We start from the raw sequence: 229,186 nt of genomic DNA, 5'->3' as shown, positions 1-229,186 counted from the left end.
AATAAAAAGGACATAAAGGAAAATGCGGAGAATTGCTCCAAAAAAAACTAAATAAAGGGGAAAGTCAAGTAAAAACAGGGGAGCTAATGCAAACAGTGCATTAGATTTAATGTATTGTCCATCAATTCAATTCAAGAAATGAAAGTAATTTTAAAAAATAGGGTTTTTTTTTTTGCTCATCTTTGGTTTATTGGCCATACATGAAACACTATCTATGATGTATGATTTTGTTTGAATTGACTAACTTGGAGCAAAGTTTGTGGCACCGTGTTAGTTCGACGTTTGCCGGAAATTAAACCTTAATTCAAAAGTTTTTGGCTTTTGTTTCTATCTTTGTAGTTCTTCATCTTTGTGAAACAAATTCAAGATCTTTTCATTTCACAGCGCTGAGTGTCCAAATATTAGATTTGTTACTTGATAGGTGGACTTTAATAAAGGCACTGCAGGTATTGTTACTCACCACAATGAGATTACAAACTACTTCTCCAGCTTACCTGAAATGAAGGTTTAGACCCACACTAAATCCTGTTTGCAATAACACACAGTGTCCATTACGTGTTAGGGCATATGTTCTTTACAAACGTCGACCTCTTTATCCTGGTGTGTAATTTCCGTGTCTTTCCCATTTATTATTGTGCGCCTAATTGAATTTAATGGGTTTGTGTCCCTACCATTAAAAAACAGAAAACATCTATTAAGAGAAAATTGAAAAAACATGTTGAAGCTGTTATATCTCTACACCGGTTTCACCAACTCACGTCAAAACAAAGAAGGTTTTACTTCCATATAATGAGTTTTTGGGACAGAGAATGAATATTGACAGGAAAAACTGTGCGTTCTGTGAAATAACAAAATCGCTCTGCATTTGTTATCAATTTTAGCACATACGTAATTCCAGCAAGTACTTTGTCTTCTTTTTTTTTTAAATATATGTTAAGATTGGGTTTATTCCGAGACAAGGATTTTCAGGAAATGTTTATCTCCTGACATGTTTCGACTGTCAATTGCCATTCTTCCGCAGAGGTGATTGCTTTGATGTATAAGGAAATAATCAAAGCCTCTTATGATGGCTTTCACGTTGGCTTTTAGGACAGGAGATAAACATTTCCTGAAAAAACATGTTTGAATAAACAAAAGCTAAACATATACTTGGCACATGCGATTAAAAAGTAATGAACTTTCCTTCTTTAAAGACAATTCATATTTTTTTAATAACAAAGGTAAAGCAATCAATTGTGCAAAATCAAAAAAATATTTAACTTTGACTAATCTTTAGAGCCTTCCGTTTCATTTTTATTAAAAGTGTTATTCAGAAGGCCAGATTCAAGACTATTAAGGGTTAAAAATAGCCCTTGGGCCTTCATTTTAACACAGTTTATTAGTAGTTGCTCATTTAATGCATCTGAGAAATATATATATTTTTTTTTTCTTTTTTTTTCTCTAAAATCTATCTATATCTATAAAGCAAGGAACCTCTGTCTGCTTGTGTGTCTGTGGCTCAACTATCTCAGCGATTCAGGGACAGACAGAGCTGAGACTTTCAACATGGCTGCTGCTTGGGTCATGAGTGTGCAAAATCAAATTTGTTTGGACTGCAATGATACTGATCATTATTTATTTCATAAAATTGTCTTAAATGCAGCTTTGCAGAACAGCTCAATGTTGACAAGTAATCATGGTAACTCAGGATAAGTTGAAAGCTGCGTATAATCTTTGGGCTGTAATGCCCCTTGCCTTGGTTGTCAACCGCGTAAAACTACACAGAAGAAGAATCTACAGGAGTGACTGAACAAAGGGCTTTTAAAAACGATAAAAATGGTTTTTATATCCTAAAAAAAACCTGTAAATATTGACCAGCAGGTGTCCTTAGTGAGCAATGTTTGTAACTAAGATGAGTAATAATAATAATAAATTGTGTGTGGCTTTAAAAAAATGCCTAAAGTGGCTCTAATATCCTAAAAAAAACACCCCGTAAATATTGACCAGTAGTCCTCAGTGAGCAACGTTTGCAACTAAGGTGAGTAATCTATCTAACAATAAAAGGAAGAAAGGTCTGTGTGTGTGTGTGTGTGTGTGTGTGTGTGTGTGTGTGTGTGTGTGTTGTATTGGTTTTTTGTTTTTTTCACAAAAATTCATTTTTCAGTAGCGCGTATGTGCGCGCATGCACATATCCAATGTCAGTACGACACCGGAATGGGTGAATGCGCAATTTTCAAATGCCAAATAAAAAAATAGGCTTACACTGTGTATATGTTGCCTATATTACAGTGTTAAATATTATGCTCAGCACAGTTCATTTAGTCGACTAGTCTCACTCACACACATGAAAGAACAAAGGTTTTTTATGTTTTGTATTTTTTTTTCTTGTCTTGTGTGTTTTAGCAGTCTGTGTACTTTTCTGACATGTCATTTGACCCATTTTGTGTATATTACTGTCTTTTTGTTTTGAGAGTTCTTTTTTGTATCTTTATAATAATATATATAGTATAATAAGATAATACAATATATTAATAATAATGATAATAATTTGTGTTATCATTACATGGCTAAATTCATTTAAAACTGTGTTTTTATGAGGTAAGTTTTTTGTTCGTGAAACTGTTTTTCTCTAAAGATGAAACCGGCTTTTTGATGCTCTTTTATGAACTCTGACATTTCCAACGGTTCTTGAAGGCAGCAGAGGAGTAAGCTAAGAGCCCTTGAATGCCTCAGCTTTGTCAACATGAGTGTTGATTTAAGGTGTTTACCGTCTCATTTTCACCTAGTTTCTTCACCAAAGTCGTGCTAACGAGGTTATAATGTTGCGTTTTAACGAGCCGAGCTAGCCTTAGTAGCTAAAACCTGCTGAAAACTGACCAGGGACGAGCCGCTGTTGTTAGCTTCGGCTAAGCTAGGCTAAGCTCAATGAGAATGGCGATTGTGTCCGGCTCCTGTGCCCAGGTAAACGGGTCAGGACCTGGGCCCTCTATGTCCGGCACAGTACCGCAGGCCCAGCCCATGATAGCCGTGTGGGAATGGCAGGACGACCGGGGCAGCTGGCGGCCCTACAGCGGACAGGTGAGCGCCTACATCGAGCGGTGTCACCGAGGACCGGGACCCGGAGCGACCAGCATCTACCTGGGACAGTCCGACCCCAGCCTGTCCCCGTACCTCATCGACATCCCGAGCCTGAAGCAGTTCAGACAGGACACAGGTGGGCTAAACACACCTGGTGGTAATGCACTGAAAACATCCATATTACCTTCATCTTTCACCATCATCAACCCGGGCCTACAAAGCTAGCTTTAGCCTCATGCTGTGCGTTTACTTTGATTCTCCATAGTTCCTTCAAATAAGGTTTCTCTCAACTTAAACCTAATATTAATTAAATCCTTAAATATCAGCTGTGGTATGTTATGAAAACAAAGGAAACACTGTTACAAATTAACTTATCTGTGCTGATATTTTATAGATTTGAATGAATACTCAAGTCCACCAAAGTTAATCGTAATGTTACATTTAACATTATATATTGCTACTCCTTTGCAACCCAGTTAAAGATCAGTGTAAAATTTTCACTGTTAAACATGATACAAATACAGAATTCTACTGAATTAATCCATGTTAATTTTGTTTCTTCAACGTTTTACAAACACCATTATCAAACTGGGCCTGTTGGTTTATATTGATGGACATAATTAACTCAATGTCAGCTAAATAAAAACTGAACATGTGGAACACATTGTCAATGTCAGCACAAGGTTATTTAAATTATTATTATTATTATTTTGAAAAAGTGGTTGTTTCATGTTATTAATGACTCTTCAGCTCACATCAATGTTATTCATGAAAAGGCTCTGTTTTAGGACCAATGCCTTCTTACTATACATGACATGTATTAAACATAAGGCCCGGGGGCCAAATCTCAGGGGCTTTTTTTTAATTTCCCTGTGCTTATGTCATATGACAGCAGTCACAAATTGTCAAAGGAACTCTCAATTTTTCTAAAATCCTGCGACTTCTTCTGACAAACAATCCCACAAAATCTCCCTACAATATAATAATTTATGCAATGTAACAATTCAGTGATTTTTTCACTTGTATTAAAATACATGACAAGATTGATGAGGAAAGTACTAGTATTAATTAGTAATTGACTAAACATCCTTTAAGGACTTCCCCCTCCGCTATGAATAACATGTAAGTACATCCACTAAAGATTAGACATTTAATGAACTAACTTGTATAGAATTTGTCACAAGTAACAGTTTAATGAGAGGCAGAAGCTGCACAAAAAGGTGGAGACATGTTTACACATCTGCAGGAACAACTCGTTTTTTGGGGGGTTTTCTTCCCTGTTGGAAAAAGCTGCTTTTCGAGTTATTTTTTAAATTCCTGCGGTACACATTGTATATAGATTTATACATATTTGTTTTTGTGATTTTATATATTTCCCAGGAACAACGCGCTCAGTGCGACGCTCTCTGTTTGCCCAGTCCTCAGGTCTGGGTAGTGGATTCTACTGGGAGTGGGCCAACGATGAAGGAGGATGGACTCCATACGAGACTCGGACCTCCATCCTGTTGGAGCACAGTTACCTAGCCCGTCAGGGCACAGCAGACTTAGGCCCACATGGATACAACTACATCGTGGACCTCACATCTTTAGCCCAGGTCAACAAATCCACTGGTTTCAGACGGCTGGTGCGACGACAGTGTAACCTCCCCTATCCGTTGGCCTCCTCCGGGCCCCCGACCATTCCTTCGGGCCCCGCTTGCTCCTGCCAGCAGTGTTTGAACCACAGCAGCACGGGGCCAATGCCCAGCCGTTCACGGTACTCCTTTTTATCAGGCAGCCTGAACCGGCCCAGCCTTCAGGCCACAGGAAGAGCCGCTGCTGCTCACCCAGCCTCCGTTTACTCGCCGTACCCCAGGAGACCCCTCTCTGTGGGGGGCATGTCCTGGGGGAACCCGTGGCCTCTTCCAGCCTCTGGGAGTCAGATCCCAGCTCCAGTTATGAGCAGCTCCGCCAGTGCCAATGGGTTGAGGTACGTGTGAGACTTCTGTGTTTAGTGACTGTTTCTTATTTAAACATAAACCATGGACTCGTCAAAGTATCATCATCTATTCTTCGTCTCTAATAATAACAAGTCGCTCATTTTGTCCATCTTCCTCCTGTCACAGAGCCCAAGTTTCAAACTGTTAAACCATAAACATGACCCGCAAGGCTTTTCTATTAAACTTGAAGGCATTTTGCAACCAAGCAGTAAAAAGTAGCAACACATTTGGTTGTTATTTTCTAAACTCATGGACTGTTTTATTCAGCAACGCCGACTGTCATAATATTTCAAGTTTGTCTCTCATGATTCATGATTCAAGTCTCCCAGTCCATGAAAACCTCACTTTGCTTTCTGCAAGCAATGACGACAATTGCTCAAAAATAACTAAACAAAATTGCAAGAAAACTGCAAGCAAACTCTGTAAACAATTGTTATTAATTTAAATACTTTACCAGGAGCAGATCTATTCCTTATCTTGTATGGAAGCAAAGTAGTAAGAGTCAGCATTTTGAGAAGCTTAACTAATGTAGGGCATCCGATGATGGAAATCGTGGAATTAACTTCCTGAAATACAAATTATCTGTATATATATATAGTTATGACACAATTTTGGGAGAACATCTCGCATATTCACCATATTTTCCTCATAAAACAGAAGGTTTAATGTGTAGCAACTGTTTGGAAGAGATAAACAGACTTTTCATAGATTTTTCAAAATCTCTCGCAATGACCACTCGAACGCGCTCAATCTTGTGAGCTTTGGCGCAATTTGAGCGTACCATTTCTGAAGCATCGGAAAATACAATTAATGAGCAAATTCAAGTTATTTTATTCCTGTTAAGTATTTTTGGCATTATTTTATTTGCATCCTATTAGAGGAAGCCGATAAAACGGAAGTAATACAGAAATGGTTCAACACTAATAAGAACTGATAATCGGAGACCTTTGTTTGCTAAAGCCTTGTTAGAAAAAAGATGAAAAAAAGATGCCCTAAAGATAAGTTAAAAAGCTTAAACAGCAATTTCTTTTTTTAATACTCCATTTTGTTTGTAAGCATCTTTTCAATCACTGAAAGACACTGGACAAGATGCATGGAATATTAAAACAACAAATAAGGTGGTGGTGGTGGAAGGCGACGAGGAGGTGCAAAATGATGGCGGTAGTGTGAGGAGTGAGGGACAGATTGAGTATGAATAAATTTTCTCGTATATGTGATATACGTTTCTTAAAAATTGGAAGAAAGTAATCAGTGTTTTTGGCATGAAAAGTTAAAGTATTGCTAATTGAATCAGTTAGGAAAAAAAAAACTGTCACTAAGAATATTGCTTCAGATAATTGTAAAGGTTACACAATAATCCAAGCCCTTGGTCTGTGTTATTTGCTTCTTTTACTGATTTAATGTCTCCGTCTGCCTCATTTTCCAGCATTCCCTCTATCTCGGTGCCACTGAACGGATCCACCAGTGTGAGCTCCGCCTTGGCAGGTAAACGAGTCGCTCACCTCCGCTCATCCTTTCTGTCAGTCACAACAACAGAGAAACTTCACCACCACACGTTTCCTCTCACTGCACTAAACACATGTCGTTTCTCTCCATCATTCCTGAAAATCAAATGAAGTTTGCAGCTTAACTTTTCCATTACGCTTCTAAATTTAACTTGATTCATTAATTGTATTTCATAGGGTTTCCTGGATGTTTTGTCTTCGTATTTATTGATACTTTTGTTTTTGAAATTTCAATCTTGTAAATTCAGACCAAACAGTCCGATCAGTGATTAAGTCAATCTTAATTTTGTGCCATTCTTGACTTGAAAAGAACTTCTCTCTACTGGATGTGTTTTACTGGACTTCACTCCAAGAACCAGTACCCGTATTCACAAAGCTTCTCAGAGTACCCTCAGAGAGCTCCTTGTAAGGAATAATAAAAGTGATTTAGGAAGTTTCTGAGTGCAACTCTGAGCAAGGAGTTGACAGAAACTTTTATCTTACTGAGGAGGTGTGGTTGACCCTGTTGCTGGGTATGATGTGGTCTCCTATATTCTGTGATTGGATGTTAGAGAAAGGGGAACAAAAGAGCTCTATTCTCCTAGGGCTCTATTTTCCCATGTGCATAAGTCCAAAAAGCCACAGTGGCGCTGTTTTTGGCTGCGAGCTATTCTCCCCCTGTACTTAAGTCAGTCACATCCCAGCTACGCAAATTTGGCTTTACACGCATTCTCCGATGTGCGTAAGTCCTTTTCCTCTTACGCGCTGCTAACCCTGGAATAAGTGCAGCGCCCTGATAAGGTGAAACATTAGATTGCACTAGAAATATGGATTTAGTAACATTTGAAGCCACACTGACTCATGCGTCACTCAGCTGCTGCTGAGCGAATAATTAAAACTCTGACAGACGCAGACTTCTGTCCACGTTGGTCACAGTGATTCGGCTATTTTCATACTATGTCCTACATAAAGTCACAGTTTGATCCACTACAGAGTGAAACACGCTGTCATATGTGGATGAGGATAGACCAGAAACTGTTCCCACACATATTTTAATGAGGCTCAGGTGCCTTTAAACTATTTATATTTAAAACTGCGTATTATTGAAGCCAATAGTTCTGTTTCACTGCAAACATCCCTCTGTATTAAAGCAGGACGCTCTGCGGCCAGGTTATTTCTTCATATCTCCAGCATCTAACTCTGTCACGCTTTACAGCGATGATGATGATGGAGAGAGATTTTAACTGTGACTCAGACAGAAGAATGAAGCCAATCCTCACACCGCAATAATCTGATCAAATCAACCTGTTACATTGTTTATCAATGAAAGTGTTTCAAATTAAGTCAACTTTATCATTTTTAGATTTCAATGACATTTACAAGCGTTGGGAAAACTCCGTGTTCCGTGATCTCTAGACAGCCTAAAAAAAAAAAAAAAAAAAAAAAGGACATCACCGCCTCCTTTCCTTCAGCCCGCCTTCATTCACACATACACGGTTTTGCTCTACTTACGCGCGGTGGGCGTGTCAGGAACCTGGACCAGAGAATACGCGTAGGAGAGAAGTGCGTAACTGCAGGCGTGTGAAAAATCGCTTATGTCCAGATGGGAGAATAGACCCCCTAGTGATTAATGGAGAGTTAAATAAACTGATCATACTTGGACTGCATTAAGAAATGTGTAATCATGAAATTAATTTAATTCAGCAAAATTGAATTAATTCATACACAGCTTAAAATGTTTGAACCTCATTCACATGCTGATTATTATATTGATTTACTTATTGTAGTTAACTGTCCACGTTGGTAATTTTACCGCTTTATGTATTTGATACTAATGGTGGAGCAGACACAACTGTCAGTGATTACTGTGACTGCTGGCCCTGCTAATCAATTCATTGTTCCCTCTTCTGTGGCACAAGATACGAGTGTGAAGCGCTGTTTCCTGCTGCAATCAAAGCGAGGGCAGAGATTACAGCTCACAGAGAAGGAAGTGAACAAATCACTCAGCAATACAAGGTTGCTATTACGTTACTCTGTGTGAGAAAAGTCAGAATCAGAATAGTTTTATTGCCAATTAGAGTTTAAAGCAACACAACTCTGGATGGTGTGAAAAACTAAAACCAGAAACACTATAATAATAAATATAAGGCGCTTATTAATACATTGTCGTTTAACATACAGAGAATATCGTTCTGTCCTTTCTGTTTTTGTCTAAGACTTTTTTTAGGCTTCTTAAAAGTTCTCCTCTCTCCTCCTAACAGTTTTACACCTTAGAAGATCTCTGGGCCTCAGAAGCTTTGTGAATTACTTTATCTTAACAAGGAAAAATTCTAGGAAGATTTTCCTCAGTGACATCACTAAGAGCAACTTTTAGCCTTAGGATGCTTTGTGAATATGAGCACAGACTTTCTGATACTTTTTTTATTATTATTCAAACTATTATTTGAAGGTAGGTACTAAGCGTAGGTGAAAAACCTCAAAAGGAAAATACACAGTACAATTAGACAACCATTTGATCATTGAAATCAAATTTTGCTTATGAACTTTAACCTTTTCCGAGTATCACATTTTATTTTACAGTTCAAATCAGTACCATTTTTTTTCTAAGTAAGGTTTTCCGCTTGTTCCAATCTTAATCGATTGTTTAATTATTGGGATTTTAACAACCACATTGTATTTAACGTGTGTGTAGTATTTATTTGTAACAAAAATGATTACAAATACAATAAAATATTTGTATTATTCATTCTTTTTAAGCGCAAGTTAAAATCAGATTGTTAAAAGTAAGTTAAATTAATATACTTTAGGTATTTTAAAACAGTTTTAAACCACAGCATTTTCCATAATTTTTAAACTACTGTTCAAATAACTACTTAACCATTTTATCTTAACGTATTAATTAACCTAATCTAGTTTTAACTACACAGTTAACATGGCACTGGAAATAAGCTTAATAAATCATTAAATTAAACAAGTACATCAAATTCAATAAATATTCCTTGAATTCCCTATTAAACTATTTGCCAAACTTTACAAATAAATGAACAATAAATACGTTCAACTTAAGTTTCCATGCTAAACAATGTTTAAGTCCAATTTTGAATGTGAAACAGAAGTTTATAGGATGAAACCAATGGCTATAAATCGAGGTCTTACCAGCAGCTGTTCATCCAGACATGTGACGAGTCATTACATCAAATTTCAGTCATAACAGAGGGGAAGAACTCTTTCCTCTGCAGTCTGCTAAACAAGCACTGCCATTGCCCCCAGTTCACCCACAGTCACTGGTTATTGTCATTAAAAGAATCAGGTGTGCGCACTTACAAGTGGGAGGGGCTTCCACCTGGCCCCTCCCCTCCTTAGCAGGAGGGAGGGAGGCAGCTCACAGGCAGTTTGGTAGAGATCAGGGGGGCATTGCACTAAAGTGTGATAAATACATCCAGGTTAAAGGAGAATGTCTGGTTAGATAAAGTCTGGTATCTTGGATAAATTGGCTGCACGTTTGCTGAGTCATGATACAGAGACGAGGCTTAGTGAAGCCGGCTGTGGATGTTTGAGATAAGTGGTGCGTTCATCACTCTCTTTAGAAAATCATGAATTTGATCACAGAATCACTGATGAAAGTATAGATCATTTAAACCTGCGAACAGCTGATGCTTCTGCTGCAGGATGAAGAAATAAAAGACATGATAGGAAAAAATGGAACAGCAAAAACTGATAAAAAGGAGAAAAAGAAAGGCTGGCACACAATAGCCGACTGCCTTAATGCATGAATAATATCCAAACATGTAGAATTAATAAAGTGGACTGCTATAGTTACAGTAAGAGGAGGTGGAGCTGATCACTTTTATAAATCACTAATTATTAGATTTGTTCTTTTTTTAAAGTTTATCATAGAATAGAACAAAATAGGATAGAATAGAATAGACCTTTATTGATCTCCCAGAGAGGAAACTCACAACAAGAAAACCAAACAATTTGGGTCTCCCGCATGGGAGGCAAGATACCTACCACTGATCCAGCATTACAACAAACCATAATCATACACTATGTTACATATCTTTATATATACATTTCCAGAAAGGATCTGTCATCTATAATTTAACAAAAAATAAAAATAACTCCAATAATTTGTTTAAATCAAACCTCTGACAGCAATTCCACATGCAGGATTTATTAGTATTACAAAATAGCCAGAGGCCTGACAGAAAAGTAAATGAAATGAATAGAGTTATTGTAAAGTTAAAAAGATAATAATAGAAAAATGTGGAACCCTTCAGATCCAACAATATAGTATTAATTTTCTTATTTTTAGAACACACAGTGCTTAATTTGTAAATCATGAGGTCCCGGAACAAACGTCGGGTATTGTTCCGGCAGCAAGAGAGAGACAAAGATGTCACGGAACACATTTTTTAAAGTGCCTTTTGTTAACTAACAACCAATGAACCTAAATGTTTAATAAAAGAATGATGAATCAGACAATCAGCCGTTACGGTGTGTTTCAGCACCAAGGACAGCGCAAAATCACAGCTAATTTAGCCACTCATCACAAAGGTCACTATACTTTCAGAACACAAGTACCCACATATGCAGAATATTTACTAACTTTTACACCATATATCCTCTAATGAATCAGCAGCACAACAGAAAATGAAAATAAAATGTGTGCTTAACTTTTATTTGTCAGTACAGCCAAAAAAGAGCCATGGAGAACTTTGTATCCTGGCAACTTTTTTCCATATTTCACAGCCGAGGCCTGACTTGTCTTTCATAAGCCTAGAGTTGTCTGTTGGAGGCAGGTTCTCCTGCATTAGCATGACTGCATGACAGGTGCTGCTACTGCTAACTGCTGCTGTGCTGCTGCTCGCCTCCACAGAAACAAGCTTGGACTTCTGAACCTCAGGCTTAGCTTCACTTATTGGCTTAAAAAAGCTCTTTAAATCCAACTGCTTTTTTTATTTATTCATTTTTTGCCATTTTCTACCGTCTTCCAAGCTGACAGAGAAACTATTTTTGGTGCAAAATCACACTCTAGATTTTACATTAAATTTTCACTTTTACAGCTCGCAACTGCGACTCTGCTCCCGTCGTTCACGTTATAGAACCGTTCAATACATTTGGTTTGTTAGTGAACATCACAGCTCTAAAGAACAGTAGTTTGTGTTTCTCTAGCTGCAGATTTGAGAAGTTGTAACCGGAGAGTTGTGGTTGTAAACGATATTTGTGGCAAGTAATTAAAAAATATCACATCACATTCTACAAGCTCTCACATTTTGCAACATATCTGCTTTTATGCTGCTCACGCTAGCCATGATGCTGCCATTCATGTCGTACAGACACCACGTGCTATGTGAATTTCAAAATAAAGGTGTATCTTAAAGATGACGATTAGAGCTGAACGATTAATTGCATTTTGCGACATTATCGCGATAATAAAAAAAAAATGCAATTTTCTAATCGCAAAGGCTGCAATTTATTTATTTTCTTGTCCTGTCTTGTATTGTCCTGTTAAGTTCAGAGAGTGTTTAAGAAGTGCAGTCCACATGTTTACATGTTTCATGAAACGTGAAGTTAGTTAGATATGTTGAAGAGGTAAAGCCACAGATTTGTTTGCTTTATTGTTGTAATCTGTGCTTTACAATTTATATTTTATATTTATTTAAAGTTTAAATAAATCTGAAGTTGTTTATTATGAAACAACAGATTGATTTATCGCTTGTGTTTATTGAAAAATACATGACAAGTGGCCCTTTAAAAAATAATCGCATATTCAATCGCAATATTGAGGGGAAAAAAAATCGCAATTAGATTATTTTCCAAAATCGACGATGTGGATCGATGTCGTTAATTAATTAATCGATGTATTGTTACACCACTATTAGAAACCACATTAGAGAGAGATGTAGTGATTGTAAAGCTACTTTAAATAAAACTTTAAGCATAATATAGTTCAATTGTTTACTTTAATTATGTTTGTAAAAATTGCAAAAACTATTTCCGCACCATTAAGAGATTTCTAAAACCTGATCCGTGGGCCACCAGTTGACCATGTCTGTGTTAGATAAAATATTTTTAATTTGAAACATGTTCTTGGCTCATTTGGGTCAAACCAAAACAGGATGAAATCAGTCATTGCTGTTCAATGACTAATTTCATCCTGTTTTTGGAGAAAATAGCATAAGTTGTGTGCTTCCTGTGTGTTATTTCCTTCCAATGACTGACTATTCAATACCAACATGTTGGTTAGACGGCAGGTCTCGACTGTTTTAAGTATGGAAATTAAAAAGCTATCGAGGTTTCTTTGTTGTTTCCTTTCGCGTTCTACGCTGCATGCATCTTAAACGCTCACTCGCATCCCGGGCTGCGATAAGCTGAATCAATACAATCAGCAGAGAAAGCGTCGGTGAACCAGGAGCTCATTAGGAAACGCACAGAGGCGAGACTGCAGCGAGACGGCAGCCACTCGAGCAGCGTCTTTTCCAAACAGACAGTTTTAACGCTCATTAGTCAGTAATGAACTTTAATGGTAATCAGTGGTGCTTTGTGTGGTCAACAGTTAGTGAACTGCTTAAGCAGGAGTCCATCACTTTCTCTTCTCACTTCTTCATTTTGACCACCACTGATGTTACTGAACTTCATTGTTTTTTGGTTGTTTGATTTTTTAATCACAATATTTCAGGGATGGGAAACTTTTATCATAGAAGGAGCCACAAAAGTGTGGTTGTTCGATCCAAGGGCCACATTATAGAATAATGACTAATAGGCAGAGGTGTAAAGACTTGATTGTTACTTGATTGAAATTGTACTCAAGTACAAGTAAAATGTAGCTCAATTAAATAGTACTCAAAGTAAAAGTTACTAGTTACTTTCACCTCTCACATATATTTTTGGTAATAAATCTTCCCTTGCATACAGTAAACATCTCATGTATAAACTTAAAAAGGAAGAGACCAAATCTTGCACAATTGGACATTTTCCACCAAATAATCTGTATAAAATAAAAGGTTTGTAAAACTGAGAAAATAACCTTATTCAATGCATTTTTGGCGTTTAATCTGGTTGGTCGGCTATGATGTGATGCATTTGATTGTTGTCTGGTTATTACACTTTTTGTAGTTTCACAGTGTCATCAAAAAATAATTTACTCAGTAACGGTTGGTTGTAGAAATGTAATGAATTACTTAACTTTTTTTAAAACGTACTTAAGTACAAGTAAAATTAATTTTATATATATATATATATATATATATATAGAAGTATACTCAAAGCACCCATAAAAGCAACTCATTTACAGTAACGTGAGTATATGTAGTCAGTTACTTTCACCCCTGCCACTAGGAACTTTGATTTTTGGAATAATTTTGTGTGATTTTGTTGTTATCCTGCATTAACTCATCCAGGATATCAGGATTAGCCTAGCCAAATCCCTTATATAGGTTATATAGGCTTTCGTCACGTTGGAATAACAAAAGGCCCTTCCCCAAACTGTTCCCACAAGGCTGGAAGCATCACGTCATCCAAAATGTCTGGTTAATCAGACGAGTTTAGGAAGTGTCAAAGCGTCTCATTTTCTCACCGATCCCTTCTGTCTGCCCTGCGTGGCAAATGGTTTGATTTAAACACTTTTGGGAAAGAGTCTGATTTAAACACTGAACACTAAAAGGTGTGGCCTAATAATTTTCTCTATATAGTGCACCTCTGATAGCATAGTTATAGCTCACGACCGTAAAAACACTATGAAACGTCTCATGCGTCAGGTCTGTCCACAGTTGCATTATTGCACAGTGGAGAACAAGGCAGGAACCACAAACAACACACATCTCTCTCTTTATATGTGGTTTTTCATATTGGGAGAACACATTGGATAATATCTGCTCCTTCCAAATGTGACGCATCCACAGGCTGAGTGTGTGACCTCTGCTGATTTATGTGTACGTTGATGTTTGCACAGTTGGCAGTTTGCCTCCACATCTTCAATATGGAAAGCCTGTCAGCTATTAGTGGGAGAGATGTTCAAACTATCCCTTGGAATGGTTCGATGTTGGTTCAAGGTTATGTGAGCCAAGCCGTTAGATGCATTTATTTAAAGTAGACACTAGTCATTAAGTCACAAACGGACTTTAATGCATCCACAAAAATGAAGCTACAGCTCTAACAGAGCAGAGGAAAAATACGGCTCAGAATGTTGGGATGGGCGTGTCTATATACAATACGTTTAATCACCTCTAAGGGCTTACGTTTATGGATGTAGTCCAGTCCGAGCTGTCAGGTGATTATGTTAGCCAATCAGATATCAGAACCAAAAGCGCACTGCACAACAAAAGATGGATATGAAAGGAGAGAGAGAAAGCACAGAGTGAACAGAAGCAGTGCTGCGTCGTCAATCCACTTCATGGCAACAATACAAGTAGCAACCTATTAAACCACTTAAAACCAACGCACCCTGACACTTTTACAAAGGCTGAACAGCAACTGGAAATACCGCCTGCAGGGAAAGAAGTACTGCAGCAAACAGGAGCTATGCTAATCTGGAATCAATATATAAATGTGCTGAGAAACCGCACAGAAGCCTTAAACTCCCAGGACCTGAGCTTGAAGAAGACTAACTACTCCCACACACGTGTACAGTAAAGACCTTAGGTCCGCCTACTCTCTGTGATCTGCATTTAACACCATTATACCACAGTTACTGGTTCCAGCGAGATGCATTTTGTTTTAATTTTGAATAGTATGTTAAGTTGAGGTTTTGTTTATTCAGACAAGGCTTTTGCATTCAACTTTTATTGTTGCAGCTGAAGTCAAGTGAAACTTCGAAGGGACCATAAAAGGCGATCAGCAGAACTCCGTCGAAACATGTCAGATGATAAAATAATCCTAAAAAACCTTGTCTAAACAAACAAAACTTCAACTTACCATACTATTCAAAAAGAAATTAAATGAATCACGCTGGAACTGTTACATGGAAGTCAAGTGAAACTTCAAAGGGAACCATCAAAGGCAATCAACAAAACTCCTCTGACGAAGACTGGCAGTTGACAGTCAGGAGATACATTTTTTTTCCTGGAAAACCTTGTCTGAATTAAAGAAACATCAACTTACCACAGATACTGGTCCACAAATGTTCCACACTCAGACTGAGCCCCCCCCCCCCCCCCCCCTCTCAGCGTCTCCTCCTCCCCACCATCCTCAGCACTGGCTCACCTCAGGGCTGTGAGCTGATCCCCCTCCTGTTCATCCTGCTAACATTTCACTGCTCACCACTAGGGATGCACCGAAATGAAAATTCTGGGCCGAAACCGAAAATGAGAAAAACAAGGCTGAAAACTGAAACACCGAAATAAACGATTATGCAAATTATTAGTACCATTGCATTTATGGCTCTGAATGTGTACTAACCTCACAAATATTAAAACATTGCAATTGTGTACATTATTATTATTGCTTCAAAGAATAAATCAATTAAAAATATAAAAAATATTGATTTAGCACAGTATAAAATAAAATACAAAAAATGTTTAACTTGACCCCACTCATACATTGAATAATATTGTACAGGCCTATAAATGACTGGGCTACTGGAAGAGAGTTAAAATAAACATGTTCTCTCATTAAAACACACAGTGCATTGAAGTTCTTGATAAAGAGCAGTTTGACTGTGAGCTCTAGTCTACGTCTCCATTTTCTGCATTTAGTGCAGATTGCTGCTTTAATCCCATCCAAGTCGTGATTTTTATGATACGGACCAAGTACAGTCGTGATAAGTGCAGAGGATCTCTGTGCAATGTGTGCTGACAGACTAAAGCTGCTGACGCACATTCATGCAACAGGCTGATGGAGTAACTACAGTGTCGATGTGACACAGAAACATAAATCACACGTTAAACTCTGCTCAGAAGATGCTTTAGTGCTCAGATGTATTGAAATACAGATGCTCCGTGAGTCCGCAGACAAGTTGGCCTGTTTCCAGACAACATGCTGAGCGTTTGCTCACGTCGTCACAACATCTTGTTTTGTTCATCTTTTTTTTTTTGGTGAGAAAAGTGCAAAAGGGCTCATGCCTGTCAGAGTGAAAGGACTAGTTAGCTTAGCAAGTAGTGGTGCTGGCCAATGAAATCCAGCTTCATGTGTGAATCAACACAAGGGAACAAAGTGCTGCACATAAACACTGAAATCAATCGATACATAAGGTATGGAGAGGTTGGTCTGCAAACTGTAAAACACAAATGTGCCAAACCATATTTATTATGAAGTTACTGTGCATCACACACACACGCACACACACACACTGATATTGTATGATACCTGGTATCTAAAAGCTGTGGTTGGTAATATATCCATATCTCCACCCGCCCTCCACCCTCACCCGACCCCGCCCCGCTTCTACACCATCATCGACCCCGCCCCGCTCCAGGCATGGCCTCCATTTTGATGTCGGCGGTAGGACTTGGCGTGCACTTCACCTCCGCCCCTCCTCCTCCTCCTCCTCCTCTTCCTCAGCAGCAGCAGCAGCAGCAGCATCCAGCCACTCTGTGTCTGCCTCCTCCTCTGCTCCCCCCACCCAGCAGCAGCAGCAGTTCAGTTAGGAGAGCTAAGAGGCAGCACAGGAGAGGTAGCTACCAACTCCCAGTCCCTTCATCATCATCATCATCATCATCCTCTGTTATTGCATCCATCTGCTGTGGCTTCAGAAGCATCTCATCAGCTCGCTCACATTCAGCCCTTTAGCTCATCTATCACCAGCTAACTGTAGCTAACGGCTAACAGGGACTTCACACAGTCACACTAAACTACATCGGCCTGCTTAATATCCTGGGGTAGTTTTATAGGGAAAAAAGTACAGTCTGAATTATTATTATTGTGTGCTTGATACAATACTGCTACATATATGAATACCTTAAGGTTTCCTCAGGTGTAAACTTTACACCAACTGTGTCATGCTTTCATTCATCCCACGGGCCAAAATGGATGTCCTGGCTGGCCAGATTTAGCCCACAAACCTTGAGTTTGACACACATGACCTTCACAGTCATTATTTTGAGAATCTTTGGAAAGTTTTACTAGAAGTTTATTAAAAAAATAATATAAATAATTAAAATGATTGAAATAAGTCTAACTACATATGGCATTTTGATGTTGTTTTGATGGAAACCATTAATGTAACATTACATTTTATGTAAACGGTTGTATACGTATCCATCAGTCTGCCCCAGGGCTACAATAGTAGCCTACCACCACTGTGTGTGGAGTAAAACAAAAATGCAATGTAAAGCACTGAGTGTCCAAAAAGGCGCTATATGAATCGAATACATTTGAATAAGTAAATAAATTATAGGAGCTCCATAAGGTGTGAAACATTCAGTTACTGACCTTATATTGATTTACCAAATAACTTGATTAATGCCTAATTTGGGCACACAAACCACGAGTTTGATTCATGTTATGCAAGAAAAAAATATTTCTTGCAGAGCAAAAAATATGTACATATTTTATTTACATTTGCTTATTATTGAGAAAATGTCATTTAGAATGTATTTATTTTTTAGTCTACATATCAGTAGTTTATCTGCTACTTCTCCACAAGTTTAACTGAAATGCATAATTAGAAAATATATTTATTTTTAATCTATACTGGGACCAATTAAACTTTTTTTGGGTATGTGAACCAAGAACGCAGATGCAACCACTAATATTTTTGTTGTTCTTCAGCAGAATCTGGCAACCATAAATGAATCCTCAAGCAATTATTGAAGGCCTTGTGTGTGTGTGTCACTCATTCAGCCGTCATTCATTTTCATCTTTCCGATACTTCTGCAGTAGCGTCTCCTTGTGAAGCACGTGGTGTTTTTCCTCTTCTCGTCATTGATTCTTTCCTGTTTTCACCTTCTCTCCATTTTTCTCTGTCTGTGATCCTTCAGCCTCCACTCAGAGACCCGAGGACGTGATTCAGCGCTACATGCAGGTGGTGGCGGGAGTGGCAGATGAGGTAAAAACCTCACGTTTGCATTCTGCAGAAGACAAAACGCTATGCCGTTAGATTAGTGCTACAGTTTGCCTTTGCTGCTACAGAATTGTGGCACAAATATGAAGTCATAAAGTCGTGCATTAGTATCTCACCCACGTCTCTCTGTCTGTCTCCCAGGACTGCATCATCTGCATGGACCAGCTGTCCAACCCATCAGGCTACGAGACGCCGTCCTCTGAGGGCGGGGCACTGAACGTGCTGCCCGACGCTGTGGGAAAGTTCATCAAATGTGGACACACGCTGCACATGCTCTGTATGCTGGCCATGTACAACAACGGGACCAAGGTACGCCACTCGCATCACGTCAAGGCAACAACGATCAACCAATAAGAGTCTGAAAGCAGCTCCTATCATCAGTGTCAACACAATCTGAAAATAACACAAATGTAACCATTTGATTACAAATACATTTACGATTATTGGTCTTCCATTTAACATCAGTTAGCTGCTGAATTATTTGACTTCCCTTTTGAGTAACACTGTTTTTCAACCTTGGGGTGGAAAAAATTAACTTTTAGCAGTGTTACACCACCTAGGTGCAACACTGCTCTCCCTTTTTTATATCCTCCCTATAATAAAAGGTCTCTTGCCCTTCCTTAGGGAGGGCTGGTGATGGTCACAATTAAGCAATAAAATAAATCAATTTATTTTATTGCAATAACAAAACATACATTGCTGTCTCATAACGATTGCACTTCTTGTAGTGTTGACCTTTGACAGCATGTGCACACAAGTAAAAAAAAAAGAGAAAAAAACTTTAAATTTTTTTTTATTTATTATCCTTTTACAAATTAAAACAATCTCAAACTGTAATCTACTTTAACCCCATAATAGGTAGCTTTTTTTTTTTTTGCCAAATGTAAAGTTAATTGTCAAACACGTTTCCTTCCACTTGCTCTGAGAAACAACATAGTAACATAATAATAACTGTATGTAAGCATAAATATACCAAGATGAAAAATAAACCAGAACAAGATGCAAATTATGACAACCTGAAAACATAAGTGGTTACTGCAGTGTTATAGATATAGTGCATAGAATGTAGACTGTGGTTGTGTGTGTTCTAGTCTTGTTTTACATGTTTCACTCCTGACTCTGAGGGCCAATGTGGCTCCTCTGATCAATGCTTTGATCCGTTACCATGGTGGTCTTTTCTATGCTTTCATCTGTTACCATGGTGGTCTCTTTTATGCTTTGATCTGTTACCATGGTGGTCTCTGCTCCTAAAGGACGGCAGCCTGCAGTGTCCGTCCTGTAAGACGATCTACGGGGAAAAGACGGGCACGCAGCCCAAAGGAAAGATGGAGATTTATAGCATCAGTCAGGCACTGCCGGGTCACCCCGACTGTGGAACCATCCAGATCATCTACAGCATTCCACCTGGGATACAGGTACGTTAGTAGCACCGCAAACCTCCAGGAACACAGTGTTAATCTGTGTCACTGTGTCTGTAAACACTGCAGAGAATAAATAATGCTTCTCTGATTCAAAACTGCAGCAGCTTTAATAGGATTTGTATTGAGCTGCTGCTGTTCTGCGATTATTACATTATTTTAGTGAGTTTCAGTTTAAGTAGACTTTATTATCCCCCACCACAAAGTGTGGAAAGTGGATATAGGTTTGAGCTCTGTTCGTGCATCCGTCCATCCGAGTTAAAGGTATCAATACCTTGATGGCGTTCGAAAATGAGAAGTGCAAAAAAATTTTTTCCAGATTTATTGCCCTTGTTCCGGCTTTTTGACTGTTTGCCGTATCTTCAAAGGGGACAAGTTTTCTTAGAAATCGTTTAAGATAGGATAACCAAATTTGGTGTGTGGCTTCAGGGTATCAATACCTTGATGGAGTTTCTTCCAAAGTTATTGCTCTTGTGCCGTTTTTTGCCGTACCTTCAAAGGGGACAGCTTTTCTCAGAAACCGTTGAAGATAGTAATTTTATATTCTGATGTGATGATACTTTCTAATGTGTACATCTAAGTTCGATTTAGGACAGTTAGGAAAAGGTTGAGAGTTTTAATGACAACCAATCTGGTGGGGTATGTTGATGACTGTGTAATTACTTCATATTGATCAAACGCTAAGTTTATTTAAGTTTATTTATTTATTTTCAATCGTAGGGCCCCGAACATCCCAACCCAGGACAGCCGTACACATGCAGAGGCTTCCCTCGATTCTGCTTCTTACCGGACAACGACAAAGGACGGAAGGTAAACACATACTACAGGGTGAACTCCTTCAAAGACAAAAAGTCTTTGGTGTGTAGTCATGGCAACAGAACTAATGGTTTAACCAACAATCTTAAACTTTTGAGGATGATGATAACTGATAAATAACAAATGTATTATGTTTTTTAACAAAACAGATGAGAAGCTAAAAAGGAAGGAAGGAATCATAATCTACAGGTGCTGGTCTTAAAATTAGAATATCATGAAAAAGTGGATTTATTTCAGTAATTCCATTCAAAAAGTGAAACTTGTATAATGTATACATTCTTTTCACACAGACTGACATATTTCAAGTGTTTATTTATTTTAATGTTGATTATAACTGAAAACTAATGAAAACCCCAAATTGAGTATCTCAGAAAATTAAAATATTGTGGAGAGGTTCAATATTGAAGACACCTGGTGCCTTGCAAAGGCCTTTAAATGGTATCCAGTCTCGTTCTGTAGGCTACACAATCATGGGGAAGACTGCTGACCTGACAGTTGTCCAAAAGACGACCATTGACACCTTCCACAAGGAGGGCAAGACACAAAAGGTCATTGCTAAAGAGCCTGTCTGTTCACAGCGTTCTGTCCTAGCACATTAATGATGAGTTTCCTCCACATTATGGGTTTTTGGGAGGATATTTAATTAATACAAAATGGGTGTTAAATTGGGTCAGTGAGTTGGTAACAAACCAGAGAAACCATTGCTAAAGAAGCTAAATCATTTTTGTTATGATCACATGACCTACAGCACCAATCAAAACTCAGAAACCACATCATAAAAGACTTTTACTTAAGGTTTTCAACTTGTGGGTTTGGCTTCGGGAAAGAAAGAGAAAGGTGTGTTTTATTTTGAAGTACGGTAGGTGGTGATATAGTGTGTGTGTGTAAACAGGTGTTGGAGCTGCTGAAAGTGGCGTGGATGCGTCGGCTCATCTTCATCGTGGGAACGTCCAGTACTACAGGAGAACCGGACACGGTGGTTTGGAACGGCATCCACCACAAGACTGAGATGATGTCCAACCTGTCGGGCCACGGGTTCCCTGACCCCAACTACCTGGACAACGTCCTGTCGGAGCTGGCCTCTCAGGGCGTGAGCGAGGACTGCCTCCAACCTGCTGGAACCGCACCCAACTGCAGCTAGGACCCAGCAGATTCCCCAGGAGGACTTCTCACTCTGAGCTGCTTCTATCCAACTGGAAATGTGTTTTTCTAAAGTTACGCCACACACGCACATCATGGTATCTTAGCGTAAGAATCTCATCGAGCACTTTAGTTCTGACGGACAATAACCAGGAGGTGAAACCTCACGGCTGTAAATACAAACACGAGTTTCTGCTGCGGATCGGTGGAGTACGTTTTTATTTAAAACATTTGCAGATGTTTGACTTTTCCTTTTTGTTGGACAAAGGCGTGATTTTCATCACTTCCAGTGTGTGGACATGAGGACAGAGACGCATCGTATCCATTAAGCTCTGGTTAAGGGAATCTCACTACGACAATCAAGGTCATCAAACTATTTCTAACGCATTCCTGTGTTGACGGCTCAGCGCGTGGTTAACGTGTACAAACCCAACAGGAAGGGAAGCAATCTGCAATAAAGAAAAGATGCAAATAAATAACGCTGTGTCATTAATGGATGGATGGTTGGAACGCTCACAGGTCCATCAGGGTCACATTAAATGCTGCTTACCTTCTTTATTGTGATCTGCAGAAATGGAAAAGTAAAGACATGTCCTGATTCTGTGCTAATCAAATCTTTAATAAAGCAGTCAAAATATTTGTATTTTCAGTTGATTTGATATTTTTTATGTGAACAAATCAGGACAAAGTGAAAGTGCAAGGCAACACATTTTATTTCAAAGGCCTGGTTGGCGTTAAGGTACAGCATATTAAATATGGTTAGTCCAGAGACAGTCATTGCAGAAATACATACCGTTCCTCTTTACGTGATACATTCAGGCCGACTCAAAACAACGCTTTTTTTTTTTCTTCTTTTTTTTACATCCGCTAATGTGGCGCTAACATTAAAAAAGTTCTGGGTTTGGCTGCAGGTCGTCCTGCTGTTGGATCCAAAGCTCGTTTAAGACACTTCACTGCTGCTGTTCCACGTGATTCCAGCGTTTAGCCGTAGTTACTGAGGTGCTAGTAGCATCAGTGTTAGTGCGACCGTAGTCCTCAGATAATATATTTTACATCCCTGCACGTAATGTTATATCTCAATAAATATAATAAATAAAAAGTACAAACATCTGATTACCGATCCTTATTTTCCTAGAGTCCAATGGCTCAGCGGCTAAAAACAAGCCCCGCCCCTCATACATTCACAGCTCTCATTATTCAGTCCACAGACTTATCTCATGTCCATAGTCTCCTCTTTTAGTTTCTCGTCCCTTTGCTGCATTTAGTCTTTCAGTAATTCACTTTCCCTGGAACCTGCACGTTCACTCCGCTGTAGTCCACCATGTACATCGGCCACTGCTGCAGGAAAAAAAACAACAGAAAATAAACAGGAAGTCACTTCAAAACAACATTTTCTTTACAATCCCAAGATGTTTTTTAGGTCATAGAAGTCCTTAAAAAAATGTTTTAAAGTAAAAAAAAAAAAGTTTCACCAAACTTTTAAACAATTTCTGAAAGGCCAGAGACTGACCGTCTTTGATTGGATAAATTAAGATAAATAAAAGATTTAACATACTGGAGAAAAAGTGCTGAAATTAATTCCTGAATAGTCTAGAAGTTTTTTGGTTTTTTTAGAAAAAGTTGTAATGGCAAAAAGTGTTTTAGTCTTATGGACAAAAATGCTCATTTGTTTTAATCACATTTTAATCATTTTAAAGTCTGATATTTTTAGTTGAATTTTAGTCGACAAAAACTTAAAAAGGTTTTAGTCTAATTTTAGTTTTTTAATTATCATTATTCTATTAATTTAGGACAATAAATGTTTGAAAGTGGAATGAACGTTTACAGGTTGTATTTAAAGTTTAAGTGTGTGGATTTTTTCAGGCATGTGTGTGTGTGTGTGTGTGTGAGAGAGAGGGAGCGGTAGAGCAGAGAGTAAATGTATCAGGAGGAGAGATGTCTGAACGATTAGAGGAAAAGTGTTACTTTACTTTAGCTGCAAATGTTTAGTGAACAACAGTTAATGGAATAAAAGCTGCAGCATTTCTCAGACTTGTTTTTCACAAAAGGAAAGTCTCATTGAGATTAATAATCTCTTTTTCAAGAGAGTCCTGGAAGCAATTATGTGTATGGGACTTGCTGAAGGCCCCACAGTGGATTTGAACCTTCAACCCTCCAGTTACAAGCCCAGTTCTGTAACCAGTAGGCAGCTTTCCAATGAAACTGTGAGTGAAACAGTGATGTCAGCCCTGGAGAATCAACCTCCATCAGGCTGCTGCACAGGAACAGTTACACATGATGGTTTAGTCACTTCTGATCACCCACTTTGTTGATGCTGCCATCATTCTGCATTAATGAATGAATAAACTCAATCATGTGTACTGTATGTGACACACTGATGACTCATTCTCATTCCACTCACACAGTTTAGCACCAGGTGTTTCTATGCAACAGACCTGCTGATAATGTATCGTGTTTTTCTGCAGTCAGTGCCTTCTCCTCGTCCTTCTCTCTCTCTTCTGTTTCAGGTGTCGAGAAGCTGATGATGACAGTTCCTGATCTGTGGTTCACGACTCAACTAGTCTGGGACACTGTGATGTTCTATCCTTCTATCCTTCTGTCCACTAACCCCAACCAGTGGAAACAGATGGCTGCCACCTTCTTTCCTGTTAGAAAAACTGTTAAAAGGGAGTTTTTTCTTCCCACTGTAGCTTATACTTTTTCCCATTTGCGTTTTTATTACAAATTTTATATTTTGACAGCGCTTTAAGATGACTTTTGTTATAATTAGCGCTATAAAAATAAAATTGAACTGAATTGAATAGTGACCGCAGACGTGGGCGTGACCGAACAAGGCATTGCTGATATATATCTTTTTTTTTTTTTTTTTTTAAACTTTTGACAGACAGGTCACCCACCACACAATATGTGGAAATGTGGTGCATTTTGAACGTCTGACAGGCCACCTGCTAACATTTTCATCCAGTCTCGTCATGTCAACGAAAACTCAACCATGTATCGTCATGTTTTGTTTAGCTCGTCACCGTCTCGTTCACGTCATGGAGAAAAGGGGCGTCAACAAAATCATTTCGTCATCGTCGACAAAAACAACACTGATGGCAACAACAAAGTATACATTAAAAAAAACTTTTCAAGATCTGAAATGTAGAAAAAACAAATTTGCTAATATGAAAAAAGTTTTTAAAAATGACAATGAAGTTCTTTAACAAGACGTTATTTTTTGTAAAAAAAATAAAATAAAAGTTCAACACCTTCATGAAACCCTGAATAAAGTCATGGTGAATTTTTGTAGGCATCTTAAACCCCTCCCCCAACGTACCATGACTGGAATCTGATTGGTTGATAATCCGAGGCTGGGCGAGACGGGCACTCTGCTGCTTTCCTGAACTCTCTTACGTTTCCGTCTGTTGGTGGGGGCGTCTGTTCCTGCTGAGACGGACACCAAATGTTTTTTACTCATCTGATCCAAGATGCAGTGTGAGAACTGGATACTTAACATGTGTGACATTCCTGTATTAAATTACAATATTCATCTGGAAAGATCACTTCATTATTCAATGGTCTGTTAACTGTCACACAGAGGTTGTATTGAGACTCTTACTGACTAAAGATACAGCAGAATGGTTTTCTACACACTACAGCTAAATATGAATCTCCTTCACAGGTACAATAGTGATCATTTATTATCTACATGTATAAAGTCATATCTGAGAAAATGACTGGTGGAGTTTTTGGTGAATATTTTGAACTGAAGGTGATTGACCTACGGCAGTGGTCTGTACCCACCACAGGGGGGCACCAGAGATCTCTAGGGGTATCTAATCCCAGGCGATACAGTTGTAGGGCCCTATAAAATCCATTTTATTTTTTTCTAAATTCCATTTTACTTTTTAATTTTTAAATTCCGTTTTTTTTTTTAGAAATATTTATCATTTTTTAAAGAAAATATTAGTTTTTAACTCCTGTGAGGAAACAAAATAAATAGTAATAAGTCAAAAATAAAGAAAGATACAATTAAAAGGTAGATATACCGTAAATTGTAGTGACGGATTATTCTGACTGCTCCTTTTTAATTATTTATATGTCATATAAAGATGTATAGACTTTTATTTTGGAAACCGGAAGTTCCCACTAAAACAGTTGTAGCTTGCTGACTGTGATTGTGTAACTACGAGGCACGGACAAAAGGCTGGAATATAAATAACTAAAAGACAACATGGACTGAGTTAACCAGTTAACCAGGCACAACAGTTCCAACACTGAGCAGGTGAAGATGATTAAAGCTGCGCTACACAAAAAACGGGAGGAGCTTTACAAGCACAGCAAAGTTAAACGGGCACTGGAGGTTCTAACTATAGTTGATAACCTTTTCAAGATTTATTCCCAGTCATTTTATTGTTTTGGTGGTTGAGCAACTTATCCAGTGCTTTGATCAAAGTGCAGGGCGGGTTTGTTTTTGGATAAAGAATCTTACAATTGATAATTACTGCCTGTATTTTTATGAAATGTAGAGAAAAGTGAAGGCTGACAGACTGTAAGCAGAGCTTTGCCCTTAAGCCCCTGATTGGCTGAGTAAGAGGAGTGGTTTTCATATGGAAGAACTGAACGTACCTGTGTTACAGGCCTCACTGCAGATCTCAGCGAAAGGCCTGTAGAGAACAAACACAACGTTACAGAGCAGGGACGCACTTTACACCCGTCTGAATGATGAAATCATAACGTAAGGACTTCTTTCATCATGGCTCATTGGTTTCAGCGCTACTTTTCCCTGGGTGATAAACAATGGAGCCTAACGAGCTCCCAGGGCCTCCACACTCACTGCAGCTGGCTCCTGATGTTGAATGTGATCTTGTCGGAGGCTTGGAGGATCTTCTCTAGGCACAGGATGTCGTACGTGTTGGGGTTGCGGAAGGGAACGTCGTCCGGGAGGCCGCCCACTTCCAAAGACTCTGGACTACCACGGATCAGCTTATACGGCACCACCACGGATCTGTCCAGGCCCAGAGCCTCACCTGAACACACACACACACACACACACACACACACACACACACACACACACACACACACACACACACACACACACACACACACACACACACACACACACACACACACACACACACACACACACACACACACACACACACACACACACACACACACACACGACAGAATGATGGACTGCATACAACTTTCTAATACTGACTTCACGTATGTCATTTACCATGCTTCCTTAATGTCATGTTTACTGAGGAACCCCAGTATGAACCAGTATAATAATTCATGTCACAGTTACTGTGTACCACTGAGTCAATTTAATGGTGTTTAACATTAAAGGAGAGAAAATTATGATTTTGTTCTTAAACACAGGTGGGATCATCAGCGGGGTTTTGGTGAAATTGGTGTCCATGTTTACCAATGACTAACTTCAGTGCACAACCAGCTAAAATACTACACACTACAAACTCAATGAGTATATACTGTCCACTATACACTATAACTATGAATAGTATCGCGACCGTTCCCACTGAAGTGTACTTCCAAGTTTCCCACGATGCATTTGGAACCACAACGACATAAACCTGAAGCACACTGAGGCTAAATTCTCCACCTTTGAAAGTTCTGAAAACATTTTAAGTGAGAAACTAGAACACACACAGTTACAGACACATGCGTGCGTATGTGCTTCTGTCTATTAAAAATCATTATGCAGTATTATCCACAGTCACTAAGTACATATCCAGGTGTATTTCAGTAACATTTCTTATGCTCTGCCATCTTTGAGAAGACGTCTTTTTCAGACGCTGTCGAGTCAGGTTAATTTAACAAACGCACACACAAGAACGTCAAAATTATACATAAACATTACTCTCAGAATGAATGATATTGTATGCTCTTACAGTGCAAAACAGTCATTAAAATGTATTTTAATGCTGTATTTTATCATATTGTTTCAGACCATTAATATGGTAAACATACCTTTGAAAAATTGTGTGGATAGAAAAGTTTTGTCTCCTGATATTCTACAGCTGCTAATTTACCGTATTTCTTGTTAAAGAGCTCCTTGACTTGTTCTCGTAGGACGACCTTCTCCCCCATACGATTGATGTCGTCGTCGTCTGTGCAGCGACACAAAGGCAGGTTGAGCTACAGCCCCCCCCAAAGCATTGTGGGTAAACTCAGAGGCGCGGTAGAGACACTCACCGCTTATGGAGGCGTACGCCTTCTTCAGTAAAGTGACTCGCCGCGGTGCTGGAAACAATCAATGTTAGATATTCAGCGTGAATGTTTGTGTCAGAGCTGTGAGATAACAAGTTCATTTCTTACCTGGTTTTGGAATAAGTCCTTGAAATGGTCTAAAAAGAAGGTGCAGAAAGATGAGGATTAGTCAGCAAAATAAACACGATTTAATTCAATAAAACGTCACGTTTAAGTCTGACAGTATGATTAATGAAGCCTCTATCGCCCCCTTGTGGTTGGTAAACCTCTGTGTAGATTCATGTGGTGTAGGTCAGGGTCACTTATATCATATGAACCTTAAATTAATCTGAAGTAGAAGGAATAACGTTAAATAAATAGAGATAATGACCTTTCACACCGTTTTGCTTTGTTTTAGTGCAAATCAGGAAATGTTCACATTTTTATTTATAGTATGTCATAAATCACAGGTATTTGGAACTGAACAAAGCTCTAATGTTACTCATTTAATTTAAACTTTTTTTCTTTTATTTTTTTTAAAGGTATTTTTTTATTTTTTTAAATTAAGTTTTATTGTTAATTAAGTTTTGTTATTTAAAAATATATCAAACAAACTTTTTTTTAAAAAAACTTTAAAGTTTTTATTTAATTCTTTTTTTCTTAATGTTAAAAAACTTTTTCAATAAGAATTTCAAGAACAATATGTTATTATGCACTTTTATAAAAAATATTTATTTTTAATTTAATATAATAAAATATAATATATATTGTAATTTAATATAACATATTAAATGATATGTAATATAATGTGATAAAATGAAACCCTGTTGTAAAGCATGGATTTATTTCTAAAGTTTTTACTCATCAGAGAAGAAGAAAAGCAGCTTAAATGGTGACTGTTTTAGGGGGGAGGGGGGTTTCCTGGTGTGATCAGGTGACCCTGGTTCCTGCCCACCTGGTGATGGTGAAGTTGATTTTGTCGGCCACGGCCAGGATCCTCTCCAGGTTCTGGGAGCCGAAGGTGCAGGGTTTCCTGAAGGGGATCCCGGGGGGGAGACCCTCGATGATGACAGAGTCCGGGTTGTTCTTGATCCTCTTGTAAGGCACTTGTACAGGATACTTGATGCCCAACGCCTCCCCGTACTTCCTGTTGAACAGGTCCTGGACCTGCTCCCTCAGCGTGTTGGCCAGGTCGATCCTGGACAGTTTGGACTCCAAACACTCTGAAGACACCAGAGGAGACATTTAAAAGTTAATGCATGAACATTTTTAGTTAAAATGACTTTCAATGTCCTTTGTTGAACGATTCTTTATGTTTCAAGTATTGCAAAATGTTCATGTGCTGTCCTGTGCGTTTTGTCTTGTTGTTCTGTTTCCTTTGTGTCTTTTTTTGTGTAATTATGTTGGTGGTGTTAATTTTTGTCATTAATATTAATATTTTATTATATATCTTTTTGGGAGGTTTTTTGTTCTCATTTTATGACATATGGCGATAATTTAAAGTGCATTCTGTAAAGTGAAGGTTCTAACACAGTGTTTTTCAACTTTGGGGTCGTGACCCATGTGGGGTAGCAAGGAATTAAAATGGGGTCTCCTGAAATGTCTAATAATAATAAAATATAAAAAATTAATGACTAAAATGACATCTTCATATTTCATTTTTTTTCTAGTAAACGGTGATTTCTTCACAGTATTCTATTTTTTTGAAATCCTGTTTTTATGGGTTTTATGAGCTGGAAGCCCAAATTATGTAAAAATAAAGAAATAAATATTTGAAATCGTTTAAATTGTGGGCCCTGAATCTATAATCTATAATCAAGTTTAATTTCCATAATTCCATTCTTTTTCATGATATTCTAATTTTTTGGAAAGGGTCTGTAGTTCAAAATAAAAAGCTCTGGGGTCGCCAGAAATGTGTGATACAAAAATGGGGTCACGACAAGAAAAGGTTGGGAACCTCATATCTAACCTGAGAATCCAGCTCGTTTTGATGCAGCCGCAGCGTCGTCTGTTGCAGGTGCTGCATCTTTAGATTCCACATCTTTGGAGAAACATTAACCAGTGACAAGTAGAGATCATAAAAATGTGCATCCATGTTTTCATTCAACTGTCGGACCAACCTGAATCACAGACGGAGAGTGAAGGCATCTCTTGTTTGACTTGTTCTGTTAAAAGCTCAGGCCTACAGGGAACAGAGAACAATTCCCTCTCATTTCAAACCAACGATCCCAGTCCAAGCTTCCAGTGCGTTTCTCACCTCTTTATGACAAACTGGATCAGGCCGCTCGCCGCTAAGATCTTACGCAGTTTGGCTGCTCCGAAACAGTTGGGCCGTCGGAGGGAGATTCCCTCAGGAAGCCCGTTGACGTACAGATCTTCCGGATACATCTGGAACTTGGAGTACGGCACTTTGGCAGGTTCGGGAAGACCCAGAGCTTCAGCTGGAGGAGAAAAGAGGGAACAAACTGTTTAGGTCAGTCGATTCAACCTAGAACAAGGTTAACAGACGACACTGACAAAAACAAGTGTTTACATTCTCAGATTTATCACAGAAATATTGTAAACTGTGATTTAGAGGCTAATAAGAGCTTTATAGGATTCAGAATTTTTTCCTCATCAATTGTTCCATGAGTTTTCATAAGCACACTGTACATTTTTAGTTTGATCGGATTAATGTTTTTTGAGATATGACTAATTTACTGCGGGGGATATGTGTCGATTTTCGTGCCTCCTTATTTTTCTTCCATTTTCAGCTTTCAGTATCTCAGGAACTTCACTACATAGGAAAATTAAATTTGATAAAGTAATACAGCTCCACCTACTCTCTCAGAATATACAGTTATATCTGCTATACATCCTATCTGGTGGACGTGCCAGCCCATCAAATTTGGAAAAAACCTCGCTGTAATTTGATCAGCTACGGTTCAAATCCTTATTGATTAGTCAGATACAGTATATGCATTGGTTATTGGGTGACAGTCTCTTAAAATACGAAAAAAGACTTTTTTTTTCCCCCACTATTTTCTATTGGACATGCGCATGATAAACGTGTTTTTTTTACTCATTTTTATATTTTTTTCATTTGGTGCATTTTTCTGTAATGTATGTTTTTTGGAATCATTATGTGTATTTTTGTATCTTTCTGTTGTATTTTTGTGCTTTTTTTGAATAATTATTGTTTTTTGTGGCCATTGTAGTGTGATTCTGGAGTTATTTTTCATATAAATTTTCATTATTTTGTTGTTGTTTGGTGTATTTTTCTGTAATAGATGTTTTTTGGAGTCATTTTGTATATTTTTGTGTATTTCTGTTGTCGTTTTGTGTACTTTATGTATAAATGTTGTTGAGTTTTTTGTTTTATTTTACTCATTTAGTATATTTTTATTTTTATCATAAATATTGTGTGTATGTGTCTACCTCCATCTCCTCCGTGGGTTATCTCTCACGCACACGTATATACTATTTATAGATAGATAAAGATGACTATTTGTTGGGATATAAGACAATTTTTCTTTATGTGACTTCTTTATTTTTATTTAGGACCCCAACCTTTTGGCTATTTCACCACTTGCAAATATTGAAATATTGCCTCTGTTTTATTTATTTCAGATTTTTATTTTTTTTAGACCGAAGTGCGCGAGATGTCCTAAAAATTTGTTGAAATGACAAAGAAATGACACTTATGTGAAACTTCTTAATGTCAATGGAAAACGACTCAAAGCTTTAATGCGTGTGTGTGTATGTGTGTGTGTGTGTGTGTGTGTGTGCGTGTGTGTGTGTGTGTGTGTGTGTGTGTGTGTGTGTGTTGTGGGGACCCACTCACCGTACTTGATGCTGAAAAGGCTTTCCACTTGTCTGCGGAGCTGCAGGATCATCTCACCGATGTCCTCCACTAGACTCCCTGCTGAACCATCAAAGTTAACACTTAACACACTTTACACAGCCTCTGCTCAGGTAAACGTAAAAAAAAAGCGGTAAAAATACCAACTAAATGATGCAACATTTCTACTTTAATAACACATATTGTTCTGTGGATAAACTCAACAAACCAAAACAATGTTCACAGCAAAGGAACGTATTCCTAGTAGTCTTATAACGTTCACATTAACCACAGAATGCAGAGACTCAACGTGAAAGATATGAAAAATAGATTTTAATATATGAAAGTTCTTACAATATGTTGATATTTCTGTTTCTAATGACATAAGTGCGTTCTACCTTCAGAAGTTCTCTGGGAGCTGACGGAGGCGGCACTGGGTGAAGGTGCTTCAGCTGCACAAAAAGGAGCAAAGAGTCAAACACACAGTGTTCTCGGATCCTTTAAAAGCTACTTTTCATCCTATTCTTTCCACCTCGTTCAGTTAAACGCTTATATTAAAGCTGATGTTTGGAAGAAACCCCATTAACAAGTCAAAATTAGTTTCTATCCTGAGTTTAAGGGTTGATTATTGAATAATTTATTTTTTAAGTGCAATTCGCAGGTGTTAAACCTGCACACAAACACAAAAATTAAAGATGTTTCAGTAGAAAAGTCCCCTGCTGACCCTTTATCAGTGTACATTAGTACATCAGTGTATATGTGTACATTTATGACAAAAACAAGTCTTTTGACCCTGTCGTGTGACTTTTTTTCTTTCTTTTTTTAATGAATCAGGATTAAATTCAAATATTGTCTGATATTGCTTTGTTTCAGACATTTTGACCTCCAGGCTGCACTCACGAATGCTGATCAAATGTTGGATGGTGAATAATGAAAGAGGAGCAGTCAATATATTTCTCCTCTGGGGCTGAAATCTGGTTTGAAGAATTGGCAAAAAAAAAGCAGCTGGAATTGAACCCAGACTTAGTAATAATCTAAAAATACGTCCTGAATAAAAAAAAGTTAGTCATCTGCAAAGAAACTAAACCAGTTGGTTCTTTTCCAAAAAAAAAAAAAAAAAATGAATACATAGAATAAAAATGATAGAATACATAATAAATAATGACATAAATAAAAATAAACAAAAGTTTCTGATCATACTAAACAAATGTTCCAGAGAACAGTTGGTAATTCTCTGCTTCTACCAATATTGTGCGGTGACACTATCAATAAAAAAAACCTCATCCTGAATGAACACGATGACTAAATGTTTAGGGACGGCTAACGTCAGAGTTTGACAGATGATGGTGCAGCTGCACTTACCTGTAGTGTCTCTCCTTTAGTGCTCATTTGTGAAAGAAAAGAAAACTTAAACAAAGCACAATGAAATCAACCAAAGGAAAACCATGGCATGGAGCGCTAAGCCTGACACCAGGAACACTTGGAGCAGAAACCCTTCTCTGTAGCTTCACACGGTCAATAAAAGGCTAATCTTTGAAGCTAATAAATCATAATGGATGATGCTGTGTGGAGAATATAAATTGATTACTTTTTTACCTTAGCCTTTATTTTAGTTCAGGAGTCAAATACAGACCAGTTTACGCTCACATGGACTGAACCAGCGAGCTTTTTTTTTTGGATTTTAAACAATTTTCTGACCTGATGTGAACAATTCTGCATGTATATTACTGCATATTAATCACATGGGTGTAAAACATTCACTTTTACCCAATGAATAGTGTTTTCCCTGCAATTTTGTATTGGAATAAAATCATTCCTCGGGTAAATTTGGATCCAGGCCTGGAGTTTGACATCCAGTGTGGGACTAATAATCGTCTCCAAAGAGAAGAAAGGTGAGCTGGGTTTAGACTCGTTGGACAGGTTGGTTTGACCCTATTGATGATGTGTCGTTACGCTATGATCCTCTGAGCCATGTCTGGATTATAAATTATAAAGTGTGGATTACCAACTCCAGGTCAGGGGTGAGGTCTTGTCCAAAGTGGAGGAGTTCAAGTACCATGGGATCTTCTTTACGTTTTGCATGAATGTTATATATAATCTAATACCACTGTTTATTATCTGACAGGGACGCAGTTTGTTGTTTCCTTCTTTGTTAGATGACAAACCTGTTTATTGATTGTGGTTACAGTACTCATCTTACAATGTAAACACAAGAAGAATGAAAACATTAAAGGATGATGAACAAATAAATAAGAAAGTGAATGAGATAAAGTCTGATGGTGCAGCCGTGAAACTGAAAAGCATCTGCTCAAACATTCCTGGTGAGTCAATCAGACGAAGGTTTGGAGAAACAAAGAGGTGAACTACGTGGGTTGGAAGGATTTGGGAGTCTGAACCTCGTTAACACAGTCTAAGTGATTTGGTGGTGAGTGATGACAAAAAGGAGTCGACTCCAAGGCTGCAAATGTGCACGATGCATCAGCGACTGACAAACAGGTTTAAACCACAGGTGCATTGATCAGAGTTTAAAGGCCGATCACTGATTACAGTGACAAGTAAAATCACAGACATGGTTTGATCCGTGCACATCATACATCAGACTGCAATATCTATAAGGATATCAGCAGATTCCTGAGCTTACAGCAGTGCAGCTGATGCATGTTGCTCTTCACAGCAGGGAGCTCGTAGTAATGACACTGAAAGGAGGAGGGGCGACTAGTGTTTGAGGGATAACAAATTACTAAAAGGTTTGGAAACATGGAATCCTTCTCATACGTGCATCGGCTTATTGATATCTGTTAAATAAATACTGGGGGGAGGAGGAGGATCCAGGGAAAGGTGGAGGCTTCTTTACACTGTAAAAAACTACTTGTAGAATATAAGGAAGTTCGGTAGATTACACCTCATGTTTTCAGTTCATGTCCGCCCAATTTCATATAAAACTACCAAATGCTCTCCAAGTTGGATTCAAATATTAAGTTTGAATATGTTCAATATGTATATAATAGACAATATTTTCACCAATAACAGAAATACTATTACTGCTGGGAATTAGTTTTTGTTGCTTTTATCACACCGCAGGTCACAAACATGTGACTGTCTGATCCAAGAGCCACATTATCAACATTAATGTCTGCGGTTACAATAATGACTGATCAGAGCATTAATACAGGGATGAACAAAGGGTCTATGTGCGTTTGCTGTCAAAATAATACACAAACGACAACATAAACACAAAACAGCAATAAAAACAGACAAAACACACAATGAGAGCAAAAAATACCCAAATGACTCCAAAGAAATACACCAAAAATACATGAAATATACAAATTATTAAAGAATTACACAAAAACATTTGTTTTTTTCTGTATTAAAGCTCAGATTGGTCATTTCTGAAAATGTTGACATGAATGTTGATAGCATGGCCCTCAGATCAGATAAAATCACAGAGTTTCTATATGTACTATAGGTTACATTACTCTTAAGTACCTGTTCTTCTTATCTGTGGTTCTATCTTACCCAATTTCTTTGATTTCAATGCTTGCTCATTCTGATCAACTAACCCACTTTTACTTGGTAAGTTTTATCTTCTGTTGGCTAATGTAATGTTTACTCTTTTTTTTACAGTGTAGGAGCCGATACATAAAGGCAGGAGTGAGTGGGCTCAGAGGCCGATACCTGTGTTGTTCTCCAGCTGGTGGTGGGGGCCCGAGGGAGCGGGCGGAGGAGCGGCGTGGGCGGACGGAGCACAGGGAGAGACCGTGGATGGACACGAGATGGCCGGATCGAGAACAGGTTCAGTGGGCTCCTCCAAACTCGGCCCAGACTCTAGAAACACAAAGAGTTGGTTTCACTGGATTTTACTTCACTTTAGATTAATCTAAATGCACTTAGAAGGATAAACAAGAAAACGTTCCAGAGTAATTTATTTAGTTCTAAATCATAACAAAGAGCCTCCTGAAAACAATGAGTTGCTCTGTAATACAAATGTGTTTTCTTTGGAGCATTGAGGACTTTATGTTAGTCTCTAAATCTCTTCTGGACTTAATTGCCAAATCGAACTCAGAGCCTCCGATTTTCAGTTTCCAATTTTCTCAAATTCTGTTTCAGAATATATTTTCATTTTATTTCCATTTTATCACTTTCCCCAACTTGAAGTATATTTACCAACAACTGTAATAGGGAGTAATTAAATGAAAGCTAATACAGTATATGAAGAACAAACAATACGTTCAAATCACGCCCAATGTTGGACTCAAGAGTTTGCATTATATTGAAGAGTCCAGTTTTTCATTACAAAGGCCCTCCTACAGTAACTCCAGTTACCTGAGTTAATACACAACATAAAAAGCCTAAGTGAGTGTTTCACCAATATTTACCAAGTTAGTCCTATTGACATTAAAAGCAAACCTAAATGCTTTCTTGTTCAAATCAGTTTGTTCTACGACTCCTTGTTCCTGACGTACAGTCATAGTTCAGATGTTGTGACTTCCATGGTTCCTGTTAAAGGACGAGTAGGACACAGTGATACTGTAGCTACAGCTGAGTAAAAAGTTTGATTTAATCAATCTTGGATCGATTTCATTGACATTTTCCAAAATTGATTCAAGGGTAAAATCTTTTTTTTTTTTTTTTACCCTAACCCCAGTAGTCTTGTGAAGTCTGATGTTAGCAAAGTCAACTATTGTGCCTGCTCAACGCGAGAGTGCATTCAATTCAGTGCCAACATGGCAGACAAAGCTCTGCTGGGTAAGACCAGTGGAACCATCTTATTGATATCCAAGTAAAATTTGAAACATCAGTACTGAATAGAAATCGAATCGTGATGAATCGATTCAAAAGCTTATTAATCAAAACCGAATTGATTCAGGAAATTGGTCATGATACCCAGCTCTGGATCTAGATGTCTATTTAATTTCAAAGTGAACGGTAATAAGTAAGGGGTTTAACTCTTTTAGTACTTGTGGTTTCACACAGTATGAGCAGCTGTGGATTTAAAGGAGAGTAAAACTTAGAGCGTGATCTATTTTACTCCTGAGCTCCAGTTCTTCCAAATAATAAAATGAAACATGAAAGCCAAACGCTGTCCCAGCCAAGAGTTTTCATCTAATCTCCATCATCTCCACTTGGCTGCAACTCAGACAGGAATCCCATTCTCCCAAAGTGTGACTGTTTGGTTTCACAGCGTTGGTATTTATCCCAGTAAACTTTGGATGTCAGACCAAGCTGCTGGCAGAGCCCAGTCCCCCGCAGGAAATTAAAAAAACAAATTGGCAAAAGTAAATCCGTCTTCTTCCTGCCAGCGAGCAGCCACTCCAATTAGAGAGAGGGAATCACAGGCAATTAATGTTTTTCCTCCGTTAGGGCTGGTGAACTAAAGGCTGAACCAGTCACTGATCCAGAGCCGGAGCCTGAAGCTTCAGAGGAGAAACATGCAGGAATATTTCCAAGGTGGTGCATTTAGGGTTTTCGGTACAAAATGAGCACATCATTTCAAAATCATCCTCATCATCTGCAGTTACTCGTGTTCGAGCACGACAGTCCTCATTCCAGGTGTTCAGGTGGGCATGGAGGCCAATATGGGACCCCATCATTTGAGTGCAGTGAGGTTTTGGGTGCATACTGTTTGTGGTCCAGGTGTCTGAGCACTGCCCTGATGAGGACTTTGGTCTTTGCTTGGAGATGGTGGTTTTGGAAGCTCCACAACCAGAGCTGAGGCAATGCTGCATCTCCTCATCAATAAGGACCATTCCACACCTTCTAGGTGTTATACCCAATGGCATTAATTAAGGGTTCAAAAAGTCTAAGACCTCTATCATGTGGAGGAAATTACCGACCTATTAAGACTCCAGAAAGACGTTTTCATTACAAGATGGAGACCTGCTCTGCCTATTTTTAAGCTATTGTTGTTAATGCCTCCCCTAACACATTGAGTGTTTACACCATGTACTCTACCGCTACTCCTAGAGACTGACTATGCATCATATGTCTGAGTTTTGGATGGAGAAGATTTATAATGAACCTCCTTTTGTTTCTACTGTTTTTATTATTTGTCAATGTTACATAGTAGCAAAACTGATATAAAAAAAAGGACTTGCGATGACATAAGTATTCCACGATATGGGAAGTAGTCCACATTATCCGGTCTTGTGTCATCAGTGGACATACTTGTTGTCAGTTATGACATGATGCAGTATTACAGTCCAAACTAAACCTCCTTATTGTGAGAAACATTATCTTATTGTATCCTTACATAGTCTTATGTTCCCTTATCTTACTGTAACTTGACTAATCCCATCTCATCTCATCCTCTTCTTGTCTCATTTTAGATGTTATCATCACCTCATATTGTCATATTGTGTGTTATCTTATTTCTTATCTAGTCCTATCCTAGCTTATCCTATCCTATATAATCCTATCTCGTCGCATCTTAATTATATCACATCCACCACCTTGTCTGACCTTTTGTTTTATCCTTTTTATATCTTACTGCAGCGGAGCCTTTTCTGGTGCACGGAGCAGCTCTCCTCTATTACTGATGTTCTCTCGCCTGCCGGTCCACTAACCCAACCATTAAAAGCAGATGGTCTCCACCTCCACCAACCAGTCTTGGTTCTGCTGGTGGTTTTCTCTCCATCATGTGGAAATGTTATTGTTTTTTGGGGGGTTTTAAAAAAGAAAAAAAAAGAAAATGTGTCTTTAAAGAGTAACTACTTTGACTAAATGTTGAGAGTTGGACCAGAATTAATCAACAGCACGACTTCATACCCAAATACATTTGTATTTGTTTAGTTACTCTTTAAATGCCATGAGAGCCAGATCCAGATGAACGGGAACAAAAATGAATACATTCTTGAAGTCACTCCTGATTGTGAGGCATCATTCTCGGACTCAGGGTTGTTGTGGATAAGAGGGTATCCATTATTTCACCAATGACACAGAGCAAGTGGACCAGCTTAGGCAGGACACTCGAACTGGCCTTGAGAATATCAACAAGACCATGTTCCATGGCAGGCTGAAGCTATGGTGCCTTCAGTGTGGGCTACTGCCTAGGCTGACGTGGCCCCTTACCATATATGAGATCCCAATCTCCAAAATAGAAAAACTGGAGAGGTTAGTTAGCTCTTACACCGGAAAGTGGCTGGGACTCCCCAGGTGCTTCAGTAACATCCGGCTGTATGAAGAAGGCATTTTGGATCTTCCTGTTTCCGGCCTCGCACAGGAGTTGAAATGCTCCCAAGTAAGGTTGGAAATGCCACTAACAGTCTTGTGACCCATGCATTTCCCAAACAGCACCTACTTTGGCGACTGGAAGGAAGTGAACCCCAGTTGCAGCTACTGAGTAAGCTAAGTAGACCTCGGGCACAGAGACATTGTTGGCCTTGGGCAAGGACAGTGGTTGACATGAGAGGGATGTGAGAAGAGAACGTTTTCTTGGAGGGAGCTGATGGGCATGTAGGCATTTCACATCAGCTTTGTCTTACGCATCACGTATGACGTCCTGCCCTCCCCCTCTAACCTCAACCAATGGTACAGGCTTCTTCTTGCTTCTCTCGACGAGGACAGTCGCACTCTGTTTCTCCCTCCCTTCCATTCTTATCTCTCTCCCAGCTGCTGCTTTGTCTGGTCTTGTGAGCCTAACAAGAGCCTCTCTCTGTAACTCATCCAAAACCGGAATAATGGAATTAATTAGTTGGTCTCTCAGTGCTATCGATCAGAGTTTTTCGACGAAAAGAACCGGGGGTGGTGAACCCGCATGTCGAAGCGGGACGTTTGCGGCTGGATACACACTTGACCCTTGGCGAGTTGTGTGTCTCTCCATCCTTTCCGTGGAAGACGTGGAGGACATCTACATGATTGAAATAATGATAGTAGGCATACTGCTGATCAGAGCTGGTGGCTTCCTAATCTATCGAAAAGTCCGTACTACGCTGGCGACTGTTTTGGAAAAGCTGCCAGTGATTTCTGAAGGATGTAGCAGGGCTCTGAACACTCAGACTCATGTGTTGATCGATATCAAAAGCAAGCAAGAGCTGCTTTTGGATCGTCTACGCGTTATGGATAACAACTGGGAGAAGTTGGAGACCCGGCTTGGAAGTGGAAACTAGGCCATTCATTGGATTACAGCAGAGAGACCCAGGACAGAAGGCTATTGGAAATTGACATAGCCTGAATCAAATCACATTGTTTATCTCCCTTTCGGCTCCCCAGCTAGCCAAGGCTAAAGCCAAGGTTGTCTCAACTCTTATCACCAGGAAGTTTCTGCAGACGGCGGCTCTTACCCCCACTCCCTCCCCCCGCTCCTTCCCTACATTCCCACCTGGAACTGTTGATGCTGAACTTTTCCACACGTCATCTGGTTGTCAGTAACGCAGCTACAGGTCTTCAACTTCAAATGCCTCATTGGCCATCTTTCCCCACCTCCCATCCGCAGCTGCATGGAGGTGTGGTTGCAGCGCCCATTGGCAGCATGCCCATGTCCCCAAACGGCTGGAATCCTGCTGTTCTTCCCACCTGACCCCCTCCCCCCCAACCCTTCCCACATGCCTTGTCTCGAGTTGTTTGACTGTGTCATGCTTACATTTATGTTTGCGGAGGTGGGTTTTTTTCCTGGTTTCACACTGCTTTCTCTGTTTAGGGAAATCAGTTTCAAACTGGCAGTTTTTTTTTCCCCTCACCCCTCCTCTCCTCCTGTTGTTGATCGCTTTTTCACCTAAATATGTGGGCGCCGCAAATGGCTGCTCCGGTGTGTTGATGTGTCTTCTTTCACTGCAACTACCAAGTCAAATTCCCCGTATTGTTCTAAACTGTACCTGGTCAATAAAGCTCTTCTGATTCTGATTCTGAGAAGACCCCACGTGCCCCCTCTGTCCATTTCCAGCAAACCTCAAACACATCCTGACTGGCTGCAAGATGAGCCTATCACAAGGTTGTTACACCTGGCATTACAACCATGTCCTGAAGTGCCTAGCAGCTACTCTGGAGTCCAGACGGGTGAAGATCAATGCCCTGCCCCCTCTACCAGTCCATCCTACACCCACGAGGGAGTTCATCCGAGAAAGTATAAAGCCACCAAAAGTCAATACAACTTTGGTTACGGGCCATCTTGGAGGGGCTCGTAACTGGAAGTTGGTGGCAGAGGCTATGCTTCCCCACTGAAATCGCCACAACAAACCTCAGACTAGACCTAGTGCTCTGCTCCTCCTCACTCCGCATCGTGTACATCATAGAGCTTATCGTTCCCTGGGAGGCTGCTGTAGAGGAGGCCTTCAAATGCAAGAGCCTTAAGTACACCGAGTTAGCAGGTGGAGCTAAACAACGGGTTGGAAAGCCAAGGTTTGCCCAGTGGAGGTCGGCTGCAGGGGCTTCATGGGCAAATCAACCATCAGACTGCTTAAGGACTTGGGAGTTCGAGGCCACACCCTACGCCAAACCATCAAAGCCCTCTCAGGGGCAGCAGAAGAAACAAGTCGGTGGCTATGGATGAAAAAGCGAGACACCACCTGGGCCCATAACAGAATATAAGTGTTGGAAGCAGAAGGGGGCATGCCTGGAATGCCAAATGCTACCGATGAGCCCTCTGGAGGTGTTATGGACCTATCATTGAAACACCATTGAAGGAGGGTGCCCACCTGATGACCCCAATGAAGCCTACAATCCATTCCACCCGCCGATTCCCCTAAACCAGACCTGCCACCACTACAGTGATTAAACCATTCAATCACTGCACCATCACCACTTATGCCTCAGGTATTATGGGATTGTTTCTTCTAGTCCTAAAACAGAACTGAACCATAGCCATCTTTCTTTAAATTTGTCTTTTTTTCACATTGTAAAGTCTTGCATGTCTCACTCTGTGTGACCAGCCTGTAAACAGTTTAGAAACAATCTACACAAACATGCATGTTTACTGTCGCGTGTGCAGCTGCTCACTGACCTGGCACTGTGATTTGAACGATCTCCCCGTCCGGAGGTTCGGTTTTGATTCTCCTCAAAGGAACGGAATCACCCGAAGGACCTGCTGAAATATAACAGATCCTTCTGTGTGAGTGTCATCAGCAGCCCACATAGTGCTCAGCTCAATCAATGCTCGACTGCAATGATCCCATAATCATGTTAAGAGCTGCTCCACGCATTGGGAACCTACCTGCTTCACTATCAGCCAGCGGACTCACACAAGCACTTGTTGATCTGCAGGGCAAAGAAAACACATCCAAAATAAATTCAATAGCCTGCAAATGCTCATTTTAAAACATTCTGTTTCCAAGTTAGTTTATATTCCTGAAACATCCGCTCGTGCATAGAATGTATGCAGTGCACACAATCACTTTTCTGTCAGGATTTAAGTCAATGCTACCAAACAAGTGCTTATTATCAACAGGTTTACATTTAGGTTTAAGCACAGTTTATTCCTAAAAAAAACTGTTTTAGGAGGCTTTAAAACTGGTGAGGAACAGTTAGCTCTAATCTTATACAATATAACAAGAGACAAAGTAGCTTCACTGTATAAGCAGGGTCTACTCCTGACATTAAAGTTTTCACCTTGTGCTGCTCAAGAACTGTAAAAGGACTAAGACATTAATCTTGTTGATTATTGTAGCTCCTGTGGTCAAAAATAACAATGATGTATCAGTTCAACTGGTGATCATGACAACTCATGAAGCATCCACACATAATGGAGGCGTTAATGCTGTAAACCTTTTTTTCAGTCATGATACATCAGAAACGCACCTAAAATGAGAGCTTAATTATTATGCATGTGTAACACTTATAACCATGACGAGCACAAATCTTGCAAAGCAATCAAAGCTAAGCACTTTTCTAATTCAGGCAATGAAAGAGAAATATTTGGGGACACGTTTGAACTATTAGCTGATTGTTTTGATGACCACAAGCATCAGATCACATCATTAATTCAGAGAGCGTGGGCACAGTATGCTGATTAAACCATTAGTTCAAGCCGTTTATGAATAAATATGAATAAACAACCGCTCTAAACACACATCAGTGCAGAATCAAATCTATAAAATCATTTCTATCTTAGTCCCAGTCACACCTGCTGCAGTGAAGATTGATGCTGAGCTCGGCAGCAGTGGGCGGGATGCTCAAACCGTCAGGAAAGCCGTCATCCAGCGTGGCACTCAGGTCATGTTTGCCCTCCTCCCTCGCCATTTTACCGGCAGCTACGACAAAAAAGACACAAGGGGTAGTAGACGGAGCGTCGCATTATAGAGGAAAATGTCTGCGGGGTGTAAACATGTCAACAAAGATGTGACGGAGAGGTCATTTGCAATTATATTTGATGATGAGTGAAACTACAGACTTGTGGCTCTGATTTCACGTAAATATTTGATCAGTGCACGGGTGATTGTAGATATAAGACTTTACATGTAAATATTTAACCAAAGTAGCTGCGATTCCAAAAGTATCCACAGTTGAGTATTGCTATGTTGAGAGGAACAGAAGAAATGCAAAACAAAAGCCCCGCCAACTGAACAGCAGAGGGTAGGAAAACAGCATTGATGCTCCAGAAAGATCATATTCACTGTGTTTTTATTTATAAATGTTTACACATTTAGATCGTTATCTTTGCAGTCTGTTTTCAGTCCCTTTATCATAGTAGCATGTACTGTTTTCAGACTAGATTAACTGTATATCCCAATGACTTGTAACTTGTTTGATTAAAGATTGTTATGGTTTACTGCCTATGATTGCTCAAAGGAAGGTGTTGGTTTTTTCCCATTAAAACATGTTGTTTCTTTATATAAATAGTGCCATGATATAACTCTTTATTGCATTTGGTTTGAAATAAATATAACTAAAGTTAACGTCCTTTTTTCTTGCCACTTTCCTCCTTCCTTTCCCAGCACCAGAGCTGGTGTGCACCCCCTGTTGGTGTGAATAAGTAGTGCATGATAGCACTATATTACATTTTAAGAAATATTAAACGTAGATTGATGAGATATTTCACATATTCCACCTTTAAAAACTCATGATCTGTTTTTATTAGATAAATCCGAAAAGCTGTGTATTTATGCTCAGCTTTACACTATGTGGCAACATGTTTGTACAGATCATTATCAAGCATTAATAAGGATTAATTTATAAAGAGATGAAGTTGAATGACACACACACTTACCAGTGAAAATCCTCTCATCAAACATCCTGTGAAGTCAAGGAGAAAAATTAGGCTGTGAGAGATTCATCACCCACTTTTGTTAACGCTGATTAAGAGCTCTTCAAACAATCGCTTAAAGCTGCAAAGTTGACACGTACGCACAACAAAAGTGATGCTATCGCTGCTTTTTAGTACCTTTTGACGATGAAGCGGATGCCGTGACGCTCGTCCAGGATGCGTTTGAGTTTGGGCACGCCGTATGTGCACGGCCGCTTGAAGGGGATCTGGTCTGGGATGCCGATAATCTCTACGGCTCCTGGATCGCAGGCAATCTTACGGTACGGGACCGGCACCATGTGGTCCAGACCGAGAGCCTCCGCTGTAGGTAGAAGAATAAATTAGATTTTTTGTTATGGATCAACTGGTCTCCCTGGCATCTGTTGACTGACACTTATAATAAAGCTCTTTGATCAGCTAAAAAGATAAATGCAATCACTGCTGTATTATTACAAGTTGCTAATTGAAACAACTTTGACCTCCAGAAAGCTTCTCCGAGCATAGCATGAGTGTATAAATGAGACAATGAATGGATACAATGGGCTAAAATGCTTTTCACCATCCATTAACACTCAGTTATGTGAAACAAAAACAAACATCCACTCAAAGTTTGACAGACTGAAGAATGAACATTGCAATGAGTGCTTGGATAAAGTGAATACAATTGTCATGAGGTAACAGCTGCAGTTGAGCTGTAAATTGTTGGGCTGTTTCTCTGACATTTTCTATTGGGATCAGAAGCATGAATACAAAACTGTGTGTTATGGATGAAAAACAAGCGCCACGACCCCAATCTATCAGCATCCATAGACACGCAGCCAGTTATGGGTGAGCGTGTGAACAAATGCTTGAGGAGGAGGCAGTGACATCTTCCTGGGTGAGATACCAAATCCCTCAGACAGACGGAGAGACGGTTTCCTCACCGTATCTGCTGTTGAACAAGATCTGAACGCACTCCCTCAGTGTGTTGATGTCCTCCGTCTCCCGAATGAACGAGTCCCATTTTTCTGAAAAGGAAGAGCCGACAAAACAGCTGCTGTCAGAGTTTTTCCACGCACAGAGAGAACGCACGCTCGCTGAATGCAGTGTTTCTGTACAGCCACAAAGAAACTTCTCCATCGACTCAATGTCAACTCAGTATATTAGAGCAATCTTCTTAAAGGATTACTCTTGACGGGTGAGGTCAGCTTTGGTGGAGTACACATTGCTGGGCAGTGAGGGAAACAAAAAGAACACAAATGTGTTAACTCTTCCAGCACCAAGGTTGACACAGGGGGCGGGGCTAAATAAGGCAGCTTTCACGGTGTCTACCAAGACAAACACACAAAATGAAAAAAATTCCCCAAATGACTGTAAAAACACAAAACAATGACAAAAATACATATAATTAGAGAAAAGCAGACATTTTTGTTGTTTTTGTCATTTTGTGTATTTCTGTTGATGGATATTTTTGTTTTTATTTTGTGGGGATTTTTTGTTTTTATGTTGTTTTGTATTTTTCAGAGTCATTTTGTGTATTTTTGTTTCCCTTTTGTATAATTTTGTGGGTTTTTTGGAGTGCATTTTTCTGTCTTTCAGTCACGAAATTAGACTGAGGTCCGCATGTGTCCCCGGGTTGTTGCTCACTAAAAAGCTACGTGATCAAATGTGACAACCACCTCTAATGTCACATAACGCAAATTAGACGAATAAATTTACCACCATCAGAAAGTTTGTTCCCTCGTGTAGATTTCTCTCATCGACATCATTAATTGATATCCAACCCTTGTGAAGTTGCAGCGTTTTGAATCTGTAACACGTCACAGGCTCCCTGCAGAGCACCATACAGATAAATATGCACAGAGACATCATGCCACAGCCACTCTACTGTAGTTCTCACTTCACATGTTTTTACACCAAGTCCTCAAAGACCATTTCAATAATATGAAGTGAGTGCTTGAGTGTTGCCGGCAGCTTTTATGCTGCCACTGTGTACAAAAAAAAAAGAAAAATCACTGCTTTAAAAACAAAGAGGCTTTTATCTGAGATTGAAGCCTCTTAAGAGAAAATTATGGGAGCATTGGAACAGTTTGAATCTTTGATGTCCGCTTTCAATGTGGCTCTCTCGCGTCAACTTTCAAATCAAGGACTGAAGCACTTAATTACCCAAACGTTTCATTTCTACCTGCTCGCTACTGACACAGAGTGTGTGTGTGTGTGATATTCCTGCACAAAATCCTTGAGCCAACACTTTTTATCCTTTGTGTTCATGTCCTCTCACTCTCTGCCTGTGGTCAAATTTAGGAGCCACCATGACAAACTAATAACAAGCCCTAACCCAGATTAAATTCATGGACTAGGCGCTATGGACTAGGAGCTCCTGAAAGGAAACAAGTAGTTTTTCTTTATACGATGACTTTCACACGCTCACATAAAAGTTTGTGTGCACATAAATACATAGATTAGAGGACAGGGAAGTGGTGCATGTATAGGACACCATCAGAGTGGTGGTAATGTAGACACAAATGTATCTCATTCACATTTTCTCACACCGCTGTCTTGTAAACAAGAGTTGGTAGCACATGCATGAGGCTGCACTGCAGTTTTCTTCTTTATAGTCTCAGAAAGTGGAACATTGGGAACAATGAGCAGCCCATCAGTAGCAGGCAGGGACCGTCTACAAAGTGCCGAGAAGAAGATTCAATAATTTAAAGAAACAACTTGACAGCGTCAGTTTGTATGTGGTGTTTCTGATCTGATCATTAATATTGATCAAAAGCAATCCGAGGAAGGAAAAATCTGTGAGCTGCTGACATGCACAGTGATCCCACAGACAAGTTGTAGAGCATAATTGGGCAACTGGTGACCCCAAGTGTAATTTTTGCTTTAAAAAAAAATACTCAAAATGACAACAAAAATACACAAGTTTACAGGAACAACTCACAATATGTAGAAATATGCCAAACAACAACACAATACACAAACGCAGCCTAAAGACACACCTTTTTACAAAGGCCTTTCCGTAGCGTTTTTTATAACTCGTTGTTATTCGTTTTAAACTGTTTTCTAGTTATGTTCATTATAGGTCTCAGGCTTTCCTTTGTAGCACTTTGAGATTTCTTTAAAGTAAAGTGCAATACAAATAAAATCTGTTATTATTATTATAAAATTAATGCATAGATTGGTCTTTATTCCAAACGCTATCATTAATGTTGATAATGTGTCCCTCAAATCAAATACAATCACATTTTTCTGGCCCTTGCTGTGGTAAAAGTTGCCCTTCTCTGGTGTCACAGATGTCAGAGGTGTTAGAATGTGCAGTGTGCTACAGTTTGCTACGTGTGAAGGTGAAAGGCGTGGACGACATTGAACATAACGTCTTGCGTGTAATCAAACTCACCTGATTTTTCATGCACGATGGAGAAGAGCAGCCTCTTTGAGATGTGGATGCCAGGCGGACTCTGACCCTGCTCACCACCAGGCTGTCGTATTGTGTCGTCTGAAGATAAAAACACAGCATCCATTACCAATGCTGTCAATAAAAGATCAATCATTAGTGTGATATTACCATAGACTGTAAAATAAATGTACGGGACAAGCTCCCCGGTGGAGTGAAGCTTTTAATTTTAGAGCTCCCCCTGCTGACTGGCTGTAGTATACTGTCTGTGCTACCATTGAGTGACATTTTTGGGCATTGAAGCCGCCTCATTTCTATAACCATTTTTAAACTGACAAAAGAATACAGAGAGGAAAAGTGAAAACATCGTCCTTAAACTGTCGGAAAGATTGTCAAATTAGACAAAAATAGACTCCAACTCCCAGCTCTGCAGCATATTTGGCTGCAATAAATAATGGTCAGCGTTTTCAGAAGCTTGTTAGCAGTAGAGTGCGATGTGGGTTATGATTCAGCTGGAAGTTCAGGGTGATGCGACGCGGTAATTACGGGGGCGACAAGTTCATCTATCCTTCCTGTCACTTTTATGTTTCTGAAGAATCGTGTTCCTCAGCCAGTGAGGGGCAGCAGTAGATATGCATGGCAATCCCTGCACCGTACTGTATTATACAGATACAAGGGTCCATGTTTAACACAACCTGAGGATGGTACCCATGTAGTCACCAGCCCACTTGCACAACTACAAACTCAAATATTACCCAAAACAAGGCATTAAATGACACCATGTGACCTGGGTCTGTCTCAGCGACTCACAGCTGATTACAACAGCATTTAAACATGACTGGGTGAACGTGTGAGATTACTTTCTGGGGCAGAGTGTGAAAAGGTTCCTTCAGAGATAAAAGTAAGACAGCTCTGCTTCTAGGAAGCATTTGCGAAACAAGTCTTAAATAATAATCGCTTCCTCGACTAGCAGACGAGTGAAGAAACATTATGCAGCTGAAGCAATAATTATTCATCAGCTTCTACGGTTTTTGACAAGTCGTCGTGAACCATGTAACCATGTCTTGGTCACAAATAGTAAACTGGTGTATGGCTAAGTTACCTCAGTTTAATGACCTGATCACAGTGGCTGTGTATCATAATGACTCCAGCAAGTTCATTTTGTCTTCTTTTTTGAAATAATATGCAAAGATTGAATTTATTCAGACCATAGTGGCAAAAGTATTAGTGCATCACAGGCTTGAGCTAAAAGTAGTGATATATATATTTTCTAATAATAGAGGCTCTGAGGCTTTCTGATAATCAGCAGCGGTTAGTGAGGCTCTAACTGTGAGTTTAATGTAATGGAGGAATAAATGATGAGGGACTCGACCCAGCTTCACTTAAAGCTCTTACTGTGGTCTAGGAAAAGTCAACAGGTGCAGATTATAACACCTGAAATTATTATCTGGTATAAAGTTTTCAAAGACCTACGACTTATTTCCATGGTACCAGCCCATCACATCAGCTCTCCACGTATGCTTCGCTCTTCTCCTTCTCTGCATTTTGAACCCACAGCTCCACCAGCCAAACATACACAAAGAAGCCGATTTGTTTACGGGTGTTAGCGATCAGCTGTTCAGCTGTTTTCTTCTAGGTTTAAATGACATTTTACCTTAAAGTGGTTAATTAAGTTCCTGTTTATATACAGATTAACTTTTTTCTTTTTGTGAAATTTACCTATTTGATAGTTTGCACTGGGTGAATTCTAAACATTGACGTGTAGGCACCAGGTGATCCTTCATAGGCTGGTATGTAGGAAGGTAAATGTTTATTTTTTTTTTACCTGGAACCTCGAATGACAAGAGGTAACTTTGGTATATTCCTTTACAAATTTTTACTTTACAAAGAAAATGCTTGGACATTGATATTTTTTGATCCAGCGTAAAGTCTGCTTTCTCTGTGACCCATGGACATTCATTTGAGTTTTTTTGCTACAACTGACCTTTTAGGTTTGAGAGTAATGTAAGAAACTCTCAGCACTAAAGGCTAAAATGAAACTTGGAAAAGTTTGATAAATACTACACAGTGCAGCCACACTGGTTTCCAGTGTGAAACTACCTGGTTGTGGTATCACTGGCTCAGCGACAGTAAAAACTCTCTCCTCACCACTGCTGCTGCAGTCCTTGATGGAGGTGTTCTTCTCATTGGCTGCGGTCCAGCTGTTCAGACGGTCTTTGCTCAGGTTGAGCAGCGACGACGGTTTGAAATCCAGCTTGCTGTCGGCGAGTGGTTTGGATGACATGGGCATGCCGTACAGGAAGTTGGACAGCACTGAATTACTGGAAGAGGCGGGACTGGAGGAGGGGACCTTGGGTGCGACGGCAGTCTTCGTTGGGCCGAGGCCGCTCTGTGTCCCGGGGGAAGCATTGTGATTGATGTCGGCCGTGCTGGACTTGGCTTCTCGACACAAATCATCAGCCGGCCTGAGAGAAGAGAGACACCACAAAGGGAGATGAAGCTGACCTTTAGACAAACTTTAAATAACAAAGAAATACCTAAAAGATTGTCATAAATTCATTTTATTTTATTTGTTCCCCACTTTGCTGCGACATTTTGATGAACACAAAAACATTTAAACCACTCAAATAGTCTTTTTTTTTTGTTTGTGTGTGTTCGGTTTTGTTTGTTTTGTCTTCTATGCTATTGTTTAATTTTTTTGTTGTTATAGGCTGACTTATTTATACTGAAATTATGAATTAATCAATGTATATGTAATATAAATGTGTCTGTTTTGCCAGTGGTAAGATTATAAGAATTAAACCTCTGTTAAATAAAAACATGATATATGTTTTTCAAAGAAGCAACATGAAATAATATATAGAAGAAAAAAATACAGTAATGAGTAGAAACATATAAAAAAGTAAAATGTATCTAATAAAATAAAAAAATCATAAAATGCAAAAAATAATGAGCAGGAGTAACAATCAGTAAACATGTACATATTTAATGTAATGAGAAATATAAACGTGTATTTAATCATCTTGATAAAGGCAAAAATAAATAAATTAAAAAAAGAAAAATAAATCTTATTTAGTCCCTTTATCACTACAACAACTTCACAGTTAATCAGTAATTCCCAGCGGTGGTACGTGTGACTCTTTAATCCTTTTACTCTTGACTTAACGTGATTATTTTCCAGTTAATTTTTAAAGCTAATTAAAAATAAGATAAGTACACACTCAGCAGTTAACTGTGGCATTACTAATATAACAAAAATATAAAGACAAGATTGCTGAATAGCAAAGGCAAAACTACAGTTGCACATCTAAACTATGAGAACATTAAAACGTCAGAAATGAAAGCCAGAAATCTCATGTTCCTGTATTAACAACAGGCATGTTGGGAAAAAAAAATCACTCATGTTGGCTCTTAATGGTGTTAATCCTGCCATAACCAGAATGTGTGTTTTCCCACCCATGGTGATTCTGATACCGTTACACTGAATGTACAGAGGCAGCACTGAGACTCACCTTTTTACTGTAAACTGGATGCAGTGGCTCTGCTCCAGGATCTTCATCAGCGTCTTGGTGTCATACTCCGAGGGCTTCTTCAAGGTGACTCCGTCAGGCAGACCGTGGGCCACCACACAGCCGGGGTCCTTCTGGATCCAGTCGTAAGGCACGGGAACCAAGCTGCTCTTTCCCACCGCCTCGCCTGCAGGAGTGCGTTAGACATTAAAAACGACACTAAACCCAGATCATAACACTGTCCATGTGACCGTTCTTACTGTAAAGCACGGTAAAGACTTCCTCCACCATCCTTCTCAGGACAAAGATGTTGGACTGAGCCTCCGACGTAGCTCTCTGCTTCCCGTGATCGCCTCCATCCTTGCTCAGTTTGCAGAGTTCTCCTTCCTGCTCTTTGGTATGGACATTAGCTGTGCTCACATTCTGTAGGCAGGCCGTCCCTGTGACCACAACACAAACACATGACAAATGTGAGAGGATTAAGTGTTCCTTTTTTAGGCTTTGAAATTAAATAAAGGGCTGATTGAGAGCCTTGGGCCTTAATGCAATGCAGACGCCAACTTTTGAAAAATAGTGCCATTTTAAAAATGATGACTTGTTTTTTTCTGGAAACAGTTTGTCCGGACAGATATAAATTTTATCCTGCAGATGGTAATTAAAGAGACAACAGCTCAAGTTCAAAGCCTCAGAAAAAATTGTGTTATAACTCAATATTTCACCAAACCCGCTCCGTGTGGCTATGGGTGCACACTTACCCGTTTGTCATACACATTTTTCATCGACTTAAGTCCCTTTTTTTTTTTGTTTCTGGCACAGATAAACTCAGCTCATCATACCGTAGATCATGTGGATGATCTCATTGAGTGTCATGGAAAAAAATAATGCTCTGACACGTTGTGTAAATGCATAGCCTCTCATTTATCAGGTTTTCCTTTTTCATTTTCGATATAAGAAAAGCATCCAGCAGGTCCAGATGAGAGTATGTACATATAGGCAGAGACTCAAAACTACTATTTCAATACAAAATAAACGATAAATTAAAATAAAAAAAATCATTATGAATGATATTGAATTACGATGAACCTTGATATACCTTATATTATCCACACTGGACTGTAACACATTGGCTCGGGGCTGTGCAATAGGCTATGCTCTCTTATTCTATTAATACACTTTTCTTGTACTGTTGTATTTTTATATATTATGTGTTTTTATTATCAATAGTGTCTTTTTAACTGTTTTATGACTGAGTCATTGCGCATGAGTTCCTATGTGTGGACTATTAGTGTATGAACAAATGGGAAATCACTTAATTATTGATACTTGATTCTTGATATTCATAACTCTTAATATATCGTACAGTCCTTAGTCAAAGCCATGTTTGACCCAAGGATCAATGTGAAGGGTTTAATCGTGTGGGACTGTGTCCATGTTATTGATTTTGATTCTTTCAGGTTAAAGTGGAAGCTGGTTGTGTGATCTTAGACTAACTATTCCATAGGGGCAGTGCCTGAAATGACACTGAATCATAGGGAAACGGCACTCAGGGGGCGTGGCTTACTGCAAAACTTGTAGAAGTCTGTTTGGATTTCCCTCCTGGAGTTGAGGAACACTCTACCCTTCTCTGTGCCCACGGCAATCACGCTGTCCTCGTGTACGGTGACGCACGCCACCTCGGCGTTGAGCTTTGACATGGCCATACACTGGAGAGAGGGACGCACGAAAACACAGAGGAGTTACTGCTGCAAATGCAAAACTTTACACACAAAAACTCCTTGTTTATCATGAGATCATGATTTATCATGATCTGATTTCCCTGATTTAATTCTATGGGACATGCGCATGATAAATGTGTTTGTTTTTTTACTCATTTTTATATTTTTTTTGTTTGGTGTATTTTTCTATAATATATGTTTTATTGAAGTCATTATGTGTAATTTTTGTATCTTTCTGTTGTGTTTTTGTGCATTTTTTGTTTAAGTATTGTTTTTTGTTGCCATTGTAGTGTGATTCTGGAGTCATTTTGTGTATTTTTGTATCTTTTTGGTGTAGCTTTGTGCATTTCTGTTGTCATTTTGTGTATTTTTTTGTATAAATACTTAGTTTTTCATATTTTTGTTGTCATTTGGTGTATTTTTCTGTAATATATGTTTTTTGGAGTCATTTTGTACAATGTTGTGCATTTCTGTTGTCGTTTTGTATAAATATTGTTTAGTTTTTTGTTTTATTTTACTCATTTAGTATATATTTTTTATCATAAATACCTTATTACATTTTCTTACTATCAATTACGACAAAAAACCGAAGGAGATAGAGATTATGATTGCCGTTTATTTGATTATTTTATCCTTCATTTACGAATGTAAATTCTGAGTGATTTGTGACACATTCATGACAGTCAAAACGAAGCACAACTTCACTGGAGAAGTTCATGATAACACATAGCAGCAAGTTTTTGACTTCCACAAATGCTATGAATGTGACCGTATTCGTGCAGTGCATACAGTAGGATCTCCACTGCAGGGATGATTTTACCAGTTTAAATACTACAATTCTATTGAATTCGAACCGGTGACCTTCCGATTACAAGCCTAACCGTTACGCCACCACTGCCCAGTATCACCAGCAGAAACCAGAAGATCACTTCAGACTAATATCATATTATAATGCCAATATCGGACCAAAATCATTTTTTCTCAGGGGCCAATTACGGAGCCGTTTCATCTTAAGTGTACCATAGATAAACATTATGACCTAGTTTGCATGAATTATATGCAAAGTATGTAAGGTCAATATATTAGCAACAAGTGACATAACAGTATCTGCGGGTTCTCAATCAAAATCAATGATTTTAGAACCAATTTGTGTGTGATTTTGAGAAATGTGACATTGTCAGAAATTGCAGGATTTAAAAAATCATTGAGTTCTTCACACAATTTGCAGTTATATTTATAAACGACTAAATATAAATAAATTCATGTGGTATCGTACAGGAAAATTGCAAGCCCTGTAAATATTGTGGAATTTTATTGGACTGGACAGTAATAACTGCAACTGAATTGTTTGGTAATCTATACAATGATTAATTTTTCTGTATTTTTTTAACTTTTTCCTGCAGTGCAGATTGGATGCTCTGAAGTGCCTGATTTGGTCCCCTTGCCTTGAGTTTGACATGTGTCCTAAATGAAGGTGGAAGACAGTGAACGTACCACAGAGTCGAGGGCAGACACCAGGCTGGTGAGGATCTCCTGTCGGGCCGACACCAGCGGGACCTGTGGCTCTGCTCGGGAGCTGCTCCTGATGCCGTCACACGCCAGCTTCCTGATCTGAGCCATGGCTCTGTAGGGAGAGGTCAGGTGACACGTGATGAAACAGAGCCTGTGTGTGTGTGTGTGTGTGTGTGTGTGTGTGGTGTGTGTGTGTGTGTGTGTGTGTGTGTGTGTGTGTGTGTGTGTGTGTGTGCGACGCTGTGGTAAATCACGTAAGCTTGCGTTCACTGCAACGTCTGGTGATGCCATGTACTGTTACTGTAGTTTGGTTTTAGGCAAAAATTTGTATGAAAGCCCTGGGATTAGGCTTGAATCAGGAGGAATGAAGAAGTAACTCTTAGGAGGCTTTCAGATTCAGATTTCTGTTGCTCAAATCCAGCATTCAGAGTATGAGGGAACATTCAGACAAAGTGGACTATTCTGAGGAAATAACCTCTGTCACAGTTAAAATAGACCATGAGCACGAGTCCTTATTCCTTCTCTGGAATTGTTTTGCTAATAAATCACATTTGTTCTTCAAGCACAAACATGAGCAACCAAATGTGGCCATCGGCAGGGCAGGGCGATATGGCAAAAACATTTTTATCACAACATAAATTCGAAAATTTGTGATAACTATATAATTACAATATAATCGATGCAAGACAAAATACTTCAAAACTGCACAACTTTATTGGTGCAAATGAACAAGCTCTTTTATATGTATAGTACATATTAAACATAAATGTGTACCAAAAACAATAGTGCATACAAGCGACTGGCCCTTCAAATGAAAAAATAAATAAACTGACAATTCCAATACATGTATATTGTCCAGGCCCGTCGGCCTAATTTTGTGTGGCCCCCAAAAACAAATGATACAAAATGACAAGAAAAAAACACAGAATTACAGAAAACACACACCGATCAACAGGAAAAACATACAAAAAACCTAAAGAGGACATAAATTCACAAAACGTTTCCTAGAACACAAAAAATATACACAAAATAAATCCAAAAAACATGAATTGACTCCAAAAACACACAAAATTACAACAGAAATACACAAACCCTTAGTTCTATCCTGTGTTGGTGCTTGACATAAATGTTGATAACTTGTCCCTTGGATCAGACAATTTTTGTGGTCCACGCTGTGATAAAACAGTCAGACCAACACCACATTTAGTCACACGTTGACATTAACATTGATGTAACCACAATATCTATGACAGACTGGGATTTGATCCACCAACCCACTCTAGCTCTAATGTTCAGGTTCCATCCCTCTCCTTATGCTGAGACTCTCCTGAGCACAAAATCCAGGGTTGATCTTCCTGCTTTGCCCCCTCCACCTTTCCCACGAGCAGCTCACAAGCTCCACTGTTTCCAGGATGTGAAATCAATTGTACATTTGCTGCTAACGGACCACAGAAGTCAGGGGGGGTAGTACCTCCTGTGGAAATCCCAAATGCCAGTACAAAATGTCACGCTAATCCATTAAGTAGAAAGATGGAAAGATCTCCATCCCAAGAGCCGTGTCGCTCTCTTCGCTAAAAGCCCAATCCAATGAAAATCAGGAATGTGTGGTTTGCCCTTGTCAACTGAGGATAATTAGAGTACTCAGATGATGTCATATGAGCCCCTTTATACTTTATTTTTCCTCTGTGACAGATGGCGCTGGTGGAGAAGCGATATTGACTTGAGATTAAACAGACGCTGGCTCGGGTTTCTGCAGATACACACACAGAAGTGCAGAAAAACAGATTGTCCATGAGTTACAAATATGCCTGAGGTGCCATAAAAACAAAGCATTTAACAAAAAATAAATGCTGGGCTTCATTCTTGTTTACTGTCATTATGAATACTGTTAAAGCTCCAGTCTAGCAGGTGGCACTTTTTCACTTGTCACTCTAAATATAAAGGAAAATAACTCATTCAGATCCATGATGGGAAACAGAAAATACAAATAAAACAAACACAAAAGGTTAACAAATAGAGCCTTGGATTTTCCCCATTTCTGCTTCGTTTCTGTTTCATCAGCTTTTTCTAGTTAAATGTAATGTAATTACTGACTATTAAACTTTCCAAAATTGCGTCAAACATGCTTAACAAGGAAATTGAGTTAACTATTAATTCAATATTTCAACGCTTCCGGTGTGCAGGAGTCAACGTCACGCTGAAATCACACAAGGTTAAGTAGTGCAAGATTTTGCTACACTAGCTAAACATGATTTAACCAGCCATTCTACATGGGAAAAAAATGTGGTGGATATTGTGCCAGAACATGTAAAAGATGGACGGTCTAGTCCAAGTCACATAGCTATTTCCAAGAAATTTTGTATCGTAGCAAGATTTTGTACGAGATTTGACATTTACTGCAATAACCACCTATTTACATGACAAATATAGTTTGTCACAAAACATGCAGGTGAGAGTATATTCTGAATATTGGCAACAACCTCTTGATATAATATGTATCCAGATATGATACGTAAATTTCCAGATACAATGTAATTTGTTGTGATTAACAAAACTCAGTAACAATTACAATTTCATTAAAGCTGATATCCGGAGTTTCTGACAAATCTATGTTTATGTATTATTCTTTTGAAATGTGAAAAAATACCGAACTAGTCTTTTACTATGGTCTACTGCCGGTGGTCATTCATATACATTAATGTATATAAGTCCCTCCTTCGTCCTATAGACCCCTATGCAAACTGAAACGATCGCCGACTGCGCCCAGCCAATAAGCTTCGACTTCCTGTTTTTGAGACTGTCAATCAAAATGAATGCGGAACTGTGCACGGAAACAAGGCCGCGAGTCACAACAGCAAACTGGTAAATATGATTTTGTCTCTTATCTGACCTATAGACCTATATCAATGTGACCCGATGCAACCTTGTTATGTTGCGTGATGAGCGTGCAGAAAAGTAGAGACGTGATTTCTGGTAGATTGGGAGCGGCAGTGGGAGGAAGTGATCGAGACGTTTCTCAAAAACTCCGGATATCAGTTTTAAGCAGACACTTTTATCTAAAGCGACGCACAATGCAAGCAGTTAGAGTTAAGGGACTCTACTAGGACTGAAACCATTCCTCGAGTATTTCGATTACTAAAATGTATCGAGGCAAAATTCTCTGACTTGATGCTTCGTTTAAGCCACTTCCGCTTTTGATGATGTCACGTCTGCGCACACAGCGTGAAATATAAAATGGAGACGGAGACCGACGGAGGCGAGCGACAGGGAGAGCAAAGAAAACGAAGTAAACTGTCAAAAGTGTGGGACCATTATAAACTAAATTGGACACAAAACACAGTACAATGCGTGTACTGCAAGGCAAAACTAGCTTTCACGGCACTTCTTCAATGTTACCGCACCCGAGCCAAAAGCATCCGCTGTGTGCATCGAGCCTGCCGAGTGGACCCAACAGGTAGGTCCAATGTTAATGTCGCGTTCACGAAAGTATTTAATTTCGATCAGTGATTGCGAGTGTAGATTACGACATGTAAAGAACATACACGTAGCTGAATAATGGCTGATTAACTGAGGAAATAGTTGTAGTGGCCACATGGCGAGGCATTATGTGAAAAATTGTATTAGTGAAGTGTTGTTAAAAAATTACACAAAAAATAAAATGCTACAGTTACAGTTTACGCTTCATTCACGTTATTATGATTGTGCCACACACATGCACACACACTTTTTTTTTTCTCACGTGTGCACATTTAACCGACTTCTATTATTTGTATTACTATTAAATTAAGTTAGTCATTTAATGAAGTGTTTAAAAAACTGTATCCGATTACTCGATTAATCGCCAGAATAATCGATAGAATACTCGACTATTAAAATAATCGTTAGCTGCAGCCCAAGACTCTACATCCCACAGTGATGACTACGGTAGTGACAATTTAAAGTGCAGCTCAAAATAAAAGCATGCCAGAGGATAGGGTTAAGTCACTAATAACTAAATCTCCTTCACACACCATCTTTAATTTTTTTCTAGAGTCCGACCATGATTGGATTTTTAGGGCTGATGCCGATAACAATATTGGGGTTTCTAAAAAGAAGATGTTCCATTTATCTGTCTGATGATAACTAATATATAGGCCGAAATTTGACATAAGATAATGGATATACACAGGATTTATCCTGTATATGAACACAAACTCCTATAATACTGAAAATATGATTCAACACAAAACACAACTAAATCAAAATAAAGAACTTTAATTAGCAACACTGTCAACATAAGCCACTGATAAATAAGAAGAGGCAAATTTGTGCAAACTGCATTTCTATATGGAATACAGGGGGAAAAAATAAAGTTGCTCAAATCTAAAACAGTAAACATGGATAAATCAAGGCTAAATGTAACTGTAAACAATGAACTTGTGCACTTCTCCCAGTGTTGCCATTTGGTAACCATTACTGCAGAATCAAGATTTTAGATGCAGTTCGATAAAATCCGTTATTCGTTTTCTGGCTGATGTTGGACCAAAATCCGATATCAATATTGGATCGGGACATCCCTAGTTTTGACCGACGAGTTTGGAACAATCTGATGGTCGCGTCCACAGAAATAAGGTACGCCTAATAGAGCGCCTTTTGGAAAAAGACAGCCTGCTCACAAGCAAAAACCAAAAAAGCAGTCCATAATTAGCCCATGAATACATGGCTCTTGACAATGAACAGAAATCTCCTTCAAAATTAAAACATTCATTGTAAACATCCACGACCCACTAAAAACCGTCCCGACCCATGAGTTGTGAACATCTAGCGTACATGACAAACTGGCGGGACTGTTGCCAAGATTAATGCGGGCCTAATGAGCAGCCTTTTGGGGGAAGAAAAACATAAACAAAACAAGCAGTAACAAGCTGGACAGTAGCAAGCAAAGAGGCAAGCAGACAGGAAGCGTTAAAGGGAGACTGCTCCACTAAAGCCAGGCACTATGTTCTCATGGCAACTGAGACCTGTCTCCTTGGAAACTAATCTCAGGGCATTTGAACAATGCAGCTCTGGCCTTTAATCTCTCCAGACACTGGGAACCATTATACTCGCCTCTGGCAAGCCCAAACCACTGATTCAATAGAGAGAGAGAGAGAGAGAGAGAGAGAGAGAGAGAGAGAGAGAGAGAGAGAGAGAGAGAGAGAGAGAGAGAGAAAGAGAGAAAGAGAGAGAGAGAGAGAGAGAGAGAGAGAGACGTTTCAGCTGCACCAGACTGAGCATGCCAAGTCTATTGGCCGCCTGAATCTGCCTCTCCTGAGGCTACAGCAAACATTAGCCCCCTCCTAAATTATTGCAGCCTTGAAATAGATGGCCTCCTTCCCTCACATATTTAAAAGGCAAAGGAAGTAGAGGAGGGCGATAAGCGTAGGCTCAGGATAATGCCATGTCAATTGCCTTGCAAAGGGAATCTCCAGCATATTGTCACAGCGCTGTTATGAGCCTCTTCGTGAATATCGAACAGGCCGGAGAAGAACGGCTTTCATAAATAAAGCGATGCACAATAGCCATAAAGCCATTACACAGCCATAAAAAAAGAAGAATATTCTTGGATGCAGCGGCCACTTTTGTTGATGGAGAATGATGCAAACTTTTGTGAATATGCCAAGGCTACTTAATCTGATTTCACCCAGACAGTCACTTTGACAAAATGGCATTCAGTCTCTGAACACACACACAAAAATCAGCCAGCCGCCGGTACAGGTTTGGTCTTATCGCTGCTCTGACGCACAGAAATGTATAGAAAGAGACATTTCTTAAAAGCTGACAGACAAAACAAAAGGTGTTTGCTACGCTGAAAAGACGATTACACAAATGCTGCATTACGCTAGAAGGAGTTTCCGATTGTGTGCTTTGGTGTCCTGGTATGATGTCTGAGCAAACCGCCTGAAGGTCATCTGGAGTAACCTTTAAGAGAGTTTAATAAATCCTGTTTAAAGGGACCCAAACAACCGGTAATGTAATAAAGTTGTTTACGAGGAAGCAAACAAAGAACAGCGCAGGGAAGCATTTCTGATTCCACAAAAAATAATTAGAAACTGACGTAGCCACAGTCACTATTTGTGCTTCCTAAGGGCTCTTTTTTTTGCCTTTTCCTTGATGATAATAAATAGATATGAATACCGTACGCCCCATGAGCAAAACATTTATCATACCACAGCCTAATAACACCAGATATCAGAAATCCTGTCTGTGTGGAAATGTGGCAGCGGGTTTCAAAACAAAGGAGATAAGTCAAATTAATGCATCAAAAGCACAGCGTTCATGCCTCGTCTTTCTATCAGTGCATGATGATTAAACTCCCCTATCAAAAAACTGGCAAGAGCTAAAACCCATTTGAAATTATGCATCCTGATAGGGCAGCAACAAACAGGATGTGGGAAATTACGGGGACTTGAAACACGACGCTCACTCAAAGGTGTTCCCGATTGTTTTGGCTCCGATTTAGGCTTTTGGCAACAGCAGTCACAAGCTCAACTACAATCAGCAGAGTTGGCCAACATCCATTCATCTTTGAGGCTCATTTATTTAGTTTAGGGCAGTGGTTTTCAACCAGTAAGACCTCAGGATCCAAAAAAATGACATTTAAATCAAGAAAACCATCCAAATTCTATATTTCTCTTGTAAAAGGTGATGCATTCTGAACCAGAAATGATTCAGAATCACTGAAGGGAAGAGGCTTAAATTCAAACTAAAATGCCTTACAGATTGATGCTAGAGAAAGACTTATTGTCTTATAATAAGTTCCTGTCCTGAAATATGTTATATGTCATTGATATACCCTCTCACCTACATGTTTTGGGAGAATATCACACATTTTCACCATTTATTGCCATTAAATGGGTGATTAAATGTGTAGCGAGTGTTAGGCACAAGGATACAAACTGACTTCTCTTTTATAGCACAAAATCTTACACTACAAAATCTCATGAGACTACACGGCCCAATTTATGCGGACTGTTTATTTATTTTTTTCGTTTATTTGAAAGGGACAGTGCACAATGATGAACAAATGTAAGAAAATACATATTGTAAATGTGCCAGTTAGCAAAAAAATCTAATTTGCATTGGTTGTCCCTTGGCAGGTCACAAAACAAACATTATTCACAAGGCTTAAAGTACTATCAGTCAATCAACAATACAAAGTGCATGAATATAAGAGTTACAGTTAATGTGTTTAAGTTAAGGTGTGTATTGCCAGTGTACGAGTTAGTTGGAAAGTGCACAAAGTCAAAAACCACTCACTATTTACATACAAAATCAACAAATGCAATATATGTATACATACGTCTATGCAAATATGTAGAAAAGTAGCCGACTTCTGAAGCGTTGAAAAATGTATTCATTTAAAGACTTAAGTCAATTAATCCCTATTAGTAATTTTTTTTTAGTATGTCAGTAAATACATCAAATTAGGGATTAAATGACCAACTAGCATAACGGTACAACATTCCCCCAAAACGAGCCACGCTACAACTCACTCACACGTGCAGTTTTCCAAACTGGGAGCCAAAGACTAAAGTGGGTTACATGTTAATATTGTGCAGCTGGCTGTTATTTAAAAGTAACCCAGAATCCTCTTTCTGCTCAAACTTTACTAAGAGCATTAAGTTCAGGTGTAGATATCACAGTCGAATGTTTCACACTGACATAAGCACAATCTTAGTGATTTTCTAAGCACTCTTTTAGGGCACAGTAAAAATAAAATTGTACAGCTTATCAAAAAAAAAAAAAAAGAAAAAAAAGCCAAGATTTATCTGGTCCGGCCCACTTTAGATCAAACTGGGTCACTTTTGGTCCCTGAACTAAAATGAGTCTGACACCATTGGAGCCGTTTCCAGTTTTCTGAGAGTGTGAGACTGAAGAGAAAACAACCAAAAAAATAATAAAAACTATGATTTATATTAAACTTACATTATACATCTAGCCCAAAACAGGAAGACAGTCATCAACATCTCCTGCCAGAATGGTTGTCATCATAACTCACAACCTTTTCCTAATGTCCTAAATCTAAGAACTTAGATGTATACATAAGAAAATAGTATGACATCAGAATATAAAATTACTAACTATCTTAAACGGTTTCTAAGAAAAGCTGTCCCCTTTGAAGATACCTTGAAGAGAGTTAAAAAAAAATGGAAAAAGGGCAATAACTCCGGAAAAAATAATTGCGTGCTTCTCATTTTCAAACTCCATCAAGGTATTGATACCCTGAAGCCACACACGGAATTTGGTTATCGTATCTTAAACGGTTTCTGAGAAAAGCTGTCCCTTTTAACTCGAACGGACAGAGCACAAACCTACATCCCGCTTTCACACGAGGGATAACTATTTTAGTCCAGTCCATATGTGTGGCTAATAATGAGGTAGTGTCGCTTTGCTAGTGTGAAAGGGTGGAACATGAAGTTAAATGAGCCAATCAGATTAAACCTGAAGTTACGTGTGCACGTCCTATGGTTAGTAAACTAATGTAATATAACTAATATCTGTCCACCTAATTCTCCACAGGTTCATTTTTGATGAATTTAACTGATATAAAGCTCGGATAAAGAACCAATTGTGATGGCTGGACTAAAACAGAATCATACAATTCCCTGTCAAACTTAAAACTGCAAGCAAGGCAGCTAATGTGAAAAACAAGAGAGATTGTGCTTTAGTCAGGAATCTCCAAACTTTACCAAGTGCTGATGCTGAGCTATAAAAACTAAAACAGACGCAGCTGAGATAGTTTGCCTCCGGGAAATGACAGGAAACATTAGCAATGGCTTTGAAGGACAATTTTAAATCATCAATCGACGTGAAAACAGGATTATGACTGACAACCTTACACCAAAGCTGAAACAGATGCTTCTCCTCTCAATGTTTGCATGTATGTGGATAATAAACGTTACACAGATTGGTGCAAAATGTAGGTTCTGAAGTCTTCCGTGATCGTGAAAAACAGAGGGAAATTACAAAAAAAAATTGTCTTTCTGGCAAAATTGTTATAATATTATTACTTTTTGTTAAATCAAAATGTGTGTTTTGGAACAATATCACACTTTAACATGCAGTTTTTACCGATAAATGGTTGGGAAAAGAGATATAAGGAGAAAATATCGGCTCTTCCGCAAACCCTCAACACTAAATCTCTGGATAGACTGACTTCACTTCCTGAAATGGAAATAGCTGTATAGGACATGGACCCCCTACTTTGGAACCGGAGGGTCGCCGGTTCAAGTCCCAGTACGGACTAAAAGAACAGAAGTTGTTCTGGTAGCTGGAGACTTGCCAGGGCACTTCTCAAGCACTGCCGAGGTACCCTTGAGCAAGGCACCGACCCCAACACTGCTCCCTTCATTGTAAAGCGACTTTGAGTACCCAGAAAAGTGCTATATAAAATTGATGTATAAGAATAATAAAAATAACAATATCACACATTTCCAGGATATTTTTCACAATAAAACAGGTGCCCTAATGTCTAGCAAAAGTAGTGTGTTAAGTGTTTATAGGACCAAATATGAATCTTCAGGTGGGAATGTCATAAATTAAATGTTTAAGCTGTTAAAATAAATGTAATCATTTGTTTGTCTTTTCATATGTCTTTCATATTTTTAAATACATTATTAGTAATAAAAGGAAGTGTTTTTTCTGCTTTTTGTGAGTCAGTACAGATGGGAGGTAATAATAATATTCACTGGCTCAGGGCCTTTAGAAGATTACATGACTTTAAGTTATACAGGCCATTGCACAGTGACACTGAAACTGTTTGACGTCTTAAAAGTAATGGACCTCACACTACCTCAATCATGTTTGTATACAAACAGCAGAACTACTACTGCCCTACAGACATGTTCGGCTTTACGTCATGTTACATGAACGCCGCTTAACTTGTCCTGTTGCACTGAATTAATGTCACACACAATTAATGGCAAATTACATGATAACTTTCTGCCAATTCATTGAAATTGACGGTATTTTAGGAAACGTTACAATTAACTAGGGGAGTGTATTGCCTGACATCTGGCGATACCATTTGTATCCCGATACATAGGTCACGATGCGATACGATATGTCCCGTATAAGGTGATTATATATATATGACTTAAGAAAAAACTAATCTGTAAATGTGTCCACCTACATGAAAACATTATGTATGAAAATATATTTTATTGGCATATTTTACACTCAAAACAATGGCTTTAACATGCCATGTGCCAACAACCTAAAATAAAAAAAAATAACATACAATCTGCCTGTGGCTTTTAAACCAACTTTGACTTTAGTGCAACATAACTGAGGGAAATGCCTAGAGCAACAAATAAATGCAGAAAGTTAGTATTTTCTTTTTAGATTTTTATTAAAAAACACAAGCTGGTCAACATGGCCAGGTTTCAGAGCACTTCTGTGTGCAGTTACAATGTCTCCTGTAGCGGAAAAGACTTTCCCGGTTAAATAAAGGTACAAAAATTAAATTAATTTAAACATTTAAAAAAATGAAAAATAAATCGATATGGATGCATTTTGAATCGATCCGAGAATCGTGTGATGTAATATTTTTCAACACCCCTACATATAACTAATTATAAAGTTTTTAACACCACAATTAATCGTGAAAACTAGGGATGTCCCGTTACAACTTTTTCACTTCCGATATGATACCGATATTGTAGCCTTGAGTATTGGCCGATACCGGTATTGATCCGATACAATATCAGCACAAATCATACATACTTTTATTACTTATTTTGTAGTGTGGAATGTTAGAAATGGCTTGATCATGTGATGTTACTCAAACAGAGAACAATTGTCAACAATTCAAGTTCACTTCAGTTATTATTTACTGTCAGTATATGGTGGGAAAAACTGAGGGCGGGGGAAAAAAACACCAAAAACTTCTCGGAGCGCTTATATCGGTGATTTTTGATACAGTTTTCTGGCTGATATCGGACCGATATCCGATATGAATATCGGATCAGGACACCCCTAAATGGGTAGTCAATTCATGACATCCTTACGCGGAAATGAGTATACCCCGAAATGGAATTGGTGAAATTTTTAAATGGAAAATCGGAGGCTCTGAAAAATATGTTGTGTACACAACATCCAATTATTTACAACGTATCAGCGTCTTGTGTTGCTAAGTACTGCCACCTGTTGGCTCGGAGGAGTGTTTAAATTAGCATGTCAATAAATGCTGAAAGTTTGACAGTAATCCAAGTAATCAAATCATTACGGAAATATTTGTCAAATTTACATCTTTAAGAAAAACCAAGTGAAAAAAAATTGGACAGTTTTGGTGATCTCATACAGTACAATGGTTTAACATCACTGGTCTAGTCATTTCTCTGCACATTGTCTATTATTTACAGTAGTTATTAATGTCACCTCATAACAAGATATTTTGTAAACAAGCAGCACCAATCATGTGTTGGAGGACAGAACAGTTGACATTTTTTCCTCTATACCACCTCCTCAAACTAAATACGTAAACAGCCTAGTTTGACCATAAAAGTGCATATTATGGTTGTGCTCAGCTTTGTGTTGAATCGTTTATAAATTGGCGTAAACCTGTTTACCCTATTACATCAACACCATCTTCCACCTTGACACAGAAGCTGAGGATACAACCCTGGACTGTGACTCTAATGGCAACGATTTAGTGAATTAAATAATGCATGTCAACAAGGTAAAAATTAGGAATGGTTAATAAGCTCAATTTTCCCATTCATTGTGATTCTGATTATTGAAGCCTGGATTTGATTACAAACCAATTTTCTATTAATGATTATAATTTGAGTTTTCAATTATTGCCTATTATTGATCTTCCATTTGACATCAGTGACAGTCAGCTGCTGTATTACTCTTTCGTTCACAGCACCTTCAGTATTGTATAATTAAAATCTCACCTGGTTTATATAAATCGTTTGCACCAACATCACAAATTTCAAATTTCCCATGATCCTCTCTGATTCGCTAGTTTCCACCATCTTTTATGACAACTTTTATTTACAACACGGCGGTAGCCATTGAGAAAAGCGCAAAATGGGAGATATGTGCGCAGCTGTCGGGTGTTCTATCAATTCTGCTCGCAACAATGTTTAGTTTTTTAGTTTACCTACTATTAAACAGCGTGAAGGGCCAGGAATTGAAGGATTAACTCGCACAGTGGCTCGCAAATCTGCATAGGTCGGAGATCAAACCTACAAGCTACAAATACGCACGAGTATGTGAAGAGCATTTTAAGTGTACGTTTTTTGTCCATTACTACCCTGACTTATGTGTTTTTAAAATAACAGGATCTTCCACTTCCACTTCATACTACCAGGCATGTCCGCATATGTGTGTATGCGTGTGTGTGTGTACATTTGTTTCTGCCTTTGCATTGTTTTGAATCATGTTAAGCACGCCTACATCATCCTCAAATTTTTACAAATTGCTGTAGGGGTCAACCCCACCACACTCCTATCTTACCGCGATACCTAGCTTTATCTGGAGTATTTAATCCTTAATCAATTTGTAAAAAAAAAGCCATTGAAGATGTGTTGTTATGAAGCTGTATACATAAGAGATGGTGGATCCAAGCGAATCGGAGAGGATCATGGGATATGTGACGTCAGTTGCAAACCACCTATTACAATTTGTAAAATCTAAATAATCGATTTTCGAATTCAATTTTTTTTCACCATCCCTAGAAAAGATGAATTGCTGAAGCTCAAAATAAAGGCAGGTTAGGATGTTTTTAAGGGCAAAAGCTTGCTTGATCTTGATTTTCACTGTGAGACCATGAAAGTGGCACCTCCCTCTGAGTTTTTGGTTTTAAGCATCAGGTGTTAGCAAAGAAATTACTACACGGACAACACGCTTTTTGCAGCCAAACATTCACCAACTAATGACGAATGTGAGAGCAGGATTTGGAGGGTTTAGACTAGAGCGTTGTGTGATCCACTGATGAAGTGTAGTAACTCAGCTCATTTGAACTTTTGTTCAGAAACTAAAGATCTGTTGGGATTTTCACAAAAAGCCTCTTAGGTAAAAAAAAAAAAAAAAAAAAAAAGAGAGAGAATGGTGCAAAGGTGCAAAACGAGGAAGTATCATATGAGAAGCAGGTGGCAGGCGGTAACTTCTGAGCACACAACACTTCCAACCTTGACCACAGCAGGTGCCGTGTCACACATGGAACTGAGATTCCAGTTCACACAGAATCACCAAAACTCCACCGTCAAAGATTAGAGAAACGTCGGCTTCTTTGATGAGTCAGGATATCTACTTCACATTCAGATACTCAGAATTTGGTTTGAACTTCATGAAAACACTAATCCATAGTCGAACAGCCGCCAAATCTACCACAATATCCCTGAGAAAAGTTACGGGCTCATAGTTTGATTTCAGACATCTATAAAAATAAAGTTCTGATATTAAATAAAAGTGAACCACTCATTGCCATTTTTGCCATCACACATGGTTACCGAAGTACACGTACGTAGCGTCTTCGGGTTAGGATTGGGTTTAGGGTTAGGTTATAACCCAATATCGCAACAATTTTTAGGGTTAGAGTTCGGGTTAGGTTTAGTCTTAGCCACGCGACCTAAACTGACCAATGACTGACCACGTGACCTAAACTGGCCAAATAGGGGCGCTGCGTACGGATAGAATGTCGATATATTGATATGGCAACCCTACGAATAGCCACTGCATATAATATGAATCTTTTTTTTAACTTGTAATTTCAAATTAATATATGAATAAACTATATAGGCAATTGGAGCAAAACATCAATAAAAAAATATTGCATTTCATTTACATTTTCAACAGTTTAATTAAAGTTTAGAGTTTATTTAGCCAGTCAGCTAAATACAAGATATGTGGGTCATTCAATATAATGCTGTCCGATTGCTAAATTACAAACACACACCAAGTCAGTTTGCAGTTAAACAAACACAGCAGCTCTCAGTTTGTAGATTTAATCTGAGGTGTGTACTAAAGAGGAAATTAAATATTTCACTGCACTCAAAATATATCACGAAACTTTAATGATGTTGTCTTTTGTTTATCTTTACACTAAACTGGCTTTGTTTTTGTTTTTTTGACCAGATGAGCCACCTTGTTGGCAGTGATAGCAGTATATTGGGGGTGTTATGAATCTACTAGTATTCTAAGTAACTGGTGAGCGGATTCCGTCTGTGTTCGCGGTCGCCACATTTGTTTGTAACAAGACACAGCGCAGTAATATTAGAGTAACACGTGGACGCTTTGCTTTACACGGTGACACCATTTATTAATCTGTCACGTATTAAGTTTTGCTAAAAGTACATGACTTCTTGTGTAGTTTTTAAACATAGCAAGACATTTCTGAAAGCAAATAAACAGGCTGAGAATTTATATTTACATGAACACAAAAACGTTCTAAACCATATCTATTTGCTTTTGCGATTCAAATGTATTCAAAGTGCGCATTTTTTGCGTTTTCAACATCTGTAATCCACGTCAACTATTGACGCAAACGGACGTCGTTCACAAGATAACAAGGAACCGAGTTAATCCGAAACACGAAGGGTAATTTTTACAAAGCAGACAGACGCTGCTCTACAATCTCAAATGTGGGCTAATGTTACACTCTGGGAGGCTACAAAACACAGATAGAGCTTGGTGCTAACTAACAGTTTCATTTTTAACAGTTAATCAAGGGAAAACGAATAAACTGTGGTATAGAAGCTAACTAGCTAGCTCAAAGTCGGTATGAGACGTTTAGCACTCATGCTAACCAGGCGCTAGCACTCTTTTCATCTTTTCACTGATGCCGAAATTAGGACATAATAATCCCTAATTCCTATTCCTACATGAATACAACCGCTCCCTGCAAACACACAGCGCATATATCCTTGTGTATTAAAATAGAAAGCGAAACATCACCTTAATTAGCGGTTAAATAGCCTTGTTGCTGCTGTCAATCCCGGAATAGGTTTAATTCCCCCGTTTTAATCCATCACAAACAATTCCCGTCCACGGTCCGATACAGTTTCCCAATCCGGATCATCGCTGCTCTGCTGTCCCAGTGTCCGCTGTCAGTGTGTGTTTCTGTGAGTTTGTGTGTGTTTTTCCCCTTTAGAGAGCACGGTGTCCCTTTCCCCTTTCTTTGTTCTGTAATCCAGTAAAATTGAAACTCATTCGCCTCCTGCTAATCCCAGCCCAACTCAACAACAGCATCTATTGGCTGCGGTTAGCAGACGGGATTAGCCTGGAAATACACAAACTAACAAGGTTACAAGGACAGGATTTATTCATTTAAACACACTTTATTCATTTATGCATTCGTTTGTGGGTTTTTAGAGGTGAGACTAGTTTAATCTGACCTACATTTGCGTTAACCTTCACTTTAAATGACTAAATCAACACAAAACACTAACATTATCCAAAAATATATAAATATCTATTTAATACTCTGTTAAAATATGAAACTTTTTTTTTAAACTGAATATTACATTAAAAGAAACATTTATATCCCCCCCCCCCCCCCCCCCCCCCCCCCCCCCCCCAAAAAAAAAAAAAAACAAACAAAACAAAACAAAAAAAAAACCAAAAACTGGTGTATATTTTGTAGTATATTTTCAGATAAAGTGTAAAAAGAATTTACCAGATTTAGATGTATTCGTAGTCCCATTCACTTCTATGGGCTAATTTAGAGACTCAAATCGACCTAACATTGATGTTTTTGGATGGTGGGAAGAGACCAGTGCATGAAATGCATATAATCTTAAAAAACATGTATTAAAAAAAAAAAAACAACATTTTGTAACAATATAATATATATTTGATGAGTAAAGATTTAAGGGGGGATAATGTTTGTTGCTTCCATCGACTTGGTGGAAAGGGGAATTACCATAAACCTTAAACTGTTGACCTCAGGATGATACACATTTTTAGTATTGTTTGTGTGTAAGTGCCGTATTTCATTACAGCGAACGCCTCATTAGCATGAACTGTTTGAATCCCAGCTTCATATTGATTCATTGGTTCAGAAAGCTTTGGTTTTTCTCCATCAATAATAAGTCATACTACTATGAATAATGTCCTGCTCTCTTTAATGGTGCTTCCTCTGTGGTCCTTCCACACCCAGTCACAATATTTAAATTATTTATCTCTTTTAGACTGTTATAATGATGATGCATACTTTATTCATCCCATTAGGGAATCTTGTCTATGGATTTTCCTCAAAGAGTAGAAGTGGGCTGCTATGTTGGGGAGCAGTTAGGGAACTTGCTCAAGGGCCCAGTTATTTCGAACCGGTGACCTTTTGGTTACAAGTCTGCTTCCTTTACCATTAAACCACCATTAGTTTTAAATTTCTCCCATTGGAAAATCTGGATTACTTTTTGCGTACTACCTCTCCGGTCAATCATCAACCTGTATTTGTGGAGCACTTTCCATACAATTAAGTGTTTCACAATAAACACAAGAAACACTGTGTAAACTGGCACTTGTACACAAATATTGGAATTATTGAATGGAATTCTAACTGTAATTATTCATTCATCTGCCCTCTTGTACCCCTAAACCCTGGGGTGGGTCGGAAGATGAATGGATAATATTCTACCCTTGTTGCTGATTATTCTCGTTTATTACCGGTACCTCCGCCCATGAGGTAATATTTTCACCGGTCTTTATTTATTTGTCTTTCTGTTAGCAGGATTCTGTCAAAAGTATTTTGACATCATTTTCACCAAAGGTACACCACCATGGAAGATACCATTACATTTTGTAGGGGATCCAGATCAATATAATGATTCTGGATCAGTTCAAAAAATTCCCTTTTGACCCAATCTGAGTCAAATCTTTGTGAAATTGGACTCAGTTATGTTAGGTTAGTTCCTCAATCACTCCACAGTTTCATTTGGATCAAATATGAACTACGCATTTGATCGCAATTCTCTAAAAAATAGGGGTGCCCATACATTTGGACCTACTGTATCGTTATTAATGTGGATAGAAATGTTTTTACAAGGCGTGAATGAGTGCGAATGACCATGGGTACCATGATCAGGATCATTGACCCAGATAACTGATGATATCTGGCAAAGAGGGGAGTTGGCCCTTGGTTTGCGCTCTCTGAGTGCTCCAGTTTTCCAATGCAATCTTTTGCTGTCTTTCACTGCTATTGCAACAATTAAAATGATCCCTGTGTTGGACAAATCATAGGGTGTATCTTACCTAAGGATAGCGTTGATATTTTCAGGTGAATTTTTATAGTTAAGAGATTCCGGATTATCTTTCTTTTTGAAAATAATTGACTTTCTTTTTAAAGAAGTCCTAAAATTGGCTCTTTTTTCATCCTTTGATTTAAATATATTTTCAGGTGCATAAAATTAAAGATTAAATCGGGGCTTTCGCCTTTAATTGGCCATGTAATGTTAGTACATTAATGGAATTCGTCCTCTGCATTTAACCCATCCCTGAGGAGCAGTGTAATATGTTGAAACTACAAATAAACATCCTTAGATGTGCTAATTGCATACTTGTAGCTAGTAGCCGCTAGCTGCTAAAGCGGTGGAGCTAAACAAGTCAAGCAAACAGACTTCTGAGCATAGGGAACATTTGCTGTTTGTCCCAGAAATAATAACGTGACAGGAGTGTGTGAAATAAGACACCAGCTTCATGACACTGTTAATATTTAATGATTTTTCCCAAAAAAAAAAAAAAACCGTTGCAGCAAAGGGTGCAAACCCTGCTGTGGGAGGGACTGCATTAGCTGTCCAACGTTAGCTTTTCATTAGCTTGTCTCTAAAACACACAAGTCCGGACATTTTTCATTTGTGACAAGAAGCTCTTTGTTTCTCACAGATAAATAAATAAATAGTTGGTTCCAGTCATGCCAGTCACGATTGGGAATTGTATATTGTAGGTCCCTGGAGAGCTGGAACTTTCCTCAGAGAGCAGAAATTTGAGATTTTGGCTACTTGTACGTTACTTGAGCCAAAGTGCAACGCAGGAAGAGACTTGCATTTTCTCAAGGTCATCTGAAGCAAGGTCAACCATAGACAGGATGAAGTTATTTGGCCGTACGGAAGCTAAATACATCTCTGCCCACTGTTAAGCACGGTGGAGGTAACATAATGCAATGGGGATGCTTCTCTTCCAGTGGCACATCAAACTTCATCAATGTCTAAGGAATCAGGATGCTTGACGAAAACCTGAAGAAATCCACTGAGAAAGTCCAGCTCGGCCTGTGTTATTTCCTGTTAAATAAAGACAAAGGACTAATGTAAACCCAGGGTATGAAATAGATTAGACAAGACTTCTCTCCATCTGTGACTGCGCTGTTTTTTTGCACATTCGGATTCATGATAGCGGCAAAACCTTTCTTTTTTTTTTTGATTAAAATGTTAAATAAAACAAACACTTCAAAAATATCTGCTTTCGTGACACTCACCTATCAAAAATGTTACTGGCAGCGGGACTTTATTTTTCAGTTTGACAAATGCAAAAAAAAAAAAAAAAACATTTGGAAGACTTAAAGGCTGCAAAAAGCACAGATGAAGCCCAGATGTTTGTATCCAAGAGTCCATCTTTAACTCAAAAAACAGCAAACTGAAACAGTGTGAGGAGATCATTGAAACAGGGCTGCTGTTAGTTTATGCATAACTAACTGAAACCAAATGTAAGAGTGAGGGATTAATCGCTATATGCATTCATACAAACATCCAGGAACATCCAAGGTCTCCCAGGCTCAGCGGTTGAAGGCCACGGATGTGCACGTTTATTTTAAATCGAGACGCCTCAGTGGGAACAGGTTTCCTCCTTCAACCTGCGATTCCTTTAGAAAAAGTCGCCCATGCTGTGATGCTCTGAGACTCAGAGATCACCCACAGCACAGAGGATTGTTACAAAGTCAGCCAATGAGGGGAACTGAATCATCATAAATAAAGCCAAGAAAGCCACTGAAACCTGTCAAAGTCTGTGGAACCAAACAACAACAGCATGTTTACAGCAGGTGCACCAATCACATCCTGGTATTTTCTCTTTAAGGGTTTGCTTAGTCGTTTCGGTGTAACTGATCTGAAATGTCTGAAGCACCATCGGGAGGACGAGCTTCTGTCGTTACAGAGACGTTTCACTGCGGTTTCACTCAAATCTCCTCGGCTCCGCTCAGTGTTCCTCCTGAAGGACGGAAACATGTGCGTTAGGTTGGATCTATGACATGGGTGGAAAACCACAAGAGGGTACACACGTTTGGAGCGCTGTTCAACTCTTGCAGATGAATCCCATTGGCTGAATTGGCACCGTGCACCTAAAAAAACACAAATGCATTCATTGTTGAACAAAAATGCTCTTTGAAGTCAGCCAGCCCTTACTTTCCTCTGTATTTAATAAAAACGACCAGTGACACAGCCGTACCGCTATATCTGTAACTCAACCAGCCACTGTAACGTCAGTGACACTATATGTGACATTAATAATTATAACAACAATAATAACAACAACAATCTTCATCATTTTAGGCCTATTCTACGAAGCTAGATTTCATCTTATCGTATTAACTTCCAGGATTTAATCAGTGTGTGCTGGACTACGAAGCTGGCTAACATCTAACGGGGCTAAATCACCATGGTAACTTAGGCTGAATGACTAACCTGGTCGTGGACCAGGTTTTTTGGGCCTATACTACGAAGCTAGATTTCATCTTATCGCATTAACTTCTAGGATTTAATTAGTGTGTGCTGGACTACAAAGCTGGCTAATGTCTTATGGGGCTAAATCACCATGGTAACTTAGGCTGAATGACTAACCTGGTCGGGACCAGGTTTTGTTCTGGCGAGGATCTGAGCGAGTACTAAAGTCCCGCCTCCTGACCAATTAGTTAGAAAACAATCTGCCCAATAAAAGGAGGATCATTCTGTGAACCTATCGCTGGATCTGATGTGACGCAAACAGAGAGACAATATTTATATATCACCGCAATCCTTTCATTAACCGATGACATCCTATAGGACATATAGAGATTTTTTTTTTTTTTTTTTAAGGATTTTTTGGGCTCTAGTGGCCTTTATATGACAGTTGCTCGACAGGAAAGGGATCAGAGAGAGCAGGGAATGACACGCAGCAAAGGGTCCCAAGCCGGGAATCGAACCTGGGACCGGCTGCAGGTGAGGAACTACAGCCTCCGTACATGGGACGGGCGCTCAACCCACTGAGCTACACACCACCCCACATATAGAGATTTTAATCTGATGGATTGTCCTACATTAGTCAGGACAAGCCTCGGTCCTGTATGATAATATAAAATATAAATATATTCCACCTTATCATGTAGGCTGAGCTGTATGAACAGCATCAGAGCCACAGACAAGGTAAAAGTGAAAGTGATCAGTGTCTGGTTCTTCTTCATTTATAATCTCACTAATTTACGTATTAACACTCATCAATTCCTGCATTCATTCCTTGCTGCTTTTACTGCAGCAACAGTGTTGATTTTGGTCTGAATTATGGTTATTTATTATTCATATTTTTAAAGAACTATTCCTCAATCGTCTCCAGGTTCTCTGGGATCGTGATTGGTCTGACGCTGTAATCTCCTCCTCTGTTACAAGAGCACGCACGTAGCCAGACTGAAATCCCCTCGCTTAACTTGGCGAGTTGTGATCAAGATTCGTAGGACAGCTCCTGTCTGACTGTGAATGTTTGGTTAGGTGAAGCTCGCTAATGGAGATAAAACCAGGATAACTGTAATTGTCTAGCTTTGTCTAGGCCCTTTAAAAAATCCCTAAAGACATATTATTTATTAAGAAACTTTAGTGCCAAATACTAATTCTAATACTTCAGAGTTGTAGTTGTTGAAATGTCTGTTTTGTTGGTGTGATGTGATTATTATTTTCATTGTATAAATTGTAGTGTCATTGTGTAATTTGTGGATCCCAGGAAGAATAGCTGATAGCTTATGTGTAAGCTAATGGGGATCCAAATAAACAAACAACAACAAACATAAATTTATGTATAAAAAAATCAGAATAAAATGACAGACTGAAAACTGACAATTGAATGCAGAAGTTCCTCATACTTCACGGGCCAGATAGTTATACTGTATAACTGAAATAACTGTAATTTGCAGTTAATTCTTTGGAAGTGGAGTTGTAATTTCTGTCATGATTCTTCCACACATAGTTTGGCATTAAATGATTTACACCCAGACCTTTGTCCAGTAAAATTTGGGGTTCTCCATTTTTGTAAATCTTGGGAAAGCATCGATTTTCCAAAATGTTTGGCATCTCATCCAAGAAGCTGTAACTCTCTTACTGGGCTTTTCTCCGGATGTCTGCGCATGGCCTGCACTAGCTGGTCCACCTGCTGGTTGTGCTCCAGGGCGTTCCTCAGGGCGTCTTCGGTGCTCAGCAGCCGCTGCTGCAGTCGGCTCACCTCCGAGTCCAGGGCTGAGGGCTCGAGCATAGAGTAGCGCCGGTGATCAGGAGAAGCGCGTTCCCGACCCTGAAAAACACATACACACACTTTTGAAAAAGGATGCTAAACAAGAGAAGGTATGACAGTGTCCCGTAGTAGTCCGATGTTTTTGTTAAATACTAAGAAAATTAGGGGCTGACTAAAACCCTGGAGTTCTCACCAGGAGGAGCAGTTTTTCACGAAGAGATTTAATGTCGTCCTGAAGCTTTTGCTCTGTCACCTTCCACTCAGCCTTGTGCACCTCTCGGTTCAGGTCTTTCTCAAGATCACGGGAATGACGACGGGACTCGAGGAGCAGCACCCTCAGTTCATTTAGACTCCTTGGGACAGAAAAGACAACGATCAGCAACACTTCTGCTATCGCTTAGCAACAACATATCCAGAGAGTTGTGTCATGTTTTCAAACAAAACGACTGAAGTGGAATCCTCTGACTGGAGGCCTATCACATCCATCTATGAGGCTCCAACAGACCAAACCAAATATAAACCAGCCAACTCGACACACTCAGGTGGTTCAATAGGGACCTGAACCCTTTATCTGCATGACACGACTTAAATGGACCTTAAAACCAGCTGAAGCTTGACGCAATCCAGACGAGGAGAAGTGCACATCTGGTAGCTCTTTGTTGTTTCCCTTGGTTGGTTTTTCCCCCCCACAAACGTTTGGCGCCACATTCCTGGTGGTATGTGCAATTAATGCTGACACTGGGGTAAACACCATGCTGAAAAAAGTCTTTGCCCAACAAGACAACAGAGACTCCCACACTAAGTGTGTCGTGGGTGAGTGGTCTTTCCCCAAGATATGACACAAGGTCATACAGTTATTTGAGTTTATTTTTTAAAATAAAAAAAACAAATAAAAAAACGCAAACTCATTAGTGGTGCAACGGATCATCATTGATCCGTGATCCACATGGATCTATCGCCACGGTTCGGCACGCACATGGTCCGCGGATTGGTTGACGAAATTTTTTTTATTGTTTTTTATAATGATCTGCGCATCATTAGTAATGCCTCAATGAAGCCTGTTCCTTTTGCAACGTCCGTGTGTGTGTGTGTGTGTGTGTGTCTGTGTGTGTGTGACTGAGAGCGAGCGTACCCCCGCATGTTATATGCGCTCTCCTGGTCGTGTGTGATTGCGTGTGAGTTGAAGAGAGACACACACACAAAGGGAGGGAGAGAGAGAAAGGAGCAGCTCGGTGTGCGTGTGTGTGTGCGTGCGTGTGTGCGTAATGAGTCTGTGTGAATGTCGTCATGTTTATGTCTCCGTCCATCCATGTCTTTTAAGGCTCTTACTAAATAAATATTGTCTCTAGTCCTTGACTATTGTAAGAATTTGAAATGATAAACTCAGATCTGCTTTCTTTTCCTGCTTTCATTCTTTTTTGATGATGTGGCCGTAGGCTAGTTTTTAATTCACTCTCCATGTTTAAAAAAAGATGTCTTGCCTTCATTTTTTTTCCCATACACTTACCTGTTTAAAGGATGAAGGTCAATGCCTTATATTGCACTTTAATTTCTTTTTTTATGATTAAATATTTTATTTCAGCATTGGATTTACACCTCAAGTTAATAGTCGTTCGTATTTAATGAGCAGAAAAATGTTGCACTGTGTTCTACAAAATAAATGGAGAGCAAAGTTATTTGTCTTGTCTTTTTCTTTTTATACCTTTTTAGGCTAATTCTGGCATATTTACAGAAATGTACATTAATATCCACTGTCCCTATAATAAATAAAATGTGATTTTTATCTGATCTGAGGGCCACATTATCAGCATTCATGTCAGCGTTTACAATAATGACCAATCTGAGCATTAATACAGGAAATAACAATATTTATTATTTTGTGTGTGTTTTTTTCTGTCAACATTTTGTGTGTGTGTGTGTGTGTGTATTCTGTCAGTTTTGAGTCATTTTGTTTATCTTTGTTGGTAATTTGTGTATTTCTTGTTTTTATTTTGTTTATTTATCTGTATTTTTGTGTGATATTGTTGTCATTTATGTGTTTTTGTTGTTATTTTGCGGGGTTTCTTGTTGTGTTGTAAGCTTTTGAGCATTTTTTTCTAAAAATAATTGACTTTGTTTATGAGGGCACCAGGATCTCATTAACCTCCAGAGTCACCCAGACATCCTCCAGTAGCCTGTAAGAGCAATAAGTGTGCGTGTCGGATTACCTCTCCTTCTTCAGGAGGTCCTGGCTGATGCTGACCAGCTGCCCAGAGGCATCATGGGACTTTCTGGTCAAGGACTCCAGCTCCGACTCCACTCGCGCCTTCTCACGGGCCAGAGCCTCAGCTCTCTTTTCTCCAGAGCGAACCTTCCCCTCCAGTGCTAGAGTAAAGAAATGATGTATCCATTCTTTAGCATCATAAATCATTAAAACAGAAGCACATTGTGTGTACCACAATTAGCAGGAAAAGCACTTGACCCTTAAAACACACAAAATTACAGAAAAACACACAAAGTTACAACAAAAACAAAAAAAAACCCAAAATGACTACAAAACTACAACAAAGACCCACAAAAATACACTAAATAGCCTAAATAAAAAATACAAAAACCCAACAAATGACACAAAATCAGACCAAAAGCAGACAAAACAAAAATCAACAAATATAAAGAAAAGTGAAATTTTTGTATAATTTTGTTTTGTTTAATTTAAACAAAAATCCACAATGGGAGGATGATGCCAGAATCGACTCATGGAAGAGTGGAGTAAAAGGGGAAAAGGTTCAACAGCAATACAGAAATTGAACATGTTATAATCTAATACTATTAAGAATGTAATAAAAAACTAAATCTACCTCCTAGCTGTGTCTTCAGGGCTTCGACCTGAGCGGTTAGAGTCACAATCTCCTTCTCTCTTTTAATCAGCTTCTCCATCGTTTCTACAGAAAAACAGTCAAAGACAGAAATTTAGGGTAAAATAACGTACAAGGACAAACTGCAAGTGACATTTTATCAAATGTTCAAGGGTAGTTAAGTAGTACCATAAAATAAACTAGTTTGAGGATCAGTTTATTTAGCTACACAACTGTTACATCTAAAGCTCTCAATAGGCTCAAAGAACGTGAGGACGCATATAGATGAAGTCTATGCTTCGTAAAATATTTACTACCAAGCTAAAGTTGGATGAGAAACTGCAATGTGTGATTTTTTTTTTTAATCTAAACTTAACAATAACAATAGGCATCTTGTTTGCTGTGCCAAAAATCTTTTGTTAGCTAACGGTTAGCAGCTAGCAAATGAATTTTGTGTCTTAGCATAAATGTTCTTGCTTTTTCCATTCCTGTTTCAACAGTTACATCTTAAGCTCCTAATGGACTAACAGCTAGTTTAGTTAGACATTGTTTGGAAATGTCATGCTAACTGTTGTCGGGCTAATTGTTCGCACATACTCTTTAAAGCGTGAAAGTAAAGGTTGTTGGGTGCACATCTTTGAACATTATGTGCTAGAACTGATGAGGAGAATAAGTTCACGTTTTTATTTAAGTAAATATATACTCCAGTGTCCTTCTATAGTTTCGGAAAAAGCTTATACAAATAGAGAATTGACATTGAAACACAAGTTTGAATGAAAATGACATTGACCATGTGCACAGTACCTTCTATATTCTGTCTTGACTTCAGTTTCTCATCTGAAATGTCGTTGTCTTCTATTACCTAGAAGAGAGAGTTAAAGGTATAGACACTGGTGAGTTTAGCTGCAGATAATAACGTGTTATGAGTCTCGTTCTTTCAGTTACTCACGTTTGCATCGTGGGACGAGTAGCAGTCGGCCTGGATGGCCTGCAGCTGGTTTGCAGTCACCCTTAGTTCTTCCTCCAGTCTCTTGATCTCTTCCCTGCTCTCAGCCTGTGCGTTCTGCAAGGCCTGGTAGTCCGTCATCTTCTTCTCCGACAGCTCGAGTCCCTCCCTCAGCTCCTCCACTCGTTTGTCCTTCTCCATCTGCTGGTTCTCCATCTCCACCAGCCTTTGCTCGGCCTTCCGCAACTTGTCCATAGCCTCCTCTGACGCCTGCTTCTCGCCTTTCGGCTCCTCTCTAGCCCTTCCCTCTGCCAGTTGGTCGCTGGCCTCCTGAAGACGAGTGCAAAGGTCTTCACGCTCCTTTATGAGAATGGCGGCTTCGATCTTGTGTTTGGCCTTGAGATTCTCCACCTCCAGCTGGTGCTCCATCTTCATGCTTTCCAGGATGGCTCGCAGCTCTTGGCCGTCCTTTTGTTGGCCTTCAGAAGAGGTGTGATCAGCGCTCAGCGTCGCTTTCAGATCCTCCAGTGATTGCTGGTGGTTGCTCACTAAAGTGTCAAATTTAGCCTGTGGAGGACAGTGTGGAGAAATGTCTGACTGTGCTTGTGGAAGTACAATATTGTTGTTATTATTATTTATGCTAAAACTTTGAAGCTAGGATGTGGAAAAGGCTTTAACTAGAAAGTAGAAAAAACAGTCCTAATTCAAGGAGAAGAAAGTATCATCTAAACATGAATATTTGTGGTACACATCAAACAAACCAGAACATTCTGGTTTAAAGAGGTCAATGACACACAAATGTTGAAAACAATGCTAAATTTCAAAAGCAAAACAACAACATATTTAGACTTTTGGATGGATACAAATGGATAGAATAAATGAAAATAAATTGTTTGCTTGTTTTTACTATTTGGCTACTAGATGGAACAGCATCGACTGCATAAATCAGTAGTAGATTAGTCCCAAAACCATTGGATTTGATGAACATTCTTTGAGATATGGCACTTTTGAAGCTCCTACTACCTTCCAGCTGTCCATCATCTCCATGTTTTCCTTGGTTTCCTGCTGGAGTTTCTGCTTCAGGTCGCTGATCTCCTGATTCTGCTTTTCCACCACCGTCCTCAGCGTCTCCATCTCCTGCTGTTTGGCAGCTAACGCGCTCTCATACTCGTGGCTCACACAGGAGTCAGATCCCGGTGCCTCATCGCCGGTTCTGTGCTGTGAGGCGAAGTCGGCGCCTTTGAGCTGAGCCTGTAGGCCCTGGACCTCAGCTCTCCTAAGGGTGAGCTCTTTCTCCAGCTGCATGATGCGACTCTGCTCCTCCACAGTGGTTTGCTGTTGGGAAAGAAGACCAGCAGATTAAAGTTAACTCTGAGGTATAAGAACGTCTTTCAGATGTGGCTTAAATCAAGTCTAAGAGAAGGCAAAGTCCAATAGAAACATAGACTCGAGGCAAGAATAAGGAAAGCCATTCTCTGAATGTCTACAGCAGCCAAGCAAAGAGGCAATGACATTCCACACACACACACACTTGTTTCAAGGTAAACCTAAGGAGGAGGACCTGCTGCACGGTGCGCAGACCTTAGAGTCCATTCCCATCAGAGCCTGAGTAGCATTAAGGTTGAAGTAGTTGATGCCAGAAAGAGATAAACAAAGTTAGGAGGTGAGGTATTGAAGCTCGTCTTCACCTTGTTTCTCTTACCCAACCTGAAGGAAGCCACGTTAGCAGAGGGTCTCCCCTGTTGACAGAAGCAGACCTTACTGCCACAGAAACCTGCATGTTGTCTTATGTCTTACTTCCTCTGAACCAGAATCCCAGCACTACAACACATTGAGCCAGTGCTGGAGATCCTTATTCCTGCACGTTCTACACGTCTCTCTGCCCCCAACACATCTGAATCTAATGACGGTGTCTCATGTCTCTACAGAAAGCCTGATATTAGGCTATGGTGGACCACTGGACCAGGGTAGCATCCAAGTAAATCCAAGCACCCCCTTTGTCCGTCTACAACATTTTGCTCAGAATGCTACTACAACTACAGACCATAATGATGGAATGAATGAGTGATGACACACGTTTTAAAAAATCACAATATGTAAATAAGCGTAATCTAGTGCGTCCTCAATAGATTTATTTCTATAGTTTTTATTATTTTCGGTCATCTCCCGACCCAGACTGACCCTTGTATTTTCAATTCATGTTCTAATCAAGATCATTTCCATCATCTATATTATGATGATCATTTTTAACTAAAAATATTGTAAAACCCCATATTTTTAATGCTTTCATTTGTTAATTTTCCACTCTCTCTTTCTCAAGTACCCTCTGTAGCGCCCTTGTATGAACCGAGGGGGTACACATACCCCCTTTTGAGAAACACTGACCTAAAACATGCTGGATAGAGACTCTACAGGACCTGACTATTCATCCCAGTCCACAATCTAAATCTAAAACTAAGTTCTAAAACGCAGAATTGAGGTAACTATACTGAAAAAAAGTCTCCTTTACATATTTTTCTTGACAGTCTGTGTAGCAGCAGTTTTAGATTACCTCCATACACTGTCTTTATAGGGAGTTACTTTTTTGAAAGATAAATAAGTTTAAAGCTGTTTTTCATTGTGCTCCATGTATACTTAACATTTCTCGTGTTGAAGGGTTTCAGTGACAAGTAAGTGAGTATTTGTATTAATATCTGAGTGCTCCGAAAGATAATTTACAGACATATGAAGAAAAGATCTGTTCCTGTGAAGAAGAAATGACTAAATCCACAAACTAAAATTAAGTCATCCATGATGGCACATTTGACCTGCAGCTGCCTAACTGGAAAGATGAAAACATCTCCTCCACATCTTTCACAGATTTTTTTCACAGTCAGTGCAGCAGCTGCTTTATATTCCTTTTAAACATGTTGTGTATCTTGACGATAGAAAAACTTGAAAAACAATCAAATATTGCAGCGCGAGCTGAGTAGGGTCAAAGGTAAAAAGGGCGGGGCTATCCCTAGTTCAAGGTGTACTTTTCACTTTTCCTGCACCTGATAAACTTTACACTCAGACGTGTCAGTGAAGTTAAAAAATGTCAGACTTTTCAAGGACAAGACTCTGGCCGAGTCAACGGGAAAGAGGATCCTGCCCTTTTACTGAAGGAGGCGAAAGAAGATGTTGAAAGAAGATGGGGGCGTAGAGGTGGGATTCAGGGATCAGAGCAGCTGACAGCAGACGCTCAAAGCTCTACACTTCAGAAACACGGAGCAAATCCCAGCTCGGGCTTAAAGGTGAGATTGCTCTTTCAGAGAAGAAGCCTTTTGGGTGTTTGGTGTTCCCTGACCACGAGGAAACTTTCCTGCTGACGGTTCAGACTTCAGACAGAAAATCCCCTCTGCTTCTCTGAGGTGCAACACTTGTTTCACTCTTCAGACGGAGAAGTAGGAACGTCGATATATCGAGTATATAAAACCAAGGTCTTAATAAAGCTTAATAACACTAGTTTTTGAACTAGAATATGATGGACAGTAAGCAGATAAAAGAGGAGGAAAACCAGACTTTACCTTCTGCCTAAGCAGCTCGTTCACACTTGTTTGTCTAAATTTCTTTTCTTTTTTTTGGTAATTTGTGACTCTACGACACAAATCCATAAATTTGAGACGTTTTAGATTTTAAAATAAATTGAGCTTATTTGCTGACAGTTTTGGTTCTCGCCCAACACGTTTTGTTCCATATTTATGTGGGGCCTTCAATTTTCCACCATTACGTAAAACGGACAGAAATCCAAATGCTAGGGTTAAGTTTTGATAACCCTCACCCTAACCCTATCCTAAAACGTAAATAGCTACTGTATGTGACACAGAATATACCATCTCTGGCATGTTTAAGGAGAACATCTCACATTTCTACCATATTTTCAATTAAACAGGTGATTAAATGTGTTTGGAAAAGATGAACAATTGACAAAATGTCATGAGACCGCTTGATTGCGCTCGATCTCGCTCGATCGTTTCGACCTCAGAAGCAAAAAAAAAGGAAAATTACTTACATTTTTGGCAGAATATTTTCAATTATACTTTAATTTTACATGATTATATTAACAAATGACGTATTACATAGACTATAATCTATTTTTATCCCCTGCCATGAAGGGGGATATAGGTTTGGGCTCTGTCCGTGTATCTGTCCATCCGAGTTAAAGAAACCATTTAAGATAGGATAACCAAATTCTGTGTGGCTTCAGGGTATCAATATCTTGATGGAGTTCGAAAATGAGAAATGCGCAATTATTTTTTCCGAAGTTATTGCCCTTGTTCTGTTTTTCTTTACTCTGTGTGAGTTTCTGTGTTTTGACCTTACACTGTTGTCGGAAGTTGCCATCTTGTCTCCATGGCCTACTGGTCTCTACTAACTAAGTTCTTGTATTTTCAGCTTGAAAAAGCATATTCTTGTGATAATGTTTCAGTGTACTGTTTGATAACTCCCCTAAGACTGTTTGTGAAAGTTAAGCATGAAGGTGTGTTACATAAATCACTGCCGATCGCAGTAAATGTTAGCATGAGCATATATATGGGTTTTCTCATAGACGTTAGCATGAAGCTAGCTGACTTTTTGTATAGTATTATAGGTTTGAGCGCCGTCCGTCCGTGCATCCATCTGTTCGAGTTAAAGGGGACATCTTTTCTCAGAAACCGTTTAAGATAGGATAATAAAAATTCAATGTGTGGCTTCAGGGTATCAATACCTTGATGGAGTTCGAAAATGAGAATCGCAAGAGTTGTTACGATTGTTCCGTTTTTTTTTTTTTGGGCGGAGGATGTTGATGACTGTCTTCTTGTTATTCTCATTTAGATTTTTAATCTCCTGACGAGACGATAATTAGATTTAGCCAAATAGTATTCATCAGATTTGTTCAGAATTTTAGATTTCTGATAAAATATTACTTATTTTATATATTAATAAATACTGTAACTACAATAATTTCACTATTGTTGAACAATAGAGGGAAATAGGTTGAGCACAGCAGCTCTTTCCATCACCTCAATCATCTTAGTTCAGACCTTCTCCTCAACAGTGCACACACTGAAACCAATCGCTGTATGTAAAGCATGTGTAAGACTGTGGTACGCACCTCCAGATCGCCTTTGGTGATGGATTCCTCCTCCACTCTGAACTGAAGGTCCTCCACTTTTCTGCAAAAGTCATGAAGAAACAAAGCAATCAGCGGGATTTCCTGTATAAATGGACATACACGTGTTGTTTAAATAAATGCAGTAAAACGTGGATCTCATTACCTCTTCTCCTCTTCCAGCTGATTGGCCAGTTCCATTTTGTCCTTCTGGGTGCTGCTGAGCATGGCTGTGACTTGCTGCAGCGTGCCTTCATTCTCCGTCACATACTGCAGCACACACAGAAAAGGCAAGATCTAAGCTTTGTGCACGTTTCAAATTAAGGCTGTCCCCATGCAACTTCTTCACTTCCGCTACGATACCGATATCAATCCGATCCGATATCAGCACAATCCATGCATACTTTTATCGCCTAGTATAGTGTGGAATGATAGAAAAGGCTTGATCTAGTGATATCACCCATTTATTATTACACATTTCAATCTTTTTTTTTAATTTTTCAAATTCCATCTTTAATTTGGAATGAACAAAAACATCAACATGACATCATTTGCATAAACAAATACAAAGTGACCAACCAGTTTTATGAGTTCTGAGTCCAAAAAGTGAGCAACACAATCTATCCAAGGGTGAGAGTGCAAATATAATTTAATCCTAAACATAAAAATATTAATATTCTTATTATATTCAAGTGCAAAATATAATCCGATCCTATTTTTTTTCAGGTATCAGACCAATTTCTGATATCATTATTGGGTCTTGACATTCATACTTGAGCTTTAATAGCAACACAACATTCTCAAAGTAGTGGGAAGGAAACCATTCTTGTCTTACTTATCAAAGGCAACCTAAAGTTGTATTTTGCATAAAATAACTTTGTGCACCTTTTTTTATGTATACTGTAGAAACCTTGTACTGTCCTATAGGCCAACGAGACATATCGTGATCTTTTAACAGTTGGTGATGATTCCTTAAAAATGTGACTGCCTTATCTTTCTTATTTTTCTAATTCCTCTTTGTCTTCGGGGTGTTTTTTGTCAGTGTACTGTGTGTTTATAGAAATTGAAAATTTATAAATAAAATTAAAAAAAGTAGTGGGGAGGAAGATTTGTTGGTGTATCACTTCCGCTGGTCATCCTTTTACCTGGTGATGCATTAATCCTGTAGCTCAGTGTTTAAATTAATATGAACTACACACCTCAGATAACAGCTTTGCACTTTTCTTCAGCTTTCACAACATATGTCAGAAATCATACACCAGATAACATGTTCACAAAACTAAATGTAACAGCGAATGGAAGAATCGCTCAGTGGAACAACTGCCATTTCCCTGTTCCAGAAGATACACAACTAAACTACTGTATGTGAGGATGTTGGTGTTCATTCATCACACACGCACACAGTGTAGTTTTTCTGTCCCCTGAAGTACTATGTCACCACACCTTCTTACCTGCACGTGCTGGGCTTTGAGGACGCTCAGCTCCTTCTCCACCTCACAGATGTGGCTGTTGGCTTTTGCGACCTCGGCTCGCTCCAGGTCCCTCTCGGCCAGGAGCTGCTCGATGTGCTGCTGCTTCTCCTTCAGGGCTTCCTGGAGCGCGGTAGTGCCGGAGATCTTCCGCGCGTATCGGGACGATGTCTCCGTCAGCTGAGGAATAAAGGCAAAATCAATTCAGGTGTTAAGAGCTTCTATGAACACCACATGGTTGTAGTTCAAACAAACATGCATCAGATGAACAGGGATGTTTAAAACCTTTGTGACATTTTTAAGTTAAAGGGGACACATTATGAAAATTTCACTTTTGCAGTGTTTTTGAGGTAACTTGAGTGTCCACCAGCACACAAAATGTGAAATAAATCCATCCAGTCCTTTGTTTGTGGTCTGTGTAAGTCTTACAACACAGAGAAAAGTGCTCCTTTTCAAATTTTCTGAGTTTGTGATGTCACAAGTTGAATGGGGCTTTGCTTCTAACAAGACACAAGAAAGAAGTGGCTGGATTTCATTTTTAATGGCAATGTCCCCTCTGTAGTTGGGAAATACTTGTTGTGTGTGCCAATCACTTCACCCTCCGACTGTTTCCGTAACCTCGTAACTCGTTTCGGGACACCCTGCAGAAGAGAGGCGGGGGCGGGGGGAAGGGGAAAACGGCGCGCTCTGAAAGAGCTGTTTTATACCGGGTCTTGAACCTCCCCTTTTGCTTGATTCATGTTATGTTTTGACCAAACCCCAGCACAGATGTGCCATTTAGACCACAGGGAACTGTTTTAAAAGGTGAAAAATGGTTATAATATGCCCCCTTTAAAACAGATCAATTTGAATTTGTGTGGCCCTGAAAGTATATGCATAAAATTACTTCCAAAAAAAAAAAAAACACAAAACGACAGAAAAATACACAAAAAAAGCAAAAATACACAAAAAGACTCAGAAAAACATTGAAAAATACAGAAAAATATACAGAAAAGGACAACAAAATACATCAAATTATGAGAAAATGGCAAAAGAAAAGACAAAAACACACAAAAGCCTTTGTTGTTTACTGCATTAATACTCATGTTTTATGCATAAGGCTGACATTACGCTGTCATGATCTGTCATTAAATTGAATAAGGTGTCATTAAGTGTCGCTCGATAAATTATGAATCCTTTGGAGCCATGTTGGCATTTTGTGGGTTAGGTGGAGGCATCTAGTGGGATTAGGGTAACGAAGGGTTAAGGTAATGAACACTTAATGGCAGCCTTCATAACACCTGCTTATTCATGCTAATGACAGGTGTCATGTCATAATAATGACAGCCTTTATGTATAAAACTTCAACTAAAGTCTTAACCTCAGGTCATTATTCTAAATGGCCCCCGCTGAGATAAAAGCTGCTCATTCTTGGTGTAGAGAAAACAAGAATGTTATAATCTGTAATCGCTGCATCGTCGCATTTGACCACTAGATGGAGATCTTTGACTACATTCCTTCCAGACAGATCCTAAAGCACTGAGCTGACATCAGTGTTTGTTTTTATTGCTGCACCACCAGGTAAGCTCTAAAGAAACCTACCAAACAACATCAGGAGTGAATGAACGAGTTTCCTATGCCTGTCATTTCACTGCAGCCAACAATTAATGTAAGTAGAGAGGCTCGGCCCGCCATCGACACCTGGCTCCAGACCAACCGCTCTGATCGATGAGAGATGGCCTGATGTCCTTTTTCCTTCAGATTTGATGCCAAACTTTGCTGACTATAAAAGTCCTGAAGTACGTTGACTCAGGCAGAATCCTCCCATTCACATCAATGACCTCTGACAAAGCAAAGCTCAAACAACGCACTACAAAGGAAAAAAGGCATTTTACACACATTTCTCAAACTGTGGGTCGCGGGAAATCATTTTTGCGGTCCCTGAGCTCGAACAAAATGTACTTTTGCTCGTGCAGAATTATGGTACTACAAATATAACCCTACCAGTCCGGCTCGGCTGGGCCGTCCGCCCACAGAGGAAGCCACAGAGCTGACGGAGCTGATGGAGGAGCTGCTGGGGCTGTGGGCCAGGGAGGAAACCCCCATGGCCATACGCTTGCTCTTCTTGGCTTTAGCCGGGCTGGTGGAGGGAAAGCCGATGCGGATCACTTTGTGGATGGGAGCGAACAGGCCGAATTTTGGAAGACACTGAAAGTATCTGCAGGAAGAGCGACGGAGTACTTTAAATCAGGGTTTTAGGGACGGGGCGTCCCTTCCTTTTTTTTTTTTTTTTTTAGCATTTAACAACAACCACAAACAGTAAAATAACACAGTGGTACCTCATATCAGTAACTGTGTGTGTGTGTGTGTGTGTGTACCTGGTCCCAGCCACTGCACCATCATTCTTCCCCAGAGGTTCGTCCAGCTCCACTCCGCACCATTCCCCCTTAGCAAAGTCCGTCTCCCCCATGTAACGTATGACGCCCATCTTTGACCCTCCGACCTGACGGCAGCAGTAATTCATAAATTAGTTCACACTGACCAATTCATTTCAAAGAAAAGACACATTTCCAGGCTTTTACGGAGCCTCAACAACAAATTCACAGTCGTCCGACTCCATAAAATCACATCAAAAACACAAATAATAAATGTTCCAATAAATAACTCTAGGACAGGTGTTCTCAACTGGTGGGTTGGGACCAAAAATTGGGCAACTGACTTGTTTTCAGCTGGTCACACCTGTCTATATTGGCAAGAAAGGACAAAACGATCTTGTGCTTTAATGCTGAATGGCTTTTATAATGTTATAGTATCATACTGTATAGTTACGGGACATAGTCATACATAACAATAGGTGATGATATGAAGATAAATTCAGGTTTTAAGGAGATTTTCCTAGGTTTTGTCATGGTTTGCTGTTAAAAGACAACGATGCTTACCAAATGGTCATAAGAAAATATAATCTAACTTGTGACTCTACTCTCCAGCCACTGAAAAAGCATGTGATTGGTTGGTGACCATCAGTTCCTGAGTGATTGAAACATCCTGACTTTAAAGACACATCAAATTAAAAAATTGGCTCAAACTTTAAAAAAATACATGATTAAATGTCTTTTTGGAAGAAAAAAAACAAAAAACATTCCCCTTTATAACCAAAGGGGAAACAAATAATGAAATATCCCTGGTTAGTGCTGCAGGAGGCACAGTAGACATCATATTACAACAACAGAAGCCTTCTATGTGTAATAAAAAGGGGGATTTGGTAATCGCTGTTTAGACTGAGTCAGATCAACCAGGCGTCAGTCTGTAGCAGATTGTTTATCATCTGTACCGTCTGATGGTGAGGTATGCAGTGGGCTGAGCTTGATTGACAGTAGCTTATACACATCATTGCACCTGTAAATACAACGCAGGATTGAACATTCTAACACTGGTTTAAAAGAAATCTTCCAAACGCCGACTTGAACAGATTTTAAGAGCACTTTACCCCGATCAGGACCATTTTGCATCGATGACCTATATTAGGTGCTATTTTACTTTAGGCTCTTCCAACATTTTTTCCTTCCGACGTGTGTCAAAGATACACGTGAATATGTAAATGTGCATTGTCAAAAGGCTGTAATTGCACATTTTCCTGTCAGAGTTAAAATGACTGTATTTTTCACATTACATTGATATACACTTTATTTAAAACCAGATTAAGTGACTTGTAAAAGTGAGTTTTTGTGCCAGCAGCACCATGTAGTGAGTAAATATGTGAATTGTGTGTTCCTGTGAATGAATACTTTGTGTGCATTATAATAAAAACAATTAGCTGTAATGCTACGATGTACGTGTGCAAACCTAATTAATAAAATGACTCAACATGTAAAAAGGTGCACAATGTCCATACATGTACAGTATGTCCAGTTGTGGTAAATCTGAGTAAATTGCTGCTTAGACTGATGCTCCTCCTCCTCTGACATCATCAACATGTTCCAGGAAGCTAAATGTAAAATCATTTGAATTACAATTAAATGACTGGATATATCTGATGACAATCAAAACGAACAAGACAGCAGGCCTTGGTCAGATATGGATTAAAAAAAAATCATAGAACCTATAAAATCATGTCTCACGTCTGACTTCTGTTCACATGATGTTATTTATTCCACCTTGAGGAGGAAAATGTATTTTCGTGGTGTCCACTGAGTGTAATCTGAGTTTCCCACTTCATCTTAATCCTGAGTAAGTGTTGAATTTCCTGCAGTGGGGAGAAATGTTAGCAGGATGTTGAACCGCTGAACTGAGATAGATTACACAGGCTTCTCTGATCAATGTGTCAGCAGCAGGATCGCCTCTCTTAAGTGTTGAAAGTAATCTGCAGTGATTTCATGTATTGACCAGCAGGAAGGTTTGTGCACCAGAGTCTGATGTAACAATGACCATCAGCGTGACATCAGAGCTGTGGAGAGTCCTGTCAGATCCACGTTTCTTTCACTAAGTCAGAACAAAGGAAGGCCCTGCTTTGAAGTTTTGATGATTTAGGAATGAACTGATAAAAAAAAAACCAAAAAAAAAAACTGCAGGAATAGATCTTTACTGGTACTGATTAGGGTTGAGTATTGGCAAGGATGTTGCAATACGATACGCATCACGATACCTGGGTCATGCTGTGATATTGTCGTGATATATTGCGATATTTTACGCCGTTAATATCGAAATTAAACGTAGAGATGAAAAATCAAGTTGCTGTATCTGTTCATCAGAAGATATGGATCATTCAGAGGACAAATTATTTGCTTCAAAACATCCTATGTATTGTTTATTATTAGTGTTTTTGCACTTTTTCACTGAAAAACAAAGAAAATGCAGTTTTACACACTGCCATCATAAAATAAAGTGCAACACGTAACCATTGCAACACATTGAAAGCATTGTAACCACTGTAAGTGAGAACATAAAGGATAAAGTACCCTGAGTTACTGACAATGCACAAAAATAAGTCAAAATGTATCCTATTGTGTCAGTTTGAATCATATCATACAGATCATATGAAAATAAAATGCCTGTGTACATATAAATATTGCATATGTGCTCGATGTCACTAAACACACTGACCTGAAAAGTATGAGGAAAATAAAGTGCAAGAAACATTTGCATTTTATCCCATCTTATCTTATCTCATCTATTATTATTTTATCTCTGCTTGTCTCATCTCTTATCTTGTGTTCTCTGCTTGTCTCATCTCATCTCATCTCTTCTTATCCCATGTCATTTCCTCTCATTACATCTCATCTCTTCTTGTTTCATTTGGTTACAACTCATCTTGTCTTATCTCATCCCGTCTCATTCAATTTTGTCTCATCTTGTCTTAACTAATCTTATTTAATTGTATCTCGTCGCATCTCATCTTATCTCATCTCTTCTTGTTTTATTTGGTTACAACTCATCCCATCTCATTCTCATTCTGTCTCATCACGTCTTAACTAATCTCATTTAATTTGATCTCATCTTGTCTCGTCTAGTCTGATCTTTATCTTCTCAACTTGTCACATATTTCCTTTTGCCATCTAAAATCGTATTTGATCTTGTTTCGTCTGATGAAGTCTCTTCTTGTCTCATCTCATCTTGCCAGTTTATCTCAGATCATCTCTTTAGTTCTCAAGTCGTCCTGTTTTAACTCATCTTTTCTCATTTTGTCAGATGTCTACCCATCTGGTCTCATCCCATCTCACCTAGTATTTCAACTAATCTCATTTTATCTCGTTTCATCTTATCTTGTTTAATCTCTTGAGAGAAAAACATTTCATAGAAAAGTGCAGAGGGTCGTGACCGTCTCATGACTAAAAACCATTTGAAATATGATGAACTCACCAAAACTCGATCGCCGACTCTAAGGTCTTTGTCTCCACTTTTCTTCACCGAGCCGTTATCAGACATGTTGGACCCCGACTCGTTCCCGGTCTTTGCAGCGCTGTTGAGCAGACCCTCTCTGAGCAGCACGACCACCCTCTGGCCGGCAGGGGCACCGCCCCCACCCTGCTGGGACTGGTTCACAGTGGAGTCCGTGGACTGGCTGTCGCTTCCCTCACTCGCCGGCTGTCGGCTGAGCTTGGAGGGTCGGGTGAAGATGCCCTGCAGTGGCTGGCACTCAAAGTAGCGCACCCCGCCCACAGAGCCGTCGTTTTTACCCACAAGGTCGTTGAGTATGACGCCGGCCCACTGACCTGGGGCAAACTGGGTCTCCCCGAGGTAGGAGATGACTCCTGGTTTGAACCCATTAACCCAGACCTGTTCACCCACTACGAAGTCTCCCACGACGTCATCGCCCTCCTCAGAGGTTTTAGGTGGTGAGATGGGCTTTTGTGGAGTCCCTAAGACCAAAACATTAACATTCATTAGAATCAACAGATTACTAACCTTTTTCAGTTTATAATCAAAAAAAAAAGAAATCAGTAAATTTAAGTATTTTCGATTTAAATAAATGAATTAAAACTTTATTAAAATTATCCTGTTTTTTAAATTTAAAAAATAAACTAAACTTTTATTTTTTTAATCGAAATCAATTAAATCAAATTTAAATTGTTTAAAATAAATCAAATTAAATTATAGTTAGCTCAACTCATATTTATATATATATATATATATATATATATATATATATATATATATATATATATATATATATATATATGTATTTATTTATTTTATTTTTCCTTTCAAGACAAATTTCATTGTCTTCCACATTGAAAAAAAGAAGAAAAATGTGAATGAAAAGGAGCAAAAAGAAGTAAAACTTTGATTAAATATTGTTTAATTTAATAAAAATCTTGTTTGGTTTGAGTTGATGAAATTTGATTTGGTTATTAATATTATCGTTTGATTGTTAATATTATTATAATTAAATACATCTTTTCTAATAGCTGAAAATGTAATATTTTTTTCAAAAAATTAAAAATATATACTATTTTGATAGAAACTAAAGTTTTTCAACAATATTCACAAATTACTGTAAACAAATGAATTCATTGCTGGAATATGTCATAAAATGGATGGATTTTTCAATTCCACTTCATATTGTATTCATCTTATTAACTATTAATCTATACTCAATTCTAACTCAAATCAAATGAATAATTGAAACTTTAACGTACATACATTTGAATTAAGGAGCATTTTACACTAATCCTGGAGATGTCTCCAATATCATACAGACAACATCAGTTACTACAAGTTCAGACAATCCTATAAATCCTCCTGTAAGTAGGTCAGAGCGGCGCTACGGCGATGTTACCGCCTGTTTGACACACATCTCTGTCCTCGTTAACTATGTTGCAACATTAGCATTAGCATTCGGTCTGCTGCGCAGCACACTCAGTATAAACTGTGTTTGGTGGCAGGCTCGTCTCCGTGACACCCTGAGAGAAGGCCCGAGGCCTCGGTGAGCCGTGTTCTACGCACTTTCTGCCCCAATTGTTTCCGTATGTTACGCGAGACGCAAAGACCAATGAGTACACCTGGAAACACGCTCTATTAAACCATCTGTGTGGTCTGTAGCACGGATTCCCCAAAACATCTTCAACTTTCCTCATCAGTCATCTGAAAACACCATTAGAATGGAGTCGTTTGGAAGAAATATGAAACAGCAGCTGCACAGATTGCCAGAAAAAGATGCAACAAATATAAATGATTCTCTTTTGCTGTCATTTAACTGTCTTTTAGTCGAGAACAGCTAAAGTTTAAACATCCTTCAGTTTTCTTATCAATTACCTGAAGAGATGCTTTAAAATCCCAGCATTTGGAAGGAATATGAAACAGCCACTGAACAGACTGTCAGAGAAAGCTATAAAACACGTAGAAATGTGTTCTCCTTTACTTTCCATTACTATCGTTAACACTTTACTTTAACTTGTATACGTAAAGCTGACATTACGCTGTCATTATCTGTCATTAGCAAGAATAAGGTGTCATAAAGGTTGTCATTAAGTGTCCTTTGTTACATTAATTAATTCCTAACCAAAGGTGTCATAATTTAGCTTAACTTTAACTTAATGACACCTAATTCATGCTATTGACAGATAATGACAGCATAATGCCAGCCTTATGCATAAAACTTAAAATAAAGTGTTACCAAATCATCCTTTGTTTACAACCTAAAGTTTTCTTAAAGCTGATATCCGGAGTTTCTGAGAAATCTTTGTTTATGTATCATTCTTTTGAAATACAAAAAAATACCTAATTAGTATTTTACTATGATCTACTGCCGGTGGTCATTCATATACATTAATGTATATAAGTCCCTCCTTCGTCCTATAGACCCTTATAAAAATGCGAAAAAGCACCGACTTCGCCCAGCCAATAGGCTTCGACTTCCTAGAGCGGGCCACTGTCAAGGGTGCGTGCACCGTCACAACAGCAAACAGGTATCACTGAGCAGCAGAGCGTCATGGAGGAGCGCTCCAAAACTCCAGTTACCAATTCCACGATTCCAAACGTATAAAGCCTCTACTAAAATAGAAAAGAAAAATCCGGGTATAAAGCTTGTGGCTAAACGTCTTCGTGACCGCAACAGGATTTGTCTCGGAGCTGCTTTTCAAAGGGGGAGGGACTTGCTGTTTTTAAATGGATTCCGAAATGACCAGGATTTGGCAACATTTCTCATGGACAGGTAATAGGGGTGTTTTTTAATAAAAATCTAAAAAGAAAGTACTAACTTTCTGCATTTATTTGTAGTTCTAGGCAAATACCTCAGTTATGTTGTGCTGAAGTCAAAGTTGGTTTAAAAGCCACTGGTAGATTATATGTTATTTTTCATTTGAAGTTGTTGGCACATGGCATGTTAAAGCCAATGTTTTGAGTGTAAAATATGCCAATAAAGTATATTTCCTACATAATGTTTTCATGAAGGTGTACACATTTACAGATTAGTTGTTTTCTTAAGTCATATAAAAAAATTAAAAATTGCAATGATCGCCTTATACTTTAATATTGGGATAAATTGCATCGTATCGTATCGTAACCTATGTATCGGGATACGAATCGTATCGCCAGATGCTAGGCAATACACACCCTTAACAGGTAATAAACATGTATTAATCAAAAGTTATGGCACTCCAACAATAAATGTGTTGTTGTTGCAGTTATGTGACTTTGTTATGTTTTGCAATGTGCGTGCACAAACATAGAGGCGTGGCTTCTGGTAGATTGGCAGAGGCAGGGGGAGGAAGTAGAGCTGTTGAGGGCGGGACATCGAGACGTTCTCTCCGAAACACTGGAAAGCAGCTTTAACCTTAGAATGATTAGTTTTTAAGAAATATGAGGCAGACGCTACGTCAATAAAGCGATAAAAGATGTAAATATGTGTTCTCTTTCACTTTCAATCACTTGCCCTTTAGTCTAATAAACATCCTGAAGATGCTATCAGAACCACAGTATTGGCAAAGAATATGACACTGCTCAGATTGTCAATAAAGCTGCAAAAGACATTTTCCAGTGTCAGAAACGTCTTTCATTGCCAACTATATATGAAACAAAAAACAAGGGGACACGTGTCAAACCAAAAACTCTCAGAATGCTTTGCACATTTTCTTTGAACTTGTTTTTTTTATATATATACATAAATCTCTCTAAGAGGTTCTATTAGAGCAAAGTGTTGGTAAATGTGCAGTTATCGCTCTCATACAGAAATGCTTGGCCTTGAAAACCTGAACTAACCAGCCGATGGGGTTGCCGGGGCAACAGGAGAGCTCAGGCTGAAAGATCCTGAGCAGAAGGAAGGCTGGAAACACACAGGCTTTACTTTGAGCATTTAGCTCCTCCCACCACCATGTGAATCCCACCATTCATCCGCTGCACACAATAAAGCCCCACAGCCTCTTCCTCCTGATTATCCTCCCATCGCCGCCCTTTCAGCTGTTTATCAGTACTTTCAATTACGCCCCACCTTCGTCCTCTAATGTGGCCTTTTTGGTTTTAATCTCAGCCCGTTTTTGTCTGTGTGTGTGTGTGTGTGTGCGTGTGTGTCCGTGCATGCGCATGTGTCTGTGTTTGGCAGCACAGACAGGAACATACGGACAAAAGGCTGACCCTGAAATCTGTGGACTATTAGAACGATTTGTGGCTTTAAAGCATGACGAGCTTCAACAGTCCTTTATTTCAACGTCAATGAGCTGCAAATGCAGCACATGTCTGAGCAGAGGTTCTCAACATGTGGGTCAACATTAAAAAGTGGGTCAGTGACCTACTCTGTGAGGCCTGTGGGCTTTTGAGGGCCATAAATAACGGAACATTAAATGCTTTTTATTTTGAACGGGATTTGTTATTCAGTCCTAACTTATCAATTCTGCGCAAGCGAAAATAAGTTTGACGAGAGCAAAAACTAACTTTGCGTGAGCGGAAATGTTCTGCGTGCACAAAAATACACAAAAACAAAGGACTGCATGAGAATTCTGCACAAACTGAAAAGTTGTGCGTGTGCAAAACTAGATTCTGCACTCGTGAAAACATTATGTGCAAATTAAGCAAAAACATTTCAGTGTGAGCATATTTTTTTTTTATTTGTTTATTTAAGTGGGACCGTGTGTATTAATGTACAGCCAAAGTTGTAAATACACCGGATTTAGCGAAACGCTAATTTATATTCGTAGTCCCATGGTGCAGGGGGTCAAAATGCGAAAATCTCTGCACACGCCAAACCAAAATTTGCACAAGCAAAAACTGATTTTGTGCATGCAAACAAAATTAAAATTCAAAGCTAATTTTACAAATGAACTTGGCACATCTGTAAACACCGTGCAGTATTGAAGGACAGCTGCTGGTAGACTTGTATTGAGAGAGCGCTCACAATTGTGGCACAAATTCTACGCCATGCCATGACACTGGTCTGTTGTTAACAATGTTTCTCTGTGTCACTTATAAACTAATGAGTTCACACACAGCAGGGACAAACTTTGTAAAACCACAGGAATGGCGTTCCTCTTGGTGTCACGTGGAGTTCCACTGACATAAGCAGATGAGACGCTCTGAGGCCGACCACATGTTTGGTTCCCTACTCGACTCAAACAATCTGAGCCATTCAAATCATCACTGACCTCCAGGACGAGAGATTAAAGAAGAACACGGGTGTTTGAGAATATTCCTCTTTCAAATCCACACAGGAATCAATCTATGGATGCTGTCATAAAGGCTAAAGTTATTAAACATGACTGTCTTCTGATACATGGAAGCGTAATCCCATTGCACAGATGACAAACAACAATTCACTAAATTAGAGACTGATGCAAAATCTCTAGTCTATTCTCTAAAGTGATGGAAAACCTCTTCATTAAAGGTTTTCACCGATCTCCATCTCTTCTAAGAGCCCCAACAACATAGTATTTGAGGTTTATTTTCCCAAACTCACCTGTTTTTTTGGAGTTTTAGTCACTTTCAGATCGATCCTGAAAATAGGCTGTGTTTAGGGCCTTCATGCATATGAATCAGCGGGTGTAAACACACCCTGCTTCAGGGTGTGTGTTTATCACACCAACAGTCTTCCTTCTCCTCACCTCTACTGACCACTTAACTAGCCCATTTAAGATGATAGTCCATTGTTTTGTTCTACCGCTGTGTCGCATTGGGTCACAAACACATCAGATCATCCCATAAAGGCGATACGAGGCGGTATAACGGCTACTAAAAATGGAACTGATTGTAACCGCTCACGCTTAGCCGCAGGAAAGTACACTCTCAACTATCAGCTGAGTCAGCTGATGCAAACACTCACATGAGCTGCTACGCCGCTTTCTTTCATCCGCACCTCCCCTGACCACAGAAATAGTCCATTTAAGACGATAGTCCATTATTTTGTCCAACCGCTGCGTCACATTGAGTCACAAACACGTCAAATCATCCCATAAAGGCGATACGAGGCGGTATAACAGATACTAAAAGTTAAACTGATTGTGAGTGCTCTTCGGTTTATCTACCGTATTATTCGGACGATAAGGCGCACCTAAAATCCTTTAATTTTCTCAAAAATCGACAGTGCGCCTTATAATCAGGTGTGCCTTATGTATGAAATTATGTCAAAATGTTTTAGTACAACTTCGATAAACTATGAAGCTGCACCACTTGATGGATTTTTGGTGCTTCAGGGCTACCGTAGTCAGACGCCTCGTGGAGTGATATGTACCAGTACTGTGCTTCAACATACTGAACTGAAAAAGTGAGTGTAATGTTTTATATTTTATGTGTTAAACCTGAACAATGTGGAGAGTTATTGTTAATGAGTTGAATAAATTTTGACTTATCTGACTATTTTGTTTCTCTTAATGAGCCTTAATAATAATAAAAACAACAAACCGGTGCGCCTTATGTATGAAAATAGACCCGGTCAGACCCATTCATTGATAGTGCGCCTCATAATCCGGTGTGCCTTGTAGTCCGAAAAATACGGTATATACTGGATTATCTATATACTGAAAAGATATTAACTGTAATATCTATGTTTGTTGTACCTGTGAGGTCGTCTGAGAGGGAGGAGCTCACATTCTTATAGGGTAGGAGGAGCCAGGATTGTCAGGAGGAGGAGAGTCCGCGTTATGACGTCATAACACAAGAAAAATCAAATTTGCCCGTTTGGAGCTGACTTTTTACAAAATGTGGAATAACAAAGGAGGAAGGAAAGGCACTTTTCAACTTTGTCCCTCTGAATGAGGCTAAAGGGATGTATATCACTGTAGCAAAACCATTATAAAGTGAATTTTTCACAATACTGGCCCTTTAATGGATGACATAATTTCATTGAAAACACAATCAGTTAATTTGGGTTTAGAACTAGAGTTTGCCAGCACGGAAAAATACCAGTAAACCTCTGACCTGCTCGTGTTTCACAACAAAATCACCCACAGTGTGAACAATTATCCTTTAATGTAAAATATCATTTCATTAATCTGCAAGGACTCCTGCTGTTGAGTATTGACTAGTTTTTTTTTTTTAAGCTAATAAAGGTATACAAAGAGTAACACTGGGCTCAATCTGTGAATGAAAACAACTGGTGCCCCAGTTTATCTGGTGACTGAGTCTGTCTAACTGTTCGCTGGTTGAGCATGGAAGTCAGTCATTACTGTAGGCAAAATGGGCACCAGTTTTACCAAAACACCAGGAAAACTTCAAATACTTTTCATGATTCGCAACAAAATCACCCACGGTGTGAACGACTGTCCCTCCTTTAACGTGAAATATCACTAAAGTGCACTGGATGAGCTAATGAAATGGTGTCACAGTAGATCACGTTGCTCTTAGTGTGTCCGATTATTGAAGCTCAGTGTTTCAGCGCTATCTGCAAAGCTCCACCGACTTTAAACTCAGAGTAAACTGTGACACAATAATAGCCGGCTCTTTTTAAAGAAGCCGCTCCACGTGCTAATGTGAAACCAACACTGCAATGTCAGACGGAGGACTGCAGCTCAGAGCTTTAAGCTATAATTTAGCTGTAACAGGGTCGGAGTGGGAGCTAAAACTGAAAAACAGGAGGAACAGCTGTGACGACTGTGTGCAAACAGAGCTGCTAATCTTGTGATGGATAATGATTTCTCAGCTAAGAGCATAAACATGTGCATTTGCTACACCAGACCTGTTAATTTAAAATGTAGCTCTGTGTATCTTTTAGTTTTTAAGTATAGTTATGTAGTATAAAGGATAGTTTTAGGTGTGGTGTAAATCTAAGATGTAGAAGTGTCATTTTAAGTGAATAAAGTATCATTATTTTATATAAAGGATAGTTTTAGGTGCATAAAGTGTAACTTTACCAGTATAAAGTGTCATTTTATGTAAATAAAGGTTAAATTTAGGTGTATAAAGTATAACATTTTTGTATACAGTGTAGTTTTAGGTGTCAGAAGTGTCATTTCATGTGTATAAAGTATCATTTTGTGGTGTTAGGCGTAATTTTAGAAACAAATCTGAGAAAGACAATTATAAACCTTTGTTGTCTTTGCTCACATCATTGCATGAGAGTGTTTCCAATGTGTTGTTTGAAGCTTGCTGCATAAAGCTGGGACAAAACTCAGCTTTTTCCAATAAAGGTGTTACCGGTTCACTACCTTCTGGTAATCATCTGATACACTTATGCTGCGTATCTTCACTATTCAGAAGACAAAAAACCCATGACTAATGTTTGCAGTGCCACACACATAGCGCTTATGTGTAGTTTCCGATTATAGGGAACTTTTTTCTTTTTTTTTCAACCAAACTCTCATAAAGCAGCTGATAACCCAGCCCTCCTCTCAGGCCTCGCCCTCCTGCAGCTGGCAGCACTGAGTCCCTTCCACAAACACACAGTCTGAGTCGCTTCCTGTGGTGATAACTGGGAGAAAAATGACTTTTTTCCACGAGGTCAGGAGCAGGAAGTGACTTACCGTCTTTAGGGGCGACGGGGCTGCAGGTTCCGCCCACTGAGCTCCTTCCCACTGGGCTGGAATTCTTTGGCCCTCGGCCAGGAATTTTCAGCCCACTGGATTTCAACATGTTCATCCTGCAAGGCTTTGTGGATCCAGCACTACATGAAGATGTGGCAGTGGTTCTCCATGTTTAACTGCAGAGATGAAATACAAAAATATAGCAGTTTGATCAGAGCTTTTCCCAAAACCGTACAAGAAGTGAACAATGTGCTTCATTTTATGGATCATAAAACTTTAATAATCCTGACTCATACTACTGGAACTGTACCATCATCACAGTTTAACTCATTGTGTCATTGCAGGGAGCTGGATTTACTAAACCTGGATCCTGAGATGTTATTATAGTGGTAGAAATAAGTTATTTACATTCATTCTACATCTAATCTTTGACATTAAGAAGACTTCAAAGATGTGAGGATGAAACACTAAAAAAACAGATTAAAATTGAAGCAGTTTGTTCCTCTCTGTACATACAGTATTTACAATCCAACCTTTTACCAACATTAACAGGCAGTGCTACCAACGCTGCATGACCAGGGAAAATAGAAGAAACTAGGGATGTCCAGATACAACTTTTTCACCTGCGATACAATACTGATATTGTAGCCTTACGTATTGGCCGATACCGATCCAATATGATATCAGCATGAATCATACATACTATTATTACTTATTTTGTAGTGTGGAATGTTGGAAAATACTAGATTATTTAAAAAGAATATTCTATGATTGAATAAAATACATTTAAAAATAAAATAGAAGATATTGGAAAAATAAATCCAAAAAAACAATATATATTATATCAGAGATTTTAGATGCAGTCAGATAAAATCCGATATTCGTTTTCTGTCTGATATCGGACCGATATCGGACAGATCGGGACACCCCTAGAAGAAACTAAGAAATTAACATAAGCACCAAAACTATTTTCTAAAAAAGCACCAGAGCAGCTGTATTGTATTTGTGTCAATAGAATGAAATAGAATAGAATAGAATAGAATAGAATAGAATAGAATAGAATAGAATAAAATAGAATATAATAGAATAGATAGAATACAATAGAATAGAATAGAATAGAATAGAATAGAATAGATAGAACAGAATAGAATAGAATAGATAGAACAGAATAGAATAGAATAGATAGAATAGAATAGAATAGATAGAACAGAATAGAATAGAATAGAATAGAATAGAATGAAATAGAATAGAATAGAATAGAATAGAATAGAATAGAATAGAATGAAATAGAATAGAATAGAATAGAATAGAATAGAATAGAATAGAATAGAATGAAATAGAATAGAATAGATAATAGAATAGATAATAGAATAGAATAGAATAGAATAGAATAGAATAGAATAGAATGAAATAGAATAGAATAGAATAGAATAGAATAGAATAGAATAGAATAGAATAGAACAGAATAGAATAGAATAGAATAGAATAAACCTTTATTGATGCCCAAAGAAGAAATTCACACATTGCAGCAACACCATAGAATAGCAAAAGTAAACAGAAAGACCAAAAAAGAAATACAAACATAGGATAATAGTGCAAATATACAACTGTGGGATGGACATAAATTAGAAAAAAGATAAAAATAAAATACATTCAAATAAAATATATGTATTTAGTGAATGTAATCAGAATTAAACCAAGGAAGAATAGTGTCGTAGATATCTGCTGTTCATTTTGACCAAGGGGATGAGGTAAATTGCTGATATGTCTAACTGATACCCAGGATAGCTATTAAATATAAAAACAGCTTAGCTTACAAGATGTGCACAGTAGCAGTTTAGAGACATCAACATGACCAGAGCAGGTTAAGCACATGACACGAGTCAGCAAAAGGGTCCTGGTCTGATTCTAAAAGACAGGTTTGGTTTGACAGCTGAGCGCTGTTATGCTCCGTCTCATTAATAGAGTCACTCAGACTAAATACATCCAGAAAGTCTCCACCTGTTGTTTGTAGATGACCTTAAAATACGTTGAATTAACATGAAAAAAAAAAACATCTAAAAAATAGTGCTTGCATCAGCAGAGTGTAGCTGTAAGAAGACAAAAGAAGTGAAACTGGCATTAATGGAGTGATCTCACCATCTTTATGTTCACATTACTTAGTATTCAGGTCTTTGAGGCACTGCGCTCCAACACGACAACGTCGTGGTGTTTGGTAAGAGTTTATTTTCATTTTAGAGAATGTTAGAAATCAAGTGCTGGATTTTAGACCTTCATCTGTTTTCTGATGGCTGGACCTTCGAGAAGATGAAGAAAGTTGATGACACCTGTACCAACACTGTAATTATAGGCTCTCTGTTACTGTATTGAACTCATCCCAGTGAGCTGCTACGGTGTGTGTGTGTGTGTGTGTGTGGGGGGGGGGGGGGGGATAAGAGGAATAGAGGCCGTTCTTATGGGTATACAGTAGTGGAGATCTACTAATCCACCTGTTCAATCCTTTAACCTCAAACAGCTGAGTTCATAAAATATAAAATACACACAAGCAGCAACAGTTTTATATAAGGAGGCGTGTCTATCTATGTTGTAGGGCTGGGCAATATCAACTAAAAATTATTTCTTATTTCTTATTATTCTCAAAATGACAATATATAATATGATTCTTGATATTTTTGACTCAATAAAGTCTTGCCAGAAACATATTTCTGCGTTAAATTTTCTAATATTATGATATCATGCTAATATTGCATGCTAATAACATTTCTTCCATAATCTTTCATCAGGCCTAAAAAACAAACACGATTCTGTGAGTTTTGGATGAATTTTAATTAAATAAGTCATTCATAAAGCCGAAGATTAACGTTTCCTATCTTTATTTTTAATATATCGGCATCGTCATCTATGTCGATATATCATATACAGTATATACATTTACTTATACATAAAAGTACTCTTACTGGAGTAATGAGATACTCTTCTGGGTCCTGCTATGCTCTGATTACTATTACTACTACTAATAATAATAACAACAATAATAATAATAATAACTAAAAAATTATGAGTGCCTTTTAAAACACCCCACTGTACAGTAAAAAAAATCTCATGTTAATGTTAAACTCCAATAAACGTGGAAAAGTTTATTTCTTAAAAATAGAGAAAAAGTATAATTGTTTAAGCCTGATATGTCATTGATCACACGGGGGCCACATGTGGCCTGTTGACAGAAAAAAGACATAAAACACCAGCAAAAATAGACAAAATGACTCCAAAAACATAGAAAAGTCCAAGAAAATACACAAAAAAACCTCCAAAAAACAAAAAAAAACAAAAAAAAAAAACAACAAAAATAAATGAATTGCAGTAAGTTCAAATAATTGACTTTGTGATTGTAATTAGCATGGAAATGATCAAATCTGTCATTTACAATGTAGTTACACAGAAAACCTGGGAACTATGCTACAGTTCTAGGGTTTACATAGGCCTACTTTGGTAACAATGATTAAAATATGTTTCATATTAAGTTTACCTGTTAGTTCTCCTGATTTGAGTGATGTGTTGCTAAAGTAACTGTACTCTTATGGAGTAATGGGATACTGTTGTGGGTCCTGCTTTGCTCTGATGGCCTGCAGATCATGTGAGAGGAGATGTTAGAGTCTGTAGTAAACATCACACATGTAGTTTAGACGTTTGCATTCAGACACAAGGGAAGAATGTGAATAATAAGGGAGAATAAATGTTGTTGTTGTTGGAGGAAAGTGAGTTTTCAGGTGTTATTTTGGGGGAATGGGTGGTGTTTAGTAGAGGGTGGGCCTTGACTATTGGACCTCCTGCTGTGTTCTGATGGCTGAGGATTAAAATGCTGATTTCAGAGAAAACACACGAGCACAGGGACAGTGATGATGATGATGATGATGATGATGATGATGATGATGATGATGATGGTGATGACAAAGCAGCAACAACACAACGCCGGTTGGGTCCATTGTTACAGCTACTGCGGCAGCAGCAACGTGCTCTGACGCACAGTCCCTCCCAGCCCGGGCACAGACCGCACACAAAGACACACAAATGAGGGTTTAGAGCTCACCTTGGTGTGGGTGAAATCCGGTCGGTGGGCTTTGAGGATGGCAGCCACTCCCTGCGGTGCCAGCGCGGATGCAGAAAGGCGGAGAGGAGGAGGATGTGCTCAGCGTCCAGTCTGTCTCATTCCTCCGGAAAACACCGATCCTTCCGGTCCCGATCACCGAAGCGCGTCACTCAACTTTCCCTTCCGTCCACGTGCTCCCTGCTCGGTTTGGCAGCTTTTTCCTTCTTTTCCAGCCTGTGATGAAAAGTGGGCTTAAGCTCAGCTTCCCTCTGACGGAACAAAGGGCTGAGAGCAGAGCCTCCTGGGGGAGGGAAGAGGAAACACCACAGTAGGGGTCGTCAACTACATTTTCACTGGGGCCAAAATCTAAAATTGGGGCATTAAAGGGCCTATGTTACGCTAAATCTACTTTTATGTGCTTTAAACATGATAAAAGTGCTATTAGGGCATACACATGCACAAAGTGTGTGTTTTTTTTTTTTATTGATTCCCTCAATCGTTAGAAGGTGATTTGCTCCTTTCTTACTGCAGGGCGAGCCCAAACACCTCGCTCCAATTTGATGACGCGTTCCCACATTGATGACGAATTGAGCTGAAGAAGTTCTCTGCCATGGTTGACATGTAAACATGCACGCCCACAAAGATGAGCATGTCAGCATCCTTTGCGCAGAGCTATGTCTGTATTTTCTACAGTCTATGTATGTACCAGCGAACGCCCCGCCCCCACGCCCTGTCTCGTGTTTATAAAGCAGCATGAGCTCAGCGACGGAGTGGGTGGGAGGAGGGCGGGCCGTTCTCTGGCCCTACGTCACCTTGCGGGGAGGAGGAAGTCAGTGTTCCGTCGTCTATAGACACGCCCACTCATGAAATATGCATAAGTAAGACGCAAATCAGCCTGTATTGTGTAGAGTTGCTCAGAAAGTGACTTTTTAGAGGCTAAAACTCTGGAAAACAGGCAAATTTGGGAAAATAAACTTCAAATATTATGTTTTTGTGGTTCTTAGAACAAATAGAGATGGGTGAAAAATAGTATGATATGGGACCTTTAAGCTCATTAAAGGGGGCGTATCATGTTTTTTTCAGGCACATAGTACCATTCTATAGCATACTAACATAATGACTATGCCACCCAAATTTTTGGGGAAAATGCCCCAAATATTTTTTTAAATTTCCCTTTGTAGCACACGGCTCATGACGCCTCGATTTCGCTTCTCTGTCTTTTTAAGAAACTCCAAGTTTGTCAGACACGCCCATGAACACGCCCCCTTCAGTACTCATACAAACATGCATGGATGTTATTTACGTCTGTTTTTCTGTGCGCCGTATTTGGCTACTTTCTACGTTTTTGAACGTTTATGAAAGTGAGGAATGCTAACGTACGGTCGGAGGAGAAGTGATCTCTCTCCTGTCACTGGCTCACACACGCGCACACACCCGCTTACACGTGCTGCGGCTGGTTCTGAAGAAGTAGTTCTCTTTACGACTAGGGATCGCATTGTTCTTTAGTGTCAGTGTACTATATACAATACTAATAATAATAACAAAAAAGCATGAGCACCTTTTAAAACACTAAGGACACTATACAGTAATAAAGCCTCATGTTAATGTTAATCTGCAAAAAATGTGGAAAAGTATATTTCTTAAAAATAGAGAAAAAGTATTATTGTTTAAGCCTGATATGGGCAATTGACCGCCCAGGGGCCACACGCCGCCTATTGACAAACTTTTGTGTGGCCACCAAACTAAGCACACAAACTTACCCCAAAAACATAGAAAAGTCCAAGAAAATACACAAAATAACCCCAAAAACAAACAAAAGAACAACAAAAATATGCTGCTGTTGTATAATTGTATTTGCATTATAATTAACTTCAGATAATTGATTTTGTAATTATAATTGGCATGGAAATTATATCAAATCTGTCATTTACAATGTAGTTAAACAGAAAAGTTGGGAACCATGTTACAGTTCTATGGCTTACACATAAAGGCCTACTCTGACTACAATTATTAAAATATCTTTCATTTTAAGTTTACCTGTTTGTTAGTTAAGGATCTAAAAATAAAAAAATAAATAAATTGAGGGGTATTGTGACTGTGAGACAAAAGAGGCTCAGGCGCCAACACCAAAAATATTAATATCAATATTTTCATTGATTAGCTAACAAGGTAACCAGAAGATGAAAAACAAATTAGACGATAGATAATATTTTTTAGTGTATTTTACAGCTGACTATGTTAGCATAAGAGATGCTAACAGAAAGCTAACACAAGGGGATGGTTAAGTTTTACGGGATTTATTAAAGGCAGTAATTGTAATTGAACCTAAGTAATTGAGAACATAATTATAATTGACTTTCAGGGGGAAAATAATAATTGGATTTTTAATTATAATTGGAAAAAATGCTGGTCAAAGTAATCATAACTGAGTTGTAATTGAGCGTTGGTAATTAAAGACGTAATTGTCATTTTAAAATGTAATTGACCCCAGCCCTGGCTCAAATACACAAAGTGACTCCAAAAAAAAACACAGAAAAGTACAGAAAAATACAACAAAAATACACAAAAGGTTGTTGGAATGTTGACTTTTATGTAGTTTTTATAGTTTATGGAGTTGTTCTGCTGTTTTGCTGTGCTGGGGGCTCAGTGTTTTATTTTTTATTTTTTTTTAATAATGGTTGTTTGATTTGAAATCGACTCCAAAAACAGGCAAAACAACAACAAAAAATGCAAAATGAGAGGAAAATATACAAAACTATGACCACAAAAATAATCAAATTGCTCCAAAAAAAAAAAAAAACACAAGAGGGGAGAAAAGTATACATTATGTAAAAACAAAATCCACACAACAAGAACAAAAATACACAAAATAACAGAAAATATATTAAAGACAAAAAAAAACTGTCCTTTTGTCCTGTATTAAATGAAATGGTCAAATTGGTCTATTCCATGATTAGCTACTATTATATTTTGTGGCCCCCACTGTGATAAAAGCTTTCCAATCCCTGTCATAGAAAAAGGTCCATTATACGTCATAATTATTGATGACAGCCTCTGTCTGCCTGCTGTTATGGGTTCTAGCGCCTCCTGCTGTTTGACGTTAGTATTTACTGGTTGCTATAGTGACTGAAGAGTTCTTTGATCATAGCGTTCAGGCTCTACTGACTGGTTCGTATAGAACTCTTGAGATCTACCTTATATTCATACGCTTTTATATTTCTACCGGTCTACCTTTGATAGGATTGTATAATTTATTGATCTACAATGGTAAGTACAACACATTGAACTTATTTAAAGGTTGCAATGTCGCATTTTCACCTTGATGCTAAAGACGGTTTAAAGTAGTATGTTTGTATAGGAAACCTGGAATAATAGTTTATTAAAGTTATTATTATGAGAACGCTGTAAGATGTACTCACAAAAAAACTTAGTTTATTTCATTTCCAAACGTTTTTAATCCAGTTTTTGTCCTGGTTTCAAAACTTTCCTAAATTTCAACTGGAAAATTCATTTATCATCTGTTTTTAAGGATTAGAAGAAAAAAATCATTCTGAAAAAATGTTGAAAACAAAATAATCCCCTTCTGGTTGATTTAACAAAGGTTTCAAACTCAAGGCTCGAGGACCAAATCCTGTCCTCCAGCGTATCCAATTAGGCCCTCATGATAAAGTAAAAATGACACAGAAAACATTATTTATCATGCACATTACCAAATAATTCAATGAAACTCCACAATATCTGTTATTTTCCTGTGTTTTTATCACACAACTGCAAACATTTTTAATCGCTAACTAAATTTTCCCAAACCTCGTTTTTCCTCACAAAGATTGGCCAAACAATTACACAAAATTTGGTCACAAAATCAAGGAATTTAGAAGTGAAAATCCTGCAGGGTACTGTTATCGGTCATTTGTTGCTTTACATACTGTTATATATATATATATTATTTATATATAATAAACTAGGGCACAATCATGTTAAAATTTTGTTTTTTACAAACTAAAATCTGCAGCCCACATGAGATCAACTTATATCATATTATCAATAATATTCACGGTGAATAATCGATTAGAAATCAAGCAAAAACATTTCAGATCAAACACAGTGATGTGATGCATCACTTTGTATCATATTCTCTATGCTTTGCTGTTGGCATGTTTCACTTTCATTTTGCTGGTGTCAAAAGACGAAACAGAAGACATGCCCCAGTGTTTTTCTCACATGTATTTTAACTCGATGACCTTCAAAATAACTTTGAAGTGTTTTTTTTTAGTAACTCACTCCCTTTGAATTTCTCCAACAGCCTCCAAAGAAGAAAGGATCGGCAAAAAAAGAGCCTCAGGAGGACCAGTTCAACGACGAGGAGGTGAGTGTGTGTGTGTGTGTGTTTACTCTTGGAGTTATTTAGTGTTTTTTTTTTTTAATTTTCTGCTGTTTTTTGTCTTGTTGCATATTTTTCTGGCGTTTTCGCTGTTATTTTGCGTGTTTTTGATGTTGCTTTTTATGTTTTTGCTGTAATTTTGTGTATTTGTCATTTTGTGCATTTCTGTTCTTTGTGTTTTTTGGACGTTGTTACTGTCATTTTGTGCATATTTGTACTTGGGTGTATTATTTTGATTTTATTTTAAGTGAATTGTTTTGTACTTTTTTGTTGTTCTTGTACTCTTGTTTTTGTATTCATGTTTATCTTTATACTTTAGTCTATTCTTGTTGTTATTTTGTATGTTTTCGTTGTCATTTTGTGTGCTTCTGTGGTCATTCTGTGTATATTTATACTTTTGTGTGTTCTTGTTATTTTTATTAACTTCTTCAATTAAGTCATATATAAAGGAAATGTGGAAAAGTTTTCCACTAGAGATCTACCAATACCCCTTTCCCATACTTGGATATGTGTACTTCCTGATGCCGATACTTCTACTGCACACATAAAAAAAACTATCAATCTATAAAAGCAAGAAAGTTCCACGTGCGTGTGTGTGGAGAGAATATCTCCCCGACGCGGTGTCTGTTCGACCTTGTTGCTTAATGTAAACCTTATCACATAGGCACCAAACCCCACTCTAGCATTGTGCATCAATGAATAGAAATTTGGAGGGAAGAGAACTAATGTTGTCTCCTCTGAAAAACATATTAGCTGTGAGAATATGAGACATTTGACACGTCATTATGTGGAACCCTAAATAACAGCCTAGCGTGGCTTGAAAATTTTCAACCATTTGTTTGTTATATTGTGAAAAAAAACACATCTATGCATCTTATTAAGTAAAGTAGAATGATTAATCTTTCTTGGCATTGGGAAACTTCTATCTATCTATCACTAGTTTCTACACATAGAAGTATCGGAAAGGAGCATTGCATGAGTGTGATACATCTTCTCCGTGTTTCAGAATATGGAGCTCATTGAGCAACTGAAAGAGGAGCTGGATCGAGAGCGAAAGGAAAACCACTTCCATGAGATGGAGTGTTACACAATCAACGACATGTGGGAAGATACAGAAAGGCAAATAGAGGAGGTCGAGGCCAAGATCGAGAATGTGGAATCGCAAATGATTGAGAACGAAGAACGACACCTCGCGGAGCTCAAGGTAACATTTCAGGAACAGGATTGTCACTCTTTGACTCAGTGTTTCCAAACAGGTTCTATTTTTAAGATATTTTATGTTTCCTTAAAAAAACCCCAAAACAAATCCAATCAACCAAAGCTACAGGCCTTAGATAGGTCAAACAAAACCCAAAATTAACTTCCTTTTAATATGTACAACACTATTTATTTTCACATGTAGTTCTGCACCAATCTACACATAAAAGTATCGAATGTCAGTTTTTGTCAAAGGTTGACCTTAAAGAGTAACTAAACCTCAAAACCAAATTTTTCTGCTGAATGCTGAATGATTTCCCCCCCCCCCCCCCCCCCCCCCCTCCACACCAGATGTGTAAGCTGAAGACGAAGTTCCTCTATCGGGACAACCACTACGCCATTGCTAAGATGAAGGAAGAGGGTCTTGCTATGAATGAGCAGGTCGAGCAGAAGCACAAGACAGTAAAAGGAAAGCTTAAAAAAAAAGCTGTGGCAATCACGATGATACCACCCAACGTCGCACAAAGAGCCCAGTTTGAGAAACTTTCACTGGTATGTTTGTGTATAAATATGAATATCATTTTATAATGTTAATACTCAGCCTGAACTACAAACTCTAACTTCTAACTTGGTTCATGTTTGCACAGGCCCATGAAAAGGAAATGGCGTGGACTGAAAATAAGTTGCAGAAAGATTATGAAGGTAAGTACTTCTTGTTTACTGAAGTGTGACTTTGTGTTACTCACGCCAACACTTCTTATTTTTCATAGAGCTTCTGGCAGAAAAGATGAGAGTGTTTCAGCAGTTAAAAACTGACCTGAACAACTTCAGGAAAAGTAAGATCAACACGCTGATCTACAAGTGGAAGAGCCTTTTCACTTTTATCAAAATGGGCCACGGCGACACTTTGGAGAACCAGCAGAAAATTGTTGATAAAGCAAAGATGGATTCTGAAATATTTGAGCTATACAGGGTAAGAAGAAGAAAAAAAAGGTGCAATTTCAGACATTATATCCAACTCTTAAGTACCTCAGAACTAACTGATGGTAAACAAACATCAATTGCACATATTTATGATTGAAAATTCATTGAATCCTAAAATACCTCAACATTCCCCTCTGTAGTTTTACATTTCTTGAATGTTTGCCATTTTTTTTAGAATGAAACTGATGACGATAGGAAGAGGGAGATGACGATGGCGAAGGAATTGAAATCGATTTTGCTCGATAACGAGCGCCTCAGTAAGTTGCTGTCAGCGGCTGAAGAGGAGAATGTCAATCTGAAGAAGAAGCTGAGGAACCACCCAAAATACGCACAGCACTACTGCTAAGGGGAACGCTGGAACCATGGCCCTCTCCATGGAATATAAAAGAGAGGGCAGTGTTACACCTAGGTGAGGGGGAAGGGAACAGGGAGGAGGAAGTCAGGGTAAGAATATGGAAGGGGTGGGGAACAGACGACTGGTTTAAGGCGAGAGTGAAATGTGATGTTATAGTTGTGCTGATTGTGTTGTGTAATCAGTTCAGCCAGTCTGGTGACAAGTGTGGAGAAATTTAAGCGAGTGACACAGCACCCAGATTAAGTATTAAGGGACCTCATTTATGCTTTTAAATGTAAAGTAGGCCTAAAGTAGGTTTTCAAGCGATAATTTCTTTTAATGTTTTTTTTTTGTGCCTCAAGCGTGCAGACAACTAAGGTTGATATAAATGGTATATTTCCGTGTGTCTCTCCAAGAAATCTGCGGTGAGATTTGTTCACAGTGCTCACAGGGGGGCAGACGTCAACCGCTCGATAGCTAATCCTTTACAGAGTCTTCTTTGTTTGGCTCCACTGTGAAAACGCAGATTTTAATCTTGGAAAATCTGTTAGGTTTCTTTTCTTAACAGTGTTTGTTTGACATTAGTGGGCATGAGTGCACGTTTGGCACACAAATTTGCACCTGTTTTTTTTTTTCAAGTTTGATAAATTAGGGCCAGCAATATAGAATATAATATAGAATAGTGACATTTTGTTTTTTAGAGCACGTAAAAAGATGAACTCACAGACGACTGTGAGATTACTGTGTGACTTTTCCATGTTGGGTTCTCTCCGGATACCCCGGCTTCTTCCTACGTGCCAACAAAAATTGCCCAAATGTTAAAGATAGGATCAGTGCCAGCAGTGTTTCCTGGTTTTTTCCTGGTACTCCAGTTTCCTTCCACAATCAAAAAAACATGACAAGTTGATTAGTCTCTAAATCACCCACAAGAGTGAATGTGAAAGTGAATTTGAGTTGTTGCGTTTGTCTGGCGCCCTGTCCAGGGTGTACCTTCCCTCTGTTCACGGCCACCACCATTATACTTAAGCTGGGTGCTGAGTCATCATCTTTAATTTCTCCACACTGTTTTCTTGGACGGGATGAAACTGAAATGTAATTTCGTGGCTCTGTTGCTTTGTAACATGTGCAATGACATATAAACTCATCATCAACTGATTACACAACACAATAAGGACAATATGCACAATTATAATATCACATTTCACTCACACCCTAAAACAGTCGACTCTTCCCCACCCTTTCTATTTCCTACCCTGACTCCCTCTTCCCTTCCCCCTCAACTAGGTGTAACACTGCATATTCTCCCTTTAATTAAGTGTTTCTTACTCTTCCTCAGGGAGGGCTGGTGATGGTCACAATTATGCATGAATTGCAAAAATAAAAGATGCATTGTTTTTGTAGAAATATTGCATTTCTTGTAGCGTTGACCTGTGCAGACAAAGTTAAAAAAAAAGAAGTGGACGGATGGATGATAAAAGTGCAATGAAAATATTTTTTTTGCATTTGAGGTATCTTATATTAATAAATATACATTTGAAAAAGACTTATTCCTGCACACAGTGTTCACTCTGATAGAAAGTTTACCAGATGTGTCTGATACACAGTGGAGTCGAAGGTTGGTACCGCCATCATTGTACACATGGACGCACGTGAATGTGGTGATCAGGCACAGAGTCTCACACATTGCTAATAGTACACAATGCAACACAGATGCACAGTCGTCCTGCTCGTTGGTTTCCAGGAAGTTCCACTTCTTTATTCTTTCCATTCTTCTGTTTCATTGAGCACATGTTGGTCAGAGTCTGTGTGCGTCTCTGTACTGGTGCACTCCTAAACAAACACACAATTTAAAGGCATTTCACAGCTTCACCTGCAATGTAAAAGCTGTGTTCATTTTGTCGACTACATTTTGTAAAGTAATAATAACCAGACTATAACTTAAAATCGTATGTTGAAGAAAACTATATCAAAATATATTTACATTTTCTTCAATTAAACTATAATTTTGTCACATGGGACTAAATTCAATCAGAACTTGTGATCATGTGGTCTTGCACACGGATCACATCAAATCTGTCTGTGTGTATTACTAACATTAGTACCGTCTCATATCAGGTTAATCATATAATCAATGGTAACTGAGTCTTTAAAAAAATGCATGAACTCTTCTGTTTTATTTTTTAGTTCAGTATATCTGTAACAGATGTCATTTACAGTAGTTGACTAAACTATTTCACTTCCGATACGACACTGTTGTTGCAGCCTGGAGTATTGGCCGATCCGATCTGATATCAGCAGGAATCATCTACACGCCATGGCAAAACCAGGAAGGTCGGGAAAGTCGACGTGAGAGAAATGCAGAAAAAGCAAAAAAAACCTTGTTTTTCTGAGAATGGGATGACTTATTGTTTGAATTGCCACTATATAAATAAAGTTTAATTTAATTGAATAGAAAATGTAGACTTTTCATTTTTTACAAAACCTGCTATTTGAAGTCATAAAGAAATCCATGCTTCAAACATAGACAACTGAAAGACAAGGAAGATAGATATGGGTCAGGGTTAAGGTTATGGTTAGGGTTAGAGTAAGTCTGAACGCGATTGGTTTATTGAAAGTTGAGCGCCGCCCCGAATTGCAGGCTGCAGTCAGGGACTCCTCAGGAGCCCCGCCCATAAGCTAAGCATTTTATTATTTTCCCTCCTCGTGGCAGGTCAGGAGAAAGCAGGGGTTTAGTTACTCTTTAAGTACCTCTTTATTGCAAATACTTCAGTATTTTGACTGAGCTACTTTTATTGGAGTAGTTTTCAACAAGAAGTATCTGTACTTTCACTCAAGCAATAAAGAGTGCTAACTGTCACACAGTTTAAAAACAGTCAAAACATCAAATGCAACAAAGCTTTCCAAAAAGACTCTAGACCTGTGATCTTAACTTCTTTTATTTTCTTGAAAACATTTCCTCATGTAAATAAATAGTCCAAACAATGGATTGGTATGTGCTAACTACACAGCACCACTGGGATAGGGCTTCCTACCAGTTCTTTGGTTATTGCTGGTCGGAGCTCTGGACGTGACGAGCGGACTGTCTTGTCCACCGAGGGAGTTTTGTTGATTGATTTGACTCCACAGAAGCTGCATCTCTTCGTTCTCTCTACGCAGGTTGATTTTTTCTTTCTTCATCATCTTCACCAGCAGCTGAGAAGTGCCGAGACGCAACATAAGCGGCTGCAACTTCTCAAGCTGTTCTGAATCCTGCAGAGAGCAGACATGTCAACTTCAGACAGTAATCACCTCATACAGTATAATATAAATAATTGATGATCAATCGAATAGCTAGGAGGATACATTGCCTGATATACATTATATAGTGTATGCGGACAGTTTTCACAGCACATTTTCTTGTGTTACAAAGTGCATTAAAGAGATTTATCATTTTACTGTGAAAGAGTTTTTCCTGTTTGTCGACACAACGAGCTAAAGGCTGTTAATTCACTAAAACTATGCAATGTCTGTACATGCATGTTCACATAAACAATAGAAATTTGAAGAATTGATTGAATTGAAGTGATTTTTTTCAACCTCTCATTTAATTAATCAGTACTTGATGATGACATTTGTGTAAATAAACACAAAATAAATATAATAACCATGAATAACTTTTATAACATTGATGTCTTGCTCAAAGTGGATAATCAACTGAATAAATAACATGACTTCCATATCATTAAATGTTTTTAACTTTATTAGCACCATGAATAATAAAGGGAATTTGTGGCTATGCAGTATACGTGTTGAAAAGGTATGAAATGTTGCTGTGTGTGTTTTATGTGCATCAGATCGGAGTTCATCAATTATATTTCATTATCCAGGGATGCCTCGAAAGGAGAAAAGGTAGAAAACACATTTGGTGTGTCCTTTTTTGAGCCCCTAGCCCTAGCTACGAATATAGATGACCTCTTATAGCGCTAACTTCCGAGATTTAATCAGTGTGTGCTGGACTACAAAGCTCGTTGGAGCTTAATCACTATGGCAATTAATGCTGAAAGGCTAGCCTGGTCGCGACCAGGTTTTGCTCTGGCTTAGATGTTAGCGAGTCCTAAAGCCCCGCCTCCTGACCAATCAAATCTCTGAGAAAACGACCCGGTTGGTGATCTGACAGCTGCGTTTAGGAAAGAAGATTATTAATGGACAGATGCAATCCTTTCATTTACTGATGACAGCCTTTAGGAAATATATAGATTTATATCTGATGGTCTGGTTTACAGTCAGCTGATGAAGCCTGTGCCTCGATCGTATGCGCGGACGAGTGAAATCATTCATTAGTTGATTCATTAATTAATATGCTGACCGCCTCAGCAGGGACATACTACAGTTAAACAATGTGCTCTCATCCCAGTGTGTGACGTCTACTTGAATAGAGACACGTGCAAGCTGTAATAAAGTTTAACTGCAGAGCGCTGTCTGTTTATCATCTGATGGATTAATATAATAAATAATCTCGCGCTTTTACGCATTCACAATGCCAGCAGCTTCCTGCCTTTCCTCTAACAACAGGGTTGTCTTTGGTCTGAATTATGGATTCTAATTATTCATCATTTTAAACTTCAGCAACCAGGTCGTTACCAAGATATGAAGTAGATCCGATCTGAGCGAGTATAAAAGCTCCGCCTCCTGCTGTGCGCTGCACTACTTCACTGTTGCTCTTCACTGTCATCATGGATTTATATTCATTGTATTTGTTTAAGATCATAGGCTGTTGATCCATTAATTGTAAAGATGCTCGCTCTGCCTGTTCTCTCCATTCATTGGTCAGACGCTGCAATCTCCACCCCTTTTATGTGCACGCGCACGTAGCAAGGCTGTAATCACTTGGCTTCAATTAGCGTGTTGTGATCATAGGTGATTGGTTAGTTGAAGCCAGCTAACGGAGATTAATCCAGTCTACATTTGTAGCATAGGCCCCAAAGATCTATAATAATAATAATAAAATAATAATAATAATATACTTTATTTATTTATATAGCACTTTTCAAAACACATGCTTTCCAAAGGCACCTATACATTAGAAAATAAAATATATAGACTTGGTCAGAGATTAAAATAGTTTAAAAAACAGAAACAAGTTAGAAGTGACTTAAAATCAGGGAAGGCTCTCTGATAAGAATATGTTTTAAGAAGTGATTTGAATATTGTCACAGAGTCAGCAGATCTGATCTCTTCGGGCAGATCATTACAGAGTGTTGGGGCCTGGGGCTGGTGTATACGGTAATAAAATAATAATAATAATAATAATAATAAAAGCTCTGCGAGGTCAGTTGGGGCAAGGCCATTTAGGGCCTTAAAAGTAATCAATAAAATCTTAAAATCAATCCTAAAACATACTGGGAGCCAGTGTAAAAACTGGTTAAAAGCCTTTCAGCTGAGTTCTGGACAATTTGCAATTTATGGAATTTTGAATCATGCAGGTAAAAAGGTTGTTACAGTAATCTAAACGAGAAGAGATAAAAGCATGTAAAATTGTTTCTGTGTCTTTAAAAGTTAAAACAGCGTATTCTAGCAAATCTTTTCTCCAGTGTTTTTCAGCATCTACTAATACTTGATCTTTCTCTCTCTCTCAAAAAAAAAAAAAAAACTATAGGTTGAATTGATTTATAGTTTGAGGATAAAAACTGAAAAAATTGTTTCAATCCTTTATCTTAAAGTTATTCGTCTGTACGGCTACTTACCAGAGCCAATGAGCTTCTTAGCTGCTGGTATTCCTCTGAGGAAGGAGACAGTGACAAGGACGACAGTAAACTCTCATGTTGGCTCTCCAGTTTCTTACACATCTCCGCCACGCGCAGTATCTTCTCCTCCTAAAAATGAAGAGTCCCATGTTAACCACAGCATGTGGTCCCATGTTGCCCAGCGTGTCACAGAGCGCCGATTCACCTTATCGATCACCACCTGCAGCCGTTTGGAGGCTTGGTGTCCACGCACGCAGATCCTCGTCAGCTCCTCCTTCGCTGATTTGCGGCTGTGCCTGAGGTGAGCCTGTAGCTGCTGATGCTTGACTTTCACCTCACTGATGGACGACGTCAGGTCCTCTTCACTCATGTCCTTCATCGCTGAACCCTGGTTCCCCTTCAGCCGCTGAGCAAGGACCTGATACGTCGAGAAGTACTGAACTTGAATCAACCCGTGAATTGACATTTAGAAGTCAAATATCTGACTTATTATCCATATTCTAAAGCAGAGGTTCTCATCTGGTCTCACCCTGGGACCCACATTTTGCCACGAACATTAAATCACGACTCACTTTTTTTTTTGTTTTTAGAATTCAACCGTAAAACTTTTGTTTTTCAAAAATAGCTGTTGAAAACACACACATATAATCTTTTTTTAAACATAAATCTAGATATTTTCCTGTGCAACATGCATTTCACAGCATGTCTGTCAAAAGAAAAGTTTCTTTCAAAATAAAATAACATGAGAGACATTAAGCATTTATTTATTTTTGACCAGCTGTCCGTGACCCACCCAGTACAGGTCCGCGACCCACTTTTGGGTCCCGACCCACCAGTTGAGAACCACTGTTCTAAAGCACAAGTAGCAGTTGGCCTGTTGTGAATTAGTTTCTATTATTAATGCAATAAATACATTATTTATCAGAGGTTAGTGAAGAAGTTTATTAGAGGAAGACTCTGGTGTTCAGACAGGAACAGTTGAGTCCAATGTTTTTCAACCTTGGGGTCGTGACCCCATATGGAGTCACTTGAAATTTAAATGGGGTCGCCTGAAATGTCTAGTAATTGATAAAAAAAAAAATAAATAATTACTGATTAAAAATACATTGTAAAATATTTAATTATTATTCTTTTTCAAATTAATACACAACACACAATCTTAAAAAAACTTTTTTCTATACTTAAATCTAGTTCAAATAAAATGCATTTTAAAGAGCAAAAAAAGAAAAAAAGATGAAAAATAAATGAATTAATGAAATATACTAGTATAGAAAAATATTAGTCACTTTGTGCACTAATCCTGGCTAGTATGTGTTTGTTACACAGTATAACAGATTAGATCAGAAACTAATTATAAAAAAAGAAAAAAGTCTTTGGGGTCTTTGTGAGGGGGTCACGATCCAAAAAAGGTTGAAGACCTCTGTCTTAGTCCATACATACTGACAACACAGGGTGTGTGGATCCAAACGGGGATTCTAAAGCTACAGACACAGGCAGAGAATACATTAACCATAAACTAAATAAGGTACTTGAGCTATAACAAAACCCCAACTAAAAAAGATCCCACTGGGACTTGAACCCACAACCTATAGGAATTGCAAGACTGAAATATACCCAATGTACCATTAAACCAACAGATCAATACTGTATGTGAAAAATAAAGACACCTGCCAACCAAGGTGGTGACACGCCTAGTCTGTTTTTGTAATGTCACCGTGTCCTTTCATTCAATTCAATTAAAAAAATAAAACTTTATTTGTCCCTGGGGGCAAATTAAACAGTATGTAGAGCAGGATGTGGCACAAGCAGGGTTGGGGTCAATTATAATTGTAATTGATAATTAATTACAATTATGATGTAATTATAGTTGTCATTGTAATTTTCAAAAACTTGATGCTGTCGTAATCGTAATTAAACTGTACCGTAATTGAGTTTGTATAATTGACTTGAAAATTCTATGAAAATTGTAAATTATATTTTAATGCTAAACTGTGGAACCATGTTACAGTTCTATGTTCTACACATATGTAAGGTAGTTAACTATTATTAAAATATGTTTCATGTCAAATTTTCTCACATTTTACCATTTGAAAAACATGTAAATCGAGGGGCATACAGACACAAAAAAGGCTCAGATGCCCACACCAAAAATATTAAAATCTATATTTTCACTGATTAAGAAGCCTGACAAGGAAACAAATAGATAGGGAATAAATTAGATGATAGACATTTGTTTTTAGTGTATTTTACAGCTGATTTAGTACCCGTTATCATAAGAGATGCTAACAGAAAGACGAAGGTTAACTTTTATTAGGTTATTTATTTCAGGCTCAGTAACAGTGATGAATTCTAATTTAACTTTAGTAATTGAGAACAGAATTGTAATTGAAAAATGTAATTGTCCCCAACCCTGTCCACAAGTACAAACAGTAACAGACAACAGGGAAGTAACAAGGTGTAATAAAGTGTTACAATATGTAACAACATGTATGAAATCTAGATAGTTACTTGCTGTAATAAAAGCTCTAACGTCCCCCATCACTGACCTTCTGTCGCTCCAGTATTTCCATTGTTTTCTTCAGCTTTTCTTTTTTTGCCAACAAATTGTTCTTCCTTTCTTCTTCTTCTTCTTCTGCGCCCAGATCGTTCAGGTGTTTGTCTGTGCCGTCTAGTCCTTTCCCCCAAACACTCATCTGTCCACACACAGGACAGGCGTGGACAGTGAGACAAGGTTGGAGACGGGACAGACGATGGTTCCCTCACCTGCTGGGTGCTCTCGTACGACTGCAGCATTTCTACGTTCAGTCGGTGGAGCTCGTCCATCTCGTCCTCGTCACGCTGCTCCGCCGACAGCTTCAGGTCGTCCAGTTTGCCTCTGAGACGCTGGGACTCGTCCAGCACGTGTTTCCTGGACAGATAGAATAACTGTAAACGTCACAGCAAATGGCAACATTACACGCTTGATTCTCAAGTGTTAAAGCAGATTTTAAACATTAAATGATTTCCTGTCACAATTTAACTACACTACAGTGACCATAAATCAGGGGTGTCAAACTTATTTTAGTTCAGCGGCAGTTTATCTCAAATGAGCCCCAGATTTTGTTTATTTCAACATTATTGTGCGTTTGCACTTCTATTGTACGTATACATAAAATACAAAATATGTAAGAAACTGACAATATCCAAGCAATAAGTGACATATCAGTCCCAACAAGATCTTCACTTTAAATGTCCTAAATTTTGTGACCAAATTCTGTTTGATTAAGGGGAATGTGATGTAATAATTTGCAATAAAATTGAGGATTTTGTAAGAATTTTGTAAGCACTGAGAAAACTGTGAGCCCCTGAAAATATTGTTGCGTTTAATTTACACGATGATTCATGTTTTCTGTGTCATTTTTACTTTCTCCTACGGGCCGAAATCAATGCTCCAAAGGGCCGGATTTGGCCCCCGGGCCATGAGTTTGACAAAGGTGCCATAAATAGTCTTTACGTGACTTTCTACAGAACTCAGTTCAAAATCAGTAGCTTTTAACGACAAAGATCCATATCAGTGCAATAAAATGTGTGATATGCTGGGTTCAAACTGACCTCTCTGCAGTGAGCGTTGAGTTTCTGTCCCTCAGGAAGTGGAGCCAGAGCTGCTGCAGTTTGACCAGCTGCAGGTTCTGCTGCCCCCAGAAACTCTCCATGTGCTGCTGGTGAGCTCGCTGCATCTGTTCCGTCTTACGCTCCGACTGCTCCACCTCCTGCACCAGGTTCTGCAACACACACACACACACACACACTGAGGTGTGACCACACGATGCTGCTGGGAGCGTCATCGGGCGTAAGGAGGACAACCCTGCACCTCCATCACACTGTTCAGCTCATCCAGCTGTCTCGCTGATCCATGCTGGAGCTCCACCAGCTCTGTGCGTAGCTCCGCCTCACGGCACTGACGCAGGATTTCTCTCCAGCTGTCGTTGAGCTTCTGTCGGTTGACGGTGCTGTTCCTCTGCTCCGCCTGCACCTTGTTCTGAGACACACACACACACAGAGAGAACATCAGCAAACACTCAGACTAGGGCTGAGCGATTTTGCCTAAAAAAAAAAAAAATCGAGTTTCGATTTGATTTTTTCGATTATTATTTTTTTTCAATGCACTTAAAAATGACTGAAGACATCAGGTATATTGTCAAAAGTACAACTTTCCTGCTGTGATTGTTCAATTCCAAAATAAAAAATAAACGAGGTTCCGTCATTCAACAATTTCAAGCTTTAACCCAGGTTTAGGCAAAAGTGCAACAGCAACTTCACAGTAGCTTAAATTTTCTGATTAAGAAATCAAATAACTACATATTCTATAACATGTAACATTACAATTAAAAAAATTATAAACTCCTCCCTGAGCATCTCAGCATAGTGCGAATAAAACATTAAACATGCCTGTGGCACACACACACATATAGCCTACTCAAGTGTAAACAAAGAGGGGGCTGGCTCACATCGCGCTACGGTAACCCACAAGGACGGAACGCGAAAAAACTGTGGTGGAAAAAAAAAAGTTTTTTTTTTTTTTTAAAACTCAAATTTGCAAAATAAAAATTGTTTTCATCTTCAAATTCGATAAATCCAATAAATTGCTTTTTTGCCCAGCTCTAACTCAGACTAACACATGAAGCAGAACCTTTTGCTGTACTTGGTCGACTAAGCTGTGACTGATAGAGGTGACGTGTTGGATCTCAGGACTCTGACTGACCTTCAGGAACTGTGCGAGCGTCTCCTCTCTCGCACGTTTCACCTCCTGCTCCACCTGAGCTCTCAGCAGACGCTCCTCCTCAGACTTCCCCGCACCTTTCTCCTTCTTCTTAGGCATCGTCCCTTCTCTTCTTTTTCTACCACGACACAGAGAAATAGAGAAACATTCACTTTGAGCTTCAGTCTGTCAGTGTCTTCTGATGTCCAGCATCCACAATGCTTTCATTAGTCAGTCAGTCTTAAACTAACCCATCCAGTGACCTCTCAAACTGATGTATTATGTTGCATCAAATAATAGTTTATAGTTTAATTCTAATACTATGGATACTTTATTGTGGCTGGTGGTTTGCAGGCTAAATGCTGCCCTCTGTCTTATTTTGTGCAGCTCCCAAAACACACACACACGCAAAATAGATAAAATAACACCCTAAACATACAAAATGACAAAAAGAACACAAAAAACCAACAAGAAAAGTACACAAAACAAGAGCAGTCAGGGAGCGTAAACCTCCAGCAAGAGCCAAATATGCACTTTGACAAATATTGGCAATTATCTGGTTTATAAATGCCAAAAATGTGTTGAAATTAGAACAAATATGCAGAAAAGCAGAGATGTCTCGAATAAAATAAGAAGTAGACTTTAAAGTAGAAGGCTAAAATTTGAGGCGTGTTGCCGTGGCTGCGCGCTAATTTTTAGCAAAAATTATGCTATATGGTGGCTTTTGGTGCATTATGTTAGTGTAATTGTGGCTTGTCCTCTGGCTATTTTGTAGCACTTTTCTTAGCACGATGTATTTTCTCACCCAGTTTTTGTAAACATGATGCATTTACAAGTTGAAATCTGGTATCCATGATAATGATGACAAAGAATTGAACATCATTATCAGTTTTCCTCTTTCCAGTTAATACTCATAGTATACCAGTAGTATGGGTGCTTGGTCTCTTAATAATCCTCTGTAGAATACTGTCTGGCACTGTAACATAAAGTATCTGCACGATTAACATCATTTTTGTGTGGTTTACTTGTAGATGGTTTTGGTAATATATTAAGTGTATCAATGCACATTAATATTCATAATATATCTTACATTTGTGATTTTCGTAACCCAGTGCCCTGGATGAAGGACTTTTAATTCATGATTCATAATGATATTGATCATGAATTTAAAAAAAAAAAAAAAACCTTCAAAATCTACTTTTTTCAAATTTGGTCTGTGAATTATTCTTACCAGCGACTCTTTTCTTTGTTGAATCATTATTAAAGATAATGTTTATTTAATTTAGTTGAATTCAGTAATGTTGTGAATGTTAAGATTTATTATATTATCAGGGAAATGTTTAGAAAGAATGATCGTTTTCCTTCAGTTACAGCCGCCAGTTATTAGTTTGGACCAACAGAGGGCGCTGGTAACCCAGTGATCGGTTGGGATGCAGCTATTCTGCACAGTGAAGAAGAGATGCTACGCTAGTAGACGGCTCTAAAAAAAAAAAAAAAAAAAAAAAAACACGACTTTTACAGATATTCACTTGATATTACAGATATTCTTTCACTGCTAAAGGAATAACAAATCATTTATGAACATGTTTAAGAGTAGTAGGCGGCCAGAAAAAGAGTAGTCCGCTGCCTACGCTTCGACATCCCTGGAAAAGGCATTGAAATTTGACGAAGAAGTAGCAGGAATGGGAATTATGTAGCAAAAATGCATTAAATGTAGCAAAAAAATGGCAAAAAAAAAGGTTAAAATAGTGCAAGTTCAGTGCAGTTGCAGAAAAAGGGTTAAAATAAGCAAAAGAATGGGCTCAAATTGTTCAAAAGATATTCCTAGTGTCTTGAAATCATCTGACGACCCCCTCTAAGTGTCTCGCGAACTCAAATGGGGTCCTGACCCAAAGGTTGAAAACACCTGCTCTAACAGACTCAAGTTTAGCTTAAATCCACATCAGAATGATTATTACTTGCTCTGTATTATAAAAACAATAATAATAATGATAGTGTATTGGAAATCCAGCATTTAAATTCAAAAGCAGAAGGTTTAAAAAGTGATTTCCTCACAGGCCACAAAGCCCCACGTGAAGGTTAACTGTAGCTTATTTGATCTAAATTCCAGCTAAAGTCACATAAAAGGTCCGTTGCCGTCCTTTTACTGACCTGTTCCCGACCGTCTGTGGCTGTAGAAAAGGCTACAGACGACTGTGTGTCCTCATTTGTCGGAAAATAAACCCAAAACACGTGAACTCTCCTCCAAATGAAACGATGCGTGCTTGGACTTTGTCTCCATAGCAACGGTGACCGACCGCAATCGCGTTCAAAGTCTCGTGAGAATAGCTGGCTTACCAATTTATTTATTCATCAAAATGTATTTATTTGTTTGTTATTAAAATCACGATTTTGTTATATGTATACATACGCTAAATGTGATGTATTAAACGCATCCTACGTATGACCTAAATAAATACAAATTAAAAATAAAAATAAAAATGTATGACTGAGGAGAGTTTTTTGTTCATAATTGATAAATAAAAAAAATGTAATCTGTAATAATGATGATATTTATAAAGAAATGTTATAGTTTATCAATAGTAATCAATTCAAAACATTGTTAAAATCGCATTTTTCTTTACTATTGAACACTGCAGGTTTAATGTTTGGCCACTAGAGGTCAGCAAACACATGTTGATATCAGCATCGGTCGTTTATTTTATTTATTTAGTGGATAAAAGCACACTGGTCTTTTTACAAAATGCAAACTTGTGCATGACAATTTAAATTAAGAATATTGTTTTACAGTTAATACTTGACCTCTTGTCTGTTTATCTTATGTATATACATTTTTCTTTTTTTTTTTTTTTAACTTTGGCATAACTTTAAATCAACTTTCAATATAGTTTTTCATTGACACTACTGTTTAAACAATCCATTTCCCTAATTTAATGAGTGCACAATGTAAATGACACAATGACTAAAAGCAGGGGGTTTGGCCTAAAACTGGTGCTAATGTGACCTAAATCCCACCAGTCAATCATGTAGCTTTTGTTATAGCAGCATTTAGCATGTACGCCTATGTATGTGCATCTGTACCAAGACTTCTATGCTATGAAGGTATATGCTATCCAAAACTGTCCAAATCATTGTAGTTCAGGTTTGATTTCAGTGAGTTTTAATATATAGTCAAAGAAAGAACAATATCGTCCCTTGATCAATCATTTCGTGATGTAAATGTCATCTTACAGATCACTGAAAGTGACACAAACATTGCAAACTAAACTCCATGTTTTAATTGTGAATTTTACTCCATGGCCAGGGGCCGGATTGGATGATCTGATTGGCCAAATCTGCTTGACGTACCTTGAGTTTGACACATGTGACAGTGATCTTGACTGCTCGCCTTTTTAAATAAAAGATGGTTTTATTTAAACCACAGCTTCCTTTGATGGTCAGATGTAGCGTGCTGCTGTGTAACAAAGGGTCACAGGCTGCAGCGTGTGCAGATAAATGGGCCTCTGTGGTTTGTAATAATGGCTCAGTGTTTGTGATGTGTGGACGTTGGCCTCTCGGTCTGCTCTGGAAGGGAAGTGGCTGGATTAAATGCTAATCCCGTTACGATGCTGCTGCCATGTGAGGAACCTCGGGAAAGGGTCAGAAACCTTTAGGACTGAAGGATGGAGCACAACAACTGACATGGGTACAGACCCTAATGGCTCACGTGACCAATTTGACTGACATCAGCCAATCAGGAAGGCCCAGCATCCCTGACCTGATGCACTGATAGGGTACGTGGAATGTCCTCCTGTATTTTTTATCTTTTGTAGTGGACGCTGGTTTTTAATCTACAGTAACTTATTCCTGATGGGCTAATGTTACTTATTATTTTAATAAGTTAATACTTCAATAAGGCAAGGCAGAGATCGTGACCTTTTCACTGACATCTCATGTGTTACAATGGGATGATGGAGAATGTGACACAAGAAATTGTAAATTAAATATTGTAAATGTATATATATATATATATATAAAGTCATCTCATTCTTATATCTTACATTTATTGTTAAGCATTAGTTTAAAAAAAAAAAATGACCATTTTAATTCATTTGTTTCATTAAGGACCCTCCAGCAGCTCATGCATTTGCATAGTGCGCCTATAGCCAGAAACGGCTCTGTCTGGATGACCAATAAAAGGTGTCAGAGTGAAGGTAAAGGCCTTTGTATGAAAATAAGGGCGACTTAATGGCAAGGTAATATATACAGCAAAGCACTTTTTATACACAAGGCAACTTAATGTGCAAAAGTGCAACATTTAAACAGAATTTAATACGGTTGGATTATTAATAACTAGCTTTCTTAATACCTACGTCTTAGTTTACATTTAAATAATGCCCTAAAACTAATTTGTAGGGAATTGATAACTTTTTGTGTTTTGTATTTGAAAAAAAATTTGCTTATTCATTAAATAAACCAAGACCAAGATTACAATCGACTATTTCCCGCTCCAGTTTGTCAGGACGTGATGCTTTTTGCACCAGTACTCTGCAGTTTGACAGCTCGGTAAACCTTTGACTGAGTATCATGTGCAGCAACCTGCCAAGTTTGGTGTCAGGCTGATTAAGCAGCACTTTAACAGTTTGTCACGACAGACTGGAGGCACTTTATGTTTGGAGTCTGGACTGATTCTGAAGTGACTGGAGCAGGAACGTTTTCGCAGGGTTGGCCAGGATGAAACCATTCATCACACGGGGGAGTCACAGGAAATTGTTACTTGTTCATATATGTCAGGCTTCTGTCAGCCTATTTACTTACAATCTTGAATAATATCATGAATACTCCACATCAAATTGACTTATTATTCCTGTTGCTGCTACTTCCTGATCATGAGTGCATCTTCCTGATCCAAAGATACAGATTCAACTCTATTCACATATATATTGGTGATTCCAACTCCTGCTTGCTTCACTGATATTTAATGGCTTTAAAAAGCATGATTGTTGTTGGCTATTGCCAACGTGACGACAGCAAAGAACTATGGGAGATGTAGTTTTTTTGTTTCTGCACATGCAAAGTGGATTTTTTGGCTGTAATTACGGCTGACGATGAAGAAATGGGCTGGATTTAGGTCAAAGTGCTCATTGATATCACTGCGTAATGTCCCTTATTGTTCAGATTACTTGATGTTTCTGCCAAATTAAATAAAATTTAAAAATTCAACATTCGTGGGATGATATCCTGAATGTTTAGTGGAGCGCTGTTTCGAACAACCAAAGGTCTGTTTTGGTAAAATAACAGGAGAGAATGTTTAACTTGTCTGACATGATATGTGTGTGTGTGTGTGTATGTGTGAGAGAGAGTTGTCAGAGTGTGTGTGTGTGTGTGTGTGTGTGTGGAACAACAGGTGAAGGTCTGGATGAGGGACAGTGACCTCACACTTAAACAGACCACAGAGCATCTAACTAAGTCAGAGGTCGGAGACGATGTGAGAAAACTGTAGTTTTACTGTCGTTTCACGAGGATCCAACCCGGCACTCACAGGACTATAATTCCTCAGCTTTCATTTTAAAAGTATTTGTTGGCTCCTGTAGTCATACCCCACAGCAGAAGTAAGTGCTGTTTAGAGTGCTTCAGCAGCAGCAGCAGCAGCAGAAAGTCAGCTGTGACTGTGTCAAGGTCTAGAAAGCAGTCGGAGTTCGGTACGGCAAGAAAACCTGAGACAGAGAAACAAATTGTCTCCCAGAGAAGCTCATTCTGCAGGGAAAAGCCGAGTCGTGACTTCATCTTCCAGTTTACCTCCAACTTCAGCTTCTGAAGGCGTCAAATCTACAAATCCAGCACTTGGCTTTTCAGTCTTCTGCAACACTCTCAGGTAAAGCTTTAAAATGTAGAGTGAGGGATTTATGTACAGATTAAATACCTCACATATGGTCAAGACCCAAGAAAGGAAGTCAAATTGGCCTAAATGTCATAAAACAGGATATAAATCAAGATATTTTAAAGCACTTTACTAAGTTCACGAGAAAAACCTTTACTAAGTTTAGAAGATAAACCAGGATTTGACTACGTTTACCAGATACAATGTCTGGAAGTCTGCTTTTGATTATTTTTAACCAAGATAACATGTTTCTAAACTTTGCATTAAAGGACAAAACACAGTCATACATAGATAATAATGTAAGTTTGACCTTCTATATCTACCATTTGGTATTAATGAAGTAAACCTGTTGTTTTTGTCAACATCAAGCCGGTCACACAAAGGTTTACTATGAGCCGATCGATAAGGATCGTGTTTTACATCTAAGAGTTTATGTTTTGTCTGCTTTATCATGTTTAAGGACTTTGGATGTTAACTATCCTTATGCTAATCTCATATTTTTCACGTTTACACGTGTTTATTTCAGTGCACGTGGTCGTCTACGATAAACAAATGAAAATGTCCAATGAAAGTCCATCCAATAATTTGACATGGGATGAAAAACGAGTCATCTACGTCCAGTTAATGTAAAAAAAAAAAAAAAAAAAAAAAAAAAGGTTGTAGTTTTCAAGATGGTTTAATACAAATTCAGCCGTTATACATTTCATACAAGCTCAGATTTAGCTTTCTTTAAATGTTCTGTCCCTGGTTTTCCAATTCCACCAAAAGCCGCAATCCAAATCACAGGCTGAGTGATCCAGACGGTTAATTATAGACTCTATGATTGGTAATCATCTGCCAGAGCCTCTGACTAAATAATTAACTCCTCATACGTGTCATTTTTGGCTTATATTTTCCTCATTGCGTATGTTTTTCAGTCAGAGAATTGAAATGTAGCCAGTTGGAAGGCTAACGATTAAACAACTAGCTCTCATAATAAAAACACTAACACTTTTTTTTTTTTAATTTAAAGAATATGAACTTGTAAAAATCATATCCCTTAATGTTTAAACTGAATTGAGGAAATACGATGTATTAAACAGAACAAAATGAAGTTTGAGAAAATGTTTTTTTGTGGTCAGATTCTATGCTAGCTAAGTTTGCTAGCTAAACTTTATGCAAACTATCTCGTTTTTTTCAGGTTACTGATAATAGTATACAGGCTATAGCTATTACTTTAAGTAGAAATAAGGACAGTTTAATCATGAAAAGTACATACTGTATCACACTGGTTTACAAAATTATTAGATAGCTTAGCTATAATGCTGCCACACTTTAAGCAAGTTAGCTTTGTCATTCATGTAAGTACGTAATACTAAAACACAATTCTTAGTGAATTACATTAATTTATCTAAAGCTGGCTTGATAATCCCAAAATATTTGACTCCTTATTGACTGAATAATATCAATGATTTTAAGCACTCTTCTTTATTAGCTTCTTTTAACTCGCCGTGACATGGCTGTATGCTAAAGGCTGTATGCTAAAGGCGCATGACATGGCTAAAGATGTACATTAAAACACTTTTGGTTGCTCTATCCTCCTTTATTAAACCTTCAAACCATTACAATTTTACATGAACTTGAATGGGTTTGCTAATTCTAGCTAATTCTAGTTGCATCTCCGAGACAATAATATTCAGTCGTAGAATGTCAGAGAAATTAAATTCTTGAACGCCGCATTTGCCATGTTTCGTTAGCGATATTCTAGTGTGTTCCATACGGACCAATGAATGACATCGTAGATATAGAAACACATACTCTAATGGCAAAAACCTGGAGTAAATACGCGTAATTCGCATTGGTTGGCAAGTGTGGGAAACTTAGCTTATTAACTGGAAATTCATTGTTGACAAAGTGGTGACCTGGGTGGGGAAACTGATCTAAGTGACATGCTTTTCTCTCTCCTTACAGTTGTAACAATGCCGTCAGTAGCTCTGGAGTTGATGGGCTTCTTCCTCGGCTTGCTGGGAATGCTGGGCACGCTGGTCGCCACAGTCCTACCGTACTGGCAGATTTCGGCGCACATTGGCTCCAACATTGTCACGGCAGTGGCCAACATGCGAGGCCTGTGGATGGAGTGCGTGTCCCAGAGCACAGGTGCTTTTCAGTGTGAGACGTACAACTCCATGCTGGCTCTTTCTGCTGACCTGCAGGCGTCCCGTGCACTCATGGTCATCTCCCTGGTGCTCTCCATCCTAGCCATAGTCATTGCCTCGCTGGGGATGCAGTGCACGCTTTGCTTGCAAGGCAACGCAGAGGTGAAAAGTCGTGTTGCCGGGACCAGTGGAGGGTTGTTTTTATTTGCCGGCTTCCTGGCTCTCATCCCCGTATCTTGGACCACGCATGAGGTGGTCCAGACCTTTTACCAGCCCAATGTTCCCTCTAGTTTGAAATTTGAACTGGGGGAGTGCCTGTATATCGGACTGGCCTCTGCGCTGGTCTCCATGCTGGGCGGTGGGATGCTCTGCGTGTCCTGCTGTGAGGAACGGGAGGGCGTTCAAGGGAGACGGCTCGGTGGTGGGTATCCGTACCCTGTAGGTGGAGGAATCTCAGGCACGGGAGTACGAACCACCACGCAGACTTACCACAACCACACACACAATCCTGCCAGCAGGGGGCACACGTTAGTTCGAACCACGAGCGGTAGCACCGAATCAAGCGCCCGCGGAGCCCAGGCTGTTAAGAAGCCAACGGCAGCCGGATATGATGTCACGGGATACGTCTGAAACTTCCGCTAGTCTACTTTTAAATAAAGCTGACTCACAGATTAAAATACTGTACTGTAATATACATAAGCAAGTTTTGTTGTCATTGTGGCTTTTTTTGTACTCGGATGAAGCTCTTTTTTAAACTTCCTGAAATATAAATTCTTTAAACTGGTCAGAGCAATAACGACCACAATGGAAGTACCTCCACGACTCGCCAAAACTGAGAGATATAGAAAAGGTTTGTGATACATCCGTTTATAAAATAAGGAGCATGCAATGTCATGGTTTAATCTTCAACTGTTTGTTTTAACAAGACGTAACAATAGTTGTGAATATGCCGCTAAAAAAGGGGCGACGTTTTACGTTTATTTTGCACGCCACGGCCTACGACCCCTGACTTTTTGTGAGTCACGTAAACGCTCAGGAGCAATAATTACTTCCTCCTTCATTGTTACAATAAAAACATGTTTTTGTTCTCTTATATTGATTGGCCTTTTTGATCATTTTCTCTCAAACACAAGACCACTGATTTAACCCTTGTAATTAGACACCAGCCTCTTTGCTGACTGCAGGTAGATTATTGTCCATCTTCTTTTCTTTTTTCATAATACATGTTGCAAACTGTAACGTCATCTTTTCTTCTTGAGTGATTGATTCACAAATGTAAACTAGAAAAACTGCATTTCTGTTGAAAAATCTTATTCCTTTGCTGGAGTTTTGATGACAGAATGTGATCAGGTCGACGCACACGAGAGGAGAATCATGATAACAAACATGTCGTGGTGTATTGAAAGCATACAGCATTATGAAGAATATTGTGACCTGGAGGTAACTTTTAAGTTGGTCTCATTGAACACCAAGACACTATTTTAAGACAATAAGTATAAAGCTGAATACATTTGTTGACCTAATAATTTGTGTATGTCAGAGATAAGCAACTTTTATCACCAGTTTAAAGTTTCATTTTGTGTGTTTTTGTTTAGTGTATCACTGTATTTTGGGGTGTTTTGTGTATTTTTGATATTACTTTGTAGTGATTTTATGTATTTTGGGCATTTTGTCTGTTTTTGGAATCATTATGTTTATTTTCTATGTCATTTTGTTAATTTAGGCAGTCACTGACACATTTTGTGTATTTTTGTTGTCTTTTAAAGTGTCTTTTTGGAGTAATGTTATGTATTATTGTTGTAATTTTGTATGTTTTGGTAGTTGTTTTGTGTACTGGTATTTTTGATAATTTTGTGTTTTTTTTTGTGTATGTTGTAACTTTATTGAGAGAAAAAATATAAATATTAAGAAATATTTTTTTTGGTTCATATTGATCAGACCTATTGTGCCAGAACAAAGAGGATTAAAAAAACAACAAAAAACCACTTGTTGTGATGCTACAATAGTGTTTTAAGGAGTGAAGGCTACTTTTTTACCTAAGACTTCTCTTCTATGAGGTTTTAGTTTGTTTTGAAGCGTCTGATATGAAACCACAACAGTAATTTGATATTTAAAGCCCACTGGCGTTCACAGGGAGATAGGAATGCTGTTTTTAGGGCTGCCGATGAGAAAACCATCACAGCACTGAACTGAAAGCAAACAACCGATGGACACAAACAGAGCTGGACAAACACAACTGATCAATGTACAGTTTTAGGTCTGACAAACACAGTGACTGGGAAACTGAACATGGGCACTCACTGAGTCAGTTTAACTTCATAGACCCAATCCAATATGTTAAAAGGGTTTTAATTAGTTAATAAAATACAAATGGAAAGCCTCATTTATTGGTTAATTTTGAAATCTGTGCCGGGAAGAATTAAATGTAATATTCTAAAATCCAGTTTAATAAATAACACGAGTAAAGTAAATACACTATATGGACAAATGTATTTGGCCACGCTTGTACTGTATTTCATTTCAGAGCTTGTGCTGAGCCCATTATTTCCAGTAAAGTGTAATCCTAAGGCTTCAGCATGCCAGTACATTTGGACAATGTGATGCTTCCAGCTTTGTGGGGATAGTTTGGGGAAAAAACATTTGTTTATTCTAACGTGACTGCCCCAGTGCACAAAGCCAGGATCACAACCAGGCTGAGAATAGGAGAAAAATAAAACATTTTACTGTGAAAACCACCCTTTTTACAACCTAAAGATGGAAAAATAAATAATACATTTCATAAATGGCATACAGTATAGAGATGTCCCAATCCTATATCAGCCTGAAAACGATTATCCAATTCAAATTTCCGATTTTATTTTATTTCTTTGCAATTCATTTTTTATTTATTTTATTCAATTGTAGAATACTGTAGATATTATGTTGAAGGTTAACATGTATGTAACCAATTGGTTAATAATAAATGGATCAGTTTTTCTCACAGCTATATATATAATTAAAAAAAACCCGTAATAAAAGTATGTATGATTAATGCTGATATCGGATCAATATCGGCATCATATCGGAAATGAATAAGCTGTATCGGTACATCACTAATACAGTACATTTTTAGCAAAAATAACAAAAACAAAGTTACACACAATTATTTACACCAAAAATTCCCGGCAGTAAAACAAAGTGTTTTACGCGATGCCTATGGTTTTACACGGCCTTTTAACACTAGACTTTATTTTTGAGCCAAACTGAAAGAGAAACATGATAAAGTAGTCACTAGCGTGTCCTCTGACCTCTAAGGGTTAAAGGTTTATTCAGCCGTCCCACATTCATTTGATAACGACAAAATTATGAGGTGGAAGACCTGCTTCATTCTCATGAAAATAGTTTGATTATTTCTCGTGAATACAGGATCGCTCACAGAAAACCTTGAGCTGTCTGCAACAACATCAACAATAACAACAGTTGGAATGCAGGAATGAAAGCCTCGTCCCTATGTAGAAATTAAACTCCTGGAGCGTTTCATAAAAATATAAAAATGCATCATTCCGTGCTGCAGTACACAAAAGACATGAGTTGCTACTACAGCAGATCTTTCTACTTTAGACACAGCTTATTGATATTAAAGACTGATAATGACAGATCTTTCTATTGCAGATAGTGTTCATATATTTATCCCAGACTTGATACTGTTGTGTTCAGTGTCCCTGTGACGTTGCAGTCTTAATGGTTCTCCTTCGTCTCCGCTCTGTGTCGTTCACGGCTGAACTCAACCACCAAAGGTTTCCCCAACAACCGGTATCCGTGCACCAGCTGCAAGGCATTGTGCGCTGTTTCAACATCTGGTAAAGAGAGGACAAAATGGGTTTTAATCTCTTGAGAAAAATGTCTTTTAATTCATCCTGTTTGTGGGATATTGTGTTGTAACAGAGCTAAAACTAACAAATCTGAATTTATGTTAAAAATAAATAAATAAAAGATAGTCCTTTTTTGTTTACAACAAGATGGTCAATTGGAATCTATGTTAACATTGTAAAATACATTTTAAAATGTATTTATCATTATAACTAATTAAAATGCAATAAAAAAAATTACATTTGAGGGAATCATTTTAAATGTAGCAGGGTTCTGATGAGCTGATCCCATTAAATATGGGGATTGGAAAACAATCAGGGAGGAGTGAATAAGCTACATAACTACACTAGATATGAACAAATTTGATCATCTATCTATCCATAAAGCAAGAAATCTTCAACATGGCTGCTGCTTGGTTCAATGGTGTGCAGCGTCGAATTTGTTTGGACGCCCCACCCCCACAGGAGCGGACAATTTTATGAACTGATGTTGACAGGTAGTCATGGTAACTCAGGATAAGTTAGAACAGCTCAATGTTGACTTTTTGTGAAGTGTCTTGCGAAAACACGTGTTATGAATTGGCGCAATACAAATAAAGATTGATTGATTAGTGAAGAAAAAAACAAAACAAGAATCAACAGAAGAAAGTTCATTTGTAGTTCTAACTCTCTCTCTCTCTCTCACAGCAGGCTACAGATGTATGCTAGCCTATATTACAGTGCTGAATATATACATACTTCCTACGGGCACTGCACTAGTTACATTAATGACCAATCTGAACATTAAGACAGAAAAGAACCAATTGTTTCGTGGTTTGTTTTTTTTTTTTGGTGTTTTCGGCGTGATTTTGTCTTTTTGGAGTGATTATGTGAATTTTTGTTGTCTGTTTGTGGGTCTTTAGAGATGCGTTGTGTGTTTTTGGAGTCATTTTGTTTATTTCATTGTCGTTTTGTGTGTTTCTGAAAACATTTGTCGTCTTCTTAAAAATCATTTTGTTTGCCTTTGTTCTTGCTTTGTGTACTTTGTGTCATTTTGTGTGTTTTTTGGAGTCCATTCATGTTGTTTTGTTCACTATTGCCACAGCCGACCCCACCCTCTGGAACTTTCTCCCCCCAAATATTCGTGCCCCAATACATAAAACTGATTCATTATTATTATTGTCTGTCTTTAGAGTCATTTTGTTTATTTTTCTCTCCTTTTGGGCGCTATATATGGCCTGCAGGCTACTACTGGTAGTTGCTGCTGTCTGGACTACAGTATATATACTGTAAACTGGTCTCACACCAGTTGTGCACTGGTTCATCTCCTTTGTGTGTTCCCACCTGGCAGAGTGATGAAGGCCTGACCCTTCAACCGTCCAGTCAGCAGCCGGTAAAGCACCGGGGTTCCACTCTTCTGCTCAAACCTGGAGAACAGCGCCACCAGCTGGGCTACAGTGGCCTGTGCACTGAGGTTCTTCACACAGAGAACCTGACAATGAGGGACAAACATTCAAACATGTGGAGAAGTGAGCACAAACCTCATAACAATCTTGTGTACCACAAGATTGTTTTGCTCCTCAACACAACAGCGTTCTACTTTAATGAAACAATCCCCATCAAACCCACTTTACGAGCCAGTCAACCTGCAGCATCTAAAGGCTTTTAATTGCCACTAGATGATTCCTTCTGTTTTAAAGCCTGGTTTCAGGAGCATTTATATGAAAAAGCTGAGATTTGTTCTGAGGAAGGCATTGACTTCTTTCACCTATAAAGTTATAAATGTAAGTACAGTTTGCACAGCCAGAAAAAGCTCTGTTAATCATGATGTACTTCAGTCCCATGTGGTTTAACCCTAAGTTTGTCAAAATAAAGATTCAGGGGGCCTCTCGGGGCTTTGAGCCTTACATTGGTGGTCAATATATTACTATAGATACGCTGTAATGTCTGCAACAACTGCTTAAACTCTCACCTGTTCATTAATAAAGTCAATTCCCTAAAGGCGCACTTGTAAAATCGCAGCTGATACTGCCCAATATTTTTGATATTTGTTTTATGTATGCCACCACAACACCAAAGCAAATTCCATAAACATACAAACTTTCTGTTGCCTGATGTCTCAGTTGTGTTACTCACACAAGAGAACTTGAAACCAAACAGCTGACATGATTTTTTTAGTTTAATTTCTGCTTTTACATATTTAAAACACTGAAGTTTGAGTCTTGGCTCGTGAACGTGTTTTAATTTTCTATTTCCCAATGTCTCGTCCATTTGTCAATCCGATATCTGCATAAGATTGCACACTGTATTTAATTTTCGACATGACAATTTGAATTGAAGATAACATAGCCCCGCCCCTTTTGCCCTTTACCCCTACTCAGCCAGCGCAGCTACATGCTAAGCTAAACAAAACATTCTTTATCCCTCACTCAAAACAACATTATATACATGACAATGTTCAGAAGGAATACGAAACGGCAGCTGCACAGACTGTCAGAAAATAAACACAAGATGTAAAAGAGACTTTTTTCCATTTTAAAATGTAATTCATTGTGGTTATTTGCGGTCAGAGGTTCCTAAATGACATAAATGGTTTTAGTTTGTTCTTAAAATAACAACGTGTGGAAGGAATAGAACAGAGCCGCTGCACAGACTGTCATGAAGATGTGAAGTGAAATGATGTTTTTCAGTTTACATTTTGGTGTTCTTCACACCAATGAATGGTAAACATTGTTAATGCTGAAAGACACAAATAGCTAGAAAAGTATCTGAACCCTGATTGTTTGAGAATACCTTTTTTAAAATTACAGGCAGAATATGATATTTACAACAAAATAAATCCCTCTGGATGATCCATGCTAAATGCTGAGCTGTGTGTGTGAAGCTTCTCTACCTTGGAGGGATTTCCCTGTTGGTAGTTTTTGAATCGTGGGATGCTTCGGATCACCTCCTCACACTCTCGGTTCTTTAGGATTTCCTCGTCTGTCAGAGTTTGAATCTCCCCTCTGACAGTCAGGGGCCCGTCTGTCCCCGACGCTGCACAGAGGCTTCCGATTGGCTGGCTGATGTCTATCCGGGGCTGTGATTGGACTGAGGAGCAGCTTGGTTGTGTCTGTGAGGCAGGTTCTGGGTCGGAGAGGTCGGCGTGTGCTTGGTTGTGGTCCCTCTGGTCAGATTCTGTGGTTGATTTGGTGTCAGGGTCATGTTGTGACACTTGTGTTTCCTCGCTGAGGATGTCTTTGTACAGACAGTCCATTGGGTCTGAGGATGACGCCCCCTGCTGGCTGTTCTGGTTAACTTCATCTGCGATAGAAAACATTCTCACTTTAACTGAATCTTTATTCGTACTGAACAGAACAGGGTTGGGGTCAATTACATTTTTCAGTTAAAATTAGGTTTTTAATTTTCCATGTTCAATTAGAATACAGTTACAATTACAGTGACCCACATTTGTCCCAATTACAATTAAATGATGTTTATTTTATGTCCCCTGAAAGTCAATAATTATTTTCTCAACTAAAGTTCAATAACAATTAATCACAATTACTGAGTCTAAAATAAATTAGCCCATTAGCTCTTGTGTTAGCTTCCTGTTAGCATCTCTAATGACGACAGGTCAGTTTAACCCATGTTTTAAATCAAAATAAAAAATACATTATCATCTAATTTGTTTTTCATCCCAAGGTTTGTATTAAATTTAATTAAATAATAATTGACAGATTTTATAGAATTTTCATGACAATTACAATTGCAAAGTCAATTATCTAAACTCAATTACAATTCAATTATGATTACAACACCATCAGATTTAAAAAAAAATATGAATACAATTATGATTACATCATAATTGTAATTAATTATCAATTACAATTATAATTGACCAAAACCAAAAAATATATATAATAAAAGTAATAATAATAATAATTACTATTATTATTATATCACCCCCAATTATTTTCACTTATAAACCAAAGTTGTCTGTTGTACTGTAAAGATGAGAACTGCAATAAATAACATTTCTGGAACTAAAAAACATTTCCTGATCTTTCATTGCTTTTTATGTTTCATATTCCTTCCATCAGCCTCATCTTTATGGCATCTTTTCAGGTGAGAAATAAGGAAACTAAAGGATGTTTTCCATCCTCTAGGAACATTTGCATTCCATGTATTGCAGGCACTAAGTGCGTCGTCTTGCTGTGTATATGTCATGTGGTTTTGTGTGTTTTTGTTACGTTTGCTTTCATTTTGCGGTTTTTAGTGTAATTTTAGTTTTCATTTAATGTCTTTTTGGAATCATTGTGTATAGTGTGCATTATTTTAGCACATTTTATTTGATGGACTGTGCAGTGGCCGTTTTAAATTCATTCCAAACGTGTTATATTTATGGCAACTGTTCAGATGAAGGATATTTGTTTTGTCCTTCTCTAGTTTTTTCCTTTTCGGTGAGGGATAAGAAAACTTGTATTTATTTTGTTGTACCAGACAGCTAACAACTCATTTATTGATATAAGCAAGCACAGGCTGTTTCATGTTGTGAGAGTGGAGCCCGAGGGCCAACATCTCCTGTTGATACTACTTTAAACACAAATAAAAGATGCATATGATTCATCTGTTATTTATTTTTGTCATTTTAAAAAAGAAAAATCATTATATTTCCTCTGCAGCTACTGAAACTAAAGTCATGACATCTTTGGAACATGTTCAAATCTGGTAATTAGGCTGAGTTTCTACCAACTTCCACATGTCTGTCCCTCCTCACTGCTTCACATCTACATATCAGCTGTTTTTAATGTTTATTGTGTTTTTTTACTTTAATGGTGCTGCAGCACAGCTGTCTGTCAGTCAGCTCTATGTCAGAGCTCCAAGACTGTTAAACAAAGTTAAATTCATTTATTTGGTTCATTCCAGATTTCGTTTACATGGTAACTAGGCTTTACATCGATCCGATCGGCTATATCAGATCGGCCGTTATTTTGTATTTTAGGCAATTAATGTGATCGGCTGTAATGTCTTAATTCGCCGATACGATCAATGAGGTCATTGTCGTGATGACATTTTCTGTAGATGCTCCCATTGCATTGTGTTATCCATCTCATTCTCGCGCACGCGCACACGCACACACACACACACAGTCATAAGGCTGCCTTTAGGTCCTGAAACATGGTACCGTTTGATGTTTTTAAGTATTGCTGTTGTTCTTTAATGTATTTTTTGCTATTGTTTTGTGCATTTTTGCGCGTGTTTTTCGAGTAATTTTTTTTGTTATCAGAGTAATTTTGTGTTTTTTTGAGTAATTTTGTGCATTTACTTTGGGGGACACAAAAAATTAGATCAAAGGCCACATGTGGCCCACGAGCCGCTAATTGCCCATGCCTGCTCTAAACCTGACAACATGGCGCATTCAGTGTTGATTGTGATAGGTCCATTATTCCTTCTGCTTCAAAGTCTAGAGCACACATTTGTTACTAAACGATGACACTATTGGTAGAAAAATAGAAACTGTGTGTTTAAAATGTGTGCGTTTTCATTGTGTTGGTGCCTGTGGGCCAGGTATGACTTATGACACATTGAGACAAGAAATGAGGATCTTATCATATATGATCTCGGCCATGTTTGGCCTGCGGGCCGGACTTTGGACATGGTGTCTGAACATGAGTTGGAATTCTAAATATTTGAGCATGCGTAAGTTGAGTGATGCAGGTTGAAGTTGTTGGTACCTCTGTGGTAGAGCGCACTGAGGAAACCCAGGCGGTCGCTACCCTGGAACAACGAGCGTTCAATTTCCATTTCTCGCCGGGACAGCGATCGACTGGAGGCGAAACGTTGTGGGCGGGACATGAGCTCCACCCGCGCTTCCATCTTGTCTCGGATCACCTGCAGGCGCTGCTCCTTCGCCCCCGGGGCTGCACACACACCGTGTGACTGTAGGAAATGGAAGTGTGTGTGTTATTGTTCATCCAAAAAAAAGAAAAATATTAAAAAATGTGTTGTTTTTTCACACAGGGATGAAATGCTTGTGTTTTTCTGTCTTTTGTCCTTTTTTTTTTAACCTTCCCAACTGCATCTGGTGCATCCCTGCTTTGCCACAGCTGGATCTCAGCATCTGTAAGGCCCAGCTCCCGGAGGTTGACCAGCTCCTTCTCCCCATCCTGCAGGGCCTGGAACTGGGAGAGGCTCCGCACTCCAGCTGCCTGATCGCCGAATGGCCGGTAGAGCGACGCCGGAGCGAAGCACTGCCTCTTGGCCACACATCTGGAATTCAAGGGAGCGACGACATCAATGATGTGCTGTCAGTATCACAGCTGGGCAGCAGCTAAATGAACAAGCTGCAGTTTTCACCAAGTCAATGTAAAAGCTGCTTTACAATGAGAATCACATCCTAACCTGATATTTGCAGACATACTGCGGTTGCTCTTTTGTGTAAAACACTTCACTTAGATGTATAGAATGTTTATGGGCGAGCTTTCAGAAACAGTTGTTATGCCAGTCCAATTGGAAAAAAAGTCTCCTGTTGTGTTTACTTTCACCACCTCTTGAACTGGTGATCTATGATTTTCTTCTGGTGCAATGTTGCTATTGGACTAGAGTGTGGATGATTCCAACACTTGTTTAAATTAGGGTTTTTCAAACACTGTGCCCTGGAAAGTTATTCAATTTCACTTAAATGGTGCAAAAAACAAACCCACCTCTGTGGATGTGTGCAAATAAATCTACCTTGACTTCTGATATTCATAAAAATCTCGTAGAAATATACAGTCATAATAATATTAATACATTTGTATATGATATATAAATACAATATAAAATTATATAATGTAAGAAAGCTGACATTATATAAACAAAACAATATTTAATAGAATAAAATTCAATTGTACTTCTGATCATATTTAATGTTTTTTTTAAACTTACTTTTATCACCCCCAAGTATGAAAAACATGAAAGATGATATATATATATATATATTTCTTTTTTGTGCGATTTGTATTCAAGACACTTTGATAAGAATGACTACAGAGTGTTGATTGATTTTTTATTTTTATTAGAAAGGAAAAATATGAAAGTTCACCAAAAAAAATGTTTTTTATTGCATTTATTTGATTCCTGTTCAAGACACGTTGATAAGAATGACTGTATATTGTCAATATTGGCTAGAAAATTTTATTTTTTTAACATTTTCGGATGGTGGTGTTCCTTAGGATTTTTTTTTTTTTAATGAGAAGATGAACCTTGGCTCAAAAAAAGATTGAAAATGACCAAACTATAGACAATTTTGAACCACACTAGTGCCTAATGAAGGCTAATCAACCAATGTATTTTTGTTGCAGTGTTTACATTGGTTACCAATTGCTGCTGCTGACAAATGTGTGGTTCCATTAGGGAATCTGTGTGAGCAGGCAGTGATCTACGAGCACAAAGGGAAAGACTGTGAGGGGGGAACATATTTATCAGGGGTGTGTATTGCCTGGCATCTGGCGATACGATTCATATCCCGATACGGTACGTCCCGATATTAAAGTATAAGGCCATTATTGCGATTTTCTTTTTAATATATGACTTAAGAAACAACTAATCTGTAAATGTGTACACCTTCATGAGAACATTATGTATGAAATATACTTTATTGGCATATTTTACACTCAAAACATTGGCTTTAACATGCCATGTGCCAACAACTTCAAATAAAAAATAACAATCTACCAGTGGCTTTTAAACCAACTTTGACTTTAGTGCAACATAACTGAGGTATATGCCTAGAACTACAAATAAATGCAGAAAGTTAGTACTTTCTTTTTAGATTTTATTGAAAAAACACAAGCTGGTCAACATGGCCAGGTTTCAGTGCACTTCTTTGTGCAGTTACAATGTCTCCTGTAGTGGAAAACACTTTCCTGGTTAAATAAAAGTAAAAAAAAAAATATATATATAAATCGATATGGATGCATTTGGAATCGATCCGAGAATCGTGCGACGTAATATTGCGATATATCGTCTAATCATTTTTTTTTTCAACACCCCTAATATTATGCTTTAACTCTTTGGACCAAATGTTGAGCTCAGGATCAAACAGTGTCTGACCGGTGGATGTCGACGTCCGTGTGGAGCTGTTGCAGCAGCAGACTGTGCAGCTGCCTCTGACCCTCCGTCTCCTGCTCCTCCAGCAGAGGTCCATCCTCACAGGGACTACGAACCACCCTGAAAACGTCCAACAAAAGAGACGCAACTGTCAAGAAATAACAAATCTACAATGTTCTTACAAAAGTTGGTTTTAATGCTAACTGTGAGCTGGTTTATCTGTTCACATCAAGGCAAGACCATTTATTGGATGATTTAAGGAAGTGTTTCCCAACCGAAGCAGTGGGCAGATTGTAGTTGGGACATATAACAAGTCTTCCTCATTTTATGTGTGAATGTGAGGCCAACCGATTTATTTTTTTCAGGCATTCTGAAGACACGTAGAAGCCATAATGCATCACTGTAACCTCACAGCATGATTGTTGTAATTATCTGCATCATATTTGCATACCAATTTTAATATTTGCATTATAATAATAATTATCATTATTATTAGTAATTATCTATCTTACTTTACTTCTTACTACTGTAATGTGTGTGTATGTAATCCTTTCTTTTACACTTATTTAACGTTTATTCTATCTTTCTTCTTTGTTAACGTTTATTCTTTATTTGTGATATAAGTGGCTAAAATAAAAGCAATTTCCCCATTGGATTAATAAAGGAACTCTGATTCTAATTCTGATTAATGCTAAACTGGCCAAAACGTAAGGAAAACATGAATATTTGACATAAATTCCTCGTTATTACTGCTGTAAACACAGGGTGGAATTTAAGGGTTGAGCCTGCTGACACACATGTACAATGTATAGAACAAAAATGAGGGGGTTAGTAGATTATTAAATCCTGGATCACAAGGTAAGATCTTCATTTTTTAAAGCTGCTGTTAGACTTTACAACAGGCAGAACTCCGACTGCCCTTTATGACAGCTGCAAACATTATATGTCAATGAAATGATTGTATATGTACGTGTACATCCCTTATTATTAGCATTAATAACACAGATATTCTTCCCTTGTTTGTTCATTTTTATGTATTTACGTATAAAGGTGGATCTTGTCTTTTTATTTAGTTGAAAAGCCAACTCTGGGATAGTATATATTGCATGTCTGTGTAAATAAGTTCAATAAAAAAGGGTTTGAGTTTCTTAAAAATTAGTAGAATTAAATCAGCGTTTTTGAGCACATTAGTACTGTGAATGTTTGCTTTAATAATGTTGCGTAGTTATCATGAATATATCATATAAGAAAATCATTGTCTATGACAATTTTTATAATAACAAACAAGGTTACAGTTTAATGACCTTAATTCAATAACGTGATAAATATTAGGGTTATTATTGAACGGAATTATTACATTTGTGAAGTGAAGAGAGAGAGTAACTTACAGTATTCTCGTTAAGAATGACAGATATTAAGTAATTACATGAAAATGACAACACCTGGGAGGTTTACAGCCCCACATGGAGATAAAACCAAGTGTACAGGTTTATTTTCCACACACTCACATTAAAGAAAAACACTAAAATATAACAGGCAGCAGGAGGAAAACTTACAACTGTGGCAGTTTACGACAAAAACTGGAAACAGAATGCTAACCTCTGTTATATAATTATTTTTTTCTCTTTGTAGCTTGAAATACGATCCGTGAAAGGCGACGTAAATCTGTGAATCATCAGAACCGCTTTAATATCACGTTAAATATCACCTTTTATGAAGTATTTTCTGACGCTATCTTTTAGCTAACAGGCAAGCTAGCAGTGGCGAATGTCACCATGACAACAGCACTTTGCGATTGACAAATATAACGTTTTGCTAACTTTTCCGTAGCAAGACTGCTGGATGTATCTCTATTAAAAAAAATATGATAAAATCTTCTTTTTTAAACAGATTATGTGAAGAAGGAAACACATGAATTAAAGTCTGTTTACCTTCGCATGCTTTCCGCTTTCTTCCGGTGAAGGGAGTTATGGGAAATGTAGTGAAATCCCATGTTCAGCCTCGAATAACACTGCTCATAAATATGGGAAGTAAACGCGTCAAAAAAAAAAAAAAAAAAAAAAGGTAATATATTTTTTATGTATTTATATAGTATCTTAAATATTAATTTATTGTCTTAAAGATATGAATATGCACTTTATTTATTGAGATAATCAGCTACCATGTCACTTGAACCACTTTGGTGTAGATATTTTGTAAGGTTTTACTAAAATATATATATATATACACACACACACATTACATGAGATTTATAATGTATATGTATTAAAAAAACCGCTGGTAAATGCCAGGTTTAATAATATTCTTGTATAGCACCATTCATCCACAGGGCAGCTCATATGGCTAGAAAAACGTAAAAACAAAAATTCAAGTTAAAATGACAGATTATCCATCTATCAGAGAAATGAACCTGGCTTTTGGAAATTTTAGCTTGGAGTCAACACATACCGGTACCTTTTTTAAATTTTGGCTTAAAATGAAAATGCAGAATACAATAAGCTTTTTTGTTGTTGTTGACCACACAGCTTTGCAATTTAATTCTACTGTTTTATGATAAATCATATTCAATAACAATGAAGACTCTTATTTTAATTTAAAAAATGGGATGTTTCGTACCCATTGTCCGGTCATGCATTAGCTATTTATCTATAGTGCAGTGTTTGCAACCTTTTTTGTCCCACCACTCATCCTTTTTGTTCAATAGCGAGGAACCCTTAATTAGTTCATGTTATGCATTGTTTATTTGTGTCAGCAAGCTCAACCCTCATGTGTTAACCTCAGATTCAAGCCTTTTGTTCATCTATTTTAACAATTTTATTATTACTTATTTATCGTCTGATGTTTACGCCACTTTGAATTTTGAACTTGAACAATTTATTCATGATGGATGAGGAAAATGCAAACATATTTGTGGGGTGTTTTTATGGAACAGCCTTGATTAAACAATTAAACACTCATTTATTTAATTGCAATAATAAAATATGCATTGCTGTTAAAAGATTGCACTTCTTGTAGTGTTAACCTTCAACAGCATGTGCAAACAAGGTGAAAAAAAAAAAAAAAAAAAAAAAAAAAAAAAAACAATTAAACAAAGTAAGAATATAATGCAGTTAAAAAAACAAAACAAACAAAAAAAAACATGTAGCCTTTCTTTGAAATGTACAGAAATGAAGGAGAATGCGAATCTATTGTGTTGTCCATTCAGTTTATTTGATTGGATTTTGTATTTATTCATGGTGAAGAATGGGGGTAGCACTTGACAAGTATAGGGCTTCTTCTTATCCCTTGTCGAACGAGTCAAAGGTGTATTATATTGAAATTAACTTTTTAAAAATTTCATATGAATTTCTGTTAAGATTTGTTCATTCGTTTCCATCTATTTTTTTACTCGTTCATTTGAAATAAATAAAGGCAGTGGCTATCCGTACGGTTGCCGTATCAATATACCAACATTCTATCCGTACGCAACGCCCCTCATTGGTCACTTTAGGTCACGTGACTAAGACTAACCCTAACCCTAAAATTGTTGTGTAATAGAGTTATAACCTAACCCTAACAATAAGACCCTATTGGTAAACGTACCAATAGCACCAATAGTTGTCCAAACGGCAATCTTATGAATAGACACTTTCATAAATAAACATGTCCTATAATATAAGAAATGAAATTAATATAATGTACTATATATACTAAATGTTTATGCATACCCCGTGATATGTGTTCAGGTACACTCATGTACCCTTGGTTGGCGACCACTGATCGGATGTACCTCATATTGAGAATCATTCACTCCTGACATTTGCCACACCCTGCTTTGTTGCAGAGGGTGTGTCTATCCTGTAGCTTGCCTCCTTCCTTTCTCCATCCACTCCCTTTGTGGTGTCACATTTATCAGGCGTAATGCTGCAAAGCCTCACTGAACACACACTGAATCCTCCCCCCCCCTCCCCCCCTCCCTGCTGATGCGTCCTCAATTAGCCTGCTGGCTGACGTCACTAAGGTGACATGGGCGCTTCTCCTCGCCCTCTCTGTGTAGCGAGCAGCCCGCTGCGCTGTGGGACGGAGGAGCTCGTGCATGCGTGCGTGCGTGCAAAAGGAGAATATGATCATGCATGCGCTGACTGGTGCATGCGTGCACGCCTCGCAGCCGCGCCTCCGCGCGCAGAGCTGCAGGACTGCGCAGCTCGTGGCTGACGGAGAGATGAGGGGTGGGGACGCAGGGTGGGGTCACGAGCAGGGAGAGGCGGAGGAGGAAAAGGCAGAGAGAGAGAGCCCAGCCCTAGAAACGCACGGCAGAGAGAGAGAGAGAGAGAGAGGGGAGACTCAGAGGGAGCGCGCCGTGTTTTGGGGGTGCACAGCACAGGGAGACGTCGACGCTGCGGAGATGAACTGAAAGCAAACACTGGAACAGGCAGGGATCGAGTTCCTACCTACACACCCTGGAAAGGTGAAAAAGCACCCCCTCCTCTCTCTCCCTGACAGTTCAGATATCGCTACACCCAAATCCGACCCCCCCCCCTCTCCCTCCTCCTCCTCCTCCTCCGCCTGCTCCTGCTGCTCCACCCCTCCGACTACCGAGATGCACACGGAGACCCGCAGTAAGAAAGTAAGTGCTCCGTGTGGATGATGTGCAGACTGGAGGTGTCAGCTCAACTTGTGCCAAACAGGCACATAGAGGTTGAGTTTGGTGACAGTGACCTCACTGGGGGAGGGGGAGGGGGTGGGGGTGGCGGGGGGACGTCAGTGTGACTGGAGTGCGTCCGGAGGTCCAATCCGGAATGCAACTGCAGCTAGCATGGAACCATGTTGGTTCTTAAAGGGCCAGCAGCATCCTGAGAACGCACCAGGTGCGATGTTTCCCAATCAGTGACAGGCTGTGAGGCTCTGACATCTACTAAATAGGTTTTACAATTATATAAACACGACAGAGAAACCCATTCAACATTTTATTATTGTGATTTAAAAAAACAAACATTTACCTATTATTTAAAGCTGCCAGCCCTAATAATTTATTTTTTTTATTATTAGATACATTCCGCGTGTATGCCTTACAGGTCAATAATCGAACATCAATTTATCCAAAAAGAAAGGAAAAACATCAAAGTTTGTTTTTATCTCCACCTTAAACACTGTTGACCTTTTTGAGCATTGCATTGTGGGATGTGGGATAAATTTTAGAAAGAGAGTTGCGACCACGGAAGTTCGAATTAGACTCATAGTTATTCACGGGCAATTCGAATCCATTGATTCCGAGTGACATAACTGGGATTTTAGATAATTTGTCGTCATTAACTGTATTGATTTACAATATTTATACAGTACACCATCATATGCTACTAATGTATTGTTAAATAATAAGTTAATAATGAACACGTTAATGGTTTAGATACACTGATGAGAATAATAATAATAATAATATCCAATATGATTATTTACTGTCTATTCCGCTATATTTTCATTGCGTTACAATAGTCAACTGTTCACTTCCGGAACTATTGTGAGGCTCTATGAACCGCCATTGCTGTAAAAACAAAAAACAAAAAACAAAAAAAAAAAAACAAACCTGGTTCTGCTATCACGGAGAATATCGGGAATAAACTAGAACAATAATGGTGTCAAATCACTGTCCTCCTTGTCTGAAGAAGACAAACAAGAAATCATGGTAAAAATAGGTACATTTTGCCCTGAGTCTCTAAATGGTGAAAATATCAGGAATACATAGAACAATAGAACCCAACTCCTACAGCTAGTATTGGTTGAGACCAAAGGATCTAAAATCATGAGGACGGACCCAAAACATGATCTTGTAAGGCACGTGTCAAACTCAATGTCCGGGGGCCAATTCTGGCCCTTTAGCGCATATAATTTGGCCCGCAGGCAAAAGTTAAAACAGAAAAAAAAACCACATGAATTAACGTGTAAATTACGACCTATTCAACACTCACAGTTGTTCCATACTTATATCACAGGATGGCAGCCATTTTTGAAAGAACTCAATTTTTCTGAAATCCTTCAATTTTGCTCAAATTATTTGACATAATTTCCCCAAATTAAATACAAATCTATCACAAAATCAAGTATATAATCCCTGAAATTATTGTCTTACATACTTTACTTATCATTTAAAGGTGGAAGTGCAAAGTAAGGCATATTATTGTTGAAATGACTTGTTCTCCCTCCTATAATCTGTGGCCCACTTGAGATCAAACTGGTCCGTATTTGGTCTATGAACTAAAATGAGTTTGACACTTCTGTTGTAAGATATTGAAACTGGATTTATTCATGGCACAGAATCCCATTTAATCATACTTCTGATAATTTAGGAGAGCCTACATATGAAAACTTTGATGATATAAAGAGAGAGAGTTGTCAATGTCGTGAATTGATTGAAAGGCCTAGATGGGTCCACGAGACTTAAAATACTTGGAACCACTTTTGTTATTATAGAAAGTCAGGGCTTATAATAAAGATACGTGGATAATAAACAGATTAGGGGTGGGACGTGAACCTCTGGGTACCTCACGATACGATACGCGGTATAAAGCTCACTATCACAATTATTTCACAATGTTACAATACTGCGATTATCAATATTTTGGTCAGAAATCAATCTACGACAATCTATGACATAACAAGAAAAAAAAAAAGATTAAGTGAAAAAATACAAGTTTTTATTTTATATCTCTGAAAGACAATAAATTGTGTCCTATGAACAGTGACACTATTTTAGTGCAACATTTCTGTAAATAAGTGTCAACATACCAATGTAAAGTATCTCCAATAGTGCTTGGTGTAAACAAAAAATAGGGTCTTTCTTACCAGTGACACCATTATAGTGCAATATTCCAGTAAACAATATAGTGGTTCCTTCAACAAACAGTGACATCATTTCTGTGAAGACCTACCTGCACATTTTAGTGAAAAAGCAGAAAAGGTTTTGAAAATAAAAAAATAAATATTAAATCCAACCCCCCCAAAAAATTATTATTATTTTTTAAATCGATACTTAGCGCGAGCATATCGATAATCGATCGTGCAAAAAAAAATATATATCGAGATATTGTCACACTCCTAAAACAGATCAGTGCAGAAATATCAACTTTTGATTCATTACATCAAATTGCATGTTGCATGTTCCTGCTGGAACTGTGTGGCAGTGCAGTAGCTTTCACTGTGGGTGTGTGCACTGGTTTACCCGAGATGTTGATGGTTCCAATCCCTGTGTACCGGAGGGTGAGGATTCTTAGTGGGCTTGGTTAAGTGAATGAAAGAGAGTGCAAAGAATTCAACTTCCTGTGTGTGTGTATGTGTGAGCAATAAACACAGTACATCCATAAAAATGGTTTTATGTATCCCCATGAGAACCAAGGGAACAGTGTCTTTTAATTTCTCTCTTTAATTTAATTTAATTTGATTTCCTGGTTTGTTTGTTTTTTACCTCTGCCAAGGAGGTCATACTTTCACCGGCATTTATTTGTTTGTTTGTTTGTTTGTTTGACGAATGTTGACAAAGATTTATTTTAACCAAGATTCTATAAAATGTTTGATGGGATCCGGATCAGTTTAAAAAAAAAAAATCAAAAGCAATCCCTATCTTTCATCACTGGCGAATCGATGGAGATAGACATTTCTTCCAAGCTTTTAAAGTGTGAATGATTACGGTACCATGATGGAGATCACTGATCCAGATCACTGTCAATATCTGGCAAAGAGGAGATTTGGCACGTGGCAGAGGTTTGTGCTCTCATAGAGTTTTATGAACATATTTCTCCTTTAACTTTTTCACACGTCATCATTCTCCAGCAGACGACAGAACAATTTTACACTAATAGCAAGACTTCAAACCCCTAAATGAGACAATTTAAATCCTTTTTGGAGGGGAAAACGCAGCCATCCAACAATGTGTAAAGCCTCGGATTCAGGTTATGGGTCAGTGATGTCACGTGACACCTAAATATTCCATCCAACTGCATTTATTTTAGTTAACAAAGGCTTAAATGCATACAAAAAAAAAATGTAGTAAATTAGTACGGTATACTGTGTATGCACTTACTCACTAAATTACTTCTGGAATTCATTCTGCTATTCAAAGTGTCAAAATATCATGTGGTGCGACTGTCTGGCCATAACTGCTGTTTTGAAAAAGTCTTTAAAATCACCCTAAATCTATACAAAAATATTTGCTGCCCAAGTTTGGTTATATTACAGATCTTTGTAAGAAGTATTTTTATTTTCATCATAATATTCATGCAAATTTTGCCCGATGATGCCCATTTTATGAAATATCATCAAGTGACATCCTCATATGTCATTGACCCTTATACCGTTTGCCTTTAATATCAGCTTTATTGTCTTTTTCCGAATTTGATGTAAGTACCAACAAACTAAATGTCCCCAAATCATGTTAAAATGCTTACTTGGAGGGATTCATTCAATGAAATCTACTATATGTGTTTTTTTGATTCTTCAGAAGTTAAAAACAGAATGCTGATTTTTCTCACCAAAATCCAGTGAGTATGAGTGCAAGATACATTGCGTTATATTTGACAAATTTGTGTTTATCTCTTCCAAACAGTTGCTGCACATTTACTTACCTGTTTAATGGGAAAATATGGGAAGAATCATGCACATTTTCTCAAATCATGTAGGTGTATAAACTTAACTTGACATTCACTCCATGTTTCCCATAAATTTTCCATAAACATGGAAGAGGATTCTGTCAGTGTCACACACGTGCTTTTATTACCAGCCAGCTGACCAACATCAACACGCGGCTCGCTTTAGTCTGTGTCTCTCTAGAGACAGCACGTGTGAGTGAGTTGTGTAGGATGGCTGGAGCCTGGAAAGACTTCACTGTTTAGGTTGCAGCAGCAGTTGAAGACACCTTTATTTATATATATATATATATATATATATATAAAGTGCTGTTCCAAACTTTTTGGAAGAAGTGTTTTCAGCATCCTTTGCAGAAATTCATCTTTTGACATGTTGTCTCTGCAAAACCTGTTTGCTCTGAGGGAGAGAGTCTGTGCAGAGAGGAGTTTGTGTGAGAGGACACTTAGGGAAGAAACAGGGAAAGTAGCCACTTTTAAAGGGATCCTCCACTGTATGTACAAGTTTGGCCTAAAATCTTTTGAAATGTATTTATTGGAAGATCTATGCCTAACAAACGCACTATAATCATGCACCATGTTCATTTAATTGCCTTTTAAAAATGAGACTACTTTACAGTTTCAGAGCCTGTGTTCCACCATCTTGAAATCACGTGATTGATGACATCACACGGCCCCACTGCCTGTAAACATTCCATTGTTTTCTATTGGAGTGAAGCGTTCAGCCTGCTTTCTTTCATTTTACCCAACATTTTCAAAGAGAACAGCTTTTGTGTGGCTTCAGGGTATCAATGCCTTGATGGAGTTTGAAAATGAGAAGTGCGCAATTGTTTTTTCTGGAGTTTTTGCCCTTGTTCTGTTTCTCTTTACTCTGGGTGAGTTTGTGTGTTTTGACCTAACACTGTTGCCGTAGTAGTCAGAAGTCACCATCTTGTCCCCATGGCCTACTGGTCTCTACTAATTAAGTTCTTGTATTTTCGGCTTGAAAAAGTATACTGTTTGATAACACTCCTAAGACTGTTTGTGAAAGTTAAGCATAAACGTTGTGTTTTATAAATCACTGCCGATTGCGGTAAATGTTATATACATGGGTTTTCCCATAGACGTTAGCATGAAGCTAGCGGACTTTTTGTATCGTGGTATTTTTTATCCTCCGCTACAATGTGTGGAAGGGGGATATGGGTTTGAGCTCTCTCCGTCCCTCCGTCTGAGTTAAAAGGGACAGTTTTTCTCAGAAACCATTTAAGATAGGATAACCAAATTCGGCGTGTGACTTCAAAGTATCAATACCTTCGAGTTCGAAAAAGAGAAGCGCCCAATAATTTTTTCCGGAGTTATTGCCCTTGTTCCATTTTTCTTGTTGGGGGATGTTGCTGACTGTCTACGTGTTGATATAAACAATGTTATATTCCATATCACATAATAACACATCTTCACATATATCTGTTTATATCCCAGCCCTACATGGACATAATATAGCATGTGATAACATATGCGATGCCATTGGAAAAGCATGAATGTTCTCTGCTGTTTATAGCCATTGGTAATTAGCGTTTACTCTTCGCACTTTATTATCCTGCCATCATGGGTTGGGGTTCCTGGGATGTAGTGGACACCTGCTCCATTGCAGTGGGAAAGGTGGATGAACTGACGAAGTGTTGACATATACACATTATTATGATCTGAAGACAGACGTTCACTAGCTCCCTGCTGCATCGTTGCAGAGTGAACTGCAAATCAATGATATGTAAACTACTGAAGTAGAGCATTATTGAGTTGTTGTCCGGATCTGATTTAAACTTTTGCACTTCAAAACAACGGCGTTCCACTGCGGTGACTCTGCTTCTATTTAAGCACAGATTACCAAACACAGAATGGCTCTTTTGTGGGAAAAAACCCAAAACAACCCTCCAGTACTTTGCACTCAGGGGGCAAACATGTGACCGCTTTGCTCTATGAGGGTCTTTTAAAGCGAGAGCAGAAACCGATGGGTCGCTCTGAAGACTTGTGACTGAGCCTCTAGTAAACTGCCTCTAGTTTCACATTTATACCAAATAAATCTAACCTTTTCTCTTGCATCGCTTCCAGAGAGGGATAACGTCCACATGTGGACAGTGGCATAAATTACATTAGTCAGTATGAAAGGTTAAATGCATCTAAATGTCAGAGAAGCAAAAATGTGTGTGAGGGGGTCATTGGTGGCAAAAGCACATTGATGCAAATAGAGAGTGAAGTTGGCTGAAGGTGTTTCATTAGAATGTAGACGATCCTCTCCTTATATTATGCGTGTTGGAGCAGGCAGACGTCTAAAACCTATAGGATTGATGCTCCTATGAGAAAAGTTGTGCAATAATTTGAAAAACTAACAACTGCAACAATCACTTTGGTAAATCACAGGAAGTAATGCAAACCTGTTTAATTCCAATCAGATAATAATCAGATTGATTCCTATACATCAGAGCTGTGTGCACATGTCAGAGGTGAGATATGTGGTGCAATGCAATAATGGCAATTTGTAAAAACTGAAGAAGTTGCACACGAGAAGATAAAAACAAAAAAACAAACTATGTAGTCAGAGCAATCAGATCTGTGAATTAGATTCTGAAAGAACTTAATCTGATTGATAAAGTAATGCCCATGTTGTCACTTTCACAGTGTTGCGTGGGAAAACCAGCAGGTGCCAGAGCGTTAGTCAGAGTGGTGCAAGACATGTTTATGAGAATCAAACAGCAGCGATTTGTGCCGTTTGTGTGACAGAGGCTTTCATAGTGGACGTGGAATACACAGGCTAATGTTTGCTGATGACATTGTCAAATAACATTGTCAAATAATCGATCTAGATTGATTATTTGATTGTTTGATCAATAATTTAGTCAAATCAATCTAAAGTTTAAACATCAATATCCATCACCCTTTTGCCTTCCGATTTTAGTTTTTGCTAAAACACCAAATGAAGAATGATTTTCATGTAAATGCCTTAAACAGTTAGGCAATACAATTCTCAAAATGTATTAAAATTGTGTTTTTATTCTTTAATGTGAAAAAAAACTTCAATATTGTCTGATATCAATCGTAAGCCTCTAAATCGAAGCAAATTGAAATTGTATCGTAGCAGGCTTTGTGACATTGGCAAATACTGAGTCGTCATTCTGATAATCGATATTGTATCGTATCAGAATGAAACAGGTGATTTACATTAGTGATGGACCGATACATCGGCCGACCGATATTTTTGCGTTTTTTTGTGTATCGGCATCGGCCCATGCGGGCTGTTGCGTTCGCCGATACGCATTATTTACAGAGAGCAGAAATATTTTTTACTTGTTCTTGTTCTACATCACCTGTTTTTAATATTTGTTCAATATTTTTGACTTGTTGCCGTTCTAACTCACTTTTGTTCATTTCAGTAAATGTTCATTTTTTAAAAATTTGTCATCATCATTGTGTAATTTTAATGATGTAAACTGAGGAAGCAAAAACTAGTATCGGCTCCAAATATTGGCTCAAGGAAATCGGCAGTCCTTATTGGTCATCGGCTAAAGCTGATAGGAAAAATAAATTGGTATCGGCATCGGCCCTAAAATAAATCCATATCGGTCTATCTCTAAACTACACTCCTAGTGAGAGGTTAAGGAGAACCTGCAGGAGTGTAGGATTGCATTAGAGAGAAATGAAGGAGAGCTACGTTAAAACAGAGTGCATTTGTGTGTTTTTCTCCTGACCCAGATTGTAGTGTTGCAAACGCTCCAAATAAGCAAATAAGTCCATTTTCTTCCACCGGACATTGTAGTTAACTGTTAGCTGTGTGCAGACTCTGTGAAATAGAGACATTATGTAAGTATGTGTTTCCTGGATCAGCTGAGTGGTAGATAAACCATCAGGGTCAGTTGTGCATTCCTGGGCAGGGCAACCAGCAGCAGAGTGCCCTGTAATACAAAGTCTGACCGTGTGCATGTGTGTGTTTCTGTGTGTGTGTGTGCAATCATTAACCGTGCTGAACAAAGTTTGATTGAACTGCTGACACCATGCATGTTGCATCACATCCAGTGTGAAGCAGGTCCCACCCATTTTCTTTAACTAGACCCCCAAATAACCTCTGGTCAGTGTTCAATGATAGTAATTGTCACCTGGTGGAAACAACACAAACAGTGAAAGCAAAGTAATGCATGTTTGCAAAGGGTATATTCAATATAAAATTTCAATTTCTTCTTGATTTTATTGAAAAAAATACGTCATCAAAATTCACTCAATATCTTTTCTCAAAATGGCGATATACAATATGGATCTTCATCATTTTAATTCAGTTAAAGTCTAACCAGAAAGACAATTCTCGGTTAAATTTGGTGACGCAAAATGCCACACGAGCTCATTTATTAACAAACAGCTGCACAATAGGTGCCACTTTAGTCTTTTTCTCCAATAAGGGACAGCACATGTGAGTGAGTCTCATAGTGTGGCATGTTTAGGGGAAGGTCTGGGTTAGGACACACTCAGAAATGCATCTAATTGTGCTATTTATGCTGTTAGTGAAAGCAGTGACTCCTAAAACAAGTATTTGAATCTAAAATAAGCTAAAGAAAAATTGATATAGGCGATATTGTAATTTTCTATATCGCCAAAATAAAAAATGTGATGTATCTTGAATCTCAATATATAGCCCAGCCCTAATAATGATTAAAAAAAACCCCAATATTGACATTTCCATTTCAGGAAGTGACTTCTGTAATACTCACCTGTGTTCCACCAGTCCATATTCTCAACAAAGCTTTAGCAGAGACACAGTTGAACATACTCTTCCTGTTGTACTATATGCTGCTGATGGAGATGTTGGAAGAGATTAGAGGTGTTCCAACCTTTATGAAGAACTGCTTTTCAGCATTTTCTGCAGGTTGACTTTTTCCATCATCAATGTCCGTCTCTGTAAACTTGTGAGTGAGGTGCAGGGCACGCATCCATTAAAGATCTGCTGTTGACTCAGAGTCCAGATGTCATGGCACATCTGTAGAGGTTGAGTGGAGCCCGTGCTTGGACGAGGCAGGGCAGTTTTTGGCAGGTCCTGCTCAGTGGAAGGCAACAGAAGATGGGATACGTTCACACAGATTCAGGTTTCTATTCTCCTCTTTCACTGTGATGGAAACACTAACGTCAGGACTTCTGCAGCGTTCAGTCCGCCACTTTTCTGCTTCATCTCCCCACCCCACTTCACGTGAATGGTTTTGTTTATTAAAGGAATATTGTGCGCTGATTTTACAAAGCAAGGTGTGCGTTTGGAGAATTTCCAGGCTCAAGAGTGAGTCAGCAATGGTGTGAAAGAGATTGTCAGAAGAAGTAACTGAGAGATATATGATGGGACATTATCACCTTTCACTTCGGAAGAGTTGTTAGCTTGACTCTTGATTCAAGAGTCTTGAGTCATCTGGTCTTCCTAAAATCAGAGATGGGCAATTTTTAAACAGAGGGAGCCACAAAAATGTGATTGTATTGATCCGATGGCCACATTATCCACATTCATGGCAGCAAAATGACTAAACTGAGCATTAATACAGGGAAGAACAAAGGTTTTTTTTGGCTTTTTTTATTGGCAGTGGCTATCTGTACGGTTGCCATATGAATATACCGACGTTCTATCCATACGCAGCGACCCTTATTGGCCAGTTTAGGTCATGTGACTAGACCAAACCTTACCGTAAAACCTAACCCTAACCCTAAAAATTGTTGCGATATAGAGTTACAACCTAATCCTAACCCTAAGACGCTATGTATGTGTACTTCGGTAAACGTACCAATAGCAGCGGGGGTTGTCCGTACGGCAACCGTACGAATAGACACTTTCTTTTTTATTTTGCGTATTTTATAGTCAGTTTGTGTCTTTCTATGTTTCTATGTATTTCCTGCTGTTGTTTTGTGTATTATTTCTTTTATGCATTTCTGCAGTCATTTTGTGTGTTTTTCCTGCTTTTTCTCAACTTTTGAAGTAATTTCTGTGTTTTTTGGAGTCCTCTTGTGTATTTTGTTGCTACATCTACTAAGTAGGCAACATTTTCACCGACGTTTGTTTATTACGTCAAAAGTGTTTAACAGATTTTGACAAAATCTTAACCAAAGATAGACTGTACACCATGGAAGATTGATTCCAATAAATATTTGAGGGGATCTTAATCGAGTCGCAGATTTGGGATGCGTTTCTCTCGTCATTGGTCAAATTAAAAAAAATGACATCTTGGTTTGTAGTTGACCGATTTTAATGAAAGTTGACTCAGTTATGTCAAGTTGGTTCCTCAATTACGCCACTGAGTGTTATCTGGATCGGATACGCATTGCACATTTCACATTAATAGTTTTTCTTAATGGCGGTGTCCATACATTTGGAGCTACTGTATTGTTATTAATGGGGATATAAATGTATTCCAAGCCTGTATTCCAATCTGTGAATGATCATGGTCCACATAACTGTCAATATCTGGCAAAGTGGAGATTTGGTGGAGATTTGTGCTGTCTAAGTGCTGTTGTTATGTTTTGTGTTTTTGAGGGGATTTTCAGTCTTTCTGAAGTGATTCTAATTGATGAACTGCTTCATGACAAATTAAAGGTCATTAAAAGTTGTTGTCCTCTTCATGCTACACATGTAAACAAAGTGTAGGTCTCAGGGCCAGCAACATGCATGCAATAAGAATAGGAAACAGTAGCTGTAGTAAAAATATAAATATTCATAAGTGACAATTTTACACAATAAACAGTGTGCAAAATGTAAGTATTCTCTGGAATAGAATAATATGACTCTCACTTATGACTCTCTTTACACTCCGTTGTTGTTGTTGTTCTTCTAGTAGAATAGATGCAGTAGAGGTATGATTCTGTAGCACTTGAGTTTTTGCATTTTCAAAGTACATAAAAAAACTAATCAATTTATTAAAGTGGGATAATAGATAAATAAAATAATATTAGATTTTGTCTTTTTTTGTTGAGAATATGTATTGGGTCAGTCTGGCAAATCCAATATTGTGTATCGCATGGCGTCATAAACTCAGTGTATCGTATAGCCAATTCTATGATTTCTGTCTGTTTTCCGCGATCACCTGCACTCACACCAGTTTCCATTTGCTTTAATGTGTTCTGTCACCCTGGTTTGTGCTGACGATGTATGATCATGTCCTTTGTTGTCATTGCCTTGTGTGTGAGGGCAAAGTTCTACTTCTAAGGAAGTACCTAAAGACGCTGGCATGTTGGTTCAACTGGAGTTTGCATGTTTTCTGAAGGAGGGAATGCTTTTATAGGACATGCTTACGGTTACGATTACGGTTTGATCTTTTTTCGTTTGTGAAGGGGAGAGACTTCTGGTTCCTTTTGAAAATGCAGTTCAATGAATTGTCATGGTGCTGCTTTCTGGTTCAGGCTTGGACTTCCTTATTCAGGTTGTTTATGATTATTGGGAGTAAAATTTTATGGCAGCGGAGCAGAGAGGAAGTAAAGTTACCGTTGGTGTTGCGCTGTCTTTGTCGTCCTTTGCGTTTGGTGGGCAGGCCCGCTCAGGCTGGCCTAACCCAGGGGCTTTAGTGCTATTTATAGGCACAGTGCTGTTTATACGACGAGAGCAGAGCAGAACGGCTGAATCTCATGTCTGAACACCAAAACCTGAGCCTGAGCACCCCGGTTAGGTCCAGTATCCCAGCTGTCCACTCTGGAGCCAGATTTTGAAAGATGGTTTGCACTCAGGAGACGCAGCGACCTTGGTTTGGTTTCTTAGTGATGGTCCCAATTTCTTCTCACCTTGGGAGAACATTCACTCACCCTTGGATGTCAGGCGGAGCTGAAAATAATGACTGAAAGCTTTGATTTATCTGATTTGTGTTCAGTGAACGGACTTCAGCCCTGGGTCTGCAGGAACCATGCTGGTTGAGGGTCAGGTTACTGTATCTGAGGAATCTAACATACGGTTATGTTGAATTGTGTTTCTTGACAAAGCCGCACAAGACTTGGGAGAACATGCAAACCTCTCGCCATTAATTAGCATAAATGATGAGACATTTAACACCACAGATGGTCTGTCACCATCAAAGTGTTGGCTCCTCCTGAAAGACTGAACTTTACTCAAACCCTACACGTGGTTAAAAGTTGATTTCTGTTAAAGGGCCGTAAAATGGAGCGAGTAATACTAGTTAGCTGCAATGTTAGTATTTTAGTCGTAGGTTCAAGTTTTATTGAGTAAATAAATACATCTGTATAAGTCCCTTTAGGTAGCCATATCTTGTCCTAACTTTCCTTGTTTTTCTGTCTTTTGTTTTTTTTTATTTTCTGTTTCGACTTGTCTTGTCCGATCTTGTTTTTTTTTCCATGTCTTGACTCGTTTAGTCTTTTTTTTGTCTCTTGATTTATTTTCTTCTTGCTTTGGTCTTGGCTTGACTTTTCTTGTATTGTTTCTTGTCATGGGTTGACCTGTCTTGACTTGTCTAGTTTGTTTTTTTTCACTTGTCCTTTCTGGTTTTTGTCCTATCTTTTTTTAGTGTTGTCTTTACTTGTTGTCTTCACTTGATTTGTCAATATTTTCATTGCCCTGGCACTTTTACAATTTTATGTTTAAAAAAAAGGACAACCTGTGTTCATCTACTAATGTTTGGCCTATACCTGTTCTCAGTTCCATTTAAATTATGCTAAGATGTATGCTTCATGAATATTTTTTTCATGTTAATACATGCATATTATATATGGCTGAAAACTCCTCCCACTAGCTTCGGTTATTCTCTTTTTCTATTCATAAACAAGGCAATATGGAAACAAGGAAAGGGAGAAGTGAAGGAATGAAGGAGGGGTTTGCAGAAGAAAAATGCTCCTGTTTGCACCAAACCAGTCGAGTTCCTGTGAACAGCTTGGTGGGCCCAGCAGCCATCTGTGTTGACTGTACATTGAAGTGACAGTTTAACTCCGTCTGCCTTAATATGCTAATCTGTCATCTTCCATGAATCTGGCATCAACTCAGATCTCTACTTTTCCTTCTGTTCAATGAAAATCAATGGCAAACCCGAGGCCACACACACACACGCACGCACGCACGCACGCACGCACACACACACACACACACACACACACACACACACACACACACACACACACACACACACACACACACACACACACACACACACACACACATATAATTTAAGATGGTACTAGGTATATTCCGGTATATGTTTTTGTGTGTGTATGTATGCATGTATATACTGTATATTCTCCGTTCTTTGTAATCTACAGTAGTTACAGGGTGAACTGCTACTTTTGATGCCATTTTTCTTGGATAGTAAATGAATGCTTGTATAATCATGACATAAAGCTACTAGACACTTGTTTGTTATTTCCTGCCATGCTGCAGGTCTGTCCTATTGTTAAATGTGACAGAATGGTTCTCTGATGTGATGATGATCCGGTTTGTTTACGTAGACAGAAGGAACAACAAGCTACCGTTCTCGCCATTGTTATTTCCATTCTCGTGTCTATTTCTGACGTATGTACTCTGTACAGACAAATTTGGCCACACGTTTGTCCCTTATCTCCAGTAAGGCCAAACTTAATGCTTCAGTGCACCAAGACTTTTTGGACAATGCAATGCTTCCATATTTTTATGAACAGTTTGGGGAAGGCCCAACATGACTAAAGCCCAGACCATAAAGACATGGAACCCAACCCGAGTCAACACCTTTGAAATGACCTGGAACTAGGCCCTTGCATCCAACATCAGTGCCTGACCCCATAAATGCTCGAGTAAACAAATGTGCAAGGAAACACTTGCTTCGTACAGTTTTATGCACACAGAAAGTTTTGTGTTCTTCTTTGACCTCAAGGTGTACTTGTGTCTTTTCAGCAGTACTGATATGGGTTTTCAATCCTTCCTTGAGCGAGTCTGTGGGTGGAGGCCTGTGCTGGTAATAGATCTTGGCGTGGCTGCTCTCTGTGGAGCTGACGCCCAGAGTCTCATGGTGTAAAACAATACCAGCTCTGATAGTAGGCGCAGAGTTTCAGTTTATCCAGAGGTCAAACAGCTTCAGGGTTTTTGTCATGTGGCCAGCAGTGGTGGTTTGGACTTGTATGTGTTTTATCTTTGAGGATAAGAACTCATGTTTTATGGAATTTCCCTTGTTACTGTTTGTTCTTTGCCATTATCCAGATCTTCAAAACATATTTAAGGTCCAGTCTGAATTTTTACAACCTAATGATGGCCACAAAGTATCTTGTATTATAATTTAGAAGTTTTCCTGAAAGTTGATTCCTCTTCCTTTTATTAAGTGAAGCTGACAGAAGACATGCATGTATGCTGAGTTTGCTACCAGCATGCTTTGCTCCCCCATCACCCCCAACAGGTAATTGTGCGTGCGTGGGAAAAGACGTGCATATCCTGTGTCTGGAGATGATATCAGCGAATGCGATGTTGCACATCGTTCTGTTACGTGCGACTAACCCTAGACTGTTTATGGGAAAGAATGGCTTTGTGTATGTTTGAGCTTAAAGTGCACTGAGAAAGAAGTGCTGTGCATTCTTAAGTTAGTCCCCCTTAAATGGAGTCTAAATTTTCTCATATTAAGATGATCCTTGTCTATTTGTAGCATCCCAGCTGCTTTAATATGTGTGACTGTTAGCTGTCAGCCAATCACATGGCAGCAGCTCAAAATGACCTGCTGAATCAAAGTCAGGATGAAGGGCAATTTACATGGCAGTGTGTCACGGATATAGATCTGACTGTTTAAGTGAAGGATATCAAAGATATGAGCTGCTCTTCCGTCTTTTGGCGAACATGGTGTTGGTAAAAAGATACTGATGTAATTTGACGCTTGCAGGTCAAAGTCTGTCAGCAATCTGCAGCATTCTAATCATCCCATCCTCGTCTTCCTCTCAATTACACGTCACATGGCTTCATTTTACCCTCTGTGGCCACTAGAGGGGTTGATGTCAGATCAGCTAGAATCGTAAAAGTTTGAGACTCCCCAAGGACAGATGCTTCAGTTTAGAGCGACATAGCCAACTGGTGGCCCAGGGGCCACATGTGGCCCTCGGTCTAATTTGTGCCGCCCCCCAAAAAAATCCCCAAAAAGGTAATTTCATGAAGGTAGATGGAATATAAAGCCCAACATAATACACAAAATAACTTCCAAACGCACAAATCAACAGCAAAAAGCACTAAGTACATAAAAAATCCAAAAATCCACAAAATGACTCATAAAACACAAATGACAACAAATACACGACACAACAGCCACTTAAAACAACATAATGACTACGAAACACACACACACACACAAAATAAATAAATACAGAAAGTCAGCCCAAAAAACGCACAAATCAACAACATAAATCCAGAAAATGGATAAGCAAAATTACAACAAGAACACAAAAATAACAAAAAACACACATAAGTTCTCCACACAATATTACCCCCCAAAACACACAGAATGACTACAAACTGACAAGACAACTATACCACAGACAAAGACAAAAAAAGACAAAAGCCTTTTTTCCCCCTGTATTAATTCTCAAATCAGTCGTTATTCTAAATGCTGATATAAATGTTGATAATGTGGCCCTCGGAAAATCAGATACTATCACATGTTTGTGGCCCCACGCTGTGATAGAGTTTCCCATCCCTGGTTTAGAAGTTTTCTGTTATCTGCAATGTAAAGCACTGTCTGTGCCGTCCACTGTGGCTGCGTAAAGGCGAGTCATGTGATCTGTGACCACATCCAGAGAAAGTTTTACAGCCTACAGTATATATGCTCAGATATAGTTGTGAAAGTGGAAGTTGGTGTTTTAACTGTCTGTTAAACCCGTTGATGCACATTGGTTTATTTGTATTGTATTTGTAGATCATACAGGAAGTAGCACCCATTACCAGGAAGTTATGACCCTGTTGCCTGAGTTAAGGCTCATTTTAGAGAAAGAGTGTGTGCGTGTGTTTGCGTGTGCGTGTGTTTGCTGTGAGTGTGGTGTGTGCTTGTAGTGGGAAGGGTGTGACTGTGAAATGCGCTAATGAGTCTGTTGCAGTGGGAGGTTAGATGAGGGGTGGGGCTTGCGTGGAATTGGTGTGTGTGTGAATTTGGACACACACTCGTGTTTGTGAGGGTGTGTGTGTGTGTGTGTGTGTGTGTGTGAAGATATTGGCCGTGTCACCTCAGATTAGGCCCTGACGTGGCAGTCGTGGTGAAGATGGAGGGTGACTCTTTACCAACCACCGCACGGTCATTAGAAGGGAAGGGAGAAGGGAGGAACTCGTCTCCATGGCAACCACGGTCGCTCTGCAAGGCACCACAATGGAGAGAAAAGGAGGATGAGGGTGTGTGAGCGGAGATGAGGGGGAGGGGAAGGGTGTGTCATTAGAGATGGAACGAGCATGAGGAACCAACGTACGATAAAACAGTTTTGTTTACAAATTTAATAATTAACTGTATTTTATTGATGATAAACACAAAGGTATGAGACTATTAATATTAAAGACATTTGTTTTATTGATACATAAACATTCATTTAATTGTAATACATTGAAATAATGATATGCACATATTTAACTGATATACTCTGCATTGCTGGCTGCCGTTCAGCAACCTGTTGGTTGTAAAAGCTCAGGATAGAGCTGCACGATATCAATATGAACCAAAAATCACATCTTGATACTTTTCTCTCAAACTATCCATATTCAGTATATGCTGAGATATTTTCTCTCCATAAAGTATTTACAAGAAAGATTATTCAGGGTCAAAGACACTGCTGCACAATTTCATCATGTGACCCACTTTAGTCTTTAAGGCAGTGGTTCTCAACCTTTTCAGCCTGCGACCCCCCAAAATAAAGGTGCCAGATACCACATGAACATTGAGAAACAGTCATGTGGAGACAGGGCCATCTATAAGGAGGGATAAAGGGGAGAGCTTTTTGGGGCCCATCCATAAAGTCAGCAAAATGATGATGACAAATTTTGAATGTGGTTATATTGGAAAAAATAACCATGAATTATGGTGAAAAAGTGATAATAATGGGTGAAGATATGTGACATTAGGTGGAGAAAGTGGTGTAAATGGTTTATAAGTGCCAAAAGTGTCTTGAAAGTGGAAAAAAATTGCAGACAAGGGATTAAAATTTGATGAAGTGGCAGAAATCGGAGTAATGTAGCAAAATGCATTAAAAGGAGCAAAAACATGGCAAGAAAAAGTGATGAAATTAGATTAAAATATGGCAAGGTTGGTATAGTTGCAGAAAAAGGGTAAAAATAAGCAAAATGGGCTCAAATTGTTCAAAATATATTCTTAGTTTTTTTAAGACATCTGACAACCTCCCAGTGTCTTGCGACCCCATATGGGGTCCTGACCCCAAGGTTGAGAACTTTAAGCGACAGCACGTGCAAGTGAGTTGCTTGTCATACTTCAAGGTGTGTGTTGCGGCAGCAGATGAACACACTCTTATTATTGTACCTTATGCTGGTGGTGGAGATGCTGGATGAGATTAGAGGTTCTCACACCTTTAGGAGGAACTGTTTTTCAGCGTTCTCTGCAGTTTGACACTTGGCATCCATGGCCGTCTCTATGTTTCTTGTCTTTACAATTTTTGCAATTTTCACACAAATTGATGGAAGAACAAAAACAAACATATTATGTAATGGCGTGCTGTAGCAGTTGACCTTTGAACTTGAGCTATTAAACACCACTGCTTGCTCACTGAGGTCTTCTGTAATCGTCGGCTGTGTTTTTGACCTTCGTTGGACTTTGATCCGAGTTCTCAGAACGGATAAGAGGTGTGTGTGTCCTTTCTTGTGCTCGTTTTAATGACATTTTCATGAAAACACACCTACAAATTAAGTATATTTAGAAAAGTGAGTAGATTTTTTTTAACTCATATTTCCATTCATCCTTTAGTGCTCTACAGCTTCTAAATATGCTCAGAAACCTAGTCTTAATTGTTCCCATTCAACAATAATTTCTAAAAAAAAAAAAAAAAAAAAAAAAAAAGTGTGCAAAGTGTGCTGGAACCCAGCCCACTGTTAAAAACTTTATACCTTATAAGTCATGCATACTTAAAAATTCTGTGTTCACTGGTTTCACATTACGCATAAACCTGAAATATCACTGTCTTACACCATGATACTCATAATTCCCTTAAAGCCAACCAATGTCCTCAAGTGGCTTTAATATTAGGCTTGGAGGTGTGTTTTACACACTTACACTGTATTCTATGGCCTAAAGCTCAGTCTTAGAAACCAATGACAGTCAATCACTGTCAGATTAGCACATGTTTCATTGGTTTTTTTTTACTCACTGACATGTTTTTTTGGATTGGCCTTTGACAGTAACTCCTCACAGGTTTCCATAAGTACTCAGCTGGGCTTTTACTTACAGTTAAAGTTAGGGATGTAACGATTAATCGTGAGGCAGTTAAAAATCGATTCATAGGTATCACGATTCACATCGATACTGTGAAAATTGAATCGCAGTACTTTTTTTAACGCTATCCAGACGTGTTGGCGGCGGGCGGAATCTGCTAATACTTTCTTTCTGGCCGCCTTCTACTTTTAAACATGTTCATAAATGATTCCTTACCCCTTTAGCACCGAAAGAATATCTGTAATATTACGTGAATTTCTGTAAAAGTCACGTTTTTCTATTAGCTCTGTCTACTAGCATAGCATCTCTTCTTCACTGCAAGATATCTGCATGCCAACCGACCACTGGGTTACCAGCCCCCTCTGCTGGTCCAAACAAACATCTGACCTAAATACAGTGAAATTACTGTTGTTTTTTTTTTCAAGTCCAATTGTTAACTCACAAAATATATTTTTAGTTGCACTTTTAAAAAGAACTATTATGCAGTTTTGCATTGTTTACTATAGAACCAGAATTTAAATTAATAGGCTTCTACTTCATTTGAATTATTCCTTTATTTATTTCATTCAAGATTTATTTTTAGTTGAATTGCATTGTTTTGAATAGTTTATCAAGGGATTCTTTTGACAATGAAAAATAAAAGGAAAAAAGTACAATATTTTAAAGGAATATTTTTCAGTCATAATTTTTCTACAGTCCCATTTTGTAAAATAAATCGGGAGAGAATCGTATCATGAACCCAGTATCGTGAATCGAATCGTATTGGGAGTTGAGTGAATCGTTACATCCCTAGTTAAAGTACATTTAGGTTGTCCAGCTGGGATGGTTGATCAACTCATGTGGTGACATCCTGATTACTGTGACCAATTAAATCCCAAGAAACCCAAAAACATGTTAACAGTTGTGAAAATGCATTCTCTGTGTACATTTTATTGGATTTGACTCCCGACACTGGGGATAACATCCAGAGCTGATGTCTAACTCAAAGTTTTTGGGTCAATACTACTGACAGTAGGAAGACGTATGTTAACAGCAGAAAAGTAAATTGATATCCTTTTGTAATGTGGCACAATTAAGCTAAAAAAAAAAGAGAGTTTTACTGCTCAAAAAGAAAGCAGCTATAGATATTCAATAAATCAATATTTTATTTATAAAGTGCTTCTCACACAGAAGAATGCAGCTCAAAGTGCTTTACAAGGTTAAAAAGGCCCGCCCCCTACAAACCCCGTCCACCACACACAGACAGGTTGAAATAAAGACAATGACATATGGCACACAGCTAGTATCTGCACCAGGAGCAGAAAAAACCCAACCGATACCCAACCCTATCTGTGCTTCACCACCACTTAGCGTGTGTGTGTGTGAGGTTACGAACGTTGTGGCGATCAGATCAGAACAGGCCTTTAAGAGGGAGTAAAGCTGTAAGTCAGTGGTCACAGATAAGTTGGTCCTCTGCCTGCACAATGTGAACCGTGTGTCCACCAAACCGCGTCATGTGACGATACACTGCCCAGCAACATGTGAGCGCTGCCTCCGATCTTTGTTTCCATATCTTTGGATTAAATTCAGTAAAAGGTTAGTGTTATGAGTGAGGAGAGAGCGAAGGATTGTGGGAGAATATTGCCAGTTGAGGAGGGAGTGGGTTGAGTGTCACAGGAAAGAAGACGAACACAGACATATAAGGACACAGCTGTGTGTGAGAGACTCACAAACGGCTGTGACTCCTCTCTCTCTGTGTGTGTGTGTGTGTGTGTGTGTGTGTGTGTGTGTGTGTGTGTGTGTGTGTGTGTGTGTGTGTGTGTGTGTGTGTGTGTGTGTGTGTGTGTGTGTGTGTGTGTGTGTGTGTGTGTGTGTGTGTGTGTGTGTGTGTGTGTGTGTGTGTGTGTGTGTGTGTGTGTGTGCGCTTCTAAAATAGAACATCTCACAATCTGTGGCATTCCATGTGATTAAAATATTTAATTTAAAATTCTTTATGATTCACTGTTTCTGTTGATAAAAACATTTGGCTAAAATATGAATGAACCATCCTTTTTACAGCATTACAGTTAAAATATGTTATATACATGCGCTACATATTTATTTGGGTGTCTCAATCCGATATCGGATAGCGGTCCGATATTAGCCCGAACACGAATATCGGATTCAAATTTACGGATTTTCCGATTTTTTATTTAAATTTTTTTTTTTTTTAATTCAATTGTAGAATACTGTAGATACATGTTGAAGGTTAGCAGGTATGTAACCAGTTGGTTAATAATAAATGGGTGAGTTTTTCTCATGCCTACTGTGCCTACATCACTCGATCAAGCCTTATCTAACATTCCACACTACAAAATAACTAACTCAATATAGGTATCGGCCAATACGCAAGGCTGCAATATTGGTATCATATCGGAAATGAATGTTGTATCGGGACATCCTTAATATTTATAATATATACAAGCTTTTTAGGCTGGGCTACCGGACTCAAAACACCTCTCACTTTGTTCTTCTTCTTGTTGTTGTGTACACTTGTTAAAATCACTACTCCTTTATGGATGTGTACGCATTGACCCTCGGAGCCCAATTTTTGATTTGGGGCCCCAAAAGAAAAAAAAAAACGAAAGCCGATTTTTCATTTATTTGCAAGTCAAATATTACGATGGTTGGTGGTAGCGAATCATTGGCACATACCAATATATAAATGAGGCCCATTACCCCGAACATGTCTCAAATGCTTACTCCTTCATTAATGCTCCCTTTTTTGGTCATTTCTAAATTTATCAGAACATAGTAGTGTGATATATAGTTTCAAAGGCAATTCATCATAGATTACGATTTTACGTCCGTGGAACTGAGTCATTTCACTGAATTCTCGGGATGGTGGAACGTGCTATTCGGCACGGAGGCGTTCCGTGGGCCTGGCTGTAGTACGATAGAACTTGTTAAATATTATTATAGTCACAGCGCACACACAGTTTGAATGCAAAAGCAGAAACTACTTTTTGAATTACTTAATAAATAATCAGAACTAGAGTTTATTTCATAAATTAGATGAGGTGATAGAAGTCAATCAAAGTTAAGTGGCTTTTGAGATGTCTCATTGGTCAAAGCTACTCAAATTTATTTGGAATCTAATCACGAGAACTAAATCATCAAAAACCCATTTTTGAAAATGTATTAAAAAAAATTGAGTTACTATACTATACTATACTATACTATACTATACTATACTATACAGTATCTCACAAAAGTGAGTACACCCCTTCTATTTCTGCAAATATTTAATTACATCTTTTCATGGGACAACACTGAAGAAATTACACTTTGATACAATGTAAAGTAGTCAGTGTACAGTTTGTATAACAGTGTAAATGTACTGTCCCCTCACAATAACTCATCACACAGCCATTTTGGCAACAAAAGTGAGTACACCCCTAAGTGAAAATGTCCACATTGGGCCCAATTAGCCATTTTCCCTCCTCAGTGTCATGTGACTCATTAGTGTTACAAGGTCTCAGGGGGGAATAGGGAGCAGGTGTCTTAACTTAAATTTGGCGTTATCGCTCACACTCTTTCATACTGGTCACGGGAAGTTCAACATGGCACCTCATGGCAGAGAACTCTCTGAGAATCTGAAAACCAGAATTGTTGCTCTACATAAAGATGGCCTAGGCTATAAGAAGATTGCCAATACCCTGAAACTGAGCTGCAACACGGTGGCCAAGAGCATACAGCGGTTTAACAGGACAGGTTCCATCCAGAACAGGCCTCGCCATGGTCGACCAAAGAAGGTGAGTGCACGTGCTCAGCGTCTTATCCAGAGGTCTTTTTTGGAAAAAAAAATAGGCGTATGAGAGCTGCCAGAGGTTGAAGGGGTGGGGGGTCAGACCATAAGCTGCACATTGCATCAAATTTGTCTGCATGGCTGTCGTCTCAGAAGGAAGCCTCTTCTAAAGATGATGCACAAGGAAGAACAGTTTGCTGAAGACAAGTAGACCCAGGACATGGATTACTCAGAAGTTTCTAAACCATTAAAAAGTTGGACAAGAACTTCATAAAATGTAATTATGGTTGAAGCCCTAAACCTGGATGAATGGCTGGAGTCGTGACATTTTCTGGCATTTTCTCCCTTAATCATTGCATATTTTCTCATCAGTCCTGATAAATAGTATTATATTGGTATGTTAAGTCAGCTGTTGATCCTTTAAACTAGTAACCCTTGCATCATTTGCATTTTTATTTGCTAATATTTACTTAACTCTCGGGTCCTTCACATATTTTAGGGAGTTTGTGGCCATCTGTGTTGCCATAGTTTCTGCCTTTTGGTTACTTGTAAACACGTATGTCAAAAAATAAATTATAGCACCTAAAGTGCTTGTGTATTTATTCCTACAAGTGTAATATGTGCAGGTTTTTAAACATTCATGGATCACATTTATTGTTCACTGCATAAAGTCAATGCTTGAAAGAATCAGCCTATTGATAACTTCAGATATTTCTTATTTTTTTGCTATTTATTTGCATATTTCTGGGTGCACTTTTCTCAGATTAGCTAGTTTTAGGCAGTCAGCGTTGCCAGATTGGTCAGTTTATAGGTATTAGGCCTTTTAAAAAAACAAATTTATGGCTAAAAAAACCTATCCAGGCACCAAAATATTAGATATACTTGTTCCAAAAGTGTTATATTTGCATGTTTTTAATAGTATATGGATCATTAAAGACCTGCTGGATTTGACAACGCTGGCACACAAAGGTCTGAGCTTTCTTCTTGAGTGAAGATAATTGAGATGTCATGTTCATGATGCTTAGCTTATTCATGACTTGTGATATTTGTGAATTTTTTTAGGCGTCCTGTGCTCATTTTGGAGAGATTGTGACAATACGGGTTATCCGATTGGTCGGTTTTTAGTCTTTTACCAGCAGGAAATAGCTTTAGGTGAATGTTTACTGTTCACATTTTACATTTTTGATGTCCCTGTGGCTGATGATAACTGAGTTTAAAAGCAAACTTTTAATTGTCATCTTGTCACTGCTCTGCTGTTTTTATGGTGAATAAATAGAAACTAAAAAACAGTTCAGGCAACAATAAAAAACGTTTCCCGACACACGTATATGCCTATATACTCAAATGTACTGTTGACATGTGATTTGTTATTGATCACATACTGTAGCTTTAGACTAGTGTGTGTGATTGAAGGTCAGACAGTGAGCACTACAGGGTCATTTTACAGTTAAAACACATTAATAGAGCAGTAAGTGCCCACTTTTTATTACGTCTCATCAGGATCAGATGTTGTACGTGCGCAAAAGTAGCTTTAACATTAATTCTTGGGGTGTCCGTAATAAATAAAGCAATATGTGTACAAATATACCACTATATATATGGAGTTACTATACTATACTTCTCTCTCTCTCTCTCTCTCTCTCTCTCTATATATATATATATATATATATATATATGTTTGTTTTTGGGATCCCCTTTAGCTTAAGCATAAGCTATCAGCTATTCTTTCTGGGGTCAACATATTACACAATGACTATACAATGAAAACAATAATCACATCACACCAACAAAACATTTTAACAACTACAACTCAAACAAAATCAATAACAACAGATCTGAGTGCTGCGAAGTATTAGAGTTTGTCACTAAAGTTTTTTAATAAATATATATTTAGGGATTTTTTTTTTAATTATAAAGATTATACTGTGTGTGTGTGCGTGTGTGTGTGATGAAATACATAAGAGTTTGCTCTTAATTTGTGAAAAACATTGCCATCCCTCCATATTTCACCAGCCTCCACCCAACTGGCTACTAATTAACTAGGCCCCGCCCCTTTTCGACTCTGACACAGTGGCAGAAAGTAAAGAAGGTCGAGAAGGGGAGGAGAAATGAGGAGACAGGGAGGCGTGGCTCAGCTGTGGTGTGTGTGTATGTTTCTGTGTGTGTGTGGTATTCTGTAAGAGGAAGAGGACAGTTGAAACAATCATGCTCACACTGAAGTTTGCGTAATTTTAAATCGTATTCTCCATACCCGAGAGGGGCTCTTCTGGTTTGTCAAAGCTGAAGTGTGTGAGTGTGTGTGCGTGTGCGTGTGCGTGCGAGCTCTGAAGACTCCAGTTACACAAGTTGTGCAATGCTTTGACTCTCAGCTGGAGACCAAAAGGAATTGACCTCCATGAACTTTACCAGCTTCTCTTCTGATTTGTTACTTTTCCTTTCAAATTAAAATGACCAAATGTACAAATTAGATCCAAATAATCCATTAAGGCCAATTTGGCCTTGAGCTGTTTAACAGTTAAGTTGAGAAACGCCACATATGACATTTCTGAACCTGAAAAACATCTCCTCCACATCTCTCGCTGTTTCTTTGACAGCCTGTGCTGTAGTTATTTCCTTCTCCTTCACTCAACACTGTTATTAGCTGTTTTATAACAAAAAATCTACTTCAAATTCACTCAAAAAGTGCAATAGAAACACAACAACACACTACATGCTGTCAGGTTGTTCTCCTTAACTGTACATTAATGAATTTTGCTTAGTTACTGATCTGTGGAATTAAAAGCAGCCATTTTATTAATCCCCAAATATAGAAATTGGTAAATCAAAAAGATGGAAAGTAACGTGTGCAGATGTGATTGATTGTATGTTGGTTAACCCTGTGAGTGAGTGTGTTACAGAGCAGGATGTAATCACAGTGGGCTGCTGCCGCTGTGCTGATGATAATGGTTGGAAGTTGGAACAAAGGAGCGTCTGAGTCTGTGATTATGACTTCAGTGAAATGTTTGCTAATTATTTGGGTGTCAGACAAACAGGCACCTGGATATGTGACGCCTTTGTGTATGTTTTGTTATTAAATAATTACACAAGAGTTTTTTTTTTTAAGGCAGTTATGTATTCAGTGTTGGCTTTACAGCACAGTATTATGACAGAAGCTATAATGTGAGAGTAAAGTTTGTACTTCTGTTAAAGACTATTGTTATTAGGGCAAAATTGTAACCAATATTCTTAAATAAATATATTTTACAGCAGTTCATAATATTACCTTAGGATGTGCAATAACAAGCACTATCAGCATTCTCATGACTTAGACACTGTACTTGAAGTTGTTGTCTTAACTGTGATAGCTGTATATATATATATATATATATGTATATATATATATATATCTTACAATATATTTATTTGTATAACTTAAGGTTTTGAATATTTGTATCTGCTTACAGTTTCACCTCAACCTGCCAAGGAACGAGAGATAAAAATGTGCTGTAGGCTACAACCTCACATATTTAATAAAATGCTCATTATCTATTGTCCATTTGATAAATAATAAGCACAAATAAATAATAATAAAACAACCACAGTGTATACCTGCACACAAACACATAAAATACATTCATACACACATTGTGTATATATACACACAAAAAATTGAACAGACTAAAAATTAAACAATAAGTAAGTAAATAAATTGAAATCAACGACAACAACACAGTATCAGATCTTCAGAAAGGATGAGTCAGCGCCTTTCTTTGTGGACTGGTCGGGACGCATCACTGTTGTATTGGATCTACCATCGTGCACGTTTCTGGTGGCATTTTTCTCCTCTGAATCACAAGAATATCCTCTCCATTGTCTCCTCTGGGACATCCAGTATCTCTGCTGTCATACACGGCGATCACCATGAAACTAGTCCCTTGTAATGAATGTGCGACCATATTTTGGATTGCAACCCACCAGTTGAGAAGCCCTGATTGAATAGTCACACATTCCTAGACAGAGATGACAACTGATACATCATGTCTTGCAACCGTCCTCAAAATTAGCCACTGATCGAATAAAAATTAGTTCTGATAAGTTTTGGTATTGAAGACAAATTCGACCTTGTTTTTGTAATATTTATTCTATTTATTAAGAAATATCATACATTTTAGACCTAGTTTTAGCCACCCTCCTTTTTTCTGTTGATGAAATTGCCTCCATCCAGGAAACAGTTGCACAGTCAGCTAAACCTCAGCAGTCTCAGAAGCAACAAATAAAAAACTGAATTGACTATATTGTTTCATCTTCACCACAGTTACGGACGTAGATTCTAGTTTTCTGTGGGATTTCCCCCAAATACACCAAAGATTCTTGACATTCCAGGATCCGCCTCTATGGATGAACATCAGGTTAGACTGCTTTGGTGTTTGGTTCATTGATGAATGATGATCCCGTGTTTGAATTGTGGTGCGTCGGGAGGAATCGGCAGTCTATTGAACTTGACTTGAACCCGAGTTGGAAAGAACAAAGGAAAATCCGACTTCTTTTATTTGGGTTTCAGTCTGCGTGCGTCAAACAGCAGGTTGTATTTTACAGTCATGTAAAGGCAGGAAGAGGGCAAACGTGCCTGTGTTTTTCAATGGATTTATGTGTGTGTGTGTGTGTGTGTGTGTGTGTGTGTGTGTGTGTGTGTGTGTGTGGTGTGTGTGTGTGTGTGTGTGTTGTGTGTGTGTGTGTGTGTGTGTGTGTGTGTGTGTGTGTGTGTGTGGTGTGTGTGTGTGTGTGTGTGTGTGCGTGCGTGCGTGCGTGAACTGTGTTCATGTGCCACCCCTGTAGGCTCAGGCACAGCAAGGCTAACTACGACCAACTTCCTACCCCCACACTCACAGTTGTATGCTCACACACACATGCACACACTCACACACATGCACGCTCACACACACATACATGCTCACACACACATGCACGCTCACAGGGCCAGCGGGGTTTGGCGAGAGCTGCAGCGCTGACCCAGATAGTCTTTCTGTCCCACTCTGTCTTTCTTGCTCCCACACACTGTACAGAAATGACGTCTGCAACTGCTCTCTGTCTTTCACTTGACACCGATATACAACCCTAATTTAAACGCCAGATTTTCCAATTCTTCTTTTCTTCGTGTTTCCCAAAAGTGCATTTGGAGTACGTTCAGAGGAAGGCAATCAGGATGCATCAACTTCAAAGCTGCACTGAAAATCTTCTCCTTCTTCCTCCATCTTCTCAACTATTCTCTCCTTGGATCTTGTTCCAGTTTGCCATTCCTCGTACACCTCTAAAGAAGGGAGACGATGGGGCATCATCAACCAGATGAAGGAACTACCGTCTGTAGAGGAGCGGCAGCACTACTCTGAGCTCCTCTAGGATGGCTGAACTCTTCAAACTGCTCGGTCCAAACTATTGTCCCACCATCCCACAATATTTATAAATGAATCAAGTTTTTGTTTGATTAAATTAATGGCGACAATTTTGAACCTGGTTTAATATAAGCATTAGTAACTGTGGACTGCTGCTCTGCACAGATTGTAGTTACATACCTTCGGGATTCCTTTACTCAAATTTGGAATGCAACTTCGGCTGTAATGTGTTGCTTTACTGGAGCCTTGTTCGTTATGAAACTCACCATGGGTAAGGCAAGGGCGACTATATTTGGAGACACTTTGCCAGGCCCAAGATACTTTAATGTTATGAGAAATGTACCTAAAAACAAAGTTTTTAAACTTTTTAAAAGCGACATTCCTGCCACAATTTCATTGGATGTTTGTACCTCCACTACCAATGGCTCAGCTACAAATGGTCATCTTTAGCCAACGAGCTACACCTCCACATCTCTGTGATAATCCCTGGTGCAACATACAGTATGTCTGTAAGATATGGGCAGAGTATCTAACATCACCAGCATGGACGTCTTCCATCAGCGATGCCCCTGAACCACACCTGGGGATTTCATGGGTGAAAGGCAAAGCTGTTGTTTGATTCATGCTGCAATTGGTGAGTGAATGACCAGCAAGCGTGGCAATGGATTGGGTAATTGAGGGCGGCAGGAGAAGGAGGGAAAGGCCAAAGTAGACATGGAGGAACACGTTCCAAGAAGACCTGAACAGATGATGTTTGCTGGCATGATACGGAGAAGGTCAGCAGTAACCAAAGTTGATAGCAGCCCCATATGGCGTAGAGCTCTGATTGGAGTTACAAATCCCAACCACGTTATAAACATGTACACGAGGCGAGAGGCAGAAGTGGCTGCCATGTCAACTCTTTATATGCAGAAAAAACCCTGTTGCCTCTACGATCCTATAAGTGGCATTTTGGACGCAGATGTCCAGAAACTACAGCATACATTTTCTTAAACTTTCTCAAATCCTTAGTGTTGTGCTGGTCAAAGTGTTGTTTTGTTTACATCTCAATCATATTTCCCATCAGTCTTCAAAGCCCTTCCATGTTTAATTTTAGATTATTTTAAATAAGTTTTTCTGAATGCATTTGAAAGCCCATCCTGGTCTTTGTAGCTTTGGACTTGGTGTGTTGAGTGTTGTGAGGATGAAGCAGTGCATTCAATTCTCACTCAGTCAGATGAAAATAGAAATGTTGGGATTGGCCTGCTGGAGGTCAGACTCCCTCAGTGGGACACATCAGGAAGGATACGCCACATATTGGCATTATCTTAGGTAATGTACTCAGGTTTCAACCTAATGAACACACTGAGCCATTATTATCCATGAGCCTTGCCTTGTCTCGTCTCTTTTTTTTACTCGTCTGTTTTAATGTCATTTTTTATATACATCTTGACTTGACTGGTTCTGTCTTATCCAGCCTTGTGGTGTCTGGTTCTTGGATGGATTTGTCTTGTCTTTTCTCTTTTCTACCTTGTCTAACTAAGTTAATCTTTTCTGGTCTGATCTCGTCTTGTCTCTTGTCGACTTTTCTCTTTTCTTGACCCGTTTACTTTCATACTATTTTCTCATCTTGCCTCATCTCTTATCCTAGTGTATCTTATCTTGTCTGAAATGTTTTAATGTATCACATTTTGCCCTGTAGTGTCTTGGTCTTGAACACATTTGTCTTGTTTAGTTTTTACCCTATTTTATCCTCGTTGGTGTAGTTTCGTATCATTTATTATTATTATTTTTCCAGTCCTGTCTATTTTCATGCCTTCATTTTCTGACTTCATCTTGTCTCTTTTTTGTCTTTAGTCTCTTGTTTTGTCTCTTTTCTTGTCCTTAATACTTTTGTTTTTCAACTTACTTCATTTTGTCTCTTGTCTTTAGTCACTTTTCTTGTTTTGTCTCTTATCTCGTTGTGTCTCTGTCCTTGTTCTGCCTACTTTGTCTCTTGTTCTGTTTCTTGTCTTGTCTTATTGCTGTCATTTAAAAGGTTATGTATAACAAAAGACAATCACCGAAGAGGTCAGATATCTGTGTGCATCAATAAGTTTGTATCAGGTTGTGGTTACATTGCCCTAAATTGTGTTTCTAATATATCTTCAATGTCTCAAACTAATAGTTCTTTCCGTCCTATTTCCAAAGTTGCTACAAGCCAAGCTAGTTCTTCTCTTGATAAACGTTTTGTTGACATTTTGTGACATATGTGAGTTCATCAGTGTAACGTTCCCTTGCAGCACGCCATGTCTCTTGCAGGGTTAGAAAATCTGCTGCTTTTTCTCAGTCGTCTTGGTCTCTTTCTTCCCCCACCCCGGCTTCCTGTGGTAGGATCAGAGGCTGACAGGGTCACACCCACCCCGCCCTGTTTTATTCCTGGAACTCCACAGTGGGACCCCTCCTCCGGGCTGGACACACACACACCACGCCACTCCTCATTTATACACACACCATGCACATGCACTCTCCCTATGACTGCTTGTTACTGCTGCTCCACACACACGCGCGCGCTGCTTTACCTTACTGCTTTGTCTGTGAGCACATGTGGATCAACTTGGATTTGCAGAAGATTCCCAGTGTTTGCTTCAGTGTCTCCAAAGCTGTGAATTGGGTGTCACAAGCACAACTCCAAGCAGCGCAGTCATGTTTAAATCTCATTTTCAAAAAGGTTTGAATGTATTTGGCTCTGTCCAGGCTCTCCAAGCTCCTCCCAGCTTTAACCAAAGGCCAGGGTATTACGGGTAGGCTTGCTTTGATCTTTAGTTGTTACACAGTGTATAATATTCGGTGTTGCTTTGGGAAAGATGTGCGTGCAATTTTTAAACAGATGTTCAGTTATTTTGAAGCATTTGTGTAAACTTTAGACCTAAATATGATATTTTGGTCTCAACCTTGAAATAAAATGGACAAATTCACCTTGCAGAGATTATGAACCTTTACAATGTATGAAATACAGCCTGTACTGTTCGTTTTAACAGTCTGGGTCTTTTAGATAAAGTTGAGTTTAAAATCAGTTATAACAGGTCCACGGCTAGTTTACCACTTTGACCTCAAACACCAACACAAAGCCTAGATTGAAACGAGAACAGTTGGACAACAAGCATTGAATATTTTGGTAATTAAGTATTCTATTATTATTCCATCGATTAATCAAGTAACTGGACAAAATACAGTATATATATTTATTTGATTGAAGCTACATTTTAACTATACAACAGAAAATTCTAACCAATTTCTTTGGAAGAAAAACATAAATGTATTTCTACATGAGCATTATTCAAAGTAGAAAAATGGAAAACAAATGCACATTTGTTGCATTCCTGATACAGCGCATTGTGACCTGTATTATTTTAAATGCAACCCACAAACACTTCCTTGAATGACCACTCCTGGAATTCAGTTTGTTTCGGCGTCAGCTTTTGACCCCTTACACCAGACAAAACAAATCCTCCCATCTGAAGATGGTGCGATGCTCTCCTGTAAAGGCTCAACAATGTCACTGTCAACACTGCTGTGTAATGAAAAGTATACGGAGGGAAATCAGCTTTTAAAATTAAGCTGAATAAACTCTTTTGGGGGTGGAAAATTCTTTAAATGTTTATCTATTTAATTGTTTTTTTCAAACTGCTTGATTTCTAAAATGTTTGCAATCCAATTACTTTATATCAATGAAAATAACCCCAATATTTGTATGGTGGTGTTGCATTGAGGTGCAAAAGGCGAAAGAGAAGAGGTTTCCAATAACAAACTAACGGGCGTGGTTATTTGCATATAGACAGAGATGCTTTCCAACACATGAGCATGTGTGAAGTAGGTGTTGCTTTAGTCACTGTAGAGGACAATATGAGAGCAAATAATAGAGAAAGCTAGAAAAAGTAGAGGAAAATGTGAAAACAGGGTTTTACATACACAAAATGTAACATTTCTGCCACAGGAAGTTTAATTAACCGGTTTTGTTGATTTAAATCATTCCATCAAATGTAAACAATCCAAGTTGTCTTATAGCTGATTTCTCTGGCTTCATTTGCCATTGTGTGTGTGTGTGTGTGTGTGTGTGTGTGTGTGTGTGTGTGTTGTGTGTGTGTGTGGTGTGTTGTGTGTGTGTGTGTGTGTGTTGTGTGTGTGTGTGTGTGTGTGTGTGTGTGTGTGTGTGTGTTTTTACATTTGAAGCGTTACAACCAAAAAGTGTCTAAACTGAACAGTTTCTGGGTAATTTGGTGCAACTTCAGACCACTGACTGTGCACAGGCTGCCAGCTGGGGGGTAGGTGAAGCATCAAGCTGCTCTTACCTTTGTTTAGAGACACAGAGGGAGCTCTGTCCTCTCACAATAGGGCCTGCGAGAGCAGTGTGAGCCCTCTCCGCATATGTGTGCGTGTGCGTTGCCACACCCAGGCTGATTGGTCGAGGCCCCACCTCGCTGAGGAATCCACGAGGGCCGGGTCACATGTCGGCTTGCAGCAGCTCGGAGGCTCTGCCTGCTTTCACGGGTCCAACAATGCAGTAAACAGCAGGACGTGACTGGAACAGGAGTGCAAGCAACACTGGAAAAGTTAGCTAAAAAGCATGACTTTCAGCAGCAGCTGAAAGTCATAAAATTCACACTGTAGGCCCCATTATGTGTCATTTTGTCAAATAAATCTTACTCACAATGCTAACAAAACATAGATTTTTGTAGCTCAACTTTGGCATTTAAATCTGACAAATATAAACTTTCTGTGATCTATACAATTAGTTTCCTGAGAAAAACTCAAAGTTTGCTCCAGTAATGGGAGAAAATCAGACCGTGTTAGAGAAATTGACAAAACTACAGTCCCAGAAGAATCATTAAACAGGGGACGTGATGTTCCTTTGTGCCAAAAGATGGTGATAACATGAGGTTATATTTCCCTGATATGGGAAGGATGTACATTTTGGGACACATCAGTAGTGTTCCTTTGAACCAGGGGGTGTTTTGGCCTTTTTAACACTAGACACCCTCATCAAAGGTGGCCAGCTACAGGGTGATCAAGGCTGCAGCTTTGGGCCACTTTACACTCGCCCTGTGCCCTTTCATATTTTTCTCCTTAGGAAGTGTCTGTTCTTTGATTTCTTCCTTTAAAGTTGTACCAAGCTCTTCAGTGACATGGGTCCTATGCATGTTGGGTCTACATTTCCTGCTCAAACAGAGTCTAATATTGAAGTACACAATGGCCCCGCCCAGGAAGAGTTAGGGTTAGGGTAAACATTCAGGTAATGGTTATATTAACATTGTGGTTCATTGGGATTATGTCCTGTCACAGGTTAGGGCTAGAGTTGACATGTTATATTGGTAAAGTGTTGAAACAGTTGATTTTGTCTGTTTTCTAATAAAGTGTTGGGCTTTTCACGGTTGGGATTCTGACCATTGAGATCTTGTCATGGATTCCCTCCTTTGTCTGGACAGTCATGTATCTACAAAGACCGGAATTTAGAAATAATTTGACAGTTTATAAAAAGAATTAGATTACATCATTATAACTTGTGTTGAGACGTCAAACTTCTACGGTTTCTTTTTTCTTATGTTTTTTTCGTAGTATATTTGAGAAATACTGGCTTTGACGCCAATAGAACAGATGAACTATCATCTTGTTTAAAAGGCTTTTTTCAGTCAGAAATGTCTTTTTGAGCGTGAGAACATACCAGTAAAAACATGCATGCTAAATTATCCAGTTTCACTTCCTGTTTCTGTACTTAAACCACAGTCCGCCATGGATCAAGCTGAGGTTGTGTCTTTTTGTCTAGCTGCAAACTGCACACTATAAATGATGCGGTCAAAGCTAAGACCCTTATGGGTGCTCGTCACGTCACAATCAGCTGAGCTCGATGAGGAAGATCAGCAAGGAAGAAGAGACTTTTCAAAACCACAACTTCTGCTTCTGCATACGACGGGTCGGGACTAGTTTCCTGCGATGGAGATGAAATAAGGTGTTTCTCAGCAGCAGCTGCAATGTCATCAAACTTTACACCCACAATTGCACATATACACTCTGTATTTGTACAAATACACCCTTACATGGTCCAGTGTACTATATATAACAAGACATGTGCTTCAACCACAACTTAGACTTTCTACTTGGGCTTTTTCATGGTTGCATCGCAGCCTGAAGGGTGTGGGTTCAACCATTTTGCATGCTTAATGCATACATAACATATACAAATGTAATACTAAAATATAGAAAATGCACTTAACGAGAAAAGTAGGGTAGAAATAGATAAAATGCCATTTTAGAGTGGCCTTTTATTGTGACCTAAGGCACGCCTGTCCAATAATCACGCTGTCTAATCAGCATCTTGATATGCTACACCTTTGAGGTGGGATGGATTATCTCTGCAAAGGAGAAGTGCTCACTTATTTAGACAGATTTGTGAGCAATATTTGAGAGAAATGGGTCTTTCGTGTACATAGAAATTGTTTTAGATCTTTGAGTTCAGCTCATGAAAAATGGGAGCAAAAACAAAAGTGTTGCATTTGTATTTTCAGTGTATATTGTGAAGCAGTTAAAAAAATAGATTATGAAAACATGGTGAAAAAAGAAATAAATTCATTTGAAAATAAACAAATAATCAAATATTAAGCCATATTTTAAAATATAGTAATGATAATAATAATAATAATAATAATAATAATAATAATAATAATAATTTCTATTTGTTTTGTGTGTTTTTGGTGTCATTTTGTGTATTTGTGTCTTTTTGGGTATTTTTTTTTTGTTAATTGTTGGGGTCATGAAAGTACCAGTTGCTAATATCTGCTCTAAATAGACAAATAATGAACTTGTATGAGTGTGAAACATGCTTTATGGAGACTTTGAGTTTGTTCACAAGTTTCCCTCTGTTCTGCAGAAGTGTGTGTGTGTGCGTGTGCGTGTGCGTGTGTGTGTGTGTGTGTGTGGGTGTGTGTGTGTGTGTGGAGCTGTGGCAGCCACAGGTTGATGATTTACAGGAGGGTTTGATGTTTTGGAATTCACTCCGACTGTTGTTGGACAGAGAGGAAGTGGAGACATGGGGGTAAAAGTGGGACGCAGAGGAGGAGAAAGGGTGTGTGTGTGTGTGTGTGTGTAGTCCCTCTACTTTAACACTCCCCTCCCTCCCTCTATGTGTGTGTGTGGCTTCCAGAAAAGGGTGTGTCAGCCTGCCTGCTGAACAGGAGGGAGGGGTCAGTCCACAGTTACTCCTCCCTGAGCTTCTCTCACTTATTTCTCTGTGGTTCTCATTCCCACACCAGCGGCTCAAGGACCAGGCCTTTTGTCTCTGCTCGTTCTCTCTGTTTCCTCCTGAACGTTGGGAGCATGTGTGTGTGTCAGGCCTGCTGCTCGGGCAGATGTTTGTAGAGGAGGTAAAGCTGCTGTGCGTGTGTAACTCTGTGTGTGTGTTGCTTTGCTGAGCTGCTTCCTCTTGCTCCTCCTCCTCTTCACTTCTTTTTCCTCCCTTATCCTCCTCTGGTCCCTTAAACCGCTCCTTCCACTTTCCCTCCTTTCCCTGGAAGTTTCCTTCACCTTGTGCTCCCTCCCTCCCTCCCTCCCTCCCTCCCTCCCTCTGTTTCTCGTCCCCATCCCCCCCTCGTGCTCTCTCCCTCAGCCTCCCCCTTTTCACCCCTCTCCTCTACCTTTTACCACCCCCTCCTCCCTTCCTGTCCCTCTCATCTGCTCAGCACCTTCCTCCTCTAACCTTCCTCCTCTTCATCCTCAGTGCCAGTCGACTCCAAAGCAGAAGAAGAGTGCGGTGAGGAAGAAGCAGAAGAGCCCGGCCAAGAACCGCGTCTCGACCCAACAGCCATCGCTGTCGTCCTCGCCGCCGGCCGCCCAGGAAGTGGAGGAGAGGAAAGACGAGGAAGAGGAGGAAGTGGCGACGCAGCCTTTGGGGGTGAGGGAGGAGGAGGAAGAGAAGAGGAAGGAGGAAGAAGAAGAAGAGGAGGAGGAAGTGGAGGAAGACATGCCTTCTGTACAGATCAAACCAGAGCCGGAGGAGATGGAGTGCACGGTGAGCGTTGATTGGTTTGAAGGTGGATTAATTGGAGTAGGCGGGGCTTAGGCTCACATGGCTCACCATCAGGGTCTATGACATCACTGACACATGCTGGAATGATCAGATATTGGCATCAAGCATGACTTTCAGTTTCTGTAACTCTTGATTTTAGAGTTTGAGCAGCAAGAGTTTCATATTAGGGGTTGTCAGATTGGTCACTTTCCAGCTTTTGGTCCATTTTGTGGAATTAAAACTGCAGGTGTATCTACATTCAACAACAATATAAACACAATACTTGCTTTTTACTCCCATTTTTCCTGAGCTGAACTTAGACCCGGCCTATAGCACACCTGTGCAATAATCAACATCATAATATGCCACACCTGTGAGGTGGAAGGATTATCTCAGCAAAGGAGAATTGCTCACTAACACAGAATTAGAAAAATCTGTGAACAATAGTTCAGAGAAATGGGCCATTTGTTTACATATAGAAAGTTTTAAATCATAGAAAAAGTTCAGCCAATGTAAAATCGGAGCAAAAAAAGTGTTATGTTTTTGTGTAGCGCGTCAAAATGTAAAAGCCTGCCACCCACTTTTGCGTCAGCTGGCTTTTACATGCTTTTATTTTGATGGGGCCTTGATACGGTACTTACATTTACAGGAACACAATTTTTTTTTATTGACCAATAATACACTTCTTTGAATAATTTCATCAACTTGTGGTTAAAAACTGCTGGTTAATAAGAGAGGCTTTTTATTCCCGGAGATCAATCATTTGTCTTTGTGTGCATTTAAAAAAATATTTCTGACAGATTTTGGAGCAATGAATGAAGTGTTAGATTTAACGTTTCAGCTGGAAATACGCAGGCCTGAGTGTTAGACTTCCTGTGACCTTTGACCACTCAGTCTAAGCACCAGTAGTGTCATATTAGATGCTTCATTATTGCAGTGCCCGTAGGAACTAAGTATATATTGCTATAGAAATGTGGTAGGTTAAGTAGCTTTTTCATTAATGGCCAAATGAGGTTGTGTTTGAAGGTGGGACATCAGGGACATTTAAGTATGTTGTGAAATTGGTAGAGTGATGACTATTGTGTTTTCATATATTTAATTAAATAGATTGGGAAAAAGCAACGCACCAGCATGACGTTATGCCTGGAGAAACACTTTGAGACAATCACGTTTATATGGGAGCTTTAATTCCTCTTTCATTCAGAATAAAAGTTAAACCCTCTTTAAACTGACCTTGTAAACACTTAATTCCTAATGCAAATTTTATTCTGAATTAAACACACACACACACACACACACACACACACACACACACACACACACACTTGAATGGTTCACCCAAAGCGAGCAAAAAGTGAAAAGTGTTGACGCGCCAGCAAAGGCTCATCAGTTCTAACTCCACAACGATGATGTCATCAGTCTTAGTTCTCCAGTGATTGGCTCTGGCACGCACGTGACTGTGCTGGCTCCATTCCCGGTGGACACTTTGATAAAAAATTAATTAACGGTATCATTGCAATCCAAACAAATCCGACGTCGCACACCTTTGAACCAAGCTGCAGCCATGTTGAAAGTCTCAGGTCAATCTGAGCCTGATCTGCTGGGATATTTGAGGAACACAGGCAGACAGACAGAGATGCCCTGCTTTATAGATAGATAATAATGGAAACTTACAATTTTTTATTTAAAAGTTAAGATGGCTTTTGTTATAATGATTCAATAATGTTGTTATTTCTCAGATTAATTCAGAAGTTTCTAAATCATTAAATAAAAAAAGACAAGAACTTTATAAAATTAAATTATGGTTTTTAAGCCATTTATGTTCAGTCAGCTGTTGATCCTATAAACTAATAGCCCTTGTGTTATTTGCATTTTTATTTGCTATTATTTTTTTAACTCTCTGGTCCTTCACATATTTTAGGGAGTTTGTGACCTGTGTTGCCATATTGGTTTGTTTCTGCCATTTGGTTACTTGTAAACACAAATGTAATCATTATAGCAACTAAAGTGCTTATGTGATTATCCCTACAAGTGTAATGTGTGCAGGTTTTTAAACCTTCATGGATCACATTCATTGTTCACTGCATAAAGTCAATGCTTGAAAGAATCAGCCTATTGATAACTTCACATATTTGATATTTTTTGCTATTCATTTACATTTTTTTGGGTTTGCTTCACTCAGATAAGCTAGTTTTTGGCAGTCAGTGTTGCCAGATTGGTCAGTTTCCAGGTACCGGGCCGTTTCAAAGACAAATTTGTGGCTGAAAAACCTATTAAGGCCCTGAAATAGCAGATATATTTGTTTTTAAAAGTCTCATATTTGCATGCAAAGGTCTGAGCTTTCTTCTTGAGTGAAGATGTCATCAGAGATGTCATTCATGATGCTTGAAAGAATTATCTTATTCATGACTTATGATATTTGTTTATTTTTTGTGATTTGTTTACAATTTTTTTGGGGTGTCCTGCGCTCGTTTTGGAGGTTGTGGCATTATGTATTACCAGATTTGTCCATTTTTTTATCTTTTGCAGGCTAAAGGGGGTTATGGGCCTATAGGCCTATATACTCAAATGTATTGTTGACATGTGATCACATCCTGTAGCTTTAGACTAGTTTGTGTGATGAAGTCAGACAGTGAGCAGTACAGGATATTTTTACAGTTAAAACACATTAATAGAGCAGTAAGTCCTCACCTTTCATTACGTCTCATCAGGATCAGGTGTTGTACGTGTGCAGCTCCAGACATGGCAGAGCGAAGCAGGGTCTACTTTTTTAATCCAGTTGTGTGTTCACACCTGGTCAAACTAAGCCAGTTTCCCTGTAAATTGAACCCTGGTGCGTTTAAAGTGAGCGACTGAGGACTCTTGTTAATTAAAACCTACGTTTTCCCAAACTGGGGGGGTGTGCCCCATAAAGTGATGCATGAACATTAAGAATGAAAATACATACATTATTTATTAGCTTTTTGTTATTTTTATGAGTTTTGAAGAAGTCACAGTTAATTTTTTACCAATAATAAAAAAAAAAAGTTCCAATGGGGCCCCCTAAAAATGTTCATTTCTTAATGGGGGGTGCAACAGGACAAGTTTCAGAACTAATATCCTAAACCCAGCCTACTCAGGTCTTAGTTTTTGCTATGATCTTTCCTTTCAGCTACTGCACTAATTCCTAATGGGTTTTTTAGAGAAACTTTATACTCTATATGTTAGGAACTTCTCTTTTTAAATTTAGGGACTGCAGGATGTAATTTGTTACCAATGCTAATCTTCAGAGCTGTTTATTGCCATAATAATGTGATATCGGTAAATGTCGATGTAGGGTTTTGGGCTGATGACAAAAAAGCAACAGTTAAAAACAAACAATAAAGGTGAAGATCCATGTTGTGACCTTAAATTAGTTGAGGGGAATAAAAGCCTGTATGTTACAGTTGATATCGGAAAAGGGAAATTGGGATATCGACAAACATTGTACATCACTAGTAGTCACATTATGTGTTATAAACTGGTGTCAGAATGACGTTAAATCGTTTGTAAGAAAAGATAAAGGTTGATTATAATTTTGTCAGCTAATCTAAATCTAGCAGGCTATGTATTTTTTTTCATTCAAAACAAATGATTAGTTAACGTTGAATTATAGATACTGTTTGTCTCTTTCAACCTGTTTGAACCTAGTGCAGAAAGTAAGCACGAGGATTAACAAGCACACGGATTCGCACCATTTGATTTTCCCATACAGTTTTGGATACTGGTGGATAGTACTATAAACATGGTTTCCAATGATTCCATAGGACTATTTGCTCTATTAAATTCCCAGGAGCTGGAAATGTAATTTCCTAAATTGGTGCTGGCTGCTGAGAATATCTTGCCAATAAGAACGAGTGATGGAGGGTGGAGATCGATGGCGAAGGACAAAGTAGGATAGGAATATGTTGTAGTGGTTTTGTGGGCGGATCAGAGTAAAGGAGGAGCCAATGATGGAGTGGAGAAGGAGGAGGAAGAAGTAGTAGGTCAATTAATAGAGGAGTGGCAGGAGAGATGTATGAGAGACTCAGCAGGGAGTGGTGGTTGTTCAGGGGAAAGGGAGGAAACGTGCTTTAAATCAGGTCTGTCTCATTTGTTTCCTGCTTCTTATGAAAGTTTAATTACAACAAGTCCATGTTTTACATGTAATGTCTCTTTCAAAGAAAGCAATAATTACAATTTCATATTGTAAAGCTGTTTGCCAAGGTATAAGCAAGGACATAGAAAAAAGGCAGTGGCTATCCGTACGGTTGCCGTATCAATATACCGACATTCTATACGTACGCAGCGCCCCTTTTTGGCCAGTTTAGGTTACGTGACTAAGACTAATCGTAACCCTAATTCTAACCCGAAAAATTGTTGCGCTATAGGGTTATAACCTAACCCTAAACCTAAACCTAATCCTAACCCTAACCCTAAGACGCTATGTACGTGTACTTCTCTAACCGTACCAATAGTACCGGGGGTTGGCCGTACGGCAACCGTACAAATAGACACTTTCCAGAAAAAAAGCTGAAAATCCAGCATGGTGGAAAACAAGAGCAAACTAAACTAATTTAGTGCATTCAGATAACATCACACAAGATTAACCCAAATTTTTACGCCATTTTATTGAAAAGTTGGTAGACTTTTGTCTTTAGTCAACTTGTCAGCTGCCAAACCAGCGACAGTAGCTAGTGCAACAAATGCTAATTTCTAAACATTAGTGTTTCCTTAGTTTTCTAGAGTTGTTACATTTTCTCGTTGTTTTCACTTGTGAAGTGAAAAAGAGGAGTTTATTTGTGACGATTAACATTAAGTCTATGTATTTGTTTTGTTTGCTAATGTGTGCTTGGCTAATGCCGCTAATAGAACAAAGGCTAATTTAGCTTTTGATACATGAAAACTTTCCTTCTTTGCTCTACGTAGTTGAATTTTTTGAAAGTTATTAGATCAGATCGATGCAATTTTAAGGTTGCATGACAATTTATGGTGCAAAATGACAAACTATGCAAAATGAGACAAGTTGCTAGCGTGTTAGCTTTCAAATTGCTTCATCCCAACACAAAACTGGTTTTTCATTGATCTTTTTATCTTTCATTTGCGTTTTGAATAGGACTACAGTATTTTATGGGTATTGATCCGACAGCGTTAAGGGGAGGCATACAATCATCTTGCATCTGAATTTCAGGTTTTAATCTCAACTATAAATGCAGTGATTAATGATGGCTAGACTTCTGTGTGCTAATTAAATCTAATGCTTGGTAATAAATTTATGGGAGCATTTGCATGTCACTTGGGAGACGTGATGGGCAAGTCCCAACACCTTTCTGACTGCAGTGATGCTGATGGTTCTACCTTCACCCTGTTATAATCAGAGGCAGTGGAGAACGTACAATATAGGGCGCGACATGTAATGATGAGGTGGAGTCGAGGGTATTACGCGCCATCCTGAATGCAGCAGAGGTGGATTAGTTGTGCTGGGAGGTTAGAAAAAGCAGAGGGTTAAGAAAGAGGCAGATGTGGAGATGAGAGTGTTATTTGGTTTACATGCCAGCCGTAGATGTTTTTTCACTTTGTTTATTTGTGGTCACAGACTTGACGAGGCTGTATAACAGAGGCCAGACCAAACACGTGGGAGATTTGATCGTTGTTGAGGAAAGAAAGAGTTTGGTGTGATGGACATAACAGTCAGAAGTGTTGATTTGCCGTTTAGATTCTCTAAATCTTGATCAACATAAGGATTTAGGGTTCCGTTTATCCAAAGGTCTTTTCATCCAGGGATGTTCTATGTTTTGGGAAGTGGTGAGCTAAAGAGAACGTAACACTGAGGCCCCATGGGCTCGATCCGACATGTGCGGATCAAAATAAATTCACAAAATGACAGAAAATTCAGAAAATTATACACATCAACATATGTACACAAAATTATTTGAAAACGCATGAATTGAATGAATGAATGTTTGATCATTATTCTTAATGTTGATAACATGGCTCACATTGCTGTGGCCCCCACTGTGATAACAGTTGCTCATCTCTAAATGAGGCTCCTAACCGCCCAATGCTTCCTGTATGTTAATAGAGAAAGAATCTATGTATATATGAAAAGTGGCAAAAGACAAGTAAATGCTGATTTTTGACTTCCTGACATCACTTGGTTTCAGTTTACACGTGGTTTACGCACACAAAGGCATAAAGAAAACCAAGGTTTGAGTCGTTAAAAACTGAGAGGAAAATCGATGAAAGTTAGAGGCTTTCAGCAAACTCTTTACATGCCTTCATCTGCTAATCAAAAGTTGAATAATGATTCGAGTCACAGGATCAAGGGTTGTTTGGGTTTTCAAAATAAAACATCAGTGAATTCAGTCACAGCAGGATCAATACAGACACCAAAAACACACATTATCATCCTAAACTTTGCATTCACTTCTTTGTGGCAATATTTCCACAAATGTTACATTTTCTGTTAAAAAATAAATAAACTGAATTGATGTTTCCAAACTCTTGCCTTGGAAGTTGAACCCGCCTAAACTGTAACCAATCCAAGCCCAGACCAAGTGTTAAACCAGCCTCTGACCAAAGGCAGAACAAACCAAACCACATGTTAAGTGCAGGGCTCACTGCCTGTGGTCTGCACTCAGTTTACTTTAGGAGAGCTTATACACCAACACAGATCAAAAGTTCTCCTTTGGACCCCTAAGAGCGGTTTCTACATGATATTAAAATATATATATATATAAAAGTGAATATGATGAGGATGAAAACTACAGCTTTCCTGCCATGCATGTGATCTGATTTAGCTTTTCTTCTACCATCTCTGCTCCTGAAATAGACATTTCCTGGAATTAGAGCCATCCCTGCCCAGCCCACATTCTCACGTTGTCACAAAGACAAATTTGAACCTTTGCTCTTTGTTGTCCTGAATGCAGCCGACAAACTTCAAACAGGTGAAGGAAATGATACTTAATTCAGTCTCAAGTGGGCAGGGCACAGACTGAGATTTCATGAAAATGTATAGTTTCATTTTACGGTAGTTAAAGTATTTGCAACCACAAATGAAGGAGAGTATGTGCTTTTATATGTTTAATTTTCAGAACACTTATACTCTGGAAAATTTTAATTATTTGGCTGTTTTCATTTGATTTGAAAGAAAATAACATTTTAAAGAGCAAACAATTTTTACAACCGCTTTGTTCATTGCCTGTAATGTTATATGTGCCTTATATCGTTAAAAAAACCCCAAAAAGCACACATCTAAAGGTGAAGTTCAAAATCTGAGATAGCCAAAACATAAGAAATCCATCCATGAACAACTTAAATTCCTGGTTTGTGTTGCGTTATATTACTAGAGGGTTCAGACGAGTCTCATGACTCTATAAACAACATATAACAAAGGGCAAAGTGTATGTTATGATTAGTACTGGTTAATTTGACTGAATTTATGGATTTGGGTAAATCTGAGTCAATTCTATACCTGCTTCTTATACCTGGGTTATTAACCTGGATTGTTTAGGTCCTGTTGTTTTCTGGTTATTAATGGGTTTTTAGCTAAATTTCATGTCAGTGATTTGATTAAATTGACTCCTTTAAGGTTGCCATGCGTTTGTGTAACTTTGTGTATATACGTGTAGTTTACATGAGAAGGGATTTGCGAGTCCTGATTCAGTACAAAGATGTGACTCTTTAATAGCTTCAGCTTTAATAGCAACCAGAAGTTGTCTCGTGATTTTTGTTGACTTGAGTACCAACAGAGAAGTTAGGAAAGTTAAAGTCAAACATTGAAAATTCATATTCTTACTTAAAGCCCATTCCCAATTCATTTACTCAAATAAAAACAAAAACAAAACAAAATTAGTATTAAGGTTTGATAGAATGGTGACTGTATTTTACAATCGCCTGATTAAAATCAGAATTTATTGAGGTTTTCTGCTCTAAAATCAAGGAAAGTGAAATATTTGTGAATTCGGGAGTTCCGCCTGGCGCTGCACTTGGACCATTAACGTTCTTTGTTTTTATTCATCAAAGTCGTTTAATTTTAAAACTGTCAATCATTTGACTTTGTGAGAAAGTTTTACCATAAAGTGAACTTCGTTCTTGCTAACTAATGAGTGGTTAACATTAATGTCTTTTTTAGAGAGTCAGCAAATTTGGGTCTACAGCAGGCTGTTAGAGGAAGGAATGGGCGACGTGTTTGTGCAGTGTGGTTTAGGTTAGTGAAGGGTGGGAGCAGGGTGGAGCAGCATTGCGTAAGAGATCATTAAGTGTTGTGTGTGTGTGTGTGCATGCTGACCGTAGCGCTGCGGCTGTCGCTAACAGATGGGAGTGGAGTTTCCTGTGCTTAGATAAAGTCTTCAGGAAGCAGAGCAGGAACGTTAAACACTGCCTGATTCTTTCCCTTATTTTTCATACTGAATAATTTGTAAATTATCATCATTATTGATTTAATACTGTATTTACTTGGCTTAGGCTTGTGTTAAATTTTTTTGGTCTGCTATCTATCACATATGGCTAGATTTCAAGCCTAATAAAGTGTTTGTTGTTCATTTACCATCAATTAAAGCTATTTGAAATACTCAGGAGATACAATGTCACCAAATCTTGTAAAACAACAACTCAATGTTCCATTAGTAGAGGAATTAAAGTGTAGCGTTTCTGATTTTTGTGCTGCTTTGACTGAGTTGTATTTTGTCAGTGTCGACTATTGTTATCCCAGTGTACGCAAGCAACAAAAACTTGAGCCATTGTTTGTTTTAGTTTTTATTTCAAACATCATATCAAGTTATTGTTATATCAAGCAGGCTGTACAGCGGCTGTTTAATTTTCCCTCTAAACACCAGCATTTTTAAGGTGTCTTTTCAGGTGAGGGATAAGGAAACCTGATGTTTTCTCTCATCTGGGAATCTTTACGATTCACATATTTCTGACAGGTTAATGTGCTTTCTCGTGTGTTTTTGTTGTTTTGTTTTGACTTCTGTTGTTTGTTATTGTCTTTTAGGAGCCATTTGTTTAATTGTTTCTCTAGTTTTGTGCCATTTTGTGTATTCGTTGGGATTTTCTTGATTTTATTTTGTGTGTTTTTGTAAAAAGAAAAAAAAAATCTGTCTTTTTGGAGTCATTCTTTAGTTTGATGTTGCTTTGAGCCCCTTGTTATTATTAGTGAAAGATTTGTTGCTTTGTCTGTTTTTGGAGTCATTTTGCAAGCTGTACTTTATTTGAGGGCTTTTTTAAACATTCTGCGCTGTGGCTGTTTTATATTCTTTCCTATTGTGTTTCCAGGTGAGGGATAAAAGGGAAACTTGAGGAGGAATCTTTGCATTCTACTAATTGCAGATGCTAAATGTGTTCTTTTCTCTGAGACAGTCAAGGAACTCCCAGGATTCCTGCGGATCCTTAAAAAGACATTAAATTCAAGAATCTAAGAATAAGGGCTTTACTATCATTAAAATGTATTAAATCAATGTTTTAAAAGTCTTAAATTTGAACACATAATAAGTATGATTTTCATTTTTGATTGTAATTAGTCTCACGTTTCAAAATAAATGCTGTAGGAACCCTGCCCACCAGTATCACATGTTTTGGTTAGCTTAGCATGTAGCCATGCTGGCTGAGCATGGGTTAAGCGGTAAATAGCTCGCCTTATTAGTTTAACTAGTCTTATTGAGCCGTTATCAGAGTGATTATTACAGTGGATGCATATTTGTGTTTGAGTGTTGTTTGTTAGCGTAGCTGAATGAGGTCAAAGGTCACACTGCCGCCTTGTTAGGCCAACAGTTAGTGTAAAACTCTTCTCTATCTCTCCAACTCTCTCCCGTGACTTCCTTGTCCTCCCTTTCTCTTCTTTCTGCTCTCTGCTCCCTCGTCCTAATAGGATCTGTTGAGGGAGGCTCTGCTTCCGCTCGCCGCGTCACCATGGCAACCGCGGCTCTGGCGGGAGTCGCCAAAAAGCCTGCGTGCAGCCTGACCCCTCCCCCCTTCCTCACATCGCTCCTCCTCTTCCTCCTCCACCTTTCCCAATCATGGTCTCCTCTCACACTCTCCCCCCCCCACCCTCCTCACCCCCAACTTCCCACTTCAGCCAAAGGCGAACACATGAACGCACACATGCACACACACACACACACACACACACACACACACACACTCGGAATACCTGCCAGCACAGCACAGTGAATAGTCCGTAATCTCTCTCTTCTCTAATACACATAAGCACACACATGCAAACAATGAGGCCCTGTGTGTGTGTGTGTGTGTGTGTGTGTGTGTGTGTGTGTGTGTGGGTGTGTGTGTGTGTGTGATGCACATAAACAAGCCAGTTGTCCTCTAGCAAACAGGGGCACTCATGCACATAAAGAGGCCAAAATCACATGCACGCACACACATGCGGGCTATTGCATCTTGTGTGTGTGAGGGTATGAGACGTAAAGGCTTGGAAGCCTATTTACTGTCCTTTTGCCAGGGGGAGGTTTGCTAGCTTGGGTTAGTTGTGTGCGTGTGTGTGCGTGTGTGTGCGTGTGTGTGCTTGTGCGTGTGTGCGTGTGTGCGTGTGTGTGTGTGTGTGTGTGTGTGTGTGAGCATTCAGACCTTTCTAAGGACGGCACATTCACATTTTTTGGGATGCGGAGAGAAGCAGCGGATGGGAGGGGAGATGAATGCATGCAGTGCACAAACTGGACTGATGCAGTTGCTTCAGCTGGTGCAGGGTGATGATGTCATTGTTGGCAACCCGCCTCCCAACTAGTGAAGCATCCAGGAAGTGGAGAGAGAAGAAAACAGCGGCTCCGACTGAGATTTTTAGGACCTCAATACATCCAGTCATTTAGAGGATCTACACGTACTTTGTATTGATATCAGGACTCAGCCTCAGCCGGTTTTCACTGACCGTTTAAAGTCGCTGAGAAACATTTCCTCACACTCATCTGAGACTGACTAACCAATACTATGTTTAGGTTTTTATAGACTCCAAATTGGTTTGTTATTTTTGTTAATAAAGCAATATCTGTTGGTGTAACAAAGGAGCTGCTTTCAAAATAAAAGCATTGAGAAGGAAAAACCCTAACCCTATGAATATCTGTGCATGCCTCATCGCAGGGTTAAATTCTTCCATTTAACAAGAATCAGAATCAGGGCTTTTGGCTGCGTTTGTTCATATAAACAAGGTATTTGACTTGATAATGAAAATCAAGTACTGACCTTAACAATATTCACCACAATGAGAATTAGGGTCATTGATTCGAGTACTTGTGAATATCTCTTTAGCAGTTTGGCGCTAGTAAATGTTTTTTATCATTATTAAAAGCTGGGCGATACAAATCAAACATTGTATCTCGAGAGGCTACACAACATCCACATGAATCCACTTTTGTCTGTGTACCTCTAAGGGACAGCACGTGTGAGTGAGTTACGTAGCGTGGTTTGTTTCAGGGCAGGTGTTTGGACATAAGTCACGTTCTGCGTTGCAGTGATAGCAGTTGAACACACTTCATATTGTACTTCATTGAGGGCCTCCGCAAAGTCTTTTGCTACGAAATCTCATGAGAATACACGGTCCTGATTTGATCTCGTGACATTTGGCACGATTTGTACCTCATGCTGTTGGAGATGCTAGACGAGATTAGTGGTGCTCCAACATATAGGAAGAACTGGTTTTTGGTGCCGTGTTGTCTCTGTAAACTTGTGGGTAAGGGCGGGGCAAATAGATGGTTGTATGAGAGGAAAAAAAAAAACACGATAAAGTAGCCACTCCTAAAACTATGTGTTAAGCACATAGTAATAGGGGTGTTTATTGCCATGATTCGAACAATGTGATAGAATTCACAATTTGCATGCCACAATACGATATATCACGATATATCCTGATACTAAATAATATGATAATAAATTTCACCTTTACAAGTACAGAATGGTATGAAATACAATTATTATTATTTTTACTTGTGAGAACAAGTAAATGGTAATTAACGGTAATTCAAGTACCAATATCAAAAACATGTGGTATGTTTATCAAACTGTCAAATGACATTTTTTTTTAAACTTTAACTTTTGCTTCTACAACAAATCTGCGTTCACACCGAATGCGTCTTCTGCAGCACCGGACGCATCTGCCGCACAAAACGTACCGCAGGGTCCGCAGGATCAAAAAACGTGATTAGCGGCTAATGCTATCCTCGCTCAGTGCTGACTTTCAAAGATGAAAACTACAGACAGAACTTTTACCTGCTACTACCACCTCCTCGCTGATTCTCCTCCACGCCTAATCCTTCCTCGTCTGGTCCCGGTTATAAAGGCCGTGTCATACATCTCCAGGTGTTCACACACAGCTTCTACTCCATGGTTGAATGGGTCCGTGCTGACGGCCTGATGTCATTGTCAACAAAGATTCTGATTGGCTTTCGTCATGCGAAACAGTCGCAGGAGTTCAATATTTTCAACTCTTGCGATTGTGCGGATTGGGGCGACCATGGCTCAGTGGTAGAGTGGGTTGTCCAGTAACCGAAGGGTTGGGTGTTCAAATCCCGCTCTAATCGAGTCATTGTCATTGTGTCCTTGGGCAAGGCACTTTACCCACATTGCCTTGTATGAGTGAGTATGAATTGTGCATGAATGTTGGTGGTGGTCAGAGGGGCCGTAGGCGTGAAATGGCAGCCACGCCTCTGTCAGTCTGCCCTAGGGCAGCTGTGGCTACATTGTAGCTTACCACCACCGGTATGACTAGGTGAGTGACTGATGTGAATGAATAATGATTTCTGTAACGTACTTTGAGTCTCCTCGAAGAAAGCGCTATATAAATCTAAGCCATTATTATTATTATTATTATTATTATTATATGCACAAAATTGGGAGCGCGCTCCCACGGCCAACGCTCTTGACGTGTTGATTGCACCGCACCGCAGCACAGGAAAGATTTCGCATCTGGGATGCATCTATCCATTGACTTTGAATGTAATCTGGACGTACGGACATTTCGTGACGCATCCGGTGTGAACGCAGCATAACAACGCCCATCTCTAATTAAAAATGCCCAGTATGTTTTATGAAAATAAAGTGCAATCAACTTCCAAGCTAAAATGTATTGAGGCGAGAGGGAGTTTAATAAGGTCTGATGTGGTTCACTGACACCTAGTGACTGGGCGTTTATGTGCTAGGCATATGTCAGCACAATTAAATGTTTTAGAAAAAAAAAAAGATTTGAATTTTTTTTTTGGATCAATACAATAATCGCACAGTGAAATATCGCGATATATTGCCGAATGGATTTTTTCTTACACCCTTACAAATAAAGCTTTTAAAATAAAGCTATATCCATCTAAATGATATTGTCTTGTTCTGTGTAGCATACAGTATAACTTCAAAAATCCATATATATCACTATGTTGATATATCGCCCAGCCCTAGTCCTTGTTCAAAATGTGTCTTTCGAGAGAAAAATAATTCTGGGAAACATGTGCTCACCACATATAACTTTTAGGTGTGAGAAACTAAAGTTGTGGTGCTTATTTCTCGTTAAACTGTGCCCACGAGGCTGTTCTGTGGAGATGTTGGTGATTAAAATGTTATCAGTCACTCAGGAAATCAACACCTGTAACATCTGTTGAATATCATCCACTGCAGCGTTGGCTCAGACACTGAGCTGAGATCAGCCCTCCAACAGGTGGGTGTAGCAGAGCGGAGGAGCGGCGCAGGGTGGGGGCAGTAGAGTTGGGTGGGTGGGTGGGGCTGTGAGTGTCTGTGTGGTGTGTGGGCGGTGCTGCCCGTCCCTGTGGCTAATATCTCCTCCAGCTGTTGTTTTTGCTCTGTTCTCGCTATCAAGCCTGTATTTGTCTTCAACGCTGAGAGGAGCTTCAATACTTCACACATGCACCAAAAAACATAATTGGGTCATGAAGACAAAGCTCTGCACAGTGATTTTTTTTTCTATTGTGTTGTTGTGTTTACCATTCCCTGTGTCCTCTGTTTACCTTCTCTATACATAAACACAGTGATTACCTCACCTCAGGGCCCATTGATTTCTTCCTGTAAGAGAAAAACAACCATGACACAGGCTCAAAGCTCAGCACAGCTCCTTGGAATTCTCTTTGTTTGGTGAAATCCCTATTGTTGTGCTTTGGTATCTATATTTAACCCATCATATATATGATCGAGTCATTATTATTTTCAGTCAGCTGTGATCAGTTTGAACCTGCTTGTCTTGTCAGAAGTGAAGGTACATTGGAAATCATGTGACTGTGGAGGTCATTGAACTGATTTTAATGGTGAAGAAACCAGTTTGAGTTTTTGATCTTTGGGACAAACTGTGACGTAGTTTTTATTACTCGAGAAAGTGCTCCATTCACGTAACGTCACCTGGTTTTATGAGGCTAAAGGCTGACTCTATATGGGAATGGATTTCTGAAGTTTAATCCTGACGTGACGACAACATGATATGCGAACGCTGATTGGCTGAATGTGGCAACGCCCACATTTAAAGGGATATTACAGTGGTTTGAAGCCATAAAGTTGATAGAAATGACTCCAAAGACATTTCTGACGCATATTAGTAACAATGTTTTATTATTCAGCTTCAGACTGATCATCTAAACCAGGGGTCACCAACACTGTGCCGACATGGACCATGTGAGCTGGTGCCCTCAGGAACTCTAGTGTCCAATGTGCTCCATCTAAAATATAAATGTACTTTCCAGGATTTAAACTCACAAAGATAAATACGTTGTGATAAAGTTTAAGTATTTAATTATTCTTATTTTCACTGAAACATTGTGACAAATGTTTTTAAATGTTGCAGATTTGGTTTATGGATTCTGGTATGTTATATATAATATGATATACTGTATATAAGATATATTTTTAAAAACGCGGGGTGTATTTTTGTAAAATATGACATAATTGTTCCATTTTGCAAATTAGTTAAAAGTTGTTTGTTTGTAGCCAGCTCGTAAAATAAGAAGATAATAGTTCTATGCAATGTAATGAAAATGAAACTAAATTAGGAGAAATAAAGTGTTGCCTGTTGAAACTTAAACATTTCCTACTTTTTTAAGTTACTACTAGCCTTCCTTATTATCTTCACCCTAATTAAAGTGAGTGCTTTTCTAACTGGTAGCCCTTCGGACTATACACTACCTATGAAGAAGCTCGGTTTCAGAAAGGTTGGTGACCCCTGATCTAAACTCGTGATGAGTCGGTATCACTTTAAAAACAATGATATTCCATGATGCACATATTTATTAAACAAGTTTGGATGAACTACAGCCGGGCCCGCGGAACGTCTCCGATCACACGACTATGTTCCCATAAATTTGACTGGAAATGGGGGGTGGGGCCCCATTTTTAAAAAAAAAAAAGTGCTCTGAGCATCTCATCATATTCATTCATAGAGTATTCATACCACACTGCCTTCCAATCTAACGAGAACATTTGAAAAATGACACATACGGGGTAATGGGCCCCATTTATATATTGGTATGTGCCAATAATCCGGTACCACCAACCGTCAATATTTGACTTGCAAATAAATGAGAAATTGACTTTCATTTTTTTTGCTTTTGGGGTCCCTTGGGCACCACTGGGCCCCACATCAAAAATTGGACTCTGAGCGTCGATGCGTACACATCCATAGATTATACCTATGTCATTTGTTTACTTTTATTTATAAGGCTCTTCTTGGATTACTGCCCGCTTACATCTGTACATTACTTACAAAGAGAAGTACGAACACTTATGCGCTGAGATCCAATGATCAGCTGTTGCTCACGGTTCCTTTTGCCCGCACAGAGCTGGGGAAAAAAGCCTTTTTACATGCAGCTCCTTGTGCTTGGAACATGCTGCAAAGAGACTGGAAGCTGACGGAGTTTTTATCCTTGAATGCCGTTAAAACGAAACTGAGAGAATTTGAGACTGCCTCAGTTGTCTGTAATTGTTTTATTTGATTCTTATGTTATCCTGTCATTTTAATGTAATGTAAATGTATTTCTGTTCAGTGTGTTGTCATTTTGCTGCCTCTTGGCCAGGACTCCCTTGATTTTTTTTCCTGGTTAAATAAAGGTTAAATAAAATTTAAGAAAAATACCTACCAACTTTTAGCCGATCTGTTCACGAATAACAGAGAAGTAGTGTTTTTAACTAGTGTACACAACAATAAGAAGAACAAAGTGAGAGGGGTTTTGGGTCCGGTAGCTCGGGATACAAACTATAAACTATGCAGCCGTCAGCCACAAGTACAAATACTACTGAGCTTTGTAACTAAACATTCACACATTTCATGATACGGCAGATTTTTATTCATTTTTTTTTTTCACCAGAAACAGTAACACACATAGTTGATTCATATTGCCATACATCAGCTGGACTTCCTCCAGTGCTGCTGCTACTGCTCCCATTCAAGGTGGAGATCCCATGAATTAATTGCGAGATGAAGACTGGGTGACCCATTTTATGGCTTCACTGAGGAATGTAGCGGCTGATGGGGAGCGAGTGGTGCTGCAGATTGTTGTGATTGGTTGTTTTACACTGTTACGCCTCACAGATATTGATGCCAGTCTATTCTGGGCAAATGGTTCCGGTTCAGGTGTTTGACCTGAGATTGATTTATTTGAGTTAATGCAGGGTTTTATTTTGTAAATCAGATGATTGGAGATGGTTGAACCACAGAGATGTGTCATAGATTTAGTGATAGATAAAATTGTTGATGTTGGTATAAAACTGGAAGAGATTGAAGGCAGGTTAACTGATTTTATATAACATAAAGTCCTATATGTTGTTATGCTTTCTCTTATCGGGATCATGGAAATATGTAACAATTTGCAAAAAAACTGGTTGGCGATTCCTGACTGAGGATCTCCTGGAGTCTATGCTCTGACTGATCAGGGCTGTTTTGGCAGCAAAGTTTTCTCTATATAAGGTAAGACTTGCCAAACTCAGCAGAGTGGATGAGAATGAAGAGAAGCAGCTTGTTTTTATCTTAAGTTTTGACGCAGAATCACAGATTTTATTAAATAAATGAGTCATTCAGGTCATCTTGATTCTGGACGTTTCACTTCTCATCCAAGACGCTCCTTTAGTTATAAACAGTCCATAATTTACATCGTAAATATCTTATTGGGCGTTCCTCTGCTACTCCTGTCCCTGTGTGCATTTTTAAATAAGGAATTAAAATCATTAGACTAGTTTAAAATGACAGGTGAGGGACTGTTTAGTGTGGATACAGAGGGTGAGGTTGGATCAGAGCCTGGGTGTGGCTGCTGCAAGAAGAGCAGGATGGTGTGATGGTGTAGAGAGAGGTGTGGAGGTGGAGAAAGGTGGGAAAGGGGCGTGGTGGAGAAGGAGCGCATGCACTGCAGACTAGAGGGAATGGAGGAGGAGGAGAGGAGGGGTGAGGTGATGGAAAGACGAACGGACTGGGAGGGAAATGGAAGGGAGTTGGTGGGTGGGGAAGAAGAAGAAGAAGAAGTGGAAAACATGGAGTCAACTGATGGCTCCCAGTTTCTATGGCAACTCCAGGCCTTTCCCACCCACTCTTTTTCTCTTTCTCTTTCCCTCTCTCTCCCATGTCTTTCACACTTCATTTTCTTTTTAGTTGTTTCTATCCCACTTTTTTAGGCGCTCCCACTAAAATCCCATTTCCATTCGGCCCAGATCTCCCTCTTTTCTCCCCTCCTCTTCTTCTTCCCTCCATCCTCATAGTTCATTTAGTCTATACTTTACTTTTCTACGCTCTGTATGTGAGTTTGCTCCTTCTTTTTAGCTTTCATTCTTTCATTCTTTTCACTTTTCTCTGCTTCATTTCATCATAATTCCCTTTTTTCCAATCCATACTTTTCTTTCTTTTTATCAATCTTCTTTCTTTCTGTTGTCAATTTACTCCCTTCTGTTTTCTGTAATTCTTTTCTTCACATTACTCATTTTCTTCCTTTGTCACTTTTCTTTTCTTCTTCTTTCTTTCCCTTCTCGTGTCGTAACCAGTGATGCAGTAAAACAGCAACATCTCCTTTATAGGTGGTGTTTAAGGCAGGTGACGCTCACGGATAGTTTGTATACCGACGTGTGTGTGTGTGTGCGCCCCTCCGACACGCAGCCCTGCCTCCAGCTGAACTGTGTGACCTGATAAAAGGGCGTAGCCGATCCTCCACCCTCTCCACTCCCAGCCAAACTACACTCAGCTGAACTGGATGAAGGCCAACTCCAGGCTGGGTGGGATGGGGCGGGCGGAGGGTTTCACTGCTGCACCCTCTCCCTCATTACTCCGTCACTCTGCCTCCCACAGCCCTCAGCGTACCACACAGCAGCCATTGTTCCTGCAGTTCCTCAGCAGCCGAGGGCTGCGTAGCTAAAGAGGCTGAGGCTGCTTCATTTCTCCCAGAATGAATGAATGAATTTAGATTCATTTCAGTTTGATATCAGTATCTGTATAATGCAGTGGTTATCAATTACTACGCTGTCCAAGGTCATCAAGTGTGCCGTGTAAAGACCCCTGAGCTAGAAAAAGCAGTCCCTGCCCCTTCCTGTGAAGGCGATGAATGTAATGTAATACTCCTCCATGTCAGTAGGGGACGAAGGTGCGTTATTGTTGCACTTTTTGCTCGCATCGATGCCTCATCCCTTCACTGACGTGATGAGCGTTGGCAGCACTGAGAGGACAGGGCTGCACCGAGAGGGCTGCACACTTCTACAGCCACACTTTTATAGCACTTACCATAGACAGCACACTTACGGTTTTAATGCTCACCTTACAGAGTTACCAAAGGATGACTTCTTTCAAAATATGCATTAGAAGTTAAAAGGCTTATTCAAGGAGTATGATACTTTCATTTTGGCCTCCAGTAAGATGAAGTGTACAGCCTTTTCAGTGCAGCCTCCGGCTCTGCAGACAGTGACTACCCGGGGAGTGAAGTGGGGAGACACTCTTTGCCGATTGGATGTTGCGACAGTATTACTCAAAGTCGCTTGAAAAGTTAAACATTTTCAACTTTGAGTGCTTTCCAGCGACTCAGGTCGCACGATTGAGTTGCTGGAATGACGCGAGTTGCTTGAAAAGAGGATGCTTGATGTCTCGTTACTTCCATTGGTTTTGAAGATAATCTCGTCGCCAGATGCCTAATAAAGGAATCTGTTTGTTTTTTCCTAACCCGTCAATGTAATGTTAGACATTTGTTTTGTGTTTTTCTGATATTTTAGCTTTTAACATGTCTTCAGAAAGTTGTAGCAAAGCTAAGAGTATTTATGTATTAGGCCTTGTCTTGACCTTGTCCCCATCTTGTTTTGTCTTGCTTTCATTTTATATATTCTCCATGTACCCTTAGTTGGGAATCATGGTCCTGAGTGATCTTTGTTTGTTGGAACTATAAACTATTTCCTTTGCCTGAGCAGATATGTGAGGTTGCATGTTCTCCACAAGCGTGCAGACCTTTATCCTAGCTTATCTGTACAGTGCAGGCATCCAGGTGGGGGAAACCTTGTGGTCTCATGTCTGTCCTGTTCCTCTGTGTTCCCTCAGCAGGTAAACATAGGCGATGACCGCTCACAGATAACCAACTTGAAGTTGAAGATTGAGTGCAAGTCAGAGCCGTCCTCGCCACATTCGAACCCCACAGAGGACCAGACCGAGCCCGTCGACCTGTCGCTCAACAAACCACGCCAGTCCTCTACAGCCACGACCACAATGAACCCCGCCCCCAGCTGCACCGTCACACAACCAGGCCTGACGGCCACCCCGGTCACCTCTACGGTACAATCTTTAGGCTCCATGGTAAATATAAAGCCTTTCTTTAGCTATTGCACACACAGGCTGGTAAAAGTAAAGTTGTAAAGTAACAACAATCTCTGTTTCCAGGTCCTCTCACCAGGCTCCATCTTAGCCACGCAAGGCGTCGGCGGTCAACAGATCCTCCACGTCATCCACACGATCCCATCCGTCAGCATGCCGAGTAAGGTGGGCCAGCTGCAGACCATCCCCGTGGTGGTGCAGTCCCTGCCCGTCGTCTACACCACCATGCCGTCCGACGGTGTAGCAACAGCCGCCATCACAGTGCCACTCATCGGCAGCGATGGGCGCTCGGAAGGATCGGGTGAGTTAAAAACTAATTCTGGGTTTACTGTTTAACCCTTCAGGGTCTACTGTAGGGATGAGCCTTCACAACCAAATCACATGAAATCACTTCATGATGGTTTAGCAGCTAAAAAATGGCCACGGAAAGTATCTGTTTCTACTTATACGTTTTTTTAAAATCTTTATTTTTTAACAGTAAGGGTCAGTAAACTGTGATTTTCATCTGATCCGAGAGCCACAATATCAACATTCATGTCAGCATTTAGAATAATGACCAATCTGAGCATCAATACAGGAAAGAACAAAGGCTTTTGTCTATTGTTCTTGTCGTTTTTTGTATTTCTACAGACATTTGTGTGTTTTTCTGTTGTTTTTTTGGTGCTTTTAGAGTCATTTTATGTCCTTGAGGCAGTGATTACTTGGATTTCTTGTATAAAGTGAGCGGAAATCAACCCAATCATCTTACCAGCTTTTCTATGGGGTGGGGCATAAAGATCTCCCACTATTTGAGTGACAACAAAGAAATTATACAGCAATGTAAGGTTCATAAGGTGAATGATGGTTGCTTGTCCTCAATAATGTCGTGATTTTTGATATCCCATATACAAATACAACTCTCTGTGATGAACAGCGATGCTGTCACACCTGATGATGCAGTGTCATCAACCACTAATTTAGTCCTATTACACTGAATTTGTGCAAAAGTGTCAAATTTGGTGTAGATTTTGAGGGGATTATTTAGTCTCCATGTGACCTTTATGTTCTGAGTTTGCCGCTCTTTTCTCTGAGTCAGCGTTTTTTCCTCTTCAAACACAAACACCACGCAGCATTGGCTTTTTAATCCATAGTAGGAAGATAATCAGCAAAGACTGGATTTTCTTTTTTTGAAATCTGCATCAGTTTGGATGAAATCGTGAACTTGAGATGACAGTTCTTCCACACTGTCAGTGTTTTTATCTCCCTGAGCATCTGTTGTGTGTTTTTGGTGAATTCGATGTGAGGAGTCCTGGTAATTCTGCCAGTTCGCCCCATATGAACCGGTTGTTTTTGAGTGCTGGAGATTGATCTGTGAGTTTAACTCTGGTGTGAATGAGGAGCCTCTCGCATACGCGTGAGTCTATCGATCATTCAACGTAAACAGCAGCTGATGAGGTGGTTGGTGAAGGGCTAGTAATCTGCTGCCGAGTAAACAACCAGGTCGAGCTCGACGTTTGCTCAGGCAAGCTGGAGAAACAGGCCTCCACCCTTTGGACAAACCGCAAAGAAGTCGTGTCTTTTAGTAGGTCAGCTCGCTTTTCAACACAAACCAGGAGAAGGTTGTCTAAGAGGGAACAGAGACTTGTGTACTGCAGTGCACAAACTGTCCTGAAGAGTCCTCACACACACCCCCACACACACACACACACACCAGGGGGAATTAGTGTCCTTCTGAGAACCGGCTCATTCAGTCCCGTCCTCTGTAGTGAACATTAGGTACAGTATTAGTCCATGTCCTGTTACTCCACTAAGTCCTGATGGGCTTTATAAAGAACATCCTGACCTTTCCAGTAACTGTTGGACTGGGACTGACATGTTTAGATAAAATAAAGTGTTTCAGGAAAAGACAAAGGCAAGACAAACATTACTAGACAAACTACTTCTCAAAAAAATGCAAACAATCCGAGATTGTATTGGATGAGAAATGTAATAACAATACATTATAGTTAAATCAAATTAGAAAAATAATACGCAAGAAAAAAATAGAATGTACCTAATGAAAATAAGTTATAACATATGACGAAATGTAGTCATAAAGTAAAAAAAAATAATACATAAAATGCAATACATAATATAATGAAAGGCAAAGGTGAGACCGCCTTACAACATTCTCACAATTATGAAAATATAACCTATTATGATGAGGTTTTTTCAACCTTTGGGTGGGGACCTCATATGGGGTCACCTGGAATTAAAATGGGGTCACCTGAAATGTCTGGTAATTAGTATAACTTAGACACAAACAGATTCAAATTCTATTTTTTTTCCTTAAGTTTTTTGAATTATTATTATTTTTCAAATACACCACACAATAAATGTCAAATAACTGTATCTTATACATAAAGTTTTTCAAATAAAGTAGTATGCTGTATAAAAAATATATCTTTTTTATTGCTTCAACAAACAGGTTTTGCACTATTTTATAGTGAACACTTTTTTATTTTTTATTTGTAATATTGTATTTTAATTTTGGAGTTTTATATACAAAATAAACTCAAAAAAGACAACACAAACAATACTATCCCCCCCATGCTCACTCAAAAATAAAACAGACAAATGTGATATGTAAATGGGGTCACAACCCGAAAAAGGTTGGAAACCACTGCATTATAATGTGCTAGAAATCAAGATATTTACTCTATTTACCACTTCTTTATTACAGCTGATTGCTGGCTAAACCAATTAGCCTGAAACACCGTTGTATGTGCACTTAACGCTGCTACAGCCCTGCAGATAAACAGATGTTTGAGAGGCTGAGCACACGAAACAGGGTAGTTGATGAAAACTTGGACATTTTCCTGTGGTTGTACCTGCGAGGCGAACAGGCAGCATCTGTAGCAGTGTGTGGGAGGAGATGGAGGGAGGAATGGAAGGAAGGGTGGGGGCGGCAGAAGGTGAAGTCTACTGCACAGCAGGCAATGGAGGAGGGGGAGGAGTCTCCTTGTGTTAGGAAATATATAATATCGCAGATTCTCCACAACCAAAGAAGCAACAAAAGCACCGTGCGTGTGTGTGTGTGTGTGCGTGTGTGTGTGACTATAAAACAAACGCACTCCTCCCAAACTCCTTGCGTCACCCCTCCTATGGCCACACCCACGCTCGCCTCCCGCAGGCTGGTTGGACTTTGAACAGTCTGGCTGCCACATTCCTGTGGATGGAGGAGAAGAATGAGAAAAGCTGCTCTTTAACCTTTTCTTTTCCACCTAAACGTATCAAAGCATTCATTTTGATGCTGTTCTTGAACCCCTTTGAGCAAATGGATGGGATTTGTGTTTCCACTGATACGAGTAGCTGCTCTGATTCTCAGTGAAATAAACAGTTTTGTTTTGTCTGTATTGGTAATTCATTAAAGATAAATACGTATGTTTAGGTCAGACATTGGCAGTTTTTTATCAAAGTGGGGGTAACAATCATAGGACTGTCTGATCTGAGGACCATGTTTTCAACATTAATGTCACTATTTAGAATATTGACCAATCTGAGCATTAATGCAGGAAAGAACAAAGGGTTTTTGTGTGTTTTTTAGTCAATTTATAGTGTGTATTTCTGTTTTGTGTCTTTTTTCATTTTGTGTGTTGTTCTTGCAACTTATGTGTCTTTGGAGACTTTTTTGTACACGAGTCAATGACGCAACACTTCCAATTGCATTTCTTCCAGTTAAATAAAATGGTTGCCAGTTATTAATATCATTGCATTTATTGTTTTGACTGTGTAGTAACCTCACGTACATTAAAGCATTGCAATTGCATACATAATATTACTGTTTTAAAGAATGAATCAGCTGAAAGTAAATGTACAAATATTTATTTAGCGCTAACTATCTAAGAGTGCATAAAATAAAATAAAACACATAATAAAATAAAATGTTTAACTTGACCTGGCTCAAGTGTACAAAACAATAATAATGTACATGCCTATAAGTTAGGATTTAAAGCAAAAAAAATTAAAAAATGCCAAAATAATTCACATGTAATTCAAGTAATGATGACATTTTTGTTATTCTATCATAACAAGTCTGCTTTATAGGTCTGTTTTTAAGGAAAAATGTCAGTGCTAAAGGAGGAAATGTAATTGGAAAATATATGTGAGACGTGAGAGGGTTTTAAGTACAAGCGTTTAAAGGAAACTGGTGTATTTAGGTGTGGCATATTTACACTGAAATGACAATGACATCATCTTGTGAACTTTTTATTGAACAAATATAATAAAAACAAACATTTACGTAGACAGACAAAAGTCCCATGTGTTGCGCATTAAAGGCGTCGTATGTAGTTTGCACTATTACTGGTTTAATGAAGTCATCACAATTATAATCCAACTATTATTGCCAGAATCTTACCTGCTTTTGACACATAGACAGTAGCTCCTAAGCAGTTGATTACTCATGCCATCCACCTGCAGAGGTTTAGGTAGAGACGGTACAAACTCTTTGTATTACGTGACTAGTTATTTTTGTACTGACTTTCATTTAAACAAATGTGTGGTGCTATTTTTTTTGTTCGTGAATTTTGTTATTTGTATTTCACCTAAGAACCCAAATGAGAGACTCATTCTGCTCTCTGATTGGATTAATCTGCTTGAGAAATATAAACATAAATAATGTGGACATTATGTCCATTGTATTTTTAATTAACAATAAATCCACTTTAAACTTTTGATCAGAAAAGGCCAAATATGATTTGTGCATGTTGACCTATGATCTGAAGACACAGATAAAAGATGTAGAGGCCTTCTTCCAAAAACAGCGAGTCCATGCTAACATGCTAGGTTAGCTCGATCAACTCACACGCGTCAATTGTCCCGATTATGGGCATGTGGAAGCCTGATAAGTTTGGTTGGTAGTAGCATAATAAGCCTGATGAAAAATGTGTGGTTTCTTTAGTGTTAAATAGCATACCTTTAGTCCACCAGCTTGTTCCCGACCGCTCCTTTCACTCTTCCCTCAGTATTTCTTTTACCATTATCCTCTTAGCGTATTTGACCAAATTTGCACGATCTTTTCTCTCTGCGGGAGTGCAAAACAATTATCATTGGCTGAGCTCTGCTGAGCTGCACACTGACCGCACTCACGGTCATGTGGCCTGCCAAGGTCTCAGGCTTCTTAACATGACTGATAACATTGGGAAGAGGCATCATTTAATATAATTATTATATATATATATATATATAGTAATGGACTGTGTCCTATGTCATGAGTTATGTTCCACATGTAGTTTATTCAATGGTTTACAGATGTTGTGGTTTCCCATGACCGTGAAGGCATTGTTGTTACGTGCAGCTTTATCCGCCAATGTTCGTCTTTGTTTACGTGTGTTCTGTGTGTTGATTGGCTGGGAGGCTGATGAATGTCGGAATAAGACTGTTCTGTCGTAGCAACTTCCATTAAAGGCTGATGAACCTTTGATACGGCTCAAGTCACGTCATCACAATATCTATTTGTTTTTTGTGTGCATGAATTGACGCAAATCTTCCTTCAAATTCCTTAATTGACGTAGAGACGGAAAACTTTAAACCCTGCTATAAGTGACTAAAAAATTAAATAGGTTTTTGGTGGTAAAATTTTCGGTGCATCACTAATAAAAAGATACTCTATGTAGTACCGTAGTATATCTCACCCACTTTGGATTTTCAAAAAAACCAACAAAAAATATATTTATCTGTCATTTTTTGTTATTTAAAGTGCCATTTTCTGCCATGTGTGGTATTATTTCCTCCTGTATAAAATTAAAAAAAGTATTTCTATTTTGATTTCTCTCTTAATGTTCAAGCAAACTTTGCTCGATGATGCCAAATTTGAGGAAATTAAAATGCAGTGAAAATCCTTATACGTCATTGACCCATATTTTTCAACGTCGTTTTGCACGTTTTTAGTCATTGTCTATTTTTCTATTATTTTGTGTGTTTTTGTTGCTTTGTTTCCTCTACAACGCTCATGTTAGAGGTATAAACAACACGGTCCTGATACCAGTAACAGTATTTGGACTTCCCTGGTTATGAAGTCAAACTTAGGCTTTAGATCTTCATATACTAATGTCATGTGTTCCCTGAAAAGCTCCTTATTGACATGCCGTGCTTGGCTCTATTCCTTTTCAGATGATTGATGGATTATAATTTAATTAGTTTTATTGCTGCTGCTGCTGCTGCTGTAAAAGGTCTTTGTGAGAGTGACACAAACCCCTGAAACCCTAAAGAAGGAACCATAAGTAATAACGATGAGCCTTAAAACTCCATTAAATGCTTTGATGAGCTCAGGAGATGTAATTATTCCTTTTCTATCATTAAACCGCTGGAGCGTCAAAGTTATAGCATTCCTGCGATCTCATTCTGGAAGACCCTAAAGACTGAAGGTCGTCTTCTCTTGGAATTTATCTTAGATTCATATAAAGGAATCGATAAAATAGGTTGAAAAGTTGGAGTTTAGAGTTGGAGTTCCGACTTTTTTCGCCGTGGGAGATTTGTCACCCACCTGATTGCTGATTAGCATCATCTGTGTGTTTATTTTTTATTTCCTGTTAACATCTGTTCCCATCACCCTCCTGGCTCACACATTCAAATACTACCAGCTCGTATCAGCAGACAAAAGGTGGGCGTAAAAGTAAAATAAGGCGACGCCCCAAACCTGAGCACTGAAGGAGTATAGTGTGAACAGGAATGGAAATTTATGATACAGAAGATAGTGAAAATGATAAATATTATACAAATAAATGATGGTGGCAGAGGTAGAAAGCAGAGACATTAAATATATATATATATATATATATTTTTTTTTTTCCGTTGGGGTATGTACGGCTTTGATTTATTAATTTTATGTTTCTTTTTATTTTTTTATTTGATCCTTTCATTTTTGCTACACTCGTGGCATTAAACCTTTTTACGGTTTAATTATGTGGCATTAAACCCTTTTACGGTTTAATTATGTGATACGTATAGGTGAGCGTTTACTCCGTGCCATATGAATTCCATTGTAACTCGAGAGTTCGTGTAAGTTTGACATTTCCACATTTTGTCTCTTTGCCCACCTGCATACAGGGAAAAATTGCATGTAAATATGTGATAGAAAGAATAGAATGAAATAGAATCCTTTTATTGTCATTGGACAAAGTATTATGAAATAAAACATCATGTCCCTCCCAATAACATTTAAGCACACTTCAAAGATTCAAGCCAGACAGACACAGTTATCATAAAAAACACAGTTACTGTATATATATATATATATATATATATATATATATATATATATATATATAAAAAAAAAATATAATATTCCTCTAAAACATGTATACGAGGGCATTTCCTTGTCATTTTGCAATTTCAGCATGATTAGAATAACATAAAAACCCATAATATTAACAAAACAAACAAAAGAAACAACACTAATATTGCTGTTTGAGAAAATGTATTCTGTTATCTCCTTCAAGTTTTCTACAACCATGCCAAATTTGATGTCCGAGGTAACGTGTGTGTATACATGAGAACAACAGCGTGGAACAAACACAGTTAAAACAACCATTGTGTGGTGATTTCGACAGGTGCACCCTGGGAAAGTATCCAATTTCACTTCATTGCTGTGTGATGTGTGGCTGATGGTCATTTTAACACCCATCCTGGCCAACAGGGGGTGGGAGGAGTCAAAATGTGTGTTCATGGGGTCTCCTTTAACTTGTAGATAAGCAGTTCTACCACAGGTAAGAAACGCTGTTTGTAGCTTTAAATATGAGCTTTGAACCCAGACACAGCTGTTCTAATCTTTGTCGTCCACAAAAGAAAAAGAGTGAGAATATCTCCATGTGGGGGAACTTGTCTTCGAGGGCGCCGCCATGACTGTGTGTCTCTGTGTGTGAATAGAAACAGAAATGAAGACATAGAACTACATCACAGATGGTTTCAAGTGACTTCGTCATTAAAGTTGAAAACAAGTGTTTTTTGTCCTGAATTCCACACAGACCAAACTAAACTCCACATACAGTAGGAATCCCAACATGTACCACTAATTAGTGACATTATTTACCCCCTGCTGTTGTTCTCTGTTTGCTCTGACAACCTCTTCACCTCCCCTCCCCAATTTCCTTCCATCCCATCTCTCCCTCCTTCCGTGCAGTTCGTATTAAGCCAGGGTCAACGTCTCCAGTGGAGTATCAGAGTGACAGCGATGCAGAGAGCGGCACGGAGTCCGGATCGGCATCACTCAGTGCACAGAGCATCGACGCAGGGTGAGTGAGAACTACACCACAACAATTAGTTAAAATACTGAAGAAAAAAGACACAAAGGGGCTTAATTTCAAGTTTTAGATGGATGTGTAACATTTAATCAGCTGCAAGGAAACTCAATATAAACATGTTTATACATCTGGGCTATTTAAAAGATTATGCAGTGTTTTACTCTTTGGTTCTTCCGTGTTTCTGTCATTTTAACTTTGACCACTAAAGAACACTCTCAATAGCTTACAGATAGATTTCCAGTAATGTAATGTAAGCATGTAAACGCTACAAGTTTGACATGTTTATTTTAAATCAGCCTCTTGTTCAGTTTTGTCTACACTTCATACCTGTCAAGTATCCCATTTTGGCCGGGAAACTCCCATATTTTACCCCTCTTTCCCGCCATTTTCCCGCATTTTAATGTAATAATAATTCAAAGATGCCTTACTGAACTGAAAGGCGTCACTAGCCTCGCGAGAACTGCCTCATGAAATGTCCCGAGTGGCAGTTCTCGCGAGATTAGTGCCGACAGCGGCAACAAACCCGGAAACAACTCAGAAGAACGATGATGAATGAATGAAGACGTTCCGGCGAAAAAAACAAAGTACTCGTTTACGTTTTACGTTGTAAAATGTGACAGAGAGTTTATCTTCCTAAAGACCATCAGGATGGGACACAGTTACACGTTCTGTTAGATTAATAACTGAGATTTTAATGTCTACCACAGCGAAAGGAACAACGTAAGTCACCATAAAAAATCAGCCAATCACAAGCTCCACAAATATACACCGCTTTATAAAGTGTTAAAGGATGTAAAGTCTGTAATAAATGTGTCTAATAAGTCATTAGTGAATACCAGAGAACCACATGAGTGAGCATGAGAAATTATAATAAAATATGTAATGAAAATAAAATGTTAATGTCTAACTTAAAGGCAAGCAATGTGAAATTAACAGTAAATATGGAACGTGTTGACTTGTATATAAACTGTAAGTATATTAAATAAACACATGTGCTTCATATACACATTTATGTTTTTATTTAGGCTGTTTCATAATTTAAGAATTAGAGCTGGGCGATATATCGAGATTCAAGGCGATAAATAAAACTATAATATTTCATATATATATATTATAGCTTATTATGTATCAAAATACTAGTTTTCGCTGCTATTATTTCTCAGAACAACATGTAAAGCTCAGTAAGATGATTTCTGAGTGCACATATTGATCATCTGTTAATAAATGTCCCTGTGTGGTATTTTGCATCAGCAAATTTAACCCAGAATTGTTTTTCTGGTCAGACTTTATTTGATAAAATTATCTAGATTTATATTGTATATCATCATTTTAAGAAAATATATTGAGATATGAGTTTTGGTCCACATTGCCCAGCCCTAGTAGGAATGTTCACAGCATTTCAATGTTCATAAAGGTCGACCTACCAGATTCTAATCACATAATTGTATTTAGTAAGTGGTTGACAAGTGGCTATTTTAGATTTCTTGTACACTTGTCTCAAAATAAAAGGGATACTAGAGCTTGGTTGGGGGGTGGGACGGATTGTAGTGGGTGCCAGAAAATTTCCCTTATTTTCAAATCCAAACCTTGACAGTAATGGTAGACACGTGTATTTTTCTGTATAATAATTTAGTGTGTCAGGGGAATATTTAGATTTGAGAACCTTTTGGACAAAGTGATTTATGGATTTCGATTAATATGGTGTTGAAAAGCTAATCTTACAAATGCATTTTGGTTAGTTAATAGTATTAAAAGGTAGAGGTGTTTGTGCTTCTATGTTTACCTGTTTGCCTGTTTAGCTTGTAGCTAGCCGCCATAAGCTAGAGAAACTGTAGAGCAGTGGTCTCCAACCTTTTCAAGCCCAAGATCCCTGACCTCCACCTTGGTGATGTCAAGATCTACTCAATGAAAAATAAAAAGCATTTTACTTCCACTTTCACGCTTTTTATTCAGGCCACATTTATAAAAACAGTGGAGGATCCCCTGGTTTAAAGTAAAGCTTAGATGTGGGACTGCACTTGAGAAAATGGCCATTGTTTTACCTCAAAAACTGTTGATGGACGGCACTTTAATGTTAGATTATTGATCCCATAAACCGTAATACAGAGTTAACATGGCTGAGAACAGCTAGGCTAATGCACAGTGGGATGATGGGAGATGGTGTTTTAGGGTGGATCTTCTCTCTGATCAACTACATAAGTGCAGCACTGCCATGACTACTGCTATAACTTCATAAATAACCTGCACTGGCTAACCTGTGTGTTTAAAGCACATCTTTGACCTTTGGGTGAAATGTGGATCCTCTGCTTTGTTGTGTGTGTGTGTGTGTGTGTGTGTGTGTGTCTGTGTGTGCGTGTGTGTGTGTGTTTTGTGTCCAAGTCCAACGTGTTGATCAGTAAACTGAGTGGCGGCCACACCCAGTGGGTGAGGCTGTAACTGAAATCCTGGGCGTGGGCGTTGACGGTTAGCTTAGCGCTGTAATCTTCTCTGTGAGACACACACACGAACACACACGCACACACACACGCACACACAGGGTGTTTAATAAAGTGAGGCTGTTGCCATGTGTGGTTTTTATGCGTGTGTGTTTGTGTGTGTTGCTGGGCAGGGCCGTCCCAGGACATGCGGCGTAAACAAGGTTACATCACGCTGTTTGTCGTCAGTGTCTCCACTTTGTCAAATTAATGCAGGGCATCAGATTTGAATTTAAATCATTTTTATTCACTCCTTTGGAGACAAGCACAGACTTTAAACACAGTTATTATCACAAGGCAATAATTAGAAGTAGAAGTAATAATTATGTGCATACAGGAGCATGCCATAGCTCGACTAATGCTGTTTTATTAATGTGAGGTAAGGAGTAGAAATGAAGAAACAGGAGAAAAAAAATAATGCAGGGTTTAAATCAGTTGTGTTTAAAGAGTTGCTTTGGCGTCCTCTAGTGGTAAAGGATAATACAATTAGCCTGATGGGAATAAAATAAATATACATTTAGCAAAATAAATAATTAATAAATAATAATAGAGTTAGTGAATAAATCCAATTTAAAATTATTAGCTACAACAGCTTATTAGGGTCACATTAAAACAAAAATAAACAATCTGGGCACTACGAGAGTAATGTTTCAAGAATAAAGTTGTATCTTAATAATATCATCATTTTTTTATTAGATTAAAGTCATAATATTTCAAAATTAAAGTTGGAATTTTATTAGAATAAAGTTGTATTTTTTTTTTTTGTAATTAAAGTTTTTTTATTGAACATTTTCTTGGTACATTACAAAATCCCAATCCACACTCAAAAAGGCGGCTGTACATATGCATCGATACATTCATGGATGGGGGCTTTTCTACAAGGTAAAAATAATAAAATAATAATTAATCACTATACTAAAGGGTGGAATTAGGCAGACATGGAATCACGTCTCATCCTGACTTGTGTTGTCCTTATTTTTTAATCTATTTAGCATGCATTCATATGAGGCCATTTTTGTTATCATGTTTGCCCATTCCTTAATATGTGGGGCGATTGGAGTTTTCCAATGTTTAAGGATAACCCTGGCTGCCACTGATACCCCAACCATAATAATTGAAAATTTCCCGATTGATATATTAGTTTCGTACTTTCCCAACCATTCACTAAGGACATGGATGACCTCCACCCAAAAGCGTTGAATAATTGGGCGTTCCCACAAACAATGCATAAGGGTACCAGCATCATTCTGACATTTCCAACACAATGCATTGTTCATAAGACCTGCCATATGTAATATAACTGGAGTAAGTTTACTTTTACATTCTCTCACAAATTTTCCATTTTCTGATAGAATCCTAATAAAGTTGTATTTGAATAAAAAATCTTAATTTCAATATTGAAGTCATAATGTTTTGATATTAAAGTTGTAATATTTTGAGAATACAGTTGTAATTTTATGAGAACAAAGTCGTATCTTAATAAAATTGTAATTTTTATGAGATAAAATAATAATATTTCACTTTATTTTTGAAATATTATGATTGTAATCTCATAAAATTATGATTTTATTAGAATATGACTTTATTCTCATAACATTACAACTTTATTCTTAAAATATTACAATTTGTTTTTTATGTTAATGTGGCCCTAGTACGCCGTCGTAATTAGCAGAAAAGTGAATTAAAAAATAAATTGGGTAATAAATACTTGCCAAAATGTTATGCATTGAGAGTGACTTATAATTATTTTGTAGAAACAGGTTTTTGAAGGTTGTTACATTGCCTTAGAATAATTCAAATGACAATAGTATTTACTGCTTAATCGTTTCTGAGATGGAACATTTGTCTGACTGCAGGTATTGGGATTCTCCTCTAAGCCAGTAGGTGACAGAAATGGACTGACTCTCTGTCTGTTACAGGTCGGTTATGGACCTGGAACCCGTGGATCCAGATTCCCCCGACGTCAAGAGGCGGCGAACCCACATGTGCGACTACGAGGGCTGTAAAAAGGTTTACACGAAGAGCTCCCACCTCAAAGCTCACAGGAGGATACACACAGGTAGACTGTCGCTGCCATCACACACGTCAGGGTTAGGGTCAATTACAGTTTTAATTACAATTATGTTTTCAATTACCGTATTTTTCAGACTATAAGGCGCTCCGGATTATAAGGCGCACTAACAATGAATGGGTCTGACCTGGTCTATTTTCATACATAAGGCGTTATTATTATTATTATTATTATTATTATTAAGCGAAACAAAATAGTCAGATAGGTCAAACTTTATTCAACTCATTAACAATAACTCTCCACATTGTTCAGGTTTAACACATAAAATATAAAACATTACACTCACTTTTTCAGTTCAGTGTGTTGAAGCACAGTACTGTACATATCACTCCATGAGGCGTCTGACTACGGTAGCCCTGAAGCACCAAAAATCCATCAAGTGGTGCAGCTTCATTGTTTACCAAAGTTGTACTAAAACATTTTGACATATTAATTTCACACATAAGGCACACCTGATTATAAGGCGCACTGTTGATTTTTGAGAAAATTAAAGGATTTTAAGTGAGCCTTATAGTCCGAATAATACTGTATCCACGCCCAATTACAACTCAATTATGATTACGATGACAGGCATGTTTTCCCTAATTACAATTTAAATTGCAATGATTTTTCTCCTGATTGCAATTACATTCAACTACATTTCAAATTCAGTGAATCACACTTACAAACCCTTTAATGAATAAGCCCACCTTGCTCGTGTGTTAGTTGTGAGTTTTGACTCATCAGCTGTAAAATACACAAAAAATACGATCTATCATGTCAAACTCGAGGCCCGGGGTCCAAATTTGGCCCCTTAGACCATCCAGGAGGAAGTTAAGAAGACAGAGAAAACAGGATTGATTGTGTAAATTACTAAATATTTCTGTTATAGCGCTCTCAACCCTTCTGCTAAATACACAAAATTCAATAAAAACTCAACAATATTTGGAAGATCGTAATTTTCCCATGCTTTCATCACATGACTGCATACATCTGTAATCTCAAATTGTTCAAATAACTCAATTCTCCTGAAATTATTTCACATAATTTCCCCCAAATTAAATCAAAATTGGTCCCAAAATCAATGAAATTTAAAAGAGAAAATCCTGCGGGACTGATACAGTATCTGTCACTGATTTCTTTGATGTTCTTGGCGCCTTACAAACGTTACAGTATGAATCATTTATACTGCGTGGAACGTGCAATGTTGATGTGGAATTTGTCTGAAAATATTGGTATTAATATTTCTGGTGTGGGCGTGTGAGCCTTTTTTCTGTCAGTATACCCCGAGATTAGTTTTTTTTAAATGGTAAAATGATCCTTAAGAGAAGTGACAGGAAGTGGAAAAAGTTGATCTGAAACACGTTATTGTATAACTACGTATAGTAGCAATATAGTAGCCGTAGAAGTGTAACATGGTTGCCAGTTTTGCATTAAATTGTAATTGACAGTTTTTATAGTATTTCCATACCAATTACAATTACAGGGTTCCCACAGATCCTTAAAAAGTCTTAAAATACATTAAACTCATAAATTGAAAAATAAAGACTTATTTGTCATTAAAATTTCTTAAATCAATGTTTCAAAAGTCTTACATTTGAACACATAATAAGTATGATTTTATGATTGTAATTAGTCTCACATTTCAAAATAAAAGGTAGCATTCGTTTAAAAAAAAAAAAAAAAAAAATATATATAAACACTATGAGGAAAATGAACATTTCACGAAAATTGCCTGTTTCTTAATGATTTTTCTTTTTCTTTATTTTTGCTCTTCATTAATAGATTTCTGAATATTTTTGTAGTCATTTTGTGTTTTTGGAGTGATTTTGATTATTTTAGTCTGTTTTTTTAGATAAGATAACCTTTATTAGTCCCACAAGGTGAAATTTGCACAGTTTCAGGAGCAGATAAATAAAATAAAATGAAATAAAACAGCGTAATAAACAATAGAAGATATGTACACACACGGGCCTGCACACAGTACAGAGAGAATGAGGCAACACACGTGGCAGGAATGGACATTGCACAATAATATAAACACTGAACTAGCTGACAGTCAGTGGATTAGCTGCCAATGTTCTGGTTTGTGTATTTTACTGTCGTTTAGTGTATATTTGTGTGCTACTTTGGCCGCACTAGACACTCGAGAAAAGCAATGACTCTAACTCTATGTTATTTATGTGGAATTTTTTTTCCCAATTATGTTCACTTTGAAGTTGGTCTTAAATTTGATTTCAAATGGCAAAATAAAAAGTCTCAAAAACGTCCACTAAAATTACTAAGTCAATAATCTGACCTCAATTATAATTCTATTATGATTATAAGAGCAACAGATTGTTTTATTTACATTTATAATCAGTCATAATTGTAAATAATGATCAATTACATGATTATAATTATAATTGACCCCAACCCTGACACACATACACACAAAGTCCATGATTACAGATTGTAATGAGTCCACCCCCCCCCCTACAGGAGAGAAACCGTACCACTGTACCTGGGAAGGCTGCACTTGGCGTTTCGCCCGCTCCGACGAGCTGACTCGGCACTTCCGCAAGCACACGGGAATCAAACCCTTCCGCTGCACCGAGTGCGACCGCTCCTTCTCCCGGTCCGACCACCTCTCTCTGCACCGCCGGCGCCACGTGATGATGTGAACTCGCACCGCACCTCACGACCCCCGACGCCGCCTCCCTTTACCGCCGCACATCCGACCAGTGTCGTCCTCAAACTCTGCAACTGGCTCCGCCTCCTGCGGGATGTAAGGTCGAGGACGTCTTTTTATCACTTTTGGTTTTCAAATCAAAGCTAAAGAGAGGAATTTAGCTTCGTACGCTCCTGTTTTGTTCTTACCTCTCTGCGGAACGACGAGGGCTTCAGCAGCAGGAACCTCCATCCATCCATCTATCCATCCATCATCCATCCATCCATCTATCCACCCATCCATCCATCTATCTAAAGAGGAAGAAAATGGTCCATAGTCGTCCTGTTTAAAGCCCACATCACTTGAGTTGCTTATCCTGCAAACATGAGCACATACCCTAACACAGGATAATTTAACTATTTTACAGACAAAAGTGAATCTAATCCCCTAATATTCCTATAAAACCTTGTTATTTTGGTTTAATGAGGCCAAATCAGTTACATACGAGTACATATGCTAACCTGAGACATTAGAAAATACAAATGTAATCTTTGCAAATTATTTTAAGCAGAAACGTATTCATTCCCTGTTCTTATCATAACAACTCTGTTATTATGGTTTGATCAGGGCTCAATTAGGTACATGTGAGAGTGTGCCCTCGTGTAGGATAATGAAAGACTCCAAGTTTCATTGTTTTAATGAATTTTAACCAGAAAACAGGATTTTAATGACTTCCATTTCACTATTTTCCTATAAAAGTCATTTTTTGTGGTCTGATAATGGCTAAATGAGGTAAATATGAGGTTTTATGGCACCTTGGAGAAATCAAAATGTCATATTTTAATAGATTTGTGGAGGCAACATTGATTGAAATGTCATAATCTGGATCTCGATCGCCAAATTGGTGAAATAAGACGCGTTAGAGGAGTTCAGATTTAGGATTATTTTAATCGATTTAACGGGAAAGTGTTTGTAATGATAATCTGAAGTTTGTTTTGGTTGAGATTGATTAAAATTAGTTACATTTTAGCAGCTGAAGTGATGTCTGGTATAAACTCCCTTTAGGTTCATCATCATCATCATCATCATCATCATCATCATCATCATCATCATCATCATCCTGACACAAGAAGCTCCAGACTGTGAACTTTATACATATGTTTATTTGCCTTGTATCAATCACCTCGCTGTAGTGTTCTGCCTGCCCACACACACACACACACACACACACACACACACACACACACACACACACACACACACACACACACACACACACACACACACACACACACACACACACACACTTACACACACCGACATCACATTTCTATAACAGTATTTGCTTTGATTAAATGTCGCTGTTGTTTTTATGGTTGGAAAAGAAAAGCCTTCAGTCCATTTCGTTCTCCCTTTCTTTCGCGCCTTTAAAAAAAGAAAAAAAGAAGAAGAAGAAATAAAAAGTGTTTTTGTGTTCGGGAGGCCGTGAAAGCGAGAGGTGACACAAAAAGCCCGACTCTCGTAGAGGGGGGGGGTCGAGCGTCTGTGGGCGTGCGACGTGTGTGCGTTTGTTCACGTGTGTGCATGGTTTTCAGATGAAACACATAATCAGAGTTTAAATATGTGTTTTTTTTTGTTGTTGTTTTTAAAGAGTGTGTGTTCCGGGCACCTTTTACCTCCGGCCCGTTGAGCCTTAATAACTGAAGTCAATCTGTAAGGGTGGAACCAGGACCACTGGGAGACAACGCCAGGCCACAGATCCCCTCAAGGTCTCTCGTTAGTGCATTAAAAAAGGAAAAGTTTTATTTACTAAATAGAAGAGTTTGAGGAGAAAAAAAAAGATGGAAACCAAGAATTAGGAGGCGTTTTTGTAGCATTTCGACCCACTTAAGATCACATTCAGTGGTAGTTAATGGCTTAAGGTATCGAAAATGATCATTTTCCTGCAAATTTTGGCAATTTTTGTGACTGATTTGATATATTAACAGTTTCCCTGCAGTACCTCGCTGTGCCACTGGATGGGAGTAAATGGTCTTCAATCATATCAATGAAAAGGAGGGAAAAAAACAGTAACTCATTTTAAAAACTTGAATAAAAGTTAAAACCATACAAAGGATTTTAACCTTTTTGCTCAACAACTCCTACAAAATAAAGTTAATATTTTTGAATGACTCTATTTAGAGATTTTACCAGCAGAATTAATCTCTCATCACTAAATAACAAGAAACAAAGATTTTAACACTCTAACAGTTTTTAATAAAGGCTCAGTACTTGCAGTAGCCATTTGCATGACTAGGTGGCGCAAATGGAAAAAACACAATGTTGAAGTATTCCATTTTTAATCGTATCAATGGGAAAGGCTAGAACAAGTGAAACCTGGCTAAAATGTGTCGCAACTACTATTAAAAGAAAACAGAACTTGCGTTGAAACACGCATTTGACGGAATTTAAAGAAAAGTTTAAACTTCCCAAAGGATTTTAATCTTCAAAATAAAGTAAAACGACGTGTTTAAGAGATTTTAACAGCAGAATTTCCTCACATATCTACTAACAAAACTAACTAAAATGCACAAATGGAGAAAAATTCTTCGTGCCTAAACTTCCAGTACCTACTTTTACCACTAGGTGGTGCCAATATGTAATAGCATTAGCATTTGTTGTTCTTATCAATTGCAAATGCGATAAAGGACCCAAAACCAGTAACTCTTTGCTTTAAATGTTAAAATAATTTTCACCTTTATTTCACAGACTTGTACTCTAATTTATACGTTATTGTTTTAATATTTTGACCGAAACTACTTGTTTAAGAGGATTTAACAGTTTTTAGTGTTTGTTTTAGTTCTGAATGAGTCGACCGGATCCTAAATGGCCAAGTTTTCTGTCAGTGGTTCTGGTAGAAGCCAGGCACTGTGTCGGGTGATCAGGGTTCGTCAGGACTGGAATTACACACTGCGGGAGGAAACACAGCCCCGCTCACTAACATTTCCTCTAATCTCTCAGCTGAGACAGAGTTCAGGTAAATAATTTTTACGACCTCCAGGCAAAAAGCTAGATGTTCTGACACAGATCGAGCCTCTGCCTACACGCGGCGGGCTGGTTTTAAGTCCTCGATCTGGGCTGAACTTGATTATGCAACAAAATCCTGTTTTTTTCCAAGCACTGCTGAGGTCTGAGGAAGAGCAAAAACAGTGTTTGCCTGATGATGTGCAGGATTACCCGGGGGTCGCTTGTTGTTTTGGTCCACATGCTGCACAACAATCAAATCCAAAAACCATTTTTTTTTTTTTTTTAATCGTTTAAGTTCAGTGGTTCTCTGACAAGTTTTGAACATTTTGAGCAAACTGTGCTTTTATTTTGAAGGGAGTTTATTCACGTAACAGCGCACTGAAAACGCACAGTTAAAATAGGTACGTCACATTTTCCAAAGCACAACTTTTTCATCACGTTCACATTAAAGTTACGTTTCTTTATTCTTTCTTCTTCTCCAGTTGCAATGTTCCTTCATTTTTGTTGCTAATTTGTCACGGGAATATTTCTTTTTCTCTCACCATTACTTACAATACCTGTTTTTGAACATGCACTTATTATTTTATGTAGTGCCACAGCTTCGTACGTCCCCACCTTTTCACAATAAAAGTTTGAGACTTTAAATATTTTCCTGAATTTCAGATGCAGGTTGTTTTTTGCGTCCCGAGGCCTCACCAGTTGAGAACCACTGGCTTAAATAACGTGTAATCGAGAAAATAGAATGAATTATTCCCACTGACACTCTTATTTTGGAGGATTTTGGCTCCCCCTCTGGCCGTGCGGACTAAAGCAGCGATCGTATTCTCCCGACGTCCCCCCTCTGATAAAAGTTTAAAAAGTTACTAAGCACATCTTTGTAGAAGAAGAGTTTATTGTGATTTCCTTTGTTTTGTAAGACATTACGGACAGATGGTCAGGAGAGATCTTTGTACATAGATGTATATAATCAGAAAGTTAACGTCACGGGTGAATTTCTATTTTTAACACTGACTAGAAAATGTGAAGACATCTTTGCTTCTGTTGGTTTCTTTTCGATGAGACGTGTTTTGTTGTGCGTGTGTGTGTGTGTGTGTTTGGTTTCTCGGAGCTGATTCGTTCGTTTTTAGGAATACTTAATGCAAAAAAAGTAAAAACAAAAAAAAAAGAAAAGAAATAGAAAAAAGGTCCCACTTGTGTTGTGCACACTTGTGTTGCATGGAGAGTAGCCGCCTTGTTTCCCCGTAGTGCCGTTGGTGAGCATGTCGGTGTGTGTGTGCGGTTCGTCTCAGCAGCATCACAAACAATCAGCAAACGGTCAGGTGAAGCTGTTCGGATGACAAATCACATCCCTCGTCTTATTTCTTTTAACTACAAAAAAAAAAAAAAAACGATGCCTCTTGTCGGGGTGATACTAAAACCTGTAAACATCTGGAAACATGTAGCCCCCGATTTTAAGTTTGTGCGTGCTAAGTCATTTAGCAACAAACAACGTTTAAAAAAACACATGTTCGTATTTTTTCTGTTACATTTGGTCAGATTTACAGCAATATTTGTGAAATGTCTTAATGTAAATGTTGAATCTAAATGTTAATTCTAAATGTAAATGTCGAATCTAAAAGTTAAATCTAAATGCTAAATCTAAATGTTTAATCTGAATCTAAATGTTAAATCTAAATGTAAATGTCGAATCTGATTCTAAATGTTAAATCTAAATTTTGAATCTGAATCAAAATGTTAATTCTAAATGTAAACGATGAATCTAATTCTAAATGTTAATTCTAAATCTAAATGTAAATGTCGAATCTATAACTAAATGTTATATCTAAATTTTGAATCTGAATCTAAATGTAAATGTTGAATCTAATTCTAAATGTTAATTCTAAATCTAAATGTAAATGTCGAATCTATAACTAAATGTTATATCTAAATTTTGAATCTGAATCTAAATGTAAATGTTGAATCTAATTCTAAATGTTAAATCTAAATCTAAACGTCACGGGTGAAACTAAATATTTAGCTAATATGGAAATTTACTGGAAGTACCAAAATAAAAGCTAATTCATGCAAACGAGCAAGATTTATATTCAACATTTAGATTGAACATTTAACATATGACAGCCCTGTGCATGTAGTCCAGGTATGTTTCCAGGTTTTAGTATCACCCCTCCTGTTGTAACTATAACAGTTAGATGAATAAGTCATTGTTGGACTTGTGGGAAATGTCGTTACTGCTATTACTTAGAAATGACCACAAATAAGAGCAGCAAAAATCTTATCTTGCAAACATTGGAAGTTTCGACCCCCTTTTGGATCAAATTGAGCATCATTTGGCCTGTTGTTATTAGTCAGTTTGTTGCCTCTGGTAGAACATGATCAGCCATAACATTATGACCACTGACAGGGTGATTATATGGTGTGTTTTATCCTTTTCAACCTGCCTCTGTTCACTGTTTGGTGTCAAATAATCCAACACAAAGCTGTAGCTAACATACTGTCATTAGCTAACGTAGCATGTTGTTGCCACTGCTGGTTTGGTATCTCCCTTATTTCGTCCACTTCAAACTTTTTTCTTATTATGAACGTCTAGATTTCCAGCTGAAGCTTGGAGACGCTTTAACCATCACGATGTGGTTCAAATCCTTCTCGCCCAGGTCTGTTTTTAAGGACACGTGCACGGTGTTGTGCACGTCCGTCTGTCAGTGGTTATGGTGTTATTTCTCGTCAGTGAGCCGGCTCTAACAGAGGACGATAACAGACTAAATCTGTGAATTAAAGTGACTGGTTTCACTCCGATGAAACAAACCCCAGGTCACGTGACGACTCGTCCCACCAGCTCTTCCTGCAAAATCCACAAACTTTCTGTGTTTTTCCATTGAATGCAGTAACTTATGGGCCAGTACTATATTTACTCAGTGCAATGCAGTTATCCTGATCAAACAACTAATCTTTGGTTCCTCTTTTTGTCTTTTTTTTTTTGTACATGTACAGAACAAATGTGTTGAGATCAGTGAGGAAAAACTTGAGCTTTTTGATACTGTGACTCATGGTGTTTAAAAGTCAGTTTCTCCCTATACAGTCGTGATTACGTTCTCCTTCCCTTTTTCTTCTTTTCTAGAATAAAACATGTTTTTGGTGCAATTTGATGCACGTGGTCTGTTATTTATTTATTTTTTTCAATAAAAGGGACTCATCGGATAAAATTGTCATTTCTACATAATATGTCATTACAGCAAGATTCCTATCCATTATTAAATCATCTTAAAACATAAAAAAGCCTAATAAATAATTTAGTGTTTCACACATATGTGTGATTTAGTACCTCTGCTCTTTCATTTGTGAGGTTTTTTTTATTATTTAGTTTTTCTTTTTATACATTGAAAGGGATTATAAAAGTTGTTTTAAATTAAAAGTAGCAAATATTTAAATGTGTTATTTTTGGACATGCAGTATGAAAACAGACTTTTTGTTTGCATTTGCCTATGTGTTCACTTGTTTTTGTAATTTACTTTAATTTTTACATGGTTTTAAAACTTAAAATAATGAAAGTAAAAGATGACACAAGTTCACCTCAGCACCACAAGAGGGCGCCAAAAACTAACCAGAAGTAACGTCATCAAACTTAAAAATTGGTTTGTTTTATATGACAAAAGCGAGGAAATATTTATAATGGTAATATTAATGATGATAATATAAAAAGTAAACATTTTTCAACATTAATTATGGAAGCATTTAACTTTTTGGGATTTGCCTGTAATTCCAGTTTCTATTTTCTTTTTTTTTTTTTTTTTTTTTTTTTTAAAGATTTTTTTGGCTCTAGTGGCCTTTATATGACAGTTGCTAGACAGGAAGGGGGTTAGAGAGAGCAGGGAATGACACGCAGGAAGGGGTCCCAGGCCGGGAATCGAACCTGGACCCGCTGCAGGTGAGGAGCTATAGCCTCTGTACATGGGGCGGGCGCTCTACCCACTGAGCTAAACACCGCCCCCAGTTTCTATTTTCTTACTGGTTTATTATTATTATTTTATATAGTTTTAAAATGTTTTATTTATTTATTCATTTATTTATTTATTTTAAATCAAAGTTGACATAATAAAGGCAAATACAATTTTGACATGTTTTAAATCTAACATTACATGTAGTTTGCAAACTCCAAAAAATAAATGTATATAACTTTATTTATTTAATCAGATTTGGAAGAATTACACTTTCTGAATAATATCACTAATTTATTTTCCTTTCTAGTTTTAAAACATTCATTTCACTTTTTTTGTTTTTTTAAACGTTCTGTATTAATAAAAGCAAAGGCTACAGTTCACTATTTAACCACAAGAGGACGCAAAATTGACTTTAAGTCAACAGAATGTTTTATGAGGAAACGAGTAAATTATTGAATGTAAAATTTGGTTTGTTATTTTACAAAGTTGGGTTTTGCAAAAACAAAAAAACACCTTATATAATTATTACTTTTATCAATGTTGGACATGAATTATGAAAACATGGTTTGCAAATAAATAAGTTTGATTACGAAGTGTGTGTGTGTGTGTGTGTGTGTGTGTGTGTAGAGTGGTGTAGGTCTTTTAATGCAATACCAACCAACCTTTCTCACACAGAAACATTGGTACTAATGGGGGGATTCCAGGTAATGAGAATAAAAATATTCTGGTCGGTCATTTTTTTTGGCGAAAAAACAAGCGTTTTTGAGGATTTTGAAAAAAAATGTCATTTTAAAAAAAAGTCTATTTTTGGACCCAGCCACAATTCATGCATCCAAACATTGGTACTAATATGGGGATTCTAGTTCATGAAGACATTTTTCCAGTCGGACAAATTTTGGTGAAAAAATAGTGTTTTTGAGGATTTTGAAAAAAAAAAAAAATGTTTTTTGTCGTGGACTGATTTTAAAGAAGGAAAGGAGGTGGACCTTTGATACCTTATTGTGACATTTACTCAGGGCTTTAGATGAGTGGCAACTTTTTTTTGTGTTTTGTGTCACAGAAACTACTACAGAATAAAATGCTATGAATAAACAGGTGAGTATTCATATTTATGTGACAGGTGTTAGGTAGGTGCACTAACACTACAAATGGTGACCTGCAGGAAGAACACAGGTTGTTCAGCCATTGGTATGAGGACAGTGGAATAGGGCAGGTCCACACCTTATTCCACATGAGCATGCAGAAGGTGCAGGAAAAGCTGGTAAGAGATTCTGTTTGGTGTGTGTATGGTATGTTGTGTTGGTGTCTAGCACATGACATTTACCATCTTTATTATTTCAGATGTGCTTCCCTGCTTGTTCTCTGTTTGAGTGGAAAACAGCTGGTTGTTGGTAGACTACCGACAGACCAGGTATTCTAAAGTTTGTTTGTGGTTCATCTTTTATTGATGTGTTTTAATGTTTTTTGTATTAAAGTGTTTTGTATGGTTATTAATGTTTTCTTTGCAGAGCATCGGGGTCCATACGCTGCTCTTGCTGAGAATAATTTGTTTCTTTTGTTTATTAGTCAGGCTTTGTTTCCTTTGTTCTAGTCCGTCCTGACACGTGAGCCGGTCAGGGCCAAATAGCTGGGCTAGTTCCTATTTTCTTCTTCTCTTTATTCATTTTTTGTTTTGGGTTTTATTTGAACTTGTGCTCCCCCCTTGTCACCAATACCCGGTAAGCTCTCAGCCAGGCCTTCAGGTGGGGCCTAAAGGGTGTAAGTGTGTCGTGCATATTCACGTGTGTAAACGCGTTGAGAGGAATATTTGAATTGCAGTGTGTAATTGTTGTGAAACCATATCCCCCCCAATCCTGTTACCGTAATTGAGAGTTGAACTGGGAGTCTGGTATGGTGAGGCTTATTAATCTTTATGAACTGGTTATTAATAATAAAGATTCTACCTATTTGACTGCTTCTTTTGTATTGCTAAATCCTTAAGCGGGTGTAACATTTAATAATGTTATGGATGAACCATTTCCAGCTATAAATTCACTGAAGTGCTTAACAAAGTACCAATGAATCAAGGCCGTGGCTATTTATACTGAAACGTATGAATAGACTGCCAGTCTAGTCATGCGCAGCGCCCTTCATTGGTCAGTTTAGGTCACGTGACAGGTGCACCACGTGACTTAAAGTTCCGTCAGTTTTATTTTAGCTCATATTTATTTTTAGCTAATCCGCTAACCATTTTATTTTAGCCCTAACCCAGACAATACCCTAGAATGTTTATTTATTTTTTTGTAGATGTGTTTTTAAAGGTGGAATTTACCGTGTTAAATATGTTAAAATTAAAAAAAATATATATGACAAAAGTGGGATTCGAACCCACAGCAGCAGAAGAAATAATTCTCGAGTCAGGCATTTTAGACCAAACTCGGCCATCCTGGCACGGTCAAAGAAACACAGGGACATTACGCTCATGTAGAACAATGATTCTCAACTGGTGGGTCGGGACCCAAAAGTGGGTTGCGGACAGCTGGTGAAAGATAAATAAATATGTAATGTCTCTCATGTTGTACTTGTCTTTTATTTTGAAAGAAACTTCTCTTTTGACAGGCAGGCTGTGAAATGCATGTTGAACAGGAAAATATAGAGTTATGTTTCAAAAAAAAGATTAGATGTGTGTTTTCAACAGCTATTTAAAAAAAAAAAACTAACAATTTTGGTTGGTTGAATTCTAAAAAAAAATTGCGATTCAATGAAATGTGGGTCTCAGGGTGAGACCAGTTGAGAACCCCTGATGTAGAAAAGGTCCGGAACACGTACCCATAGTCAAAGTGGCTATTGATACGTTTCCATATCAATAGACACTTCCATAAATCAATGTAAATGATTGAATATTTTGAGGATGTTTCAAATGTCGGGCCGGGGGTTTTCAGGTGCGGGTACGTTATGTTTGCTGTAAGTGAGATTATTGGCCTCCTACTGGACAATCATTAACACACACACAGATGGAGACTGGACCAAGCAAACAATAATAATAAAAAAAAAAGCTGCACTTCCTTTATGACGGCGAAAGATTTAGAAAGTACAGAAATCCCCCTGCACACCAACGATCACACAGCAAACACTAATAATTCACGTGTGTTAATGTTTGCTTTATTTACAACTGAATCATTGTTTTTCTTTCTTTGTCCTACAATCCTGTACAACTAGTCTGACACAAAGCCTGTGTGGAATATACCACAGTGTGCTTAAGTTCAAACTGGCTTTACTGGACTGAAACACAAGGAAGTCCATCTCAGCGTGTTTACAGTTATGGTGTGTAGTGGTAGAGAAATACCTCAGATTTCCAGTCCAGTGTCTGTTCAGAGGACACACACACACACACACACACACACACACACACACACACACACTGGGTGTGTCCCCGTCCATGAGACAAACCTGCTCGTCTGCACACAGAGTGAAAGAACAGAGCAATTATGTGTTCTGCCAACAAAGTACATGAACATTGTTGTCATTAAAATGACAGTGTACAGATAATCGCTGAATATGAACATGGAGGAAACATACTGTATCTAACCTCCACAAAAGGTCATATTCTCACCAAAGTTGAAGTCTTTATTATATCAGCACAACGGATGATAATGATAATGATTCTTTACATTCGAGAGGAGATCTGGATCAATAAACTGATTCTGAATCAGTTTGAAAAATCTAAAAATCCCTGCTCTCATCATTGGCCATATTTCAAGTTATTAATTCTCAGAATTCTGTGAACTTTTATTTAGTAATGTCTTGTATTATCCCACTGATTTTTGTACTTTTAACCCTTTATCAGGCAAGTGACTAGGGGTGGGAACCTCTGGGTACCTCACGATACGATACGATACAAAGCTCACGATACTGCGATTATCGATATATTGGTCAGAAATCATTTACGATAATCTATGACATAACAAGAAAAAAAAAAAGATTAAGTGAAAAAGTGTCCCATGAACAGTGACACTATTTTAGTGCAACATTTCTGTAAATAAGTGTCAACATACCAATGTAAATGAATAAGTATCTCCAATAGTGCTTTGTGTAAACAAAGCATAGGGTCTTTCTTACCAGTGACACCATTATAGTGCAATATTCCAGTAAACAATATATTGGTTCCTTTAACAAACAGTGACAACATTTCTGTCAAGACGTACCTTCACATTTTAGTAAAAAAGCAGAAAAGGTTTTTTTTTTTTAAAAAATCGATACTTAGCACGAGCAAATCGATAATTGATCGTGCGAAAAAAAAAATATTGCGATACATCGCCGTATCGAGATATCGTCACACTCCCACAAGTGACTGTTTTTGGTCATTTCCGCACACATTACATTTGGCACCAGTCCTGTGTCGAGGCGAGCTCAAGAACCATGTGGTCTTCACCAAGCCAATCAAGAGAGATTACGCTACATCTGACATTTGACCAATCAGCAGACACCTGGGAGGCCTCCAACTTCCTGTTTCCTTTGAAATCAGAAAATGGCGGTCATGTGGCTCAACTTGTGATTGAAACATCTAAACCATGGGTGGAGAACTCCAGTCCTCCAGGGCCGGATACCTGAGACATTTAGATGTGTCCCTGCTCCAACACACCTGGTTGTAATCAGAGCCGTTTAGGGAGAGAGTTGAGACAGAAGTCCAAAATGTTTGACTATCACGTAATACATAACTGGGATTTTCTGTCATTTGTCGTCAATAACTGCTTTGATTGACACTATATATACAGTACACCATCATATGTATGTGTATATACAATATATGTTTATGTAGTTCCATAAATAGTTTTTTTCCCTAATGTAAATTTGTATTAATGATAGCGTAAACAGCTAACTTACCTGTTTTATTGACGTAGTTAATGTCAACGTTAATTTGGTTAAAAAATGTGTTAATATGTGTTATTTACAGTATGTATTGCTTTGTCATTTTGTCTGTTTATGTGGTATTTCCTTATCTTTAAGTGTTTTTGTTGTGAATGGAGTTGTCGAGTCTCTCTCTATAGGCTCTGGTTTGAAACCAATGTGTTTTGGACATGCAGTATGAAAACAGACTTTTTGTTTGCATTTGCCTATGTGTTCACTTGTTTTTGTAATTTACTTTAATTTTTACATGGTTTTAAAACTTAAAATAATGAAAGTAAAAGATGACACAAGTTCACCTCAGCACCACAAGAGGGCGCCAAAAACTAATCAGAAGTAACTTCATCAAACTTAAAAATTGGTTT

The 229,186-nt window shown here is 38.5% G+C and overlaps 8 protein-coding genes across 17 annotated transcripts; 4 read left to right on the top strand and 4 right to left on the bottom strand.

The window, feature by feature from the left end:
- Positions 1-2,661: 2,661 nt before the first annotated feature.
- dtx2 (deltex 2, E3 ubiquitin ligase) lies at positions 2,662-22,449 on the top strand. 2 transcript variants are annotated; one of them, XM_028465916.1, is made up of 9 exons: positions 2,662-3,193; positions 4,438-5,026; positions 6,463-6,521; positions 16,935-17,132; positions 18,439-18,506; positions 18,663-18,830; positions 19,775-19,936; positions 20,660-20,749; positions 21,648-22,449. In XM_028465916.1, exons 1-9 carry the CDS (start codon positions 2,905-2,907, stop codon positions 21,894-21,896), a joined length of 1,872 nt encoding a protein of 623 aa, XP_028321717.1. In that variant the 5' UTR covers positions 2,662-2,904; the 3' UTR covers positions 21,897-22,449. The 2 variants fall into 2 exon arrangements, with proteins under 2 accessions (XP_028321717.1, XP_028321718.1); XM_028465917.1 differs by lacking the exon at positions 16,935-17,132.
- Positions 22,450-22,584: 135 nt separating this feature from the next.
- On the bottom strand, positions 22,585-69,397 carry gtf2ird1 (GTF2I repeat domain containing 1). Of its 3 annotated transcripts, none has more exons than XM_028465912.1 (27): positions 69,129-69,397; positions 54,186-54,315; positions 52,538-52,679; positions 51,237-51,416; positions 50,980-51,163; positions 49,616-49,932; positions 47,471-47,569; positions 45,015-45,098; positions 44,230-44,413; positions 44,056-44,081; positions 42,973-43,099; positions 42,064-42,107; positions 41,854-41,937; positions 35,595-35,744; positions 32,315-32,368; positions 31,920-32,000; positions 30,354-30,537; positions 30,217-30,278; positions 30,066-30,137; positions 29,052-29,319; positions 28,226-28,254; positions 28,103-28,150; positions 27,940-28,017; positions 26,715-26,907; positions 26,507-26,544; positions 25,215-25,324; positions 22,585-23,233 (listed from the first exon to the last, which is right to left on the bottom strand). In XM_028465912.1, the coding sequence occupies exons 2-27, from the start codon at positions 54,309-54,311 to the stop codon at positions 23,165-23,167; spliced, it is 3,033 nt and encodes a 1,010-aa protein (XP_028321713.1). In that variant the 5' UTR covers positions 54,312-54,315; positions 69,129-69,397; the 3' UTR covers positions 22,585-23,164. The 3 variants fall into 3 exon arrangements, with proteins under 3 accessions (XP_028321713.1, XP_028321715.1, XP_028321714.1); XM_028465914.1 differs by having other exon boundaries at positions 25,215-25,321; XM_028465913.1 differs by having other exon boundaries at positions 31,920-31,997.
- Positions 69,398-72,012: 2,615 nt separating this feature from the next.
- Positions 72,013-104,739, bottom strand: clip2 (CAP-GLY domain containing linker protein 2). Its single transcript, XM_028467351.1, has 17 exons — positions 104,442-104,739; positions 100,355-100,530; positions 91,830-92,329; positions 88,352-88,476; positions 87,978-88,191; positions 85,977-86,174; positions 84,692-84,795; positions 84,529-84,589; positions 80,436-80,747; positions 79,416-79,979; positions 79,271-79,328; positions 78,470-78,553; positions 77,840-77,996; positions 75,826-75,985; positions 75,504-75,692; positions 73,441-73,500; positions 72,013-73,370 (listed from the first exon to the last, which is right to left on the bottom strand). Exons 2-17 carry the CDS (start codon positions 100,467-100,469, stop codon positions 73,359-73,361), a joined length of 2,913 nt encoding a protein of 970 aa, XP_028323152.1. The 5' UTR covers positions 100,470-100,530; positions 104,442-104,739; the 3' UTR covers positions 72,013-73,358.
- A 2,665-nt stretch (positions 104,740-107,404) lies between these two features.
- Positions 107,405-113,752, top strand: LOC114476090 (dynein regulatory complex subunit 4-like). 3 transcript variants are annotated; one of them, XR_003675532.1, is made up of 8 exons: positions 107,405-107,708; positions 108,745-108,807; positions 109,829-110,026; positions 110,371-110,571; positions 110,667-110,721; positions 110,790-110,992; positions 111,179-111,412; positions 113,600-113,752. XR_003675532.1 is itself a non-coding variant. In XM_028467353.1 (7 exons), exons 1-7 carry the CDS (start codon positions 107,706-107,708, stop codon positions 111,347-111,349), a joined length of 894 nt encoding a protein of 297 aa, XP_028323154.1. In that variant the 5' UTR covers positions 107,405-107,705; the 3' UTR covers positions 111,350-111,427. The 3 variants fall into 3 exon arrangements, 1 of the variants encoding a protein (XP_028323154.1); XR_003675533.1 differs by lacking the exon at positions 113,600-113,752 and adding an exon at positions 112,674-112,748; XM_028467353.1 differs by lacking the exon at positions 113,600-113,752 and having other exon boundaries at positions 111,179-111,427.
- A 585-nt stretch (positions 113,753-114,337) lies between these two features.
- LOC114476048 (dynein regulatory complex subunit 2-like) lies at positions 114,338-124,085 on the bottom strand. The gene is made up of 9 exons (XM_028467293.1): positions 123,950-124,085; positions 121,802-121,937; positions 120,911-121,078; positions 120,652-120,821; positions 119,824-119,968; positions 119,607-119,753; positions 117,266-117,478; positions 117,061-117,189; positions 114,338-114,586 (listed from the first exon to the last, which is right to left on the bottom strand). Exons 2-9 carry the CDS (start codon positions 121,916-121,918, stop codon positions 114,338-114,340), a joined length of 1,338 nt encoding a protein of 445 aa, XP_028323094.1. The 5' UTR covers positions 121,919-121,937; positions 123,950-124,085.
- A 1,368-nt stretch (positions 124,086-125,453) lies between these two features.
- On the top strand, positions 125,454-130,886 carry cldn2 (claudin 2). Of its 2 annotated transcripts, none has more exons than XM_028466865.1 (2): positions 125,454-125,571; positions 129,609-130,886. In XM_028466865.1, exon 2 carries the CDS (start codon positions 129,617-129,619, stop codon positions 130,421-130,423), a length of 807 nt encoding a protein of 268 aa, XP_028322666.1. In that variant the 5' UTR covers positions 125,454-125,571; positions 129,609-129,616; the 3' UTR covers positions 130,424-130,886. The 2 variants fall into 2 exon arrangements, with proteins under 2 accessions (XP_028322666.1, XP_028322665.1); XM_028466864.1 differs by lacking the exon at positions 125,454-125,571 and adding an exon at positions 127,165-127,652.
- Positions 130,887-132,803: 1,917 nt separating this feature from the next.
- rbm41 (RNA binding motif protein 41) lies at positions 132,804-143,655 on the bottom strand. Its single transcript, XM_028466829.1, has 7 exons — positions 143,625-143,655; positions 141,697-141,813; positions 139,671-139,872; positions 139,338-139,542; positions 136,514-136,923; positions 134,965-135,112; positions 132,804-133,629 (listed from the first exon to the last, which is right to left on the bottom strand). The coding sequence occupies exons 1-7, from the start codon at positions 143,630-143,632 to the stop codon at positions 133,511-133,513; spliced, it is 1,209 nt and encodes a 402-aa protein (XP_028322630.1). The 5' UTR covers positions 143,633-143,655; the 3' UTR covers positions 132,804-133,510.
- Positions 143,656-145,834: 2,179 nt separating this feature from the next.
- Positions 145,835-221,390, top strand: klf8 (Kruppel like factor 8). Of its 4 annotated transcripts, XM_028466407.1 has the most exons (8): positions 172,881-172,983; positions 181,057-181,167; positions 181,521-181,811; positions 201,292-201,543; positions 201,628-201,862; positions 209,702-209,813; positions 214,216-214,355; positions 216,828-221,390. In XM_028466407.1, exons 2-8 carry the CDS (start codon positions 181,153-181,155, stop codon positions 217,007-217,009), a joined length of 1,227 nt encoding a protein of 408 aa, XP_028322208.1. In that variant the 5' UTR covers positions 172,881-172,983; positions 181,057-181,152; the 3' UTR covers positions 217,010-221,390. The 4 variants fall into 4 exon arrangements, with proteins under 4 accessions (XP_028322205.1, XP_028322204.1, XP_028322208.1 ...); XM_028466404.1 differs by lacking the exons at positions 172,881-172,983; positions 181,057-181,167 and adding an exon at positions 145,835-146,299 and having other exon boundaries at positions 201,295-201,543; XM_028466403.1 differs by lacking the exons at positions 172,881-172,983; positions 181,057-181,167 and adding an exon at positions 145,837-146,299.
- The last annotated feature ends 7,796 nt before the right edge of the window (positions 221,391-229,186 follow it).

The sequence above is a fragment of the Gouania willdenowi genome, chromosome 14 (assembly GCF_900634775.1).
Source record: "Gouania willdenowi chromosome 14, fGouWil2.1, whole genome shotgun sequence".
NCBI classification, from domain to species: Eukaryota; Metazoa; Chordata; class Actinopteri; order Blenniiformes; family Gobiesocidae; genus Gouania; species Gouania willdenowi.
This window is presented reverse-complemented; position numbering and strand designations above follow the sequence as displayed.

What these genes read in the sequence shown, in the direction of transcription:
- dtx2 (XM_028465916.1), top strand. Translation starts at nt 2,905, where the DNA reads ATGAGAATGGCGATTGTGTCCGGCTCCTGTGCCCAGGTAAACGGGTCA. An exon ending in GCCAGTGCCAATGGGTTGAG is followed by an intron (nt 5,027 to 6,462) that starts GTACGTGTGAGA and finishes CTCATTTTCCAG; the next exon opens with CATTCCCTCTATCTCGGTGC. An exon ending in GCATTCCACCTGGGATACAG is followed by an intron (nt 19,937 to 20,659) that starts GTACGTTAGTAG and finishes TTTCAATCGTAG; the next exon opens with GGCCCCGAACATCCCAACCC.
- gtf2ird1 (XM_028465912.1), bottom strand. Translation starts at nt 54,311, where the DNA reads ATGGCTCAGATCAGGAAGCTGGCGTGTGACGGCATCAGGAGCAGCTCC. An exon ending in ATCAACTTCACCATCACCAG is followed by an intron (nt 28,255 to 29,051) that starts GTGGGCAGGAAC and finishes CCTTCTTTTTAG; the next exon opens with ACCATTTCAAGGACTTATTC. An exon ending in GCTCTTTAACAAGAAATACG is followed by an intron (nt 26,908 to 27,939) that starts GTAAATTAGCAG and finishes GTGTGTGTTCAG; the next exon opens with GTGAGGCTCTGGGCCTGGAC.
- clip2 (XM_028467351.1), bottom strand. Translation starts at nt 100,469, where the DNA reads ATGAACATGTTGAAATCCAGTGGGCTGAAAATTCCTGGCCGAGGGCCA. An exon ending in GAGTCGGCGATCGAGTTTTG is followed by an intron (nt 88,477 to 91,829) that starts GTGAGTTCATCA and finishes TGCTGCCGTCAG; the next exon opens with GTCGGAGGGTCAAAGATGGG. An exon ending in GACATCCGGAGAAAAGCCCA is followed by an intron (nt 73,501 to 75,503) that starts GTAAGAGAGTTA and finishes GTGTTTTTTTAG; the next exon opens with GTGCACGGTGCCAATTCAGC.
- LOC114476090 (XM_028467353.1), top strand. An exon ending in GACACCTCGCGGAGCTCAAG is followed by an intron (nt 110,027 to 110,370) that starts GTAACATTTCAG and finishes CCTCCACACCAG; the next exon opens with ATGTGTAAGCTGAAGACGAA. An exon ending in AAATATTTGAGCTATACAGG is followed by an intron (nt 110,993 to 111,178) that starts GTAAGAAGAAGA and finishes CATTTTTTTTAG; the next exon opens with AATGAAACTGATGACGATAG.
- LOC114476048 (XM_028467293.1), bottom strand. Translation starts at nt 121,918, where the DNA reads ATGCCTAAGAAGAAGGAGAAAGGTGCGGGGAAGTCTGAGGAGGAGCGT. An exon ending in AGCTGAACAGTGTGATGGAG is followed by an intron (nt 120,822 to 120,910) that starts GTGCAGGGTTGT and finishes TGTGTGTTGCAG; the next exon opens with AACCTGGTGCAGGAGGTGGA. An exon ending in TCAACGCTCACTGCAGAGAG is followed by an intron (nt 119,969 to 120,651) that starts GTCAGTTTGAAC and finishes CTATCTGTCCAG; the next exon opens with GAAACACGTGCTGGACGAGT.
- cldn2 (XM_028466865.1), top strand. Translation starts at nt 129,617, where the DNA reads ATGCCGTCAGTAGCTCTGGAGTTGATGGGCTTCTTCCTCGGCTTGCTG.
- rbm41 (XM_028466829.1), bottom strand. An exon ending in ACGGACGTCGACATCCACCG is followed by an intron (nt 139,873 to 141,696) that starts GTCAGACACTGT and finishes CTTGAATTCCAG; the next exon opens with ATGTGTGGCCAAGAGGCAGT. An exon ending in AACAGGGAAATCCCTCCAAG is followed by an intron (nt 135,113 to 136,513) that starts GTAGAGAAGCTT and finishes CCTCATTGTCAG; the next exon opens with GTTCTCTGTGTGAAGAACCT.
- klf8 (XM_028466403.1), top strand. Translation starts at nt 146,273, where the DNA reads ATGCACACGGAGACCCGCAGTAAGAAA. An exon ending in GCACAGAGCATCGACGCAGG is followed by an intron (nt 209,814 to 214,215) that starts GTGAGTGAGAAC and finishes TGTCTGTTACAG; the next exon opens with GTCGGTTATGGACCTGGAAC. An exon ending in TCACAGGAGGATACACACAG is followed by an intron (nt 214,356 to 216,827) that starts GTAGACTGTCGC and finishes CCCCCCCTACAG; the next exon opens with GAGAGAAACCGTACCACTGT.